Raw genomic sequence first — 287,498 nt, 5'->3', positions numbered from 1 at the left:
AGCAGCTCATGCTTCCAGCAAGATTAACTGAGCACTTTCTCACTTCTCATCTCCACCCAGAAGCTGGCATTCTCAGGCCTGCAGTAAGTGATCCACCACCAGCCATCTGTCTTGCTGTTGTCCCCATTGAATTAAACATGCTTTATTCCTTGCCATTTACCTCCCCTTGATGCGTTGCTGGAAAACAGGAGCCTGCAGTTTGGGAAAATTGCTCCTCTGCGTGATTTGAAGAGTTTCTGGTTTGATATAACCCATTACAAGGAAAACAGAGCTGAAGATCAGTGCTCCTATTTGTACACTTCTCCATCACCCCAGGAGTTACTGGGGAGAGTAATTTGGCAGTACAGTCTGGGCTTCTATGTTGGCATTGTTCACAGTCCTGCAGAGGGTCCCCTGACCCTTTCCTACAGCTGTGGCTGCACACACCACACACTCTCAGTGCCAAGATCTTGCACAATTTACTTGCAAGTCTTTAAGACAGACTCTGCTGCCTGTTCTGGGCTCAGGCTGGAGAGAAAGGGAATGCTCCCATTTTAGCTTTGGATTATTTGGAACACAGGATGACAGATGCTCTGCAGTGAGGAGGGTGCTGCAGCACGAGAGCACACAGGCACAAATGCCTGTGACTGCAGAAGATGAGAAGAGCTCACACACATTCTTGCCCAGCCAGGTGACCCTGCTGTATTCTGAGCAGCACTGATACAACCTGTGCTCCAAATTAGGCATCTCCTGGTCATGTGTTTCTGCCATGAACAACACATGTTAAAAAACACACAGGAAACAAATCAGTGTGGAAACAACTGAAAGCTCACTCCTTGGTATTTGTCTCCATGCCCCCAGTCCAAATGCCTAGGATTGCCACAGCACAAAGACACCTTCTGCCAGACTTCAAGGAGGAGCAGTGGATGTTTTTGGTGCAGGAAACTGTGCTCTCTTCTTTGAACAGCTGTAACTCCATCTGAACTGGATGTAAATTCCTGAACTTGGGGGAAGAAATATTTGAAAGCAGATTTAAACATCACAGTCACTCCCCTTTTCTGGAGTGGTCTGATGTAACTTTGTCACCTTTTTGACTGACAGAGTGCAATGCAGATCTGTCTTCAAGTCTCTGCAGCATCAACACCTTCCACAGGCCTTTTACTTCCTCTAAAATCCAAGACACACATTTTTTCCAGTATTATTGGAAATAAGCAGCAAACAAGTCCACTTAGACACCAAAGAATTCCATCCTATTCTATGAAACAAGTGTCACTCCTCAGCCTGGCACTGCATTGAAGAGGATTTCCCAGAGCTGGAGGACACTGTCACTTTAAGTCTATAGTCAACTCTGTACCTGGAAGCACAGAGCACAGCTCTTCTCAAGAAACCTTGCTCGGCAAAGGACAAGGCCAAAGATCAGAGCAGAAGTAGGACTTCCTGGAAAACAGCTCGTGTGCCAAAGGTTTGCAGAGCACCGCACCAAGATGTGCCCACTGGCAGCAAAAACTGAGGCAGATCTTTGTGGAGTGTGGACCAGTCTCAGCCCCACACTAACCCAGAACTGTCCAGCTGCTCCCCATTGGCTACAGAAAGAGCCAAACACATCCAGATCTTATTTTACTGAAGGTTCTAGTACATGCTAAATCATCCTGCAGGTTATTACAGTTAGCCTTCACCAATGAGGAACGCCTGGGGAGCAGAAGATAGCCAAACTTCAGTAGCTACAAGTGACAATTGTCATCCTTGTAGCAACTTTATCAAAGGCTACAGTGACTTGGAAAACACGAAGCCAAAGGGGAAAATGAGAATGCATAAAAATGAAGGAAAACATTAATGTTTAATTTTTTTGGCATTTTTTAGATATGAATTTCACTGTGACTTATAATTCCACATGTAGTAGTCTTTTTTTTTTTTTTTTTTTTTTTTAAAAAAAGGTTACTAAAAACCAGGGCTGTATCAATACAACCCTATACATTTTCCAGTCCACAAAACTGTGCCTACAGCAAATCTTCCATTTCAGAGCTCCATTCCAAATCCCAAAGCTTTCTTTTAGACCTCTTTATAGCTCCAGGAACGTTTTGTGTTGTAGATCCTGAGCACACAGCCTCTCCCTACACCCATGAAATCCACTTTTCACCTACACAAGACAGCAACACATTTTTCAGACCTTCTCACACTGCAGAACACCACTGGTTCCATGCCTTCCTAAATTCCCTGCAGACAGCACCTGGAGGTCCCTCTCATTAGATATCCATGGGTGTCCTATGACATCCATTATTTTGCTGACATTGAAGATCTACGCCCATAAATCCCTTCACATTGAGAGATGGTTTCACAAGACCCAGTGAGACAGAGATGATTACCTTGTCACATTAGAAATTGATCCCATGCCCTGTCAAAAGCAGCTATCACAACCTAATATTTTTCCTTGTAAAAGGACTCTCACTCGGATACAGCAAAGCGGATGCAATTCAAGAACAAACTTAAAGCACATACACGTCAGAGGTTTACAAAGGAAAAAGCATACACTCTCTGGGACGTTTTGCTTCAGTACTCTCAGCCCCAATCATACAAACATATAGGCCTGTAGTTAATTTTAGTACAGAAGCCAGCAGGTTTTGTAGCACAGTTATGGAAAGGGCAGGCACACTGCCATCTGAAGAACCAGGGCTGAAGCCATGGCCTCTTACTGGACTGAGGGCTAAGAAACATCTCACTCCACAAGACAGAAGTGAGCAAAATAAGATCACACAATCAGAGCAGAAACTGTAGGAAAAAAACCCCAGACCAATCCTGTTGGTAAAGCCACAGTGGATGGGTCTGTAACACCTGTTTAATTTGGTTCTTTAATCTGGGAAAAAACTGCAGTAGGAAGAGCTTTCCATTTCTATCTGCATCCACATGGGACACTTCACCAGTATTCAAATACAGTACATATTACAGCAAAAACACCAAAGGGTTAAGCTCATAATCACACAAAAGGGGAACCAGGGAAGCACAAGCATTCAGATGGAGAGCATAAACCTAGAGCATTCCTAATCCCAGCTCACACATTGGAGCAGCAATGTTAAGCAAGCCCTGTGGCCACCTTCTCACTGTTGTCCAGCTGGAACTTTCGTGGGTGCATCTTACCTCCCAGAAACAGCCTTGGGGAAAAAAAAAAAAAAAAAAAAAAAAAAAAAAAAAAAAAAAAAAAAAAAAAAAACCAAGGGGAAAATCTGGGAGGCATCCACTCAGCAATAAATAGCACAGCATTCATTTAGCAATATCCCCTTTCCTCCACCCACTCAGCCTGGGCTAAGCTTTCAGCACCTCATAGTCTATTCATTCTTAAAAGCCATCAGGATGCAAACAAGTACTCAGAGGGGATCAAGGATCTGTGCCTTCCTGTGTATGAATCATTACAGCAGACTCACAGTGTTCAAGTCTCAGTAAAGGTACTTTCATGGGAGTTTCTCTCCAAGACCATGAATAGAACGGTTGAGTAGAACATTCTGGTCTGCACGGGCTTTTGAAATGCAGCTGCCTCTCCTCAAGTGCCTGTCCCTGTGACATGTCCAGCAGCATCAGTAGGAGTCAGGGGACTCAGCTGGACTGCTGTTGTCTGGTTGCTCCCTTCCCAGGTACTGTGACTTCCACGGCAGCACTTTTTTCAGCTTCACTCACAACTTTGAAGTTTCCTATCAAAAACAATTATCTGTTCAATGGTTTAGATAGTTTCACAATCTGAGTTGCATCGCTGATCTTCCAGAAACTTGGCATAGCACGTTAGCAGATGGTCTATTTGGCATTTGTAGAGGTTTTCTTTTTTTGCATTGGTCAGATTTAGGAATTTGGTCTGCCCCAGGTAGCAGCTTATTTTACTGGCTTTCTGTATTGATATAGAGATCAAGGATCTCAATCATAAGCAGCCCTGCTGAGCAGGAGCTGTACAAATGCTGAACAAAAAGACATCTCATGCTTTTTACTTCACTTTGAAATAGGTATTTGGATGTCAGACAAAAAGATCTTTCTTCCTCACAATAAGTACATGGAGCAGCATAAAGAGAGATGGCCAGCAGAAAAAAGTTCTTTCATGGAACTCCCCAGAGGAGGGGATGAATGGATTGGTAAGTAGGCCTAGATCTGAAACAGGCTTTGGGAGACTTCTACAAAGCAGTGGCTCAGTGTGTTTTCTTCTCCCATCACTTAAAATCACCCAGACAAATACATACACACATACAGCAAGCACAGATTTCACTTAGCATGTTCCAAACAGTGTCTGGTCAATTTTTTTAATGCATCCATTCTTTGCTCATAAAAGCAAACACGCACAAACAAATCCTGCAAATTTCAATCTTTCCTTTAGGGTGATGATTTTTATTATTTCTAGACACACACGCTCCTGACAATTCCATATTTATTGCAATTCCCAAAAAAAGCCCAGAGAATGCTGACTAACCCTGTTTTTGAGGGAAAGAATAAATGATGATGCAGACAGCTGTGAGACATAACCTGGTCAAAGTGTGAAATTGCAAGGCCATGGAAACAAAACCCCTGTGCATGCCTATAGAGACAGCTGTACATATGCTCTGGCACGACAGTTCTTACTCACTGTCACACACACAACTTTTGCATCAGCTGTTTTGTGGACTTCAGATCTAAAGAGCTGCAGAGTCTATTAGATGCCTAATCACCCATGATTAATTCAAATGGAGCTTTCCCATTCACAGGAACACTCCCTGCTTCCGAACAAGAGCAGCAGTGTTCTCAATTGTGTCTCAACATGCTCTATAAAGTGTGATGAAAGAGGACAAGAAATTTTCCTCGAGAAAGACAACAGTCTACTCGTGTTTTAATAAACTTGTACATTTAGTTCTTCATGAGCGCAGACTTTTATTACCTGTGGCAAGCCAAAACTGCTAAGCAGCACATCCCTCCGGGATAGTCCCTTTAGAGCTGTCAGAGCCCAAATTAACATGCCAAACACGTTAAGGTTTACTTCTCTTTGTCCCTCTCACAGTCCCATCTGCTATTTCCTTAAAGTGAGACCCAGTTTCAACAACACGCACCACTCACACGGAGAAAGAGACATTCTGGCAGGTTTGTAACTACATCTGCTGTTCCTTGCATCAGACTTGTATATTTTAGAAATAGCAAGTCACGTCCTTGGCAGCCCATTCTCACCTGTGCACTACAGCAGACAAAAGCTAAGTAGGTTTCTCTGAATCAACCTCTAGCTTTAGGGTACATGTTGTTGGAACTATTTCCTGCAGGAAGATTTTCTTACTCAAGGAAGAAGGTGGGTGCAAGGTAAGAATTTTTCTTTCTTACTTAAAATGGGTACAAGGTAAGAATTTTTCAAATACATGTATCATTCAGACAAGTCACTTCTACAGCACCGAGAATTGGGCACTGAAAAGGCAGCATACACCTCACAGACAGGAGTGCACACCTACAGTGGAGAAAGGGAATGAGATGGGATACACAGACAGGGCTGATGTAAAAAACCAAAACAACAAACAAATGAACCCCCCAAAACACCAGATTCTATTAGAGGTCTTGCACTGAGACACCCAAAATCAACAGTTCTAACCCAAAATCCCACCCCAAAACCCTTAAATGACATTCTAAGCTCTCAATGATTTCTGGGTCACTCTCTGCCTCAGTTTCCTCAGTTACACAATCAAGAGATTAAATCTTATTTGCCAATACTGAATGTGGATGACAGCAGTTTGGGTGGTGGGGGGGTAGTAGTGCTGTTTTCTTCTTTTAATTTGGGACACTGCCCATGAATTACAGCTTCATTTCATGCAAAAGCCCTGACTTTTTTTTCCCCCTTTTAACAACTGCAGAAGCCCCGGCTTTGTCCTGGGACATGTAATTCCAATTGAAAATGCCCAAAAATTCTCTCCCAGCCATAAAATTTCATGTGGAAGAACCAAGCCAGCTGTATCAGCCAAATTCTGTTTCTGTAACCCCTGTGAAATGTTAAGAGATTCATAAACCCAATGTAGAGAAAGAAAAGCTCCTCCAATACTGCGCTGAGACAGCCAAACCTTTCCCTTGCCATCAGTTGTACCAAACAACCCCTTGGTACTTCAGTTCCAGCCAGACAACAATGTGAATGCTATTCTATGGAAAATGAGTTGTTGTAACAACAAAAAGAGGTGTTACAGGTTTCCAGGCAAGTGGAGACAAATAGGAAGCTAAGATGGATAAAGCAAGAGCGAATAAAAGAGAATAACCTAACATCACAGAAGCACACACCAGGAGCTCTACACTCAGCTGGCCCAATCCAGCTACCCAAATACACCCAAAGGGTGAAACGAGCTGCTTCCACACCCACGCTGTGGCAGGGTCTGCAACCAGCAAGATAACATTGAGATAAATGTACCCAGAATGTACAGAGAGCCTTCCTTACCCACTGCCCTGGACCTTCCCCACCTGGCCCTGGCAGCTCCATCAGGCAGGGCTCTCCTCCAGTGCCTTTGGGATGAGGGGACAAGGCCAGTGCTTCCCACTCCCCGAGCAGCCAAGCTGCTCATTCCTACAGTAAAGACCATTTAACAGAGTGTTTCAAACGCTGCAAACTGAGCCCACCCATCTCTGTCTCCTGCCCAGCCCCAAACCCCATCAGCTGAACTGGTGTCCCTGAGCCCCCGGGAGCTTCCAGACAGTCACAGCCCCTGACAGCTGCAGCCACCATCCCTCAGCTCTCACAAGGGAAGAAGGAAAGTGAGAAATTGCTGGAGAAGAGTCACCCTGCTCCCGGTGTCCTGCCCAGGGCTGTTAATTGACTCTCTGCTGAGACAAGTACAGCAGTCCCTCAGCACTTTTCTGGAGCCTGTGGGGAAAAGAGAGCTTTGCCCAGGGCTGAGAAGGGGACGGGCAGAACTTTGGAAGCCCCTTTCTCCTCCTGGTAAACTGTGAAATATCTTGGGATCTGTTTTCAAATTAGCCGAGTGCTCCAGCATCTACAAGGCTTGTATTCTCGCAGGACAGAAGAAGTCATGGGCTACTGAGAAATGGCCCCCAGCTGAGGAACTGCACTGCTTTGGAAAGCATGAGGTGATACGAGGCCAGAGCACACAGTTAATGCAGCTTTTATGAGATCTCTGCATATCCACAAGTCACTGTCTGATTTTACATCCTGCTCTGGCCATCCTGTAAAACCACCTCTACCTCTCTCTTGAGTTCACATCCATCTTTACTGTGAGTATGAAAAATAAATGAAACTTTGTTCAACCTGCCTTCTCAAACCAAAGAAAATGAGTGGTTAGGGCTGTGACTTTCCCTGATGCATCAGAATCATCAGTTCCATGGAAAGGAGCACAGGGTTGACAAAAAGCTCTGACCTACTCAATTTCCCAGGAAAGAAGCCTTGGTGTGTCACAGTCTGTCCTCTGTTAAAAAAGGAAGCTATAAGACTAAGACTTAGTTTGTTCCTCCCACACATCACTCCTTTAAAGTACCACACCACTGCCCTAGGCTGATGCAGTTTATTCAGTTTTCTTCACCATTCCCAGATTGTCTTTAGAGCTGATGAAATCAGTTGTCCTGTAACTTGATAGTAAAATTCACCTATAGAACACACACAAGCTCCCAGCTGGCTGCCAGATGGCAAGAAAACCATCTGATTTCTATTAACTTCATTGGATTTGAACCTGGGAGCTGAGAAGCCCCACATCTCACAGCCAGTCCTTGGCTGAGTCCCTTCCCTGCTGCTCTCCTTTCTTTGAAGACTGAGATTACATTCACACAAATCTGGCCAAGCACCACCTCCAACCCCAGCTAAACTAAACCCACGTGAATGATGAGCACAAACTTATCTATGCAAATCTTGGAGGTGCAGTGTCTGAGCAGACACTTGGAGGTGATCTCTCCTCCGACAAGTGTAGCCAAGCCACCTGCATCTTCCAGAAAAAGAACTTCAAATATAGTAATTATTTTAAATTCACAGTTAAGTGTGACTGCTCACACCACATTGCGGTTTAAATCTGAGGCAAAGGTATGCTAATCAACCCAGATCTATGGCAAAGCTTATAACAAAACCCAGCTCCCTCTGCCTATGGTATTAGGCTGACTAGAAACAAAATCTTCCTTTATATTAACGCCTCCTCTGCCCAGAGTCATTGAGAATAATGAGATAAAAATTGCAGCAACATAACTGGAATGGAAATTAGTTGGAAGTCCTCGATAAGGTTGTCTTCATTGCAAGGTGACACTGCTTTGTTAGCTTCCAGCTGACACACAGGGAACTGGCAATAGCTTTGTGGCCTTGCATGGAGCCTGAAATGGATCCACTCCCACCTCTTCAGTTGAAAGCTGAATGCCATGCACTGATTTTCTGTTCAGCCTAGAGGTGTCCTTCACAACCTGGGTGCTCAGACAGTTGCCCTGAGAGCTCACCCTAGAACTGGAGGTTTTGACAGGAAAGTTCTGTCAGATGTTACACCACAACTTTGTTTGAAGGGTGTGGAGGAAATGCTGTCCAACCTGTTAACTGCGTAAAAGGCCCTTTGAACTGTAGTTACCTGTTAGCACAGAAGTCAGTTAGGCAATCTTAATTGTTTGCACTTGATTATACATATAAAGAAAATGTGGAGCTGTGTCACATTGAACTAAGATATTTTCAAAAAGACGTGGATAAACAACTCAGGAACACGCTGCAGGAACACTCGGAAGTCTGCCAGGGGAAAAACAGAGGAAAGAGACCTCAGATCAACCTTTTACATTCATCCATCTGGTTCCTCATCTATTCACAGTCACCATCCTCTTCCTTAAGTTCTAGTGGGTTTTGGTAGAGCACAGGGAAGGAAAGTTTTGAGTGGACCAACACAAAATCAGTATCCTCCTATCTGAATGGACAAAACACAAAATCAGTATCCTCATGGAGGCCAGTCCTCATGTTTGGACTGGTCTCTCCTACAGCATCTACATTTTGGGAAAGTGAAGGTTCACGTTCCAGACACAGGTTCACGTTGCACCCATGCAAAGAAACACAGCAATAGACACTTATCATGGGGTTTTATGGGACTGGTAGACTAAAAACACACAGGGGAGTGTAGTGGTGTGTTTTTTGGTTTTGTCAGTTTTCTGTATGTATTTATTCCTTGTTTTATACTGTTTTATATAAGTTATAATGGTTTGTCCCATGTACCCCATGTTCTATCCCTTTATGGTTTACCCCAGGTTTTGTTAGAAATCAATCATCATTTATGTGACACCTGGTTCCAGTCCATCACCTCGAGACCTCGCCCTGAAGTCTACAAAGTTCCAGTGAGGGATTGGACAGGGTCCTGGTTGTCCCCTTCCTTGGCTTATTGATTTGTTATTGTGTTTGTCATTTATGTACAGAGTCACACCCTTCACACCCTGGGTTGGTTCCAAGCTGTCCCCTACCCCCTGCTCCTCCCCTGTGTATAAAGTGCTGTACAGAGAGGAACCCCACTTTTGTGGGCTGACTCTCTGGGTGTGAAGAAGTTCATAAACCCCAGCTGAAGTTCCCCACAAGAGTCCTTCCTTTATTCCTCACCACTGTTCACTCTTCTGCGGGGCAAAGACCCACAGGATTGGGGACATATCCCAGGATATGGAACCAAACCTTCACTGCAGCTCCGGGGCCAGGGCTGGCCAGGACGTGGGACACGGGTCCTGAGAGACACACGGACCACTGGAGGGGAGCACAGTGTCCTGCTCACCCACTCCCTGTGGCCAGGCTCTCATTTACTGGAGGGCATTTATTGTGTATTGTGGGAGTTTTGGTAATGGGGACACTACCGGAGACACAGAAAGGCAGCTGGTTTGGTTAACAGAGTGACTGTTGCTGTGACTGTTGCTAGCACTGTGACTGTAGAGGAAAAATGTAGCTATGACTAAGGGAGGAAAAACAGGAGAGGAAGAAGATATTTGATGTCAAAGGGCTCCAGTGTACATCCTGATTTTTAGCATCAGCCTTTTTGGGTCGACACACATTTATATGGAATAATTCCTGAGTGGTGAGACAGCAGATAAATGTAGTTCTGTAGGCTATATGTCAGAATGTTCATGACAGCTGTAGATGATTTACAGCTTACCAGACACAGTGCTTGGACCACACTGGCTCTTTTCCTAAGACAAGGCACAGGTCTATTTAACACAGAGGGATTAGGGCCTATCTGTCCATCTGAAACACTCATGGGACATCAGATTTCTTATGCCAGGGGAAAAAAGTTTCCATTTACTGCCTCCTGGCTCTGCCCCATGAGCTGCAGCATGTCATGTGCACCACTAGTGTTTCAGCCGCTTTGTTTGCTTACAAAGCAGATGTTTGACAGGCACAGAAATAATTCCTTCAAGATCTGCAACAGCTGTGGCCAGCTCTTATTCAGATAAGAGACCCTATATTTCTACAGCCACCCAGCCAAGGCCTTATGCAACTTGATTAAATTGCCTTTTGAGACACTGCCTTGCCAGCTCGAGTAAGTGGCAGATACCTCTCTATGGGAGAAGAAAATAAGTCTTTTGTTAGACGTCAATTTGATTTTCCTTTGGGCTCACATTTTGAAACACTTTATTTTTTCCTTGTTTTGGGAAGGTTTTCATAATGTGGAGTCTTCATGCATCAAAACATGTGCTGCTCCTGCCCCTGCCCCTGCCAGCCTCCTGTGCTTTGGCGTGGAGGCACGTCAGTTCTGTCCCTGTAGGAACACAGACCTTTCCTGAGGTCCATTGTTGGACTCACTGGTGTTGAGTGGCCATTTTCATAACCCCAGACCTCGTCCTCTCTTGCTGACACCGTTCACTCTCTGAGGGGTAGAATCTACAGCTAACATGGGAAGTTTAAAAGATTCTCTTTCCAGGACTAAATATCATTCTATGACCATTCTTTAAGGAAGGGCAAAGAGAAAGAGGGCTGAACTCATCAAAATCTTCCTCTCAACAAGCAGAAGAGAATCCCAAGACATTTTTGCACACAAATGGGAAATGTAGGAACATACAACACAGAGGTACTCACCCTGTGTGGACACAAGCCATCTGCAGTAGCTTAACACTGACCTAATATTGTACCCACTCAATAGAGCAAGCCCAGCATCAGGGATTAGTGCATGGTCTCAACAGCACCAGGTGCTGCAGACTCAGCTCTTGTTGGCTTAAATGAGTTTTTCTATATAATCCCTATCTATGGTGTTATCACAACTTCCTGGTTCACTGAAATCATACTTGGCTCAAATTTAAACACAAGACCTGTGTACATGAGGCAACAGAAAGTCTTCCTGGCACATTTCACATGTGTTTTCTTGATACTAGAAGCAAGAGGATATTTGCTGATGACATGGAGGAGTTGACCCCAAAGCAGCCAGAATTAACCACAGATCTTTAATTAGGAACATGTCGGGAAAATGCAAATAGAAGAAAATCTTCTATATTTTCAATGAGAAGCTGAGAATAAAACTGAGCTTCATCAGCTCAGACATGAATTTTCTCCAGATTGGTTGCTCTGGGAGTGGCCATCACAAAGGCAGATCTAGGAAAAAAAAAAAAAAAAAAAAAGTTCAAAACAACAGCATATGAGCTAAAACCTCAAAGGAACTAATAACACTTCACCCTTCTATTGTACCTCCCTCTGGAGGACTTCACTGGAGACACGTGCCAGACTGTGACACCTTTGCTCTGCACCTTGGTATCTACATGACCCCATTTGATTTTATGGTTCAAAGCAGTATCTGAAGTACAAAGGGATCAGACTCCTGCCCTAGCAGTGCAGTGTCAGCCAGCTTAGCATTGATGAAAATGTTGGGTCAAAAATTACTGTCACTTTCCCTTGGCATTAGTTTTCATATTCAGAGTCCAATGTAGCATCAGTAACAAGTACAGAAGTCTGATAATCAAGGTACTTGTCAAGGAAAAAAGGAAGACTGCCTGAGGTGTTAAGCACTGCTCTCAGTGGTTGAAACACTGCATATGCAACATTATTTACTGCATGAAAAGGTGTGAAGGGCTCTGGCCTGCTCTTACACCTGACCTTCCAGATTCAGATGAGGGGCCAGTTTAGCTGCTCCTTGGAAAGGTCACTGAGGTCAGGCCCATTAGGGTAAGGGAAGGTGAATCAGGAGCCTGCTCTGTGCTACATTTCATCCTTTCGGAAAGAAAGGCCACCCACAATGGCAATTCCACAGTGAGTAAAGTGGTGATCATTAGATCATCACAGCATGGCACAATCCTACTGTTGTTACAATGACCCTAATAAAAAAATCTTCATGAGGCTTCTCTTGGGTGTAGTTATCATTAATAAGCATTTCCTCTTGCAATTAATCTCAGTTAAGTTAAATGAAAATTCCATTAAGAAAGAATGTCTGTATAGTAATGGTATGCATAAAATGATCCTGCAGGTAGCCAACATTTAAAAGAATTAAAAATATCTTAAATGTTGTTATGGACATTTCACAGTACTGAGAAATTAAATTATTTTAGATGGGAGGGGATTAGAATAATTTTTTTCCTGGCCTATATTGTGGGGGATTTCTGAGAACCTGAAATCACATTGAGAATCCATTCTTCAAAGGAAAAAGAGATGGAGCAGAATTTCCTAGAGATTTTCTGTTGTTTCCTCAACTCCCAGGTGCAAATTGTGTTGATTCTTCCCTTTTGGACTCGTCCTCTGACTTTCGAGTGTTTAGAGGAAGTCCTCCTCAGCTCTTGCCAGGTTTATTGAGGTAGGGACTGCCTGAATGTCCCCTGGCTGGACATCCCCTTCATTGCCATAAACAATCAACATCTCAAAATCCTCATTAGAACTTTTCTGAATTTGTGTCATGTTCAGGTGTTGAAGTGCCCACTTGTGGGATTTGGCCTGACTGGGACACAGGGTCAGCTGGACTTCATCCCTGACAAACCAAGCCTTAGCATCAAGCCCTGGGAAACATTCATGTAACTCAGGGCAAGCCTGAGATCTCCTCCCAAGAGCCTTTGAAGTTGTTAACTAGTCCAAGTTCTGCTCCCCTATTTGTTATTTATGTTCCAGATATGGTATTGTTTCTAGGATGTTCCACCCCCAAGACTATATATTGTTACTTCTCCCTTATTTCTGGTCTTTGGAGCTTGCCCCTATACTGTGTTTGGTTTCTGGGCATCATCCTTATTTTTATTTCTCATTAAAGTAACTTTCTTTTTGGGCACTCCCTCATTCCAACTTCTTTTTCTTATTTCATGCTGCGTTCACCCTGAGGTCAGGAGACTCAAAGATTTGTTGCATCCACCCTCACTGTGACACCCACTAATACCAGAGATGCTTCAGTGTGGGAATCAGACCTAATTAGACACTGTACATTTGTGTTTCAGCCACTAGTCCACACTTTGAGTCAAAGCAAGCAGCTGAAACACTGATGGAGGGCAATGGAGACCTCTCATTTAGCAATGGCACAGAGCAACCTAAATAACAGCTGCCCAAGAAGACGAGGAAGAATGCTTTGAAGCACCAGTGCAGTCCTGGGAGCTATTTCACAATAAAAATCTTTATTACAGTGTTGCTCTTTACCAAGTATTTACATTTCTGGTTCTCATTGCTGGTGTTTTAGCTTGTAGAGGTTCTTCAAAATGCATAAGGTCTTCACTTCCCCTGAACTATTGCTCTACATGCTCACAATTTTGAGACAATCTATATTAGTCAAGGCAGAACTTGGACTGCCAGAATTTCACATTCGCAACTTTTCTGCAAGCATATTTTTTGGTTTAACCCTCAGGTCAGACCTCTAGATGATATATATAGAAATTACTTTCTGTGGACCAAATTCAAATGAATCTGAGTGTCCAAAGAGGGAATTACTGTTTGCAACTGATTGCACTTAGAGTTGCAACACAGGGAAGAGTGCTTTTTTGCCTTTTTTGCTTTTTTCCCCCCTTGTCGCCTTTGGAAATTTCACAACCATCAGTTAGCCAGACTCTGAGTCTGAGCTGAGGATCTTGCAACACTGGTTCATCAATGCTGCTGAAAAACAAATCTGTGCGGTGTCATAACTTTCATTGATTCACCAGGTTGGATCCAAGCTGATAGCAGATCAGATGAGATCTCAGAAAAAAAAAAAAAAAAAAAAAAAAAAGTCATATATCTTGATTCAGACTGACATGGAACTGTAGCCTGGCAGCACATCAGCCTTCTGGTTAGCACAGAGACCCGTGGCCCAAGGCTTCACCCAGGACAAACACAGTGCAGTAAATCAAGCATGTCCCACCACAAAGGGGAGGATTGTCATATCCTGGGACCTGTGGGGCACAGGCAGGAGAGGGACCTCAGCCATGTTATAGTGCAGGGGCTTCAAAGCTATAGCCCAGGCCAGAGACCCAGATGCCATTCATCTAGATAACCCCATATAATCAATGTTCACTAGTCCTGCTCTTGCACAACAAGACAAGTTAGGATTGTTCTCATTGATGCTTTTGGAATATGTGACCTGGGGGCTGTTGGTTTTATTTGCATTTTCCTCTTTATTTGCTCTCTGTTACTACGTTAATGTAGTTCTCCCTACATGTGCTGTAGCCTGGATCTGTCCCATGATCTTGTTAGTGATGTCACAAGCAGGGTTATGACCACTTGTGACAGCACATGCTAAAACAACACTTCAGAAGATAAGGAAGCCACTGAGAGAACTGACATCCTGGAGGCAGAAATTCCACTTCTGTGTGAAATGTCCCACGTCAGTAAACCTTTAAACAGGGGTAGAAATATGTAGAGTTTAAGGAACTCTGCACCAAGCACTGGATTTTCCTTTAGATCTCATTCCAGGCTCAGCAGAGAGACAAAGGATCAGGGACTTCATGTTGACTTCATCTCTTTCATTCTGTATTCTTGAAGGGAACAACAGAAAATGTGAGAACTGACCTCTCCTAGAACCCCTTCCGCTTTTCCTGGAAATCAGACTTCAGTCACATGTTAGGGTTTTGCTGCTCTTTAGGAATTCCAGATCCTGAATGAGGCAGACTGTAAACAAGGAAACCTGATACCTCAAGGACAGAAGGAGAGAACAAGATGTCCATAGACACACTGAAGTGTTTTGAAGCACTGCAATGTGTTCTGTGGTTTGTTTATAACTGTGCCTGTCTCTGAGTGTACACACACATATATACACACACTCCTACAGAGTACATACTATCATTTTTTCTCCCACATCACTGGAAGCAGAGAGAGTCAGTCATAAACAAAGTGACATTCTCCAGGACAGGCACTGCCCTTTCAGTCCAGTCCCAACCACAGCTTTGTGCCTGCAGCTCTGTGGTTTAAATCCCCATTATTTTCTAACGTAAGGCCGAGATTGCAGAGCCTTCTTTGTGGGTGCAAGCAGGTATATGAGTATCCATAACACCAGCCTCTCTTGACTAGTTGGTTACTAAAACCCTGTCTGGCTTTTAAGGCATGTATCTGACTTTGTGGCTGCTGGAGAAGAGACATGGGGTAGGCAAACAGAGAAATTTTTTTTGGTAAATAAGCAGCGTGGTTAAAAAAGAGAGGGCACAAATTCCTCAAAATGCACAAGGAGAAAAAAGAAACTTGGGAATTCGGGGTAGTAGCTGGATTGGTACATCCCCAAGGGAAAGTGAGAACTGCAGGAGAAGCTGAACCTTTACACTAGAGCATGTTCTTTCTCCTCCAAGTCAGACACAGTTTGCAGTCCTCTGCCAAATACTCACATTAACTACTAGGAGGTCGTTATTTCTGAGACATTTTTATTCTTAATATTAAATATTTACCCCTTATCAGGAAACTAGCTTTAAACCTAATACAGCTGGAACTCAGTCAGAAATAGGGTCAAAAATGGCTTCTTCACTCTCCATTTATAATAGACAACTTTCAGACAGTTGGAGACAAATATTTGTTAATAAGGACTTCCCAAGTGAGTTAATTTCTTGCCATTTGCAAACTGTTGATTAAGGAGCCCTGTTTGCTCAAGTCTCTTTTGGAGGCACATCTCAGAATGGTACTGTGAGAGGAGCACTCACAATCACAGCATCCAGGCCATTAATTAAAGACTTATAAAATCCCAGCAGAAGTTACTGGAAGGATTCCCATTGATCCATTAGAATTTGGATAGGACTTGAAATATAACGATTTAACTGATAAATCCAGAGACCTCCTTCCTCTCTTGCAGCATTCATCCTGCTGTTTGAATCCTTTGCATGTCAAATGCCATCAGGATCAGCGGCCAAAATCTCTGCCAGAAAGGAAAGGTGGTTTGTTTTGTGTGTGATCACTTCAGGATTGGTGTTAGGGCCTGGTTTGAGCTGCCTGATGCTGTGTCTCCATCTTCCTGCTGCTGTGGGATCTCCAAGGCCTTGCAATCCCCACATAATTGTGCCCGTACTGCCCAGAGTAAGGAAAGAGCCCAAGGCCAGTTTTGCCATATCCAACTGAGCTCTACTGGTCAGTGACCTCCGGGTACTTATCTGAACAACTTCACATAACAAAACTATTTGCTTACACTGCATGTGGAGCCCCAACCCAGGATCTTTTCTCAGTCCTCTCCATTGTTATACTCTATTTTAGCCAAGGAAAGACCAAGACCAAAATAGTGGAGAAATGTAAATCTGAAACTACAGGAAAGAAAAAGCCTCCATCATCTCAAGGACTCTGGCAGTAAAGCTTCTTTTGCTAAGGCAGCTGCTGAGGACTCATTTTGTTCTAGCCCTGAGCTAAGCACCTGCCAGGCCATTTTTCTGCTGCAGTTTTACTTTCTTTAAAAATAGAACTAATTACTAGATGTCACTAATGAAATTTATACCCATCTTAAGAGCCCTAATAAATAGTGGCAAATTCATGAGGAAATACACTTAGACTTGAAATACAATGTTAATACTAATAACATAATTGAAAAATTCAGCTTCCTTGGAAAGCCAGTGAGGTTATGACATTCCTGTTGTTCCCTCCTTTCCAAGTACAGCTACACAAAGGACTCCCTGTGACTGCCATTCTGCAGTGAACTACCTCTCTGCAGTTAGATACCCTTGGATAAATGTCAGTGTGCTCCTTTGGCCATGAAACCATGGGAAGATGCTTTCTACCTTCTGCAGTGTCATAGTGGGCAGCTGGGCTCTTACTGGGACAAGCCAGAAATCAGCCCAAATTTATCTTGCTCATGCAGTCATAGCCTGAAGCTGCTGCAAAACAATTCTGGTCACAGATTTTCATCTCTCTGGATCCTCTGGAGATAGTTCTAATGGGCTGAAACATCTCAGAGAAAGATTTTAAAAACCCAGCCATCAGCAATATCTTTGGCCAGTCAGCAATTTTTTTACCCAACAATCCACCAGGGTGTGGATGCCTGATGGTTTATGTCCCTTCTGATATTTTTCTCTCCTATCACTTATAACTGTGAATCCTCTCATTAGTCATACTGCACTCGTTCCAGCACATCATTTAATCTTTCTTCATCAAAACACCTTTTTGACAATCATGATCTTATTTGAAATGTGGCTGCTGTCGTCACTTCCCTCTCTGCTGTATTTGTTCACTGCTCTATTCTTTTTTTACATTGTTGTGCCAGGTAGCTTTTGATGAGTAGCACACTGTTCATCTGTTGCTGTCATGTAGCCAACAAAGCCTCAAAGATGCCATCAGAAGTGAAAATAAAGCCCATTGCACGATACTGAAATCATCTTTCCTACATGAGTGTGAGCCTTTCTTGTCAGACAGCTCTTTTCCCTACCATTCTCTTAATCCCTCTCAAGAAAAACATCTTGTTTATTTGCACAGAAACAAAGCACGAGAGTTCACTTGAAATAAGCATTAAAAAACTCATTGCAGATAAAAGTTGCTAGAGAGGGTGCAGGATACTGCACTGCTGCTTAGAGAGGCAAATTGCCCTTACTGAGGTTAGGGTGATCATTTTCTTGGCTGAAAAGTCATGTATGCACCACGGATGTTTGCAAGCGTAAGCTAATTTATGTTACTGATGAAAATCTGTTTGCAAGTAAAGTACTCAGCTTCAGAAATCTGCTGTGTTGCCTTGCTGGTTAGAAGTGGCCAGCAGAATGCACTGTACGTGCAGCACAGATATAATCTGGATCATTGCTCAATGCCCACAGGGCCAGCGTTAATAAAGCAAAAGGGAACAGAGCACCAAAGCACTGTTGATATCTGTATGTGCACCAGGGACCATTTCATTGGCTTTGTGGAGAAGCTTTCTGTCATGTAATTGCTCAATATTCAAAGCAATACTTGATGCTGCTTATCCCGAGATCTACAGTTCCAACAAGAAAAATATATAGACTGAAAATAAAAGGCAGTGTTGGGAAAGTCATAGCAGGAGTTGCAAGGAAAAAGCAACTAGCCAAAGAAAGAAATTCAGTAATCAAGCAACATGACACAAAGTTTGGTCTAGGATCGGTAATGAAAGTCAAACTTTGGATATTTGGATTGCAAGGGTGCAATTCTGCAAGGAATTAAGGGATTCCCACTCTAATTTGAAGTGGGCTGCAAATTATTTCCATCACAAAGGTAGGAGTGAAGGTTAAGGATCTGCCCAATATCCTGTGGCAGAGAATTAAGCAAATGTGGAGTCTGGTGATTCCTGCATGTGAAACCAGTCCTTTTCACCAGATACCTCCTCCTTGCATAGAATAGCACTTCAAATGAACTATGTGAGGAAGAACTTGTGTTCAGGGGAAAGTTTTAAACAGGAATAAGAAGGAAAAGGAGACTGCTGTGTCTTGGTCATGGCAGTAGTGGAGCTGGAGGTGCAGAATAGGACAAGACCAGAGTGAGTATGGCTGTCAGAAAACCACCCAACCATCTCTGCAGAGAAGGCCCTGCCCTTCCCTTCCCTAACACACAGGGAGTGATTTGGTGATCTGAACTAGAGGGGGTAGGGGAAGGAGGAGGAAAGAGAGACACCTGCAAGCCAGATGTGAGCAGCACGGCCACCCAGAGTCAGGTCCAGCTGGGGGAAGGAGGGAACCTGGCCAACCTGGGATGCAGCTGAAATTTTCACAACCAGATGGCAGGCTCCCTGCCCAGCCTGAGGGCAGAAGCCTGCAGGTTTTCCCTCCAGCAGCTAGGTCACCTTTTCATTTCTCACCCTGCACTGACAAGCTCCACTTCAGCATGATTTGCTGTCACAAAGACACAGAGAAACCAAGACAGACACTGCTAGATTAGAGAGCTTTGGGACAGCTGCCTAGTCACACCCATGTTGGTGGAGGAGCAGTTTGAGTCCACATTTCATAAAGGGGCCTTCCAAGCCACGGGCCAGTGGCTCACACCCTCTCTTCCCTCTGGTACAGGCTCACAGAGGGGCTCAGCTGACTGCCTGGCTGGGCAGACTTCCCCGAGGAAGGGAACAGCAGGACCTGACACAGTTTGGTTTGGACATGGTTTAATCAGCAGAACTTCATAAGCACTCTTGTACATGGCAGAAACAACCCTCCTCACAGAGTTGTCAGTGATGTTAAACAGAGGGAGAGGGCAAGAAGGGCCAGAGCTGCTATTTTCACAGTCAGATTGAGAGCCTGAGGGTTGGACATGACTTAGGAGATTTTCCTCTCCATTCTATTGGCCAGAGTGAACAGGCTCTGCACTGTTCTGCATCTGAGGATGTGGCAGGGGGGACAGGAACCCCTTGCAGAATCTTTTTATGACTTTTTATGACAGGCAGGTAAAGCTGAGGTTTTCCACAATTGCTTGAATGAACAAGTGCCTGTCTTTCCTTTACTGAGTTTGTCTTTGTCCTCCTCAGCAGTGCTAGATTGTTGTTCTACTACAGCCCAGTGGCTGATGATAATAAGATAATGCAGAGATTGGACTGCTGGGAGCTTATAATTACTTCTTTGGAAAGTAATTGTAAGTAAATGTGCGTGTTCTGTGTATATGCACACAGATATGCAGGTATATACACTCGCCTATTGATACCCTGCACACTCTGTAAGAAGCAAGGAGAGAAAAATAATACTTAAAGACACTGAATAATAAATCACAGATTGTAGGGGCTTTACACCTTGAGTTGCCACTAACAACAGAAGCACTTTTTCCCTCAGCGGGTTGATAAGCCCAGGTTGTTCTTTGTGGGGATCTGTGCCATAAACAGTCAAAATTCATAGATCCTTATTTGAGATTGTATTTTTATTTCTTTTGGGCAAGAAATTATATTTTTTATTTATTGTAGTAATACAGAATTCCTTTTGAGCATTATAATAATATGGAGCACTGGTAATAATTTCTGTAACGAGGAGTAGCAAACTCCCCTGGCAACATGTAAGAAATACCTGCACTCTCCCCTAAAATGATGCCAGAGAATTGTTCAGGGATTCTTATAATATTCTCCCATCCTTTACCACACTGTAAGCAGGAAGGAATTACAGTAAAGCCAATGAGTTGGTTGCTCCCCAAGACCTGTACCCACCACCAAACCAAAACCAGGAATGCTGGTGCACAAACGGAGTCTGCCATGGGAAAAAAATCTTACTTGCAGCAGCTTCCTAGGATTGCTGTGGTGAGTGCAGGATTTCTCATCTGCAGGTCTAATCCTGTCCAACACAAGCAGTTTAAGTACAGACTGCTAAAGATCCCCTCGCCTTCCATGGGCTCGTGATCAGGTTGTAATTGCTCAGCTATTGCATCTGTTTGTCTAATTAAAACCAGCTGTCTCTGTGTGAGCTCCCATCCAAGAAATAGCTGTGCAAATACATTTTTTACTGTTAATGTAAAGAGCAAATCTGTGGCCCCTGCCCTAACTGGCCCTTCAAAAGCAGCATTGGTGTTTTAATTCCTTCCAAGTTCACACAAAAATGTGATCCCTCAAAACAATCAGTTCCTGTCTTTTCCTACTATCCAGCACAAGGCCTGAGACATTTCCCATTTGTATGGATTTATTGCCTAGTAATTATAGTTCATGAAATCCATTCACAGTGAAGTGTGTCCTGGATACTCCTACTCATCCTGGCAAACCAAATGTTTAACATCATGAGGGGTATAAAAATATAAGCAGTCGTGTTTGAGTCACTTTTAGTACAACAGTTAAGTTTGCAGGGTCTGGCAGTGTTTATAGTATAAATCACACTTTAGAGATGGGAAAATACTCTGAGATTATCTAGTTCAACTGAGTTTTTATGTAAGTATGTATCTTCTGCTAGCTTCATCAAAACCCAAATTGGGAAACATCTCCATGTACAAGATTTCCACCACTTCCCTCTGGGATTATCCAACAACGTGACAGAAATCACTATTAGGAAATATACCCTGACATTTAGATCTACAGTCTCCATTGCTCAGTTAAAGCTTTTTGCTCCTTTTAGCATCCCATTCCCCTCCTTTCTTATATCCTTCAGAGTTTACAGCCTCCAGATCCTTGCAGCTGGTTCAAACATCCTGTCACTGTTACTGTTTGTCCCAACTCACCTGTGTGCCAGTATAGACAAAGATACTTCTCCAGCTCTGCTTCCCTTCAGGTCAGGAATCACCCTACAGATCTTGAACATGAGTTTGCTGGCAGCAGAGAAAAAAAAAAAGGATTGCTAAGGACTGCTCAGTGGCCAAATCAAACAGGTATGCTCACATAAAGGAGCCACTTCCAGTATTTTGAATTATTTCATTTTCAATAGGTGTTTTTCCCCTCTGGTAATGGTTCAATCACCTTTCCCTTAGCTGAACCACTCCCCGACAAGAAAACAGGAGCAACCAACCGAGACATGTTTGGAGCTAAAGGCAGCTGCTGTTTACTTGTGTATTTTGCTTTCTCACAGAAGGGCTCAGTACGTTGTGGCCTTGACGCTGAGCAAGGAGAGACTGTGTGCATGGGGCATGGAAAGGGCATATTCCCCTCCTTGGCAGGAGTCCCTCGGCAGCAGAGGCAGCTTAATGCACAGTTTAGCACCCTGACTTCATCCTCCTGACCCCCTGCTTTATTCTGCACTTGCCCCTCTGCTCACTCAGTGCCCTTGTGGGGAGAAACAAGGCTCCAGGAGAGCTGGAGCCATGGCTGAAGGCAGTTCAGGACTCCCACTGACTCCTCTGAGGCCAGGATTTCATTTTAAATGACCCTTCTCCAGAAGCAATGAAGGATTAAAACTGCAGCACATGAGTGCACTGGTTAAAATGGAAGACTTGCTGAGCAGTTGCAGGGTCCAAAAAGAGTTACAGAGGGTCAAGTTTCCAGTTCAGTGAACCCTGTCAGCTGTCCCAGGGCAGTGCCTCACTTGAGACTACACACACACCAAGGAGAGTCAGAGGCTGAGATTTCCAAAACTCAGGGCATTGGACATACAAAATCTGTTTGATTTTATGCTGATTTGGAATCATATTCCTACCAGATCCAAGCCCAGAAAGGCACACACTCTCCTCTAAGTTCAAAATCAGGTTTTTTGGATCCATCAATGCCTGGCATTGGCACAGCACCTGCAACAGCTCCACTCAACACCACAACCCACGTGGCTCCTGGAAGAGGTTCCAGCCTGCTGAGAGCCACATGCTGCTCCCAGCAGAGCCATGCTGACAGGAGCAGTCACTGCTTTGGTGGCCACAGGGCCGCATTGCTCCCCCTGCATCACTGCGTTTTGGCAAAGAGGAAGTTGGCAGCAAAGAAATCAGGGAGTGACTGAGATAAGTGGAAAGGGAAGCAATGAAGGAAAGAACCCAAGGCAAAGAGAAAATCTTTCCCTTTCAGACTGCCTGACCTCTTAAGAGTTGGGTACCTACATGTTCATATCTTGAATATAAAACAAGGCAGTTTAAGGTGCACATCATGGAATTACCTGTGTTGTTTTACATATGCAGAGATATCTTGCAGCAAGCACTGAACTATTCCATTGCCAACAATTTAGCTGTATTTTAAATAAGTGAAGAACAGAGTATCTCTTTAAAAATGTCTGAAACAAGCACCCGGCCAAACTAGGCAGCCCTGTACCTCTTTTACTGAAGGCAAGCCTCCTGCTTGATCATCTTGCAACATGCTGTAACCTGCAGCTGGGAGAAGAATCAACCCCTTCTCATAGAGATGAAGTGTTTATAAAACAGTGACCCGCAGCAATGGTAGAACAAGCACAATAGAAAATATCAGGTTTAGCTACTTCTGTGCCCACTTTCCGTGTGTGGAAATGTCACCAACTGGACAAGGCTGGCACACAACCAGAGAAGCACGTCAGCTTTGTACAAACTCCTTCTCCTGAGGAATTTCCCTTCTTAGTCCCCAAAACACTTTCCTCCAAGGAGGCAAAAATCTGCTTTCCTCACCTTAGCACCTTCAAAAGAGCCCAGGTGAGGCAGGGTATAAGAAACAGTACAATGCCAGGGAGTCGGTGTTGAGCTGAGCCCATACGCTGCTGCTGCTGACATCCTGCAGCAGAGCTGGTCCTACCAGCACAGCACAAGCATGGGTGTGTGCCAAAACTCCTATTTTGACAAAACAAGACCTATCTGTACAGAGCTCTACGAGGCCAAGAGGTCTTCCATGGTGCCAGCAACCAAATGCCCCCACATTACCTCCTCTTCTGTCATAGGCTTAGTGCTCTGATTGTTGCTCTGAGCATGTACTACAAAATGCCTGTGCTGCACTGGGATCCCAGTTGTACAGCATGGAAAGCTCTTAAGATAAAAATTTCTACTGCTTAAATTAAAAACCATTCTGAATGCAAAGCTGAATTCAGTTCAGGGGTCAGTTTTTCTTGTTCAACATATCAGACCCCAACATAATTTGTAGCATGAATATGTCAGTCAAAAGTTCTTCAGTTTTCTGACAAACCCTTGCCCTTAGCAATGTGCACCTCTCTCCTGGGAGAGTGCAGTGTGAAGATCTACACAGTGTCCTGTCATCTCTGCAAGGTATTTCATCAGTCACCAGGCTGTTCTGCAATGTGCTTAACAGCAATATTGTGTAAGCTCAAAGAAAGTGAAGGCAAAGAGCAACTTTGGTAATCCCTGGCCAGGCCAGTGAAGGTGATGGAGTCTGGGAATGGTCCTGCCATCCAGTCACATTAACGGTGGTGATTAGATATTTGCCAAGGGTTTTGCAGATGTTTGCAGTGCTGAAGCAAGGAAGCAAAGGCTCTGAAAAGACATAGAGGTTAGCACTTTTACTGCATCAAGCTGGTTGACTAAATACAGAAAACAATGTAAAGTTTCATTCTGTGTTTCTTCCCTTGGCTGGAGAAAATGCCTCAAGATAAAATTGTGGTTTACAATATCTTTATCAAAAAAATGGTAATCAGCAGTGATCGTAATCAATACTTCACAAAAAAAAAAAAAAAAAAAAAAAAAAAACCACGCCAAGGAAGGGAGCTGAGCCCAAGGGAATGGATTTAATCAGCTTCATTGACATTTGGCCTGGTTAATACAACTGGAACTGGTCTTCTGTCTTGTTTAAGGAAAGCAAGTCTTGCCAACTCAGCGCCAGTAAACCCCAGACTGTTCATGAGAACCAGTCTTAACATTAGATCAAGGAGGAGGAATAAACCAACAAACCACCAACACCAAACCACGTTTGTCTTGTGCTTCTACCAAAACTTTCTCCTGCTCTGAATGACACTGCAACAGCTGACAGTGGGCTCCTCCTACCCACACTGAAAAAACACCATACTTTGCCTCTGGAAATGGATACATTAGGGTAGTTCACATTAGAACATGAGATGGGGTCTTTACAGCCTTTATCTTCCTTTCATCCCCCCACACACTGTGGGGTGTCTTTTCATGCTGCTTGTCTAATTTGAGGGATAAACAGCAAAAGCCATATTTTCCAGGAGCAGAGGCAATGCATCCAGACAGAAACCACTCTGTGCAAGCCACTTGGCAGGACACACATGCTGTCCTGAATGGGAACTTGGATGCACCTGGGGTTTTTTCACATGGTAAATGCACGTGAGGATTGTTCCAATGAAAGGTGCAGAAGTCCCGTATCGATCTCCCTAACAGGCAAGAGCAGCACAACGTGCCCTGGCCCTGACCCCAGGGGTACCCACTCTGGCTGAGCACTGGGCCCCTCCAGGGCCAAAGCCAGCACAGAGGGCAGGTAATGTCACCCCTCTGATGACCAGACAGAGGAAAGTTATCGATTGGGTATGTGAACCCATTCCCATCAGGAGCTAACTGTGTTTAACGCTGCTAAACATCTCCAAAGGACTTCTTATGGCTCGTAACCTGTCATTGCAAACTGAGGAGGAAATCTGTACAGTGGGGGCTTTTTGGGAAGGATGGTATTAGGGCCAGCCTCTGGCAACTCATGCAGCAGCAACCTGCCTGCTCCAGGGATGCTGCAGACAGCAATACCCACTTCCTGATCATAGACAAGGATGCAAGTAGTCCACAGAAAAACCTTACCTTTAATAAAGGTTAAAGCAATCAACAGTGGAATCATTTTGTGCTGAGATACAAAATCTTTTTGGCTCTAGATAACCAGTGCTAATTATATAGGTTTTACTTTATGATGACGTTGCAAAGTCATGATATCTCAGACAGTTCCTGGGTGAAATGAGCCCAATTCAGCTCAGAGGGCTTCAGGCAGTGAAAGCCAAAAGCAGTTGCCTTCAGGCAGAGCCCTGGCTTGTTACCTAAACTTCAGGGCCAAGGCTTGGCAATCCTAAAACAAAGGCTGGCTTTCAAAAATGGCTCTTCCCTGTTGAGAAACAAACCATGTTTCTGCCATCCTCCCAACAGCATAGTGGTAAAAAGGTGTTTTACAGACAGTCTTGGAGACAAGATTCTCCACATTAAAGACTTACAGTCATAATAAAAAGCTAAAGAAATAAGAGAACACAAAAGGGAAAAAATGGAAAAAATTAAAAAGCAACTGGAGTGCACTGATTGGGGTCTTTTGGGACACTCTGTCAGAGCTGTCCTGGGGACTGGCAGATAATCCCAGAGCTTTGACTGAAAACTTTTGCCAGCAGCATCCTTTGGTCTGAGTAACAAAATAGTCAAACACCTCAAAGGGGGCTGCCAAAGGCATTTAAATTCCCTTGTGACTAATTATAGATTTTAAAGCTGTTGAGGGAGCGGGTGTTTCCCCATTAATAAAGAAGTATAATTGTATAACTCCACACCCCCTTCCTTTCTAATGCAGTGCACATCGGAAACCTCATACATCAACTACAAAGTGCACATTGTTCTGTGTCAGCAGATAAATAATTTGCCATCTGAAGACTTGGAAGCTGTTCTCTTAGTTCAGGATTATTGTTCCACTTGAAGCATGAAGTTGGCAGCTTTACTTTCTTCTTCTTCTCAACAGAATTGGATCGCTCTAAGACTTGAGTGACTTCCAGGCTAATAACTCACCAGGATATTTGTGTGAGCACACACATGCATTCTCTGGAAGGAGTTAGGTGGAGAGGTGATTTCATTTGTCTTTTATTGTCATGCATTCTTAACTATACACTCTTTTAAAAAAACGCTGTGGTGTTGAAACTGTTGCCTCTTGAATTTCTTTCAGTCATCTTTAAAATCTTTGTTGCTCCATCAGCCAGAAGTTTCAAGGGAGGAGGAAAGGGCTGTGCTCCCGTTTGAGGGTTTATTTTTGTCTGGGGTTTGTTTGTTGTTTTTGTTTTGGTTTTTTTTTTTTTTTTTTTTTAAAGTATGGTAGTGAATTTTTATTAACACACCATCTGACCAGGGTATTGCTTTGTGGTCATGTCTGTCCATTATGACAGCCTGCCCCTCACTAGACTGCTGCAGCAAAGAAACACATGTTATCTAGCAGGCATGGACCGGTCTCATACCCCATTTTTCAAACCAAGGGGAAGTCCAGATCATTGTCTAGTAGCCCCATTCCTGATTTTGAGTAGTCCAGAAAAACAAAAAATCAATATAAACCTCCAACAAAAGAGCAAATTTCTAATGTGGTTATGCTTTTATTCTGGTACTCTTAATAGCAATTAAATTCTCTTGAAGAAGTATGTTTTTCATTGACTTCAGCAGGCTTTGGATGAGAAACAGTCTGGAGGTTTTTGAGAAAAAGTTATTTTGACAGAAAATGCAGACTCAATGCTAAAATTGAAACAGTTCCTGGGAATAGCTTTCACAGTGACAGCTCAGTGAAAACGCTGTTGTTTTATCAGGTCCACAATGTACTTTTCAGAACCAGAGCTGGAAGAGAAAACATGAAGTAGCAAAGTGCTTTTGGCCAGGCCATCCACCCTGAGGCAGCAGGCTGAGTCGGGTTCAGACTGTGGATTTAAACACCTCAGCTTCTCAAAGAGAATCCAGATTACTGGCACTTTAACTAGTAATAATGGGCTGCTTCTCCTCCCCAGTTTGGGAGCTGTCAGTCCATCTCAGCACAGAACAGGACTATTTTTTGAAGGTTTCAAGTGTCCTTCAGGATAGGAAAAAGCATTTCCTCCCAGCTGTACTTTAAATTGGGCCATAAAGCTTTACATTTAAAAATGATTGTGAAACATGACTCAAACAAGATGCCCTTGGGGCTGCACACTAAAGACAACAGCAGCTCTGCCATGAGCTTTGATGAGCGCTCAGCTGTACATTTGCAGCCCTACATTTCATTAAAATGTTTATACCTCTCTAATAAAGAGTGGGAGCATTCCACCTAGAAATAAAAATGTGTGTGGTGCTCACAATCTCATTCTGGACCTCTGCCTATAGCAGGGATGGAAGTGCAATTGCCCAAAGAAAAAGTTCTTGACATTGAAAATCAGAGAATTCAAATAAGACTGTTAAGACAAATATTCAGAGAAGTAAACAGAACTGAGGAGGTTTCTACTGCTGCAAAAACAAGTGGTAAAACCTCATTTGGTATTAAGTAACGTACTTGCTGTGAATTCAAGAAGGTGATATTGATTTACACCTGCTTAGAAGTGATCAAAAAAAGAGTTTGTAAAATAGAACCAGCATGCAGGGGAAATATAAATATTTTAAGTCTGGGAGAGGTCCACGAAGAAAGGACCTTCTAGCCAGAAGTCGTATGTGAAAGGGACAGAAAAGAAGTAGCTGAGATCTGGCATGGTGCTGTGTCCAAACACACGCTGAAAAGGGGCACAGAGGAGCTCTGTCCTTCCAGGAGTCAGCCTGTGTCACACCTCAGACACTGCACCGGGACACTTTGGGCAGAACTACAGAGTGTACAAAGACAACTCTGCAAGAGGAACAAACCAGTCTGTTTGCTTCCTTAAAACAACATCACTGAATGGCTTAGTGCATGTCAGAAGAAGGAATAAAATTTAAGGTTTGTTGTGTTGGGTTTTTTTTTTTTTAACAGCACACAAGAGCCCATGGCTGGGAATGGGGTTGCGCAAGGATTGCATTAAACCCTGTGGTACATTTCCAAGACTTGTTTGTCTGAACAATTGACTCTGAGCACAGACACTTATCAATAGAAGCCTAAGCAAATTTCAGAACAAGCTTTAATTTTTTTTTTTCCTGACTTGAACATCAAGGTCTTGCAGGGCTGCAGTTGCTGTAGCAACAGAAAGGAGCTCATTAAATGATCAGCCTGAAGGCCAAAGCTATCGGAGTTGAAATGACCAAAAGTTAATATTTAACCTAAATTCTCTTATTTGTTTAAAAACATGCATCTCACTTGAACAGCTGCCTCATGGACCTATGTAAAAAAAAAAAAAAATGTAGAACTAAAATTTTCAGACATGTCCCAAAATAATGTCCAGTTCCTCTGTGGGGCAGGCTCTGAAAGCTGCTTCCTGCCAGAAATCATGCAGCAACATACTTAGGTAGAGACCTATGTGCTCTGGTCTTCTGTGTCTGACAGTCACTTGTCCCTTTAATGATTTCCACAGTTTATTGGCATTATACATTATTTTGTTTTAAGACCTGAAGAAAAGGAGCATAATCCTTTTTTGGTTTCATTAGATTCTGTCCTTTGGACAACCATCCCAGGGGCAAGTTATGCTTTGTCTTGGGCACAGCAGGCAGAACCAAATGGAAATAGATTGCTGTGGCAAAATTACGTGACCCATCCCCTACTATTGCTTAAACATGTCTAGCCTCCCTCACTGCTGTTTCAAGTGCCTGGCAGGCCACTCTTTGCACAGCTTTCAGTGCTAACTGCTGGTTTTCTTCAATGAAATAGCATCTGTGGACAGCCAGGAGGGAGCTATTAGCTGGGGCTGCTTTAGGCTTGCCCATCAGCAGAGCAAGAACACATTAAAGATGGTCTTCTCTTGGTCAGCTCCTACTTTAGGAACATACACATTTTCTTCAGTTCACAAAGGACCTCAGCAGACCACTGCTTTCAGTGATTTCTTGTGTCTACATGGCCAGACTAAGTCCCACATGAGTCTGACAACACCCATCCCAACTGAACATAAATTTTAATGAAAATACTAGGAGGAAAAAAATGTCTCTCTAATTCCTACTAGCAACCCTGGGTCAAAGAAGGGTTCTGCCAGCCCTGGATGTATTCCTCTACCTATAGTTTCCTTTTGGGAGATCTCGTTGCAGGTAGCAGCTGCTGCCAAATATCATTTACACACAACCAGAAATCAGTTGGGCAGTAACATTAAAGCCTCCCTTGTCCCAAGGTAAAGGCAGTTTCTTAGGACAGATAGGGCATGGAAAGTCTACTTCATGGGATTTCTCCAGGCTATTCAAGATTTTTAACACACAGAAGAAATGAGAGTTTGCTGCCATTTGTGACGTAATTAAACATCATTTTGTGATTCTGATTAAACAGCAGCTAATCCCAGGCAGAAAAATGCAGGTCATGCAGCCAAGTGCAGTGACATACACATCACTGAATCACAGCACTTTCTTTTACTTCTGGTCCTGCTTCCCCTAGGTGTCAACTTCAGAGTGAAGACCACATGAATCAATCCATCATTCAGGTTTTGCACATTAATGGTTAGCAAAGTCACCAGTTAAGTAAAGCTGTGAAGCTGATTATGTCACCCAACAGCTGACGGTGTGGGAGGACCCAAAGCTTTACAAATATGTTGAAGGAGCCCAGCCCAGGTGTCATGGGCTCACACCATTTTCAGGCATGAACCTGACATTGCCTTTGCACCAGGACAGCTGTAGGCAGTGGGGTGGGAGGCTTGGTCTTAATCCACTGCAAGACTATTTGTTTAATTCTAAAGAGACATCATCCTTAGTTAAACTCTTGGGTCTCTTGCAGAGCTAGACAGCAGTGTAGAAAGATCTGAGACACCCACCCACACATCTTAACGTGTCCCAGTTAGACAGTACCTTGCTTTGGTGTTTTTTGTTATCCTTTTGCCCCTTGTTCAGCACGTTTCAGCTGATCCTGTGACGGAGCAGAAATAGCAGTGTGCCTGGGAGGGTGGTTCACCACAGCTTGCAAACTGGAATGGGAAGGAAGAAAAGGAGCCATTGTGATGGATGCATCCACTCGGAGTTTTTTCAGCCACCCTGGCCTTGCAGCACAGGGATGACACTTGTCATCGTGAGACCCTGATCTTCCCTTCCCTGAGAGACCCTCTGCCAGGGCCTGGCATGCCTTGGGGCACACTCTTCCCTCAGCTGTGTCTCCTTCAGCCTTTTTCCCTATATTCAGCTTTGACACAAATGACCATGAAACCATCCAGGACAGGAATCACCTTTACACTGATGCTGTGAAAGAAGTGTTCTGCAAGTCAGCAGAAATATTTCTGCATGCCCTGAGCCTTCCCAAGAAATAGCAGTAAGCCCCAGAAAACAAATAAATTAAATAATAATTAAAAAAAATCTCCACAAAACAAAGCACAACAGCAAAGGTGAGCTTTGGTAGTGGCATCTCCTGGCTGCTTTCTCCAAGCAGCACACTCCAAGGAGGAAGTGCATTTGGACTTTACACAGGCACAGTCAGTATGGAGAGAGGTTGAGGAGGATTTTTTGCCCGTCCCATCTCTGCAATGCTCCCCTGTGTGATCCAACTGCAGCCTGCACATCTGCAGCTGTCAGGGAGTCATCTCTCTCCCTGTGCCTGGTAATCCGAGGCTCTGCAAGCCGGCAGGAGCTGCTCCCCTCGCCTGCCTTCCTAAGGCAACACTTGCTCAGCAAACACAAATATGTTTACTGTGGAAACTTTGTACTTGCCTTACTGCCCCTGCTCTTTGCCAGGTGTTTTTCTTTTTATACCCACAGGAGACGCGGAGCCATGTTCTAATATAGAAATATAGGTTCGTGTGCATGTGTTTATTAATAAACAGGTGGGCAAATCTATTTGCTTACTGCCTCATTTGAGTGATTTATTGAGTTATTTTTAGACTTGGTAGCCGTATAGCCTCAAAGCAGCAACATCAAGGGCTGACTATTGTAATATATTGAAGCTACATTCAAGAGTGATTTTTACAGAGAGAGGAAAGAAAAAGATTTTTTAAATTTTTTTTAAAATAAATTTAAAAAAAAAGAGAGAAAAAAAATAAAAAGCGAGACAGAGCTATAAGGGCAGCCAACACAAATCAGCCCTGCTTTCCACTCACCAATTTCAATGTTGCTGTCACTATTGTATTTCCTAATGGTGCCCTGGGGATAAGCTGGAAAGAAATTCAGTGCCTAGGTATAGCAGGACCCCTGTCAGAGGGCTGCAGTAGAGCATCATGTCTAGGCATTCTGATTGCACTACTTAGAGCAGCAACTTTCTGTACTATCTATGGGAATATATATACACAGATGTAAGAGGCCATGGTTTTATCTTCTATAAAAAGGAGCTTGAGATATGGCTTTCGTACCCCCAGCTTCAGGGGGCATCAGAAGCAGACCAGATAGCTCATGAGAAAGCCACACACAGCAGAAGGAAAGGAGAAGTTTGTGCCAGTGTAAAACAAGGAGCTACAGCCCCTGGTATCACCCCTTCTTCCCCAAGAAGGAATCTTGAGAGATGCTGGGCATTCAACACAAACAAATCCTTATCCCACTGAGACCTGGCTGCTTCGGGATCCTCTCAGCAATGAAAACCCCCTTGTGCTATTCACAGGTGAAAGAGGATAAAACGCAAAACCTCCTTTCCTGGGGTACTGCTTTCACTTCCTGAGGATTGAGCCCTGCCCAGATCCATGAGGACACACCACAAGGAGGGGGCCTAACACAGCACAGCCAGACAAGAACACTGCTGAGATGCAAGAGCTGCTGAATGGTTATGTCAGCCACTCAGGGTCCCCCAAAAGCTTTTGCTTCGACAAGACTATTCTTGCTGGTTCCTGGGCCTTGTCTCCCTCTGAAAATTGCACAGAGCCTCCTCAAGGTCTGCTCTGGGTTTTGGATCCCTCTGGGGATGCAGAGAGAGCTGAAGAGGCACTTTCACTGTTTCGAGCATCTTCCCGCTGCCCTGTTGCAACAAGCAGAGTTGCTTGTCAACTCCAGCCAAATAAGCAAGCATAAATGCCAGTAAAAGAAAACATTGCATACATCCCTCATCTGGAAATTATTTTTGTTTGTATTTATGTTCCCACATGTTGTCAGGGTGATGTCTGGGCTCAAGCCCACACGTGGAAAAATCTGGACTGTGCCCTGTACTAGGAAACTCTACTAGCTCAGAGGCAAAACTGTGTTTGCTCCTCCTTGCCTCACAGCCTGGGTGCTTGTCTTTGTGATTCAGAGCACAGCCTCTTTTATCCAGAGAAAAAGAAAATAAAGAATTGAAGATAGGTTTATTTTTACACTAGGATACTGGAGAAGGAGGAAGCCCTTTCTTCTGTGCCAGGAGAAGGAAAAGGAGAACAGGTCCAGAAAGGAGCACGATCCCCTGAGTCATGATTTTTGGCACAGCCTAGGCTCAGCCACCTGAGCTGAGCCAAGGACCTATCCTACATCTTTGAGCAGAAAACACAAACAGGACACTAAGCTCAAACACCTCACTAAGGGAGCACCATGACTTCCTGCCAGCCAAGCACAATTCATCATTGCCTGGGCTCAAAAACACCACCAAACAGGTTTTAGCCACCAGCCTCTAGCTCCTTTCACACCTGAATGGAACCCATTTCTCAAAAAACCCAAAAGGTTCAACCATGTCAATTCAGGCTTCCCTACATAATACCTAATGAAGGTTCATTCCTCAAGGCACCTCACTACACAGGTCAGCTGCTCCTTGCTGTAGTGTCTGCACCCAAACCACCTCCCCAGCCAGACATGAGCACCCCATCAGCATCCCACCCCTTCACCTGAGCTCCTCAACTGAGACCTCTGATTAAACCCCGGCCCAGGTGAGGCTCCCAGTTCCCTCCCAGATCAGCCCAGCAAGCAGAGGCATTAGCCCTGAGAGAGAGGGCTAAACTGGGCATGAAGTCTTGGCTCTGACAAATACAGTGAGGCTTTTGCCTTCACTGGCAGAGATGAGACTTCACCTGGGTGAGAGTTCTCCTCACCTGAGTGAGAGTTCTTTTTTTGTGGCTTTCTGCACTCAGAGTCTGAACAGGACAGGCTCCAAATCCATGTGCTGCTTATCAGGCTCACACATTAAACATAAGGCAGGACATCAAAAGCTGCTGTTCCCCCTTTAGCAAGGAGGTTCATCTCTGTCCTTGTGCCCATCCAAAAAATTAGGGGAGCAAATGGCTCTGTAATGCTCCAGCAATACAGCTGAGCAAACACAGCAGAGCATGGTGGAGAACGACTGAGCTTAGGAATGACTGGGAATATGACCTTGAATATTTCAACATCTTCTCTCTCCAGAGTTTTTCTCTTTGCTAACATAGTCTTAACTATGGCTTCATGAGGAGTCTTCAAGGACAAACTTAGAGAAGATTCCACTCCTCATTGTCCCTGCACAGTTGTGTGGCCACAGCAAGTCCCCAGACAACACTTCACTTAAATAAATCTCCAGCTGCCTGCCATTTTGTACTAAAAATTGTATTTGTCTTTAACATTAGCTCACTCCTAGACCCCTTCTGGGAAAATCACAACTTCTTTTCACAAAGGGAGCCTGAGTGGAAAGAAAACGAGGAAGAAGGAGCATCACCTCAAACCACCCAACATGGGCAGGTGTAGGTGTTCCATTGCCACAGTGAGGGACCAACAAACCAGCAGAGCCAGCATCCCCAGTGACTGCCTGCCACCACATTACCAGGCCCGCTCTCTCTTGCCTCCCTTGCTCTTTTGGTGAACATTTCGATATTTTTTTTACAATGAGAAAGAATTTAATTCTTTTCTCAACAGCTCCAAATGAACTTTATAACTCCTGGGCGTCTTGTTAGACTGCCAGCTGATTCAGGCTATTAGCTTTGCAAATATACTGCAAAGAGACCCTACTTGCAGAGTTTCTCTGTGGGTTACAAATTCCTCCTTAGTCACTAGAAGGTAGAAACCTCTCTCTGCCAACAGCACATCACTCTAGCTAGTGACTGGTTATTTGCTGATCAAACAAACTGCCCAGAAAGCAATAATTAGAACTTATCACAACAAAGAATACAGTTTATTAATTCCCACACAAATTATCTAGTTCCAGAAGTTGAATAAAAGATCAGGATAAACACCACAGATTACATTGGACTAGTTCTTCTGTACTAACTTACAAAATGGACACTCTTATGCAATCTAAAATGTCTGGGTTAATAGATAACAGCTCGTCCATCAGCAGCAGGTAATTTTGTTTAGAATAAATGTGTTTGAGACTAGTCAGCTGAAAGTATCAAAGTTAAGGAGGAAAGATTCTAGGTAGATGTTTAGGAAGGTGGGACAAGGTACAAGTTGAATTTTAGTGCAAGGAAACCTCTTAGGGTGCTAATCAGCCTTTTCCCAGTCACACATAAGGGTGACAGCTTCAGCAGCATGGAAATGCTTCATGGGGTGATAAAGGCAAGAAAAACACCTGAGCTGAATTTCTTGCTACTTCTGGGAGCCAACAAGTTTCTACAGAAGGTGAAGAACATGACTCTGTCTTGCAGAGGTCACCGAGGGCCACTGCAATGACTCAAAAAGCCACAAGCAGATACAGCCAAGCTGTCCTCCTGCTGCTCCCCAGGTCCTGCAGAAGCTGCAAGGGCCACCCCTGCACCAACATCACTCCTGCTACATCAGCAAAATAAACGTTTGTCATTCTTTGCATTTCACCTCATGCAAGTCTTAAGCCTATCCAGAGGGCTAAAAAGCATCCCTACTTCTCCCCCAGTGGGCAACTATATGTCAGTGTGCACATGGCTCCAAATCACACCAAATCATTAAGCTGTGCTTGACATGTGGGTCTGAGGAGGAACTGGTACACTGGACTTCCTCAGCATCTCTGCCACAAGCTCCCAAAGGACTATTGGTCAAATAATTTTAATCCTTTTTCCGACTTTGCACAGTGAAGGTGACAACTGTTCTTCAAGGGGCAGGACAGGCTTAATTTCCCACTGGGAAGTGTGTTCAGCTCCTCAGCTGGAAGATGCTAGAGAGCTGCCAAATACCATTATTAATTTAGAACAGCTAATTTGATCCAATGAGACTGGCATGAAAATGCAGAAGCAAAGCTAAGAAGGTGGCTCCAGCTCTCCCTGGATTCATGGTCCTCCACCCACAGCAGGGATCAGTCACAGGGTATCAGGTAACTTACGTGAAGTCATCAGGACCTATTCTAATTCGCTAATCTCTCCTTTAGGCATGACAGAGATTTATTCACATTAAACTTTCATGGCTATTACTGATCTTAAACCTGGATTATCTACCAGGCAGTGCCAGGGACACTGAGTGAGGGGTTAGTGCTCAGGAGCTCAAGCAGGGCAGGGCTGGAGAGGAGCAGCTGGAGCTTCAGTACCAAACAAAATCCACCCAATGCCTTAGTAATGTGTGTTTATTTATCAGTTGCTGGAATACCAATACCCTGTGAAGAGACTAAAGGTCCTGAGTGGTAGGTAAATGAACACCCTCCAGTTGTGCCATTAATTCCTAAGGAGCAAGTGGGAGAGTTTACCAGCAAACTTGTCAGCTGTAACTAACTTGGTTTTTTGAGAGGGGACAGATCATTCTGCACTCTACCTCCAGCCCAAGTGGACCCAGGAGCATCTGCCACTTCCAGCAGGAGTGAGCCCACACCAGAGGCCAATTCTACATCAGCCAAGGCAGAGGTCTCGTTAGAGCAAGGGGCTTTCCCCATAACCCTGTCCCTGGGTGCCCCCAGGCCTTTCCCAGTTCCATGGGGACACGGTGTCCCAGCAGGAGGGAGCTGAGCCCAGCAGGGGCAGGGCTCCCTGGGGCCACTTGCTCCAGCCTGCCACCGGCAGCACAGCCCTGCTGCTGTTCCAGCCCTGCTGGCTGCAGCATCGCTACTCTGACACAACAAAATTTCCAAGTCCTTTGCCCTCCCTGATGCATTATCTGCCACCAGGGACACAGGATCTGAATGAATCCAGCTCCGGCCAAGTCTCTGAGGTCCAGAACACGTTGTCCATGGAAAAACAACACACACCAGAGAAACAAAAAGTGAGAGACTACCTGGCTGCTGTTTATAGACTTCTCAGAAAAAGTCAGCAGTCAAAGCCAAATTCAAATATTCACATCACTCCCTTATGGAAGGTGAGTTTATTAAATGCCTGGACACTTTTCAGCCCAATATCCCAATTCCTGTATTTGCAACCAAAATGTTGGAATAAGTAGCAGGGCTTATGCTGGGGCCCACTGGACTCAGTAGGAAAGGCAGATGCCAGAATCTTTTTTAGATACATAACAGTAATTCTTTTTACTTCTCTTTTTGTGGGCTACTGGACTCCACCCTCAGTCACATGCAAAACAATTCCTGGATAGATTTTTCTACTAAACGCCTTGGACTGCTTATGGAGGTTCCTGGTTTATATAGGTAAATAATATTTCTGCTTAGGAAAGCGCTAAGAATTCCTTGAGTTTGCTCCAAGGATCAGCTACAGATTCAGGAGAAAAGCAGTATCATACAAGGAAGCGACCTGAGGGACTGAGAGCAAGCAATCCCAAGCCTTTCTCTTTGTGACTGCTCATGGTCCACGGCACAACCCTCGGATTATTATTCACTAAATCTCTTGATGTAAAGCTGCTGTCACCCCAGAGCAGTGCACAGCAGCTGTTCTGACGCTGGCTGCCAGCTCAGCCCTTTCTCCTGCGCAAGCAGAGCCCTTTCTGCAAAAAGAGCCCATCACTCTCTTTTTACTGGAAAAGAAAGAACAGTGCCTCTTACGCCATAACTTGCTCCAGTTTCTGTTTTGCTTCCTCAGCTCCCTTACAGAAAACTATAGGCCACATTCACCTCGATTTTCTCTCCCTTTCAGGATGCTTTTGAATCCAACATGAGCAAGGCAAGGGTTACCAGATGCACACCAGTGTGAGCAAGAGGAGAGCTGGCCTTCCCAACAGATACTTGTCACTCCTGTATTGCGCTCCCATTCCACCTAATACCTTGTATTGCTCTGCTTGAGCAGAGATGCAGATGCTGCCCTCTTCTCATGATGGCCAAGCCCCTGTCAGATGTTGCTCTAGTGTTCAGGGTGATTTGAACAGCAGTCTGGGGCTCAGTGAGATGCTGGCCAAGGCATGGCTATGCCAAGGCAGGATGGATGAGCTGATGAGCGCTCTCTGCAATAGACTTCTCCAAGAGCTAATAGGTTCCTCCAGCCTTATCTCTTTAGGAGATCAAGTAATTACATGTGCTTTGAGTCAGTCTAACCACAGAATTATCAGAAAAGCAGAACATAGTAGAGAACATGGCAAGAGATGAAGGATGTGCTCCAGCTCCAGCTGGAGGAAGACCTGCACCGATCTGGCAGAGCAGATGAAAGGTTAGACCTGTGAAACACTGAGCACTGAGGAGCTGCAAATCTCATGATCTGGATAATTTAACCAGAAGAGGCATTATGTCTCAACCCTCTGAATATTCTTCAATACCTACTTTTCACACATTACACACCTTCAAACACCTCCCATCCCACCACACCCCCTCAAAAAACAGGCAAGAACAAAACTAAGACACATAGAACAAGAGATGAAAAGCCACAAAACCACAAATGTCCCAGAAGGAATGAGCAAGGGAAGCCAAGGACCTGTTGGGATTTGCAGTTCCTGCCTTAGCTGAGAAATTTTTACTGTGGATAAGCCATGGCAGTCACTGTCTTTGGCTTGTGCTGAAGCCAGTGGGAGCTTAGCACAACTCATTCTTTAAGAGCAATGTCTCTGAATAACAAGCAAGCATGGCATGGCAATCACTGAACTGAGTGAATAACGAGTCTCATAGGTGCTGTCAAAAGGAAAATCCCAGCTGGCTCCAAAGAGCTTTCTATGTGTGTTGGCAGGTCCCTGGTATTTCTCCCAGACAGGGAGGGCAGGTCCCAGCTGAGAGCCGAGTACAGCACATCCAGGCTTACATAACCCAAGGTGCCAGGGTAATCATTAACACTGGATTACTGCCGCTGGCTTTGTGCTGGTTGTTCGGATTAAATGTATAGCAGCCATTTAGACAAGGAGAAGGCTCCTGGCACAAGGACTTCAGTGAAAACAACCCCCAGGGAGGGTGGGAAGCAGAAGACTGTTGCAAATCTCACAGGATCTAGACTCAATCACTCCCCCAGGGAGCCAGAGTTGCCACCTTCCATCCCAACACCCTGCTCTGTGGGCTGGTTTGCTTTCCACAGGAGTGCAGCTCTCCTCAAAACCACCAGGGTAAAAAGCCCCCACGTATCACAGGCCAGGGAGGCAGAACACTGCCTAGGGAGCTTTGCCTTGGTGACTCCCACATGGGGCACACCAGCAAGCAAGATCTCTTTCCTCTCCCCTTGGCATCCTTTCCAAAAGCACACATTATCAGTGCAACCTGACTTTACCTATGTCCCGTCTTTATCTTTCTTTGCTTATCTGGTGTCTCACGTGTCCCGTTACTCTTTGCCTCCTGTAACCCGCTGTGTGTTACTGGCGTGTGGTCCGTGCCACTGTCTGGGGCAAAGGAGATTTAGGACATCTTGGTTGCACTCCCATTTCCCCTCTGTGCTGTTCTGTGGTCTCAGACACATCACTCCACTGCACTATGTTTAGCCACAGGTCACAGAAGTCAGGTCACCTTACAGAAAGATCACTTTACTCCTATTTCTCCTGCTTAGTCCTTACCTTGAGTACAACCTCCCCAGCTGACAGCTCCTTATCTCTCCTAACACTACTCCTTCACCACTAGCTCTGACAAAGGGACTAAAACCCTTTTAAAAATACACAAAGTTCTGGCATTAGGAACCAGATCATGATCATTTTGTGAAGGCTGTATCACTGCACACATGTTCATTCACACCTCAGAAACCCAATTGCAGAGGTTTGAAGTCAATGAGACTTAGACATATGTATAACCATGCCATGCTGTGCTTTGCCATGCAGAGTTGCTGAAGCTGGGACAACTTATCCAGTTGTGGCATCAAAACACTTAAATATATGTTTATTTTCAGGTGGATAAAGTCAGGCTTAAGGCAAGGCCACATTTTTTCTTATGAATCAGCAAAGCCCAGCCAGGCCAGTAATTCCACATAAAAATCAAAATCTCTTTTGTAAATTTCTACTTTTTTGGGACAAAACTCTGGAAATGTCAATCATTTCATGCAGAACTAACTCTGCTTTCACAGCAAACATGGCCCTACTCTTTTCAGCAAAATATTGCAACTTTTACATAAACTTTTATTTCCTTAGGTAATAACTAGAAAACCCCACACTTCACACTCAAAACCCATACTTAAAACGGGAAGGGAAGGGAAGGGAAGGGAAGGGAAGGGAAGGGAAGGGAAGGGAAGGAAGGGAAGGGAAGGGAAGGGAAGGGAAGGGAAGGGAAGGGAAGGGAAGGGAAGGGAAGGGAAGGGAAGGGAAGGGAAGGGAAGGGAAGGGAAGGGAAGGGAAGGGAAGGGAAGGGAAGGGAAGGGAAGGGAAGGGAAGGGAAGGGAAGGGGAAAAGGAAAATATGCATTTCATGGAAAATACTACAGGTTAAAACAAAACTTAGATTTCTGGCCTGCTGTGCTCCCACAGTAGGCATTTTGCATTACTCCACTTCAGCTTTAAGTATTACCTCTTGCAGAAAAATAGCAACTTCTGCCCCAAAGGTCTTGCAGGCTGAATTGCCCAACTTTACAGCAATATCAGAACTCCAGGTGAGATGGGGAAGAGACTGAGATGCTGGTTAAAATAAAGCAGCTGGTTTAATGGATGAAGTGGATAGGGTGAGAACAGAAGGGAATTGCAGATCCTCTTGGTGCAGGCTTTCTAATTAAAAACTGCTGTCCTGAGCACTCTGGTCTTCAAGCTACACCTCAGGCGGTAACAACAACCTGAATTGCACAGAATTTAGTCTGCCTCATCCCTCAGTCCTCTTGTGAGACTCAAAGGGATTCTCTGGGAAAAATAATCAGGGGTCTGGAGAGCCCTGGCTCATCAGCTGGCGCTTTTTGGTGGCTGTTCTTCATGGAGACTTTAATCCCTCAGTGCCTGTTAATCTCAGAATGATTCTTGCTGGGAGAAGATCTGGACCCACTGCACCATTGCTCCCATGGAGACTCAGAAGTGACTTTACCACCAGTAGTGTTGCTGGTTTCTTCTTCCAGTGGAGGCCAAAGTAAGCAACAGCACAGTGCAAGAGATGTCCCAGCTTGAAGATCACAAGAGCACAGTGTTCATGCCCCTGTTGTTACAAATGGAAGCAATGGCTTTTGCAGAACAGCGTGTCTTCTCCTCAGGCCTGAGCCAATGCTTCCTACCACCGCTCCTTCACATCACTCTTTCAGGCGTGGGATTTACAGAAGAGCCAACTGAGGTGCCCTGGCACCAAGACTTCCATCACGCCAGGCCTTTCTTTACCAATCTAATCCTGTGACTACTGGTCTCATTGCTTGCTCCTTCCATCCAAGGATCACACAAACACACATTAAGTCCCACAGTATCACTGTGATTCATTATTATCCCCGTTTTACAAGAAAGGGAACTGCAGAACATGGCAATTGAGTCCTTTGTCTTGGGTGACACAGTGAGTCACGTCACAGTCTGAAGCAGACTTTGAAGCCCTTCCTCCTCCACACTAATCACTAAAGCTGGAATTCCCTCAAAACCTGCTTGCTCTACTTTATTAACCACAGTGTTACTGCATCTGTAGACCTGTTCCACAGCAGTCAGGAGCCATGGAAGGAGTTTGTGTCCCAGCGTGGCTGCCAAGCAAGGCAGGAGGGCTCCAGTGAAGAGAGAGAGCTGAGACATCTCATGCCTCCCAAGAACTTTCTGAGATGAGAAAAACTGAAGATAACTTCAGAACTGATCCATCATCTCCCTGTTACACAGCACCTGAAAAGCTACATCCAGGTGAATCAAAATTTCAAGTGCTATTGTCCTCATTACAGACCTGGCTATAAAGGAAATTAACAAATTTCAAGGAGGGATTTAAAATTTCCATTTTCATTTTATTGTCAAAGTAAATATATTTTTATGAAGAACAAAAGAAAATATACATAATTGTAACTTATGTACACTGGCTTTATAGGTATTTTTGTTTCCAATTTACACAAATTTGGTACATTATTAAAAGATATTTTATATAGATATGCATCTATGTACAGTTTTATTTACATACATTCATAGGATGTGATATAAACCAGTCAATAGATGATAGTTCAATTATATTAATTTCTAGAGGACAAAAGGAATGCATTCACTTTAGCCAGACCTGCTGTTCTCACACAGCAAGGGCTCCTGCTCTGCCTAGCTCTGGGACCACACTTTCCTACTTCCCATTTTGCCAACAGAAAAGACAAACAGATGCCGTCTGCGAATGGAAAGGAAATGCAACATCCATTATAAAATCATTCCTAATTACTGAATTCTATTTTCTTCTAAAGCTTCTTACAATCGCCAGAGTTCAAAAGGAAAAACAAAACAAGAAGAAACATAAATAAAATCACTTGCCTGCTGCCATCTGATGATTTGCTTAAATTCCCTTCTTAGCCAGCTATCACACAAATTTGTTTCTTTTGGCTAGTGTTCTCACCCATTTGCCCACCCCAGCTGCATGGAGCTCTGACATGGCTGTCGGGAGGGAGAGGACTAGCACTGGGGATCACCCCTAGACCTCAACCTCACAGTGCTGTCCCACCAGGTCATGGTTCCTCCCACCCTCTCTGGGCACAGGCACATCCTACAGACCCTGCCAGCAAACGGAGACTTCGCTCCAACCAGCCAGGCCTTGACTCACACTGGATGTGGGGATGCCCAGGGCTCCCCACACACCCCTGGGGCTGGGGCTCTGGTGTCTCCCACCAGGTCCCACGAGAAGGCAGGAGCAGAGACAGGAACAGAGCTCAGAGGCTCTCACAAACACCTTCGTGCTGCTTTGTGGGCAGACAACAGCTCTTCTGCTAATGACAGTGGATGCTGCAAACCAGCCTCAAAGGAAAGCAGCGTCCTTTGCCACCCGGGTGTCCTTTCACTCCTCGGCAGCACAGGACAGAAGCACGCACACAGTTCCAGAGGCTTCATTCCAGGCCATTCCATGCAGCCTGAGCTTCTGGGTTTGCTTGGGACGTGTCTTTGCTTAAATATATATATATGTATGTATGTATGTATGAATATGTATACATAAATATTTATATATAGCCCTAGCCAAGGGAAAGGTAAATGTGAGCTGGGAAAACCAGAGATGCATGGAGGCACATTCCAGGGCTCTCCAAGCCTCGTCTCCCCCTATCCCCAACTCCCACTGTTCCCCCTCCTATGGCCAGCCCCTACAAATCCTTGGCTCAGGCGACCCAAAAACAAAGGAGTTGTTTTCATTTCAAAAGGAATTTGCTGTTTCCAAACTGGACAAATAGAGCAGCTTAATAAAAACTCACAATGAGTGGCCTGTACATGAGCAAAGCCCTCAGGAATGCCAGGGCTATAATTAACTAGCAGCAAGCAACTTTTACATTTTCCTGTGCAGAAGAAAACAGCTAAAAATAAAACACTGTAATTTCCAAAAGAAGCAGCAGCAAAGGAGAGACAGCAGGAAAGGAAAAGAATATCCTTAAAAGAAAAGCAAAAAAAAAAAAAAAAAAGCGCCCCGCTCCCCAGACCCAAAAAGAGCTTCATTCTCAAATCATCTTTGAAGGATGTGGGGCACTCAAACACGGTGGTATCAAGTAACAGCATTGACTGTTCTGTGGAGACAAATAAATTATCACTAGAAACACAGTGAGCAAAGTGCTGTCATGGGCTGTTGTAGCACGGCTGGGAAGGGAGGGCAGGGCCCGTCAGTTCACGGAGCGGACGGAGCGGTTGCTTCGTGGGAACCGGTGCACCTTGACATGTTTGGACAAGTGGTCACTACGAGCAAACTTCTTCTCGCAGACTGGACACTGGTAGGGCTTCACCCCCGAGTGGGAGCGCCGGTGCCGGGACAGCTCATCCGACCTGGAGAACCTGCAAGAGAGGAGAAGCCTTTTCAGATAAATGCGGGTCTGTAAAGCTAAGTCTCTCACAGCTGGTTAAAAGAAGTCCCCTCAGGCCACCAGGAGACTCCAGGAGGTGGAAGGAACACACAGCAGGGCTGGGCTGGTCCCAGCCCGCAGGCAGCAGCAGTGATGGAAACAAGGACTACCAACCTCACCCCGTGTCAGCCCTGGCCTCGGGCAGCACATGGAGGCAGTGTTTGTACCAGCCTTGCCCTGGACCCCATGGGTACAGCTTGAGAAAAACAGCGCTGCTCTTGATCCCCCTGCCAGTCCCCTCCAAAGCCACCTCACCAACTCTCTCCTGCAAATTCAAGCACACACTCCAGCCACTGTCCTGCAGGTGAGGACTGTTTCAAGCTCCCATTGACAAGAGCACAACAGGCACCCCCTAACTGCACCCAGTTTGAGAGGGATTCCAGATAAATCCAGCCTTAGTACCTAGAAACAACAGGACTTATTAGTTCCAGATGAAAAATTGGCTTCTGTGTGTGCTCCTGCAGGCTAAATAAAGTCATTAATAGTACCAGAGATGTTCAGCATGTCAACAGCTGAAATTCAGGTGGGCTCCAATGGCCATTAGCATAGTCATTTGCATAGTTAGCATGAGTAAATTAAATCAAGAATAAGCCTTTAATTACCAAAACTGTAGTCCTTTGAATTTTAGATATTTTCCACCTTCTGTCTCCACAGAAATATCCTCAAATAGCTACCATGAATCTCAAAGGCTTTATTGAACCCAAATGAGCTAATCCTTTGGTCTTAAGAGCAGGGCTGGCTCTATTTCCAGTTTGGACACCACTGGGAGACAGAGGGTTAATTAACAATGTCACACTAAAACAGCCCTGTCCAGATGGGTACAAAAAATTTGCTGCCTGACAAAGGGCAATTAAGTGTTTCGTTGCCAGAGCAGTAACAAAGAGCAGCACAGAAAGAGAGCTTGCAAGAAATGGTATCAGCTGTTTATTTACAATAAATAAGTGAAGTCATGGGCACTAGCTGAACAAATTGGGGAAAGAACATGTAGAAAAATGTGCCCTTCTGGAGCAAAATATCACGTCATCGATAGAGCGAAGATGCTATTTTTATGAAAGGGAGAAAACAGGACTACTGGGCTCCTATGAATAAATCCCTCATGCAAGGAAAGTAAGTTTCCACATAAAGGTTTTAATTAGCTCTGATCTCCCGCCAACAGTTGAAGAGCAGGGCATAGGCGCTGGGAAAGCTGGTAATGGTTTCCTCGGCTGCTGCAGCTCCTCAGTCTGGTCATGCTCCCCAGAGGGCACTCAGCCAGTGGAAAGCAGGCACAGGCACTCACCATGGGTAAGATATGGTGTGGACACATCTCTCCCAGGGGCATTTCTAGGGGAGATTCTTTCACCTACTCACTTGCTTGTCTTCCTTTCCTTGCCCTGGTATCCTCATGGCAAAAGAGTCAAATTCTCCGTGATGAACAGACAATTGTTACAGAACTGTCAACCTGCCCCTTGTCTGGGATGATTCTTCTTCATAAAGGCTATGAAAGAAGTTTCTCTTCTACTGGCATGTTTGCTTTCCTCTAACACCCCTGGTCCTTTCAGCCATAGCATCCCAAAAACACAGTCCAGACCTGGGGGCAGCAGAGTCAGGGATTTCTCCCAAGTCCTTAGCAGTGAGCAAGTCCCAGTGCCAGATCCCTGCAGGGATGCTCTTGTAGGGCTATGGATGAGTGGGCCTGGAGAGTTTAGGATGCTGCCTGTGCACACTGCCTCAGTAGGACTGAGTGTTGGACAAGGAACAGACCTGTGCCACATGCAGGGAAAATAGGGAGCAGAGGGAACAGCAGTTTTGCAAAGAGCTCTCCTCTTATATACAGACTTCAAAGAAGTAAAACGAGATGTGGCTGGGTTTTCTTGTCTGATGTCCTTGGCCATTCAGGTCACCATCTGCAACAGAAGTGCAGTAGCACTTGGCTAATCCTGCACAAGAGCTTCACAAGTGCATTTCGAGGGGAATTGCATGGATGGTGGGGGTGAAAGAGGCGCACGTCAGGAATGAGCCTGGATGAGTTCATGTGATAAAAATACACTCTGCCTCATAACGATGTCCTTAGCTGAAGAGGCAGGAATGTTGCAACACTGTTCCCCAGCAGTGACGGAAAGATCAACTTACAGAGCCCACAGAAATAAACCTCAAGCTGTCTGTGTGTTTACAAAAAAACAACGCAAAGGTTAGGACAAGGAAGCTGGGAGGATCTGGCGGTCTGGCTCTGCAGTGAAATATCTGCAACACACTCTGGCACTGAGATCAACCCAAAAAAAGTGAGAATAATCCACTGTGGAATGCAAAATTCAAAAGAAAGGAAAAAAAAAAAAAGGAAAAAGAAGCCCCAAGGAATTCCTCACTATTCTGTCACTGCCATTTCCTCCTTCAAAAAAAAAAACAGTGAAGGGATCTGGGAAATCCCACAGCAACTAGAAGAGCCTTCTTCATCCTTCCATCTGGCAGGACTCCAAGGGACAGTAACTACATCTCCCTTGAAGAAAAATCCTACAGGTCCCTGATGTGTAGGACATGTCCTGTGTCTCCCAGCCAAATGGGGACATTCCTATGTGGCTCATGGGGCAAGAAAGAGCTGTAGCTTCAGCCTGGTCCTCCTGGTCCCTGCCATGGCCACCAGCCATTGAAGCCAGCTCAGACTGATTCCTCCTGCCCATCCCCAGAGCTTTCCTACAAGAAACCAGCACAGCTCCTGTCATCCCCTCGCACAGCAGCAGCAAGAAAAGCCAGCGGAAGATGCCTGCCCTGCCCCATGTGTGGTACTGCCCACAGTCACTCAGGGCCAAGCACTCCCCTGGCCACACGTATTACAAGTCTTTAAACCCTCTTTGCCAAACCAGGCAGAGCTTATGGCCCACGCTTGTCACATGTGGAGCCTCCAGCCAGAAGATGCAGTGGGCCATTTAAAGGTGATTTCCTCATTCCCCAGCCATCCCCCTGGAACTGCAATTTTGCATGGTGCTGTGCCAGGGAGGGAAAGCAGGAGCTTCTCCTGCTCTGTGCCATAGCACAGCTGCTGGGCTCAGCCCACGCTGCAGCTCAGCTCTTTGGCTGAGCGGTGATAACCAAAGGCTGGGGTGCCAAAGGTAGAAGGTGGCACGACACAGATCAGTGCCCTGACCCGTGCAGGGAACACAACGGGTCACTGGCCACTGCCAGATGAGCACCACTCTGCAGGCTGCCAAAAACAGCCTTTGCCCCATGCCCAGGAAGGGCACAAGCAAGCAGGGTTCAGCCTCCATGAGGGAAGTACTAGAGATCTCCAGCCATCCTAGGGGTTAGCAAAAAGGGTTTTCTGGGTGCACACTTCAAGCCCGCTGAACTTAAAACATCATAGCAGGGCTACACAGAGAGCTGAGGAAACTTTAACCCTCCCACTGAGCTCAGGCACTTTGTGCTAGGCAACACTTTGTTTTGGTTTTGAAATTACTATCTCCTGTGAGATCAGCTCTTAAGTGTCTTCAGTGAAAAAATAAATACACAAGCACAAGAATGAAGGGAAAAGAGGGGGAAAGCGGAGCCCAGCAGTGTTTAGGTTCTTAAATTAATTTGAGATTATGTAGATCTGGGAGCAAACAGAGTGGCCACATGCACTGGACTTAAGTCATGTGAGACTTAAGTCACAGCTCTCACTGAACTTCTGGAAAGGTAAACATGGTTTATTGATGAAAGGGGACTGAGTAATTCAATGCTCAGTTGGGTCTGGCCTTTGATGTGGGAGCAGCGTGCAGGGGATGTGCAGCAATCTCAAGCTGGTGCTAAGGATTGCTGAGAGCACAGTGGGCAGCTCCCCAAACACAGCCTCTCCTGCTGGCTATAAACTTCTCTTGTAGCTGAACCCTTCCAAACTTTGGGGGGTTTGGGGATTGGGATTGCAGTCCAGGCTGTGAAATTCAACATAACAGCAAAAGAGTTTGAAAAGCCCTTTTCAGCAGCTATTTGTGGACAAGACGCATGTTCTTCATTATGAAGGTGATTAATTTCTCATTTCTGTTGGGCTCATCTTTAAAATGTTGTGGTGGCTGAGAGTTCAGGGTGCTCCAGGTTTCAGGACCCGCACTTCTTTTGGCCCACCAGAATCCTGCTTTTGATGCAAACCATTCGCCACAACACTTTGAGAAGAGAGGCAGCTGGTGTAAATTTAATCATCCTTTATCACTTCATGTTTTTCCTAAATGCTCCCCTTGGTCTTGTATCTTGGGGAACACCAGCTTTTTGATAAGACAGAGCTGGGGAAGGTCATCCACAGGTAATACTTCAGGCGCCTGATTTCGAGCCACAAAAGTCACTGGGAGCACTGGTACAAGTCTCAGCATGGATTAGACAAACCCTCACGTGGCACGTGCATTTTGTCACAAAAAGAAGAGCTGTGCTCACATCCCAGCGCAAGGAAAGCCAACGTGACACCCACAGGCACATCTGCTGCCTGTGCACGCGTACTCTGGCAACCAAATAAAAAGCAGCAAGTGCCTGTACTGCAGGTTGGGAGCAGCCAGCCCACAGTTCCTGGGACTAATCAGCTGAAAAACACAGCTTTGGTGAGAGGGCACCCTGAGCAGCAATAAACTGAGCTCATGAGAGGTGCTGCCAGGACAAAAGGAAACAAATCACCACCAGTTTGTGGAGGGATCTCTCAGCCCTGATCTCCTCAGCCCTTCTGAGAAGCAAACTTCAGACTGGTCCAGCTGGGGAAGAGAGGGCTCAGCTCTATTGTGACCTTTTCCCTCAAACCAACCCAGCCATCTCTAACTGCTGCATGTCTCACATACTTGCATTTTTACACAACACTCTCCTGTTACTTTTTACCTCATCTGTTGCCCATGATCACAACCCATTTTCTCATTAGACATTGCTCACTGAAGCTCTGCAGCATACTATTTGCAAGAGATTCAGTTTAATTTAACACAAGGTAGTTAAGATTATATTTTCTCCCATCATCATTTGTGGTGCTGTACATTAGCATTTGCCAGCAGGCAAGCCAGAAATACTAACTGGAAAGAAGGAGGAAGGCACCTGTCAAAGCTTCCTTAAAATAAAAAGTTGATTTTTTAAAGGACTACATTGTTCAATTCATATTAAAAATAAAGTATTTAAAAAATCCCTCTGGCAAACATTTTCTCAATCAAACCTGCAATCTTTCATTCAAGCAGTGCTTAACTCCACCACAGCCTTCTGGTTATGTTGTTACATCTGACAGCTTTTTTGCAACTTTGAGTGGCACCCACGCATTTTTCTGAATCAAGACAGAGAATAAAACCCAGAGTATGCCAGAGTGTCACTGCCAGCATTTTCAGAAGGAGTGGGATGGAGTGCATTTTCTATGAAAGTGCACAGAACACTGCTTTTAACCACACTTGCTTATCACAGCCCTTTACTGACCACGTTTAGTCCCACACAGGGCTGTGCACAGCAATTCTGCCCTAAACCATCCAGTTCTCTCAACCTCAGCTGGTGCCAGCCACGGGTCTGCTGGGGCTGGTGTGCAGCAACCACACCAGTGCAAACACCTGGTCTTACCTGTGGTAACAAGCCTAATCTGACCCTCTAGAATGAAATACAAATTATGATGGACGACACTTATTTTTTTTAAGACTAAAACTGCTGGTGCTAGCAGGTGATACTGTGCTATTTAATTTATCAAAACACCCAGGTTAGCTAACAGGAAGAAAAAAGGTCTCCATTGTCAAACCAACCAAACAAGTTCTGGCAATAGAAACAGTTCATAAATCAGAGTAAAAACCTACTTGCACAGCAAGTTAGGTCAAGTGAGCCAAAAGGGAAAGGGGGATTGGACAGAGCTGCCCCCCAATACTGACCTCCATCCACAACCCGGCCACGTGCACGCAAAGGGCTTTTCTCCTGTGTGCCTCCTCAGGTGGGCTTTCAAATGGCTGCTTTTCGTGTACATCTTGGTGCAACCAGGAAAAGAACATTTATGCATTTTAATGAGTTCGGCTGCAGGGTTCTTTTGAAATTTCTGACCCATGATGATTCCCGTCTGCCCCTGGATCATGCCTCCTGGCCCAATTGGCTTGGCGGCAATGGGGACGGGAGCAATGCGCACAAATTTAGAGGACAAGTTCAAATTGGATGACTGAACTATCTGAGGCACGAGGGCAAATGTCTGTCCTTGGATGTTGACTAGGAGCTGTGCAATTTTAATGTTCTCCTGTGCTGGTCCTTGGGAACTGGGGCTTGTGTTGGACTCCTGTTTGACCTGTACAGGCTGAATTTGGAGCATAACCGGTATTCCATTCTCCAGGGTCATTCCTCCATTTGAAGCTTGGCCACCTTCCGTTGAGCTGGTCAACTGTTCATTTTTACTCTCTTTTAAACTAGTACTGGGTAACATATGGTCTTTTTGCTGCAGCGAAGCAACAGAAACCTGGCTGCAAGCTCTCAAGTCCTTGGTCTCACTTTTAGGTCTTTCTTTGAGCTCCAAGTCCATGTTCTCCTCCAAAAATTCCTCAATTTCCTCAAGCGTGGGCTGAAATGGTCCTGAGTCTTCCATATCCACAGTAAATTCAGGCAACCTAAAGTATTCCTCTTTCACTACTGGCTGAAGTCTCCTTTTGTCCCACCATGATGCAGTGGTGTTCCCCAAAGATGCCTGGGACAATAAATAGTCTAAGATACTGTCCTGACTTTCTGCACTGGATGTGCTTCCATAGCTGGAGCTGAGGACCTGGGAGTCAGGGCTGGAACAAGAACAAAAGCTGGACGAGTCACTGTCATCTTCTGACAGGGGAGAGGGCAGCATTTGGTAGGACCTCACGCCTGCTGTCATGTCCCCAAAGTATCCAAGAGAAGATCTTGTGGATGAAAACGATTCATCAGTAGGCAGCAAGTGATCCACCATTCCTGGATGATCTCTTAAGGATATCCCAACAGCATATACCAGGCAGCCAAAGTTCAGGTGAGAGCCTGAGTGCAGGAAAACAAAACAGCAACAGTCAGAAGTTGGTTTAATCATTTATCTCCATAAACTGCAGCTCATAAAGCCCTCTAGCCCACAGCAGAGTCCAGAGCACCCAGCCTCCCTGGGTACACAGGCTGCTACAAGCCTTGATATGTCTGCACCAACCCCGAGGACTGTCAGGGCTGAAGTGCTTTGCAGGATTGCACCACATATTTGTAAAAGAATTCTGTCAGAAATCATTTCCCAACCATGTGTGCTCCAGATTTACAGCTCCCTTATAGAATATTACCGGCAAGAGAAAATAAATAACGAGCTTTCACCTAGCAGCGAAATCCAGAGCCAAAGAAGAGAATGGGAAGAAAAAAAACATAAAGTGTTGAAATTTTTACCACGAAAAAGAAACAAATAAAAAAAGTTTATTGTTGGTGGCAATCAAATACAAATACTTTCCCTATCTTGTAGCTTTCCACCAAGCTTATTTTTAACTTCCTCAGTTCTACAAATATAGGCTGTTCAGCATAATGCAAGGATCAATCTGTCAAGAGCCAAAAATATTTACTGTGCTTCAGCATTTACAAGGCGGATTTTCCCCTATAGATGTAATCAATCAGTGCGCCAACGTCATCATCACCTGCACTGTCCTTAATAAGGCTGGCACTGCGCTGAGCTAATTACCATGTCCTGGCAGCCAGCTGGTGGCTGCTGTCAGCCCTCGGCTCCTCTCCTCTCCCCCCAGAGCAGGGCTGGGGGGAACTAAGTCTGTGCTGCTGAGCAGGGAGGGCTGCACGGCCCCCAGAGCCCCCTGCCCTGCTGAGGGATGGTCCCACAAACCCCGGCTCACCTGTGCCCTAATCCTGCTCACAACCCCACCTCTCCTCGCTGACAGCCGCCAGTGTCCTGCACTTTACCAGCTAAGGCAAGAAAACTTCCTAGAAAGGTGCCTGCGGGGGAGAGGCAGGAGAGACATCTGCGTGTTTTTTAACCTCCTCGAGGGGGAAAAAAAAACCACCAAAAAACCAAAATTGCTCACGGACGGAGAATATGCCCCTTAGAGATCAAACGCAGAGACCTCGGGATGGAGCGAACACTGGCCCTCAGTCATTTGCTCAAGGTGACTGATTGAAAACAGAGCTGTACATGTGCATAATAAAACAACTCTTTCTGTGGAAGGTATGCGGACTGCAGAGATAGAAGTCATTCGATCGGCCTATGAGGCTCTGTGTGTGTGTGTGAATTAGGAGGCATGTGACCCAGCGTGAAGGAAATGCCAGTCAATCTTGTTACACGCTGTCATTTTCCACAGGCTCTGGCGCTGCGCTTTGGACGCTTTGCCATGAATAGTCAATAGCTCCCAGTTTTGTGCAGGCGAGAGCATGGTTGTCACTGCTGTTGCAGAGCATCTTTGCTGCCTCATCTCCAAAATTTGCCCTGTCTTTCCTTCTCTGGAGAAAAATCAAAAGGTGTCTGTATGCTCAGTGCTGCAGTGAACACAGGAGAGAGGTATTTTACACAATACCTTAAAGAGCTCTGTCCCACTGGCAACATCTATTAATATTTTACAGGGAAGAGGGGGGGAAAGCCATATTTCTTAAAGATACGGCTTCCTCCTTTGTAGAAACACAGAGGAAGCAGGGATGGGTTGAAAGAAAGGCTTAAAAGTAAGACTGCACATTTCCCTGTCCTGTTGGTCAGCTATGCCTCTGAACCAATAATGAAACACCCACATGTGCTGAACATGAGGAAGTTCAAGCAGAGGTTAGTGGCTCTGTTTTGTGACCTTAGCCTGTAATCATGTCTTATAGTAAAAGCAAAGAGTCAGAAGAGCTGAACTATTTCTAACACTTTTTTTTTTTTTTTTTAATCTCTGTGTTGATGGAAAGTTCCCCCAGCAGAAGTCCCATAGCTGAGCTATTCCAGTTTCGAAATAGAAAGCACCATCTGCTTCTGATAAATTAGTATTGGCATCTGGTAAGAATTCACCCAAGCTGATTGTTTCTATCTTGTACCAAAAACTGGTTACTGCCTTGAGAAACACAGGGCAGAAAGGAAGACTTGCCCTCAGATGGTTTCTGATCCTCCCTCCGATGTCTGTATTATTCCAGCTTAAACTTCTGAAGAATGGGGCTGTGAGGGAAATCTGGACTGCAACATGTGCTTTTCTAAGAAAAGCTGGCGTGCTCTGCGTGCACCAAAAGCAGTTGGTGAAGTTCTTAAAAAAAATAAATAAATCTTTAAGGTTTTCTTTTTTTTTTTTTCAATGCCTGCAAGAGCTGGGAAGCCACATATCAAAATACCCATATATTTCCCTGGGAATAGCACTAAACTGTAATTTGAATAAGGACTTAAACGAGGGAGGGGGAAAAAAATGAACTCCTAGCAACTGCTGTGGGCCAGTTACCTCAGCAGAAAACAGCCAGCAGGCTTGTTTCCCATCTCTTTTGACAAGGAACAATGTCACTCGATGTAACCAGAGGCTTTTTAAGAGAGGACTGTCAGAGCCAAATAGATCCAGGCACATTACAGGCCAGTTCTGCTTTCTGTGCACTCTCAAAGCTTGCAGAACAGCCAAGAAGATTTTGGAGAATGCCTGGAATGCAGGATTGGGCCCTGGCTATATTTTTTTCTCCTAAAGGCCAGGCTAACAACCAAAAGGCTTTCATCCTTACTTTGCCTGAACAAACAGCCAACAAACGGAAGATTAGAAAACAAAACCAAAAAAAGCTGGGGCTGTGAAGGCTATGAAAACTAATGATGCTGTTTCCATAACACACTTTCATCTCTAGGAATGATGAAAACACATAAGAAATATAAGCACCTATAGCGAGACCGCAGTGCCTGAGCCACTGGAAACAGCACTTCTGGAGTGAAATACAGCAGCTGTTCAGCAGCATGACCGTCTCCAACTTTTTTTTTTAAGAGTTCCCTGGGTTGTTATGATGTCCTTTCTGCCAAAAACATGTTGTTCTGTTTAAAACCTGTCCATCTAATCACCAGCTAAAAAAAAAAAAAAAAAAGTAATGACAGAAAGCAAACCAGAGAAGGCATATTTTGACGCAGAGCAACATTAAAATGTAACGTCCTGGGAACTTGCTGAAAAACAGGGATGTATTTCTCAGCCTATCATTTCTGGACAGTCAGCCCAGCACAACTGATCACACAGCACATATGAGACACTGACAGTCACTTCCTACATTTACTGCCACAGCTTTTTCCAGTTTAAGACTAATCTCTTCAGGGTTTTCTCTTGTTCCCTAGAAGGTTTTAAATCTGTTCAGGCTGACTTCTACTCCACAGACAGAGCCATAAACAAGGCAATGAAGCAGGCCCAGAGCTTCTAAGAAATTAAAAGAGAAATGCAGAGGGGGTGGAAGTAATAATAATTAAAAAATGATAAAAAGAAGCCATGAGCCAGGAGTAAACCTATTTGCTCTCATCTCCTCCGCAAGGTGGCTGCGCTGCTCCCCGGACACACTGGGGTGATCAGGTTTGTTTTTTCCAAACCCCGTTGCTCCTGGGAAGCCGCAGAAAACATTCCGAAGCTTTCCTTTCTGAAAACTATCCCGCTCCAGCCCTAAACTTTGGCTTCCTCAGGAGGAAGCACTTCACCTGCAGCAGGCACAGCAGTGGCCCCGCCGGAGCGACCCCGCTGCCTCTGCACCCCGGCAGCGAAGGGTGGCCCGAAACACCGCGTGGGACCCGCAGCCTGCGCAGGAAAAGGGGTGCCGGGACACACACACACAGAATTCCCACTCCAGCACGAGCACAGCCAGGCTTCCACGGCTGCAAAACATGTTTGTTTAAGGGGGTGTTAATCGTGGTTTTTTGTTTGTTTGTTTGTAGAGGTTTGTTTTTGTTTTTTTTTTTGTTTGTTTGTTTTTTTTTTTGTTTTTTTTGGGTTTTTTTTTTTTTTTTTTAATTGTTATTTATTTTATAGGTTTTTTCCGTCCATCCTTTTTCAGGAGGCTTTGGCGGCCCGAGCTCCCTCTCTCCCCCCCACCAGCGTGGTCGCGATGATCGGGAATCGCCCCCCCAACCCGCACCCTCGCCGCCTGTCACTCCATGGCACGGCACCGCTCCGGCCTGAAAGAGCCCCGCAGCCCTGGCCGGGGATGGAATTCCATCTGGCAGCTCCGCCGAGCGCGGCAGCGCGGGCACAGCCCCGGGCACAGCCCCCGGCCCCGCGGGGCTGCGGCAGCGGAGGCACCGCCGGCGGGACACGGCCCCGCTCGCCCTTACCTGAACTCCTCTGCGAGCCGGGGGGGCAGCAAAGGCCACCAACAACCAGAAGAAGGCAACAACAACAACAGCAACAACGAAAACGAGTGAGGGAGAAAACCCAAACAACACAGCCGAGCCACCAAAAATTAAAAAAAAAAAAAAAAAAAAAAAAAAAAAAAAAAAACCTATAGAAATAATAATTTAAAAAAAAAATTAAAAAAAAAAGAAAACCAAGAAAATTTAAAAAGCCACACGCACAATAAAAAGCAGGACTAAAACCAAGCAAAGCCACAGCAGCAGCCCGCAAAGGCAGGAGCGGCGGGCAGCGCGGAGCGGCGGGAGGCGGGCGCAGCTCCCCCGGGAGGCGGGTGGGCGGCTGCGGAGCGCGGCCCCGCTCCCGTAGTACTATATCCCCCTCACATGACGGGCGCCCGGCCGCGGCGGGGGAGGCCGGGGAGAGGCTCGACCGCGTCCGCCGCCCCCATTGGCCCCGCCGCGGCGGGGGCCGGCCCGGCACCGGCCTCAATGGGAGCCGCGCTCGGCCCCGGGGCGGCGCCGTGCGGGATGCGCGGAGCGGGGAGCGCTCGGCCCGGCCTGCCGCCGCGGGGAACGGGCTTGAGCTGAAAGGAGCTTGATTTGGATTCGGGGCAAGGTAGAGTGTTTTACAGTGAGGGTGAGGAAAAGGCAGGAACAGGTCGCTCGAAGAGCTGGTGATGCCCCATCCCTGGAAACATTCCAGGTCAGGTTGGACGGGGCTCTGAGCAATGCGACCCGGTTGAAAACGTCACTACTCCTTGCGGGGAGTTGGACCAGGTGCCTTGGTCCTGGTTGGAATGTCCCTTCCAACCCAAACCAGCCTGGGAGTCTGTAAATGTGCAAGCCTGGAGATTTGAGTCCCTGGGGAGGAGTGAGGAGTCCCATGCCCTCTCTACTGCCCCACACCTGCCCCTTTCCTGCCTGCCAAAGCTTGATGGAAAGTAGAAATACTTTCTAGCATGGATTTCCAGCATGCTAGAAAGTACTGGGATGTGTCACACACACCTCCCATTGTTACTACAGACATCACTAGTTCTTCATATAAACGCACATAATAATTTATGTATATGTATATACATATCCATATACACAAACACACTATAGTTATGCAATACTTGGTATGGATCAGGATCCATGTTCAGCTCCTGCAGAGGAGCTCACAGTGGGGCCAGCTGCAGCAGCAGTCAGTTTTGCTGCTGAATCGGGGTTTTTTCAAATGCAGTTTTTCCTCTTCTCAGATTTCGTGGGAAGGTGCAGCCTGGGATATCAGAATGCAGTCCTATGACAACAGGTCTGTGCACCTGTTTTCGAGGGCACATGGGACAGCACACCATTCCTACTCCCCACAGCAGGCCTCGCTGCTCTGCAGGGAAAATGAATCATTATTCTCATTTTATGGGGAAACTGAAGCACAGAGGATCAAACAAAAGGTCTGTGGCAGAACCAAGATGCAGTCTCATCTCTTTTCAAATCCAGCTCAATTTAAACTCGAAAAAATATCCTCCATCTGCATTTCTTCAAAATTGCCAGTAACACATCCCACAGCCTGGCAAACATAAACTTGTCTTTTCCCAAGAGGACATTCAGCCTCAACAAGTCATGGCCAGGCAGCAGCACAGGGGTGACCCTACAGGTGCTCCTTCATCCCACTGGGGATGATCCAAGGGCCTGGGGGTGCTCAGGGCTCTGCTCTCCTGCACAGACCTTATTCTTCCTCTCCACATTTTCTCCACAATGAATAATGCATGAATACATACTCATCAAAATCCTAGATACTATATTTATACAAATACATCAGGGCCAAATTCTGCATTAGTGTAACTTCACTGACGTAAAAAGGATTACGTTGGTAAAAATGTTGGCCTTAAATATTTTTACCCAAAATAGATGTTTGGCAAACCTTGCTTTACTGCTTTTTTCTCAATTAAAACCTCTTTGTTTCCTGGGTAGATGAAGTTTAGTGTGATTTAGCAATGCAAAGGACATGAAATTTAGGTACAGCTAAAATCTAAGCCCTCAACGCCGGGCTTTCATGGAATTTGAATTGTTGGCTCTACATATTAAAAATTCCTTTGTAATGTTTATTACATGAAAACAACCAAAAGTTGCAATCTTAATTTTAAAATTACTATAACTTACCTGGGCACTGGGACATGTTAGAGGTTTCTCTAACTTGCATTTTTCCACTTGCAAATGGCAATGTCTTCATATTTTAGTCACAGTATTTCTGAACTTTCTTTAAATTGCTAGAGATGCAGTGAAGTCCCATATTTACCTTATGTGGAAATAAAACGGTGTTCTCCCAGTTCTGCTTTTTCAGGTTTCATCCATTTTACTGGGCCCACAACCTTTTCACTTCCTTAAAAGCACCACTGGAGGCTGGGTCCTTTGCCCACTGTGCAGCTGCAGGGCTGTGCTGTTGGCTGTCTCTGAGGCTGGAGATAGGAAGGTGACAAGTTTTCAGTGGGCTCAAGCAGATCCAAACTTGTGCTGCTGTGAGAGGAGATGCACAGTCACCATCCCTGGTGGCAGCACTTGCCCCTGTGTGGCTGCATGTCATGATGGAGGATGGATCAATTACTTTTTCACATCTGAAGAGCCCTACTGAGCATCTCAGCCTGTCAATACTGCTGTGAGGTTAAGTGCTATGGAAAATATCAGGAAAGTGTAACTAAGGCATCTGTACTTCTCCCTGAGATCTCCATGTGGGGAAAAAAAAAATATTAGAAATGCAGGCCAGCAGTGCACAGCACCTGGGAAGCAAGTCCAGAGCACACAGAATGAACCCTGACCCAAACTCACTCACACACAGTGTGACAAGTTCTGGATGCACCAAACTTTTCCATGTGTCCAGATCTCCTTTGCTGTGCACACAGAATCCACAGGAAACTTCAGCATAGCCTTTGTGTGTAGGCTCAGTGACTATGCCTTTGGCATTTCTGGGTGTCCAGAAGTCCTGTAGGAATTACTACCCTGACCAGGCCGTTGGGCATCAGTACACCCCAGACAAATATCCAAAGTCCTCTTTTTCTGCCCAGGCAAAATTGGTAGACAGAGACAAAGGACACGTTAAAACCAAACAGACAGGGTATACAACAGCACAAGTTCTGATGCCTCACTACAGCACAAACCTGTCACCTTACAACAGAGAATAATGGGAAAACACACGAATGTCACTGCCTCCTAGAATGCCAGTCTGGGGTTGTCCTTGCTGAAATGTCCCCACAGCTTCATTCATTACAGCATCTTTCGTGAGCAAAGCTTTTAACAGAGAAATTTCCTTTCTCAGCTAGACCGTATTTTCTTATCCACGAGTCTGCTGGGAGTGCCTCGAATTGCAGACGTGGTTTTGAGGTCTGCAGGCAAACCTTGGAGCTTAAACCCAGAACTAAAGATCACAAGCTACAGTGGCAGGTGCCAGTCTCTGAGCTGACTCAGCCACTTTTCCATCCCTCCATGATCTCTGAATGTACTTCTTAAGCTGTGAACTGGTTAATTCTTCTGAGCCCTATGACAGTGAAAACAAGCTGACACACATCTAAGTTTTGCTGAAAACTTCGGAAACACTACAAGCCTTTATTAACAGCAGGGAAATGCACAGACCTAGATAAATATAATTACTTCTGATCCCTTTTTTCTGCCAACTTTTCATGAGAACCAGCAATGACCGTTGGGCTGGGACAAGATTTTGGGAATTGATTTTTGTGCATCCGTGACTGATGTCTCACATTAGTGTCCTTCATTTGGTACCGCAGCACAACTGAGTCCTCATTCCATGCTATGAAATACACCTGAATTTTCCCAACCCATCCTTTTCATGCATCACTAAGAGATTTCCTTCCCTTTTTTCACCTCTTCAACAACTCCTTTGAAATTCCATTGTAATTTCTGTCCCTTGGTATTACTTGGGCATTTTCCATTCTCTCTTTTGCCACCTTTCAGGAGAGAACTTCAGTGAAGCTGGTTGCCCTGCTCGGGCAGCCTTTCTGGCATTTGCACAGCCCAGTCAAACCCTGGGAATAACAGTTATGGTCCTTTTAACCAGCTTTTTGTCTGATGGCTGTGGGCTAAAGATCTAGTCAGGAAAGGCAGATAAACCTCAGCATTCAAGCTTTTAAAAATTTTCCTGAAGATAAACATTGTCCTGCTTTATAAAGTTAAAAAGGAGTGATAGGCTGAACTATTCATGAGTTGTTCTGTGCCACAGAGCACAGAGCCATTAAAGGTGAGAAAGGCAGCAAAGGGTTCCTCCACATCACACTCAGCAGTTTACACCTAAGAATTGTCTGGCTCTGCTCATACTTTGCCTCTCCATACGTGCTCTACAGAGGCTGACGTTTCCTGCCTCAGATTTTCTCCCCTTTTGTATGTTGCTTGCACAGTTCTGTGTTACAAATTACTTCTCATTTTTGAGGGGACTTGAAGGAAAAGTGTTTGAACGTCATGGATGGTCAAAAAGAGGGATTGTGTTACACTGGGTGCGTGCTTTGCTGTTTTTACAGGTCACCTGTGGCATTTCTGCCCCGGCCTTTGCTATTTCCCATTTACTGCAGCAACAAACTATTAGTAATCTGATGAGCCAACCAGCCACCTGGCAAAACAAGGGTTAGCCAGGCTGAATTGATTATTCACACATTTCTATCTCATTTACAAATCAAGGTTGCTCTCTTTCCAATGAAATAAGCAAAAATAATCAAGCAGAGTAAAAAAAAATTAAAAGGGAGTTCAAATTCTATTTGTTGGTTTTGTGTGTTGTTTGGGGATTTTTTTCAGTTTTTTTAAATTCGTCTCCTGCAGATGGATCCCTTCCATGTGCCACAAAGCCTATGGTCACATCCAGCTGAGCTCTTCTGGGCTTCAGCTTTCAGCACCACAACAGTTACATGGGGACAGAGGGAACAAAAAAGCCTGTCAGACTCTCCAGTAATGTTATGATCACGTTAACTTAACAGTCCTTGACACTCACAGATAAGGACTGTAAGTTCTCTCGGTGCTACAGAAATATTGACACAAAGAATATGTTTATCCCTGGCTGTGTCTCTGCAGGACAAGGTGGAAACAGCAACAGCAGTCTCAGGACTTAATTTCTTTGGACTTGCCAGGGTATCTGTGCTGCAGGGCCAGCAGTTTATTGATTTTTGGCTTTTTTTTCCTTTTCTTCACTGGTTTGGAAATTATGTTGTCTTTTCAAGTCAGAATCAAGAATCATAGGTCCAGGGGGAGATAAGTTGGAAGAAACTCATTTTAGGATTTTTTATTCCCTTATGCTTTTGACTGTTAAAGACAGTGGGGGGACCTGGGGAGAGATGCTGATTTTCTCCAAAAAATGAACTTTCTCTTCATTAATATACTGAGAGAGAAAATGTTAGCTGACCTTCTGGCTGCATTTCTCTAGACCATCTTTAGCCAGGTCCAGCTCCAACCTCGGGTTTCCACGTGCAACCTCTGCACTTCAACCTGGCAAAATCACGCAGGGAGCAGAGCTGTTCCCGCTGGCATCGCGGCCACCGAGGGAACCAGCCCACCCTCTGCAGGGACAGGGATGTGTGCTGAGCGTGTGCTGCACAAGCTGTCCCATCACTGCCTCCCCTGGCTTGATGGTGAGGTGAAGCTCAAGAGGTGGGGCTCGGCTCTTCAAACCCTGGTCCTGAGGCTGCCCAGCAGCCGATGCCTTCGATGGAACACACAACACAACACAAGGCTCGTTGCAAGGGGTCCAAGAGCAAGGGGCACGGCACGGCCCAAGCCAAGCCCTCCCGAAGGTGACTCGGGGACAGGCGGGTCTGTAAATGTGACAAAACCCACTGACTCACCTGGAGGAGATTCACTTCTGTTCATCCAAGTTTAGGAAAGCAAAATATACTGGAAGACGTACGGGAAGATCTGAGACTGGATGGAGGTTGGCTCCAGTGCAGGAGTGATCTGCGATAAATTGTATTCCCCTGCCCTCTCCTGGAAGGAATACGCCAGGGCTGGGTGCGTTTGTGCAGGATCCTTGTGCTGAGCTCTGCGGGGAAGCGGCTCAAGGAGATGGTGAGGGGAGATGGTTTTGAAGACAGTGTTTACAGGACTGGACAACTATATAACCGTGTTGTGTCCTCCGTGCATTGCCACTGTCTGCCCGGCACTGGCACACCTCTCAAGGATGTGAACGTCTTCAAGGAAGAGCTGCCTGCCTGTCTGACCATTTGCACTGAGTTGGGAAACAGAGAGCGTGACTCAACCGAGGCAGTCAGAGCCTCCCGCTCACCTTAAACAGCAAACACAAAGCCTACATGCAAACACAGTAACCTTCACTCAGGTCACAGCTGGGGCAGCACCAGGTCAGAAATGCAAGAGGAGACGGAGCTCCTGTGGGTACCAGTGCAGAGCAGGCAGCTGGGACCCCAGCACTTGGCCAGTGATACAGTGAGAGCCAGCAGGGAGGTCGACTCAATCTCCTCGGGGGCTGTAGAGTAGAGAAAGCACGAAGGTCCTCAAAATTAGAAAGGTCCAGGTCTGGTGCCTGGTCCTGAACCTTCAGCTGTTTTGTTACTGTTACTGCTCCAGGCACACAGTTCAGGGAATATGACCCGTTTACATAGATTCACACCCAGATATATTAGGAGATTTTGCAAAGCTTCCTGCTTCTCCAGAGACACTGGAATTACATTCTTCTTTTTTCTAAACATCAAACACCCAAAAGCAATACTAGTCCTGTCCTACAAAGGACTGATTAGCAAACCACTGCTGTTAAGATAATAATGGGAGCAATGAAACACAAAAGCCAAGTGCAGAAACTCTATAAATAAATCTCTGGTTCAGAAGTTACAGCACAGGACTATGGATCAGGAGCTCTGGAATGGCAGAACCAACCACATGTGCACTAGGTAACCTCAGAAGTGTCTCACATGCTTCAAGATTTCTTTGTAGTTGTGTTCCACCAGGTCTTTCTAAACCAAGCAAAGAGTTATGCAAAGAGGTATCCTCTGGCATGTCAGGTAGGTAAATCACCTCCTTCCAGCTGGGGTTCTCTCAACCCAGCATTGTAGACAGGCTGTGAGCAAAGGTTGGTGGGGACATGATATTTTAAACCTTGACTAACTGCTCTGTCTTCATTATGGGGGAGTCTCTGAGAGCAAAACAGACCCCACCTAATCTCTTGACCAGTTCCACAACTGTTTTTTCCCTTCTCCACCCAAGAACAAATCCTGTTTGCAGTATTTTCAGCACCTCTTTACCCTCCCCTTCACCCTCTTATCAAAGAGATGAACTTCAATAAAGTCGTTCCAGCTGTCTTAAAAAGCGATGTTTGTATTTCCTGCTTCAATACAGGGTTAAAAAACAATGTTTCTGTTCATCACAGAAATAAATGTTAAATGGAAGTTGAGTTATGTCTCTCCTGTGACTAATGTTCTAGCTTGTTTTCCAAAGTTAATTCTTCATACGGTTTTTTCCCCTTCTTGTTCCTTTTTACATTTGTCCAGACTCCTGTGTTCCCATGGGACTAATTACCCACTCAGCAGTTACTCTGAAGTCCAATTGTAATAGCTGGCAAAACTCTGCTCTTCTATGCAAGCTTTTAAAATATTTCCTCAATGTATTTCAAATAGCACCACTCTCTGGAGCTTCTTCCCAATTTGTGTTTCCCTGGACTGAGATTTATTTTGCTGCCATTGAGAGCTGACTGCTTTGTTTGTCCCAGGGCAGATATTCTCAGCAGAATAATGAATAATAAAAAACAGACAAAAAACCCAAGAAACTGGATTGCTCATATCAAAAATTATCCATTGTAATGCAATCTTCTATTTTCTCATCTAGTGGGTCCTTAGTAGCAATGTAAGCAATAAAAACCCACTGATTCAGACCTGGATTTTCTTACTCAAAATATAGATGTGATAGTAATATTTTCCTTCACATCCACCTTAGACTTGTCTAAAAGTTTAGGAGAAGATTAGTTAGCTATCCTTCAATCTAAAGATGCCCATTTTCTTACTCTGTAGGTGTTTGTGAGCAAAATATTTACCTCTGCTGCTGTTACAAGGAATAGTGGAGAGCTAAAATCAGATTAATAGTATATATTTTTTCCTCCCACAAACACTGCTTGAGAGGAAAATATGTCCCTTCCCAATTCTGCAACTATTTAAATGTCTATATGGCCAGAAGTGACTCACCTCATCTCCTTGCTCTGCGGTTTCACCTCCTATTCCTTAAGGATAATAATCTTGGCAAAGTACAATACAGAACAAACTCATGTTCATAAAATGGATTTCAAGTGCCTGGTGAAGAAAATATAGAAAAAAGATTATGAGAAAGCCTTTTATTCAGGACATCTGAATTGTGCTAGAGGCAGAGGGAATATGGTAGCTCTTATGAGAAGAGCCTGTAATCACTGAACTGGGGAGAAGATCACATCTTATTGAGTCGTTTAATTCTTCCACAAACTCTACTTAACAACATGCTAGTTCTTTTTTTCCCTAGGGAAAAGAGATCTCCAAACCACTGCACATCACCCAGTTTTTGTCCAGATGGACCTGGGATCTGTCTGCTGCAGGGGCTGGCACAGCAGCTGCCCTCAGCTCTAAAGCCAATTTACCCCAATGATCAAGCCACACTTAGATGGTTTTGCACAAGCTTGTATTTGACAGTGACCCTCCTGTGAATTACTGCAGGCAGTCAGGTTTCCTTGGATACCATTAGGGCTCCTGGCCATCAGCAAGCAGCATCTCTCTTACTACAGTGAGGCATTGATAATGCAAACCTGTCAGAGTCAGAGGAAGTTCACTATGGCAGTTCCCTTTGGAACTCCAAAGGAGTTTAGAACTTTAGAACTTTGTCTAAATATCACGGCCCCTAAGGTAAATACTGGCAATTTCTGCCCTGCAAAGGGTGAAGCATTGCCACGCCAGCCCTTCTCCTCACAGCCTTGTTAACACAACCACTCAAGGAAACTGCTTTTGCTTTTACACCTAGGAATAAACTAGTTATCTCTCTTAGAAAGGACAGAATAAATGTTGCTTTTGGAATGCCACATTCTTCACTTTTAGCATGCAAAGTCTGTTATAATCACAATAATTTGCTGATGGCACCCACAGCAAACCAACACAGCAGCACCAGTTCTAACCAGGGGTTTCACTGGTGCGCTCAGCAGAGGCTAATTAAATCAATTGCAAACTCTGTGTCTTCTTAGGCAAAATTTATTTGGTAATAAAATATCTAATTTCAAGACTTGTCTCGGCTGTATTTCCAGCTCAAAAATTATAGATTTTTAAAGATACCATACCTCTGCACCTATATGTTAAAAACCAATCTCCCCCATTTTTGTAGGGGTAGCAATTTTTAATAGCTTTCTATATCTTATAGTATTTCATTTCATGAGCCAAAAAAATTGTTCCTGCTAATGTTATAGACTCTTTTTTTGCTTTCCCCAGTCATACCCGAGATGTGGCCACATCCTGGGAACAGCTACCAGCAGCAGCCCTGAGCTGGCCAAAGGAGGGGATGCTGTGCACAGCCACAGGCACGCTGGAACTCCTCCTGCTGGATTGATGACTTGGAAAACCTCAATATTTCCAAAATCCCAAGTTGGGAGTTGGTCTTAATCTGTCATCAGCTTTTTAAGAAGAATCTAAGAACTGTCTGGGCACTCATATAAAAATTGAAAACGTCAAATACTTCTTCCTTCCCCCTGATCTTTGTGCAGAGCTGTGAGAATGGACCATGGCTCAGGACAGCATTTCATCGAGCTTGGGCTGGAGGCAGCCCACTCCAGGCTGGGTCTGGCAGATGTGGAATGTCAGCAGTGCCTCAGCAGCGGGCAGGGCTGGCAAGGCACAGGCAATGCTGGCAGTGGTGCCAGGAGGTCACTGTGAATTGTGTCCTGCCACAGCCCCCGGGGAGTGCAGAGGCTGGGGTGCCTCAGGGAAGTCCTGCCCCAGGGATGTGCCAGTCTCCTCCTTCCCTGCAGCACTGGGAAACCTTCCCTGTGGCAAACGGTCAGGTGCAGCAGTCTGTGTCACCCCATGTCACCACGGCTTGTTGGGCACAAGCTGAGCCTGCTGTTGCCTTCAGCAGCCCTTCACATGAGCATCCAAAATAGCTGCACAGAGATAACTGCTGTCCTCCTGATCAGTGCCATGGAGACGGGTGCCAAGTCACATCCAGGGATTTACTGATACTCTCTGCTGCCCTGGCTGCTGCAGCTCCGTGACAAATGGCATTTATTTGTGCCAGCCTGTGTCCCGAGCGCGGGAAAGGCAGGGAGTCTGCTGGACTTTCATCTGCCCACAGGTCAACGAGAGAGGATGCTCCTTTTAAAATCAAGTCGCGTTTGCTTTCAGTCAGAGGTCTCTAGAGTAGCAGGAATTTGCAAGGAAGACCTAGGCCTGTAAGCAGATCTCCAGTGTGCAAAGCGGCAGGGGCCACCTGTGCTGGCATTTGGTGACAGATCAGTGGCACTGCGTGGGGCGAGGCCGCGGCAGCCCCGGAGCCTCACGCGCGGCCACAGAGCCCTGGCAGCCCCGGGAAGAGGGACAGGATTGCAGCCTTTGACGTCATTCCAGCGGGATCAAGCTCAGACATCTGTCCCAGGCAGAGATTGCGCATGGCCCCCAGAGAACAGACACGTTGTGCAATGCCAGAACGGGCTTTACTGAGGGATCAGGCACATCCCTGCCTCCAGCAACTCAGCGCCACCAGGAATGGCCTGGAGCGCGTGCCAATGGCCAGAGTTTGGCAAAGACATTGGTGCAAGTCTCTCAAAAAGCTGTTTAATAATTTGGATCCAGGCAAAAACATTTTAAAATAGAGGGTATATCACTGTCTAACAGCAAAATGATGGACAAAAGACCTGTTTGCCCTGAGAGGCAGGGCTGTTTGCATGGGGTAGAGGAGAGGGTTTCAATAATCCTTGAGTTTCTTTTTCCTTTGGGGAAACACCTAAAACAAATGGGTTTGGTAAAGAGAAATAAGAGCTATAAATATCCCAGGGATCCATTAGCTGGCATGAGTGTGTGGAGATGTTTAGGCCTTGTCCAGGCAAGAGAATCAAAATAAATTAATGGGAAGCCAGACGATGGTGATGATTTTGGAGTTGATGGGAGGGAAAAATCAGAGCATACAGAAGAGCTCCAATCCAGCCAAAGGAACTGGACACAGGCAGAAACAGAGAAAGTCCCAGGACACTCCCAGGATGCTTGGGGCAAATGGTTCAGTGCTGGACTCAGGTGTGGGATGTCACCTCCAAGGAGGACGCTAAGGGCCAACATTTTGTCCAGGCAACAGAAGACAAGCAACAGAGGAACCACTGGGCTCAAAGAATCAAGACAGTTGGAGGTTTTTCAGAACAGGAATGAGAGTTCTGCTTTTCCCATAACAGGCTGAGCAGAGCTGATGGTGGAGCAGCCTCAGGCATCCCCGGTGAGCTCAGCTGTGCCACAGCTTTTCTGGAAACCAGCAACGGGAAGGTGGCCCAGTCGCCAGAGCCCAATGGCTGAGATGAATCCTCATAAAAATACAAGCCAGCAGAAAACCTTCAGCAACCCAAATAAGAGGTGCAAAAGGAATAAAAATGCTGAAAAAATATCACCTTGGGCAGATGCTCCTGGGCCACACTGGAAGGCAGCCCCTGCGTGGGACAGGGCCAGCCCAAGGAATTGGCATTCCTCAACCCTCTTTTGAAGCCCACTGAGACCCAGGCAGGAGACAAGAAATTTTGTCAGCTCAATAACTGCTGCCTCCTCCTCCCTCACACCCACTTTCAAGAGGAAGATGTGCCAGGAGCCTTCTTTGGCTGCCTCTAGGCCTGCAGACCTGCTGAGGAGCCACGTGGGCCACTTCAAGGGGCTGTCTTGAGCAGCCATACATTAATGGAGCTGCAGGATTGACCACCTGAAAAGAAATCAAGCTGTGACCCAGGATGAGCAGAGCATGAAGTCCCAGTATATGGAGAGTGGAAGGTAAATCAGGCAAACTGCTGGAGGTTTCACTGGGCTTGGCCCAAAGCAGGGCTGTGTATTCAAACACGGAAACTCAGAACAGCTTAAAAGACCTTCAGTTAGGAACTTCTGCTGTAACAAAACATAGATGGATTGTAGTGAAAGGACTCCTTGATCTTGACCATTTAACAGTGTCAAAAGCAGAAAATTACTAACAAGATGCTAGAAGAAGTATCAATAAAATAAGAGTCTTTTAACTAATCCCTTGAGCGTGGTTTAACCATAGGCCAGACTCAGAAAACATTGAAAAGTACAAGAAACTAAAGACGAGGCTAACAGAAGTCTAAACACTCTTTTTTTACAAGACCCTTTCCCACAGCCACCACTGATCTGAACAGCCTGAACAAGCTCCATCAGATTTTATCAGGGAAAGCTTTGAAACTGGAACTGGGAAAGGGGCTTGGATCTGAAGGACAAGAATCAGATGCTTTCCTTTCAGGGTACAGTCTAGGGAAATTTGGATCAGTGAATGTAACACATACGTGGCAACCACTGGAGAGGGTCAGCCTGTTTTCCATACCTGGATGGTGTTCTGCTGCTGTATCAAAAACGTTCACAGTAAGACAGAGGCTGCCAATCTCAGCAGGAACCAAAGCTGTTCCAAACCCAGGTAATTTACCTTGGCCATGCTGCTGCTGGCAGGGGAAAAGCCATGAGCAGGCAGAGAGCAGAGTCCCTGCTGAGTCAGCCAGAGCCCAGGGTCCCCAGAGCTGCTCCTCTGGTGTGAGCTGACCAGGTTTGCCAGTCTTGCTCAACCCTTGGGGAGATGGGGTGAGGAGGGAAACTATTGCAGTGGATACCTAAATACATCAGAACCTTTCAGCAGCAGGAATGGCTCTTGTCTCTATGCCTGACTCAGCCTCCCAGTATTGCAAAATCCCTGCCCATATCAAATGCAGGTGGTAGGATTTCTAATTTAGAAGCTGCTTTGGAACAAGAACAGAGAAGGCATTCAAGGCTGATGGCTTAACCTGGCCCACGTCTGCATTCAGCCAGGTGAGATCGTTGCCATGCCCCAAAGAAACTGCCATTGGAGGCTCTGAGAACCATTGCCCCAGGGGAACAGGGGAAAATCTGGGCTCAGGACACACCTTACATCTCTGAGGCATGAAGGCAGAGTTGGCAGCCACAAAGAACAACTCAAGGAGCAATCAAAACCTACCCTCTGTCCCGATGCAGCAATGGTAATGCTCTCTCCAGAGAGCTCAGCTGCAAATAGGCTCTGGGACACCACTAGGGAACAGCTCCCCAAGGGCAGAGCCCTATCCAGGACTGGGGAGCACCCTGCAGAGTGGGATGGGCTGCAGGGACACGGGCTGTGGAGGATGTTTGGGAGATTGTTTCCTGCTGGAAGAAAACAGGCTGGCAGAGTCTCGACCTGAACCTGCCCAAGAGGGAAAACAGGACAGGCAGTGGAGCATAGCAGAGACTTGGAGGGCAGTGACATTGGGGTGGGTTCTGAGGGGGGAGATGCTGACAGAACATGGGAGGCAAGCACTAGGAAACAAGTTCCCATTTCATCTCCTAACCTCTAAATGTCTAAAAAATCACCACTGGTCAGAGTGTGAGCCATTCACCTGTGGCTGTCAGTAGTCAACAAGACACATGCAGAAGGCAGACAGGCACTGATAGCTCAGCAGGAGAAATGAGTCAGAAGGAGCTACTTACCTGAGCCACTGGCCCCAAGAGATGCCCGCCTGCAGCTGAGCTAGGGGGAAAGAACGTTTTTCCTGTGGGCTGAAGAGACCCATGGGAAACAGATGTCATTAGGTAATGACAGCATTCCCACCTAGGAAGAGAAAGCAGCCAAAAAAAAAAGGCAAAATTACATTAAGACCAATATTGGCAGTGTTGCTGAGAGGGACAGCCCAGAGGCAGGAGAGTGTTTTTGGGACAGACTCCTGGCTACTCAAAAAGGGAACAGGGACTGTGAGTATGTCAATGATGAACTCAGCATCACAGGAAAAAGACCTTTACCCTGCCTTGGGAGAGGGGGTAATCTCTCAGAAATATCCACCACCTCCACGAACAGCAGCTCTCAGGAGCTAACTCCTCCTGCAAGCAGTGATGGGGTAAGTGATCTGCAGGTTGTTTTCATGCAAGAGGCCGTCGAGTTAACAGCAAATACAGGCCTGCTGTGTTAAATGAACTTTATTCCATTTACAAAACATTGTGAGCTCTTCACAATGAGCTGAGCTGGCTGCTGGCTGCATCTGTCAGGTCAAACTGTGTTGGAAGGATCTGACTCATTTCTTTCATCAGACCTACAAGAATACGAAACAGGAATAATCTGTAACATCTCAAACAGTCCTGTAATCCTCCATAGTTCTCCTGCCTAAATTCATCACTCCCTGGCAATCTCTTTGGTAGCTGAATTTGAGGCTCATTCAGTGCCAGTAAGGTGTGGCAAATGACAATAGTTATCATCCAAGGAGGTCAGCAAAAGAAAAAGGGGTTTAAGGGGCATGCTCCTCATCATCCACTGGAAGCAAGAGAAGATTGTGTTTAGATGGGAACAATGGTGCTCATGACAGGACACATCTCAACAAGGATTGCCAGACCTGGGATGGACTCAATGAGCCCACGGAGGAGATAGGATCCAGCCCTGAGGGAGAGGGAGGAAGCAGGGTTTGGGAATGAAGGTAGTAACAGGAGCTTGGGGTGGAGTGTGAGCAGAATTGTAGAAAAAGTCCAGGGCTTGTCATTGTTCTGAGGGAGCCTCTGCCTGTTACAGGGAGCAGGGAGGGCAGGGAACAGTGGAAGGGCCTCATTGTTTGAACAATGTCTTTGCCTGATCTCTTAAGAATTGGAGATTAGGACATGACTAAGGGACTGCCAATCTGGAACAGACCAGTGGTGCCTGCATTCAAGCACCCAGTTTCCAGCAGAGTCCAAATTTGGCTGCTTTAGAGGAAAATCTTCGATAGCATCCCAGTTCCAGGAAGAGTGCGATACACTGAGTGCTTGCTCCCATTGGGATGGCCACAGAACTGTAGCAGGGCAGAAAGACTATTTATAAGTGTATCAGATGTCAGCTGAGCTCTTTGCATTTTCTTTTCTTGATCATACATCAAGTCTAATGGGAAGGAATACAGGCTGAGTGGAACAAATGAGCCCAGGTTAACGAAGAGGTGTCCATCTAATACAATACATACAAGGAAGAAGAGCAGCTGGCTCTGTGCCCAGCACTGCTACAAGGCCTCTGAAAGCTGAGCAAGATCACCTTACTGACAACACAGTGAGAGGGAAGGGTTGAGAGTGCTGTTTGTGATGATAGTTCTGCATTATTTGACAAAGAATTGTTTTCAACTGAAAAAAACCTGGATTCAAACCTATTCATAGAACTTTCACTATGCTCTCTTCTAAGGACATGCTGTGCCTAAAAAAAAAAAAAAATTACCTGAACGGTTAACTCTTTCTCTCCAAACCTAGTATGAGAACTAGAATACAGATTTATGCACACAGAAAAGTTGATTGCTGTTCCAATTAATGTTTCAGCTGGCTTCTGCTCTTTTTAATTAGTTGAAGCCTAGTGTTGTCTGGAGACAAAACTGCTGAGTCGAACGGCGCTGGATTCTTTTCTGCTTACACAATTATTCTGGTCCCTCTTGGTCCTTGGAAGTTCTTCTTCATTCCACAGAGGCCAGAGTCCACTGTGTCTATGCTGGTACTGGGGCTGTGCCCTCAGACCTTGTAGATGTTTCAGTGCACCAGGCTTCAAACCTGTGTTTCCCACTGGGGGAAAACTACCAGGAAGGTACTTCACACATGGCCTCTCCCCCTCCCAGACACGTGTTTGTACTTTGCTTCACTTATTGAAAACTCAGTTTTTATCTTCAAAAAGGCACTGCCACGGAACAGATGCAGTGGAGGGAGAAGGCTTCCCCAGGACCTGCCAGCCTTCCTGTTTTGCTGGAAGCTCGCTGATCCTTCACCTCACTCTTTGTAACATGACCTTTGAGGATCTGAGCGTTTCAATTACACACAGATGAATAATTTACAAGTCATGGCCGTTGCAATAAACAAGTCTTTCAGTTCTGTCCAAACATTCGACATCTTGTCTTAAATTTCCCTCAATTTGCAAAAAAACTCCAGGACTTAAGCAACATTCAAAAAACTTTGGAGGAGCAACTGATGAGGGAAGAGCAGGGTGGCATTTCACAGCTGCAAGCACCACTGACAGCAAGTGTTCCTCTTATCTCCCGGCAGGGCATTGACCTGTTGTACAAACTCCAGGTAGGAAAGCCACTGGCAAAGCAACCCCAGATGTAATATTTACCCAAGAGGAGACATTTCAGTGGAAAACAAGCTACAGGGTCTGCTGACATCTCAGTGGGGAGGAGAACAGCGGTCATTCACACCGGTACAGGCAAAATGAATAGGAACGGGATCTGGAATTTCAAAGTATTTCTGAGTAATAAAGCTGTTGTTGCGTGAGGAGCATGTTTGTGCTGTCCACGATTCCAGCTAAACAGACATCAAATGTGGATTTGGTGCTTGTCCCACAGGAGATCCACTGCCCAGCATCAGCAGAGTCATTGTGTTTCTATGTGCCCCAGTACTCCATACTCCAAACACAGATCCAAATAAGCAGATCCTGCAAGAAAACAACCAGGCTGGCACTAAACATTCCTGAACCACTGCAGCTTGCACCCAGTGATGCCTCGTTCTCTGGCAAGGAGAAGTGGATCCCATGAGCTACCCTGGGAATATGAGCCACAGTTTTGAGTTACAGATAATAGTTCCTGTACAAACTTCTCTGGAGAAGAAGATAGACAGGATCGAAACAGCTCGGGACCAAATCGCAGAACAGGGTTGGTTTTATCTTTAATCCATTCCACATGAGCAGAAAGAGCTTGGAGCTGTGAAGCATGTGCTTCCTTTTGCAGCTTAACCCATAACTTTGGGTTTATTAATCCTTTTTGCTCTGCTCCATAAGCCCCTGTTGAAGAAAATTTGTGTGTAGGACTTGCAGGATCAGCCCTTTTTACCAGCTGCATTTTCACTATCTTCCTAAGTGATCAAAGGACAGGCTGTCACTGAAAGGGGCAATTCCATCTTTCCCCAGCCCGTGAGTTCCTCTTCCTCAAGCCATCACAGTGATCATGATAAAAAAGGATCTTTTCCTCAGGCAGGGTATTTTTCAGCTGGCTCAGTTCCCATGCAGTGACAGCAGCTGAAGTTTTGCCACAAAGCAAGAGCCAGGAAAAAGGCTGGAACTGTGCCTCAAGAGCTTAATGTAAAATCATGAAGTTTCAGTCTCAGGTTCCTGGGTCATTTGTCCGTGCAAATAGTGTGGATTTATAGTCCAGCTTAAGAAAGTCTCCTTGGCTGCAGCTTTGTGGCTGTCTTTTGCACAATGGGCCAAATGCAATCCCCAGTTCCCAAAAGTACTGAGCTCTGAGGGAAGTCTGGAACTAGTTACTGTTTTCATCTGGGGACCAGGTCTACGTGGTTATTCAGAACTGGCCTTGAAATTGCAACCATATTGTTTATTTATATCCTTACCAGAGCAAACCAGGGGGTTCACCCCACTGAACCCAGGCTCACCCTCCATTGTCCACAGACTTCACAAAATCTCTGCCCTTGGAGATCTTCAAAAGAGCTGGGCAAGGCCTTGAGCAGCATGATATGACTTGGAAGTTATCCCAGCTTTGAGCAGGAGGCTGGACAAGAGACCTCCAGAGGCCCCTCTCCAATAGCATTATCCTGAGATCCTGTCATCTTCCACTGCATCTGCACAAGGCTCTGCTACAGCACCACCGAGCAGTCCCACACTGCCTGAGCCACACGTCAGGGAGCAAAACCAACCAATTCTCCATGGCCTTGGCTACGTTAGCTGGGAGCCAGAGCAAAGCACACACCTTATCTGTGTGCAGATGTCTCAGCACACACCAGAATAAGCTCTGCATTGCAAAAGCAACTGTCCCAGCTCTGGCCAGGATCCCAGGTTGAAGACTGTGGAACATTTTCCCTTCAGCAGGAAGGAGCCTGCATCCTCAGCAAGAACAAGTGTGAAATACAAATCACTGAGCACCTGCTGCTGTGTTTCCAAGTCATCACACAGCACCCCTGAGTAGCTGCAGTGAAAGGAAGAATGGCAGGGACTTAATTTCCACATGATCCTTCAGAAACTTCAGCAATTTTGATCCACTAGGTTGAAATCTGAGCTCTTGAAAGAATTGTGCACATTCACTTTGAGTGAGACATCCCATGGAGACCCTGGGGGCCGGGGATCAGGAGACAAGGACCTGAGTGGGTTCTGCTCCATCAGCTGGTTTGCGGAGATGGGAGCTGAGTTCACAGGTCTTCTTTCAGAGCCTTCCTTGGAGTCACTTTTCCTTCAGCCCGGGGATGGAAGAGGGTTTCTTGGTGCATGTCAGACCTGGAGACCTCATCTATAAGGTGAAAGGGGCATGGAGGAGCCAGAGTGGGAAACGTAGGGCAGACAAATCCCAGCCAGGCAATACAAGGCTGCTGCCATCTCGTGGCTGGCTCTGGCCATGCAAAGGTGACCGGGGACATTTTTCCAGCTGGAAAATTTCCCTTTGAGGTAAGATCCTTTTTGCGAGGAAACTTCAGCCAGAAGGAGCAGGGACAAGCAGCAGTGCCAGTGGTTATACCCCGTGGTACCACGGCACCCGGGTACCAGAGCTTTGCTGATGTTCCTGGGAGGTCTCCTGCTTTACCTTCTGCTCGAGCTGCTCCTCTGGTTTGGGTGGCTCCACCTCAACCATGGTAATCCTTTTCCCATCAGACCAGCACCTCCCTGTGCCCTATGACCTAAGGAGAGATCCCTGTTGCTGTTGAGAGGCCCCGGATTTGCTGTGCCTGTGCAGCCCGTGTGGCCTTCACCATGGTCTGGTGCTGGGAAGGGAGATGATCCACCGTGAAACAGAGACATGTTGAGATCAGACAGGATGGACATGGTCCTCAGTACTGTTTCTTCTGGCATCTTTCATTGAGCTGTGGAGCTGATGCAGGGATTTAGTCTGTGAATAAAGTACAAATGGAGAACTACATGGTCACTCTTTCGCCCTGCTTTCAGCCTCTCTACCAAGCTCAGGAGTGTGCACAGTAGTTGAAAGAAGTGTGAGAGCAGCCATATATTCCCTATGGGATCTCTGCTTGCCCACAAGCAGGAGAAAGGCAGGAGAACAGTGTGTCAAAGAGACTCACCAGCAGAAAACCTCTGCTGACAGCTCACCAGACACCCTACTAAAGCAGAGAGCTGCCTGCATCACCTTCCACAGAGCTCTTGTAGGTCGTGTCTTGTGGGCACTCACTTGAGGATACCTCCTCCTTCCTCGTCTCTAACCATGGAAACAGGCTCCAACTTCCCCTTCTTCCTCCTGGGATGCTCTAGGTTCTGCAGCTGCACAACTTCACTGGGAAAGAGTAGAACAAGAGCTCCAGAGAAAGAAGGAGCTCCCAAGCCATTTGGTATTTCCAGTGTTCACTGGTTGCTGCCGTGCTTTTCTCTCTATGTGGCACATACTGGGGCTCATATCACACAAACTAAAAACTGGAACACTGGAATAAATGAGTCCCCTGGAGAAGGATCCAGGCAACGGGGAGATGACTGCCCAGTGACCTGTGCAGCATCCTTGAGTACACAGGGAGTTTCCCATAGTGATAAGACTACAGAGGAAGATTTCTTTATCTAGGCACTGATTCAGCTTTCATGTCTGTCAGCATTTCTCAATCATCCATTTCAAAATGTTTTGCCAACACTAATTAACCCCTGCAGCACCTCTGTGGAGGAGATGAGCATCCCTGTGTACCAACAGGGGGACTGAACAGAGAAGACAAGTAGCCCCTTCATGAAAATATGGAAGGGAGCAAATCTCAGACATTCTACTGGAAAGATAAGCAGCCACCTGCCATTTCTTACCATGCCAACTGCCTGGCTTTATTAGCTGGGCACCAAACACTTCATAATCCCAAAAACTGGGGTGTCCTGAAGCACCCTTACCCCTAAGGAACTACAGGCATGGTCAGCTGCACAGCCTATTCCTTGCAGGCAGATTTTCCCATGATGTTGCACATGATATTTATTCCATTCATTAACCAAGTTAATGGTGGCTAAGAATAGATCCCAGATGTCCTTCTGGCCTTAAAAACTTCTTTGCCCTCAAGGAAATGCAAGGCCTAAGTAGCTCATGGCATGTGTGGGACACAAATAATGAACCAAAATATGAAGAGCTTGCACATTTCCAAGAATTCACAAAATACATCTCTGCTTTTAAATAACCTCTGTCCTGCTTTTGGGAAGTAAGTGGTTAGCAATGATAGTTCAGAACAGAGCAATGGATACACAAATTTTTATTTCATTGATATAGAGTTTGTGCCAGACAGAGCTAGAGTTGTTCAAATGTCTTCAGTGTCTGCTATCTATTCCTGTGATTTTTCCACTGTGACAAATTCACAATTCTGTAATGAACTGGTGTTTCTGAACAAAGATAATTTCATATTAAGCCTTTAGAAAATATGTATCTTTAGTAAAATTTACTCCTGGATTTTTTTTTTTGTAATAGAAATAATTCTGTGGTGTCATTTTTTATACATACTCCTCAATACATTTGGTAAATCTCCCAAAACATACTAAAGATAGCACTGTGGTTTTCTGCATCACTGCTAGAAATCAAAGCATTCATGTGCAGAATAAAGAAAAATTTCTTTCTGTATAAGCATTTTTCTTCTGTTGCCTGAATCCAGTCTTTTGAGAATCAGCAATTACAGAAAAGAATTATAACAATCAAGTGGGAGTTTGCACTTATAAAAATTCATGCTATTTATTGCATGAGTTATTCAGACAGAGAAAGCTGTTTGGAAATCTATCAGTAAATGAAAGAAACTGCTATTTCTGAAAACTGAAATTGTATTAATAGAGATTCTAAAGAGTCTAAAGAGGAACATGATCCATTTGGAACCAATTTGGTCTTCTCAGAAACAGGAAAGTTTAAATAAGGGGATTTAAGGATCTTTTCCTCTATGAAAAGATGTTGTTTTTTACTAACTAATATTTATCAAGTCCTCTGTAGAATTATATGGTATTTCAGAACATGATATTTGGGGTTCTGTAGCATTTTTGACTTGGGCAACTTTCAGTAGATGGCAGTTTGTTCACCCATCCCGCACATACTCTCCAAACCGTGACTGTTCACACTTTGCAAAAGGACTGACCAAGGCAGAGATTGGGAAATTATAAATTACGCTCATTCCACAAACACGGGCCCCCAGATCCCGTTCCCTCAACCCTCCGCTCACAGAGGTAGGGTTAAATACCCAACTCCCAGGCCTGAAATAAAGGGGGAATGAAACAACGAACAGAAAACCCAGCAAGGCAGGGGGACCCCTCACACCAGAGCTGTTTTCCTCCTTTTAGAAGGCAGTTCAAACCCACATTGAACCTCCTCAGAACCTCAGTGAGCTGCCAGCTTGGGGCACCAGCCTCCTCCCGCTCTGCAGCCAGGGCTATGGGAAGGTGTCCCTGTGATTTATTAAAAAAATATGGATATTGGTCTAACACCAATATCCAACTCTGACGGACAAAGACTCTCTAACAGTTTGAAGTTAGAAAGTGGATGTTTATCACGACGCTGGGCAGCGTGCGGGATAGCTCCCACATACACACGCGCAGTTTACAGATACTCACAGGGTCTTTTTATGTACAGGAGTATCGAATACCCAAAACACAAATTCATATTCATAACTCTGGTCCATCCCATTCCCCGCTTCATATGGTAATTAGCCAAAAAGCAATTAAGCATGCGTAGTTTGTTCTTTGAAATGGGTCGGTGGTCCTTCTTATGGGGTGGGGTCTCGAAATGATGAAGTAAGATGCGTCTTCCTCGCTTTGCCTTTTTACCTTTCAGTGTTGGTGACACCTGGATCCTGTTTTCTCAAAACTATCTGATTTATGATCACATTGTATTCTCGGAGTCTATTGATTAAGTCGACAGGCCTCCTGATTTATCAGTTCCTTAAATCCGGCTTATGTTAACAAAGGGAACTTTACCTCAACAATATCTAGTTAGCAAAGGGAAGTCTACCCCAGCAATATCTAGTTCAACTAAAGACCTTAATTCTCCAAATTTAATGTCTCACCCGACCCCGGCCGCTGCCAACCCCTGCGCCCCGCGGTTCCACGCGCGCTCCCGTGCTCGCCGCCGACGGGAGCGCGCGTTTCCATGGCAGCGCCAACAGGCGGCGGAGGGTGACCCGCTCCGAGCGCGACATCCCGGCCGGGGACGGGGGACAGGGGACAGCTCGGTGAGACACCGGGTACACAGAACTGCCGCGGACACAGCGGGGACAGCCCCTGCCCGGGGGACGCGGTGGATGGCTTCATTGCACCAGCTTATGGAGCCCTCCGCATACTGACTTCGGCTTTTGGTGTTGTTTGGGGGGGATTGTTGTGTTGGGGTGGTTTTGGGGTGGTTTGTTGTTGTTGTTGTTGGGTTTTTTGTTTTTTGTTTTTTGGGTGGGGTTTTTTGTTTATTGGATTTTTTTGTTTGTTAGGGGATTTTTGGTGTTTTGGGTTTTTTTTTTTTTTTGTGAGGGTTGTTGTCTTTTGTATTTTGTTTGGGGTTTTTTGTTTGGTTGGGGTTTTGTCGTTGATTTTTGGGGGTTTGTTTTTTGTTGGTGGTTCGTTGGTTGGGTTTTTTTTTTTTTTTCTTGTTTGTGATTTTTTGTTTGCTAGTTTTTTGTTTGCTTGCTTGCTTTTTGGTGGGGTTTTGGGGTTTATTTTTTGTTTGTTTGTTTCTGGGGTCTTTTTCTTTCTTTGTTTCGTTCAGCAGCCTGTTGCTAGCAAAAAGCACTGAATTAAGGTTTAAGTGAATTAAAACCACGAATGCCTTATCTATTGATTCATGTACTACTGCTACGCAGCTACTGGAACATAATGTCAGAGGCAGTGAACTATATGCCAAATGATTCCAGCAATTAAGCGGTTTTTATTTCCATTATTGAGCTTAATAATTATAAATTAGCAGAGCTAGTACTTCTGTAGCTCCTGGCATTATTTCCAAAGTGCTGTGCAAACAACCTGTAAAAAACCCAGCAACCTCGAACAAAAAATACCTTAATAAAACGAATATTTAAAAGTTAATCACAGATACAGTTTCCTACACTTAGCTAAAATTATATTATAAAGCACTTTTTATCTCTGAGGGTTGCACTGACAATTATTTTCCATATGCCAGTGTCTAGTCCTGCTTTTCAGACTCATTGCCTGTAGGAGGAATTTAAATCAACCACAGGAACAGGAAAATTCTTATGAGAAAAGTTTTAGATTACAGAAATCAAAATTTGCACCGAGGGCTGAATCTCCAAGTGTTTCGACTGCCTGCCCACCCCTGCCCCTGATGGGGCTTTCTCCAAAACTCACATCAGCAGCAGGGCTGATGCTGTTCCAGGATGTAGATGAGAGACGCCTAGAGAAAAATATCCCCTTACATTAAGCAAAGGTCAGAGAGGTTTGAACTCTAAGTAACCAGTCAAGGAGGTTCTTGGTAAAATGTACTTCAATAACTGAAAAGGAGAGAGAAAATATTTGGGATATATTCAAAAGCCTAAATTCTACCTCAGTCTCTGTGCCTCATCAGCAGAGAAAGTTTGACACCTCCAAAGAATAAGGTACTAATTGGGCAGCTGCAGAAAAAACACAAAGCACCAAGGACGCACATGGAAATTAGGCCAGATGAGTTTAGCCCAAAACACATAAAAACTGGAGGCTGTTCAGAGTAAAAACTGACGCTCTAATTTAGCCCTAAAACTAGTGCAAGCAGAAGAGGATATTTTCTACAGCGTCTTATAGCAGTGGAGATCAGGAATGGTGCCAGCAGCAGAATTGCATCAATTGAACTAATACCTCACTGAGCCCAGCTTGCTGCCTTTGGTGATTAAAGGATAGCTTTAACAATGCTCTATCTGTTCTTTGTAAGTGAGATCATTCCAATTATGCCTTGTCCCTTAGGATCCATAGCAAAAACTACAAAAAGACTGGAGTCAGAGAAACAAAAAAAATAACCTTCAGCAGTTTGCCAACCTAAAATGAAAGGCGGCAGAGCTCTGTAAAGTGTGTCTGTGCTGTCCAACAATCATTCAGACTTATTGCAAGAAATCCACAATGCTGAAGCAATTACTCGGAAGAGCTTTAGTGAGTAAAAATGTAGCTTGTGAACTAGTGACAGGAGGATGAAAAACATGGGTGTGGATCAGAACTGGCGACTGGGTGGAAAAAGAGACAAGGGACTTAGGTTGCTTGCTATCTCCAAATTTTTGTTGTTGTTGCTTTCCCATCAGTTTATGTGTAAGGAGTATGTATGCGTTTTACACAGCTTTCACATAAGGCAAGGATCAACATCTCCTTTTGGAGGCCAGAACATATGTTTTCCAGTTTAATGGAACTTTTTGTTAATTGCTAAAGACACTTAAGGCTCAGTGGTTCAGATACAGAAAGCCTCACGGCCTATCACTACTGTAAAGCTTATCACATCAATTACTGGCAGATCCCAGATGACTGATTTGTTTATGATTTTCTTTGGGCCAGGGTCAAAGAGACCATCCTGACATACAGCATCAACATCTAAAGGTCTCTCTTCCAAACTTGAAATGGAAACCCTCCTTGCACTGTCAGGTAAGGACACAATGCTCCAGCAATATTTCCTTGTCAGGTCAGAAGAGAGGCCTGAAGCCAGGTTCTTCTGCCCCAAAACAGGTGAAATGGGTAAAACAGCTACAGACTTAGAAAAATCCCTGGCTGAAATGCTGTTGTTGATAATCAGATATGGTCAAGTCACATAAATCATAGAAGAGGCCTCAGTTTTATCACTGGCTTTTCAGAAGCCCTATCCAACTCCCTGCTCTCAATCCACCATTGTTAGACATCTGCAGCTGGGAGCACTACCCGTGCTCCAGGTGTGACACAGCACATCCCACTCCCTTTGCACTGGGTCCAGATATTCAGCTTCTACATCCCCATCCTGGTTTGGTTGGTTTTTTGGTTTTTTGGGGTTTTTGTTTGTTTGGGTTTTTGGGGTTTTTTGGGTGTGTTGTTGTTGTTGTTGTTTTTGTTTTGGTTTTGTTTGTTTGTTTGTTTTTACCCCAGAAAGCAGAGAAGAGGATGGAGAAAACCCAAAGAAAAATCCATTTAAAGTCCCACCAGACACAGAACTTCTCTCAATGAGGGACAAGGAAATTAAGAAGGCACAGGAGGTATGTACACGTGCTTTAGGCTAAACTATATAACGAGTAGTTACTGAGCCAGGCACCCACCCAACATTTAGTGCATGAAAGATCAAAGACCTTTTCATGAGAAAGCTGGGGATGTTCAGCCTGGAGAAGAGAATGCTCTAGGGAGACCTGATTGTGACCTTTCAATACTAAAAGGTGCTTACAAACAAAGAGCAACTTTTTACACAAGCAGATTGAGATAGAACAAGGGGGAGTGGATTTAAGCTAAAAGAGGAGAGATTTAGATTAGATGTTAGGAAGAAATTCTTTACTGTGAGGGTGGTGAGACACTGGCACAGGTTGTTCAAGGATGTTATGGATGCTCCATCCCTGGAATTGTTCAAGGCTAAGCTGGACGAGGTGTTGAGCAACTTGGTCTAGTGGGGTGCCCCTATTCATGGCAGAGGGCTGGAACTAAATGATCCCTAAGGTCCCAACTCAAAGCTTCCTGTGATTCTGTGATCTCTGAGAGGTCTGATTGTTGCACAGCCTTGCATAGTGTGGAAGGAAGCAAGAGATCTAAAGCAAGGCTTCCTCACCTCACACTGGTGACTGATACAGTCTGGTTTTTGCTTGGGTTGAAGGTCACTATACAATTATGGGGAAGAGCTTAGGGAGCAGTGCACTAAGGATGTCTGCTGAGTGATGTCCTCAGCATAAACCAACTGGCCTAAACTATGCAGACACCACCGAATTGCACTTCAGCTCAGTGAAAGCACTGAGCAGGAACATCTTTTACCCTCCAGAAGGTTCTGGAGTGGGTTTGAATAGATCTTCTCAATCTGAACTTAATGTTTTAAATGTCTTTGTAAAAGTTGGACTGAATTGGTTAAGTGAGAGCTGTCCCCCTTGAACCAAGGGACTCAAAGGATGAATCTCAGAAAATTTCCATTTGCTCATAGGAATAACCCAAGAAGGAAAAATGAGGACACTGAGTGGGTGCAAGCTGGTACAGCTGGTGGATGGATGCAGAATACAAATCAACAAAATAATGACAAGTGCTAAGAAGTTTAGTGTTTCAGTTGCCTCTAGAGAGAATGTTATTGGGATTAGTCAGATAAACTAGGCAAATATGCATCAGCAGGGTATCACCACTCTGCAAATTTCTAGACTGTCAATGACTTACTCATGTCTTTAAAAACCACAGCAAACAAAGTACAAGATCAAACTGTACACGTATCTGACTTCTCACAGGAACGTGAAAAGAGGAAAACTATGAAAGTCCATGAGAAAATTACTTACTCCACTAAAATGAAGGCAAAAAGCGGATTGAGGAAAACTTTGAAAAGGGAGGAGGAAGAGGACAGCAGAATAGAGGCAACATGTGAAGAGAGACTGACAGCTCTTCAGGAGATGCTTTCACGGAAGTTAGCCATGAAAAAAGGTGGAGAACAGGCGCTGTCTTTGCAGTGGTGCTGCTCAGCTGGGTAACAGCCTAAAGCAAATGCCAAAGAGGGATAGGGGAGCAGCTGGGCTCTGCATGACTGGTGAGGTCATGCAGACAGCCAGTTCTCCGCTCTGTCTTGCCAACCTCTGTGTGGCTCAGCCATCTCCAGCTCAGGCATTTATGTACAGAGCATGGGCCACCCCCTCACAGCAGCCTGGGTTCCACCAGCCTTGCAGCAGCTGAGCTGGTAGCCAGCTGAGGGTTTGCAGGATCTTGTGTCATGGAAATCTTTCTACTAGGCAAACCTAAAGTTGGATTTTAATGAACAGAGGCCTAGATTTTCTGCCTCTGACATGAGGAATAGATTTGCCATTAATGTCTAAAGGGTAAAGACCAGATTCTCCACTTCATTCTCCCCAGTTTTACTCCATGAAAAGCCATACAAAACTGATCCTAAACAAGGTTCTAACTATAATACCGTAATCAGTATTGCTGACTCCAGTGCCAGCCAGATCCATGCCCATGGCACCTTACATATTCACTGTGTTTTGCCTTGGTCATATTTCCCCCCCCTCTAGTCTAAGCAACTTTATATTCTAATTTCAGATTATGCATTCGACAGGGAGACCTTCCATGGCTATCTACAGGACAGGAAACAGATCTTCTTTCTTGAGGTACATGGCTTTCAGTACTTTTACTTCCTGTTCATTTAATTACTCTTCCCTGTGTTGCTTTGTTTTGATGTTTATTCTCCTGAGATCCACTGCCTAGAGATCTTTCCAAGGTGGCACACATCAGACCTCATGAATTGATTGTCCAAGTCCTGTGCTACAGTCACTCAGAAGCTGTAGCTCAGTAATTCCCAACCAAGAAATAAAGGAATGTAGGTCATTCCCATCATTCAGCAGCCACCATGAAACTATTCCATTTGTGAGATGCACAGATACAATGACCTTTGGCTCCTGCTGTCCTATACATAAATTGTAGCTGGGAACCATTCTGAACTCAAAAAAGGGGAACAGAGTAACTGTGCTCAAACACTCCCATTAGTCATCTCTATTATTGTGCTGTAACACAACTGAATCAATCTTTGTCAGCCAGGAGTTAATACAGTGCTGGGACTTCTGAATTGTTCCTTTAGGTTCACTGCTTATTTTCTGTGTTCCTTTTGAAATAACTCCTGGCCTTCATGTACCTGGCTTGCACTGCCACACACCTGAGTGTGAAATCCTTACCCTCTTTGCCCACAACTATCAGGTAATTGGTAACCAGGTACAAAACTAAACCAATGTACCTTTAAAAATCAACCTCCTGATTGTGACTGTGTTGCCTTTCAGCATGCCATTGCAGTAAAGCGAGGGGAGATTCAAAAGATGGAGAACATAGCAAAGAATGAGGAAAAAAAACTGGAAAAGGCTGAGAGAAGAATGGAGAAGGACGCTGCCATGTTTGATGCATTCCTGAAGGAGAACCATAACAACTCTGTTGAAGCACTGAGAATGTAAGGAACATTGAAGGAACCACCTGTGTGCTATTTCATTATGGGCACAGGAGATTTGCTGCTTGACCTCCCTGCAGGGTTTTGGATGAACACTTTGAGTTTCCCAGAATTACAGTTCTGGTGACACTTTCTTCCCACACTCTCCATAAAAGAGAGGAAGGAGAACAACATCCAGGGAATGCCCTCTTTGCAGAAGCCCTTGATCTGGTGGCAGCAAGGAACCTGCCGGTGGCTCCACCACTTCCATTCTTCTCACAACACCGTTTACTGGAGGGAGATGCCTCTACCCAGCCCCTCACAGTCCCCTCAGTGAAGCAGATTGAGCACTTTGGCCCCTTCCAGGTATCACAAGGGCAGAGCTGCAACTGATGCTCAGCAGCAGCCAGATTAGGGAGGCCTGAACACTGGGATGCCTTACTTTGCCAAGAGAAAGAGGGTCTTCAGGCAGGAGCCAAGCATCTCCTGGGATACATCTATAACACAGATTTCTAGGGCTCATACCACATCTTTTTCACTGTTTCATATGCGCCGCAATTCACTACTCACTACTAAAATGTTTAATGGCTTGTTTGTGCATCCTTTTCTAGAGCCACAAGAGAAACCTCAGCAAAGACCAAGAAAATAACAGAGATCCAGGGACTCACTACTGAAATAAAGAAAATCCAAAGGTAAGATTGCTCATTAGTCCTGCCTCACCTTTAACAGCCTCTATAGCACTATAGCTTCACAGTCCTTGCAGGGAATGGTTTTCAAAAAATGTTCCATTTGAAGAGTCAAAATGTTTTGGCTTTTGTTTTCCAGATGCTGGCTTTGTTTCTAAAACAACTCATCTAGTTTTCTAATGACATTTTAAGAAAAGTATGAATATTCCAAACCCAAAATTAAATGCCTAACATCAGATTAAAATCCAAACCAGACTAAGTAATGCACTTTAGTGGGGACCTAGGGAATGACAAAAGAAATAACTATAATTACCATTATGAGTTGAACTGGAAAATTTTCTCTTTCCTTTTCAAGTAAAAATTCAAAAGTTAGCAAGCTCAGTACCATAGCAAGAGATATGACCATGGAATAGAACAAATTTTTCTTTATTCTGCACATGAATTCTCAGTTTCCACATGAGAAACCACAATGCACAGAAGGCAGGTTCCCTTTTGCCTTTGCATGTTCATGAAAACGTGCTCCCTCTCTCCCCTTCTCTGGATAAAACTCAATATCAGGAGTGAGAACCTGTTCAAACAGGAGCTTCCCTCCCTACTTACCAACTTTGTCCACTTCTCTCAACCCAGTGATATCTCCAGATTAGAGAACACTCTGCAGGAGTACAAGATGTACAGGGACATCCTCTACCACCTATCTCCAAAAGAGTGGCAGGAGGAGCACAGAAAAAGGCACAAAAAAGAAAGGGATGTGAAAACAGAATCCAAAATTAATGAAGAAAGTGCTTCACCTCCCTCCACTACAGAGCAGGGTGAGTGCCAGGAAAGTGCTGCTGCTCCTCCTGACACAGCCCCAGGCTCTAAGTGGACGCCTCCTCTTGTCTCCAGACCAGAGTCCGACAGCCGGGACAAACAGTGCCAATAGCATCAGTTTTATGGACATGCCAAGTTCCCTGCTGTTTTCAGAAAGTTTGGATTTCAGGTCACGTGATGTCAGGCCACAGCTTAAACACTTCCTGAAGCCTCTTTTATCAAGAGAACTGTAAGTACCAGATGATACAAACAACGGACCTAAGGACTGTAAAAACTGGGAATCAGCACAGAGGAATCCTACTGCTCACCTTTGCTGGGCATTCCAAGATCTGAGGCTTACTGGAACAAATTCAGATACCAGCAGAAAGCTGTCAGGTGTGCAATTCAGTACCTATATGCCAGCTCCAAGTGAGCTCCATCCTCAAATCCTCTGCTGAGAGCCTGCCCCAAGTGGGGCTAACACTAAGATGATGCATACAGAGGTTTTTAACCCTTCATGGCACAGGGAGACAGGTACAAGTGAAAGTGATGAGCAGACTGAGCTGCCAACAGCAGCAAGGCATTACTTGCCTCTCTTCCAGCATTTATGTAGAAAAAGAGGCATTAAACAAAGCCTCCCAGTGAGTCTGAAGGCATTTGGATCAACACCCTCAGTTCAGGTTCATGTATCCTGTTCCAGCTCCACCAGAACAGCAGCATAGCCCAGAGCAGCACATAAGGCAGCTTGCTCATGGACAAAAGTAGCTCCTGTGCTGCGTGTTTTTGTGATCTCTAGACTCTACTGACCCCTAAATTATCCCACAGCCACAGGGAGGCAAAGGTGGGAACGTGCAAAGGATTATTCAGGGGTAAACAGCAGCAGTGAACAATTGCAATGTTCATATGTCACTAATGAGATCTCTGAGCTGTCATTTCTCTAAGGGCCTAACACACAAAATACATTTTCAGAGGTTCATTGGAGGATGCAGAGAGTGAAATCAGCTCGGATGAAGATGAGGTCAGTCTTATGTCAAAATATTTGCATTTTCTGCTTGCCCTGTATTACTTATATATGTTACTAATTTCCCTCACCTTCTAACCAATAGTTACAGTATTGAGGACTTACTGCAGTTACAAATTATAAATGTACGTTAATACATTCATAAATGTTCATGTTTTGGTGACACATTTTATAGATACCTTAGTTTAACTTTCCTATTTCAGTTTCCACAAACCTACCATCATCTCAAGCTTGCCATCCTCCAGTGAGATATGACATCATAAAATGAAAGATTTTAAAATTAGTGCAGTTACTGGCTTATGTCTGAAATTGAAGTTTTCCCACTCACAGATGTTTGCAACACTTTTTACCCCCCAAAAAAACTATTTGTTTTAGCTATTGAGGCAGAGTAGAGCTACACACATAGCAGGAAGGATGTCCATGTGTGTTTGTACATGGACCTCTGTAATGGAAGAGCATTTGAATAGCCAGGGTTTGGTGCAGACCAGCCTCCATGTAGTTCAGTGGAACAGAAGCTAGAGGAGGGAAAAACCTCATCACACGTGTTTTCCACTCTAGGAGCCTGAGCTCTATTTTACTGATCCTGAACAATTGCTGATTATTTTCATGGAGATGCTGGATGAGAACTTATCCTTTGTCCTGAACTCCCAGGATATTGCAGAGAATTGGAACAAGGTCCAGCAGACTTTCATCACCACACGTGAAAGCATGTAAGTGTGACCCTGCACGTGATGGGAAGAGGTTCCTGTGGTCCACCTTTCAGACATAAGTGACCCCTCTACCCCCAGACACCTCACCATCAGGCACACGCCACAGAGCACACGGAATGCTGCTCACACAGCAGGGTCTTTCTTGTGAGTTCCTAAGCAACTGTCCCATTTATGCTTAATTTAGGAGATAAGACTTGAGCTTGGGATGAATTCCTTAGTCCTCAAGGCACAGGCTAGGGAATGATGCATTAATCATCCTGGAGTCAATATAAGCATAGTGTAATTCCTCATGAAGGAAGACCAAAGAAAGAAACAAGGCAGCTCCTGGAGTGATCCAGAGCAGCACCAAGGCTGACTCAGTGCAAAATATTCCCCGAGGAAGACAGCAGGGAACCCAAGTGTCATTGTAATCTACAATTTCAATGGCAGGTAGATGTATATATTCCCATTTAAAATGTAGCTTATCTCCTCGTGGAAGTTTTAAAGGTAATCTGGATCGCCCACTGACTTACTAAAAAATCTTGACTGTTTAGTTCTGCTGTGTCTCCCTCTCCCACACCATTGCAGTAACTGCTTTTCCAGGAAAAAAAAAAAAAAAAAAAAAAAAAAAAAGGAAAACCAACTAAGTTCCCTGTGCTTTCAGGGCTGTGGGTGCAAGTTCCCAGGAAAGGCTGAAGTGTTACCTCCATCTGCCGGCAGCAGGAGGGGCCGGCCCAGGCTGTGGAGAGCGGAGCCATGTGTTCCAGAGGCGCCCTTTCCAAACACCTCCTCTCTGTCTCCTCTAGGGACAAGGCACTGGCAGAGCTGAAACAGCAGGTAAACACCCTCCGAGCCTCTGTTGCCAAGGAAGAAGAGAAAGTAGCCGACCTGAAGCACAAAGTTCAGCTCTTTTCTTCTGGAGAACACGAAGTTCATGGCCAGGTAGACGCTGGGATCCAGGCAAGGGGTGTCCACATGAGCACAAGTGGTTCCTCTCCACCAGCCACATCCACCCCGGGAACAGAGCAGACAGGCCTTGCACTGAGGAGGGATCAGCACTGTTTCCCAGCAATGGAGCTACAGCAAGGCTGGTTTGGGGCACTGCTGAGGCAGCAAACTGGGAGAAACGTGTCTGCTCCATGCAGCTGCTGCAAGGTGGGAGCAGGGCTCACAGACACAGCTGGGCAGCTGCCACCTGACACAGGTCACAGCCAAGCTGGGAAGAGTGGCTGAATTCAGCCATTTGTCCCTGCCATTGCCATTAGCCAACCAGGAAACAAGCAATGAGTCTTATTGAGGGAATTAAAGTGTTTCCTTTATGGATTTCCTTTGGTTTTGGAGGGATACTATGGTTCTACTTGGCAGAACCCAACTGTGCCACTCACCACATCTCTGCCTACCTCTAGGACAAAATGCTCACAAGCCTGAACAAGAAGGTGCTGGAAGTCTATCTCCACTGCACTGGAGACAATGAGACAAACCTGCCAACAGTAGACATGTTAAAGGTAATAGAAAAAAAGCTCAATGATTTACTGGACAGCGTGGAGAGAATCCCACCAGCAAAGATTGAAAAGGCTGTGAAAGCCATAAGAAAGGAACAGAGGGCAAGGTAAGGCAAGACCCTCTTCTGGAAAATGTCTCTATTTTAAGTCTTGACAGTTAAAAGAGCCAAATCAACCAAAAAAATGTAGCAGCAATCTGAAATCCCATGTGAGTAATCCATCCAATTTTACTTCTGTAAGGGCTTTACATTTGTAGTACTTGCATCTCCTCGTCAGTGAGCAGGAGCCCATAGCTACATTAGAAAAGACCTTGCAAACTACAGTAGAAAAATCTAGAATAAAAAGGAAACACTAAACCCACAAACATATTCTGTGATGAGACTGGTCATTTTAAGAAAACAATTCACAGTAACAAAATTAAACTTCAAGTTAACATAGTCTGCCTTACCCTGATATTTTGTCAGGCTTTAATATGTACATAAGGGCATTTGTCAACAACTCCAGCTTTGAAATGTTTCTTCTACAAAACTTTTAAGTTTACCTCGTATTACTAGATTAAATAGTAGCAGTTAACACAATCAGTGTAAGTCCCAGGAGGAGACACATTCCTGTAGGCCCAGTTACACAAAATTGCACCTCACAAGTAACAAAGATAACTGAACTGATGACTGTATCCGGCCAGCCTCAAGTGAATCAGATAGATTAGCATGAGGATTTAAAGCCAGAGCAGTGACATTTTGCTTCTACTTTTCCTCTGCATCTTTATTCAGCTGTGTAGTAGAAAAGGTATGGTGCCTTTTCCTGATTCTGTGCATGGGTTTGCACTCTTAAATTGCAAAAGAAGTAAGAGGCATTTATTCTATGCTGGGGATAGAGGAGAATAATTCAGGAAAGATACTACATATCCTACCACCACCACCCCCCCACCACCCCCAAATTAAAACTAATTAAAATTTTAAAAAATCTAAAACAATCAAAAAAACACACCAACAAAACCAAAACACAACAAACCCTACAAAGAGCATTAAATGTTTTCCTAAAGTTTATATGGTTAAGACTGCAGTTTCTCTGCATCAGTGTTCCATAGCTTGAGCCCATTTCTGTTCCAGCACTTCATTTTCATAGGGAAATGAGCAGAAATATTGGCTTCCACCGTGTCCCTTCGGGCCTAGTGTAGCTCCATGGGTGTAACAGCCTGCAGCTCACACCTGTGTGTTACAGACCTAGTGACACTGGTGACAATTGGGGATACAATAAGCATCACCCTCCCCACAGCTGCTGAGCATCCTGGTCGACTGCAGGGCATAAGTCACCTGCTGAAGGGGGTGCAGAGTATGTCTGCAACAGAACAACTGTCCAACAGCTGTGTCAAAGCCTGACATGCTTTTTCCACCCATCACTCCAGAAAGAGCAAGACCAACTGCAGGCAGTGCTTCCTTCTTACCCCCTTTCACAGCAACCAACTCCAGCAGCAGCTGTACCCAAACCCCTGTACCTCAAAGGAGGTTAGATGTAAGGTGTGATGTAAGATGTTATGTTAGATGCTGATGCTGTGTGTCAAAAGCACAGCTGGTGTAGCTGCATGATGAATTTAATCCATCTTTTATTATCTTTCTTCAAAAGGCTCAGAGAGGAAAAGCAGAAACAAGCGAAGCAGCAGCAGGATGAAGGATTGAAAAGGGACATGGAAAGATCACAGGTACCTGAAGAAAAAAAGGTAAGTGCAGTGGTCTGTCGAAACACCTCACCTCAACAGTTCACTTTGGAGAAGCTGAGGGTACCTGAATATTAAGTATTTAAGGGAAAAGTGTTATTAAGGGGCCTCCACAGCTGTGTGGGGATGGCACCTACAGCCAGGTGTAGCCCAATTCACAGGAGTGATGTAACTTAAGCCACTGCTGGGAAGTCTGTCATAGTGCACATTATTCCAGCTCAGTGTCCTTCCATCATCCTTCTCTCAACCACATGATCTCCTCCACTACTTGCCAGTTGTCAGTAAACTCATTTAAACTCATTAACTTAGTTGTATTAAACCAAGCACAAAAATGGACAAATGAGGAACTGGGGCAGCAGCAGGACACTTCTGATAATGGCAGCAAGGGCCTATATCAGCTCAGCCATACCATCAAACTACACCTTTTCTGACATGTTCCACATCCTCCCAAATTGAGTTCTGGCACCTTGGGACGCTCAGTGCAGCTTCTGCCATTGGCTGCTGCTGCACCTTACCCAGGTCATCATGGCCACAAGGAGACCCTGGTTCTGTCACAGTGACAGCACAGGTGACTTGAGAGCAGAGGCCATGAGTCCCCATCCGTTTAGACAAGAGAAAACAGAGGGTTCTGTAGCCTCCCTCTGATATTTCTTTGGATCTCCAACTTTCCCTCCTCTTCCTGACACAGGACTAAGGAGGCTTTAGTCAGAAAGCAGTGAGTAGTACAAGCTGAAGCAGGAGCACACACAGAGCCTCTAGGGTGCTTCACATTCACTTTCCAATACAGCAATGACACTCAGCAGACACCCTGCAGCCTACCCAGAGCACGGGGCAAGGGCCACAGCCCCCTCCCAGCCTGGCAGCACAGAGCAGCTTCAGCTGCCTGGTCAGACACCCTACAGAGCACTCATGCAGCACCTCTTCCTCCTCCACAGACAATGGCCTTGCCTTCCAACCCACCTGCCAGGAAGGAGAAGAGCCAAGGAAATAGATAAGAAGGAAGAACAATTGTATTATTTCTCCTGATGGCACAGCCTTAACCACAGCTCTTAGGGCTGATGCTGTTCTAGAAGTCTTATAGATCTACAATTCTGTCAGTCTTTTCTCAGCAGAACTTCACTGTCCCATGAAATTTCCTTCTTCTCCTACCCTAAGATTCCAGGGAAAGTTTGCAATCCCTTTCCCTCTCCTTTGGTATTTTGCCTAAGAAAATAAATAAAAATTCTCCCATTTTGCATCTCGAGCTCCTGCTAAGCACCAATGCTTTTTCATTCAGTGTTTGATGCCAATAGCACTATCCCTAAAAACCTGAGCAGTAGGATCTATGACAGTCCTAGGTGACAATCTTTGTTATGGCACAACTAAGCCAGGCATCTCATAGACATTTATGATAATCACAGGTGTTCTGAAGGACTATAAAAACCAAGGGCTATGCTCCAATCCAAAACCATTGTAGACTTCACCCCACCACAGCGGAGAAGACTCAACCAAAGGAAAAGCACAAGCTCTCTGCAGAAATCAAGCTGCCAGTAATTAGCTTTGTCATGCATCCATGCAAAGAACAATACCCAGTAACAAACTGACCATAAAAAAAAAAGCTTTATTAACCCTTTTGCACCAGCAGTTCTTCAGGTGTCCATTGCCAGCAATGGAGCCCAAGCCAAGTGATCCAAGTTTCCGCCCTCAAGAGGTTAGCACTTTACATTCACTTACAAAGCTGAGTGAGGTACATTTTCAGAAGTAGAAAGATTTGGTTGCAAGTCCCATAAAAAGATGGAGTGTTCCTTGGCCGTTTTAATAGATTACAACCTGGTATGGTCCTTGAAAACAGAACAATGCAGGCATTGGGAGTTCGAGGTGTCTCAGCTTCCAGAGAGAGCACTAGAGCAAGACCCTTCAGCACAATTCCTCCTCAGTCTTCCCACCTCTCAGGAGTGGGCTCCATGCTGCAGTCACAGCCACCAGGTAGATCTCAGCTACCAACTGGTGTGAAAACCCAGCCTGAGAGGGTTCAGACTTTCCCTGGATGTAAGCTGTAAACTCAGAGTGAGAGGAACAGAGAGACCTCGATGCTCAGTTAGGCTAAAGATAGAAAAATAAAGCTGGTTCAACCAGAGATATAATACTGCCTACAAATCAGGAGCTGAAGCTCATTGTAACCTGTTTGTCTCTTCCCCAAGTCTGCAGTCAAAAAAGCATTTATATGGACACATACATAGTTCAAAAGGCACAGGAAGTAAAAGCATTTCTGAATGACCTCATGTGAATTTAACATCAGTATAACTGTAAAATAAATAAATATGTGCAAGATTATAAAGATCACAACGTTTTCCTCTGTGACATATCTTATTTTGTAAAAAAAAAATACACATACGTGCATACATACACCTCACTGAGAATTAAAAAAAAAAGTACAAACAGCCTTTTATCAAACTCCTATACATACTTTTACAGGCATTCAGAACATCACCATAGGAAACATTTAAATTACTATCTTAAAATGTAACCAAAGGTGGTTTTTTCCCCTATACAACCCTATACTTATTTAGCTGTCTGCAATCCAGGTAAGTAGAGTACATACAACTTCTCCCCCCACCCCCAAGAGAAACTGCAGTTTTTCAGGGGCAAATCTTCCTGGGCAACAACTCTTTTCCCCTCACAAAATACTCTGACAACTGCATATTTTGTAAACCAGCCAGAAGCACCAGGTGCATGTAACACTCTGGGATAGCAATAAAGAACACCTGTTAAGTGTTCAATTAACGAAACAAAAACACCAAACAACCCTAAATAAAAAGGTAGTGACCAGTTCACAGGTAACTTGGCAGCGGTTTATAGATGAGATAAAAATCAAGGTGCTTAAATTTACATGACGGTCAACATTCCTCCCAAAAAAGGGAACACAAAGATAAAACAAACCTCTCTCAGATGCTGTTGGACTCTTAGCTAATCACTTACAGTGAGTACAGTTCTATTGCAGTTTTCTTTTTCAAGTTTTGCTGTAAGAATTCAGCAAAGTATTTGGGAAGCAGGAGCAAGGAAAGGGAGAAACTCAACATGAGCTACAAACTGATTCACAGCTAAGTTAACATTTAGAATCTAGCTTTCTAAAACAAAGATTTTAGAGTATCTCATTTTCATGGCATAGACCATGGCATATTTTGTTATATGTGACACTTTATGCCGGTTTTCTGCCAAATACAGGGGCCAAAACAATCCTTTTTTGTGTGTGTGGAAAACACTTGCAAAATTTAGCTCTTAATTCCTTGATGTCACTGGCTCCAGGAGGAGACCAATGGAAGGAGTTTTAACTGTCGTAGACAGGATTATAAATTTGCACTTGTTAGCTGTAGAATACTTGCTTTCCTGTGAAAACAGTAAATATTACCTCAGTTTGAAGTGTAATAAAGTACTTCTCCCTGAAACAACACTGTACAGGAGTCTGCCTCAGCCTCCCAACCACCAGGCAGACAGAATATCTTACACAGGCACATCAAGTGGGATTTACATTTTTAAAGAAAATCTTTCAGCTGCAACTGTCTTAAGCAAATCACAAAGAGTGCAACCATACTTCAGTTCTCCTACTTTCCGTATTTTCCTTGGAAAAAGAGCCACACAGTAATCTCACTCTGTCATGATTGCCTAGTTTGTTTTCAAGTAACTGTTCTTAATCGTCATTCCAGGTCCTGTAAATTTATTGTGCTTCCAGTGAACTGAGAGTTATCAGAACCTGCATCATCTTCAGTGGAATTGTGTGGTTCCTGTTAAAGCAAACAGACAGCATGAAGTACTTTCACCTCTAGATGGTTTCAGTGCTTATCAGCAAGATTATCCTGATATTTATCCAACACCAGAGAAATGCTTGGAATGGCTAAGGGGAAACCCAAAGCTTTTCCACTTCAGGGATCTACCCAAACAGTGTTGCCAGTTTTTCTATGAAACAATTTGGATAAGCATTACTAATGAAACAGATTTAAAATTACTTTTTCCTCCATTTACTCTCTACCACAGCCAACAGTCTCACTCCTCTTGTACTTCTAGGTTTTGAGGAAGGTGCCCCTCCTCAAACAAGAAAAGTCTTGTTTTCTGTTCAGGAGAAGCACACTTGGCAGGAATAGATACATTGCAGAGTTTATCAAAAACGAGGTCCCCAAGCAGGCTTTTAAACATAACTGACACTCCCAAAAGGGCACCACTCTGAAATCTAGGTTCAAGACTCTATTTCCCACTTCCCACCCCTTCCCTTCCTGTAGCCTGCAACATTCCAATTCTGATCCTCTTTCTTGACCCACCTGGTATCTGCAGGATTGGATCAGGAAAACAAGGGTGGGGCATTTCAGAAAAAATGGGTAACATTTAGTTATTCATTACTCAGTAACAGAGGAAAAAAAACCCCAACCACCTCTGATGTGTCAATGGTTGGTAACAGATGTGAGATAGATCATGCAGTGCAGCTCTCTGCTTACTATTCCTTGTGAATGGAATTCAACTCCCAATGGCAAACAAGGTATTTTCATCAGGCAGAACATGAGAGTGCTCACAGTAAACTGTCCTTACTTTGAAGCAAGGCAATAAAACACAGCAGCTTGACATGCTGTACCTGAAGTATGTGAACAGGTAAATCCACTGTAAGCTGAGAATGTGACGAGGAAGACTGAGAGCTCAGCTGAAAGGGAAGATCTCCCTCTCCTGGGGAATCATCCTGTGAACGCAGAAACATGATGAAATTACACAACCCCCTGGCATCTCAGCATAATATGGCAAACTTCACTCAGCCTCCCGATCTTAAAATATCTGATAAAGCCACTGACTGCACTGGTAATGCCTAGCTCCACAAAGATGTGGAAAGCTAACTACGACTTAAATCAGAACCTGGCTCAGTGTACAAGTTATTATCTTGTCCTCATCAACTTGGAACACTGGCAAGATGTGAACGGGAAGGAATGGTTCCTCTTTCAACAAATCTAACACAAAAGCACGCAACAAGTTTCATCGTGTTTTCCTGAAGTTGATACTTACCATGAAAGTTACAAATGTGTACACCCATCAAAAATATATCCATGGAGAACTCTGCCCATAGATTTTCCACACGAGAGTTGTTAGGAATAAAGGAGAAGGAACTTACCCTTTCTCTGAATACTACACAGATACCGCTGGCAAAAATATCACATTACCTGCTATGCTTCACTAATCAGTCCCCACCAATTATTAGGTTGCTCTGTTTTTTTTTAATTTAAAGCTTTATTTCAATGGATAAGAGAAATAACAGTTGAGGCTGAAGCTTCTTTTTGCAGGAACATTTTCATGTCCATCTCATTTACTTTGTAAATAAGAGGAGTAATAATGTAAGAACACTGCAGAACTCAAGACCCCATCGAGGGGCAGTAGTTCACACACTCATTTTCTTCCATAAATGCAAGTCTGGATAACAGAAGCTGAGTGTGTTCTTTTCTCCTCAGCTCTTACCTGAAGAAGCTGAATTTGCACATACTGGGCTCCAGTGGCAGGGTCCCTTATTGTGAGCCCTCCATTTGGCAGAACTATGTTACCACCCAGTCGACTGCCAGGAGCAGGTGAAGGAAAGTTGGTAGGGCTTACTTTACCACCCTTGTTTTTCCTCTGACCAGAGCCAGATGCCCCTAGAAGAAAGCAATTTTTATATTTAGATGGTCAGGAAGAATTTGCCAGAGTTTTCTGTTAGTATTTTTCAACATTTTGCAGCTGTTTATACCACAGCAAATGCCCACAAGAGTGCAGCATAATTAAGCACCGTCTGACATCTGCTAAAAGGCCAGAGAGCACTCAGCTGGTGAACTCCAGCTGCTGACTGAGAACCTTTTTACATTAACACCACTGAAAAAATCACAAACTGCTAAGCTTAGGCTCTCCCCTGTGGTAGCACAGAAATATCAGTGTATTTGTGGTATTACAGAAAGGAATTAGTAAGTAGGACTGCATTTTCTATTTTTCATTTTGCCACTCATTTCCTGAGAAGTCATGCACATGATTTTTCTAAACTAAAAAAAGCATAGTGCAGATCATTATTTACAGGAAGATTTCAAAGACGACTAGGTAGAATAGGTTACACAAGTACAACTTGTAACAATCACAACCTTAAGCTTTTTTCAGTTTAAAGCAGAATGAACTAGCTGCTATATCACAAGCTGAAAACCAAAACCCTAATCAAAACAAATGTAAGAATACAGTCCTGTCAGCTCTTCAGGTTTTTGTTTGGATTTTTTAAAAATATCTGTAATAAATAGGCTTGGATAACCTATTTTTAAACACTGAACTTCCCTCTGCAGTATTCACTCAATCTAGTTAAACCAAACACAAATACAAGACTCTCTAGACCACTTTGAGAAGCACAGTATACCATTAAGGCAACAGCTGGTGAAAAATGGACTATTGGAAGTCTTGAACAGGAACAGAAACAGGAATTTTCTGAGGTAATCTTAGGAGTCATGCAACATGCAATCATATTCTTTAAACTAATGTCCAAAATACATATTTGATGATACATACACGTGTTTGGTAATACAAGGCCCCTTAGAACTAGCTTCATAAAGCACTGATCCTTCCGTGTGATGACTTGTGAACCAGACAGAATGTACACATGTATGCATTTTACAAATACACAAACAGAACAGTCCTCAAATCAAAACTAATCTCTTAACTCACCTCAAAAATTATTGCCTTGATTTTCAGAGGAAAGTCTGAGAGACAGCAAGGCAGCACTAAACTCACTCTATACACATGATATTGATATATCAGGAACAGATGATATTCCAGCCCTAAAGGTGGACACAACCACCTGAGCTCGTGCAAGTCCAATGAACCATGGACCACGTTTGATCTGACAAAGGAATGGTTGTTATTTACCTCAAATGGCTTTGAGTCAAACTAAGAAGACACATCTGGAATCATGACCCTGCACAAAAGCTCTATACAAGGCTAAAGTATAAAAGACAGGTTTGAGTATATCTAGATAATCAAAAAATAAATTCCTTAACATTGTTACTAAGTGAAACACAGAAGCAAAATCTAGCTGATATTTCCATTGTACTGAGTAAAAGAACCTCCTAGTTAAGATCAAAAGCATAAACAACAGAAAGCACAGTGACATTATTTTTTAATAAGAAAATAAGAAGCAGATGAAGAGATGGACAGCTAGTGTGTTGTTAATAATAATGAAACATATGGCACAGCTTTCTTTGTAAACGTCCTGTGAATCTGATATTCCACAGAATGCGATTATCCTGAGTAACAGATGGTACAGCACATGCATAATTATTTTAACTATCAATAAACAGGATAGGGCATTTTAGAATGTTCCTAAGAAACCTGCTCCCACTGCACTGCGAAAATTACTAAATGTTTTTATTTAGTGGATTTAACAGAATTAACGGCTTCTCACCTGTGCTGCTGCCATTCCCTTTTTGTTTCTTCTTCTTGGCCAGCTGAATGGCTCTGTAGTCTGTTCTTGCAGACCCACTGCTCTCCTAGTTAAAAAAAAAAAAAAAAAAAAAAAAAAAAGCCAAGAGATGCAAGGTTTTTGGAATTAACAACAAGATAATGAACACAGACTAATGAGTTCTAAGATGCGGTTATCTTCTATGCAGAAAACATTGAATTCTAGTTTCCCCCACCTTCTCATTAGAGTTTCAATAAAATCCCTTTATCTATTGAACATCTGCAGTTCAACACAAGAAGTTAGCTCCACATTTTTAAATGTTCAGATTTTAAGAGTGTAAACATTTAATTTGTAATGTAAACAAAAAGGTAAGTCTGCAATAATACGGTGAAGCAGAAAAGGAGAAGGACTTAAAACAGAAATAAGGACTGGGATGAAAATGCAGTTACTGTTACAGCCCCAATCTTTCCCGGGAATGAAATAAACAAGTAAGTAACACCTGTAACACTTATTCGTGGGTGTTCTTGCAAATTCCATTTCAGATGGACTGCTGCTTATTTTGAAAGGTTCTTCCTGAACTGCCCCCACCAGAATTTCAGTATTTCTAAAAACTTGTCACCACACTGAACCTACCTGTGAAAACACACTACTCAACACATCATTCTACATCTTTCATCAAAAGAGAGCCAAAATGCGCGATCTGCAAAATCTGAAAGGTCTCCCTATGAGGTGTGAGCAGCCAGGGGTATCCCCAAAGTCAGGCTGTCTCATCTAGGGGTGAAGCGAATACAGCTACTCCATACCAAAAACGAGCTGCCAGTCACTGCGCCAAGATCCATTTCCTTCTGTGCACTGTAACTCCCCGGAGGGTTGGAGAACACAAACTGTGTCACTACTTTGCTGCCCTCCTGCTGACCAACCACATCTGAGCTGGGGAGCAGATTCCGTTCAGCTTTAACTGGTGTCAGTAACTCAGGCACAGTGGTGCTGCCGAGGCTGCTGGAAGGAGTCAAAGTGGCTGTGTCTATTGTTAAATTATTGCTGGATGTTAACCCGTGCACATCCTGACTGGAATTCCTCACTGACAGAGATGCCAGAGAACCCAAGGCTTCGGCATTGACAGTCTGTACATCATCCAAATTTAAAGTGCTTTGCTGTAGAACCGTTGCACTGGTTCCCAGCAGGAGAGAACTGTCCAGGCTCTGGGGCATGTCACTGCTTGCCACCAGGATCAAGGGATCAACTGCCTGGCTTAGTGAATTGCTACTGACAGGCAGGTTCCCTCCGAGCGTCGAGCCCACCGAAGCTACATCAATCGTGACAATTCCAGAGTTCACCAGCGCCATGTCCATTGTAATTCCAGAATTGTTACTGGACACGTTGGAAAACAGGGATACGAGGTCAATGTTGCTGAGATCACTCTGCCCTGGACTAGTGAGTTCACTGCTGGGGGTGAGGGAGCTGGTTGCTTCCAGCTGAGTTAGGAGATCTGGAAGAGAAGGGTTTGGTTATAAGATAGAGCTTCCACAGACAACAGGAAGAGAAGGAAGATTAAAAATCTATAAAATACTATATTCTTAGCTTACTAAAACACTTCCCAACTTCCCTGAAAGAAGATTTAAGGAAAAGCAGGCCATTGAAATAAGTTCATTCCTTTACTGAGAAGAGTGAGTTACAAAAGCACTTGCCAAAAAGTAACAGTAAGGCAGTGCAGGCTAAAGACAGGTTGTAGAGAAGTGAAAAGGCTGAAAAGAGAAATCATTTTAGAACTCATTCCTATTTTACAGATGGCATGGAAAAGGACAAGCTCTGCTTCACCGCACAATGCTGCAATTTCTCACAATTTCAAAGGTCACGTTCAATTATCACTTTCTGGTACTCAGAGATCTCACTGAAAATTTTAGAAGGCAAAACCAACTTCAGTCTCAGAGAAGATTCTGTCATTCATATCAATGGAACTCAGATTTCAACATCAGTTATTGTACATTTTCCTTAACAAAATATTTAATTTTCCCACTGCACCCTCTGATAGCCAGAGACAAACACTTTACCTGGGCTGAAGTTATGCTGCTTGACCATGTGTGTCTTCATACTGTGTTTGGAAGTGAATAGTTTATTACAGCTTGAAACAGGGCACCGAGTCTTTAATGAGTCCACATCCTGAAGATGTTTTTTGGAGTGAATGTACAGACTGCTTCGTGCTGAAAATTTTGCACAACAGCCTGCAAGAAGATATATAAGGCTTTGAAGTTTCAATTTAATGTACATACTTAATGTCTTAACAAATTAGAGTATCCTCTACTTGCTATTTTTCAGCACGTGTGCATACACTCAGTGGAACCACAAGACAATAAACCTGCCAGAGGGTAGGAAACCTGTTTCTGACAACAGGAAACTCTTAAGTCATTCAGTGTAAAGCACAACCTTTTCACATTATGGCATCTGAAATTCTTCATGACAACTGCTGGAAACACCATAAAAAGGAGAAATAAACATCAAGTAGAGATACTTTACTTTAAAAAGATGAATAATCCAGATCACACCCAAAAACCTTTGTTTCTTTGTTTCCACTGAAGTGGTGAAGGTGGTCAGGCTACAGTATGAAACAGTCTCCTCTGTCATTCCTAACTCTGGGAATGATCACTTGTTCAGTCTTCGGTTTAGTTTTACCTCTTCAAACCCTGTTAGAAGACTCACTCTAAGTTGTTCCAGCCCCACACCAAGCACTTACAACCTTTAGACACAAATACACACCAGTTACCAGGAAACACATACAAGAGCGGAGCAATACCTTCTACTGGGCACTCAAATGGTTTTGTACCAAGGTGAGTTATACTGTGGCCTTTCAAGTGTTCTGCTCTTGTGAAGGACTTCCCACAGCCTTCTACTGGGCACATGAATCTCCTGTCATCTTCATGTTTCCTACAAGAGAAGGAAACTGTCATTGGCATGATTAAATTCACTACTGCTTAGCTATGAAAAAAAAACCAAAGACAAACAAACAGTGGCTTAGGGCACTATAATCAGAAAAGGCTTCCTTTACCTTTTATGCCTCAGAAGCTTGGACATACTGGTGAAAGACCAGCCACAGCCTTCAAAGTCACAGATAAAAGGCCTTTCACCTTGAATGAAAAACGTTACATTATTAATTTAATACAAAAAAAAAAAAAAAAAAAAACAAAACACACTGCTACTAGAAAATATTAAAATCTGCCTAACTTGAATTAATTTAAGACAACTCAACCAGCCTCTCCTGAAATGCACTGCAGAGTACTATCATGTCCCTTCTCCCTCCTACAATCTGGACTTTCTTTAACTCCATGATATTGCATCAGAGAGCTCAGGTATTTATTGATCCACCTCATATCCTGAAAGTGCTTCAATAGCCAGTAACAGCATTACTCAAACCAGAAACACAACTGAACTGTTTTCTCCTGTTTTCATGATCTGTGTCTTGATTACAGGACTGTGAAGTATGTGACATTGGTTTCCATCACACCTATGAACTCCAAGTGACACTTCAAAAAACCTCAAAACTGTAAAACCATGAAACCGGAAAAAGAGAGGACAGTAGAGGACACACCAGTAACAGGACAAGGCTGTATTTCAGCTTTGCAGTGGTCCTTGTGAGTCAGGTGTGCTTGCCAGAGCTGAAATTTATCTTCTTGCTGTTCCAGACCTTGGCACATACATTCCACATGTTCTGAGAGTTTTGTAGCCGTTTGTTTGTATCAAGAGTAAAACGTTCTGAACATCTATGAACTTGGGAAGAGAGCTGGGATTCTGGAGAATGCACAATGACAAAAGCCACAGCTTTGCATGTCATTAACTGCTTTGCATATGACAACTTGCTTCAGTGGACTCCTACCCGCAGAAGGCCAAGAATCAAATGCTTTCACTGACTCCAAGTAACTAATGTCACCCTTCCTGACTTTCAGTTTTTCCAGCGCATTGAAGTCCACATTCCACAAACTATGCTCCATGTACTTCCCTGTGTACACGTCATCCCTGTGAATACCTGTGTGACTCCTCATGTGGATTTTCAGTCGGCAGGCCTTGTCATACTGCTTGTTACAGCCAGGGAATGAGCAGGAGAACTGCTCTTGCTCTCTGTAGTGGGCGCGATTGTGGGAGAATAATGCACTCACTGTGATAAACGTTCTCTCACAGCCTGGGGAGAAAAGGGAAACAGCACATCTGCTTCACAAAATTCAGACATGAAAACTGCACTTTTCTCTCCCTCCTAGCTTTTAGGAAGGTACTGTCATGATCGTTTTTCAGGATATTATATGGAGGAAAAGGGGAAAAAACCAAAACTGAAATCCTAAACATTATTCCCAAGAATTACAATTGTTTTGCCAAGGTGAGGCAATCAAGTATAGCCTGGGTTAAGGGGCACCCACTGAAGGCTGGCGCAGGGTCATACAGTGTTTCAGTGCACCAGCACAAAGTCGTAGGAGGAAAGGCACAGCATCCTCCAGCTCCCAAACTTTTACTCTCGGTAACTGAGGTGGCTGGAGGAGAATCTCCCTTGCCACTCTGGGCTACCACAGACGGGAAGGAGAGGAAGGGTGGCAGAAGAAGCGAGCCGAGCGGCGCACGGCCTCAGGGCGGGGATCCCAGTTTCTGGAAGGGGAGGGAAGGGAGCCCAGCCCCAGAGGCGGCTTACCGGGGAAGTCGCAGCGGTAGGGCCGCTCGGGCTCCAGGTGGCTGCGGCGGCGGTGGGCGGCGAGGCGGGCGGCGCTGGGGAAGCGCTGCCCGCACGCCTCGCACTTGTGCGCCGCCTCCTGCTCGTGGGCGCGGCTGTGCGCCCGCAGGTTGTACACGGTGGTGAAGCGCTTGGCGCAGCCCGGCGCGGCGCAGGCGAACGGCCGCAGCTTGTCGTGCGAGTGCAGGTGCCGCCGCAGCTTGTAGGCCGTGGCGAAGGACCAGGCGCAGCCCGGCACGGGGCAGCCGAAGGGCCGCGCCGCCGCGCCCCGCCCGTCCTCGCCGCCGCCGTGCGCCGAGAGCCGGTGCAGCCGCAGCTGCTGCTTGCGGGGAAAGGCCTCTCCGCAGCGCGGCTCCGGGCACGGGAAGGCCGGCGGCGAGCGCGGGCGCGGCCCGCCCGGCGGCTCGGCGGGGCTGGCGGCGGCGGGGGGCGCGCTGCCCGCGGGCTGCTCGGCGCCGGGCCCCAGCGTCAGGACGCCGTTCTCGATGCGCACCAGCAGGCTCTGGTTGTTGATGGTGATGGTCCCCGAGAAGGCGCCGTCCTCCGCCCCGCCGCCGTCGCCGCCCGCGGGGGGCAGCGGTGCTGCCGGCGGGGGAGGAGGCGGCGGCGACGGGGCCGAGCCGGGGGCCTCCTCCGGCGGCTCGGCGGGCGGCGGGCCGGGCTGGGCTCGCCCTGCTTCGCCGCCGCCCGCGCCGGGCTCGGCCGCGCCGCGCACCACGTTGAAGACGAGCAGGAGCCCGTCGCTGTCAGGCGCGGGCCCCGCCGGCGGCGCGCTGGGCGCCGGGCTGGCGCTGGGCTCCGGCTTCTCCTCCACCAGCAGCACCGGGAAGCTCACGTAGAGGCCCGGCGCGGCGGTGCTGCCGGCGGGGGAGGGGGTGGCGGCGGCGGGCGGCGGGTCCCAGCCGGGCGGCGGCGGCGCGGCGGGGCCGCCATGTTGCGCGGCGGGCCGGGCCCGGGCCGCCTCCGCGGCCGGCAGCCCCTGCGTTTCCATCTTGGGGGTCCCTGTAGCAGCGCCTGAAACCGGAGCCGCGGGGCGGGGCCGGCGCGGGCCGCAGCGGAAACACGGAGCGCGGAACCTCGGAGCGGGCGCGGCGCGGGCGGCGCCGGGGAAACCCGGAGAGCGGAAACACGGACGGGACGGAGCGGGGCTGCTCGGGGCAGGGCCGACCGGGTGGGAATGGCGCGGTGGGAAGCGGCTCATGCGACATCCAGCGTGGCACCGCTGGAGTAATGTCCTGGGGATTGTGCTGATGTCCCTGTTAATGGCCAGGAAGAGTCCCAGAAGAATTAAGGTTGGAAGGGACCTCTGGAGATGGCCCAGTCTGACCCCTCTGCCGAGGCGGGTCACCCCAGCGGGTGACGCGGGAACACGCCCAGGCGGGGTCTGGATGGCTCCGGAGGGACTCTGTGCCCTCCACGGGCAGCTGTTCAGTGCTCAGCCACTCTCAGTGTAAAAAAAGTTCTTCCTCATGTTCAGGTGAAACTTCTCGTGTTTTAGTTTATGGCCATTGCTCCTCGTCTTGTTGCTGGGCACCACTGAAAAGACTCTGGCACCATCCTCTTGACACCTAACTTCGAGAAATTTACATGGATTCATGAGATTCCCTTTCTCTTCTCTAGACTAAACAAGCCCCGTTCCCTCATCAGAGAGATGTTCCAGACCCTAAATCATCTTTGTGGCCCTTCCGTGGGTCTCTCCACTCGCTCCATGTCTTTCTCATACTGAGGAGCCCAGAACTGACCACGGCTCCCCAGAAGTGCCCTCACGAATAGAGGGGAGGAACGTGTCCCTGGACATGAGAGCAATGCTAAGGGTGCAGCCACACCCAGAGAGCTGAGAGAGGGAAATAATTCAGCAAAACACCCTGGAAATACGGGAACAGCGCTATGGTCCAACCCTGGGCAATGCAAAGTCACTGTCCCAGCATGGCCATGGAACAGCATCGCCCAAGATAGACCAGCGCGAAAAAAAAAAAAAAAAAAAAAAAAAAAAAAAAAAACAAAAAAAGAAATCCTACAAATTCAGTTAATGCTTTTTTAAACTTTATTTATTCTTGGGCAAAGCTTTCTCTGGGAGAATGTTCAGCTGCCTTACGGCTCTCCAACACTTAAGGAAAAGGTTAAATTATCCTGTATTTGCTACGGAAATTTACCGGTTCCCTGCTGCCGTGGGACTGGCGGGCAGTCCCAGCAGATGGTGCTGTGATCCTTCTGCTGCTCAGATTATCCCTCCTCTCTGAGCATCAGACCTCCTACAGCCCGGGTGTGAACTGGCCAAGCACACTCAGCTCCAGGGAAGCTGGAGCTGTGGGTAAACCCAGAGCTCCGCTGGGCTGAGTGCCGCTGGCTGTAGGTCTTCCCTGTCCTTGGTGTCCCCAGCCACCCCAGTCTCCCTATGGAGGTCTTTGCAATACCTTTCTTCATGTTCCTAGGAAAAGATAGGTCTGCACCCGAGTTTATTGCTTAACACAAAGGTGCATCCTCGGTCGGAGGATGTAAAACCTGTCACCAAGCTCTTGCCTCTATCTGCAACCATGCACAAGGTTGTCAGGGTAAGTATCTGCATATTAGGAAAGCCTTAAGGTGCTAAGATTCATAGGAAGGATTTTTCACCCTGGCAAGCTTGAGACTTCACTGCACTGCAGAAATATGCTAATTGTACATTCCCTGTCCGGATCAGATCTGATGCAATGCCTATAGATGGATGGATTTAAAACTCTTCTCCCTGTCCTGGCTTTGTCCAGCAGTGAGGTCAGCTGCCTAAAGACGGCAGCAGCACCCCCACACAACAATAGCCTACTCAGTCTCAGTTTCTCTGCAAGCGAGCAGAGAACAGATAAATCGAGGCTCGGCAAGGCTCAGAAAGGGAACTTTGCACTGGGATTGTTAATGGTTTCTGTGTGCTGGAAACCCCCTGCTGTTTCATCCCTGACAGCAACAGGTTAGTGTTTCACTGTGCCCTCCCAAACGTATTATAAACCTCAGCCAGTTCACCTTTGTTAAGTGCTTGAGATTTGCAGTTAAAAGACCAAAGTAGATTTAAACACATAGATACAGCTACATACTACATCATTGAAATAAACTCCAGTGAACAGTCATGCATAAGACCAACAGCTCGCCAGTTCACTGCCTTTCTGTACCCCATTTTGCCTTCAGTCATCCTACCTCATTAATAGACTTCATAATCTGAATTTCCTCTTGTAGCTGTTTATAGCACTCATACATATGGGTTCTGCGTGTCCCTACAGGCAGCCCAGAGTTATAAACTCCCAGGGTGACATTAGACATGGCTATACTGGTAAGGATATGTCCTCTGGGCAATAAGGCTACTAAGACAAAAACAAGGTTCCTTTGGTGCCTAGGATGTAAATGTGAACATGTTGGCAAGTACCCCAGTACTTAATAATAGAAAGGTGAAGAATTTGTGATAAATATTTATTTTAACATCTTGTCTGTGGTGTATTTTCAACTCACAATTAAGATGAGTCTATGGAACAGCTCTACATTCCTTGGTCCAAGGAAAGCCAATGTATTTTCTCGTTCCTCTTGACAAAGCAAGAACCACCAGTGTTTTTAGGCTATGAAGATTAGAGTGGCTTCACGTAATACCAATATCCTAACGCTGGACCTAGTCCACTGTGATTATTAATAAGGTAATGCATAACATATGTCAAAGCAAAGGCTGTCGAATCTGCCTGACAACTACTCCCATCTCAATCATATAAATTGGCAATGTAGGCGGGTTTTATCTGTAATGTAAAGCAATTCCTATCAACTGCAGATTGCACTTCACAGAAGGCTCAGTTTCAAGCAGATGTCAGACTCTCACTGTTCATCTGCAGATAGACACCGTACGTGAACAGAGTAAAGAACTCATTTGTGATTCAAAATAAACACTTCCCTTTTCTTAGCAGCAGAGGCAATGCAGAGCTGCAGAGTGCTCACCTGTGGGTACCGTGGGCTCTAGCTGGGGTAGAGTTTCACAGTCCTGGGGGCTGTGTGCTGTCCTGAGACTGCAGCTCATCACATCCCCTCTGCAGCAGCACAGGCAGGGCTGTGTGTGTAACATGCCTTTCCACTCCAAGAGGTATAATGGATACAGTGCCAGGACATTGAGTGACATTCCAGAGCAAGTCCACGAGGGGAAGGGACTGCTGCCACTGTGTTCATGTCAGAATGAAGCCCGTGTGCTGTGCAAGGGCCATGCTTAGCATGAATTCCTTTTGTACACATAAGAATTCCTTTTGTATACATATTAATGTATGTATTTTCAGTAATAAGTGACTGTTATGTTATTGGGGGATTTTTTTCCTTATAATTTTCAGGAAAAAATTCCCATTCCTTTCCCATAATGAATGGTTTCGTATTGCAAACACTGTTCCAAACATGTTGGTGAAAAGAGTGTTCCTGGTGGACCTGTCAAACAAAACCAGATTTGCCCCATTAATAAGTTAGAGAGGAAAAAAAAAAAAAAAAAAAGAACTCACACGGAACAGACATTTGCAAGGCTTTTATCATTTGGCCAGAGAGCAAAACAGGATATAAAGGAAGCAACGTCAAATATATCTGCAAGAGCAACACTGCACTTGGAGTAGCACTAATGCTTCATGGCTTGCTCCAAGATGTTCTCATCCACCACCTTGTGAGGGAGAGTCACCCTCAGTGTGCCGTTTTCCTTCATTGCCTGGCAGATGGTTTCATAAGCAAAGGCATTTCCCGACCAGCAGCGCCTGGCGACCTGTCAGACAACAGAATGAAGGTGTAAAAATCAGACATTTCTCTGGCCACATTCACCTTGTACCATATTTGTGCAAAAACGCTGGCACCCAACTCGTGACAATAAGTCTTTCAACCCTCAGCCAGTTTTCAGTTTCCCTTCTGATTTTGTGAGTAATTTTTGTAATAATTCATTTTTAAGAGTAGTATTTGGGTAGATGTTGTACTTTTCCATACACAACATTGGACAGATAAGAAATGGTAGAGTCAGGTACCTTATAAACTTAGAATATTCCCTTACCAAAAATAATTGTGGACTCCATCCCAGCTCTGTAAAACTAGCACTAGCTTTAGGTAACAACATCATTTAAACAGTCAGTGCTTTTACAGTGGGATAAATATTGTAAAAGGAAAATTTTTTAAAACTTCAATTTTCATTTTCAATTACGAAATCAAGGAGCCAAATTTTCTGCCAGCATGTAAGGATGAAATTCTACCAACAGCTAGAGAAATCATAAACCCCTTTTCCATCAGCAAAGCTCTATGTTTTGAGCTGAACAAGCACAATTTCCCAGATGAAAAGAAAAAATAATATTAAAGTATACATGTATGAGTTTTGCTTACTCCATTGGAAACATCCCAGCTGAGCATCATCTTAGCTCGTTCTTCAGCTTCCTTGGACCCATCCAAAACTAGGCCAAATCCCCCATTGATCACTTCACCCCTAAAAAAAAAAAAAAAAAAGTGAGATAATGAAATAAAAATAATTCAAACCAATACTACAAAATTTAGAGGAGTCAATTTGTTCAGTTGTACTGCAAGAAGAAGGGTGAGAATATAGAAATTATTCTGAATAAGGGATGCCATACATTTAACCTGCTTTGTATCTCCTGAGTCCTCCACTGTGTACTGGCTCTAAAAACAGGTGGGGAAAGGTTAATAGATCTGATGGGCAGAGATTTACCTGTCTCAGGGTGTTTTTAAAGGCTAAGCTCCTCATGTTTGCTACACTACAGCTGCCATCTAGCCAGGATCGTGAGGGTGACAGTGTACTTACAGCAGCAGGCAGATGGATCTATTTATATTCTCTTGGGACAAATGACAGAGCATAAGCATTTTATTAAAAAAGTGTTAACCACCACTTAATGCACATCTGCCTCACTCATTTCTAAAACAGTCACTCATTTTGTATGAGATACAGAGATGTTTAAAGACATCAGTGCCAACTTTTCAGGAAGCAGACTTATTGGCAGAAGAAGAACAGAAATATGTTAAAATGAACAGATTCTTCTTGGGAGAAATAACAGTCTGGTTTTAAAGGACATGGAAAACACGTAGAGCAAAACATCTTGTCTGACTTCAGAATCTGGCCTGCTCAAGCTCCCATTCCATGGCATATGGTGAATATGGATGCAGCTGGGAGACTAATCTTGCTGTAAATCTGTGAGTTCTGGCATTAGAGCTCAGCATCAGCAATACCTGAGGGACAGGGCATATCATACAACAATACATGCCATGAGAGACTAATGGAAATCCCTGGAGGCAGGATTTTGTCCCCTGAGTTTTAGAGTTAATATAAGTTTACAAAATTTACATAGAACAACACCAGACATGTCCATTAATCAGATGGGAATTGAGAGTCTTCCAGTCCAGGAAGGAATTGTTTCTTAATGCATATGTTCCAGCAGTAACTTGAGCTCCTGAGGAAATAGAGGCTGAACTAGAGCTTCACAGACCTGAGATCTACTTCCTGAAACTAGAACTCACATTTTCTCAGTCTCAATGGAATGTTGTTACTTGTGTGGTGTTAATTCCCTTTCTACTACTTACATACAGTACCTGTATGCTAATTAGAAACCTATCACAGAGCTCAGCAAGGAACACTGGGCTCCACATCTCACTGTCATCACACTACCATTCTCTGAATTCCCTTCACTTTTCCATTATCAGACATGTCAGTATTACAAACACATTTTCTGTTGAAAGGCCCAGTTTTCTTGAAAGTGACAGTTCTCACAGCAGAACATCACTGAACAAATTAGATTTTTTTAACAGGAAAATTTGAAGCGAAGTAATGTTTTCAATTGAGATGTTTGAATATTTTAAGATCTGACTCTTCAAAATAATTTTTTTGATTGACACTGTCAACTCTTTTCAGCCTGGAATTTAATTCCCAGGATGTTTTTACTGTATGAAGTCTTACACTTGTTCTGCTCTTAGTCTCATCTGGGAATGAATACAAACAGCCAAACATCTGTATTTCTTGCAAATTCTACTTCTTGTGTAGTTCATTTTGTTACTGTCTTCTCCAAAAGAGAGGAGCAGACTGGATGACAATAAATGTCATTGTGCCAGGGCCAGTTACTCCACCATCTCCACCAGTTACTCCACTCTGCTGCTCCTGTGTACAGAGACCAAAGAAGGGAGCACTGCTCTTTTCTGTCAGAGTTCAAAGCCACAGAAACCCAGACCTCTGGACTAGTGTTTTATAAAGATATGCCATGTAGGAGGCTGATGTTCTTTCAGTGGCAAAAATTCCCTCTGCCCACAGTATCCCAAAGATCATCCTTTGAAGATTAGGCTTGAACAAGGTGCATCTGATCTACTTGCACTCAGTAAATTTAAAGCTTTTCCATTCATTTCCATGGAGTTACTCCAGTGCAAATCAGAATCACTCACCAGGATCTGTTCTACTGTCTAAAATCACTCCTACATAAAATACCAATATTTGTTATGATGGAATTTCTAGCAAAACTTATCTCTGCCTTCATTAGCATTGGGTCACATTTTCAGGTAATTAAAGAAACGTGGCATTTTGACCTAAGCTACCTCCTATAATTTCCAGATGTCTCCTTCTCAGATGATCAAAGAAAACAAGGCCTCTCTCCCAATCAAGATGTCACACTGTCCACAGTGCACATCGATTCTGCACTTCTGCCTTTGTTACTGCAGGTTCTCCAGGCTCTGTGCTAATATACATTCTCCTGCAAACAAACAGGCAGCAAAAAATGAATAACAATCATTTGCTGTAATTATAGTCAAGACTATGTTAATCTTAAGTCTCTCCCAGAGTACATGTGATGCAGATTCCAGCTAAATAAATATTAATCCTGCTTTTCCTGTTTGTCCCACAAGACTGTAACAGAAAATAAAGCATGTAAAAGGCACTTGTGCAGTCTCAGTGGGAAGACACAGCAGTGTCTGCCAGCAGTTCCAGGCAAGCCCAGCTTCTGCAGGGAGGACTGGCAGCTAAACACAGTGCAATTACCCATTTCTAAACTCCCAGGGATGAATCTTGCCAATGACAACTGGATTTCTCTCTAATCACGTGTATTTTTGTTTATAAATATGCACAAACTTCCACTTTCACATTTCCAAATCAGCTGATAACAAGAAGAGTTTATCAGATGCGGAGATTTCTTTATGGAAAAGTCAGGTGGGTTTTTGGTGCTCCAGAGAAAAAGAAAACAGGGTCAAAAACTTAAAAGGCATCTATATCTTCCAGGCAAAGAAAGCAAATTTTAATGGATGGAGGTTGTTTTTCTTCTTTTGCCACCTTTAAATTATTCGTGTCTCTCCTTAGAGGGCAGAGGGGTGCAGCCCTTTCAGCAGCCAGGGTGGTGTCACGTTAGTTAAGCCAAGCAGAACCACCTGCCACGCCTGGCTTTGGGGGCTCTCCAGGCCAGGGCACTCAATGACAGGACATGGTCCCGGCAGCTGAGCCTCGGCGTGGGGGCTTCTTAAGGCTCTGCACAGACACACCTCATTTTCAGGTCCTGCATTCTTCACTGAGGCACAGTAATTTAATCACAGAGGGCTATGACTGCTCCAAGACAAGGTGAGCAGATACTGTTCTGCAATGGCAAACCCTCAGGCAGCCATAAGAATTGACAAAAAGAAGAACCAAACCTTGTTTTTCCAGGGATATTTTGATTTCAGTGAATAGCCACGCTATTTTTCTGATGCATTACATGAATTGCAGCATAAATCTGCTCGGCCTTGTGACAAAGTTTCTTTTAATGATGTAACTCCACTTAACAGTACAGTTAAAATTTCAGTGTCAGGGCCAGTTTTCCAGATCTAAGGGCAGTCTCACCATTCAGCCAAGCTATCTTTGAATGGCATGGAGGGCTTAAAGTGTCCTGGAAGGATTTGCCTTAGAGAGACTAGAAAGGAATAGGATCATTAGTATCCTTTGAATTAAGGGTCTTAAATGCAAAGAACATTCATGGCATAAGCAATTATTTTAGCAATTCTAATAACTATAATTAGCGTTAAAATATTCCAAATACTTTGCACAACATGTTGTGAAAATTAGTTTCCTTTGTTTGTATTTCATAAGCAGATATTTTAAAAGGTTAAGCTCAGACTGAGATGACCAAAGTGGGGAGACATTCTAGTGTGTGTTTTCCACTCAGAATTACAGAAATTGTGAATGAAATTATGGCTGTGGGTCCTTATCACCGAAATCAGCAAAAGCAAATCTTCACTCCATGTGCTTAAGTCCTCAGAAAGCTTTCTTTTCCCATTCTTCAGTTTTGCTCTCTTGCAACCTTCTATGCAGTAGTTATGTCACAGAAATCAAAGGAACTAAGAGTACAGTGAAGTAGTCCTTCATCTGACCTGAAGGGATATTTTCTACATTCAGCCCATCCAGATGAATAACAATTAATTATCATAAAATGTCTCTGAGGATAACATCTGCTACGAGTTTTTTGGCTTGCTGTTTTTGGCATATTCCAGCAATATTTGAAACAGGGAAGTATAAGGGTTCATCACAGTATTTAACAGAGGGTTGTGCCTCTTTTGATTGCTGATACCACCAAGTGAAGACATAACTGTAAAATGGGAGAGGCTTTGCTGGAATATGCTGGAAAGCACACACCAGAACTAAAGACTACAGTGTGGCCAGGCTTTCCTACCTCCTGCATCTCTGCCAGTGCAGGTAGCCCTTCAGTGGCATATGGAGGAGATTAGTTTCCATCTCCATGTAGAATGTTTATTTCATTCTGCTTTTCAGTTTAGGCATGTGTCTTAATTCTGCATGTCGTGTGAAGGAGGTGTTCAATTCAGTCCTTACTTGACTGTTGTATTTCATGTGACCAGGCACGAGCAGAGAGAAAAAGCCTGGGGCTGGCACCTGAGCTGGTTTGTCTCAATAACCCCTCACTGAACTTCAGCATGGGAGCATTTATATTGGGGTCCCAAGGTCACAGGTTAAAATGCAGCTTAAGAGGAGACCTGAACATAATTCATCCACTGACGCTCTGGCTGTGCATGTGTGAAGACAATGCAGGATCTGTTCAAATAGAACACAGCAGACTGTCCTTGTTCATCAAATTAAGTTCTTCAAACTGTGCTGTGGCCAGTGTTCAAAACACTTCTTCTGGACATAGCAGCATTAACTAGAGAAAGAGTCATGCAACACCATGCTTTGCTTTTTGCACATTTGCTGATTTGTCCTTTCAGTCCTTGATACCAAACCCATCCTTCCCACCATCACAACATAATTCTCCTCTGGTACTACACGTCTTTTCTGCGGTTCCCGTCTCTCCTCCCTACACACACACCCAGCACTAGGAACAGCATTCAGAGCCCAGCTTTAGGAACACAAACATCTCTCACCAGCCAACTCCACCCCCGTTGTGCAGCGCGACCCAGGTGGCTCCTCTGAACGAGTCTCCCACGAAGTTCTGCACTGCCATGTCTAGGAGGAGAGCAAAGGTGTTACTCATGGGCCACGTTCATTTCTGTGTTGTGCTGCTCCCTCCTTCTACTGACACCTTCCCTGGGGCTGTGGGAAGGCAGGGTTAGAGGCAGGGTTTATTCACAGCTTCTCTCACATATTGAACATCTCATTCCTGGGAGGAACAGGCCGGAGAGATTTGTCTCCCACTCTCTGCCCTGACTTTGGAGGAAACATGCCAGTTTTACTCTGTGGTTTATGAGGACGGTGGTGATTCCTGCATTTGTGCTCCAACACAAGCAGCTGAAGGACCTCCCACTCCTCGGCTCTGATACACTTCTTCAGGGTGGAGAGAAACACAATGCACTCCTTTGGGATACCTCAGTCATGGAAGAACAGGCTGGACACATCTCTGTGTCTGGATTCAAAATGGGCAGGACACCTGGAACACTACACCTGGAACACTACACACCTTGCAGTTCTCTGAGGTTTGAAATATTTTCACATCAGAGTGCAGAGTTACCTCAGCCCTGTGCAGAAAGCCAGCCTAAAGCTAAGGAGTTGGATTTTGAGGACTAAGTTGGGATGAAAATTGTATCCACCCCAATTCTCTGAACATGTGGGAATTTTACCCTGAACAGAAACTGCTGAAACCACTAAGCAGATTTGTCTATAAAAACCCTGAAAGAAACATAACTTAGCAAACAAATATAATTTGATTAATGCATGATTTCCACTGAATTGTTCACTAGAATTTCATATACACACTGCAATTTGTGCTTAAGCATATATCCAGAGAGGTGGAAAGAGGTGCACACAGAGGATGAAAGTAAAATGTACTGAAAACATCCAGATTTCATTCAGGAAATATTCAACACATAAAAATACATATTTTTAACAGATAAAATAAGAGAAAAAACCAAAATCCCCACCAGCCACATCTGCAGACCCACAGTTATATCTGATGGAAAAATTAGTTTACTTGAGTGCTAATCTATGTTAAACCCTTTCAAGAGCTTCATTATGGCACCTTTTATCTGACATTATGTCACTTTAATAACACAATTATCATAATTACAGTGCTGTCAAAATTGAATGGGAGAGATCTAAATCACCATATTCTCTAATGTACAGATTTTCTCCTCAGCCACTGGCCTGATAAGAGTGGAGGTTGGACAAGGAGTGAGCTAACAATGCAATAACTTGCTGCTCCTTGGCTTTGATAAAGGTGATTTGCTGAAATACACTTTCCAGAGCAGCAGTGGCTTATCAGGCTGAGGTACTTTAAAACAAAATGAGACAAACAAACATTTTGGAAATGTCCTGTGTGTTAAAGAGGAACGAATTTCACCCAAGCCATCTCAAAAGTTGTGTTAAAAGAACAGGATAGAAGGGAGAGAGGAAGACCTAAGATGTTCTTTTATTGCCTCTAGAGGCTCATCTGGTCAAAGAGATTTAGGCTTGGTTTTAAAGACCAGTGATATCAGTGGCCAACAGGCTTTAGATAAGCCCTTGAGGAAGGCAAATGGATCCCATAAATCACAAAATGCAAAGAAAACCACAAAGCATGATGGGCAATGGGGTTTAACAAACCTTGTTTCTATTGCCCTCTTCTGAGGGCATTGCCTGATCATTACTTATGTTGCTAAGATGGAGACATTACTTTGAATTTCTCTCCTCTGTGCAGCTGCACCATTTTCTCTCAGCTTGTCAGAAACAAACATTAATCAAGGCATCTATCTATTTGGCCTATTAGAAATAGCCAACATGCTAAAGAGTGAAGTGGAACTGATGGACACAGTTAAAAGCCTCATTTCACCAGGAAATCTAGTTAACAGGGAATTTTTCTCCTTAAAATTGAGCCATAATTTGGTTCCATTATAAATTCACACAATGGAATAATTCAATATTCTCAGCTTCTTTTATCGTAATTTCTCATTCTACAGCAGCAGATCCTCCAATCTCACACCTCTTTGTGATTGTCAGTTCATGACATACAGAAACACCACTGGGCTAAAGCTATTACCCTAATTTCCACTTTACAGATGGAAAATTAAAGAAGATTTAGGGTTAAAAAGGGCTTAGTGCCTCATTCATTTTTTTCCAGGTCTCCAACCTGCTATTTCTTGGTTTTATTTCTTTAGAAATGGCTTCACAAACTGAAAAGCAGAGTTTGGTTAGCACAGGTCAGGTGTGCAGATTTAAAGCCTCTTTTTCTAGAGCAAATCTACCTGATTTGCCCACAGTCACACTTTAAGTGAGCAGCAAGGCCTGACTTTTATTCTTATGCCTTTACTATCAATATTCCCTTATGATCAGAAAAGTTCCTTTCAGAAACTCTAGATTGTTTTCTTGAGTCCTTGGGCAATGGAATGAAAACAGCTGAGAACCTCTTTCCTTTAAGCAAAATATTATTATAGACCTGATTTTGATCTTGTGGATTCCAAGGAAATATGGCTGTAATCAGATCACCTGTTTGAAATAGTGAGATTCGAAATTAAAATTAAAATACAGTCCTCTGAGACTGCTCTCCATTTGTGTTCAGATACATCTGGTGCATTTTCATGGAATTTCTAGGAGAGTACAGGACCTCTCCTATGTAACCAGCTCCACATTCGTGTCTGTATCACTGTTAAATCCCACAAAGCTTCTCAGGAAATCTGATTAATTTGGATTAAAGGGTGTTTTTTAAACAAAAGCATTTTTTAAATGTTGCATAAAAAAAGCTATTTCTGTTTCAAAGCCACTTCCTCGCTGGCCCAGGCAGACAAGGCTCAGCTGTTCCACTGACCTGCACAAAAGGCTGATCCGTCGTAAATGTTTGACGTTTCTCTAAAAGGGCTGTCAGTCCCACTCACATCGTGGTGATCTCTGCTGAGGACTACTGGAGCCTGGAGAAAGCCAAGGACAAGACAGTGGAATCCTTCACAGATTGACATTGCTACTGAGGACCATTATCTGCTCAATTCACATCTATCCTAAGTCTCAATATTTGGAGTCCTACGAAGGAGTTACAGTCCCTGCTTTGTGCTCTCAGTAAATCACAGAATGATATGTTGTGCTTGTAGGTGCCCAAAGAGAAAATTTGGCAGCCTCATCATGAAAAACAACTTCAGAGAGTTTCTAAACCCACCTCTCTCTGGTGACAGAGCATAATACTGCTGGCAGGCAGAGGACTGAGCTCCAACACAAACTGCCCCCATGCAAATGATGGGCACTTCTGCTCTCACTGCTTGAAGCTTTCTCCTTTCCCACCTGCCACCCCAGTCTCAGATACTAAGCATAATTACCAGAGCATATCAAGATACAGGAGACAAACCTTAATCTTTCCTTCAGAAATGGCTCGATTAATAGCCACAGCTATAGACACACGACCCTTCTGATCAGAGTATAAGATTCTGGCTTGAGAGCCGACGACCTGCAAAAAAGAAATGACAGAGGGATAAGGTTCTCTCCTACTAGCTTATCTTCAGGTCCCAGATGAATGGAGTCATAAGAGTGACCCCTTTCCTTCTGTAGAAGGAAGTGCAGATTATTTCTTCACCAACATCCAGCTTCCAGAAAAAAAAAAAAGAAAATTGAAATCCCTCTTTGAACTTAGTTTTATCTTCATTCACACAATCCATGAGATGTATTTCTGTATTCAGCTGCTACTGTCCAGTAAATTCCAATTTTAACTCAACCTGATTGCTAGGCTATAATCCCCCTATCAACAAATCCCTTACCAACAGCTGAGAAGCAGAGGTTTGGAACTAGTGATGGTGGGCTGGAAGATAATAGAAATGTGGCAAAGAACATCTGATCTGCACAGCTCTGCTGTGATTCCAGATTAGGAGAGCACATATGACCTCTACAGCATCACTTGTTGGCTTCACAGGGAGAGCCTGCCCGAAAAGGAAAACTAAGGATGATCCACTGGTGTCCTGCTTCCCACAGTGCTGAAGGATGGCAGCAGCTCTTCAGCCCCATCACCTGCTTTGGAAAGGGTTCTGGGAACTGCACATATGAGGAGCTTGGTCCACAGCAATGCCAAGAGGGATATTTTGAATAGCACTGTGAAATAAAAGTGGTTACAACAGAGGTGGAGCATGAATCACAGCTATGTTTCACTCCATATACAATATTAGATATTGCTGGATTATTTTAACATTTCCAGATGAGGAAGTGAAGGGAAAGAGCTGCTTCAGGTCAACCTAAAATCCTGCTGTGAAGAGAAGGGTTTCAATTGTCACCCCCAAGCGCTACAGACTATGTTTTAATTCCCATCCATTCATGCTTTTCCCCCCAGCATTCAAGAACTGTATTCAGGATCAGCCCCCAGCATTCAAGAACTGTATTCAGGACCAGGAGCAGCCACATCTGCTGCAGGAGGTTGTGCACTTACCAAGCTGTGCCTGCCGGCCTCCCGAATCCAGCGGATGTTGTCATGGTACTGCTGCTTCACAGATGTGCTCACTTGCAAGAGAAAACAAGAAAAAATACAGTTTGAAAATTAATGCAGTATGTTCTAAATTTACTTTAATTCATCTGGCAGCACTAGGAAGTCACATTCTCCTCTCAGATACAGACACGCATATAGGAAATGCTGTATAAAGTCCTCTGTGCCGCTGATGCAGTAACTGAATCATATATTTAGAGAAAGGTACAAGATGCCACTCGGGACAGCTGGAATGGTAACTCCCGTTTGGATCTTGAGCAAACTAAATTAAGCCTTGAAATATGGTTTACATGTACTCTCCATTTCTGGTCGCCTGTTTTGCTGCCTACTAAATGCCAATATATTACTAATTAGTGAATTAGTAGTTTCATCAAACTCCATGACACTGGGTACTGGAATCCAGTCTTGTACCACATAGGGAATAACTCCTTTGAGGCAGCCAGCAGAAGTTCTCAAAAGCAGCTCACAACACACACTTGAGGATAAGTTACACCAATAGACATATCTGGGATACAGATTTACAGCACTGCAGTTATTCTGTACAACATGGTCCTTGGATGTTTTTGTACCAAACTAAAACTGAGGTCTTTTATCCAACGAAGAGATTTGTTGTCTCACATTTCAATGGAACAAAAACTGTGCAGGAAAATTTATTATGCAGCAGTTACTTTATGTATAAATCCACTATACACCTTGTTTAGACGTATATGTTACCTAAGAAAACAATTATATATAATAGATTAGCATTCTCCAGCTTGGAGATGGAATGGCTCATTCCATCTCAATCAGCCAAACTGAAAAGGAATAAGAATAAGGATATTTCAAGTAAAAGACAGTTAAATATGGCACATATCAGATACATGGTGACCTCAGCACAATCAGCTGCCTCCAAAGGCACAGCACCACCTGTAGTGAGTGAGTCATGAAAGAGATAGAGGGTAAGGAATGGGACAGAAGTGTTGTTTTACTATCCTCATTTAGGGGGTTTTACAGCTCAGATGGGGTTACAGGGGCTGAAGAAGTTACTGTCTGTAAGCTCTTACTCTGTGGTATAAGCTGTTGGACATTACCCTTCCCTGAGAGTCACACTCAGCTACCAGGGCTCAGTTGGCCTGTGACAACAGGCTGAGCCACAGTGACCTGTCCATGCACTGGAGCTTCTAGTCAATCATCTCTGCAGATGCCAGGACAGAATGTTCTCCATTATTTTCCAGCTCCCATCTCTTTTCATGGCAAATTATAATGTACAGATAACTTATGTTTCAAAGTCAAGCTGGAGAAAGTGCACACTGCTAACTTGAAATTGTCCCTGAGAAGGGTGTCTGGACTACTGCTTCTGCACTGGGCAGTACAACAGCAGTCATACAGGATAAAACTACAAAAAAGGAAAGAGGAAAATATAAGAAGTTCACGTTGAACCTGTGTTAAACACATTGTTTAAGGGAAATGAAAAATATGTTCATTCCTGCAGAGGCAGGCCTCCCATACCAAGAGCTTTAATGATCCTAAAAAGACCTGACAGTGCTTGAGGGGTTGGCTTCAAGTGATAGCTTCTAAACTCTGCAATGAGGATTAACATGTCAGCACTTCACTTTGCAGGCAGTGAAAGATGAAACAGCTGCTAGTGCTGTCCTAAGAGGATTGTGCTGCAACTAAGAAGCTTTAAGGACGCAGCCTCTAGAAGGTAATGGGTAGTGTTACTAGGTTACTATAACAAGGGTAGGTTACTTGGGTTACTGTAGATGTGTAATGGGAGTTAATTGGAATGTCTCTAAAAAACCCAACAAAACAAAACCAAAAAAAAAAAACAGAGAATGGGTTCCTTTCTATCCCTTTTTATAAGCTGTACGAGAGAGCACTTGCCATATTTTATACTTCACAGTGCACAGACTTACAGAAAAGATTTAACAGACGAAAAGACCAACAGAATATCTCCAGAAGAGAAGCCAGATGAGAATACTGGCTACAAGGACCTATCTCAACACAGCACATCTGTCCTTTCCAGCCAGCTCCAATAAACAGTTGGATTCCATCAGTTATTCCTGGGGAAGTGAGGAATACTCCCTTTTATTTAGTCTTATTTCCTGCAATTGAAAAAAGTCTCACAATTTTTTTCTAGAAAGACTTTAACTTTAGAGTATCTCCATGTATTTTATTTGCTGAATTGCCGCCTCCAGCTTCCCATCCCAACAGGAATATGTTTTGAAGTCAGGCAAGCAACTGTATTGCTTCTGGTATTTCATAGGCCCTTGTGCACTCCTAGGATTTAAAACATACTGGAAACAATTGTTTACCCAGAGAAATTGTCCCAAGAAACACAGAGACTGGGTCCTTTAGAGAGATTTATATTGCTGTGCATCAGCTCAGCCTTCAAACTACCACAGAGGTCCTAAATCCAAGTTACACCCTGATCATCAGTGCTGCATCTCTCATGCAAAGGCCCTCTTTTAAAAGCTCAGGTAGCTTAAAAGTAGAAGCAGATAATAAAATTACATAAATCTCACAAAGTCTGAAAGAAATTCTTCTCCACAAAAGAAGAAGAATGGTTAACAGTGGACTCAAGGCCAAGTCAAAAGTTAAGACTTGGAATGCAACAGAGTTCAGCTCTGTGGAGTTTTCACTCAGTGTTTAGAACAGATTCTTTCATAAATTTCAAAGGTAGGCTCAGATTTCAGATATGCATGTGTGTGAGGCTATCCAGACCCTAAAATTTGGTCCAAACCCAGGCCTCATAGAAAGTGGACTGCAAGCAGAATATTCAAGAATGTGTATGCATGAATGGCTGTTTATTTTCTGATCAAATTCTGTTTTTCTTTCTCTTTGAATCAAATTTCCATTGTCCTGTCAAATTTAACAACAAATCAAATAATAGCCTTGCCCTTAAGCCTGTTTTCACCTGTTGGGATTTTTATGTCATTTTTTGCATTTAAATTAAGAATATATACAAGCAATAGTTCAATGTTTTTTGTTTGTGCAAGAGACTTCTCTCTCCAGCTTTACATTACATCTATGTAAACACCCACACACTCTTGTACACACAGTAACTGATTCATTTCCCAGTCTTGCAATGCAAAACATCCGAGGGTCACACAACGGTTCAGTCCTGAGAGAAGATTTCTGGAAGCTGCAGTACATGGCAAGAAAAAATACTGCTGATTTCTGAAGACAGATCCAGCAGTATAGTAATGGATTTTGCCCTCCCTTCAATAAAGCCAAGGGACCAGGCTCAAAAACATGGAAGTTTCAATACCCAGAGGATGGTGTAGGCACTTCTGGGTTATTGCATTAAACACAACTCATGCTCCAGTGGTACTTCTTGAAAATTATTCCTAAGGAAAGATCAGGAGAATAGAGAGAACCAAGGACCTTGCAGGGTCAGACCCACTGCACAGATAATTCACCTCCCAGGAGGAAAAGGAGGCTGGACACCAGCCTTTCATTATAGGAAGACAAGAGTAGTTTTATTCCAAATGAGAGACATCTGAACATGGTATATAATTTTCAGAAATACTACCCAGTATCCTCCTGGTACTTATTGTCCCAGGACAAACAGGAGAGCATTCAAAATTTTCACACTTCTATTTGTATTTCAATGCCTTTCATGAAATAAAGGAATGAATATTTCAATATTACCAGCGAAAAATATTATGCTCTTGTTCTCAAAATATGGTTTGGATTTCTGATACATTTGTTTTTTATCTGCAGAATTCTTCAGAATTCAAGGATTCTTTTGTTGATTCTGGAAAACACAGACTGTGACACTCAAAACAGAAGAGCTGAGGACTTCAGTGCTTGGGGACAGTGAAAAGCCTTTGAGCCTGTTGTCTGGTAACTGCAAAGGCAGACAAAGAAAGGGAAAGGGGTAGGGGCTTCCTCTCCATCCTGGGAGACCAGGATTGATCTTTGCTGACACTAAATTAGCTTTGTCTCAATTCCTGTTCATAAGCAGGGGATATCAGTAATATCCCAGTTTCAGGGATGTGGAAGAGTGGAAGAGTGCAATTCCTAGATCCTAGAGTAGCATACAGAGCCATGCAGGTATTCCAAACTGCTTCCACCAGTCAGTAGAAATAGCTGCCAATCTATTAACAAATGACAAAAAAGATCTCAAAATTGTAATCACAAAAAATGACACTGGATGGAGTACCACATCCAGGAAACTTGGATTTCCTGCCACTGATCTCCTCTTGAAAGCCTTCCTAGATTTTCATGCCTCATTTACCTGTGAGACAGGGGCAAAGCAATTTGACTCCTTAAATTACTCTTGGAGACCTGATGGTGAAAGATACTGATTGTGCTAAAGTTTCAAGGTGACAAAGTTTAAAAACACCTGTAACAAATAAAAAGGAAGGACTCTTAGCCAAAATCGCTTCGGGATCAACATCCATGGTGTTTTTATATTTTACCTACAGGCTACACTCCTACCAGGAGTTTAGACAACAGCAGCACTTCCTGCCTACATGGAACCTGGAAGAGCCTGCTTTCCATGTTTTCTGCCAAAAGCTAACAGATATTTCGACTCTGGGTTTCCTTTTCTCTCCAAAAGGGAGGGGGCAGGGGATGATGCCTTACCTCCCTGACGTATGGAGTCTTCCAGCACTGACATGGCAATGGAGTCAGTGGTAGCGAGGTCCTGTGGGTCACCTGAGGTACAAACCCAGCGGAAAGGCCCAAATCCCAGGGAAAAAATGTCCCTGGGAAGAGAACATGTTTCATTAAGAGATAGTTGAAATTCTTTCCTTATTTATCCTGGCTGCTAGCAATGCTTTTCTTTCATTAGCTGGAGATGGAAGAATTTGAAACATTTTCAATGCACCAAACAAAACAGAAGCATCGAGGACCATTAATTGAGAAATTAAACAATGCTGTTTCATGCAGCCATCCACTGGTAGATAAAAGTTTAGTCAGGCCAGAATTTTCACAGTCATGTTGGACAGTTCGATCAAGTGCATCATCAGATGAATTGCAACTTTTCTTCTGTTTCATCAAATATACTCTCCCTGCTTTGTGTCCTAAACCCAGGCTAACCCTGAGTGCATCTACACTGTCAGACAAGTGCAGGTTCTAACTGAGTGCCTGAGTCCAGACTCATTTGCTGTCCACATTGTTTATGTACAATAGTGAGACACGCTTCACTTGAGGGCCGGAAGAAAAGATCTAATCTGAGGGCATTACTCTATGTTCAGGCTCTTATTCACATGGCATAGGCAAGCTAAGCATGAGTCAGAAGAAAAATGAGCTATAAATCCAGTCCCTCAACAGATGTCCTGAGCTCAGCTGTTTCTACAAGCAGTGTGTACAGTGAGGGTAAGAGGCACAGCTGGTGACACGGGCAGAAGAGTGTCCTGTTTCCATCACACTCTTAACTTCAGGGCAGATATAAGCCTTGGATGATTTGGAATTCATCTCTGAATCTGCTGTGAAGACACAATCTCTCAGTTTTTAGCACCTCCAAGTGAAGCTGCCTCTAGTCACAGTTTGAGGCTGTGACCTGGCTCTTCTCGAGCAGGACTGCTTAATGAAAATCCATGCAAGAACAAAATGAAGCTATTCATGTGAAGGAGTGAAGAGTGTTGACTTGACAATGGCTAACCTACACTAACTGGCATAACTCCTGTGAGAGCAATTTTCCAACTGCTGTTGCCTCCTTTTGATCATTTACCATTGTCAATCTGCACTTATCTCTGTAGTACTCTCCCTCTGAACAGAGGAAGTCACAAGGTACTTGGCAGCGTACTCCCAACTCTGCCCAACATACCCCATAATGTGCTGAACGTAGGAAGGATATCGAAATTCCGTTTTATCTCCTCCTTTTTTTGCAACATCAGCACCTATAAAAGAATTTTAATAGTCAGTCACTTGATGGAGGAAAACTGTAAAATGCAAAACCAGACTGCACACAAGTTCCTATAAAGGTTGTATCTCAGCCAGGGGGGGTCAGGGGTGTCAAAGAACAAGAGAGAAAGGACTAAAGAATAGAATTATAGTGGCTAACCCTGCCCTACTTAACATACACAGCTGGGAAGATGCATGCAGAATTATCCTCATTTCCACCTACAACTCCAGGATCTACTCACCAGCTCTCTGAGCTTCCAAGAGAAAAGCATTGCCATAATCCCAGAAAAACATGCCCTTATCAGCTAGTTTGTTAATAGCAGCCACATGCCTCTTCAGACTGAAATAAAGAAGAAAATAGTTATTCTTGGGGTCAACGAAACATAAAAAAGAATAATACCATTAACTAACCAAAGGCATGAGAGGAGGAGGAGACAGAGGGGATGGAAAGACCCCACATAAATTCAGATATAAACCCACGAGACATCAACTGAGATGATCTCAGTCTCTATAGCACCTGTTATCCCCAACTCTTGAAGTGATTTGCAGTCATTGAGGAAACTTCACTAAATAGCAAAGACATTTCACATCTTTCAGCAGAGCAACTCAGCCAGCTCTGGAGATGAAAGCTGATGACAAAAACCAGCTTGCACAAAACTGCAGAACAGTTTAAGTAGTTCACAAAGCAAGCAGAGGAAAAAACTGAATAACAGAACATCACTGTTCTGGCCTCTACCTTGGCACCTGATTTATCCTTTCTTTCCATACCCCAGGACTGCATTGCTTGAAGAGCAGCTAAACTCAGAGGTTAGGAAGATGTATTGTCACAACCTTTACCTCTCTTGTACCAGCGTCCGGAACTTCCCTGGGTTGGAGGAGAGGAGCTGCTTTCCCTCCTCGAAGCTGAGCTGCACTGGGTAGTAGCCCCCGTTGAATGGGTTGTGACAGGACGTTTGGTCAGACCCCAGGTCAACCAGCAGCTCTCCTGTCGTGTCCAGCTCATGCACCAACCTCTCCCTAGGGAGCACAGCAAAAGGAGCACAAGGGTGAAGATCCCCCTTCTGACAGCAGTTTTTCATGAGCATCTAGAGTAATGTACTTAGCACTGTATTTAATGTCTCTTCCAAGTTTGGGAACTCATTCCATATTGACCAAAGAGCCAGAGCATTAATGTACTTATTATCCATTCATACTACTTACCACAGATCTACCACATTCCCATGGTAACCCAAACTGAGGGCAATTTTATTCTTTCTTGCTTCTCTAGAAAATAATAAAAAAGACTGGTTGAAGAAAATGCACCTCATTCTATCTTGAAATGTACAAATCACACACAGAATCAAACACAGGAGGGAAAAAAAAGGGAAAAATAAAAGCAAGCCTGTATGTTATTTTCAACACTTATCTCAGAAACACATCTTTCAACATTTACATAATTTTTAATCACAGATTCCATGAAGCTTGGGTCATGCTGCAAGTGTAACATCAGTTGTAATTGCTCCATGCATATTCATGAAACTAAATGAAGACATGTTTAACATATATAAATGATGTGAAGCATTAGTTAGTAGTCACTAATAAAGACTGCTGCAGCCTGGGAAGTGGGATTCATGTTCCAAAGCAGACCTGGAATAAGAGGCGGTGTCCCTCAGCCCCTCCTATATGCAGACTACAATGGCACAGTGCAGAAAGATGGGAAGGGAGGGTTAGGGAGCAGAGATAAACTCACTGAATTATTTCAGATGTCATACCTGAGGCGAGCAATGCAATGGTCCAGGTTGTTAGAGATTTCCATCAGCCATCCCTGCTTGTGACGTTTCAGAAGTGCTGCTTCATCCACCTAGGAGAAATAGCCGAGATCTTAAAACTCCTGCTTCCCCCATGCAGTCATTTTTACCTTTAGTTTTTCAATTACCCTGCAGGGAAAAGTAACAAAAAGCAAAGGTAATGGCCCTACTATTACCTTGAGTTATACATATATATTAAATATATAGATTATATATATAACTATTGTTCAAATGCTTATTTTCCACCTCTGATTTTTTAAAGCTTTTTGTTCTCTTTTACTGAAAGGTTAAAGCAAGAAATAGATTTTTTGATACATCACTTCCGAAAATATTTTATGAATCAAAATTTATCATTGAAATTGCATAAGAGGTAATGTATTTCTGCAAATTTTAAGTGTTCCTATTGTTTCTTTTCATTATTATGTTAAAAGGCAAAAATGTTTCCAATTTATTTTTCAAATCTGGATATTTTTCTTGAAAATAATATTTTTTAATAATTAAGAAAGTATTTTCATTGATCAGCCCAGAGAGACATTTCTGCCAGGCTGCCCAAGATAAAGCTATGGATTGCTGAATAAAATTAACCTTTACTTTTGTTCTTGGACTACTGGTTGAAAACATCAACCAAATATGGAAGGAAAAGAGGAAAGCATTTTCCTGTCCCAGCTGCCTAATGCCACTGAAAAATAGCACAGAGCAAAACAAAACTATGCCTTCTTGCTTGAACTTTGAAGCTCCAAACAACCTTAATCCCAAATCTGTACTGTCTTCTGGGCTCAGCTTCTGTGTGTGCCAGTGTGTACGTGCCTAAGAGAGAGCTGGATAAAAATATAAATGGATGGGAAAATTATGGAGGCTTTGGCACAGATTCCATAGTAATGTACAAGCTTGCACATCATTAATACACTTATAATGAGCTATCAGTGGCATAAGGCAAGTGGCAAAATTAATTTAAACCAATATTCTGTGGTAGCAACGGAATTTAAACCCCCCACAATGATGTGTGTGCATGAGAACACATAATCTGAGTATCTCCTAGTATTTCATTAAAGCATTTTTTACTTCTCTAGAATCTCTCCCCATCATTTTAATTCTTTCTCATTAAGAAAGTATTTATATGTAAATTAAATAAGTTCTGTATTCAGGAGCTGCTTGAACAACAGGAAACCTATTCTTTCCTAATTATTCTTAGCATGGGACACCATCCATCATTTTCCACATCAGTAATGAAGACTATCCTTCCCAAAACCCCAGATTATGATAATAATAGTGTCACTGCCAATGGAATTATTCAATAAAGTTAGGTGCCATGGGGGACAGCTGCTTCTGAGATATTTAAATCAGCACAGAAGGAAAAATATTAAGTGGTCTGTATGAATTACAGGAATTGGGTTCATTTAAATCCCCACATAATACAGATCAGATCTATTTAAATGTTACCACATCCTACATATTTTATTTTAGCTCCCTCTGACATTCCTAGTCTTTCACAGACTTGCTGTCTCAAGAAACCATCTCCCTTTGAACCACACTTTCAAAAATATGCTCATTTTTTGGATCAACATCTCAGTAGTTTAAAAAAACTGCATAAAGATGATGAGCTAATGTTGCCTCCAGTGTAACCCCAGAAAGCCCAGTGCAGCTCAGAGGAGATATCTGGTCCTCCACACAATTATTTCATAAAATTACACTCAGCTTCCAGTCAAACAGGAGAGGTAAAATACTTGCACCACTAATCCCTTCTGTTGGAGCCCTGGCTGACAAAATGATCTCTTGCACAATTCAATGTCATTTGCATAAATAGTTCCTTCAATAAATAGTATGTACATATATATAGCTATCCACATGTGCTCCTGAGACTCATTTCCGACAAGGATCATCTCACAGGAGATAAAAACCAGGCGATATTCAGTCTCCTGAACAAAATCATCTGCAGCCATAGAGATGAAAAGGACAAAGGATGGCTGTGAATGGCATTCACTGAAATCTTTCCTTTGTATTCCAGCATTTGAAAGACCATGATGACAGAAGTCTGAATAAAGATAATTTATTCATTAATGATTTATTCAATAGTAAATTAAATACAGTTATTTCATCTGCAGGGAGTACCTGATGAAATCTCAAATGCAAATGCCAGACCCACGTGCTAACAAAACCACCTTTGCACCACTGCTGTAAAGCTGATGAAACCCAAGCCTTACATGAAACACCTGAGGTAGCCAGAGCAGCCAGGTTTACTGCCCATAACAGGTGCAGTCTGACCCACTGTGTTTTGAAGTTTAATTGTAACTAAAATAGGTCAGATTGTGATATTCCTATTCTTCCCACTGCAGTGTGACACACCCACAGCAGAGGTTTCCCAGCCAACTGTCTCCAAGTGACTTTAGCTGAGAAGGCCAAGCTCCAGTCAGTGCTGACTGGAGCTTAGTTCTCAAAAATCCCTTCTTCTGTGGAGTGACAAGAGCCCTTCACACACAGATACTCAGAAGAGCTCGATGCATTTTAGTCAGTCCTGGATCTGCTCATCCAAGAATGTTTCTCCAGTGAATTGAAACCAAAACCAGTCATGAGGAAAGAAATGCACGAAAAAGTTTAATGTTTCTAACTAGTCAGTATCACTAAACGTGAGGTGAGGATCCAGAGTGATGCAGGGTCCCCAGGCAGGTGCAAAGGAGAGCCACTTTGTCCCCAAAACCTGGCCTTTTTAAGCCATTAGCCAGTTATCAGTTAAATACTTTTAAATCATAACAAGCATAATTCAACCAACCACCATACACACAATGTGAATGTGTGATGGTTACATAACTTGTTTTTCTAGCCCTAATTCAGCTGAGTCTCTTTCCCATAGTTCTTTTCTTACTTAGCCGAAGTAACAGGCCTGAACCATGACTTTCAAGGCCTCTCTTTTGTAAAGAGTTGTTACTTACTTATCACAAACAACTAAAAAATTGTCACTACCATTTTCACAGAATTGCAGAGCAGCAATCTCTCCTAAAAGTTGTTGCAGTGCTTGTACAGTCCCTCTTTCCATCTGGTTACTAGGACAGGGTCCTGTAATAAGCGTAAGAGCTGGGAAGGACCAGTATTGGGAGAACCTAGTGCCACCTTTTTATGTGAAAATGTATTTCACTCAAAATATGTTGGCATATATACTGCCCCAAATGATGATGTTTGTGTTCTGTTAGATGATACTTAAGGATATCTATGGATCCAGTGGATCCTATCACCCACTATTCTATTGCATGGGTATTAGTAGTCTTCCAAACACAAATCATTGCTAGATTCTCTTTGTTTGTGGGAAGAAATAACTGCAATATTTCAGCATATTAGGAACAGAGAAATTTTCCACAGGATGAAAGACTCTCTACAAAGATATACTGTGGGAGAGCTTTGGGAACAGGGAAAATGGTACTACAGAGCTTCTCTCCATCAGCATTTTCTGTCAGCAGAACTTACCTTTGTTGCCTAAAAATTGGGATTCTCATAAGTGGTTGTGATTAACCTCAGATCTCAATTTAAAAAGTCCCGTTAACTTCAAGGAATCACAACGTCAAGCAACTTCATTAGTACCAACCTTGATGAGTAAACCATGCCAACATTTTTCCTATTGCATCTGATAAGGGTGCTGGAGGCTTTAAAGGTTAATCAAAGTTAAATAACATAACTAACACCTTCTTAACATAGACTATTTTTGGCATAAGAGAATGCAGTTCTCATGGGAATTGCCTGTGGAAGTTACACTTTTTCACACACGAAACAAGAGTAGTTCAAACACTGGGAATGGCTCATTTGACAGCATCATTCTGCATCATTTCTGAAGCAATTATAAGTCCATATCTTTGCAGTCTGATCCAATGAGTGAATAAACAGAGAGTGGAATAGCCGTGAAAAATGCTCAGCAATGGGAAAAAGAAAAAAAAGACATAACTTAGAAAATAGTATCTTTTCTGTGTTTGATTTGCCAGGGTTACTTCAGGAACTTGTTAGATCAGAAGAATGCGGGTTCTGACTCAGCAGAAGAAGACAGAATGACAGCAGCACTGCTCTCACCTCTGCAATGATCCCCACACACCCAGCAATGACTGCAGCCTTGGCCTGAGCCCCGCTCATCCCTCCGAGGCCAGAAGTGACAAACACCTTCCCAGACAGGTCCTCTGCCTCCAGGTACCGACGGCCTGCGTTGAGCACTGTGAGCTGCACACGACAAACACAGCCATCACCAGGAGCCATGCTCACCAGAGCCCTTAAATTTAAACATCTTCTGTCCCTTTAGCATACAGACTTTGAAACTCTGGGGCCATCAGCGCTTTAATCCTTTAAGAAGGAAATACATTACAAAAATCATGCTGTGAAAGCATCTGTCCTCATTATGCTTATTTCTCTCATCATGAGATAGAATAATCAGTGGTTCCCAACATGCTGCTCTGGTGCTATAAAGACTTATGGGTGGCTGCAAAGGACAGTTAAGGAAAACAGACAAGAAAACATTTTTATATAGCACATTTGGTCAATTCATACTTCACATATTGTAGCTAAATATGGGCTCAGATTGAGACCTTGATTGCAAATCTCTTCAAGTCTGTGTTCTAGCTAAGACATATCAAAATGAAAAGACATCATTTTTTATGGAGGGGGAAATGAGAATTCCTTCAGCAGCCAGAAGTTCCTCTCACAGCAATCCAATCCACTCTCATAGCCAGTTGCTGTGGGAGAAAGCCTTCTCCATCAGGCACTGACAGAGAGCTTTCCTCAGGTCCTTACCACGGTCCCATGGACTATTCCCTGAGGCCCAATGTAGCAGTAGCTCCCTGCAGTCATCTGACCATACCTGGGGACAGCAAGGAGCACAGTGAGACACACACAGATTGCTCGGGCTGGAGTGTCACTTGCATTTGCCCACTTGTGTTCCCAGTGCAACGAAAAACCCTCTGTGCTTCGATTTGTTGTTAAAGGTCTCCTATTATCAAATTCTCAACTTACAGTTGTATCATAAGCAATGCACCAACATACTTTTGGAGGAGTGTTTAGCTCATTAAATTCAGTTCAAAAATGCATGGATCAAAACCTGAGTGTAAACTTGTCTTGGTGTTTGGCACAGTGACTGGGACAAAAGGACACTGTTTTTCACCTCATTGGAATCTCTTTGTCATTGGGTTTCAGTGGCATTCTTGCCTCTCAGACACGTGGCCACTTTGGAAGCTTTTAGCCCAAAATGGTTGACCACATTCATAGTAAATTCACAGAGAAGAGGGAAAAATCTTTGGCTGTTATGTTTTTTTTCTCTCCTCAGTACACAAAAGAATGATAATCTTATGCTCGTCAACAGTAGAAGAGTATGCAAGAATATGTACTTCAAAGTTTCTCTTAGCATGAAAGAATGTTTTATAACTTGTGTTTTCCATAGACTGCAAAACAACCACTGAAAATTAGAACAAGCAAATGCCTTAAGTGGGTTATGATTAAGGCTTTAGGCTATTGTTCAGCCAAGCCTCACACATAAACCTAATATTAATTCCTAACAGATCTCAATTACATCCTTATATATGTGGCTGAACATAACTCAAACACTGAAATATTTCCATTTATGTATGCATTAATGTTTTGCAGCATCAGTACTTCATGCAGCACAGTTGAAATCCATCTGCATTAGAAATTTTAACCAGTCACTGCATGATGTCTGAATCATATTCTAGTCAAGTATTTGATATATTTTAATAATGAGCTATCTTCTTACATGGTTACACCCAAAGCAAACATCTTCTCATATTCATCTCTGGAGGAATAGTTGGGAATAACCTAGGAAAATAACCAAAATAAAATCTACATAAGCAAATTAGGGATTTAAGCAGGTCTTTTAAACAGTTTAAAGTTCTTTAACTATTTCTGTAACTATTATATACAGAAGAACAGTAGAAACAGGAGGAGCAATCCAGGTGTTTTATTTCAGGTACTCTAGCATTAGAAAAAAGATGTCCAGTCTTCCTGGCACTGCAACTGCCACACAAGTTTTAAGAAGTTTTCCCAGCCACAAAACTAACCTGCCAGGGAATGGGTATTGAATGGCTCAAAAGGCTGGCAATGAACCAGTATTTCCCCTTGTCCACCTTGCCTTCCAAGCAAAACAATCCAGATATCTGAGCCTCTGATTAATAATCATGTGTGCTTACTGAGGGCTTTTAAACCTTCCAGACTGAGCCTAGCTAAACTCTTTGGGGCAAGGAAGTGCCACAGACTCAGTAAGAACAGGGGTTTTAAGGAGAATAAGGAGAGGGTTGTTTCCTCCGTCACTGCAGATCAGCACACGTGAGGTGACAGCAGCTGTGCTGGAAAAAATGTTGCAGAATTTGGACCCCAGATTCTCCTGTGTGTTGTAGTAAAATCAGACAGTATAAATCATATTTTAGCTCAGCCAACCCTTAAACATGAACCAGAATAGGAGGAAAAAGAAAACAAGATGCTAATACCTACCATGCCATTGGTAATGACTAAACGAGGAGCATGCTGGTGGCTGGGGAAGAGCCCCAGGGGATGGCCACTGTACATCACCAGTGTTTGCTCTTCTGTCATCTCTGACAAATAGTGCATTACCAACCAGAACTGCAATGAAAAGCAGGGAAAAGAGAGACTTTGTCTGCATCTTACATTTACTGGTTTTTGTGAAGCTGCTAATCCTGGAGAATGAAGGCAACTATAGAGATAACGAGGTGCATTCACATATGGAATAACAGAGCTCTCAACACATTCTTGCTTTCAATAAAGTTCTTTAAGGGATATCACTCACCAGGAAACACAAATCATCAACTAACAGAAGTCTGAATAAGTTCCAGAATAATTTCTCCAGTACAAACCCCAGATATCCTTCACTTTTAAAGATATTCTAATTTTATCTTGAGATTAACCACTTGTATTTGGCACTTTTCTGGCAATCCTTCCAAAGCCAAGCTGCAAAATTTTCCCTATAGAAGTGATTAAATACTCATGCTTATTGTTGATCCTAATCTGAAATCCAGCATCTTCTAGTGCAATAAAGGGTTTTTACAATGTGCACTTTAAAATGAAACAGCTTTTCTTCTCAAGGGAAAAGTCAGCTTTCATTGTGGACACAGAATAAAATCCTTGATGCATCCTGGAGTACACAAATATATTTCAGCTTTGTCTGCTGTTATTCTTGATTGATGCCAAAATTTACACTTTGACCATCTAAACTGGCTTTAAATTTAACTTCAATCCATCAGTATTTATGACAAAGCCCATTAAACTCCACAGGACTTCTAGTATGTCTCAGCTAGGCCTGTGAGAAACTTCCCCATGCAATATTGGAATCCAACAATTACTTGAGACTAGAGCTTCTGTGGGGACACAAACAAAATTTTGAGGGGGGAAAAAACCTCCCCAAAATTGCTGATCAAAGATGCAGCAGTATCAGTGACAAATAAACACAGGCACTTAAGCTCTGAGGCTGTGGCTTTGATCTGAACTAAAAATAGTACAGATTTGAAACCAGTCCCTTCTCATGCAGCCAATTGACCAAGCTGCAAGTGCAGTCGAACAGGAAAGAGTTAGTTAAGTTACTGTTTTGCTTTTCCTGATTTGGTTTATGAAAAATGTTGAATAATTGAACTCATGTCATAGGACAGAACAGGTAACTAGCTGAACTCTCAACTCCCTAGCAGCCTGGGAAAAACATCCTAATGTTTTTCCTAAACAGCTTCATAAAACTAGAAATTGTAAATTAAACAGGTCTTGTGGCATTGAAAGGCATAACTAGCAAGGAGGAAGGAAAAGCCTTTCCTAGCTCAAAAAGCAGGTCTGAAGACTTGTAAAGTTAGCTCTGGACATAGTTCTTTCATTTGAAATTATCCAGAAGAAAGCACAGGTCTGCATGGGTGATAGAAACTAAACTGAACCTTTTTACTCTGAGTTTTGCAATGCTAGATTTTTTTAATGCTGTTTTCAAACTACAAACAGAATAAAATGTTCTGTGGTAACTGAATCATTCATATGATTGCTACTCTAAGTAAACAAAAACAAAAAGGTTTTGTTTGCTCTGCTGTGAAACAACTGCAGGTCATGGGACTGGCTTGGAAGAGAACAAGAGAAAAGAATATTTCTGACTTTGGCAGCACTTCTCCCTCACCCAGCATCTGGCTAAGAATTGTCAGAGCAATAAAGGCCACTGTATAAACTGCTGGCACTGCTCACCTCAGAAATGCTGTAACACTCATAGCTAACAGGCAATAGTTAACTGGCATTTATTAATTAATGCACAGAATAAAGAAATGGTGAGCATTGCCATGGTACCTCTCTTAGAAAAAAAGGCAGAACAGTTTTGCTTCAAGATCTGCCTCAGGCTTCCATTTACCTTCTATATTAATTTTAACAGATTAGGAAACTGGAACATGAATTTTCTTTTAATCACAAATGAGAAATCCCCAACTGACAACAAAACCCAGGTCACAGTCCCATGCTACAGTGAGGAATCCATTCCTCTCCCCTAACTGGGAACCTCATTCACACATTATTTTTGCTTGGGTTCTTTACTAAGCAAGAGGCCAGGTTCAGATAAAGCCACAACAAGGTGCAGAAGTGATTCTTTATGACAGAAGATGGCTCCTTAGGTCAGCTTTTGACAATTCCAGCTACAATCAGAAATCAAGACTTTCCCAGCCTTCAGGAGTGATGCTGCACTCCAGGGGGATGTAGCATCCTACCTGTGTTGATTCTGTCCTGCACTGCAGATAGAATTCTAAATATGTTGCTGATTCCAAAGATCTCCTGAAAATGTTTCCCACATGCATTTTGCAGCACGTAGAATAAAGTGAGTACATTTATTGACCTTTTTTTAATATAAGAGAACAGAGATTATACAAACACAATTTAAAACATTCTCTGATTATAGAGAGGCTTTTAACCACCAGCCAATATTCTTAGAAGGTAAAAGCTAATGTCCATAGTAAAGTGCAGTATGAACTGACCAGCAAGCACAAATATTAACAGCTAATCTGATTTACTTGGAAAAATACTCAGAATTCCACATTATTCAATCAAAGCCTTTTTTTATTCCACTACTTGTAAAAAATGTTGCAAAAGTACCACAAACAAATAGAGGATACACTTTTTTTGTTTCCTAAACTCTAAAATTACCTGTGCTAAATATACAGGCATATGCATATGCATCAGAGAAAGACAAAGAACTGGCCTTTTATCATCCTGCATGGCTTGGTGTATTTATGGTACCATGTTTAGTATTTCTGTTGGGCTGCTCTTTACTAAATAAAGCTCTCTCCATCTCTGCAGTTCATAACTGAGCATTCCCCTCTCCAAACAGGATGTTTTGGAGCATTTTAAGGTAACGATTGCCAAGAATTATCCCAAACTGCCTAAGCAGAATGTGCATGGGGGAGGGTGAAACTGGCTCTGTGAAATAAATTGCAAACCCAGCAATGTCCTACCTGTGCCCAGTTGCTGAAGACCTGCCCATTTCCTCCATAAGTGACGAGTTCCTGAGGAAACTAAAAAAGGTAATTCAACATTAAGGCAATCACTTTTCTCAAAAAACCTTTTACTGTATCTCTGAGCTATTTTTGCCATCCAGGTAATAAATCTTTTCTAGAGTTTATGGCATCAAAACTCTCTATATTCTTGAAATTAGAAAGTAACATCATAAAAGTGATAAGTTAAGAACAAAAACTGATATTTTTTTCAAAATTATGTGTTTGTTATTGTAACACTGTCACTGGGATGAATTTCCAAAGACACAGGAAGCATCAGCACTAATTTTTCACCTTAAGTTGTAGAAACAATGTACCAAGAGCTGAGCTCTATGTCTCAGGTAGTGACCAAGCTCCTGTACATAGTGCTGTATGCCTAAATTTTTCAGTATTTATGTGAGAACACATACAGGAAGTATCTTGCCAATTTGCTGCTGCCTATGAATCCAGATCTCTTTTACTGTACCTTACCTGAGCCACAGAGGGATCCAGATTATTCATGATCATCAGCATGATGGCAGCAGCTGATTTGGTCTTGCAAGGGTATTCTCCTATGGGGTATGCTCTGAAAGGGTAGGCACAGAAATTTAGAAGGAGCACTCCAGCTCAAAAGAGTAATCAGAACAACACACCCCACTGGAATATCTCTGCATGCCAGGGATACTCAAACTTGTCTGAGTTGCAGGTTTTTATTCAAGGGGGGGAAGAGTAAAAAAAAAACCACAGATCTGAAATTATATATGTACCTTAACAGGCAAATCAGGTTTTAATTATTATCAGAACTAAGCAAAACCAAGAAATTGCATTCAGCTTATCACTTGCTGAATTATTTAATCACGATTGATAAATATAGTGACCAGGAATGCTCATTGCTTTTTAACTGGTTTTTTTTTTTTTTTTTTTTTTTTTTTTTAGGGGGTGGTGGAAGTGGCCTCTGCACCAGTTTCCAGGCCAAGAAGCCAAGTCCTGCAATTCCAAGGAAAGCAGCTTCCCTGGCAGTTGCCCTCAGGCTCATCCACCCCTGTTATTTAAGATCATATCTAAGAAAAAAACACTCTGCTTGAGTTTCAGACTCCAAGAAACTCTCAAAACCTGAACCAGTTCAGAGAAATATGGGCCTTTTTACAAAGATCCACTTCATCCAAGCTGAGAGATGAGGTATGGGGAACATTTGCAAAGTTATCCCAGCTCAGGTTGCCTGGCATTCATGTCCCTAATGCCACCTCCTGTGACCATCTCATTGTTATCTTCTCCTGCACCATCTGTTTGTGTATCAAATTGTTCTAAAACTTCTACTCTGGCATTTATATTGTAGCTGTTCAGGGCAGGGACAGCACCTTTGCTGTGTCTGCTCAGGTTTTAGTACAATTGTGCTGAGGCCTCTAAGGTGTGATACCTAGGAAGCAGAACCACTGATCAAGAGTTTTATTCCTTCCTTTTCTGTAAGCACCACCACCATTATCAATGCTGAAAATTTCTAAAGAGGGATGGGATCTCTTGATGTGGTTTGTAAATGATCTTCCATTTATTGAACCACAGATCTTCACTTGCTTTGTGCAGGCAAAGCGACACTGAAAAGGTCAGGCTAAAGAGTGCCAATGACAAAAAACAAAAATTGGACATCCACTGTCCAGCTCATGAGCCAAGATCTGGAACATATATTCCACAGATTCAGCAAATGGGCTCCTCCCATTATCCCATGCACTTGATCCTGGCTTTTTGCATCAGGGTACTAAAACAAATGCCTTGTAGTCATTGCCAAGTGAGGAGGGAAAGCCTTTGAGTTTTTCCACAATACTTTTTTTATTAGGGATTTCTGCTGTTCTAAACTTGATAAAAGAGCATTTCTGTGGAATCAGACCAATTCATCAAGAGGAGATATTTACACATAATATTGCTCAGAGCATCAGAAACCCAACATCGAGGTATCAGCTGAGTGCTCTGGCAGAGGAACATTACTTAAATGGAACTATGGTCCCTGGGACCATAAAAACAAAAAATCAAATACTTTAAGACTACAGAGATCAAAAGGCATTTTCTCATTGTGAGACTGCAATAATCTATTAGCAAATGATCAACGAAATGGTCACAAAATAAAAAATACTTGAACCTATCAAAAATCACTGATGCCAGTGATGGGAACAAGCTGCTAGACTGTCTCATCCAAGCCTACTTGGAAGGTGTCATCATCTGTAGTTTAGTACAGGGTCCTCTGAAGTGCAGCTCTGCAAAATCTTTCAGATAGTCTTCCACTTATTCACTCCTTAGCTGAATTTGGCAAGGTCTGGTCCTAAGCTAATATGAACAGCATAGAAACATGGCTGTCTGTGGAAATGAGAGTGTTTTCTATTGCCTTATTCAGACTTCTGTATGGACATTAACCAGGCCCCTGCTGATGCAAAAAGGAATCAATCAGTCTAAAAAAAGCAGCTAGCCCCTGGCAGCCCTCACTAAATCTGTTCTGCTTCACAAACATTAGCCCCAGCAGCCCTAGAATGAAATGATGGTCCAAGACCAACAGGCACAGCTTATTACACACCAGGGTCACATAAAGGTTCCAATGGAAAAAATGTACTGCCTTACTTTTAAAGCCCAGAAGGTTTCCTCTGCTCTGAGAGCACAGATTACCCAACCAGCCACTCACCTGGTCTTACTTCTTGGTTCAGCTAGGACTTGACTTGCAGCAGCTCAGAACTATTGCAAGTTTTCTACCAAGGTTGTCATTGGAGGTCTCTGAGTAATGACTGGCCCATGGAAATTAAGCCCTGCCATGGGACAGGGCATTTAGGATCCCTGTGTGTGGCAAAGCTGGTGTTGCCCCACACAGCCTGGCTCAGTCCTTTCCCTGTGTTGACTGAGCTTTCCACCAGTGAGACTGCCCAGGCCCACCACAGCCCATCCAGAAGGGAAAACACTGCTTCCCTCCCAGCCCCATGGGGCATCCCAAAACATGCAGAAGCTCTCCCTAGGAATAAAATCACTGCAATACACAGAACATCCAAATTAGCAGATTATGAGCTTCATTAATATATTACAACAACTTCTACAAGAAGTAAATTAGGAAGCAACAATGCCACTCTTTAAAGATCAGCCCCCCAGGTGAAAGCTGGCAAGCAAATGGCAGCTCAATACAATGTGAACCATCCAGTCCTCACCTCATCTCAATATCTGGGCAGAATCTGTACATGTAGATGTGGCCATACAGCCTGAGTTCTTCAGCAAATTCCAGCACCAACTTCTTTTGGATTTCAGGTGGGAAATAACGCAAGGCATTGTGCAGAGCCAGCTGCCAAGAAACACACACAAAAAAATAAACAAGAGAAAAAACAAGGTACAAGAGAAATGGAGGTAAGTGGGTGGTCCTGAACTTTAACCAGACTCAGCTGGAAGCCTGCCTAAGCTGTTACAAGGACAATGCAATTCAAAAAGCCAAGCTCACACCAGGAGAGTTTCATTCCTGCTTTCCTATTGAAGTGTTTCCACCTGCATCTTTCCTTGTAGGTTCAATTGGGATAAATATGTAACCATCCACTTCTCACCTGCCTCCCCAAATCGGCGTGGAGAGACCTTGAAGATGTGGGAAGTAGTGCTCAGTCTCATCAGTATCAGACATGGACAAATTCTCTCTTGCAGTGCCAGGGTGCTACCAGGGCCGAGGAACATTTTTCAGAAATCTTTAAAACTAAGTCCCTAAACTCCTGACACTGAAGATCCTGCTGTACTTTCCATTCAAAAAGGGACTTTAGCCCAGAGTTATGCGACATACCCCCAGATGAAGATGTTCATGGGCTACATTTTATTGCAGATTCACTCCATTTAGTATCCTAATGTATTGCAGAGGGTACTGGGTTGCATTATTTTATTGATGTTCCATGTATCACTTCCAAATTAGCTAAAGTGATTATTAGGCACTCAGCTAAATTCTGCAGATGATACTATGTGGCTTACACTCCCTATTGCCTTCAAAGACTTTAGCCATGGTTTGCAAAGTACAATATGTCCTTTGGATGAAAGAATTCATAAATAAATCACACTATCTTTAGTAACAGCCTGTTAAGGCTTGTCTCTGTATTCTGTGTTTCATTTGATTAAAACCATAATGAGAAAAAAGGTTTTGTCATCTTTAAATAGCCGGTTTCATGCAAAGATCTTATAAGTTCCCTGGCAAATGGCAACACCATCCAAAGGACTTTTAGATGAGAAGATTCATAAATCATATGGAATATCTTATCTTCCTTTGGCTGACTTTTAATGGCTGTGGAAAGGATAGAAAGGGATCAAGTTTACTTCCAAATCTGATAACAGCTCAGTTTTTGAGAGGGCTGAATAGAGAGTTTGTGACACCTGCCATTGGCACTTCAGTTGTGGAAGCAAGTGACTCTTGGAGAGGGTGTAGGCTGGGCTGTAGTGCAAATATCCAAAGCAAAGGCATCTAGAAACACCCAGTGTAATCATCATCCCCAGCCACCCTGGTAAGCAGTGCTGAAAAACTCCACAGCCCCCTCAGCTCAGCAAGAAAACTCCTCATCCAACCTGTCCATGGTCTGGCTCCGAAGGTCGGAGCTCTCCAGGTGCTTCACCTGGGCACTCTGGCCTCACATCCCTTAGAGGACACTAAAGGAACAATAGATCTAAAATGCTTCATTACTGAGAGGGGGTTTGTGGTCACACTTGCCCCTGAGCAGGCATACAGCTTCAGAATCAGTGAGACTGTGCTGATTTACACCACCTGAGGATCAGACCGGTGCAATCCTACAAATTAGAACTGTCATTCCACACCGAGAATGGCAAGGGGAAAAACTTATTTACCAGATGAGAAAATGCAGATTCTGTCTTCTAACACCACTTCATTCTTCTCAGTTAGATAAGCAGCCATTTTTCAAGGGCATGTTATTAATAAAGACAAAAACCCCACCTATATCCACACAATGACAAAATACACGGGGGTTTATTTCCAAAGTCAGTCTCAGAGGTGAGCAGCCAGCACATGGGGTTCTAGATATGAAAAATTTTGGCTGTCTATGAGAACTACAGAGAACTATAAGGCTTCCATTGTGGCAAGTGTCACCCAGAGTCTTTGATCAATATATTATTTGTATCAAAATGAAATTGATGGGCAAGTATTTTTCTTCACCATTTAATTCCAGCAAGAAAATCCTGTTTTGGTTTTCAAATAAGTTCACTTAGACTAAGCCTCTGTCCTATTAATGTTACACATTATCAGAAGCCTGAATTTTGATGATGCAAACATTAATGAAACATGAACTTGAGGGTTACATGAAATGTGGGAAAGGCAGCTTGCACAGACAATAGAGATCTTACAAGAGAGGATTAAGACCATGTCTTGTTTAGCTGAATGGAATAAAGGTGATATTTGATTGCTGTCTCACTGCTTGATAAATGTCAAAGCAGGAAGAAGCTTCAGGGAAATGCTGAAAAAGGAATAAATAAGCGTGAGTTACCTGTAAAAAATGTAGTCATGAAATCAAAAGAATTTAAATGTAAGAGATGGTGAAACAATCTCTCAATAAAAAAATCCAGGGTGCTAAAAATTGCTTAGATGAAGCCTGACTGCTTTATGAAAGGGCAATGGCCATGTGCATTGGGAAAAATTTTCCATATTCATTATCTAGTCATTAACTGAATAACCTGAGAAAGACACTCAAGGAGCAAATTCAAATAGGCTGATCATTATGCTTTTGTGGGAAGACAATACATTTCATTAAAGCATCATAAAAAACATTATCCCAGCCTTTTAGAAGGATTGATTTACCTCTGACATGTTGTATTCTGAGTATTTTTTTTATTTGATAGTTAGGTGCTCTTCCTTTTCATAACTTTCATTGACAGAAGCTCAAGTTGCACATGCTCAGTACCTCTGAAAAAGCAAGTCCAGAGTTCACTGGTGTCTTAAAAATATTGTTTGTAGTTATAATCCTGAGTTTCACAGGCTGTTTTAAAAAAGATCTGCTCTGAATTTGCTGAGTTACTGATTTAATTCAAGTCTGCACAATGTAAGCAAATGAAAAGTCTTCCTCTTAAATCTGCCAGTTGAATCTAACATTTGACTTCTATGTTTAAGCTCTAATCACTATTAGGGGGCCTTTTTTTTATACTCCCTAGAATTTTTATATTATAACAGGATTCTACTGCTATTTAATCAAGATTTAGACCTCTCAATGCAAAAATACAATCAAGAGAGCCCTTGAAATCCAATCAATCAGCTGTAAATTTCTTTGCTGGGGGATTCTCTTGAGAAATCAAGTAAACCAGCCTGTTTGTTAATTGGTGTTTGTTGAAGAGCCAGAAGGAAACCTCTTCAGAAGGAATGTAATTCATTTCCATTTTCTGAAATGGATCATCAGGACTTCCAATTTAAGACCCTTGAGACACTCAGGCATTCAGGGTTGCAGTCTCACTGTTTGCTGAGGGAAAGGGAAGTACAAGGAGAGGAAGTGACTGGTTTAACTCTACAATTTCATTCTTAGTTCTGCCCTTTTTCCAGTGGAGATGGTGCTGCCCTCTCACTTGTCATTTTCTGCCTGATGACATCCAGACCCAGGATCTTTGGTGGCACTATTCTCTAAGCAGCAAGTAAGATTGTTTCATTTATTACTCTGCCTGATAGGTCCTGGTTCCAGATGGGAAGTAAACATGGAGATTTCTTACTGCCCATTGCCATAAAAGGGTTATGAGCCATGAAAGTTTAACCAAGTTCTTTTCATCCAGATATCCCAAAACAGGGGCTAATATCTCAACCTTCCCAAACCACATATAAAATTGCTGAAGTAGCCTTTCTGGATGTGCAAAGAAATCATAAAGGTCAAACATTCCATTTCTTCATCAGAAGGCTGAAGAGCAGCTTCAGGTGCTGAGTGAGTTTTCAGGCTCTGGTTTTCAGCTCTTCATCCAGAGATGTTCCCAAGCAGGTGGTCCCAGCTGCTCCCCAAGGAATAGGGAGCCAAGCAGAGCCAGCACAGCCAGGGCAGGCACTTCAGCCAGCAGGCTCCAGCCTTGTGCTACCTTAGGGAGGAGAGCAGGCAGCCCAGGGATGGCAGCCAGGTTCCACCAGGAGTCCTGGTCATCAGGCAAGACCAGGCTGACCTGCAGGTGCAGGACCAAGCTGGAAGTGCAAGTCAGGACCAGGTCTGTGATGATTACCACAGAGAGATTGAGCACAGAATTCCCCAGGGAGGTTTAGAGTGGGATATCAGCCCACAGGTGGGAGAGCAATCCCAGGAGCTCCATGGCTGAGTACAGGGACACTGAACACAACCAAAGGCATTGCCAGCATAGCTGAGGTGGAAACCCCGAGCCTCAGCCTAAATGGAGCCCCTAAGGCTGCGGGCAGAAGGTGTGGGAGGACATCTCAGGAGAGGCTCATCGAGGTCATCAAAGCCCCTTACTGACCTCAGTGCCCCCCTGCCCCAGAAACACCAGAAACTACAATCAGGGGAGAGAGGATCCTGCTGGGTAGCAAGGGGACTCTAACAGGATTTGGCTCTAAAATCCATAAGGGAATTGCTGTCTGGATAAAGCCACACCATTTTTTCTGATCCTGAGCAGCACACAGAAGTGCCCATTCTCTCCAAGTTGCTCATTTTTATTGGAACGTCAGGGAGTACAGGGCGTGTAACATCCTTGTTCTGCAAAGCACACACCACATCTAGATTTTAAGGGTAATTTCTTTGAGGCATATTTACACTAAGATACAGATGCTGAGAAACAGAAATCTAGGGTTTCCTGAGCTGTGGAGGGAGGGAAAGAGAGAGGATGTGGCTGTTTCAGGCCTCAGGCAAAGAATGCTGAAGGAAGAGAATTCAGGAAACATATAATCAGAATCAGTTCTGAGATATGGGTCAATTTATCCAAGAAGATTAAAGTTGGTATGATAGGAAGAATTAGATACTTCTTCAGCAAGTCCCAAAACACACAGTTCTTTATAAATCTCACTTATAGGATTTCTATTATAACCACAAAAGGAGGCTCAAGAAAATAAAACATTGGCAGTGGCAAGGTTTATTATTGTAACAAGAGCTAAAACTAGAATGAAAGCATATGAAAAGGGGGACAAATCCAGAGAAAATCAGCAGAGCATTATTAACTTCACTTCTGTCAAAGCTTCCTCTGAATATTTCAATTAGAAAGTGAACATGAAGATGTACATAAATACAAGTCTCATAATATGCTCAGCATTACACACTGTCAACAACATCTGGAAGCCTGTCTCAAGACTTAAAAAAACCTTATAGACAGACAATCCTTCATCTACATGCTTTTTGAAGCATGGAGCATATCTTTAAAAAAGACATTTGACCTTTCAGATATACCAGCTGAGCCTCCAATTCTCTTAAGAGTTTAAGGTGAAGGATTAACCATAAAGTAAATCATAAAGAGAGCCTTAAAATCTCTTTATGATTTAACAGTCTAATGAAATGCCCAACTAGCATGGCCTCTTATCACATGCGGTAGGTAAAGTGGAGAGATGAGAGATGGATGTTACACAGTCAGCTGGGGGCAGAAAACCAGTCTACTGCTCCAAACCTTAAAAGAGGCAGGGAACTATTCCAGTTTCTATATAGGGAGTGAAGAACTTGTCATTGCCTTCCCCTCCACAGGTGAGAGAGCAAGGTTTGGCATCCTCTTGAGAGACATCATCTCTCCTGAAACATGCACTCTTTCCTGCTCTATCATACTTCTGGGGAAAAGTGATTTAGGAAAAGCAAGGAATAAAACAGAGATGATTGGCAATATTCTGATATGCAGTGAAACTCACTCCTCACTTCTTCATCTTCACAGGCCTTCTGCATATTTAGTAACCACATTTCCATGGGTCTGGGCTGTCCCAGGCACAGACAGGATGCCTCAGCCATGAATGGTCCTGACATTGAAGTAAATCTTCTTTGGATATCTCACAGCTGTTTCTCTTTCTACCCTTTGACTAGACTCTCCTCTGTTTGTGGAAGTGACTTTGAAAGAATTCGACTGCTGATGCCAGTGGGGAACTCCCACGAAAGCAAGGAAGTTGTGTGCAAGTTGTTCTTGGGGAGGGAAATTCTGTGTTCTGACCAGAATGTCTCAGGATAAGTGATGTTACATGTGATGAAGCACAGACTTCCAAACTAAGGAACCCACCTCATCCTCTTCCACACAAATTCCTAGGGATCTCCACCCATTGACCATCGTTTTCTGCTGCTGATTTTTTAGTCTTGAACATGAAATAATGTAACGATTACTTTGGTGTGTACGAAGATTATTTAAACAAAAAGAGACAGGAAAATAATTGCACAACTAAAGACAAATAATTAACTTAACTCCCTACAAACTCACCTAAAATGCATGCCCAGACTACTGGCTAAAATAAGTAATCTTTGAATTTTTTATGCAAATAAACAGATGTGTAACTGCTACCATGATGCTAATTCATCACCTTTGATGTTATTGTATTGGAGGGGTTACCTCTCACTCCCATACATGTGCAGTGGTTTTGCAATAGCATTCTGAATTTCACCTCTGAGAAACAATGCTGGATTGACAGCATTGGAGTCTAATGCTTCTTGGTTAGCCATTTAAAGTCATGGAAGGTGTTGTGCAGAAAATCTCCCTCATATCAACCCAATGATTCTGGAGGAGGAAGAAAGGAAGTGAACAGAAGAGCACCCAGTCCTTTGTGCCATTACAGAGTGAATTATGTATAACACCAAGGAAATACATTTGACAGAAAGACAGCTGCCCATTCAGCAAAGCATTTGAGACAATCAGGTTTGCTGCCCCAGGCTCCCTTTATCTTGAAGGAAATGAGGCCCTGTGAAACCCCATGTTACCTTTTTCTCCCGAGCAGTGAGATTGGGTGTTCTCACAGGTGCATGGGGTATTCCTTTTCTCCGACCTTTGTTTTCAGGCAGAGGGTTTAGAGGAAGGCCACGACAAATTTCCTTCAGGCTGGTCATAGCTGCTGAGGAAACAGGAGGAGGAAAGGCAAGGCAAACTGGAGAGGTACAAGGAAAGGGAGGTACAAGGAAGAGTGCAGGAAAGCAGGATGCTGCAGGATTCAAATGCACCACCACTCTAGGGTGATCTCCAAGAGGACAGACTGTCCTCTGGCTTTTGCAACCAGGGCTGTCAGGCAGAGAGGGCAGGTGGTACAGGTGACACACCTCCCCACTCTGTGCCATGCCATTGGCTCTTCCCTCCTCCCCCAAAATGAATGATTCACAGTTTGGCTGATTATTTTCTGGGTGCTTTGTCAACTCATGCTGTGCTGTCACTAGAGAAAATTCAGTCACCTTTCAAATAAACTGATCCCCCCAATGTCCGAGTAAGAGTCATAGTCTGGAGCAGGAATATTGACTGAGACATCGAGAATTGTACATTTGTGCTATTATAGCTTAGGAACTAATGAAAGTTAAGGATTGATCACATCACTGTTCATACACATTGTCCAGGTAGGACAAGCAGTCTCTGTTCGACACCCCGTGCTGTGGGCAGTTCCTCAGATCTCATCAATTCATCTTCTAGACAACAGCAGTGGTCATCGTAACAGCAAAATTTCCCCCTTAGGTGTTAGATCCTCTCAGCTCACAGGCATGAATGGATTTTCATAGCATTGAACTAGAAATGTACTCATTAGCATTGGAAGTGGATTTCTCAAGACAGGCAATAATTGGGAGGAATAATGAAGGCTTTCAGTCCTATGTCACTTTTATACCCTACAGTCAACAACAACTAGAAAGTCTTGTACTGCCATCCAGGAATCACAGGTAAATGAATGCACTTAACTTTGATTTTCCACTTAACAGTGCAATGTGAACTTTGCTCTCCATTCTGGTTTGTTATTTAAATTATACAGAAGCTCCTTGACCTTTATTACATCCATTGTACTACAAGTGCCACATTTTAAGCCTGGTGAAACTAACTGGGCAAAGCATTTCAGTTAGAAATGAGCCTAAAACCTGCAAATGAAAAAACACAGCATTTCCCTACAAAGGCAGCAATCAAGGAGCAATGACAGCAAAGCACAATTATTAAATGACAGCCTCTCATTAATGTCAGATGTGCTTTAGCTCTAGGACATCCTGCACATCCCCAGCTCCCAGTGAAGATGCTCAAGTTGAAAGAATTCAGAGCATCCCAGGGGAGCTGAGCACACAGCAGATTCAGACCCTCTGAAGGATAATGTCATTTACAGCAGGAGAATTTTGTTTTGTAATTATACAGTATTTCAGCTGCTTTCAAACAAAAGGCAAAGACAAAAAGGAGACAGAAAAGCCTTTCTATTTTAAAGTTTTCTATTGAGTTTTCATATTAAAAGCACACACACATCAAAAAAAAATTCTACCCCAAAATCTAGCCAGATAACCCTGCTTTACATAGACATACCCACTCCAAAGGGAAATAAATCTTTCCTTATTCTTCTTTGTATGACCTACATATTCTTCAAATCCCTTTAAGGTCTGATCCTGCACACACAAGGGCACAAGAATAACCTTGCCTGCATTTGCACTCCCATCAAACCTGCTTCCCCCATGACATCAACAGAAGTTTATGGCGTTATAGTGGTGAGAAACCTGAAGAAAGAGAGAATGAAAACATTCATTCAGGAACTCACACCCTGAATTAAGTTGTTTTCCTAAGGCTGGACACTTTCACCCCCTGATTGCTAGGCGCTGGAGTGTCTCCGTGTCCCTGGGTTTGTGCCAGAGTTACCCAGCCCGGTTCAGGGGTTGTACCAGCGGGGCCACCCCAGCTCCGGGCAGGCACCGGTCCCCTGGCTGCCCGGCTTGTCCCCGCTCCTGCCGGCGGCTGTGGGGACCCGGGAGCGGTGTCGGCCCGCAGTGCCCGGGGCAGCCGGGGCAGGTGTCGTGTGCGGGCCGCGCTGCCAGAGGGTGCTGCAGGGACAGACGGACGCGGACGCGCCGCCGACTGCGCGCACACACGGACACGCACAGGGACACAGGGACACAGGGACACGGGGACACAGGGACACAGACAGGGACACAGGGACACACGCACAGCCGGCCCGGCTGCGGGAGCAGAGGATGCGCCTGGAAAACACCGCCCACAGCTGAGCCCAGCCACGACCAGCCCAGGCGAAAGGAGGTGCGGAACCGAACTTAAAAATAAATAAATAAAGGCAAGGGAGGAAAAAAAAAATAAAAGGCACATATAAAGCCCAGGAAAAAAGATCACATGTTTTAATAATCCCATTTGCAGCTAGACGGGACCAGAGAGGAGAACTGAGGAGAAGTGCCCGGTTAGGACGGAGAGATGCGCTAGAGGTTGAAAGGATCAGAGACGAAACTTGCAGATAACTAATCCGCCCTCGGGAGGGCAGGACCCCCCGCCCTGAGCCCTGCTGTAGCAGCAGAGAGAGGGGGAGGATTTCCAGCCCCTCTCCCTTTCCCCGCTCGGGGCTGGGCGCTGGGCACCGCGGCTCCATCCCGGGAGCGCAGCGCGGTGTGGCGGCCGGGAGCCGGTCCAGCGGCGCGGGGATCCCGGGCACGGCCCCACGGAGCTGCCGCTGCGTTTGTCTTCCGCTCCCCTGGCGCTCGCTGTGTGAAGCAAATCCCTTGGAGGTGGGGGAGAAGCGGCTTCCGTGACAGCGGAAGGAGGAGGGAAATAAAACAAAACAAAACAAAACAAAACAAAATAAAAAGAGAGAAGAGCCGAGAAAGCACTTGCTTCTCATCATCTCTCAGGGACCAAAGCCAGCTCTTTTCTTCTTATGCCCCCGTGCCGCAGGGAGCCAAGGGAGAGAAGGCACCGGGGGCACCTCCGAACAAAGCCGGGTGCAGGCTGCCCGCAGCCCCTGGCCCCGGGGAGCAGCAGGCTGCGGGAGGTGCCACGGGGGAGGGAAGGCTGCCAGGGCAAAGCCGGGCACCCTCCGCCCGAAGCTCCACCAAAAGCAAGGAGCAGGAATTAAAGTTTCGAAACAGCATCCGAACAAGCGCCAAGGAGCGGACGGAGCAGAGCTCAGCGCCTCGCACCGGCCCCCGATGGTGCATCCGAGGGGCTGCGTCAGAGATGTGAACGTCCCCTGCCCGCTGCATGGAGAGGGGTGAAGGCACAGAAACCCCTCGTTGGTTATTTATTTATTGGAAGCAATGTATGGGTGACACCCAGAAGGCATCTGAGCCCTGAAAAAAAAACCAAGCCACCTCTGCACCCAAACGAGAGCAAGAAGGATGAGACAGCAGCCTTGACCCTACACTGAGAGGAAGGTGAGCAGAAAGAAAACACAGAAAAGCCATGCAAGCGCCAAACCTGTAGATCACTGCAAGTCTTTTTTGCTTCACCAAGGACAAATATTTTACTGACAGCCATGCAGCATAAAGGCATCATGCTGATTGTGTTCTTGGAATATTTTATTTCTGGACATGGGGAAGCAGGTAAGCAAAATAAATCAACATTGCCATTCTGAAAAAATTTATCCTAGATTTAGCAAGGGGAAAGGTGATAGAAATCAGGTCTGTTTGTGAAAAATAAATTATGTCAACATCTTTATTTTAGATTGATTTTTTAGGAGGAATCTGTGTTAGTCAATATACACAAATGCTTCTTATTCTCTGCAATACCCAACTTTATAATTTAGTCTCCTTCCAAAGACTTACCATAGGCTCTACAGGTTCATACACCCTAAAAAAAAAGGAATGTGTCATTTTTGAAAACAAAAGTAGGAGAGAAAAAAAAAAGGTAGATGGAGTGAGATATGCTGGATGTTTGTTTTGAGGATGAAACACTGCCTTCCTAGGCAGGACAAGAGTGAAATGACAACATCCTTGGAAAGCATGAGGGTAGGAATCTGAATTATTCTCTGTTAACTTAATATTGCATCATTAAAAATTAGAGACACTGTTTAGGAAATTTTAACTGAATACTTAATATGCAGAGGACAGGATTAAATTAGCATTAGAGAAAAATGGATTAAAACAGAAAGAGAAGCTGATTAATTGTGTGTATACATGTGGATATACAAATAAACATATATAGAAATGATACAGCTGTAATGGTATTTACATGGGGTTCTAAAAATACCTAGATTATGATGAAGACAAAATCCTTAAAGGAAAAGAAGCAAAGCATTGGACTTCTGACCTTTCTGTTATGGTTTAATACCATAAGGTATTAAAGTTCAAAAAGGATTAATTACAAGAATCAGGTCAGAAAAAATATAAAAATAATTATTGATGAAAAAAACAGTTCATCCTTGGTGACTTTTCCTTTGAGATACTGTCCTGGAATCTCTCCTCCTGTACAGGAAAGCATTTCAATTGTTTAAATTTCACCTGTGTGCTCAGTGTGCTAGGACAGGAACAACACTCTTCATGCAGTGACTGTGATTTGAAAGCAGCTGAAGGGCTCAGCTATCCTGCAAGTTCCAGGGAAGGCAGATCAAGTGGATTCAGCTCAGATTATTCCCCAGCTAGAACTCTTCTGATAACAGACAGCAGATTTCCATAACCACACGAGTTATTTTCTTAAAAACTGAAAACAGCTCATAAATTTACCATCCTGTCGTATTACCCAGTAACTCATCTGGGGAAAAGGCTGTCTGTCACAACGTGACAGGGAATGAGGGGAGGGAGTACGTGTGCCTTAATTGTCTTATTCTGGGCATTCTCGAGCTCCCCAGGCTAGGATGCAGCCTCCCTATAGGACACATATGTCGCCATGCAGCACAGAAAGGTTGCAGAGATCTCTTGTGAAGTTGCTGACACTATTGCAGAAGGCAATCTGTTACAAACTAGCCTAAGTCTGCTCTGCATCCAAATCACTAAGAGAAAATGAATCTTCAAGGAAACACAGCTCCTGGCTGGTTGCTTAGAAAGTGAATTTGCAGGGCCGGGGGGAGTGTGTTCTGTTTGGAGCTAAACTCACTCCGAATAACTGTGTAGGACATTGTGAATAGCAGCAAAATAATTGGATATTGAAGGTGATGCTTTTAAGGATTCAATGTCCCTTTAAATAAATATTTGGTGTTTGAATAAAAAGGTTGCACAAACTATCAGCCTGTGAAAGCACAAGGGTTGACTGTTAATTTTTTATTCTTTATTTGGAGCTGATAAAGTACAGAGAAGTATGGGTTTTGCATACTTCATTACCCTATGGGGTGTACAAGGCACATAATATTTGTGGAGTCCAATATTTGCCTTCTGCCACCTCTGTGCAGTGAAGGCAGTCTGGGTTGTCAAGATTGACTCCTCAGACTTCTGAACATAATGGGGAAAAAGCCACCCAAACAAAAAAAAACACCAAGCAAACACCTGACTTATTATGCTGGAGCAGTCAGCTTGGGTTTATACTGTAAGATGTGACACTTGGACAATCCTTCCCCTTGTCTTATCCAGGTGGAGGGCATTATTCCCCTCCAATCAGCTCTGCAGTGATCTGAAAACTCCTGCATAAGGGGCACTCAGTGGACCTGACAAGATCTTGGGCTCTTGCTTCAGCCCCAGACATCCTCATGGGAGCAGTGCCCAGGGGAGCAGCACTTGGGCCAGCTCTCATCCTGGTGGCAGCTCTGAAAAAGATGTGATGTGGTCAAAAATTCCCACTTCTATCATCAGGCTTGAAATCAGTTGCAGGACCTGGTTATTAGCAGGGCTTGGTTTCATCTGAGGTTATTCAGCCCATGTGCCAATGGAGCTGCAGGTGCTGGAGCCCACTGGAGTTCCAGGAAGGATGTGGACAGGCAAACTGCAACTGAACACAGCGGATGAGGGCCCCAGCCTGGGATCTTATTCTTCTGGCCTCAAGTCATGGAGGCAGCTCAGTTTCACAGCACATTCTGAATTCCACCTCTGAGTTATTTTGTCAGTGGACTCATTAGCTTCAGGTATCAGATCTATTTTAGTGCAGAAATACACCAGACTTCTCATAAGGGGATGAAGACCTGCCAAACTCACTGCATGTTGGTCCCAGACAACCCCAAGTGTTGTACAGCTGTTGAAACCAGTGTTAAAGGGTAAAATTCTAGGGCTGACTAAGAAAAACTTGAGCAACTTAAGTCCCCGGGGTGGTTAGATTTAGAATAACATTTATAAGGTCTTGCTTATTAAGAAAAAAAGTTGAACAGATACATAACAAGTGAAATCCAGGTTGGACATACATGTAGAAATTGCTCCACTAAACACACAACAGAAGATGTCGAAAAGTTTTACCCTTTCTGAGATACGTGAAATTTACTGTTCTGACTCACTGCAGGAGACTTGAACACAAAAAATCATAAATCTGCATATGGAAAAGAAATAAAAATTCCAATTCAAACAACTCAGAAAGTATTAGGCATCTTTCCAGTCATATCAACAGGCTTTGGATGAGTTGCCATATGACCTTTCTTCTGTTGAGTCTCCAATGGAGGGTGAAAAAAATGAAGGAAAAAATAATTGAGCCTGTTTTTAGTTAATGTCTACAATGTTTTAGTTCATTACAAGATTGTGAAGTAAGAGGTCTCCATTTGAAATGGTGTCCCAGGAATATCCACAGTATGACCTCCCTTAAACTGTATGATTCCCTAATCATGAGATAACACCATTGTTACAACACGTGCTGGGCTTGTGCCATTGACCTGCCACTTTGTGGCACAGCTCTGAGGGACCACAAAACAAACAAATAAATTAATCCCACCATTCATGGAGCCAAGCCACCCTCCATGGAGTAAAAGCTAATCAACCTCATAAAAACATGCAGTGCCTGTGTGTAATCAAACCATTTAATTCTCTGAGTTATTCAGTGAGTCCTCCTGGCAGCTGGGGTAAGTTGTGTGTTTCCCTGGCTGCTGTTTCTCTCCTGCAGCAGTCTCCCCTTGCTGTCCAGACTCAATATTTCATATTGTTTCCACAGAACCAGTGAGTGATGGACGGGCTGCACTATCCTTGTGGCCAAGCAATGTCCTGCCAATTGATTTCTTTAAATACAAAGCTTTTAATCGACTGCAGATTTTGTTTTCCAATCTCTGTCCTCTCAAACTCCCTTCTGCTAATTTGCACTTTGTTTTTCTCCCATTTTCCTAATGACACAGCAGTTCAGACAGGAACTGTTTATTGATGTTGCTGCATTAGCAAGCAGAGCAGATAAACCTTCTTGTGACTGCTGTTCAGGAGGAAAAACATCTTTCTCTCTTTTCAGGGCTCATAAAAAAACCAGCTAAAATTCAATAGAAGGCTAATAGCCCATTTATGGGAAATACAAAAAGCAGCCATTCCTTTTAGAAAATGTTTCCTTTTCTGCTTTCTCACATTCTTCTCTGCAAAGCTCCCCCTTATGCAACTTCCTTAATTTAGAACTCTAGCATCCCATTTCTTCTATGAAAGCTTCAGTAGCATAATCCATCAATAGAGATGGACTTTCTTTTAATTATATGGTATATATTTATACAAAGTCGTCCATAATCCAATCATATTTGTAACATGGATTCCTTCTTAATCAAAAGTAAGTAACCTGACTCTTAGTCAGGACTAATGATTGTTCAAAGTTCAGTTGTAAGACCAGTCCCACTAAAATTCTCTGGAGGCAAAGATGACACCTTTGTGTGGCACTGAACAAAATCAGTTAATACTGAATCTACATTAAACACAGAAATTGCCTTCCTTATTTCCAGCAGTTTTTACCAAGCAGTTTGGACACGAACCTAAATGCCTCTTGCAAAGACATTCTTGAGGTGTGCACTTGTAGCTCATTATATCTTTGCTTACTTCTGGAAGTGCTAGGAATCACCTGCTCAGCTGAAGGTGGGGAGCACAAAACAGAACCAACAGAGCCCAAAATCCCCATCTTCATTCCTCTCCAGATGGGTCTGCAGCTCATGTCTGTGCTGGCACAGTGAGTGGTGGTGGGACTGGGGAGGGGCACTTCCATTCCTTTGATCTGAGGACTGTCAGGTCCCTTGTAACCCAGGCACTGCTGCCCACTGAGCTCTGCCAGGCTCCTGGGACTGACTTCACTGCAGTACTAAAGGAAAAGAATTGCCAGCTGACATATCTCAAACTACCTTGAAGGTGGCTTCCACCTCTTTCTAAGAGCAGATAAGAGCATTTGTGGATGATCTCCTTCCTTGCTATCTGAAGTTTTAGACTGCCTTACACTGTGTGTAAGCTACAATGGCCCAAACCATTCATCAATGGGATTCAGTAGACGTGCAATAACTATTTTGCATCCTAACCCTGGAATGCAAAATGCATGAGGTGTTTTCCAAAACAATGTTCATGTCTGACCTTTCTTTCCTGACCTGTGCAGAGATATCACTGAGGAACTAAGGACAGAATCAACTCAGAAACAAAACTGTGCAAGCTGGATGCATTTTTCTCTTTAAATTTTCCTTTAGGGAAGAGGAATGTCCATTTCATTCAACAACATTTACAATCTGAGTACTTTCATAAGGCAGATTTGGAGACCCCTTTCTTTGACTTAACTTGATTTTTAAACTAATTTTACCTAAGGCTGAATATAAATGGAGTAGAGATTTTAAAATTTGACCTAGAATGTTCAACTTATAGCTGACCTTTGAACTGCTCCTAGATTACACAGGGTTTATGGTCATCTTATGTTTCATTGGAAGGGTCATTTCCTGTAGGACCTAAATCCAGTCATCTGACTTGTGACCTCTTGGATTCAATTTATGACCTTCCAAGATCAGTTTTTAACTCCTTCTAGAGTGTTATGTAGCAAAGAGAACATTGTATGTCATGAGAAATGCCATTTTCTCCAGGGCAGCAATAAGGTTTTGAAATTACCTTTAATTTCAGTTCTCAAGACACTACTGATTTTCGAACAACATTAAGACTTCATAGTTATCCCTACTTTTTCCTTATTTAGAAATAAGTAAATATATACATTGAAAACACCAAAAATTTGTCAGTATTTGCAAACCTGGCAAATAGAATGTAATCACCGACCTCCACATCAAGGTATTTAAATAAAAGAGAGACTTAATTTTCAGCTTTCCTACAAATTAATAACTCCACCCGATCTTATTAGAAGCAGTAGAAACTCAACATTTAGCCATAGAAATACAGGCTTTCTTTATATGCTCGTTTGTGTAATTAGTATCCATAACCTCTTAGGCAGGAATCATCTCTTTTCTTAATGTATCCACAGTGTCCAATCCAGTTTGACTTTGCTCTCTGATTACCATGAAAATAAAAGCATTGAATAGATTCACTCCTTCAATATGGAGCTTTACTAGAGTAGAAGTAAAAAACACAAGATTTTTCTGGTTAACCATAAAATTCATTGGACTGGCTCAACTGCATTTTCAACAGAAATCAAAGTTAAGCACCATGAGGATGAGTTTTTCTAAATATCACTTTCTGAGTCAGGCACCAAACACTAACACTAGATTTATTGAGACACTATCCCAAAACTTTGTGTGAAAAGACAAAGCAGCTCTCCTTCAAAGGTGCCCTCTTAAATGCCAGTCCCCAGATGAGGACTCCAAACATTTGTGTTGTCACCTGGGTTACACCATGAGAACGAGTTGAGAAATTCTACTTGTTGGGTTTCTTTTCCCTGTCCTTCAGATCCCACAAGGGCACGAGCCTTCCGCTGCAATGGCCATGCCTGCAACCCTCCCGTGGGGAACCTCGCCACAGGAAGGACGCCAGTGACCACCACCACGTGTGGCCAGAACAGCACAGAGCTCTACTGCTTCTACCCAGAGCACAACCTCCTCCACCACATCTCCCCTGGCTGTGGGCAGCCCCGCTGCACCAAATGCAACACCAACCAGCCCGACAACTCCCACCTCCCTGCTGACATGACAGATGATTTCTTTACAAACCCCACCTCCTGGTGGCAGTCTGCCCAAGGGGTGCACAGAGAAGAAATCCGACTGGACTTTGAGACAGAATTCTACCTGACCCACGTCATTGCTGTGTTCAAGTCCCCTCGTCCGGCTGCGATGGTGTTGGAAAGGTCCCAGGATTATGGGCAGACTTGGAGGCCCTACAAGTATTTCTCTGTCAACTGTACAGCTACTTTTGGGCTCCAGGATGATCTCATTGAGGAAGGCTCCATGTGTACTTCCAGGTATTCAGATGCAGTGCCCTGCACCAGAGGAGAGGTAAGCAATAATTGAGGTTTGGACTAGGTTTAATGTGAAACAGCTCAAGACTGCCAGAAAACCAGAGAGTGTATCTCAAAGACATGCTGTGCATATAAATAAAGAAAGATATCTTATCCCTAAAGGCTTTGTTTTAAGCAAATAAAGGGGAAGAAGAAGAGAAATTATACATCAATGATAGAAATGCTTTAGCAGATTTCTTTTATGAGAGCTAATATGAACATTGCCTAATTTTACACTGCAGATGCCCAAAACTGAACTAGAAGTCTAGCAAGGTAGATGCAGGGAAACACACATCTTAGAGTCGGATTTATCCAAACCATTTTCACTTTAGGATGACATGAACTGCGTGAACTTTCTTTTTCTTCTCCACATAAAAAGTCTTATATGATTGGCTGTCCTTTAAATACATCATTCCCCCAAGTTCAATGTTTTCTTGCTTTCACTTTTCTTGCTGATGGTGACTATGGCTGATTGTATCAAGCCATAGGCTTCAGAAATGAAACTGCTTGGAAGCAGAAGTGGGAGTGAGCAGCCAGGATTCACTATTCAGTGGCGGGAAAAGCCCTCCCTTGGTATGACTATTCTGATTTGTTTTTCAACATATGCTAAAGAGTGTTTTTTGAATAAATGTACAATTTTTCTCATAAATTCCTCTGAAAAGAACATTAACTACTGATTAGACTCTTTTCATTCATCAGTCTTGAAACAGTTCAGATGGGAAAGACCATAAACATCATTGGTACCATTTTGCAGAGAAGACAAAGTAACAAAGCAAGATTATAAGATATTCCTATAACTACAGCAGAGGCTTGAATCATTTCATGTCCTTTCACTTCCTTCTCTTTTGCTCAGAGAAGTCACAATCCTCTTGGTTTCAGTCTGGAAGTGGTCAGCAGATTCAGCAGTAACACTTATCTGCAGATTAACCTTAGGTGCAAGGTGAATGGTCTGGATAGGCTTCAGAACACCCAGTGTTTCCACTTCAAAATGCACATGAGAAGAAACTAAGGTACTATACCTGAGGCAGGGGCACAGCAGTAGGGAGAGATTGAATTCATCTGCATGTAACAGGCTAAGAAACATTTCTGCATATTAGAAACCTGGAACAGATCATCTGACTACTAAAGTGTCTTATTTCTGGAGTTGCAATTCTGCTGGTCAGTTATCAATATTTGTTTCATGTCGAAGTTAAATGCAAGTCAAATACATCCAAATGTCTTCTGTAGGGAGGTTACAATTTGCCACGTCAAGAATCTCCGCAAGTAATATGTTCTTCCATTCTTGTGTGCCTTCCAATCAAAAATCTGGAAGTACTTTGCAAGACCCAGTTAATGATCTTCAGCACACATACAAGGGTTCTGCTGCCATTTCACAGATGGGAAAAGAGCAGCACAGGAAGGTGAAATGTTTTGTGGTAAAAGAGGACGATTCCAGTTGAGTGAGAGACAGAATACAGGGTCTGATGGAAATCCCTCAGCCTTAGATAGAAAATAACCCTTCCCTCTCTAGTACAATATCCCCTGCACTATGCTGATTTTGTGCTTACTTAACCTTGAGGAATATCATTAAGACCATGTGCTGCTGCTACAACAAATCTGAGAAGTGGATGGCAGAAAATCAAATAATAAAACACTCATCCAACCCAAGCTTTGGTGATTACAAGTGTCAAAGTGATTCTGTCGATCTGGGCAGCAGCTACACTGAAATTAATATGTGTGTGCTTAATCAATCTATGGCATGGTAGTAGATGTCAGAAAACAATAGCAATAATAAGAACAGTCCTATATTTTCAGGTTACCCTCTCAGATCCCAAATACTTTCATGACCATGAATTTAATAGGTGCAGAGGTCACTTCCTCCAAGGGAGAAGTGCTGAAGTTTTAAAGCAGCACACAGGAATCTTCGTGGCAACTTAACAGGGGACAAGACAAATACTGCTTCACAGCACATTAACCCAAATGGACTGTCAAGCTCTGGACAGACTTTACAGAGACTCCTTAATCAATCCATGAAATGTCCCCGTGGCAAGGGTGCAGAAGCACCAGGCTTTTCAGGTCAGCAGCATGACATAGCAGATTCTTTTGTGAGTTGAAATAAAGGAAGGCAGGGTGTACCTATTTAAAGTGATACCTGATCAGATTTGCCTGAGTGACACTGCTACTGTTACTACAGGTCTCAGGGGAGCTTTGCCCACATATCTCAGAACTGCAATTTTACACCTTGTTTTGAAAATGTCACAACTGTCACCAGGGCATTCCCTCAAGTACTGACTCAATGACTTTGAAGACAGCTGACTGAATCCCCACCAGTATTTTTTCAGTCCTCTCTGCTTCTTTTTCACCTCCACTCTGACCTACCAGTTACTGATTCTGGCTAAGCCTTGGATTGCTGAGGGGCTCACATCACAAGCTGACAGCATGTCTGAAATTATCAAAACTGTTCCAACTTAAGTGCTAATTAATGCTCTGACATAAATGCCAGTTTTCTTTACTGAGGGGTTTGAAGTCATTTTCACCACATGAGACTCAGGTTATTCTTGGGTCCTATTCATTCTGAGAAAAGACACAAATTCCTTTTCTTAACAGGGCACAAAAGGAATTAAAAAAAAAAAAAAAAGAGAGAGAGAGAGATGGCTTAGTGAGAGCACTTAGGTTTAAAACCCATGCTGGGACACATCATGAAAAGAAGATTTCAGATCAACTGGCTTCCAGAACTGATGAGAATGTAGGTGTGAAAGGTGAAAGGAGAAGGTGGTAGAGCTGCAGTAACCTACACACATCTGTAAACTGAGATACATCTGTCAGCACATTCTGGCCACCAAGACCACTGAAAGAGTTTCTTCCTAAGAGCAAGATTAAAAAAATGTCAGTAGAGAAAATTTTATGAGACTAGAATGGAGCAAAAGACATTTGGATAAGTGATGTAACAATGTCACAGCAGAACATTATGTTAAGGCATATCCCTTGCCTCTGGTAGATTGCCCCTTATTTTTCACCTCTGACAGGGTCACATATCTCCATTCCATCTCAGATAAGATATACTTGAGACAGGAGGCATTGAGGAACATCTCATCTAGAAGTGCAAGAAGATTATTCTCTAATATATGTTTTCCATTTTCTTTTACTCAAGCATTTTTTAAATCCCTTACTCCCATTCATATCCTGAGTACTTTAGTAGACAGAACCTATCTATCTGAAATCCTAGGATCCTCATCATCACCTGAAACCAGCACCATATTTTTAAGGTGTGTTCATTGTCTCTAAGTACATCTACAGGGAATACTGGCATGGAGTCTTATGAATCAATTGAAACCTTTTTTACCCACTTGTCCATCCATCTGTTCCTCTAACTTAAAAACACTGTACTGTATAGTCATGGAGGCTAAAACGAGCCTTCAGGTCAGCTAACATAAATCAAAACTCTGGCCCAAACAGAAGGAGAAATTACCACAGCATTGCATCAGACATCAATGTGAGTTGCAGTTCAAACATCATGTGGAGGAAAAAGGGACCAAAATGTTTGAACCTGCATCCTGACAGCACGTGCACTCAAGGATCTGAGAGATTAAAAGCACGTTTTTTAATAAACTGGGCTATCAGGAAATGAAAACAAATGTTCTCCTCCATTGGATATGATGTTTGCATGAAAGGAAGACATTAGCATGCAAAGTGGGGTGGAACACTGACCTGCTCATAACCACCAGGCCCAGAAGGAGACCCTTCCCCTACTGGGTCTAGCTAGTGGAAGGGAGATCTGAATCAAAGGCTGGTTCATTTATGTGAGTGTCTGTGTGACAGATGATACCAATGAAGTGTGATATAATAAACCCATTACTGGAATTCACTGGGGGCTGGAAGAATTGTGTATGCCTGAATTAAGTAACTGGTTTCTATGGCAACATGTTAAGTGTGCCTTGCACAGAAGACCTGTTCAGTCTCCGTTTTGTATCCTGTGGTGACCTCTTTAGGGACAGAAGTCCCCAGCAGCGCCTTTTGTCAAAGATGAGTGACCCTCTTTGTAGATAAAAGACATTTAATCACTCTTCTAAACACACTCCACTCGGTGGGTGCCAGACCAAGACAGGTTGTGATGGGTGCAGTTCTGCCTGCTTCAAAAGCCACCAGGTTGTTCCGAGAGAAGCCAGAGTCAACCCTGTGGAAGGTCTTTTCTTCTGCACTGACCCTGGAGCCTCTGCTGCCTTTCTCCATCCGTGGGGACTTCCAGAGCAGTAGCTGTGGCAGAGGGGGACCACTTGCACCCAAGCACCAAGCCAGGGCAGGGACAAGGCTCTGTGTGGGATGTATGTGATCCTGTTCCAAGGACCTACATTTTCTGCTGTCTTTTCTCAAGCTTCTCTTCTACTGTATTCAAGACAGACCTTTTGATAAACAAAGAAGTATTCTCTGTGCACGCACACACCCCCGCACCCCTCATTAAATGGCAACATCAATAATTCAAGAGGCCACCACTGAGGCTTCAGTGACTTCTTTGAGTTCTCATCTCATATGGCAGTGGGGTCACTGGAAAGAAACCTGTTCAGCACATCACAAGGTTGAATTCCCAATAGCTATGATTCAAAGACAGGGCCTTGCACTTCAGTGAATTATCCAACAGTCATCACGACTGGCCTCTAAAAGTTGCATGATGCTCAGGTTATTCCAACTTCCATCTGGAAAGGATTCCAGGAGGGATTAGTCACTAGTGTAGGTTAGTGCCGGATTGTTATGACTAGGGCTGTCTGTTCAGCATTTCGTTTAACTTGAGCTGCAGAGCCGATAGAATGCAGAGACAAGTTGAGAGGAAGCAGTTAACACCAGCAGTGTAAACAAGCTGATAGCGCTGCCAGGCTGTGCTTCCCTGGAGGAAGAATTAAGGGGCTCAAGGATTTGCCTCTGAAGGGAATTTGAACTGACTGAGACTCATCCAGCAATCCCATCCCTGGCAAATGAACTTGAGGAGGGCACCAAGTGTCCTACTCTGACCTGGTTTGTAATGAACCATTTCAGAAATGTTTGGAACATTATAAATCAGCCGGAAAGACGCAGTGGTGGGGTTTCTTTAGCATTGCTTCTGCATTTTCTGATTTTCTGAACATACAAGACAGCAGATTTCAAATTATTTTTTATTTTCACCCTTTTTTATAAAACCTTAATGGAGTTGCAGCCATTGTTTTTTTTCTTCCAGGTTTCAAGTGTGAAAAAAATTGTTGCCTAAAATGCTATGGAACTTAGTAATTTATCGTTGTAATTTTCAAACTCCAGGCTAAAGAACACTTAAATATTTGCTCTACAGTTGTCCACACATCACTGTCATGGTCATAACAGACTTATTTAGCTAAGACTGTCCATGTGTAAGATTTCAGCCAAGACCTAGATATATAAATGGCTCCACTTTAAAGAAATGGACGCTCTCCCATGTGGACACAACCTGGTTGACATGAGTTGACACTGATGGTGATGGGTTGTTTTAACATTCCCTGACTATATAGCAAAGAGTGAAATGAGTCTCCCTGTTCTTAATCCAGTTCCCAGTCAGGCTGTTGCATCACAAAACTCCTTGTGCTGTCCCTTGCCATTTCAGAGCAAGCACCATCCTCATAATTAAAAAGGACACTGCAGTTCCTGGGAGAATGGAAATGTTCTCATATCCCCACATAAGGTGCTGCTATGTAGAATGGAAGGAATTTTGCCCATTCCCTGTATACAGACTGAAAGCTGAAGGGTTTTCTGTCAAATAATCTAGATTTTGTGTTCCAACTACATTACCTGTCTCATAGAGTGTACTGCTTCTCTCTGCAACCCTTGCCTTTCTACATGGATGTACATCTGCAGATAACCTGAACCTACAGAACACAATTTGTTTGAGGAAGAGAAGAAGTCTGCATGGCTCTTAGATTTGCCTGACTTCAATTATGCCATAATCATATTGGCAGCCATGCCTAAATATTAATATTAAAGTGTCACACCAACTGGATTACTGGAATACCTCAAAGCAAATGCAAACTGAAGACACATCAACCCTTTCCTATTTGGAGAATAAGAATGAATTTAGGATGCAACTGTCTTGGCAGCAGCTGAGTTCAACTGGATTAAAAAACTTTAAAAATCAAAAGCACAATTGTTTCTTTAACAAGCTACCATATTCCATACTGGTTTCTAAGCTTTGCTCTCTGGAAGGACAGAAAAGCAGCAGATCTTGACTAAAAAACACTACTCCATAAATTGTCAGAATAGACCTTATAATGGCTAGGAGAAGGGTTAGATTTTTCTCTGTGCTCCAAACAGTAAAGCAGAAAAAATACTACTTCTTAGTTGAGACTACTGTACCACAAGACAGAAGCCCATCAAATAAAACAAAGGATATATGCCACTGGGTAGGAAAAATTCTGAGACAATTGTTTACTGTTCCCTTAGGAACAAAATCAACTCTCATGAAAATCTCTTAATGAAGAGGATTTAGGAGTGATGAGAGTTTTTATTGCAGCTTCCTTCTGATGGACCCAGTGTAAGCACACAGACATTTCTGACCTCATTAACCTGATTGTGTGCAACATGATGAACAGAGCTTAAGGATGATTTGGAATATCAAATTCTTGTTCTACATGAGGATGGATCCTCTTTTGTAGGAGGCCATGCACTGGCACTGCCCTCCATGTATGATTCATATTCCTTGACCTCAGGCTATGAGTTTTCAAGGGGGAACCTTTGTTGTGTCCACATCTCTTCTGACTAATACTGGCTGGAAGATCAGGTTAAGAAAACAGAATTAGATGCATCAGGAATGGAGAAGCAAAACCTATGGCAAGAAATCAAAAATCTGAGACACTGTCCCTGAAATGAAGATCATCTCTTGATTGGTGATAAAACAATGTGAGGCTGTGCCAACTTGTGTACAGCAAAACCAGTCATTTAACAGTGGCTGCCTTTTAGCTTTGCATACTTACAACATTTTCCAGACTTCCTTGCTCTTTGGAAGGTCAGGAGAGGACAGGGTAGTGACCATCTTTTTGAGGCACAGCTGATTGACTTTTGAGAATGAGAATGACAAATATGCACTCGATAGCAGATATGCAGATAAGCATGAACGTCCTACTCAGCATTCAGCTCCAGTGCCAGCTCCTGGATATAAGAGAAACTTGTGACCTAGGATGTATTTCCACAAAGGGTTAAAATATAGAGATGCTGCACACCTTCAACTTCCAGTCAGTTCAATGGAAAGATTTCTAGGGTGTCCCTAAGGAGACTCAATCACCATCAGATTTTCTTCTGCAGTTGTGTCTATGCTACTTTTATGACAGCTGCACACTGATGTTTAGGGAAACAACTGGGAGATTTCAGAGCAGTTCATCACAGCAAAAACAGAACAGAGCTTGCTACTAGATAGAGATTTCATTAGATGAGAAATAGCTTTACAGTGAAAATCATGGGAAGCTCTTTTCAAAACTTGCATCTTACTTAAAAGCAAACATTTCTTTTTCATTATACTCTCTTCCTATCTTTTACATGAATGTAATGGAAAACTCAAAGTTCACGCAGTATCTCTGGAAAATGAAGAAATAATATAATATTTTTGCCTTTCTGCAAAAGGCAGAAGTCAAATGTCTATCTCTATAAAAGGAATTTGCTTCATAGGCTTTAGAATTATCAGCCTTGTGAACTGAAATAAAAGGAACAAACAACACAGTGAAAAGGTGGAATGTCTCTTCCTACAGCTCATAACTCTAGGATCCATTTATAATCTAATCTTTAATAAATTCATGCATCAACAGCTGAGCCGGCCAAACTCTTATCTTTTGTTTGTAATTATTAAAATTGCATGTATGGATTCCCATCTCCAGAAATTTTCAGGGAATTTTCCAGATACAAGTTTATTAATATTCCTCCCATTGCACCAATTGCCTGAATACCAATATCCCATTTTTATGGAAAGAAAGCAGTACATAAAACTGAGTTCCTACTGAAATCAATCCAGAACAGCATGAGGCCCAAGTTACTTGCTGAGCATTATAGTGAACAGTTGTGCTGAGGCTATGACCAAAGAGTTCCATTCCCCACTCTGTATTTTTATCGAAGAGATATCATCTCCTTTTTTAAAGAAATTAAATTCTTTCCTAAATCATATAAAATTGTCAACCCATATATATGGCTTCCACCAATCTGTCTCTTAATTTTGTATTTTTCCTTAGGGAACTAAAACCCCAAACATATTAATTTAAAACATAGTCATGGATTTATAAGACCAAAAACAAAAAAAAAAAAAAAAAAAAAAAAAAGTTAGGGAGTTGGTTTTGTTGGGTTATTTATTTATAGCCAAAGTATGCATTTATGCAAAAATAATTCCTGGCATGTAAGGTGAGACACCAGTTCTTTTTAATAAATTTATCCCAATCTAGAATTATTTGAATAAATGCATATAGTAGACTAATGTGGAGAAATTATGGGTACTAACATCTTTTCTTGATGGTATGGCAGCCTACATGTTAAGGAGCCACTTTCTGACTGGCACTTAAATGTGAAACTAAACATTCAATCAAATATTAAAAATTAGGCAAGAGAGAGTGATTACTTTATGCAATTGCCTGTGCCCAAAGATTTTAACCACCAATATTTCAAGGAGAATGGGACATCCAGAAGAGCGAGAAATTCCATTTTCTAGTTTTATGCATATGTGAAATAGAACTGCTAAACTGATTTAATTGTGAAATTAAACTCTTTGTAAAATGTAGCTCACCTAAACCTACTTCAATTGGCACAATATATCTCCTGGTCAAAGTGTCTTTGATTTTTACAAAGTTAAGGAAGGTTAATTCCTTACTGGAGGTTGAATCCTAGAAGAACATTTAAGTGCAACTCCCAGAAGACCTCAGTAGTGTTATGTCACCCAAATCAGATCTTTAACATTTAACAAGACTTGCCTTGGGAGAAATAAGGACAAGCAAATCCAGTCTGACCAGTGAGCTTATTCCAGACAGAAATGTGTCATGAATTAATCATACAAACAAACTCTTGTACCTCAGCTGGAATGGAATACTGTTTTTTCTTAAAAGGATGCCACAATCCCTATGGGACTTCCAAGCTATTAATGTCTCTACTCGCAAATGATGTTCAGTGTTCTAATGGGATATGGAAAATGCCAAAGCAGCTCCTCTCAAGAGAGGCAAGGCCAGAAATGAAAATATTTGCAAAACAATAAAGCCACAGGAAACCAAACCTTTTTCTAAGCTGTCAAGCAAAGAAACAAGAAACGAAACAGCCTGGTGAAAGCAAGTGGCCCTTTGCTGAGAGAAGAGCCCCCAACAGCTGCTCTTTGCCTAAAGACCTCAGTGCTCTCAGAATGCCAATTACAACATGGGAAGGAGAGATAATTGACTGGAGACCCCAATATATGAATGCCTCTGTTTAAACTTGCCATACTATATAGAAAATAGCCTTCCAGTAGCGCACAAGATTTTCTTCACGCCTCCCATAGCACAGTGCAAGCCTATTGCTATCAAGAAGATATATAAGGCCAGAGAGAATAAAGAAACATTTTGGCCATTAACTGCTGATTTTCTTCAGGCAGACCCAGTAAAACTCTTGTTCTTCATCTCATTCAGCCCTCCTCTCCAACTCCTGTAAGGAGACCCATAGCTGTTCACAGCTGGGATCTCTGGCACAGACATGAGCCTCTTGCCCAGCCTTTATAATATATGAAGGAAAGTGACACAGAGTCCCTAGGCAGTGCAAAGGACAGTGGCTTTATTGCAAAACCCAGGCCTTTCTAAGCAGTTAGCCAGTTATCAGTTTATGTAGCTTTAAGGCACAACAAGCCCAAGTCAACCGACCACCCTGCACCATGGTGTGGACAAGCACCAATCACACAGCACATCTCACATGTCTCTCATGTGTCTCCTCCTCTGTTCTGCCAGCTGAGTCACTCTCCCATAGTTCCCTTCTACTTAGCCTAAGTAGCAGGCCTGAACCATGATTTTAGAAGGGTAACAAGGCCCTTAGTTTATAAGGCTTTACCTATATGCAACAGCATACGAAGGTCACTGGCAGGACCAGAGCAGCTCTTGCAGAAAGCAATGCTGTATAAATTACCTTTCAGATGTCTATTTTATGGAGTGAAGTACCTTTAGCACTTATGCTCTCAAGCCTGGCTATATCTGGTGGGTATCCTCTGGAGATCCATCTGAAAAGAGATACCATTTTAACTAAGCAAGTATATTAGAGAAACTATAGACAAGAATGCTGAGTGTGAGAACAAAGCTTATAAAAGCCAGTGAATAAATAGACTGCTTTACCCTTGGTTCCTCTGGTTTCTGCCAATTTTAACAGTTTCACAGGGACTTTTAACCATTCTTTGAAATCTCTGAGCTCAGCAGGCTCTGCAGAGCTATTTCACTCAGTTCCCTGCCTTGGTCTTAGTTTAGCTGACCACATGGGAAGGAGATGTGTGTGTTTATGCACAAACAGGTGCTGAAGACTGAGAAGCTGATCCACCTCTGTGTGGTCCACAGGGGACTGGGAAAGAGAGAGGGTTCATGTAATAGTTTTCACTAAAAGATCAGACCATCCTGGATTAGGGGAACTGGACAGATATGCAGATTTGGTCTTTGTCCTGTGAATCCATCAGTAAGGGGAATGCTGGGCACCTGGACAAAACAGAATGAGCCATTTGCTTATGGTTCCATTGACCAGGGGAATGTAGACACAGGGATGGAAACGCTTGGGCTATTTTGTCATGGCTTCGTTGGTCAGGGGAATGTGGGCACCTGCATTGCACAGCCTGGGCAATCTGCCCACAGCTCTATCAAACAAGGAACCATGGGCGTCTCTGATCTCACCAGGCAAGGCTGTTTGCAACTTTTTAAGTAGCTGACAATATAAGAGAAGAGAATTAAAAAAAAAAAAAAAAAAAAAAAAAAAAAAAAAAAAAAAAAAAAACCAAAAAACAGAGTTAATCAAATATCAAATACAAAACACTGTGGACAGGTGAGAGAGGTGCCACTGCCTTTGCTGGGTTCTGGGCAAAGCCTGCGGCTGATTCTTTTAATTAAGGGTATTTTTTCTCACCATATGCCATCAACATGCAACTGAACTATCTCCTAGGCATGTACCACAAGCTCTTTTGTGGCTTGTGCAAGTAAAAAGGAGCAAAAGTACTTCACATGCTACAAGCATTTAAACTGATCAGTTCAGGAGGAAGAAAGAAAAAGGAAAACTGAGAGACAGAAAGAGAGAACCCCTATGAAAACAAAGATTTTACTCTGCTAATACTAACAGAGTGACTCAGACAGAGACTGTGACCACTCATAAAGCAGGGCCAAAGAATCCCAAGGGCAAATCCCTCTGCCATGATGGAAAATCTCAAGCAGAGGAGGAAACAACTGTCAAATTGGAGTTGGTACATCTAAGCCTGGAAACAATGCTAACAGTTCTCTATTTCACTACCAAGGATTGTGGTACAACCCTCCATTATCAACCTCTCCCAAAAGCAACAGAAACAAGGAGACCTCAAGAGACAGAGACGGGTAGAGTGCTGATGAGCTAAAATACAACAGTCACTTTTAAACACCAAATTACAATTCTGATTGGAGCTGTTAGAACAACTTCAATTGTTTTGCAACAGCAAAACCCAAGTGTTGCTGCTCTGGAGAACTATCAAACAGCAAAAAGGCTGTGGTGAAAGAGTAACAACCTACAGATAGCCACCAGCCACCAAGCACCTTGGGTCCTGTGAACTCACTGCTCTGTAGCTGCTTCTTGCTAATAAACCACCCAGCCTTGTGTGCAGACAGGGCTCTCACTGCTCACTCACCCTAAGCTAAGCTGTGTTTCCAGCATAGTTCATGGGATCCAGGAAAAAAATCTGATCACAGTTTCCACTTTTTTCACAGATGCTCTTAGTGCCTTTGTTTATCTGACTCTAGAACTCATGCTTAAGTCACACTCCTAAAATGCTTCCAGACATTGGGGTGGCATTAACACTGCATTAATGCCAATAAACCTTGGATTTCTCTGAGTGACAGTCTTGTCACTTGGCTCAGGAACACAAGGACGTAGGCTTATCTTGTCCCTTGACATATTGGCTGAATACTGCAAGAAGTGACAGGGCTCAGTAACCCCAGGGAGTGGTGTTTGAACAAAGGCATTTTCCATCTCACATTTGAGATGGGATGAAAGAAGGGACACAGTCACTTGCTGTGGCTTGGTCAGGTGGTGGTAACTCAGCTGTGATGCTCTGGGATCAGCCACAGCCCCACAGCTGCTTATGGAGAGTCTTACTGCTTCTTCCTGAAGATTGTCTTGATGTGTATGCAGAGTCCTGTTGTCTGTTCTGGGATGTGAACCTTCTCTCTTTCAGGTGATTTATCGTGCCTTAAGTCCAGCTAACAAGATCGAAGACCCTTACAGTCCTGAGGCTCAGGATCTCCTGAAGCTCACCAACCTCCGCCTGCTTTTGTTAAAAAGACAGGAATGTCCATGCCACAGCTCAGGATTGGTAGAGAAACCCCAGAGATTTGCCCACTATGCTATTTATGACCTGATCATCCGGGGAAGCTGCTTTTGCAATGGGCATGCAGAGGAATGTGAGTTTGCCAACAGGACAGGAGTCATCGAGAACATGGTGAGTTCCAGACATTTATCAGCTTACTAGACTTGCTACTTGCTTCTTCTGACTCAGCCTAAAAGTATATTTTATGTGTGATCCTGTCCCAGCCTTGCTAGGCCTATTCAAAAAAGGGCAGCACAGTCAATCCACATTAATGAAACCTACACCACTCTGAGAAAATATTTCCTATAGTCCTTTCTACAGATTCATGTATAATAACTACTAAAATCTCTGGAACTCTAAATAAATTGCAATAAACTCTGGACCTCAAGATACCTATAAATTGAAAGAGGCCATTGTAATTGGAACAGAGATCCAATCCCAAATACAGTGAGTGAAATCTCCTACTTATACACCTGCATGGAACTGAATATCTTTGATACAAAGTCTGCCCTGAGCAGAATTTCAGCATCAGATCTCAGACTTTCTGAGTTTGTGAGACATGAGAAATTCTGTCATAGTTAGGGTTTCAGCCGCCACTTTTAGGTTTTCAATCTTCTGTGTTCTTGTTACTTTCACAACATAGACAGCAACATTCAGGATGTGAAAATAATTTCCATTCTCCCACTCTTTTATCCATGCATCTTAAAATAAGTTAGAATATTAAAAAAATAAAAAAAAGAAAGCTAGACCTTGTAGTAAAATTATTCTGTAATACTTGGAGTGACTCTTCTTTGTTCAGTCTTTTATCTGCATTTGACTCTGGATGTGCACAAGAGGAATTGTGTTTGAATGCACACTCAGACATTGAAATTCAGAGGAAATGACTGATGACACCTTTTTGATTTAGCTGCAAGCATTGTGTAGAGAACTGTAATAACAGTCATGGGGAGATTTAATCTGATCAAATCTCCAGGTACATCTAGAGAGGTACATCAGAGATGGAATTCATGGCACCTTAAACAAGTCAATATCTCCCCTGGATCCAAAAGTCTTTGTCTCTGTATTGGGTTTTGAAAACCCAAATAGTCCTTAAAATTCTAGTCCCCAGTGCACTGTGACATAAAAGACCCAAGAAAAACATCCTAAGCTAATTTCTGTCCCTTTAGATACATGGCACACTTGTTTTGGTTTATGTTACTTTGGAATGTCTTCCATTCACTATCTTCCTTTCCACTTTCCTAGGTTCAAAGGTAGATATTGTAAGATAATTAGGACTGTATGACTTTCAAATAATTTCTGAATCTGTTCCATCTGTGCTACGAATCCAAGATTCAGCTACACTATATGATGCTATCAGATTCAAATAATACAGATTCACTTAAATCATAACTGTGTGAAGAAAAGCTGTTTAAAGAGTGAATTGTCCTCACAGCAAACTGTTAAATAGACACATAGTGAAACCAAATAGTTGAATAACGCACTAAGTGAATGCAGATGGTAAAAAAATAAACATTCTGCCCATCAGAAAAGGAAAACACAATATTTTGTGTATGTTACTGGCATAACGACTGTAAACTATGAGTGGATATTTTTCCCACTGGTCACAAGGGAGTAGAATCTTTTTGTGCCATCAATGACTTCACAGGGCAGAAGGTGAAATAGTTTTGATGAAATGCACTTCACGAGTGACTCATGTCCCAGGAGAGAGAGGGTGGATGCAGCACATGATTCGCACAGATATTATCAAGTCTTTGTCTAAGTAAGGATTCAAACACAGCTGTGCAAAAAATTAGAAAAGCCTTCTGTAGTTTTAACTGTCTCTAGAATCCTAGAAGAGGCCTTAAAAAGACCACTAGTGGGCTGGTTTGTGTCCTCACATAAAGGTGTGATCAAGCACACCTAAACTTTTCACTAGTGAATGCTTGTTGAATGAGATTTTCCTGGCAAAGAACATTCAAGCCTTCAGGAGTTGTTCCAGTTTTAACATTTTGAAAGCTCTTCTTTAGTGCCTTCCTAAATAATGTCTGCTGAAAATTAAGGTGATTCCTCCCTGTCTCCCCTTCCCCAATGACCAAAGTGAGCAGTTGATCCTACTTCTGCAGATACAATTGGAAGGTTCTCTCCGTATCCTTCCTTAGGTTCTATTTCTTGTACTAACCAGACAAGTGGGAAGCCTTAGGTGGTAAAAATTAAGATTCTACTCCCAGTTCACACAAGCCTGGAGTAAAGGTGATCATGCTACTGTATCCATCTTTTCTATGCTTTAGACATTACCACTGAAGTCTATCTCAAACACAAAAGGAAACCCACTCTTGAAGGATCCAAGTTCCTGGATCCTTTTTGATTTTATCTAATACTTACCAGTAATGATATTGTAGTGGTGAGGGGAGAGTTCACACAGGTCCAGATCTCAAGGTTTAGTTTACACAGCCAGCATGATGGACTTCATGTAAGTGTATAATTTTGGCTTGAAAGACAGTAATCTCCTTGTCTACAAGAAGGAGGAAAAGGCCTTTGTTGTTGAGGGTTCAACACCAAAGATACAGTTCCTATTAGCCAACCTACACTGCAAAAAAATCTTTGCCATTTTGCAATTTCTTGGCAGAGGAAAAGTGCTCTGCTTTCAATCACATGGTAATGGTGACCCATATAAAACAGGTGTGGAAAAGATGTTACAAACACTGCATATCCAGAAATAATCTGATTCAATCCACAGGCCACATCTAATATTTAAGGTACACATGGGCAGAACAAGTCCCAGTCTACAGATTGAAGGCAGACCAGCTTTGTTTCCCAAACTGCTGTTAGGTAATTAAATAAAATGCTGCAAAACATAGAGACCTCCACAGAAAGTCTTAAGTAATATGACGTCCACAGAAAGTCTTAAGTAATATGAGTTTCAGCCTCTGAATTGTTTATAATGCTCCTGTGATGCATTTATCTTCTGTAGTTAACAAAAACAAAAGCAATATCATGTAGAATACAACTGTAACTGTTTGATATGGGACAGCCCCAAAATCTGAGATCATTCTGCACTTGGGTCTTAGGAAATGCATTATTTTGTTATGTTGCAAGTCTGTTCTTATTACTCTGACAGAAATCTCTTCCATTTGAAATACTCCTTGCACTGCTAAACTGATACTACATGGAGGCTAAATAATGGAGAAAATTAAAGCAAATTTCTTGATATTTTTAACCAATATTTTTCAATACCATTTTGGAGGGACTGGGTGAGCTATGGCTGTTAGACAATCTATCACTGATCAGTTTATCTGTGGATATGTCACTTCAGTCATGACAACCCATTCAGCTTCTGGCTTCTCCACTGAGGCTGCCAACAAGAAATGCAGCTCCGTGAGAAGCAATGTCACAGATGCCACAGTGTCATAGCAACAAATGGATACAAGAAAACTGCAGACTGTAAACCCAACGTCCAAATGGTGCAGCATTCCTCATACCTTGAAATCCTGCATAGTTTCATGCATATTTCTGGTCATAAGTTTGTGAAAATACACCAAGATACAAAATAGGCCCATAGGATCCAATGAAAATATTATCTGACTTCTTATTTTAGAGCAAAACAGTAATAATTACTCTTTCTGTGGAGCATTTTTGTGTGTGTGGTATTTTTGTGGGTGTGTTGTTTTTTTTTGTTTTTTTTTCTGTGTGTGTGTTTGTTTTGTTTTATTAAACAAGTTTTGTTTTTAAACAAGCCATGCACCCCCCTCAACACAATTTATCTAGATGACATTTCCTGTATAAACTACTGTGAATATCACATCGGATAAGAGAAAAACTTTGAGAAATGAAGATGGGAGCTGTAAATAGGCAAGAAACTTCAGGACAAACATGTCTTGAATTTTGCTGAGGTTTGTTGCTATTGACAGTAATGTTTTCTTGGTTTCTATTTAGCTTTCCTCAGATGAGAAAAATAAAAGAAGACACGGAAATGTCATTCCTTACCCAACTTCAATAGCTTTATATGGTAGCTAATGGCAAAATTCTCCTTTCTGATATCACAGCCTGCATTTTTCAAACTCTTACAAATAGGTTCTTGGTGGGTGTTTGTTTGGGTTTTTTTTGTTTTGGTTTGGTTTTTTATGGGGATATTCATATACTGTTATAAGTGAAACAACTGTCAGGACCCAGCCAGCCAAATGCATCGAGTCTTGTTCTATGGTTGGATGCAACAGAACATAATCCTGTCCAAGGTATTGCCACTACAGGATGTACAAAGTTACGTGTGTCTCTACAGACAGAGGTGTCAGGTTTAGGATCTGCTTTCATGGCCCATTTTAGCTGAGTCCAGAGGTGCTTCCAGAACAAAGTTTACAAAGCAGAAAGTGCATATGGACAAAACACAGAATTTAGACCAAAGTCCTTTTTGTTTGCCAAACATTTCACAATTCTCTTTCTAGCTCATGATAAGCAAATTCAGAAAGAGGAAAGCAAATGTGGATTAAAATTTTTTTGCATAAAACATTAGGGTTTTTTTCTTTAGTTCTTAAATATTGGTACCTACACTGCCAGGAAATTCTTACAAGTGGCCTAGGATGTTTCTTTTGCTTCTTTATCCTGTTTACAGAGACAAATTAGACTCCCTGTGGGCCTGATCCTCCACAATGAAGCAAATGGAAAGTTTTCCACTTACTTCAAAGGGAGCAGGATCTGGTTCTAAGTAGGATTCCTTGTTTGGCATAATGGAGGTTACATAAGGTAAAACTTGCTTTTTTTTTACATCAATTTTCCAGGTGACCAGGCTGCCATAACCTTTGCAAATATTATCTACCTCCTCTTCAGATAGCTTGTGCAGTTCTATTCATAATCCCCAGCTAAGTTTACACATTATCTGACTCCAGCTGTGCCCAGAACTCAGAGATGCAAGAGGTGCCACTCACTTTCAGGACATTTGAACAGTGGTATTTACCCATTACTCTGTGATTCAGGCACTCAGTATAAATTAAAATACTGAGTCTCATTCCCCTTTCTGCTTCCTCCATTCTTAAAACACTCAGCAAGAGCTGGTGACCTCCTGTAACTGAGATGGTGCATTTCAGCCTAAGAGCTGTTACTTGTGTGCAGTTTTTTACAGATTGATAATGGAAGTAACTGGCACTGCAGGCAAAAATAAGAGGACAGCTTTCCCCCAAAATCAATAATAATCAAGGTAGAATTCAGAAAGTAAACAATAAGAAAGCAGAATGAAGCATGGACTGAGGGATAGCCAGGTGTGTGTGTGTAAAGCCTGAGTGAGCTGAATTGAGGCAAAGGGAGGAGTTGTCTTGAAACTGTTAGAGACTGAGAGAGATTATCTTGGTACTGTTCAAAACGTTCTTAGGGATGTCAGTCTGAATATTCAGCTGAACAGTGTCACTGATTTTTTTCCACCATCACCAATTCAGTGAATTTGGAGCCAGCAGCAGCTCATTCACTCACCCACTGCTATGGAAATCAAAACCTGTATGGGCTCAGGTGGCTCTGCCACAAGTCCCAGCTCTACTTATCCCTGTCAAGTTCCTGCAGACTTAATTTACCAAAGTCACCAACTATGAGCCAGACACTGAGTTCCCTCAGAAAACACCCATATGTGTGGTAGTTTTCTGGCATCTATATGTATTATACCTTTTCCCAGAAAACAGCAAGTGACAGAGGAAAATAATGACGTTTCTCATTCCTGATGAGAGCAGGAATTTGAACTGCCCATCTGCCCACAGCAGGCACTGCAATCTGGGACTTCCTCCCAAATCACCCATTCTCTTTCCAACATTGAAAAAGTTGAAGGGACTTTTTAGTTTTGCCTCTTATAAGTTGTATGTGCTCTCCTTAGGACCTGATATTCAAGGATTTCTTATAAATCTGCACAGATATGTCTTTTTGTTTGGAGAGACCAAAGATCCCATTAGAACTGTAAGAGAAACAAAGCAGAGCAGCAGACACTGTTTCATTTAACCATGCAAAATGACCCAGGAAGAGTCAATTTACTACAAGCAGGTAAGGGGTAGCCTCTGATGTCATTGCAAACTGTGGTATTCCAAATTTCCCTGGTGAAATCACAGAGTGAATACAGAGTCCAAAGGCAAACATTTTTTCTGAATCAGCAACAGTTGCTCTGAGCTGGAAGGCTTCCAAATTTAGCCTTCATTCATTAGGAATAAAGCCCCCAAATAGACCGAGTGTAGCTCAGGAAAAAGAGCAACAACCACAACGTTTACTGAAAGGACAATAGGTAAAGAAACTGAGTGGGCAGAGAGAAAGCAAGAGGCTTCAGGTATTATACAAAGATGAACACAGTTAAGAAAAAATTAAAAATTATAGGACAAAGAGGTGGAGAATTTTCTCTCTCTTTCTCAGCTGTGGATCAGAATTCAGGTGAAGAAGCTTTGTACAAAGATGACTAAGTATCATGTAATTTCTTGGAACTGTTTTATGAAAACAGGGTAAAGTTCTACACTATGTGCTATAAATCCACCACAAGTTAGAGAGCCCAATGGAACTACTGGATGAAACTCATGGCTGAGCATAGCAGGTCAAGCTAAATGATTGGAGCTGATCATCCTGCATTAAAATCCACAAAGCTATAACCTCCTCTATGTCCTGATTCAAAGCTGCTCAGGTGGTTGATGTACAAATCAAAGCCTTTGGCAGCAACACTTGTAACAGCATGACTGTACTGTGAGACAGATGAGGGAATTAATCCAGATTAAAAATACTAGTGCCAAGAGAAAAAAAAAGCCCTCAGTTTAGCTTTTTTCCAAACATGGTTTGGTTTTAAAGCCCAATTTATATATAAGTCAGGGTATGATATAGGTGACAGCATAGAAAGAAGTAATAAAGAAATGTCTCAAATTCAGATTATCCAAAAGAAGTTTAGATCATGAAGCCACAGTCTGAGAACACAGCTGCTATACCGAAATACAAAAGTAGAACTTGCTTTCACATGGCCATTAAAGACAATATGATGGTGATTGAGCATAGCAAAACATTTGTGTTCCTCTCCTGGACTAATAATATCCTCTAAATTCAGGTATGTCAGTTTATAAACATATACCCTTTGCAAAACTGATTAGAAAACTTGAAGCATGAAGAAGCCAGAATATTAGCATTTAAAGCAACAGTTTTCATCCTTCAAAGCTGACAGCCTGCATTAGTGACAGGAGTAACCCTAGCTGAATGCACTGGGAGAGCAGGAGTGTGATATTCTAGTTGATGCACATGGAACTTCACACTGGTATTATGAAATGGTGAGGCTTATACAATCACACAGTCTGCCTGCCTGCATCATTTTCTCAGATCCATTCCCCACAGTAACTTTGGAAGACATCATCCACTTCCAAAAAAATTTGTGGGAGCGATTGAACTCTCAATACAATGAATGGGAAAGAGCCTCAGAGACAATACAGTTTTCAGAGTAATGAGGAAAAACAGATGAAGAGAGGTGTTATAAAAATAAATTTCATAATGTTTTCAAAGTACTCAAATATTGCAGCCATGAGCAGAGTGGAGAAGCCCATACAGGCCTAAACACCTTTGTATCTAAGGATCAGGATATGACAAGTGTAACCTATGGAACAAAAGGATAAAGTGAAATATAGAGGTGATACAGAAATCCCCTGGATCTCAGTTTTTCATCTGCTGTACCAATACCTTTTTATGCATTCATATAAATCAGTGTCCTAAACTACTCAGGCTTTAGCTAAAAACTACCTTGTTTCCTAACTGTTGGCATGATTCTTGCCTCTGTTGCTCACATTTTGCTTTCAAGCTTCCTCCACTGCTGATCAGCAGCTCCAGGTGAAGAATGATGAAGTATTTCATACCTCAGGTGCTTCCCTGTAGTCAGATATCCTAAAGATTCCAAAGACATTAATCCAGTGGCAATCAAAGTATTGTTATTTGTGTCTTGAAGGTACTAATGTAACTTTAACAGCCCTGACCAGCCCCATCTGAGACTCTAACCCATGCTTTCTGGCCATTAGCCTTGGGGTCCTATTCAAGCTCAGCCCTGGGCTCTCACTGCCTGTTTCAGGTATGCTCTGGGTGTGTCTGTTTGCATCCCTGCCTCTGGCCCTGCCTCTTAGTAGGGTTCTGGTGCTCTGCTCTAGGTCTGAACCTTCCATCTGCACCTTTCCCTGGCATGTGCTGTAGATTGTCTCTTGTTCTGCCCTCTGAATGGACTTTGCATCTACATTGTCCTTCTTGACCTGTCTTGAACTACAGGTCCTTCTTGACCTGTCTCCTGCTGCTCCTGAATTATCCCAGTCCCTTTCCTTTTTGTTTCTGGGCTGTTCATGGACTGTGGTGCCAGCTTCCTGCTCTGCCCACAGTGTTTGGGATGGTGGCCCCTCGGTAAGGGCACAGCCTTTGCTGTTGAAAACCTCATCTTGTAGCTCTTTGGCCCTTAAAGAGCAGCTGGTCCTTGTTGCTTCCTGACAATCCTCTCCTTATTAATCATCTCCATGTAAATCTGATGCTGCTTTTAAGGGCATAGAAAAGTGTCGGCATAGTTCCCCTGGATCTGTGCTTGTCTGATTATCTTCTCTTCCTTGGCACAATATTTGTGTTTCAGCGAGATCCAGTGCATCCTGAGATCTTGCATTTGGTAGAGATTGCAATTTTCCAATTTTTTGGTCAAACTTTGCTGCCTTATTTCAGCAGTGAATAAACAACTCAGGAATACACCTGTTCTCCTTGTGCTGGTGTTGAATGTGACTCTCACATTCTCCTGTCTTTAAGCAGATATCCCATTTCCTATTTTATCTCATAGTTTCCTGTATTTCATTCTTGTTTCTTCCTGGACTTTAGTCTCTGGCTGCCTCTCCTATCTCTTCCTCTCTAACAGAACAAATGGTCTCATTACTCACAGCCCCTTCACCTAGCCTTATTTCACCTTATTTGTTTCCACACTTAAATGTAACACATCTCTTCCACAGCTTAGCTTTTCCTACATTAGCCACTCTTTCTGTGATGGCCACTTATATCCATTAATCTTTTTTTTTTTGTGTGTGTGTTCAATGTGAACTGTTCATCTCTGTTCTCCTCTCCTATGCAAATCCTTCCTGTAATTCATTGTCACCTCACGTTGCACTCTCTTCTGTAGCTGTTTCATCCATGAATGCTGTCTGAGATTACTCTCCATGGAAAAAATATTCCTTGATACCCATGCACAGACAACTCATGCCAGACTACTTTCTCTTTTTCTGCTTTACCTTTGCATCAATACCAATCAATTCTCTTTGCCTTTTTCTTAAACCTATACCAAAAATGTTAGTATCCAAATCTAACACTCTCTAAAAGAAGTTCCATGCCAGCTTCCCTGTTTCCCTGTGCCTGCTCAGTGGCTTAGACAAAAGGGCTGAAAAGCCAAGCAGACAGCCAGCAGGAGTGCCAGTCATCCTTCCACATGTATTTGGTTGCTGTTCCATAGCAGGGACCACAGGTAGGAAGCTGCTTCTCTGCTTCTGTCCTGCTCACAACATGGCACAAACTACAGTTCACAATAAATCAGTGGGCAATGAGCAGACTAACACATCTACTTTCCAAAGAATAACTTGAGCTTTCCTTTGCTCTCTCACTGAATTTTACTGTTTATTTTTTCTGAATAATTGTTCATGAGTGTTCACACCATCTGTGCTGGGCACTGTAAGCACAGGGTCCTGTGGAATACTGAATATTTGATCATGTCATTCAAGGCTAAAACAAGACTGCATGGTTTAATTCTACCATTTCCCAACTGCAGTCTCAGCGCTTTTCATGTAATTTTTTTATATATAGTGAATAGACAGTTTTGCATGTATTTCTAAAAAGTAAAATGGGGTAATTTATACATTTTACATAGAAATACATTTCAAGAAATATTTCCTAAGAAAGTGAAGATATCTAGAATTTTGTTCTGATCCATTTTAGAATGAGCTATAAAGTTCAGGTGGAGTCTGAAGTTTGGAGATAAGCAAATCTATAGTCCTGGGTCAGGTTCATTTTACCTTTTCTCTGTTCTCTGGCTTCTGAAGAGCAGCAGGAGAGAACTTAGAGAACACAGGGGAGAACTTAAAGCTTGAAAAGCCAAACCCAAATAGGGAACAGCACAACGCTGTCGTATCAGTATGTTTGCCTTCGTCTCTGTCATTTGTCACCCTGTTTATGCCTTGAAGGTGCACGAGTTTCGTGTGCGAGGCGCTCCCCGGGGTGCTGGTGCGGGCTCGGACAGACACACAGCCGAGCTGTGCTCAGTGTGCCGTGAGGAGGCAGCCACCTGCCAGCTGGCATCAGCTGCGGCCGCTCCCAGTGCCTGCTGCATCACATTCTGCCCGGGAGGACTGGAAACCAGGGAGAGAGAATTGCTGCAGGCACAGGAGTTTGGGGGCAGGGGAGCAAAGCCACACTGCTGCTCTTTGGGATGCTCTCTCCTGATCCCTGCTACCTGCTCTGTCAGATGGGGAAGGGGGACTGCAGGGAGAGCCTGAAAGAAAAGACCAGGGAAAGACGTGACTCATGTTAATGGTGAGATTAAAGGATTAATGTCAATTCACACCCCAGTCAAAATGAAATTTCAGCCTGTTTGGTTTCTTTTTGGTTGTTTGGTTGGTTTTGGGGGTTTATTTTGGGGGTTTGTGTGTGTGTGTGTGTGGGGGGGGGTTCTGTTTGTTTGTTTGGGTTTGTTTGTTTGATTGGTTGTTTTTTTGCTTGGTTGGTTTTTTGTTGTTTTGTTGTTCTGGTTTTGGTTTTGGGGTTTTTTTTTGTTATGTGCAGTGGGGCAGAGCTGTGCTGAGCTCAGGATCCTCAACAGCCCACGGAGAGACAGGGGTTTAATCCCTGATTTCCCTGCATTTCCTGCCCTAGTACGAGAGTCTCCTGGCATAATAGCAGCTGCTCTTGTGATAAATGTAGAATATGATTTATGGTACCACCCTTCCCTTTCTCTCACACCCTATGGCTTGATTGATATTTCCTCCAAAAAAAAGTATCTGTGAAATCCTTTCCCAGAGGCATTGCAAACAGATATTGGAATACTATTTATTTATTGAAAAAACCAAACAAACCAAACAAATAGAACCAAGCAACAACATAAAAAACCTTCTATTCTTAGATGTGGGTAGAGAATCTCGTGCACCAATTTGCAGTTTATTGGGAAAGTGGCTGCTTTACTCCTGGTGTGTAGAACTACTTTAGAGCAGAAGTAGTTTCAATGGCAACTTTCTCTTTGAAGGCTGGACTAGCTCAGTTTGCAAGGTCTAGTTTCTGGTGTGAATACCTGATATGTATTTGAATATTTCCATGACTAAAATATCATTATTGTGCTCCAATGAAGGTAAGTAAATTTGTATTTACCTAGTTCTTTCTTCAAGTAATTTTCAAAGCAAATATCACAGAGAGAACTATTTAGCCAATCTTAATCAAGACTTTTGCACTTTATTTGCCCATCAAATATTACGTATTGTTTTCTGGCTTAGATGGATTTATGTACTTCAGACTCCTTCTTCGGCCAGTTTTTGCTCTATTTTTTTTTTTTTAATCTTTTAATTCCTAATTTACATGGTAATAAGATGTTCAAACAGAACACAGCATTGCAAGTAATATTTTCTGTCCCTTTGGAGTCACAGTGTTCTTAGTTCCATATCCCAAAATTTGACAAGGCCTTTTCTACTAATCTAATTTATATATACTCATGTGTAAGTTGGCAGTCTGGTGCCCATTGTACCTAAGTTAAAACATCAGTGCCCTTCTCATAGAATGTGTGGGTTTAGGTTACTTTTCTGTGGGTTGGTATTTTTCCATTTTTAATATTTTTGCTACATTTTTAACTGTGCTAGGATGTCCAGGACTATTTGTTCATTCACCTAACACTTTATAATTTAGTAATTCGTGGTGATTTCACTTCCCTGTATTTACACTCTCTTCCAGATCATTGTTAATGTCAAATAAGACAGAGCCCAGCATCCTCTGTTAGACTGTGCTCTCCTGTGACTTTGCTCTGCTAGCCAGAGAATATGATACTCTTTTTGTGCTCTTGCCTTGAATTTGTAAATCAAAATAAGAGCTGTTAGCTCACCCAATTTAAAGTCTGGAGGTTGTTCATCAATACCATAGTTAAACAGCCAACTGAGAGGTAAATTGTTGCTATGTGCATTTTGTAAGACATAGGAAAAATTCTACATCGTTAATAACTGTGAAAAGAGAGAGCTGCACGTTTTAACTCCAGGCTCTGTGGGTTTCCTAAGACAGCCAGGCAGCTGTGTGGGAACTGTGCAGAAGTCGCACATCCTCATGGGGCTGCTGGGGACTCCACCTGCTCTTGCAGCTATTTGACTGCTGTCCCTGTCCCCTGCCAGGTCCCCGGGCAGTGTGTGTGCAGACACAACACGGCAGGGCACCACTGTGAGAAGTGTGCTCCGCTCTACAACGACCAGCCCTGGAAGCCAGGAGACGGAAAAACAGGGGCACCAAATGAATGCAGAAGTAAGTGGAAGGGAGTTATTGTCCCAGGCTCGCAGGGTGAGCACTCCCCATACCAGCGGGCAAAGATTTCTATGATTTACAGTAATAGTGCCATTACAGACACTGGGGATAAATTGCTGCTCATTGATGGAGAACTTCGGTGTGCGGGTGGTTTTTCTGCACTGGGGCTACCGGGGAGTGCAATTTACAGGCCAGAAATCCGGATTTCATGGAGCTACACCCCTCACATCCCAGGTCCTAGCAGGGCTAAAATACTGCCAGATTGGTTTGGAACGTGATCCCACGATCACTGTGTCAGTTCTACAAGCCTGACGGACATTGTCTTGTCCTCACCAGAGTGTCGCTGTCACAACCACGCCGAGAGCTGCCACTTCGACCTGAGCGTCTGGCTGGCGTCGGGGAAGCGCAGCGGGGGCGTCTGCGACAACTGCAGGCACAACACAGAGGGACACCGGTGCCAGAGGTGCAAACCCGGCTTCTACCGAGACAGAGGGAAGCCCTTGTCTTCTCCAGAGGTCTGCAAGCGTAAGTCACCGTGCTACATGAGGTGAAGAGTGAATGGTGAAAGAATCATTAAATGAACAAAATAATTTCTATAGAATCAGTAACCTATAGAGGTAACTCACGAGTAGTACTATATTTTCTTTGTATTCTTTTCCTAAACAATAGGGGGTTTTGATGAAAGGTAATCATCCTGATTTTTTGTGTCTGTTTGTCCCCATGTCATGGCATATTTTTTTTGTGAGAACTGATTCAGTTCTCCAAATGCATTGCTTCCTGGGGAAAGGTACATTCTTCTTGTGTTTGGTTTAAAATTAATATGGCTCCTTTTCTCTTGAGGCACATTTTATTTACCTGGGGTTTTTTTCTGTACCTCTCAAGACTGTGTGAGCCTGTGTGCAAGCTATTGTTAAATTCTATTTGACTGTGCAACATCTGTGCACATAAATACATATAGTGGACTCAGAAGATACAGGAGGCCCGGGACTGTGCGCATTCACTCGGAAACAAATACATCAGAACTCAGGCTGACTTATCTCCTCACTCTACAGCTGTTATGGGGTGCTCTGCCCAAATAAATTGCATCATTAACACTTCAGCAGAATGTGTTAGGGTGTGTCTCGGGCACAGAGGCACTAATGGGTACACACAGAGGATGTACAACCTCTGGTTCAAGACAGTTTGCACCCAGCCAGTCTGGCAAAGAGCCCAAATCTCCCTCACATAAAGTAAACATTTCCTGAGTATCCTGCCAGGCTTCACATGTCTGATTCTATCTCACATCTCTTTAAGAGGTTGCTATTTCCAGCCTAATTTCATTTTTCCCTTTGGATAGTTTTCCTTCCCCATAGCTCAGACATCAGTTACCAGCACAGAGAACTTCATCCTCTTATCTGACTTCTTGCCCACTGACATAATGAGCTTTTGAAGCTTTCTGACCCTTTTAATGTTCTTCAACATGATTCCTCTTAAACACTTTGGTTACTCCTCTCCTGAGGACTGTGAGTCCTATAATATTGCCTAAACTTTCTGTGCCCAATACATCCAATGCTTCTGCTCTTTCACCTTCTTCCCACTGGAACTTGGTGACAGCAGATGGCTTCCACACAACTTTTTCTTCTCATTTTCACAGTGTTCATCACAGAAAATAGATCAGCAGACAGGGCAGGGCGTGAGTTTACCTGGCTCACCCTGTATCCTGCAGTCTTCTGTAGTGGTCTCTTTCTAGTTCTGTTTCTACCCTGAGCAGATTCGCAACAGGGAAATATTGTAATGAGAACAAATCGCTATGCCAGAAGATTAGCTTTCAATCTCATAGCACCTGGAGGAATCTGTGTATGAACTCTTGTACTGAGCAGCAGGGAGATGGTGCAGTAACCAGCATCATGTGTAATACTAGATAACTGCTAAAGCCAAGGAGCACTGGAGAGCAGCAAAGAGGAAAAAAACATTGTTTGAAAATACAGCCTATCTGTCTGGAAATCCTAGAACTGTTGGTGTAGATGAAATCAGACCTTGACTCTACGTCTGCCTCTCTTCTCTGGTCTGGTTACAGGTCTCTCCTGCCAATACTCTGCATAGCAAAAGAAAAACTGCTCAGAAATTTACCTTGTTGAAAGAGCTTTATTCCTGTTGTGCCAGTCAAGCACAACAATGTTCTTTTCACCTACGAAGGTGCTGCTGCCAGCACAAGGCCCCCAAATGCAATTGTCTCCACTCTGAGTTGCATGCTCAGGTCTAGAGAGCTGCCATCCTGCTTTAGTCACTGAAAGTTATATGTCTTTTTTAGGTTCCTTGTTCTGTCAGTGGAGAAACAGAGGGACCTCTGGGGAATTATTTATTGCAGTCTAAGGTAGATGCCTGAAACAGATGGACTGAATTGCCCTCTAAAGCATATCTATTTCCTTAAGAGGTACTCTGGATAACCAGCCCCCACTAGAGTTTCTCTTAGCTGAGATTAATTTAATGGGTTTGATTCAGCAGCAAAGGTAAGCACGACCCTATCTGTGAATGATTCAAGTCAATGGGACCTTTTCCCAGGGGTGTAAAGGCATTCATGAATGCTTGCCATATCAAGATATAAGGAAAGGGCATTGCAGCCCACTTGGCTTTTGCAGCAACCGTGTGCACAATGCTTGTACCTCTGTGGGAAAAGGAGGTTCTCTGTATATAACTACAGAGGTCAGAGCAATCTGGGAAGGAGGTAGTTAATCTGCGCCTTTTTCCTTTTATTTAAGGCAAAGAAAAGAATTCCCACAATAAGATTTGGCAAATTACAATAATGGGTAGTACTCTGTATGATGGAAGACTTGATCCCCAAACACTTCCCCATGTGGATTGCAGGCAGTGTGTGTGTACTTCAGTACACCTCTGCAGACAATTTCCAGGGAACCCTTCACTACTTTGGTTATTATTAGAGACAGCAAAACCAGAAACACCAGTGGAGACAGGCTTCGGTTAGAACAGACTGAGTTTGATAGAGGGAAGCTTATTCCAGGACCATCATCAGCCAACATTAAACTGAAAAGCCTCCTGCAGGATAGGGCCCTCTTCTCTATCCCTTAGGTTGAAAACTTGCATTGCCAGTAAACCTCATCTGGTGTGGTCCACCTGTGTTCAGGTTGTGTGACCCTAAAACCAACTCCTGTTACTCAGTAAAAAAAGTTTCTATTTTGAGCATTGCTAATATATTAGACAATGAGACCACCAGATACATTTTTGTCATACCTCATCCTGCTGATTATAAATCAAAGAGCTGCCACTTCTGGATTAGCATGTTTTTAAGCAATTCCAAGGCATCATCTCACTTTGAGAAATTCGTGCAAACAGTGCCAGACTAACAACACTAAATGAAGAAACCCACCCAATGAGCAAGTGTTGAAAAGCAGTAATAAACTGCAAACAGCAGACTGAAAGGTTTTGGTGGGAGCGACCTAGTGCCCATCTTCCCATTTTGAGCTCAGAGGAAAAAAAAACCTTCAATGGGAGATGAAAACTTTACCCTTGTATACAGTAGATACTGAGCTGGGAAAGGAAGTCTGATGAAAAAGCTGAATGAAATGCTGGGCTAATCCCTTTGAGAAAGCACGCTTGAAGAGTGCTCTGCCATCCAGAGCAAAGTCTAGGTTCAGCTGTGACATCCCCCTCAGGCTCCCAGAAAGTTAACAGGACACTGCCCAGGCCCAGAAAACAGTCTTTCAGCATTAGTCATAATAATGAATAGCATTCTCTCCTAATCTGTTTGGGGAAAAAAAAAAGTTGCATAACAATTGGATCTCCTGGTACTATCTAAACCACCCTTAGCTGACCCTCCAGTGTGAGACTGGAAAGACATTCCCTCAGGAAAAAAAAAAAAAAATCTGCTGAAATTTGATATGGAAATGTGAATCTGCTATTCCTTTTTGTCTGCAGAGGTAGCCTGCCTCTGATCCCTTTGCTTCTCCTGTTCCTACCAGCTGGGATGAATGAGAGCTGGGTCATGGGCAGAGCCTTGTTTTGACACTGCTTAGATCTATATTAAACAGAAAAAAAGGCATGAAAAGAGTCCCAGAGCAAGGCACACACCTGCCTGTTATTGGGGGTGACAACACAGGATTAAATAGTTTGTATATAGACTAGCATGGGAGCTTTGACTCAAAAGACTAATTGTTTCCTAACCAATGGTTAGAAAAGCTGCTGTATCCTTGGCTCTTTCCTGTGGCTTATTCCAAGGCTTAAGGGATCCTTCTGAAATGGCACCATCTTTTGTACTCACCCTTTGCTTAGATTAAAAGTAATGCAGGCATGTAGACCCATTAAAAAGGGTCTCCAGGAAAACAAGCTTTTTTACTCAAAGAGTGAGGCTAGAAAATTAAAATGTGCCCAGATGCACATGCACACACACATGGTCTGAAAGGCTCTGCTTCTCATCCTTTTACTTCTGAGCAGAGGACTGAACTTTTAATTCTAATATCACAAAGGCCCCATCACATCTTGGTTCAAAGTCTGTCTTAATCAGCCCTGACCACACACAGAGCTGTCTATCTTATTTCTATCTTATTTCCTTCCCTTAAGAAACATCATTTGGCAGAGTCAATCCCCACACCTGATATGCTTTAAAAATCATATTGGTTTGATCATATACTCCCAATACAGACACATATTTCAGACTCAAAAAAGAGTGTTTGATTTTTCATTTTGCCTGTTGGGATTTTTTAATCAACTAGCCAGTCTGCTCACAGCTATCTCTTATGCAGTACTATTAGACAAAAGTTTAAGACAAGGTACCTCAAAGGCCATTGACTTACTTGGAGCACCTGATATTTTACTGTAAACTGGGACCATATTGCTACAACTAATATTATATTTACATCTGTGTCTAATTACATGGGGAAGACAGCTGTGCTGAGGGCAGACAGATTTATTATGGACTTGATTGGGGATTGCAGCATGAATTATTCATTTTTCATTATTTCTTGTCTCCTCCCTTTTACAGTAGTGTCTGACAAAAACCTAGTATGGGAGTGAGAGTAAAAGGCAAGAAGTTCCTTCATGGTACTCTGTGTCCAATAGGCAACTCTAAAGTAAAATGATGTTTTTCACTACACTACTGTCAAGGGGAGAACCAAAATAAACTGCCCAGCTCTGAGCCAGGACTGTCTGCACACCGTCCCTAACATAATTGATGATGCCTTTGACAAACAAGGCCATTGTCACATCAGCTGCTGTTTTGTTAGACAGGGAGGTGGATGGAGAGAAAATGAGGGCTTGCCAAGAGAAAAGAAGCAAAAATCAGTGGGAAAGGGTTGTCAAATACTGGAAAATGTTAAAGGACGAGGTTTTGGAAACTTGCTTTTATGTTTCTTTAATTGTGAGGTTTATTTGCAATCCCATGGTATTGTTAAACAGATAAAAACCCAGTCATCCACAGCTGCCCCTTCAGCATGTGACATGTGGGCTCTTATTTTAGGAGTTACCTTAGATGTACAACTGGGATTTTGGATGTAATACTCGGGAAGCCAGACAATGTACCCACCCAAGCTGAAATGCTAAATAAACACAGACTGAGTAAAGAGTTTGCAAGCCACTTGTATAACTCATCTGAAAGTGTTGTACATGTATTGATTCAGCTTGTTTTCTGATCCAGCAGAAGCTGTCCCAGTTTCTAACTGGAGAATATGTCCCACAGTTTATCTGGGAACATTATTTTTACTGAATTGTAGCCTTAAAACAAAAAGAAAGAATAAAAAAAAAAGAAAAGAAAAAAAAAGGCACAGTTTTTTCTGCTTCCTCATCAGCTTTCACCAGTGCTGTCAGTCACTGTGCTGTAATATCTTCCCTTAGGAATAGGGTAGGAGAAGTTCTCATCTTCTTGAATCAGGTTCCAGTCTCAGCTGGGGATAGGTAGTCTAATGATGTGAGTTACCCATCTGTTAAGTGGCTCTAACTGATGAAACCCAAAAACTAGAACTAAGAGGGATAAAGACAGACCCAGAGGCTGCAGAAATCTAAGGCATTTTAAGTGAAAATTCCACAGGTCGATCCTACATATAGTAATATTACAGTGAAAACAAACCTGATGTTGGCAAATTCTTGCTGCTTGTGTCTCAAACCTGTCTGCAATAAAGGAAGGGTGTTTCCCCTCCTTATCTATGAAATCCATTGTTTCCAGTGACTGACAAACTAAGAGTCTCTTTTTTAGGGTGATGTAGTCAGACCGGCAAGAATGGGGTGGGGGGTGAAATCGAGTTTAGCAGCAAAAAATCAGACCTTGCCTTTGAACCTGTCAGGGCTAATGAGCACTTCAGTGTCACACCTGCTCTCCAGAAGTGACAGCACAAGCCCTGGGTTTGCTCCCAAAGTCGAGGCTGCTGCCCTCCACCAGCCCGCCCATTGTGCTGAGCACATTGCCCATGACAGCACGTGGCTTTTCTGTCCCTAGGCTGTTGTGCTAGTGTCCCCTGAGTCCAATGGGCCCTGATCCACCCACAGCAGTAAAATAACATTATTAAAATTATTGGTGTAAAGAACACAGGGCATGGGGAAAAAAATAACTGTATGGCAAGCAGATCATAAGAGAAATGCCCTTTAAACAAATTGCTCGCCCTTCTTCTTGTACTATTTTCAAACGGTATTTTCTTTTCATTTCAAACATGAGGTTGAAATGAGATGAAAGTGAATCTGTCCCTGCTACATTTTAAACTCTCTTTAGTAATATATTTGTCCCTTTCCCCTTGGAAAGTGATGTGTGGGATCAGTGTTCATTTGGTGTCTTATCTGTGAGCTCATGAAGAAAAGTAGTTTGATCTGAAACAATGATGGGCAAACTTCAAAAAGCTTTGGAGATCATGTTTGGTTCAAATAAGCATCCAAAAAGGCTGGCCTCTGATCCGAGCTATCTAAACACCTTGGGTGTCCAACATTTAACCGAAAATCTCTGTAATAGCAGGCCTTAGCCACAAGATTTTTATTTCTGCCCTCTTCCAGATGGATGAAGTAGTGATGCATTACCTTTTCAGTCTGCTACAAGCAGAAGTCAGGGCATGCTGCTTTCTTAACACAAAAGAGAGATGAAATATGAAGGCCTGGAGTTCAGCTCAGTTCTCATTTTGATCAAACTTGTCTGAATGATGATGGGTTTGTTTACTGCTTGTATTTTACTTCTGCAAAGCTGTTGGCAGGAGGCTTGACCATCCCAGCCAGGTTCTGCCCTGATGGAGAGGAGTCAACTGTGCTGGCTTGCACCTCTCTGTGTATCCCTCCCTGATGCTGTCACATCAGGAATGTACCAGTGGTGTGGGATTATGACAATGTATTGCCTGTGCAGGAAGAGATGCCCATAGGAGCTGTAACTATCTGTTTTCCTGCCAAATTGCCTTGAGTTGCTAGTCTGGTGTCAAACTGGGGTTTTTCCTCCTATTTGCTCATCTTCGGCTACATGTAAAATACATCTAGTAAGTTTAGAGGTCTTCTCTCATTCTGCTTGCCTTCCTAGAAAAAATCTGCTCATGCATTTGTAAAAGAAAAATCATCAGCTTCTTTAAACACATACAGTACTGCATGGTGTGATGTTTAGCACTTTAGAAAGGAACTGAAGGAAATTTGTGCACTCTTTGGAGACAGAAATTGAAAATATGTTTCAGGTCATCTGAATCACCTTTACCAGCTGCATCTTCCCCAGAGGAAACAGTAGTTTTGTGATCTCTGTGTTTATAGGAAAAGCAATGTAGGCAATAGCTATAAATCTTTACCTTGTCCTTGCTAGTGAAGCTTTCTGCAAAACACTTTTAAAGTTCATCGCCTTCAAGCCCCTTTAAAAATAAATACACAGACAAGGCTTTCTGGTATCACTTCAAACCCCTGTGTCTTCATGATTTGTGTAGAAGAACTGACTTTCATGCACAAACGCTCACAGTTGTACTTGTTTTGCTTTGACTAACAAATTAGAAAGAAACAAAAAATTGCAAATGTAGGCTGAAATGCAATGTTTACTAGTTCTGACTTAAAACTACCGAGCATGAGGAGGAGGGTACAAGTTTATCAGCCTTGCAAAAACGTCACTTAACCAGCCGATCTGCTGGCACATAATTTGACTTGCCCCTTGCTGTGTGTCCATAGCCTGTGCCTGCCAGCCCACGGGTTCAGTCAACACCACGTTCAGCAGCAGCTGGAGGTGCCACCCCCGGACAGGATTCTGCTACTGCAAACCAGGAGTGGCGGGTCCCAGCTGTGACAGGTGCCTGGTGGGCTACTGGGGCTTTGGAGAGGACGGCTGTCAGCCCTGTGACTGCGCCAGAGACTGCGACCAGCGCACCGGGACCTGCCTCAGCGGGTAAAGATGCCCTGTCTGGCCTCACTTTGATGGGGCTCTCTGAAATGAAACAAAGACCAGCAAATGCTGCAGCAATAAGAAAAACTTACCAGGGCGCATAATCATTTGAAAAGGTGGCTGTAAATCATAAAAGGGTTCTTAGGTTATATTTACACCTTTAAGTCCACTGCATTATCCAAGGCAATCTTGAAAGATGAATCTTTGCAGTAATAACAAGCATTTCCACAACCCCACGGAAATATGTGCAAGGTCCTTAAACATACCTTTGCTTTGGAAATAGATGGAAGAGACTGAAGAGACTGCCTCTCATCTGTGCTGAGGGTAAAATGAATGATAGTCTCCCTCTTGGTTCTAGAGGGCCAGGCATCTGTACCCCAGGGAGGTATTAATCAGTACAGAAATCCTGAGATTTGATGAGCAATTGCACTCCTGCAAGCTGTCCTCAGGCCCCAGTGACATAATCAAGTGGTCACTAAGTTACATAATTCCCTAAAAAAAACCAAACATGAGGAAAAAAGGCCCAATTTATAGGTAGCTGAAAAATACTAAGTCAGCAATGGGAGGCCTAAATGAAAGCCTAGACCTTGTCATCTCTCTATCTAGCATGAAGCCTTGCTCACATTTGCACTCCCAATCTGAAGAAAGCAAGCTCATCAGTCTGGGTACAGGCAAAGCCAGCTGTTAGTTTGTTTGCCGCCCCTGTGGTGCCCTAAGGCAGTGTTGTGGTTTGTGTGTCCCCCAGCTATGACAGTGAGCCCTTCTTTAACATCCCCATCGGGGGACGAATCCCCGACCTCGTCCAAACCCCAACCAATGACAGCGAAGAGGAGTGGAGATGGAATGACCACGAGCAGGGATTTTCTGCACTGAGGCACCCAGGTACTGCCCAGAGTCTGGGAACATTTACTTGCCAGTTCTTTCAATCCTCCACCCTGACTGGGTCTGCCCCACTCATCTCCAGCTTGTCTGTAGTGTTTAAACAGTTCTCAGTTTTGCCTGCCCTGTAAAGATCAGCACTTACCATCACTGGTGGCTTGGCAGAGGTAACAGTGCCACTTACTGCATAGCTTGACTTTTCTGAGATGGGTATTGCCTTAACACCAGGAAGGATCAGCACTTCTTAGGTTATGGGATCAAATAAAGGTCTCATTACTTACATAATTTACAGCTGGATCTGATTCTTACAAATCTCTTGATTAGGATCAGTTTATTAACTGTACAATAGACCTCATGTGGGCTGCATTTTACTTGACAGTGCTGATCAGATTTCAGAGTAATTATTTTATCATATAACAAGAAACACATTTGCAAATAACTGAGCTCACTCTCCAACTTATTCTTAAGGTCCATATAGATTATGAGAACTATAGATATGTAACTTTGTAACTGATGATTGTTTGCTCCTCTTTTCTCTCTCGTGTCCTGGCTCTTCTCCAACCTTTTATTTTCTGGGGTTTCCCTGCTAGAAAAGTGCGTGTGCAAAGAAAAGGTGCTCGGAAGCGTCAGTGACTTCTGCCAAATGAAATATGCCTATGGTAAGTGGGTAACATGCCCCCGAGCCATGATCATTTCACAGTGTTCCCACTATGCATATTGTTAGCCGATAGCTGTGAAAAATTACAGGATGGGTTAAGTCCTGAGAGGTAGGATTTCTTCTGCCTTTTTTGTCTAGTGACATGTCCAACTTCTGATCAGAACTTAAAAGCATTTTTCATGCAAAGCTCTGTGGTGTCTCCTTCCCACCCAGTTCATTTCTCTCTTTACAGCAGAGGGGAAATAGAATTAATACTCAGTGAAATGACTAGCCTCTGCATCAAGAAAAAAATATAAAAAACGTCACATCTAAAATGCCATTGCTTTTGCAGTCATTATGCAGGTTCCAATAGCCATGCTCATTTACCAAGAATGTTGCTCATGAACACCTGGTTCATGCCATCACATGAAGCAAGAAAGGATGCCCTGGGATCCAGAGGTTTGATGTGCTTGTGCCAGGAGACAACAAAGCCTGCTTGAGGGGCTGAGCTACATGAGCCTATCATGACAAAAAGTGTAGAATCAGTGCGCTTGAAATCAGACTGGTAGCTGCTTGGGTTGGGGGTTTTTCACCCTTCCTTTTGTATACAGACAAGTGCTTTCCTAAAATTCCCAAGTGCTTGACATCAGCCCATTAAAAAAATAGTTGCTAAATAACATGGTGAAAGGAGGAGTTAACTACTTAAAAAGAAAAATCCAGTTTTCCTTTCCCAGATTTATTTGAAAGATCCATCAGTGAAGTGGACAAGCACTGCATTTTCTGTACAACTGCACTTTGGGGCTTTTTTTGTGTCTTCTTTCAAGGTGTTAAAATTCCACCTTTTAGCAGCATTAACCAAAACTCATTTAGAAATTCATTGTTGGTCTCTATTTGGATATGTTTTCTGGCAGTAATAAAAGCAAGAATCCTATCTGCTCATGACAAAGGGACCCATGCAGAAGTTGTTGTGAAAGTGAAGAAGGTCCTGAAATCAGGCAAAGTGAAAATTGCTCGGAGCAACAGAAGCATTTACCCAGAATCCTGGACCAACAGGGGCTGTACATGTCCCATTCTCAATCCTGGTAAGGAGAACACACTCACCAGGGGTTTTGCTTCCCCTGAAAACAGTGCTTAGGAACATCAGCTGTGATCAGCCTTTCTGGGGCAGTGTCCTTTGATGCATGTTTGCTTTCCAGCTCACAGTTCTCAAGAAAGGTGGTAATGGCAGAAGGGGGGCTAATGCATAAGCAGCAGCTGCCACATCCCAGCAGATCTGTGTGCAGAACCTCACTGGAACAAAATAAATTTGTAGTTGTAAGCCCTGAGCACAGCCCTGCCAGCAGCGAATCTGAGTGCCCAGGAGCCAGCAGGGACAGTAGGCATATGGATGTATACACATAAGATGGTGCATGCATAAGCTGGATGAAATTGAAAAAGTTGGTTCTTTCTTATTATATTTGCTAAATAAGGGTTCTCTCTCTCTCTCTCTTTTTTTTTTTTTTTTTTTCTTTTTTCTTTTTCTTTTTTTTGAACTAGGAACTGACTATCTTATAGCAGGCCAAGAGGACTCTAGGACTGGCAAACTCCTTGTGAACATGAACAGCCTGGTGAAACCCTGGAAGGCATATTTGGGAAAACAAGTATCAGATATTCTTCGAACTGGATGCAAATAATTTCTGCTTCAGAAATTAAAATGCTGGACTTTGCCACTTAGTAACACTGCAGTGAAAGGTGTAGTTAGTTCAAGCATTCCCATTGAATATGCTCCTAGCTGAAGTGAGGAAAGCAGACTTGCCATCCCTCCTTTCATGTGCTTAGACAGGAAACTTGGAACATAAATATTTAAAAAAAAAAAGTGCACAGCCTTATCATACAAAATGACCTAGTGCATCACATATAGATCACAAGTCAGTTCTTCACTTGAGCCTGATTCCACCCAGAATCATTTTACAAGGCAGAACTAAAGATATGGATTAGCGTTTCCATACTTCAGGTCAGAGTCTGATATTAATATGCATAAGCTGCTTTCATAACACATTCATTACTGGGGTGTAATTTTCATTATAAGTGACCACTAAAAGGCAGAAACTTCTTTCAGCTTTACAAGTGGCATAATAGTAAATAAGACTGAATTTACCATCAGACTGCATTATGCCAGTATAATGGGCTGCTTTCTAGAAGACAATATTATCCCACTGCTGACCAGAAACCAACATGTTTATCTTGGGACAGTGTCCTTTCGAGATGTGCAGTGCTATCATCAATGCTTAGTGCTGAGCTCTGCTGTAGAAACCATCCTGGCTCAAACTCCATTCCAAATCCAGCTCTTTGCTGTAGTACTTAGTCTGTTACATCACAAAGGTTTCACAGCAATAACTGAAAATAAGCCTTAATTATAGGAAAAAACTGAAGCATGAGGAACTAGCAGCTGGTCTAACGTTGAAATTGTGACACTACAAAATCTACAAAGCAGAAACAGGAAGTAAATGAATTGGCTGGAGCATGTATCAAATGAGGTAAGCTGTAGTTCTGGGAGAGCAAACTGCCTATTCCAACTGTGCTCAAGACCGCTGACCTTTGACTGCATTTAGTGCTTTCATCACACTTTATCTCTCTTGGTCACACTTCAGGGTGAGATGCTGAAGCTTCCTTCCCATAGTGCCTGAGGATTTTTTTTTCCCTCTGCAAAAGTACAGCAGTGGTAGCATCTGCACTCCAGGTAAAATTAGTTCCGCTCTGCAAAAGCATCCTTTCTAAATCAATTTTACCCTATAGTAATCAAGAGGTAGCTACTTAAATCCTTCCATAACACAGATTTTTGAGGAAATTGTAGTTTGAATCCTGTGTTCCCTGTTTAAGGACTCACAACCAAATGAAGCTGGTTGAAGCAGAAATTAAAATGAATCAATTCTTTCAGCAAGTTACACAGAAAGAGAAAGCACAAATGCTACTTTTGCATATTTCAATTCCATGTCTCATTCTTAATGCTCCTAAGAAAGAGGAGATGTTTTAACTCAGCACTGTCTGACTGGTAAGTAGGATACCTAGAAAACCCTAATACTAATGCAGAACGATGGAAGTCGCAGCTTGCAACTTAGGCCATTGATTCATTCTCTTTACCACTGAGAATGTAAAAATTCAGCTTTTTCCATTTGATTTACTGCTATTTTATTTTGAATTTCACATTAATTGAACAGGAGAAAAATCTTCAGCTCATTTGAAAATGGCTGATAGGCAGACCTTTAGGAAAAATAAAAGCTCCAATTTGTCTCCCAACAGGATACAAACAGTGTTTCTTATGCCCTCCTTTTCATGAAATTTCCCTTCCTCCATTGCTTTCCCCCTTTCACTTCATTATTTATTTGTTGTTACCTGAAGTGGTATCCAACAGTGTGGCATTTCCAACAAGCTATTTAATTAATGCAATAAAACACTTTTTAACCAAGGCATTTGGCAGAATTTGAAATGTCAGCCTTATGAAATTAGGAGCCCAGCAACTGCTTTCTTTACTGTCTCCAGAAACTGTCTCACAACAAAAAGATTAACTAGTTCTCTTTCAATATCAATAAAGACCTGTACATGAATTTACAGTCTGATCTCAAAGGGCCTCTTACAAGACATGAAATTCAAGTGTAGGTTTAGAAATAAACTAAGGAACATGCTTTTCAACAGAGGCCATTTTATTTGTAGGGGATCTTATTTAATGACAATGAGGATATTCTATATTGGTTTATAGTCAGCACTGTATTAAAGCAAACACCTCTATTCCACTTTTTGTGCCAGACTGGTGGTTTTGTGGGGAGGGTAAACATCTGCATAGTTCTCTTCTGTAAATGAAAGTTATTCTTCGACACAGCCATTTACTAGCATTACTAGGTACTGCTAGTAGAAACACAACTTGGAACAAGAATATTGATACTCAGGTGTGTTCTCTTGGGGCCAAGAGAATACAGTGATTAATGATTGCCAAATGAAACACAGTGGGTATGCAAACAAGAAAATCAATACATCACACATTTCATACATTTCAGGTATCTCAGAAGTATTTGATATATACACATATCTTTCTGTAAAACTGATTGCAATTTGACTTTTTATTGCTATCATTACTTCTGCTAATCAGGCATCTCTGAGTCCACAGAGAAGAAAAATGAAAGAATAAAGTTTCAACTCCCACAGAGCTACTCTGTGCAGTCTTTGTTCTGCAATGCTACAATCCAGATAGCCTGTCTGAAAATAAGAATCTAAATAGAAATGGATTGCACAGATCACATTAGAACAGCTAACGATGATAGGAAAGTTTAAATTGATCACTATGAGACTTCAGAGAGAAAAAAAGTTCTTTTCTTGTGCAGGGTACATGAAATAAAAATGAGTGCAAGAAGTGCAAGATGACAACTGACCTCCTAGGAAAAGCTGTCGCATGTGTGAGAGCAACCAAGCAGGTTGTACACAATAAATTAAAAGAGATACCACAGAAGCCATGGTATTCCCACACCAAAAAAGAATTGGGTTTTTTTGACCTTTGTACAATATCCTTGTGACCTTGTGAGTGTGTGTCTTAGGTGACACACTAAGACAAACAATACCAGTGTGGAAAAAAGGATGGATTTGCCCAATGCAAAGTGGCTGGGCAGCTGCTTTTAGTAGCTGTAAACTGGAGCCTGTCTTTAGGAAGGCCAGATAGACACACTCTACAGCACCCACACAGGCAAAGTGGCTCACAAGCAGCAGCAACACCATACCAAAAAGCAGCAATGATGGATCTCTTGGAAATCCTCAATAAGGATAAAATAAGAGCCTTTAATCACAAGAAAAGGAAGTCTGGAAAGCTGTGGAAAATTTCTAATATGGCAAATGAGAGTTTGAAGCAGTAGATGTAACTCTTCAAAGAACAGCAAATTCAGGACTGCTGGAGGTCTCTGCAGCTCTTGGTAACAGCTGTGCAGCCTGTGTATCCAGGAGTGGGTGACCCTTCTGGCCTTGTGGATCCTTGCAGCATCAAATAGTTCATTAAATGGTTATTGAGTGCTGAGCCCTAACTCCAACATACTGACATATTGTTAATAATGCTTCTCCAGCTTCTGCTCCCAGCAAGCAGTGAAGAAGGAAAATGAACCTACGCAGCCTGTGCACTGCTCTTCTCAGAGGGGCTCATGCTATAAAGACTAAGTTTTCTCTCTAGCATCTACCATGTCTCATAATTTTTCCATGCTGCTTGGACTACTAGCAGTTTTTGAATGAATATAATTCACAGGATGGGCACTCTCAAGTCCACCAAACCTGGAAAAGCTAGTGCTACTTGTTATGTGTTGGAGAATTTTTAATTTTTTTTATTAAAATTTCAATTAAAAATGCTCAGATACATTTATTGATGTGAGGTTTGGGATCTATTTTTGAAATTTTAAACCATGCAATCCTCAAACCACGTGCATATTAATTCTTTTTTAGTTAATAAATCACAAATATTCCAAACATCAGGCTCTTGCTTTGGTAACAGTTAGCACAGTGACAGGCTAATGGAGGAGAGCATTTAACTTATAAGGCAACCATGATACATTTTTTTTTTCCCTAAGCAACTTACCAAATCCATATATTTGGTATAAGAATATGCACAGATGAGAAGCATAGAATAGGTAGTTAATAATTGCAAATTTTATGTTAATTCAGTAACTATTCAAACCCCAATCCTGCAAAGTTTCACATGCGGGTATCATAAATGCTTAATTCCCATAAGAAATACACACATGAACTTGTACTGCTCTGAGATCTAACGAGGTGTAAAAAAATACTTAACAAGTCCTAAAGCTGCACCTTTACACAGAGTTGACTCGTGGGATGCAAGGCATGGAAATAGAGCTGCATGATAGGTAGGTGGGAAATGCCCTATTTATAAATGTGCAGAATTTAGGCAGACAGAAGTTTGCTAGTGGCAGTCTCCATTCCTAAAATCAGGCCAATTATTACAGAGACTTATCCTTGCCACTCTCACTATAAATGCATGTACACTTCAGGGATCTGTGTGTTCTCACCTAATCTCTGTATTTCTACTGAGAAAGCTCTACCTCTACGATACAGTCCTCTCTCTTCACACAGTATTGACCTAATAATGTGATCATTCTTCTGTCTTGTGGCTCAGTGATGAGAAACATTGTAATATCCCACTCTGAAACGCATAGGTCTGAGTCTTCACAGAGAATCCCGGCCCAGGAGTCTGTCCCTGCATATTGGAACTAGGGACAATGCACAGGACACAGCTCTGGTAGCCCAGATTCTCTGGCTCTCCTGCATTTGAAAAATCACAGGTCTAGCTCTCAAATTAACTCAAACTCTTTTGTAACATGGCCTTTATGAGAAAAATCACAAACACTATCAGCTGGATCCAACCTAATTTATCAATTTGGGTTCTTTAGGAGAGGGCAAGGAGAATGAAGAGATGGCCCCTTGAGCCAAGGAAGGGAACAGACCCGACCCCTCTAAGTAGGAATGTGATGGGCTGTAGGGAAAAGGGAGCAATACAGTCTTTGGGGACACGTGAGAAGGGGGCAAAACAGAAAGCAAATGAAACAGGGTGGAGACAACAACACTCATAACGGTAGGAAAAAGGTCAGGAACCACAGATTTAGAAATCAAGCTCCTGTTTTCCTTACAGCATCCTCTGAAGGGAATGAGTGCATTGTGAGGGGATGCTTTAACTATCTTAGGAGGTGTAAGGAACCTGTAACACTCAGAAACAATTAACTGGACCTGTCATTCAGATCTGGTACAACAAATCCCATGTGCACCTATCCTTCACGCCACTGTTGTGTCATCTGGGTTCATCTGCACTGTGGAATCACTAGAAATCCTCCTGTGCTCCTTTTGGCCATCCTGAGCTGTCTGCTCACAGATCATCAATACTGATTTGCAATAAGCCATTTTACAAAACTAACATTGGTGCTATAATCACTGCTCCTCCACTCTTCCTCTGCTGGGTGTGTCTTCTCTCAGTTCCACCACCACCAATAAAACATCAGCTCCAGAGGGGTTAAAAGCAACTGAAAAACTGCAGACAGGCTCCTGCTCAACAAAATGAAACCATTTACAGTGAACAGAGCTGACTAAGAATAAATGACATACTGCTGGTAGCTTCTCTACACTGTTCCACACTAACACTGATAGAATTTTAATGAGGTAAAACAAGAGTCTAGAAGCAAACACATTCCTTTATTTACTTCCCTAGGAACAAGTAGGTTCATTGACGTGTGATCAGATCAGTGCCTCAGACAAACAGGAGACATTGCTGTCAGGTTTAACAAGGACACTCTCAGTCAGAACTGCATGGGATATAGATCTTGTTTCCAAAACAGCCCTGCCAGATCCCCAGATCTAATGATCTCTATAATGGCCTGCAGGATAAACATCTTCTAAGTCACCATTTTGTTCATCACTCCTTTTGCAGGGAAGAAAAAGAAAAAAAAAAAAAAAAAAAGATTCTTTTTGCACCTGAAGCAAGGTCATACCTCTAGGAAAGTTACTACACTCAAGTTGAAGTCAGGTCTTTGCAATGTCCTCAGGTTGTACTGCAGAGAACAGCAGAAAAAACTACTGAGTAACTTTTAATTCTGAAAATGTAATCTTGTCTACTGTTAACTATTTTTCAGTACTTTTTTACATTTTAGAATATATGTTTTGTTAAAGGATCATCTAAAAGAGACAACTTTTAGATGATCATCTAAAAGAGGCAATCTTTATCCATATCAGGATATGTGATACATGCACCACTGATTCAAGTGGATTGCAGGAACAATCCCATCCTAACAAGTTACATATGATTTTGTGGCCTGCACCATGCAGGAATTGCAGCCAGCTGATAACAGTCCACCCAGCTTTCAAAAGCAGAGATTGTTTCACCCCTGCACCAGAAGGACAAGGGTGTACAAAAACTGAAGTATGGTTACAACTGAAAATCTGGAGTATTACACAGCAATATGGTACAAGGGACTATTTTGGGAGCAATGGTAAGTCTGTATGGTGAGTACAATTAAAACCATGGGTTTTTATTCTAAAAAACTAAGCAGAGAAAATTCAGCTGGAATTCTATCTACATGTAACTAGTCTGGCTAAGTAACTTGTGTTGGAAACATTCTAATACATGGAGAAGTGTTTCATGTATTGTTAACAGTTTCTTTTCGCTAAATTGTTATAAACATTTAATCACACTAAGCACATCAGCTTTTACAGGACAAATATCAACTAAAGGCACAGAATTAAAGAGCAATTCTGTCATCATGAAAGCTTTCTTTATCCCCCAATGACTGACTACCTGTGACTTGACAAAAGCAGCTGACAACACAAAATCACTATGAAATGAATCTATAAACACAACTGTTCAAACTCATTCAAATCTACTACTCTCTGTCCAAGAACCAGTAGCTCAGTGATGGCTGGAAGAGAACCAAGATATTATTTATAAAATATATATATAAAATAAGAAACACATTAAAACAAGAAATATGCAGTTCTAAGGTTTGTATCCACACAATCAAAATGCAACTTATCATCTGCTTATTTTACAAGCTTGTCACATATTGCCAAGGATAATTTTATCATCTTTGATACATTAAAACAGCCACTGATTTAAAATTGGGGCATGTAATTATAGGAGGAAAATCACACAAATGAAGCAATGCTGGGAAACAGAAACCAGTAGTTACATTATCTATGCATTCACAACTGCATGAGTTTACATAGGGAAAAAAAAATCCCCAAAGAACTATTTAGGATTAAAGGTATGACTTCCTTTCTCAAAACATTTCAAACATATTACACAGTGATTTTCAGTTTCTCGTGTAAGATCCTCACACATATTTCATATTTGTACTGGATGCAGCACAACAGGTTACCAAGCCACAATAGTCAGAAAGAGGCAAATCTATCCTAAACACAGCTTTAAACGTGTCAGATTATGCTCCAAGTTCCCTCTGTGAGTATTAGGTGCATGTCCCTACCTACTGCAGGCCGAGATTCCCGCATTTTGTTTTGTGCACAGATGCTACAAATACAGTTGCAGAGGATAAATCCAAACTCTTTAGAGCACATAGGCAATGTGGGAAAGAAAAGAACAGGAAAAAAGACAGAAGAGGCAACTTGTTAGAACACAGCAGACCTTCATAAACAGCCCTTGCTTCCTCACAGAGAGTGCTCTACATTTCCATTTGAACAACCAGAAGCTTGGGTGCATGTGATTTTTTTTTTTTTTTCAATCTGGTGCCCAGTGTTGATCTATTGCCTAAGATTTCATTTGCATGGCCCAACCGCACAAGTGCCAAAGTTTACCTCTGCTGCCTTTGTGTCTGTTTACTCAGGTTAACTTGGCACTTGGTCTCCTACCCCTGAAAGAGTCACACTGAGAAGTTTTGTTCACTTTGTTTCTTTGAAAAGCAGCAATGCCCAGAGTCCCTGCTACCACTGCCCTCAGAACACAGTAGATACCAGCCACTTAACTGCCTACAGATTGTAGCTGAGGATCCAAGAGCTGCCCTGAAATACAAACACCTCAAACACATTGTAAAACTTGACAGAAATTCCCCTCAAACATTCAGAAACAGCAGTAGCACCAGATTCACTTATGCAAGCAAGAACAAGACACCCAAGTGCTATATGGAATCAATGCTGCTGAGCACTCCAAAGTGCTGCCCACAGAGAAAGGCAAGTGTTTAAACATTGCTGGACTTTGTGGGCTGCATTACCAACCCTATAACTTTTTATGCTTTGGGTGAGGTAACCCACACATAAGGAGAGGAAAAAAAAAAAACCACAAACTACCAAACCAACATGTAAAGAGGTTACTGAAGCTACAGCCACAATCTCTTTTGTAAAAAAAAAATTCTGACAGCCTATCTTTTGCTTGGAAAGACAAACAATGTAGTATTCCCTTATCTACAGCTATTAAACTATAGTGAACTATTAAATTATTTTTACCTCTTAAGTAATTTTCAAATATTTTAATAGCTGTTCAGGTTTATTTGCTGTTCATGATCCAGTCTGCTACGGCCACTGAAAATGCTATAGGTTTTTTATGTGTTCCTGCCTGGGCTGGGGAGAAAAGAATAAGACAATAATAAAAATCTGACAACCTCTTCACAACCCACAAATGCATTCAAGGTCTGCTTACAGCACAGAACAGTTCTCAGATCCAATCAGTGTTAACAAAAAAGCAAACAAACAAAACACCACACCACAAAGACACAGGAGCTTCCAATGAGGGTAAAAAGTATTTGCTTTTACTTAAGTCACAGTATCTGTTTTGAGATCATTACACCAGGTAACAATTTATTGTATCTCAAAGTTTTACAAGTGCCCATCTATACATTGAAGGAGAAGGTGATAACCAAAGAAATCCAAAACCTGTATTTTCAAAGCAAAAATAAAGCCAGTGACTAACATTCTTTTCATTCAATTTAATAATCAGTTGCACAACACACCATTCTTAAAAATGCAAAGACCATCACAATAAGTGAATGAAATCAAAGAAGATGTGCATTTCAACATTTTCCTGGCAGTCCTGATCTGATGCCAGTAGTGAAACGCAACCATAATTTAATAAGACCATTTGAAATTATTTTAGAAGTTCTAGATATAGGCCATTTTCAATGTCTAGAATCACTTTGGCAAAAAAAAAAATCATTAAGAAAAAACAATCATTTAATGCAATTTCTATTGATAGAACAGAATACATTTAAAAAAATAATGTAGCTACTGATCAGAACATACTGAAATGAAGACAGACCTGGTGTGCCAGTGGAATTTTAGTCGAAAGCTATGTACTTCAAGACATTATTCAAGTCAAAACTGAAGGAAAACTTGAAGGTAAAGAACAGCTGTAAAGTTTTAACTGTGTCCAAAAGCAGTTTACACAGTACATACACTCATTCACTCATTATGCAGTATTTATTTGAAAGGCTGTAGCTCTGAGATTTCTCCTTCAGGAATAAATTATTTATTAAGATACAGTGCACAGAACATGGTGAAATATTTCCTCACTACTCAGAAGACAGAAACACTGCAAAGTCCATGTCTCTGAAAATGAGAAATGGAGACAACAGCCTCCTTGCATCTTCATTAGCTGGATGCCTTCTCCTCTTTGGCAGCAGAGGCCTCCATAGAGGCAGCTTCCAAATCTTTGCTGGACTTCTCATCATTTTCATCCTCTTGAGGGTAAAGATCTGGGTATTTTTGCATGCATTCCTGCATGGCACGGAATTGGTCCACACAGTCTGATCCCTTTATTTCTTCTGTGCTATAGTGGAAACAAGAAAAGGCTGACTTGAACTGCTCCCCACAGGGACCACTAGCCATTCCACCCAGACATGGGCAATTCCAATTGATATCTCCATTGGGCAATATCAATCCTGAACAAATAAGAGAGAAGAAAAGTTAATGCTCCTTCCAAACACTGATTTGATTCAGTGACAGCTGCTGGGCTGCAGGTGTGAACTGAAGCACTTGTAATGCCATTTTATTTCTGTAGCTTCAAGGCTGATAAACACTTCTCACTTCCCAGCCAGTCTGTTTCTCCCTCTGATCTGTATAATCCCTTAATGGGCACAAGTGAGATTAGTTCTCTATCCATCTCTGAATTAAGTCCTTCTCCCTGGACTACAGACCACTGAGAATATTCTAAGGGAACTGCAAAACAGAAGTCAAGTCAATCGATTTGCCAGACTCTGTCAGGGGAACAAGAAAGGATTATAATTCATACAAATAATAAGAATTTAAATCCCGTATTAAGCCTAGAAATCTTTTAAATCTAATTGAATGGATGCATTTTTTGTCTTGTTTTAAATAAACTCTGAAATAATAACCCACAACCTTCCCCCTCCAAATTTCAACTGGAAGACCAGAATTGCAAAACCAAAAATCAGTGTATTTGTAAAGCAACGATTAAGTCACATGCCACAGAATACAAGGAACAGCAAGAGCAAGCCTGCCTGCCTGGTTGCCAGAAGCCAAACTGTACTTTAGAACACAACTGAAAGGAGTAGAGTATCACTTCAGACTCTAAACTGGAACAGCTGGAAACCTCTGCCCTGGAACAGTTTAAGTCGTGACAGAAATACTTCACTGACGGACTGGCAAGGTGAAGATTTAAGGGAATATGTTCTTCTAGATGGCAACTGATTTACACACTGAAGGTCAAAGAGCAAGCTGAAGAAATCCTTTCCTCTGATATTCAATATAACACTCAGTCCTGTGGGCTTCTAGAGTCTCTAATGCATTTCTTTATGGCAATAGATAGATCTCCATTTCCTTTCTCAACCTGGTATGAACATACACAAGTATGTTCATCTACTGAAGAACAAGAAAACTACCATGCTATAATCCAAGCTGGCTTCTTCTCCGCTTGAACAGTTTACTCTCCTCCTCCTCTCTAGCAGACTTTTCTAACTTCCTCTCCGGGCTGAGTTTCTGCAGAAGCTGACAGCCCGTGCATAAATCTTAATTTTAAGAAAGGGGGTATGAATATACCACTGGCAGAAAAAAAAGTTGAATTAATTCTGATTCAAACATGAAATTGTATTTAATACCTGATACAACTTCATATCACCTAAAATACTGTCACAGAATTCAATAAACTAATTTCTTGTCTTTGACCTGTGGGACCACAGAGTTCCAGGCATACATTTCATTCCCAGGTGAAATTCCTTGGACACCAGTCTGCAATATCATGAATCTTGACTGGTACAGCAAAAGCAGGTCAATCCTTTAGTGCTATATTAAAAGCAGTATTTTACTGTGATTTGCAGTTCATCAGTGATGTGCTCTAAATCAGCCAATGAAGTTCAGGAGAAAATTACACTGAGTCAGTCAAACCTCAGCATTGATCAGACTCTCTCATTACAGAAAGTAACAGTGTCCTTAGCATGACAGTCAAATACAGTAATACTGTCATTTTCCATGGACTATGAATTATTTGGCAAGATGGTTTTGCAAAATATCTGTAACATTCACTGTACTGATAAGATAGACCTAATCCAGTGCATCACAGCATCTCCAGCTGCCTGGAGGAGAAGCAGGACTTCAGAGACAAGAAAATGGGTGGCTGGTGCCAGAGTCCTCATTGTCAAGGACAACATAAAGCAGAAAGATGTTACTCATATGGTGTAGAAATACAATTTGCTTTGTAAACTAGATTTTGAAGTCCTACATTCCTCCTCACTAACATCAACCAGTCATTTTAAGCTCATTTTTCTAGCACTTAAAAAAAAAAAAACCACTTATTTTGAAATGCTCCTGAAGACACTAGAGCAATAAAATTACTTGTAAAATAATTCTCTTAAAATAGATTGCTCCTTTTAGAACCACACCTGCCTTGTAAACATGCAAATATTAGTAACAATGTGAGTTATCCCATAAACAATACATTCTGTGGTATCACAGGACCACTGACCTACATCTACTTTATCACTGAAATAGCATCAGTTTCAGAACTTCTGTGCATAGAAACCGTACTTTAGAAAAACAAAACCACAGATGAATAAAGCAAGAATTTCCTCATTCATAATCACAGCAGAATTCATGCGTCAATGAGTAAGTCTATCAGCAAGCTTAGAACACAATTAAATAGGAATAGATTTCATCCATTGCTTTTCCTGAGTTGCAAGGCTGTAATAGACGGGATTACTATTTTTAATAAAAATTGAATTAAAATTTCTTTCAGATGCAGCCTGAACCACACTGATCCAGGGAGTCATAATCTACTGGAACCTGCCCTCATGGAAGAAAAAACAACCCTGCATACATCTGCAGATCAAGATTTGTGTGAGCAATTGATTGCTGACATCACACAACCTAATGTCTCGTGGCTCATGGAATCTGCTCACGTCATGGACCACGGCAGGCCCATCTGCATCCGTGTCAACACTTGTCTTTGGACTTGCTGAGATGAAGCCCCACTGTTCTGAGAAGTGCTTCTTCCCCATTACATGACAAACACCCCAATAACAAGCTTATCTGCCAGGGATTCACAGTGTAAGACGACAGGAAGCAGGATTGAGAGGGACATCATCAGTCATAGAAAGTCCTGTACATCTGGTCATGTCATCAAGTCTTTCCTTAAAAGAATGTGGGGTTTTGCTTCATCAGTGTCCTGTAGAAACCACTTTAAAACTGTCTCTAAAATAAGATGACAGGAACAAATCTGGAAAAACACAGGGGAAAGACCAGCAATAATCTGTGTTTGAGGTCTAATTCCATAAGTACTTTTATCCAACTTTCCCATCACAGCTGCAACACTAATAAAAGTCACTTTGCATGCATAAAACTCATCAGTGCCTTCTTCATATAAGCTTAATAAAATAAAAATTTATTCTAACTGATGGCAGCCAAGATGTCAGTGAAAACCAGGAATCTTTCATGTTTAAATTCCACCATCTGCAAAACATAGGACTAGAAAGAAGCTTTATAGTAACAATACTTTTACAAAACCACTGCAAATGATTTCTTAATTTGCTTCCATCAGCCACAGCTGTCTAAAGGCATAGACAGTGAACTGTGATCTTCACTGCAGTCTGAAATTCTAACCTGAACTTACTCCAGTTTGTCTGCCTTTCCATTTCAAGTGGCTTTTTTCCTTTCAGTGTTTTTATTTTAAAGTGAGACATTAATATTTTGCCTGCCAAAATCTCACAGCTGATAAAACAACAAAATTTATTGACAGAAATAAGAGCAGTATACAACTGGCTTTTATCCTAAGGGAAACAGAACACAAGTCTTCTTGACCAATCCACTGACTCAACTAGACTGCTTAAAGACTAATCAAAAATTAACAAATATCAAACTAGATGTTTATCTCAAGCATGAGAAAGGCCCCTACAAAAAACCACAATCTCAAACCCAAGTTTTAGGTGTATTAGAAAATAATACAAATTATGGTAGATGTGCATAATGCCATCTATTCTTTCCCAGAGATGACTGGTCTCTTTGGCACAGCAGAAAATATGAAGAGTCCTTAAATTAATTATAGTTACAGTTCAACAGAATTTGAACACTGGAAACCAAGCCTCCTATTCCAAGTAGAAGCTAAATTAGAAAAGCCTGCACGTTACATTAGGCACAGCAAAACCCCTCCCAATTTTCTTTTAAATAAAAAGCCATGCAAGCCAGCATTTCAACAGACATTCTGTGATATGTTCATTTTCTCTCTTCTCCTCTTATGCATTGTAGCCCTGGGTCATTCAAGCAGTTCTTCAGATGTTAAAATAGGGCAGTAATTTACCACATACTAAGAAGAAAACTCAACAAACTAACAAAAGAAAACCACACAAAAAGAAATCCCCACCCAAACTTATTGACAGTACTTAAACATATTTTATAGTTTCTCATTTTGAATCCCACAAACCCACGCTGTCACTGTAAGGTGACATAAAAAGCTCCTGGCTTTCCCCCTTTCTTCTGTGATCTACTGTTGAGGAAGAAAGTGACCTAACATTCTGTAAATGCAAGATTGCTAGGAAGCAAACCCCATCACTCCTCCTCCTCACCACAGCTTTTCCATGTCCAGCAAAATACACATAAGAGCAATCATTTGATATGGCATTTAAACAAAAATAAAGTGGTTCTTTTAATTTTGACTAGTTTATTACCCAAATGCGTGTCACACCAGGTTATCAACAGACTTATCAGTGCAGTTGAGAAAAACTTTCAGCTATGTAACTGACTACATACAATTGTAATGAAGCCAAAATAGGCAGATAAACGCAGTAACACCTCAACACAAAACCTATGTACGGAAAAAAGTTAGTTTTAATGACATAGGAAGGGGTGCTTCAAATTACACTACACACTGTATCAGCTAACAAGGAGACCCTGTCAGCTCCAGCTGCTAAACGCTGCCCTCTAAAGGTCTCGGAGCTACTGTAGAAAGTATAACTTAAGACTTCTAACTAAATTTCGAAGAGTCTGAAGAATTTACTTCAGCCTCAGTTGAGCTGAAAGCAAGGAAATCACTCCACACAAAGTGAAGAGGCCAAAAGACCTGTAAACATAGAGGCAATTAGAAAAAAATTAACCTAAACTCACATCTTCAGGATAATTATTAACCCAGGGCAAAATTTATTATATCATCATGATCAAAAGATTATTTCTTTTACCCATTATTTAAAATACCCACTGTGCAACCACAATATTGTAAGTCTTGGTCTCAGAAATATTGTGCTGTCTTGAATCTCTATTTGCAGGTTAGATATACTTCATACAAGAACTGTAATTTTCATGAAAATATTTATCTTTCCAAGGCAAGATGATTACAGTTGAAAACTCAATAATTTTAACTTACCTGTCATGTGCCACTGAGAGATACTGATTGCTAACAGTATAGATTAGCCAAATATTAATTTATATTAAATCAGGTATTCAGAGATCACCAAATTAGGCAATTTCAGCTGCACACAGCCAGATGAGCAACACACATGAATGACAGTGATATGCAACTCACTCCAGCTTCTCTGAAAATTGCATTTTGTTACTTAAAACAGAGAAAAAACAATCATAATTTTCACTTGATTAGGCTCTAACTTTATTAATAAACAGGAAAAGGTATCCTTGCATATCTCTGGCTACTTAAACAAAACTAAAAGCCACCAATTGATTATTTGGACGGGCCACTAGGAAAAATCATTTCAAGTGTAGAAAAACAAATACTGGAAGAAAGCATGTCATTAGTGATGTCCTAATCTGGCATGTCATTAGTGATGTCCTAATCTGGCAGTTAAAACTGCCAGGAGTTTGGGTATTTGCTGCATAACCAGCTGCCCTCAGTCTTTAATTATGCTTAAGTTTTTCTAATTCATAGAGGGTCTGTTTTCTGCTGGATTTTATAAATGATGTAACATCTCTTAATTCTGTTCTTCTGCTCACTACTGACCTTGCTCTTCGTAAGGGTCATCTGGGTCATCTGCAACCAGCTCAGCACTGCTCGGTGTCTCATGGTCCTCCTTGGTTGCAAATATTATTCTGTCTTTTCCTACCATGGAGGAGACAAAAAGCAAAAGTTCAGAGAAATCTGACACAGAAAGAGTCACTTACAAAACTGCTGAACACCATAAGGTAATGAGATATTCAACGTGACGCACTAATGTTAATAGAGAATTAACTGTTGTACTTAACAATCACCTTCAATTGCTAATTACAACTACTAATTACAATTACTAATTACAGTTCCGAGTTCAGAGGAACACACACACACTGAAATTCTGTTATTCTGAAGCTCCAATTTCCATAGCAATGTCCTGTAATGGCTGCAGATCACAGGACAGTTCACTGAACTGCTGAGTTTAAAAGCTGTTTCAAAATGAACTCGAATTACTCCAATGCCAGGACTAACACAGAAGAAGGGCTTAAAATTAAAAAAAAAAACGAGTGAAAGAAAAACTATAATAAGTAACAGTAAAGTGTTCAATAGGACTTACTAATAATAACTGTGCTCTTCACTAAAGACTAGTGTAGTATTTTACACTAATCATCTGAATTAAAAACCAAAGAGAGAACTAACTACACTGAAAGGTGCTGTGAACATTACAAGGAATGGAAATCCAACGGTGCAAATTTCCTGCTCTTGATTTAGCTAAAACATTCTGTAAGGGGTTGGGGAGGCTTGGCCATAAACTTCCCTAACAACCCTCTGAAGCTCTAACACATACATGAGGGATGCTCTAGTAGAGAATAGCTAGCTGCAAATCTTCTGAACGCACAACTAAGTATTCTGTGAGTGGGAGAAATGGTTAATTCCACAAGAATTCTCAAAAATTCATAAAGGCCACTACAGTAACTTAGCATGTTAGAAATTAGAATCTCCTGGCTCCTCAGTGTGACCTCAGCCGGCAGATGTTCTCTAACTTTGCTCAGTAACTATGCATTTAAACATGTCCGAAAAACAAATAAATCTAACACTTTTAAAAAGAAGGGAAACAGTTTTCTGACAACTCTGAGTTGTACTCCAGCAAACTTTACAGAGTGGGATGTTTGGTCATTTCTTATATAAAAGGAGCTAGAACTCTAACCTCGTCACTGCGATTCTGTAGGGTTGTATAAGGCAACTTACAGATCTTGCAAAATTAAACAAAGCACAGCACAAAGCATAAAAGAGGTCCATAGGTTGTTACTACCTCAATACAGTTTATAGTCTGTGTCCCGGTTTGTAACTTATAAGTGGCATTTAGAACTACTGGCGGGGTTATTTTCCAGTCTGAAACTTTACATTCAGCCACTCTGCATTACTTAAGAGAGCAAGGATATTTATTTATATACACGTAGATACAGAGATACATCTAGATATTTATCGATGTATCTCTCCCACTTTAAGAAGTGAACAAGCCTCATGAATACCACCACCTGTACAACATAATACAGACACAGAAAAGCTCGCACTCTACCCACCCTGTCCATCGACCTTAAAATGGCAAACCCCCACGCCTCTGGCCGCTCAGAGGCTGGGATAAATGGAACACCTCGGGCCGCTCCCCACCGCATGGCCCCGCCGCCCTTCCCGCCCTGCGCCGGGAGAAAGGTCAGCGCTGCCGCCGCCGCCACACACGGACCGCGAGCGGCTCCGCGCCTCTTCTCCGCTCCGGCTGCGCCTTCCCCTCACGGGCTGGGGGAGCGGGCGCTGAGCCCGCGGCGCACCCACGCCCGGCCGCCCCACGGCGAGCCCGCCCCGGTGACATTGAGAGGACACCGGGGCGCACCTTCCTGCCTGCAGTAGGACATGGCGGAGCCGGCCGGTGCCTTCCCCCGCAGCGCGCCGTCCGCGGGCCCCGCCGCTCGGTTCCCGCCGCGCCGCCAGCACCGCTCGGTTCCCGCCGCGCCGCCGCTCCACGCCGCGGCCTCCCGCCTCCGGAAGCGCCTTCCCGGCCCCGAGGCGGCCGCTGACGCACCTCCTGCGGCCTCGGGGCTGCGCCAGGCCCGGCCCCGCCGCGCTACAGCTCCCGGCCGCAGCGCGGAGACAGAGAGGGGCGGGAAGGAGGAAGGAAGGGCTTCCTCAGCGTGGAGGAACTACATGTCCCGGCGTGCGCCGCTGTGGGCGGGGAGCGGCTCGGGGGCGGCGGAGCCCTGAGGCGGATGAGGGGGAGGCCGGGGCTGTGCGGTTTTGGCGGTGCCTGAGTTGTGGTTCCCGGGAGGAGTGAGAGGCTCAGGATGTCGAGGAACGTAAGTGCTGTTCGCTGCGGCCCCGCGCTCCGTGTGGAGGCCGCCCAGGTCGGCCCGCTCTCCCCTCAGGGCCCGCGGCCGCTCCCAGCCCGCCGGGCATCTCAAGACGAGCCAGATGAGAGGGAAGATGCGTGCTAATGTCTGTACAAGTAATTCGATGGGTGCAGGCATGGGTGTTACATGTCTTTGAAACGGGCCTTAATGTCTCTACTGACTTTGGGCAGCGGGTTGGTTGCAGAGCCGAGACAGCTTGGCTCCTGTACCAGAAAGTGTGTCGGCACAAGCCTGCGTCTCTGAACTTGGGGGTAAAGCAGTAGGTTCGAGGGGAGGATGTGTGGAAGCCGCTCGGGGAGGCTGTGCCTTCCCGGAGCCTCAGCCAATGGGGAATGGATGCAGCGTGCGGGCCGGAGTTTCGGATGAAAGGAGGCTGCGCCCTCCGAAACCGGGAGGGAGAAAACCGCACGGGCGTGTGCCCCAGTGCGCTCTGCCTTTATTTGAATAAAGTTGCAGGACTCCTCTTGTCTCCTTTACGGACACTGGCTTTTCATAGCGCGTCCCTTCACAGAGAAGTGCCGTGCCCTGCCGTTGCTGCGTGCGTGCCCTGAAGTTGGATTTGGTAACTCCCCACAAGCCGCATACGCACAGATAAAGCCCTTGAGCTCTCCTGTTAGTAGTCCTGCGCCTTGTTTTATGTTATTGTTACCCTGGATATAATTATTTTAGAGTGCGCAGGCACTTTTTCCTGGTGAGGTGAATCATAATTTGTTATTTATAGCAGTGTTTTAGCTGGTCAGGAATTCAGGGCTATTACTCAATTGGTCATGGCCTGAATGCAGGGTGTGGACTCCAAATACAGAACCTGGAGGCAGACCGAAGAAAGCTTGAACATGTAGAACCACTATGACAGAAATTGTTGGGTTTTTTTCTATCAGGCTGGAGTTTTATTTATTTAAATAAATAAAACTGTTTCTGTCTTTCTAGTATCAGAAGTGTGATAAGTCATTTAATAAGTTTGGGAACGTTTTAGTCCAAGGCAAGAGGTTCTGCTCTGTGGGGCAGCAGTGCTAGCTAACAAAGCTAAGACTTGTTTTGAAACGGAATGCTTTCCCCTTTCACACCGATATTGCAGTTTTGGTTTATTTTCCACAGTTCTCTGACACAGGCAGCAGAAAAGAGCATGTTAAAATCACAAGTGAGCCCAAACCAGGGTTCCTGGAGCGACTCAGTGAGACTTCTGGAGGCATGTTGATTGGACTTGTGACATTTCTTCTGGCTTTCTACCTTCTTTTTACCAATGAAGTAAGTGCAATACTGTCAGTGTTTGTACACAGCTTTGTTACTTGATCCATAAGAAGAGGAGGTTTTGTCTGTGGACCTGGTGCTTATGTTCAGGATACAACAGAAAAGTGAAATCAGAGGCCATAGGTGGTATTTCTCTAGAACTAGGTGTAGTAGCAGTGTGTGATGAGAGATAAGATCCAAAGCTTGTAAACTGATGACAAAACTGCCTGTGGTAAGAGAGTTGCATGAGCCAGCCCCGTTCCAGCCTTCTCTTTTTCTTTGAGGTAACAAAAGGTCCTCATTTCTAGTGTTGTTATAATTACTTTAAAGAAATTCATACCCCATGTTGCAAATTCGGGGATATTATTTATTCTTTTTTTATCAGTATTATTTCTTAGGTTTAGATTAAAAAAATAATAAAAAAAAAAGTAAGCCAAGAATCTTAACACCCTGCCATTGAAAACATACTTGTTTTGGAGTGGAGAGCAGAATTCTGTGGATTTTCACTTAAAGACTTCCTTTCATACCTCTACAAGAGGAAAAATAACTACTCTAAAATTTGATGACTTTGCAAAAAGAAAAAGCACATCCGGATATGATGGTAAGGCAGGGAAAACTTTTGCTAAGGAGTCAGTATAGGATGTGGGGAAAATGAACCATAATTTGTATCGCTTTTGCAGTTACTCAGGAACGATGGACTGGGTAAGAGGTGAGGAGCAGTATGTTCAGACCCTTGTAGGAAGAAATTTGGTCTGTTTGAGAACCTTAGTCAGTGTTAATGGTCCTGCTCCATTAAATGGGTGAAAAGTACTGCCCCAAACTGGCTCAGACACAGGGAATGGAGAAGTACAAGTGTGTTTCACAAATATGCCTTGGGCTGAATATACAGCCATTCATTGTGGTCTCCAGTTCACTTCTCTACTACCTTTGTTCACAAAATGCTGCTGTGACCTTGATTCTCCACAACTTGATTTCTGTTTCTTCATTGCAGGGACGAGCTTTAAGGACAGCCAGGTCTCTCGATGAGGGGCTTTCTCTTGTGGTCCCTCTTGAGAGCATCCACAGTGTCTCTCAGCAGAATGAGGGGAGACTGGTGCACTTGGCTGGAGCTCTGAGTACATCTAAGGTAAATAAAAGAGTATCTTGAAGATACGAGTATTTCAGGCTTGGAGGAAAGGAAAAGTCTTTGCCAATTAAAGGTTTGTTTGATATCCAGGAAAAGACACAGGGCTTTTCTCCTCCTCTAAGCATTGCCAGCTACCATTTAAGCTCTGGTTCTTGGCCTGGATTCAGGGAGATGCTGAATGTCCTTGCACTCCCTTCTCTGGGCCAATGCAGGTCTAGCTGTGCTTCCCCTCAAGCTGCCTTTCGTGGATAATTTCAGTTGCCATTTGTGCAGGGAACATGTTGTGTCTTCATGATAGTGTTAAGTCTTCAGGCTCTTGCAACACAGCAGCTCTGCAAGTTCTGTTTTTTCAGTAGTAGTGACATTTTCCATGATCTTACCACATTGCTGAGGGTGACACAGCACCTTCCAGCATAACAGAATCTCCTGGTGTAAACACTGAAACCTGTAAACCCATAGTCAGCAGTTCTGGTATCATTCTTCACTATGGCTATAACTTTGGTGATGATTCTTCAGGTCCAGTTTGCCAGAGACATTCCTTTTTGTCTTTCATAACATTTATACCATGTTTGCCTGTGTGTAAGATAGTGCTGGCTGTACAGTGAGGTATGTAAATGAGTTCAGTGGTAAAAGTACAGTGTTTGAGGTTCTGAGGTACAGCATTCAGACTGACTTGTATTTTCTTTATTTTCTGCACAGCCTTTGTTTGACCCCAGCTATGGGCTCTCCATCCAAGCTGTCAAACTTAAGCGTAATGTGGAAATGTACCAGTGGGTAGAATATGAAGATTCCAAGTAAGTGAAAGTAATTTTTTTAAATCTAAAAAGTAGTTTATGAGGCTGCTGTGTTACCAGGATACTATCACAATTTTTTTTCTTTCCTTATGCCTAAGGAAAAAAATTAAAAACAAATTTAAAAAACTCTTTATAGCAAGAGAATTCTAGAGGTCTTGGATTTTTTTTGCCTTTAGAGAATCACTTTAATTTCCTTGAGAGATGTTAACTGCTTTGTTAATAGCTGCAAACCAAATAGGGAAAACATTTTTGCTATTGCTAATAATTCCACTGATGGTACTATGAGTGTTATTAGCGATTATTGAGGTGTGACTGCACAGAATTTATGTTCCAAATGTCTTTCATGTCAAATAAAAAAACTGGTCAGAGGTTGTGAAGGTGTGAAAAATAATTTCTCAGTTTTAGCATGCTTATGGTACAGCATCTGTTAGAAACCTGATTTGGGCCAACTTCTCTCACTGTATTTAATTCTCGTTGTTCCTCATCAATCTTGTTCAAAACATGGGAATAAAAAGGTTGTGGACATTGAGCATTTGTGTATAGTTTGCTCCTGGTACAGAAAATCTGTCTTCAGAACAGGTAGTCAGAGAAGAGTTAGGTTCTGTGTAAAGATAAGTCTGTGTTACCAGAGAATCTGTCTGTGCATTTCATTGGTGAAGTGTATTTTGCCCTGAGCAGGGGTGTGTGTGCACTGTTTTGGTTTCATCCCAGCCCTTCTCTCTGCAGGGAATATGAGGAGAATGGTGAGATTAAGAAAGAGACAAAGTATTCATACGGTAAGTTGATCAACAGAAAGTCCCTTCCCTTTTATGCACGTAACTTTGGACTTTTGTGTGTGTGTGTATTTTGATTTTTATTGTAAAACCTGTATTTTCTTCTTGGAAAAGAAAGGAAAGGAATCTGAAGAAATAAGCAAAAATTCTCTTTCCTAAACAAATGACAGAACCTCCCTTTCCTGAGGTAACTGAGGTGAAAGGAGATGTGCTGTCAGAAAGCAAGAGCTACAGAAAATCTGAGTCTTGTTTTGAAACCCCTAAAAGTTCAGAGGAACATTCAGGGATAGGATACTCCAGAAACAGGGCCCTTAAGGTCCTCAATGACCAGAGATGGGCAGAGATGGGAGTGTGTTCAAAGCTACACCTGAGATTACACTTCAGACGTGGAGTAATTGGGAATATGTCAGCTATGAGTAGAAGAATAGACAGAATAGCAGAAGAATAATAGAAAAATGGAGAATAGACAGGGAAAAACAGGGACTGTAAGGGAGCTTGTTGAGAACCTGTTTAGATGTTGATAGCAGCCAGTGAAAACCACCAGCACCTTCTGATGTGCACTATGGCTTTTGCCAAGTGCCTTTTTGGCAGGAGCAGAACTGGGTGCATTATTTTGATCTACCCAGTAGCAGGAAAGTACTCTGAGTCATCATGTATCTGAAGATTGGTCTCTGTGCTTCATTTACCTCTGATCACAGCACATGCCTGTGTAATGTGGGCGTGCAGCAGTTTCTGGGTGTGATCATATAAAAATACTCAGCTGAGTGGAGCATGGGGACTCTGTATCAGAGAGGTACTTCAGGGGCAAAGCTGGAGATTGTGAGCCATGAAAAACAGGCTCACAGTGACAGGGAACAAAAAGAAATGCCATCTAAAACAGCAGCTGTCCATCCAAGATTGATGGATTCTGTCCCATAACTGTCTGTGTATGCCAGCCATGGACCCACACAGCTGCTTGATTACTCTCCCCTCAGCAGGACTGGGGAAGAAATTAGGAATGACAAGAGTGAAGGACAGGTTGAAAGAAGGATAGGGAGATGGCTTTCCAATTGCCATCATGGGTGAAAGAGACTCACCTTAAGGGAAGTTTATTGTCAATTAAAATAAATGTTTAATTACTGACTTCGTTGTTGGCAAAACACGTTTATACTCAACCTTTCCCTGGCTCAAGTTCACACCTCTCCCTTTGCCCCGAGTTCCTTGTTATCACAAAACCAGCTTATTCCCAATGAGTGGAGCCAGGAATCAAAGCCTGATCATGGAAGATGCTGACAGCAAAGTTGAGTTACAATTTTCTTGGAAAACTACCTTTTTTTCACCCTAAATCCTGCCATTCCCCGTTAATACACTAGGAGGATGGAGCTAAGTATCAGTACAGACTATCACAGACATTCATGTAGATAGCATTACTAGAAGTGTAACCTAGAACTGATTGACTGAGAGGTGTCTTCAGTAACTGAGATCTGAGTGTCTCTTATTCAACCTTCTTATCATTCTGTTTAGATACAGAGTGGAAATCAGAAGTTGTGAACAGCAGAAACTTCGATCGAGAAATTGGACACAAAAACCCGAGGTGAGGTACCATCTGGCACAGTCCCTCTCAATTCTGTCACTGGATCTGATCAAAGATAAAAGCTAAATGTCTGATTTTATAACAGAGTGCACTAGATAGAAACTGCTGCTCTTTTGGTAGTTGGAAGAATGAAGGCATAAAGAAATTAGAGCAGCTCAGAGCAGTGGTGCCTTAACTTATTTTAATGTCTCCAACAGTATGCAGTCTGGACAGTCTCTTGATGTATTTATTTCCACATCAGGACAGTATATTAGCTCTTTGAGTTTCTCCTGATGTTTGCCATAATGCCTTTTCTGTGCTATACATTACATACTGCAAATCAAGAGTTTGATCACAATTCTGGGACTAATCAGGGACTCTCTCTGTTCCTCAGTGCCATGGCTGTGGAGTCTTTCACTGCTGTTTCTTCTAATGTCCAGGTTGGCAGCTTTGTTCTTTCCAAGGGTAAGGATTGTTTCGTCCTGGCTTTCTGTCTGCTGTTGAATCAGCAATGGACTTTGGTTCTTTCCACAGTAGCTGCCATGTCAAGTGATAATCAGGAAGCCAGCCAGCAAATTGGCTGTTCCAGGTTAGACACTGAGCCTCAGCTTGATACTTTATTCTGCTTAGGTCTCGTGGATAAAATTGATGATTTCAAGCAGTTGAGTTTGTCACACCTGGAGGATCCCCATGCTGATGTTACCCGCAGAGGAGATTACTTCTATCACAGCGACAACCCCAGGCGGCCAGAAGTGAGATGGGAAAGATAAACTTAAGCAGTGATTGCTTGTGTGTGAAAAAGGCATTGGGGCATGTCCCATTTCTATTCAATGTATAGAAAATGGAGTGCAGACCATCACATAGGATCCCTTAGTGCAGCCCTTCAGAATGAGTGCTTCTCTTGCAGATAGAGTATCCCAATCCCATTTCTTCAGTCTCTGGTTTCTCAAGTCTGCTGTGCTGTTAAATGGAAAGAGATGGTGCTGGGAGGTGGGTTCCACCTTGCTGTATTAAGGAGTACAATCAAACAGCTTGTGGTCAGATTGTGCTGCCTGCCCTGTTTTGCCAAAAGATGGAATAATGAGGGGTGAACAAAGCATATCATGTGCTCCTGCAGCTTAATTAGAGGGGATAATACAAAACAGCGTTTGAGCTTTCCTCTTTCAACTGCCAGCTAGCCCTGAAAAAGGGACATCTGAAAATCATTCTGGCTATCTCTTGCTTGACATAAATGCTCAGAAAAAGTATTGATAAATAAAGGCTATTCCTGTGCCAAGTTGTCTTTCCTGTGATTGCTTTTTGTAAAATGATCTTTCTTGACTTCCGGTCTTATCTTGTTTGTAGGTGGGAGACCTTCGTGTCTCCTTTTTCTATGCAGGTCTGAGTGGAGATGATCCTCATTTAGGCTCTGCTGCTAAGGTGAGTCTTCAGATGTTTCTGTGTTTTGCAAGCTCTGTTCCCAACTCAGTAACCAGTAAATATTTTTTCCTGTCTTCCAAGGTGACTGTGATTGCTCGGCAGCGAGGTGATCAGCTGGTTCCATATCATACCAAGTCTGGAGATGTTCTGGAGATTCTGTACCCTGGGGACCTCTCTGTGGAGGTGAGATACTACACTTTTCTAGTGAAGGGTTAAAACTCGAGGTGGTAGTGCAGAAGCAGCAGAAGAGGAAGCTCTTACTCTCCTTCAGACCCGCTCTAGAGGAGGAGATCCTCATATAGACTTTGACTTTTCTCCTTTGTTCTTGGACAACAGGTTGTAGCCTGTGTTTGCTTCCACATTTCTGCACATTCTGCCTCTTTAAATTAAAGATTGTTTCTGTGCCTTCTCATTTTGTTTTAATTTGCTCCTTGGTTGTTTCCTAATTACACATTCCAAGCACATGCTTTTGAACAGGTCACATATAAAAATAGTAAAAAATCAGGATTTAATTAAATAAACTATAAGAATTATTCTCTCTTCAGCTCCTAATAACAGGAGTTTAGGCTTGTTTGAAGTGTTTATTACTATTCTGGCTGAGAAAGAACCTTTAGGCAGAACATTATGCTTCAATAAATCCTGCATGCTCCAGCAAATTGGTGATTCATTTACTCCTTTTAGTAGGTTTGTTTCTGTTAATGATTGTTTCAGGCCCTGCTGCAAAGAAAAGCAGATGTCACGAGTTTACAGGTGCTCCCAGAAGGAGTTGAAAAGGCTTTGTTTTGACTTGAAAGAATAGCAGAAAGAATCAACCCTATTCTGTAAGCTCTGAATCTTCATTAGATAGAATTTTGTTTATTGAAAATTAACTGGTTACAAATAAATAATGCATTGAGTACTTGTCTGTGCAAGTACTTAATCAGTCTTACACATCTCTTACCGTTTAGTGCTTTCTAATGGCCCAGCCATCTTCATGTGAATGTTCTGTTGAGCCACAGGGTCACACAACCCATTCTGAAAAAAAATCTTTCTCAGAATTCTTGCAAAGAGATGCTTTGCCTGATGAAATGCTCACATATCTTTTAGCTTTTTCTTCCCTGCATCCAGCTTGCTCTCTTTCACACACCTTTCCCTCAGCCATCAGGGGATATTGTTGCTCTTCTCTCTTCTTTCAGAGTGAAGTCAGACTCTTCCTTCTTTATTACAGTTATTTATTAGTGTCTTATTTTCCAATTGCAGCAAAACCTATGTGCTTTCTGCCGGTGGGTAGTGTTGAATGGTGCTTTTTAGGTTGTTTTCATTAAGAAAAGAGCTATTTTCCCCCATGCTGCACTGTTCCATCTATTGCAGTGTACTAGCATACTGCACAGACCCTGCAGACTGAGCTGTAATGTATCTTCTGCAAGAGAAATTGTACTCCTAAAATGCTCTTGGCTCTGATTGGCTTATAATATACTGGAATTAAGAGGATCTTGAAAAAGAACAAGAAGGAGACTGCATGTGATGGTGTTTGCTTTCAGGAGGTGTTTCAGAAGGAGCAGGAGGGTAACACCATGAAGACCTGGGCCCTCCGTGCAGCTGGCTGGCTCTCAATGTTTGTGGGCATCAGCTTGATGACACGAATCTTTTACACGTTAGGTAAGTTTTTCACAGAAAGGCAAAATGATATAGAAACAAGATTGTAACCTTAAAGAGTTAATTCATTTGAAGACCAGGACAAATCTGGTTTCAACTTAGATTTGATTTGATCTGAAAAGTCCCTCTAGGCAACTGCAGGTTAACAGGATGCCAAAACCAACTGGTTTCTTAGTGAACATTAAAAAAACCCCACACAAGTATCTTTTGCCAGTCTCAGAAGATCCCAGCCCAGTGCTTACCAAAATAAAAAGCTGAAGCACATGTTGGGCTGGTTCTTTTAAGTCTAATTCAGGGTGCTGCAATAAAATTACTTTCAGTACCCACACACAACTGGTCCCCCAACAGTCCTAATCAGCAGTTGTACAGAAATAAGATTTTGTCTAGTTATTCAACACTATTGTAAACAAACAGTGAAGTAAGTTTTTGTTTGTTCTTTTAATATAGAAAAATGCTGGAGTAAAAACAGAAAAACAGGACAACGCCTCAAACTTGCATAAACTTCAGACATCAAAGATATCATTCACTTTGTAGCTGTGAACTTTCTTTTTCTAATTTATTTATCCATATACATGCTGGTCCAAGATTTAGTGTTGCCAGAAAGAAATTTCTGTGCTAGCAGCTTGTATCAGTTGCCCTAGACTTGTTTCATAGCTGCAGGGCTGTCTCCTCTGCCTCAAGCCTTGAACAGATCTTCAGACTTCATTTTGGATTTCTGTGTGAACAGATGAGGATAGCATGGCCTTACATGTTTAGCTGTTGCTTAATGATCAAATATCTTGATGATGCTCTGCTGAAATGCCTAATCCGGTGCTGTTGATAAATAGTTTGAGTCTGACTTTTGATTGCAGTTCCTATGGTGCAAATCCTAGGCATGAATCAGACTGGTTTTTTTTTTTTTAAACTGTCATCTTGCCAACTACTTCATGTGTTTAATTCTCTCTGCAGTGGACTGGTTTCCCGTTGTGAGGGACCTGGTTAGCGTTGGCTTGAAGGCGTTTGCGCTGTGCGTGGCCAGCTCGCTGTCCCTGCTGACCATCTCTGTGGGCTGGCTCTTCTACCGCCCGCTCTGGGCCCTGCTCCTCGCCCTGCTCTCCGCAGTCCCCATCCTGGTGGCCAGGTCCCGTGTTCCACCCAAGAAGCAGCAGTGACCAGGAGGTGTCTTGAGCCGAGTCCTGGTTTGAACCTTCCCAAGTGCATTTCTGCCCAGTTCCTGCAGCAAGCTTTACGGCAAATCACAGCCCAGCAGCGAGCACTGAAAGCTGGGGAGGGGGCTTCAATGTGGTTATCAGTACACCTTATCCATTGGACTACAAGATGCTCTTCGTGGGAAATCAGTGACACCGGCTTAGGGCAAAAAAGCTTTTTGGGTGTGTATATTGATGGTAACAAGTGAACAAGCAGATTTGTACTTCTTACTGCTTGGTAATTCTCCCTGATTTGAGAACTGGCAAGTCCTTGCTGGGTGGGGCACCTTGTGTGTTTTGGAGAAAGTGCCAGCTGCATCCCATGGACCCTGGCTAGATGTCCTTAGGAAATGCGTGTGTCTGCCTGTCTCTGACAAACCCTCCCTCTGCTGCTTTTTCCTGTTTGCACAGTCAGGAGCACTCTTGGCTAACCGTGTTTGGCAGTGTGTATGTTCAAAGGGAAAACGTATCTTAGGTGAATTCCACACAATACTCATGTAAACCCTCTGCTTTTGGGCTGAGGATTTTCAAAGTCATTGGTCTAATGAGTGGCCAGGTTAGCAGTGATCTGAGGTTGGGCAGATTCATCAGGACACGTTGGTTTCCCCCAGGTTTTAAAAGTGTCTGAAGTTGTTCTTGGTTAAGCATACAAAACGATAGCCTGGACTATATCATTGCAGAACTGTTTCAAAAATCTCACTTGGAATTGCATTTAAAGAGATACACAGAGGTCATTCACCTGTAAATATAAAATCTACTGCCTTGAAACAACATTTACTTTTATAACTGAATGTGTAGTCTTTAAAATAGTTGGGGTTTTTCTCTCCGTATAGTATTCCTTTCTTTAATTTCACTTTGTAAGGACAAGGAACATACTCCATGAAATTAAGTAATGGAAACATTTTTGCCTGATTAGTTTTCATATATTTTAGTAGTCTAAACTGTTAGTTTTGTATCATGTTAGAGGAATGTCTTGTAGTGTTGTGATGGCTCATGTTTATCTGCGGTATCCAGTACTTAAGGTTAGAGACACCCTTGAGTCTCTGCACCAAGCTAGAGTCTGGCTTGCAGATGGGCCTCCCTACACTAGTGTTTTGGGGTTTTTTTGTAAGTATACACAGTTCAGTTTTCAAAACCTGAACAGTTTAAAATAATGTTCAAAATGTTCACAGTTCAAAATAATGTTTTCAACTATGAAATATATTTATATCCATCAGAGGAGTGTTCTCTGTACAAAAGGAACTTGACTTGAACATACATAGGAGCAAATGTTTGCTAGAAATGGTACTGAAATAGAAATCTGAGTTAGAAATCAAAGTGTTATAAGTTCTGTTTATAAGTCCTAATTACTTTAATTCTTGTGGTATTTGAATGTTGTCAGTTAGGTCTCACAGCTCTGTCCTGCTGGTCAAAGCAGGAGCGGTGACAGGGCAGGTACAGGGATGGCCTTGTGCATGCACTGGTACATGGCAATGGTGCTGCAGTCTTCCTGCTGCTCAGCAACACCAGCTCATGCTTCAGGAATTGTGCTCCACAGGGGAGAGAAACTGGGTTTGAACTGCTGCTGTTTTGCCTGTGATGCAGAATGCTAACCACCATTACTTATTGGAAATGAAGTGACAATTTTCTACTGAAGTGCTGAGCTTTTGTATATTTAATAAAACACAGTTTTCAAAAGGTTGCTCTGTAGGCTTTTTATTAAATTTAAATATTGCAGGTTTTATATCAAAGACTAATGTCCAGGTAGTTGGAGGGTTAGTTTGTAGCTTCCACAAGAACAGGTTTCCTGTTGTTGGGTTTTGTTTGTCTTGCAAATATTCCCGTTTTGGGAAGCTGCTCTCTGGTCTATGTACTGCTGCCAGCCTGCCATAGGTTTACTCCCCGTTACTGACCAAAAAGTCAGTCACTTTCTTGCCTGAGATTATTTGAGAAATATGATGGTTCCACCCGACTGCTACAGCCTCTTGTATTTTAAGGAGACTGGGGGTTACCTGTGCATTCTGAAAACAGACATGTTCTTTTTTTCAAACTTTATTTTGATCTACAAATACAGTACAAAAATAGATTTTTTTCTGAACATAATTACATGAAAGCCATTTTCTTACATTTTAGTCTCTGTGACAATGTCCAGCAATGACTAAATTATTTTCCCCTCCATTTGTGTCAGTGGAATTTCGGTACATAATACTGCCAAAGACAGATCAGTATTTCTACTACAAAAGTGCAGGAAAAGCTTATGTACATTTAACATTCCTCTCTCAACAGTTTTTTAATGCTATGGTACTGGATAACAAGAATTCTGTGGTTTTAGTGAATTTTGTTCCAGCAGTGAGATTTAGCCAGTTTTACATGTTTTGCTCCAGCACATATGTGCTCCAGCACATTACTTGATAAGCAACAGAAGCAAATATGTATATAGTCAAATTACTTAAGAAGCTTATTGAACCTTAAGTCTGTAGTAAGAACAAGCCTCCCCCAAGACTTCCACAGCACAAGATTTCTGAGAGTAAAGGAAGATGATAGGCTGAAAAGCCAAAATTACATCACAAAATGCAAGTATTCTCTAGAATACAAGTATTATATTAATTCCTCCATATTCTGATCATGGGGGTTTTTTACACCTTAAAGGAAGTATTTCCCCTTGAGACAGAAAGGCCAGAACTCTACCTCACCACTGACTTGGGTAAGCTACGGATCAAAGCAGGCATCAGCATTCCTTTGGCCGCCTCTCTGCAGACAGGTAAAAAGCAGCTGGATGCTTTAGTTCGGAGGAAGCAGGGAAAAATGCATGTTAAGATTTTGCAGTAACACAATGAGACTGCTGATGACAGCAGTGCCTCAGGAAACTCAACTACTAGTGCTGAGTGATACAAAAGAGAGCAAAAACCTCAACAAAGTGATCTTGGAAGGTGCAGCTCTTCTCCCAATTCCAAGGACAAAAGGAAGAATCTAACTGATGCCTAAGTGATCTCAAAGGAAACTGGATACTGAAATTAGGTTGGTCCCTGACAGCTCAGAAATATGAGTGCACAGAAAGACCCTAAGACCCTCACTGGTAAAGGATACTTTTATCATGACTCTTTTTCCTCTTTTTGCATGTGAAAACAGCAAAGAAACCTTGTCATCACAATTTCTCAAAAGGGAACAACTGAGCTTCTTCTCCTCTCTTTTCTCGCTTGCTCTTTTTGGTTGTTTTCTCTTCTTGTTTCTCCAGCTGGCGATTTTGGGGCCAATAAATGGCCGTGTTCTCCACTGCACTCTCTGAGTTCGGAGCTCCTTCTTCATCAGAAGAGAATCCCCCTCCTTCCTCTGTCTCAGGTGCTGATGGCTCAGTCTGCAAAAAACAAGTGTGAAAATCAGAAAGTCACTCTAAGAATCACTTCTAACTGCCCCTTTCTAAAACGGCTTTTCTTTGGTTACGGTGACACTGAGTGACCTTTCAGAAGTTGGTTGCTCTGGTTTGGGCTTCTCACCCAAAGTGCTTCTATTTCTGAAGACCTTTTACATATTCTTGCAACACAAGCATTTTTGACAATGGAAGAATAAAACAAACCTCTTTTAATAGATCAGGCTTTTCACCTTTCTCCTTGTGGAAAAAAATTAAGAACTAAACATGTAACTAAAAGAAAAAGTACCCCGCTCTCATCCTGTTAGCTACATGCTTGCCTTGGAGGCATAAATTTAGGAAGGGGTATGATGAAACAGAAAATAGTAATAAAATGAAAAACATTCATGCCTTGTTAAACAGTAAAAAATCTTTGATGAACATGGCCAACACTGAACTTCTGGCACAGTTTTTTGACTAGCTGAAGACTTTTGAGGAACTACACTCTGGAAATTTTATTCTACAGTTAAAATAACCTCCAGAAAAAAAAATGACTACTAGAAATGTAGGATACCTTGATGGAGTAGCGTTGCTTCACTCTCTCTCTGATGAGAAGTCCTTTTGTCAGCAGCTTCCAATTCCCTAGAGCTCTTTTCTCACGCTTCTGTGGGGGATTGTTAAGGGAAAAATACAATACTCTGAGTTTCAATGTATTTATGCACATGGAAAGGGAAGGCTTTAAGATTTTTAAATTGTCATCAAGAAAGTCTCATGCTTGTTGCTTGAGTCAAACAGCCCACCCTGTTTGACTGCCCAGTTTCAATGAAATTCACATTGTAAATATAAAAGTAAGGAAACTACAAAAATAATTCTCACCTCCTTCTCCTTCTTTTCTATTTCTGCTTGTTCATTCTCCCAGGCAGCAACAAGGACCTCTTTATACTCCTCACACACCACATACCCATCAGTACTAGGAAGGAGAACACAATCCTCTGTCAGCTATGAGAAAGAAAAAGAAAGGGAGCAAATGCCTGCTGACCGAGCCCAAAAGCTACAGAATACTGACAGAACTGTCTGTCTCAAAGGATCAAAGTGTACAACTTGTCACAGGCTCCCCTTAACACAAGATCTACAACTTCTGCAGGACATCAACATCTGACAGGTGCAACAAAGCAATTTTTACATACACTGGGTGTGAGTAGCCTCCATGAAAATCAAATCCAGTGATGGCCTGAGCACAGTCAATGTTCAACTTCCGTGCCACTCTGTTCAGGTTTGGAAGTTTCAGCTGCACGCAGCCAACAGGTAACATGGATGGCAAGAAGAGATAGACATTTCCATATTCATTCCGAGGAACCTGTTATGGTAAGATTAAAGACAGATGGTGATAATCCTGCTTTCTGGAGAGAGGTGAAAATAGCTGCTGCAACTCAGGGACTCTCCCCTCCTGACCTGCTACATTCCACTCCAGTATTCAATTAATATTCACATGACAAGGTGCAAGCCTAGATTTTAGCTGCATAGTTATCTCCTAGCTATGTCCTCTGCCCAAGCTTTGTTACTCAGGCTGTAATGCAGAGAATTAGCAAGGTAAACATGAGCAAGGAAGATCAGTTCAACAAAATTTTGACTTTATTAGTCTGCACTCACTACCTGTACTTGTGAAAGAAAGGCCTCAGTAGAGTTTGACTATTTCCTCCTGTGAACATTTACCTCTGAACTGTTAATCCAGAATCCAGATATTACTGACTGATCTCACATCTGAAACATGCAACTTCTGGAAAAATAAAGTCCAGTGCTCCACACAAACCACTTCCTTTAGCCCCAGCCCTCTGCCTTCCCAGGTACCTTTCCATCCACTGCGATGGGAGGCTGATACTCCTCTGTCTGCCAGCGGCCAAAGAGTGCCAGGTCCTCCCGGTCCCGGTTCGCCGGCTCTGCCAGGCGCGCCTTCCTCGCTCGGTTGGAAAACCCCTTCACCATCTGCAAACACAACAACAACCAGGCCTGGAACATCACAAGAAGCTGACAGTGGTTTGAGGTTTTCCTAGGACACCGAAGGAAAAGGTTCACAGAGAGCAGAAATGCTATTTCCTAGCTCCAATATCCATTGCCGATAAATGACAACCCAAGGCACCTGTATGCAACAAGCAGGGATCCAGCAGTGCATATAGAACACTGGGGTGACTCTGGAGAAGGTGAAAAGGGAGCAGTTCTGCCAGACACCACTGGGGTGGGAAAAAACCAAAGCTGGGCTTTGGGCAGCGTGTAGGAACTACAGGCACAGCAGGTGGACACTATGGCTACCACAAACCATGCAAACAAGGGTAAAATCGACATCTGCTGACAGGACAGAAGACAAAAACCAAAACAGAATTGAGCTTGAGCTTTAGAGGGCAGATGGACTGCACAGGAGGAAGTCAAACCCTCTTACCTTGTAAGGCACTTCTCCAATCCTCACCACTCGAGCTTGCTTCAGCCAAGTGTCCCTGGAGTGCAGTGTGTGTATGCAGTCTCTGAAAAGGCCAGAAAGAAGCAAATGTTAGAGTTTTCAAGTCATCCATAACAGATCCACAATAAACTTATCACATTAGGAATAATAAAAAAAGCTGTATCTTAGTGATACATAAATGCTGTCAGAGCATTTCTGTTTATGCACGTGGTCTGAAGGCTCCTGCTGATACCATGCAATTAGGTCTCCAATTTGTTATAAAGATCACAAGTGTTATAAAGATTGCAGGTGACAATAGGTGCACAACTCACCTGGAGTAGACAGCCTCTCCCCTGCAGTACCCCAAGATAGCAGCTGACTCAGGATAGATGGCCTGGTATTTCAAGAGATGCCTCTTCAGTGCATAGAGTGGGTGGTTTTTGTACTCTCCAATTGCTGTTGGTAGAGGTTGGTCTTGAAGCTTCACTTGAAACTGTAAGAATTACACAGAAAATAGTAACTCCACAACTTTTTCACCACCCTTTGTAAGAAAATAAGAATGACTATGAACCAAAGAAAAAGTCACCAGAAACTTATCAGAGAAACCAACAGACAAAACATTCTTGGTGCAAGTAAGTACTTAGATGTGTATTCTGACATATGTATTTTTAAAACTCTCTCTGAGAAGAGTAATGCTAAACACTACACCAACCTCACTAATAAGTTTCCAGCACAAGCTGTGCAGTAATTCTGCTATGGAAACTTGTCTGAACAACCTCCATTATTTAATATTATATAGATTCATCACTGTATATTCTCTTTAAAACATGTTCTATCTCAACATTTCAAGTTCAAATACAAACTTCCTTCCTCAAGGAAAGAGATTTCTAATGCTTTTTGCCTGAATGAGAACCCAGGGCCTACATGTCCCAAACAACCTGTTGCCATTTACCTCATTTTCCTCCTTCTTGTCTCTCTCCACATAGGGACTTTCATATGGCTGCAGTGTCTCTTCCCACCACTCCGGGTCCACACGGCTCTTCCTTGTTGAGGTCATCCAGGCTGGATCATATCTTTGTGTCACATCCCTGACACTCCCATCGTTGTCGAATCCCACAATGTAGAAAAGCGGCTTTGTGGCATGTGCAAAGCACAGCTGGGGCTGGCCCACATTGCCATGAACACAGTCCACAGAAACCCACTTGTCCTCAGGCTCAAGGAAAACCTCTAGCCACTGGTCTGTGCCCATTGCTTTCCTCACCTCCTGCTGTCCATCATCCTCATCACTAGAAATGATTTTGTTTCTCTTCCTCTGTGCTTGAGGCAAGCCTGGAGCTGTACTGTTTGCTGGCTTACTCTCAGCTCCATACGAATTTTTTGACAGCCTTGTTTCTGAAGTCTCAGTTTTTGACCTTTTTATAGTTGTCAGCTTTGAACTCTGGGATGGCTGTGAGCTCCTCCGCCTTTTAGGGACACTTTCAAAATCCTCATCAGAGAGATCACTCTCCTCCTCTGAAACCTCAAATTCTGAAGCACTGCCCTCATCACTTCCACTCTCTTCCTTGTAACACACTTTGGAGGCCACTCGTCTTCGGCGGTCATTCTTGGGCCTGACTGGCACATCTTTTTCTGCTGAACCAGTCTCATTACTTGATTCCTTCTGTTCCTGGCTGCCTTTAGTTGGTTTTGACTTGTGTGTCCTTTCAGCCTGGGCAGTTTTGGGTTTCTTTGGCTCCTTGTTGTTTTCTTTGCTCTCTGAGGATTTCTCATCCTGCTTGGCTGTTTTGCAGGGGCATTTTTTTGCCACAGCTTTGGGTGTTGTGGCACTACTCTCCTGCCCCTCAGAGGTGCTGCTGTGAGACAGCCTCTTGGATGAGCTCTTTCCCTGCAGAGAAACAGGCCAGGTCACTTTTATCACTACAGCTAAGAGTATGGTAAAAAAAAGGCTGAAATCAGCCCAAGGTTCATGTAGACCAAAGGTTGGCAGGCACAGTCAATTCACTTGAAAACTTCAGGCAACTGGGTGAAGAGAGGCGTATTCATGCAGAAAGAGTTGCCATCTAAGTTTTAAAGAAATGTAAACTCTGAAACATTAAGAAATCTTTGCTGAAACACAAAAATGAATGGCTTTTTTAAAGAAGAAAATTAAAAATTAAGAGTGTGCATTTTCTGCAATGTAGACAGAACCTTGGTTCATGCAGTAAGAAAATCACTGCAAGCTGTAATAGCCAGAAAGTTTTTTTATTCCTACTGAATCAGTGACCTATTCCTTATTCCACACCACCAAAAAAAACCCTACCTTTGGTCTTGTCTCCTTGAGAGGAATGGGCTGAAAAGACAGCACAAGGCGACATAGCAGCTGTAATGCTCGCAGAATAATTAAAAATATCTGCAAAACAGTTCAAATTGAGTAATTAAATCACAGGAGGCCTTGAGATAAAAATATAAGAAAATAAAAAGCTACAGAATCCCTTAAGTCACTGATCTGCTTTCTTCAAATCCACCCCTCCCACCTCTGCCTATGACCTGACACACAGCATCTAAACTCACCAGCCAACCCTGCATTCCCCAGTCTCTTACATGAACAAGCTCCTCATCATCCTGTGCAGCATAGATGGCAAACCTCCTCTCCAGTGTTGACTGAAGGGGCTCTCCTTTTTCAATGGAAAGCTCATCATTGACAGTGAAGGTTCCAACAAACCTGAAATACAAGATACCTACTTATTATCCAGTATTTGTGACCTACTTATTATCCAGTGTTTGTGACCTACTTATTATCCAGTGTTTGTGTATTCTTAAACTTCTGAGTTCACCCTCTGCTCCTGTAAAAAGGAAAGCCCCTCTCATCATTGTATATAAAATTTTAAAAAAACACAGAAAATTACTAGTTACAGTTACCCCCCTCCCTGAACCCTAGCTCTATGCTCTATGCTACAGAAGAGAGTTTTACCATTTCACCAAGTTGGAAAGGTGGACAAGGCCCACTTGGCCTGCAGGCACTTGGGTGAAGCGGGTGGGGACGATGGACAGACCGACAGCGAGGAGATCTGGCTGGCTGCAGATCCTGTTCCTATAGAAACCATTTGCTAATAAACACAGCAAGTGAACCTGAGGGAGAAAAGTTTCAAAATTGAGTTCACAAGAGATTTTCCTTATTGGAACTACTGTCTATGGTAAAAACAAGGAATAATTTACTGCTCCTTTTAACAGAGAGAGGAGACAATGAAGCCTCCCAAGCATTCACAGTGCTGTCTTCAGAAGACAGCAAAGCACTTCTTTGCAGGTCTTTGCAGGTGTTTCCTGCTCTACACAGTTTAATCCAGACAGAATGAGAAGATATCTCTCCATAGAGAAATATACATCCTACTCACATATGCTTTGAGTTACTGTTTTACTAACACAGACATTGGTGTTTCTAATTCACAGTTTAGGAGGAACCTTAACAAACATCTGTCAGGACTACAGCCTCTATTTTTTCACTTCTAGCCATGGCCCATGTTATTTGATAAAAATTAGTTTCTTTCGATTACAGATTAGTTCAGACACCTTTATGCTCAATTTCTTCTCTGACACAGTTCTCTGTGACAAATACCTTATGTGTATCCTCACGAACCTCCTTGGTGAAACGTTTCATCATTCTCCGAAGGTACATCTCAAACTCAGCTTTTCTTCTTTCTCTGCAGAAGATCACAAAAAAATTGGATGTTGTGGGATTTCTGTGGACCTGCTTTTCTGAATTCCTGAACTGGGTCAGTTCACAAAGAGAATCCATCCCACTGTACACACTTAGGGAAAGGTTTAGTGACTGGCTATGTGAACAGGTTGTTAAGATTTTGCAGTAACACAATGCCATTCACTCACAGGTCTCCTTGAAGAGATCTCCTGCTGTCCCTTCACTGGAAATGGAGACAGTAAAACACAGTGAAGTTACACACCTGATTTTCAAGGAAGCTGAAAAGCCTCCTCCATTCCTGCCAACTTCCACTGAAGATTTTTAGTAGAATTGCCAGTGTGTAAACTGCTCTTTATCCCACAACCCTGCATCATTCCAACTCAACAGTCTGCACCAAGTGGGGATTTTCACCCAGAACACAGCAAGTCAGTGACAGCCAAGACTTAGGGTATCTTAACTTCAGAATTTAGCACCCTCCACCACATCCTTGTTCTTACCTCCTCTCTCTTTTCTTCACCTGCTCTGCGGTTTCAATCTCTATCTCGACAGGATTGCTTGGCAGCCCCATTGATGGAAAAATAGCAGCTTCTTCTAACTTATCTTCAGCAGGTTCCTGAAGTTCTGTAAAAATAAAATATTAAATGATAAGTAAATATGAAGTAGATGCTCAGGGAGGACTTATGATGGGATAAGAACCTACATTTTCCTTCTTAAGTGTTCAAACAACCTTTAAACAGAACACATCCAGTAACTACCAGCTCTGAGATCCTCCATAACACAGCATGTGCTAAGTTATTTCAAATAACTGTGGGACGCTGGTCACCTGCTGTTGAAGAAGCATTGTGATATACATGCTCCTAAAAAGTGCTTAACATGAAAAAATATGTAATTGTTACCTTCCACATCCTCCCATTCATCTTCACTTTCCTCATCATCATCATCATCATGGTTGTCAGTACTGCCTTCAGCCATTTCTTTTTTAACAGGAGATTCTGTCTTCAACTTCTTCTCATTCTTAGGACACTTCAGTGAGTCGCTGTTAAAATCATCAAAACAGTAACAGCATCAGGAAACGCAGCTGCTTGTTTATCAAAGACTAAAAATAGGGATATAAATCAAGCATGACCTCTTGCATCAGTAATAGACTCAGTATTTGACAATCACACCACAGAAATAAGAAAAAAGTTCTACAGATCTGAATAATGAATTTACCTGTGTGTTTCCTCTTTGATACAGTTCTCTTTATTTCTAGCATTCTTTTTACTTTCTTTTATTTGCGATTTTGCCTCTTCCCGTTTTGAAGGTTTGGAAGTTTTTGCCGAGTTAGGAACTTCAGTATCACAATCTTCTTCCTTTTTCCTAGCTGGAGCTTTTGAGGGTTTTTTTATACTGGGCTTTTTCTCTTCAAAATCATCTGCACGTGGTAAAAGAAATGAAGATGAACGTTAGAGGAGTTTCATCTCCATGGCAATCTGAAACATCTCCACGGATTCATGAGAGGCAGCTACAGAAGAACGTGAGCACTCACAATGCTGAGCACGTCACTGTTTGTTTATAAATAGGCAGGATTTGAACAGTGAGATTTGCTGGAGGAAAATAACTCACAAGAAGTACCTAAAAATTTGTATAGTCCTACCGATGGAATCGGCGGAAAACCGAGCATCGTGCTTGTCATTCACAACAACTTATTACCGCGTTACGCTGCTGCGGAGAGCGCGGCCGAGATAAAACCACCTTTGATGGGCGGGACAGGGGGCGGACAGCGCGCAGGGCCCGCGGCCACACGGGTTTAACGCCAGGGATCTGGGGCTCTGATCCCACCGCCGATAACACGGCGATAACACGGCGATAACACGGCGATAACACGGCCGATAGCCACCGCTCTCCAGCCCAGCGTGGCCGTCCTAGCCGAGGGTACCGCTGTCCCCGATCCCGGGGCCTGGAGCGGCCCGAGCCGCGGCGGTGGCGCAGCTCCGGCCCGACACAGCCTCCCTGCCTCACTCACCCTCCTCCTCTTCCTCTTCCTTCTCCTGCTCCTTTCGCAGCGCCCCAGAGCGCCTCTTTTTGGCGGCCGCAGGCCGGGACGGAGCCCTGCGCTTTCTGGCCATGGCGCGGGCGGCCGGGCCGGGGGCGGGAAGGGGCCGGGCCATAAAGTCTCGCGGGAGGCGGCGGGAGGCGGTTTGAAAGATGGCGGATGAGGTGGACCAGGTGAGCGGCTCTCGGCTCCCTCAGGGCGGCCGCGGGAGGCGGCTCGGGCAGGCGCAGCCCCCGGCAGCGCTTTCCGTGCGAGGGGAAGCCCCCGCTCGGCCGCGGGGTGTGTGCCGCTGGCGGGGCGCGGGCAGGGCTCGCTGCGGGCCCGCTGAGCCCGGCCGCTGCCGGAGGAGGGAAAGGCGGAAAGCTGCCGAGGGCAATGCCTTTAGCTCTGAAGGAAGGGGGTACCTAGAATGGAAATATGGGATATATATGAAATATGGGTGATGTGGGATGTGCACGGAGGTCATCATCCTTTTTTAGTTGCCATGCTCGAAGTGCGCCTTTTGTCGCAGGAAGGGGCCTGAGGCCGGTGTGTGCCGAGGTTTCACGGCAGCCTCGGGGCCCGGCCTGGCTGCTGTGCGGCCCAGCAAGGGCTCGGGGGCGGCCCGGGGCTCCTGAGGGCACCGGAGCGTGTGCCCGGGGCTCCTGAGGGCACCGGAGCGTGTGCCCGGGGCTCCTGAGGGCACCGGAGCGTGTGCCCGGGGCTCCTGAGGGCACCGGAGCGTGTGCCCGGGGCTCCTGAGGGCACCGGAGCGTGTGCCCGGGGCTCCTGAGGGCACCGGAGCGTGTGCCCGGGGCTCCTGAGGGCACCGGAGCGTGTGCCCGGGTGACTCCCTGCGTTCGGCTGTGTCAGCTGCACCGTGTGCTGCTGGATGTACTGCTGGCTCCCACCGTGTGCACTCTGCTGCAGTGTAAACTGTGGCTGCTGGTGAGGAAAACAGTCCACAGTTATAGAATGGTTTGTGTTAGAAGGAACCGTAAAGCTCGTCTAGTTCCATTCCCCCTGTGTGAAGAAAGATTTGCTGCAGGACTAAATTGCTCAGGGCTGGTGAGTATCAGCGGAGTGGTAAATCAGAAGCGCCCAGGTTCACCAGGATGTGAAGGAATGATTTGAAGTATTTGCATCTGTGTTTTCGCTCCTTTGTTTTCTGTGTCTCACGAACATTGAGGAATGGAAAAGTTTACAGGCTTCTTCTATACAAATAATGCTTTTATTTTACTTTTTAGCAACAAACAACAAATACTGTAGAGGAGCCACTTGATCTCATCAGACTCAGTTTAGATGAGCGAATCTATGTCAAAATGAGGAATGACAGAGAGCTTAGAGGCAGATTACATGTAAGTAAAGCTTTCAAAACATTGTCATGCTCATTCAGCTAAGCACTAGGCAGCTTTTCTTTATGTACAATAGTCTGTTAAACACATTTACCTGTAATATTCCACTAGTTGTTGAAAAAAATAATATTAAAACATGAGTAATTGCATTTCATGGTTGAAAGCGCATGTGTTGGCTGGACAAAGTAGGTTAAGATTTGTCTTAGTTACCAGAACTGTAAGTGATTGGTGGAAAACTCTAATTTCCTCACTTTTTTGTCAACTATTAACTATTTCCCTAGAAATCCAAGAAATGTATTTTGCTTTTCTTGTCTCCTGAGTGATACCAAGCAACTAAAATTTCACTGCTTTTGGCTTCCATGTCCCTATCTGTGAAAAAAGCAATAATGCTGCAGGCCTCTTCCTATGATATACCCTGAGGCCTCTTCTAGACTGAGGTCATCATTATCAAACAAGAATACCTTAAGGCACACCCTGGGAGGTGTGATGGGATGTGTACTCAGCTGAGTTCTCAGATTTTTGCTTTCTGTTAAGTCAGTCAGCCTCCCTGAGTGCTGTGCTCTGCTGGGGAAGAGAACCACTTACCCATGAGTTAACTGGGCCTCAACTCTTCTGAAAACACAGAGATAACGAGAAATCCGTGAGGGACACGTGTAGTTTGCAACCTGCTTTTGTAAGGTCTTTGAAGCATGTGTTTAAGGTTTTGTAGCACTGTATGAGAAGCAGCTTTCATATCCTTTTAGTTGCCCCCAGGCAATCAATTCCAGGAGGCTGGACTGGCAGCAGTGTGTAGCTGTTAAAGTGTGTCTGTCTCCGAGGTCTTGTAAGTGCTCTCACAGAATGCATCAGAGCTATTTCCTCCAAGTGTTTCAGTAAATGTTAATGTCATGCCTTCTTTTTCCTGCTGCAGAGTTCTCATTTGTTTGTGTTTGTGTTGAGTTGTAACCAGAACTGATAGTGCTTTATTTTGGTCAAAATCAGACTAAATTACTTGTGTCTGAAAGTCTTGCGAAAAATTCTCATTTTAATAAACTCATGTTTGAATTTTGGAAAACTTAATAAACTAAACTTAATTCCCACAGGCATATGATCAGCACTTAAATATGATTTTGGGTGATGTGGAAGAAACTGTGACTACAATAGAGATTGATGAGGAAACCTATGAAGAGATTTATAAAGTAAGGACTAAAAAAGGGGTTAAGTTATCCTCACAATTTTTTTTTTTAAATTTAAAACTACACTGTGTTATATTGTTAAAGTACTTTATTACTGACTGTTTTTTGAGCCAAGCTCTAACAGGATTTGGACAAACTGTTATGAAAGTACACAGGATATCTAGAGACTTGGTGTGAGTTGTTTTGATCTCTTCAGCGTGTGAGAACATTGGCTGTTTATTGGAGTTGTTTCAGGTGTGCTTTTATGATTGAGATGAATGTTTTGTAATTGAAAACTTTTCTTTCCTTCTTCACAGTCTACCAAAAGGAATATCCCAATGCTCTTTGTCAGAGGGGATGGTGTTGTGCTTGTAGCACCCCCGTTGAGGGTTGGTTGAAGCACCAAAGGACTTAACCTTGGAAAGTTCCAGACTTTTGGACAGTGGTTCATGTTTCAATCATGTCTCAAAATTCTGTATGTGTTTTTTATAGGATATTTTTGTTGGTTCTTTTGAAAAGGGGAGGGAAGGGGAACCAGTTTGTCTTGCAAAAAGTACATGTAGTCAATTGAAGCAGTGTAAAACCCAACCTGATCTCAAAATTAATGTAAACTGCTGTAAATTGACTGCCTTGTCACATTCAGTAAAATAATCCTTAATTTTTTCTATCTTGGCAGTAACACTGTCTTATTTTTGTTGTTTTAAATAAATTTTGGTCTATCTTTGAGATTTGATTTGTCATGTTTTTTTGTGTTGATGGTATATGTTCTTCCATAGAGCTAGTGCTTTATGAAATTATAGTATCAGCCTTGCTGTCAGAGAAAACAGAATCTTTAGTGTGTTGTTTTAACTTCTGTCCTTATTAATACCCAAGTTTTGTTCATTAGTCGTTTTGGGAACAACACTACATCAATCAGTGGTGCTGTAATATATGGCTCTGTGTTCAAATTTGTGATGAGTATCCTCATTGTAGGGAAATGGTGTTTATATGAGTCTTCCACCTAAGATAAAGAAGATGGGCTTCAGTGCAGTGTTTTCAGATATTTTTGTTGTTTCATTGGCTTTGTTAAATGAGTTACGGTTTGCAAGGCCCTAAGTAGAAACTGAGGTTGTTGCTCACATGCTATTGAATTCCCTGCTGCATTCATTTCCTGCTGTTTGTAGCATGTTTCAGTTCTTGAATGCATGAAATTCTGCTGGATGCCTTAAGATGCTCATGAGTTACCTGTAGAGAAGGTGCACTAGGACTGGAACAAGGCTCCTTTTAAATACATGCTTTCTCAGGCCCACCTTGTTTGCAATTTACTTTCCTTCTTGTGTGGAAAAAAATGACACTTCTGCTATATTTATGGTTTAGAGTCATATGAGAGATGTAGGTCTGCACTTCCTACAAAGCTTGACTTTTGACATAATAAACTTAATTATCTAGGTTCTCTATAGCATTAGCAAAAGCAGCTTGCTCTGGCACTTTGTTCTACAATTAAAAATCTTTATAACAGCCCATAGCTTGAGACAGTGGTGCAGAATACAAGGTCTGCCAATCTCTTTTTTTTCTCCATTCCTTTTTGTACTTGGATTTCTGTATTGGAGGACTGACATGATGCTCAAAATGCTGGCAAATCAGGAATTTCTACCTTGATAGATTTTAGAATTCATATCTGTTAATAACACTTGTGGACTCTGAGGATGACAGTGGAGGAGTATGTGAGTCCCACATACTCTGTACTTGAACCATATTTGCCAGCATAACACTTTTATCTGTGTGTACAGTATTTTTATATTATAGGGTATAAGCACAGTGGAAAGAGGTCAGCTCACCTGACATAGTTCACCTACATAAATACCTGGAAAACTCATTAAAAATTGTCTCATTTGTCACCTGCTTCTTTTTAAGTTTTAAGGGAGAGATTATTATGGTGGTTGGTAGCTCAATTAATGTCTAATTATAAGCATCTGTTATTTTTTTGTGTTACTGAAATGGCCAGTAGCATCCTTGATCCTCTGATTTGAAATGAACTGTCTGGAGCAGGAGCCAGTCAAAGCCTCTCCATGATGAATATGGATTAAAAAAAACAAACAAAAAAAACAAAACCAAAAAACTCCCCACAAAACAAAAAAACACTAAAAAACCCTCAAACATCCCTTCCCAAACAAACAAAACCCCCCAACAAAACTAACAACAACAAAAGAACATCACCCTAAATGAACTCCCAAAAAAGACCAAACAACAAGTTCCCCCAAATAAAAAAAATCCCAACCAAACCTCAAAACATTTGAAAAGGTTTTTGCAGTCTGGTCTCTTTCATACTGTTCTTTCTACTTTTTCACCATGTTTACTGTACTAACCGTTTGTCAAGATTTCTGTTCCTGATGAATTTGAAAAATCATTTGTTAATTTTCCTCATATGTTTTCTCCAGGTTTCTCAAATGCCTCTTTATATTGTCTTGTGTTTTCTGTCTGCTAGAACTTTTAATATTATTGAACTTCTTGAAACTTAATTTTTTATTTCTAGTACCTTTTAATAGACAGTAGTAGCCTTCTGGGAAGTTATAGCCTTTGGACTGTATCTTTTTTATAGATGGCAGAATAATTTCTTGGTTTGTCTTTAAACAATTTCTGTTCTGTGTGAAAACCTCTCACTCAGGAGCTCTTTTTAGCACACCTATTATTATGCAATTCCCTTTATCAGGAGTGCTGATAGAGTTAAACCTCTGGTGTGCTACTGGTTTTGTGTGTGTTTGCTGTCTTGAAATTTCTGTGTGGGCTTGTGAAATTGTTTTTTGGAACTGACTACTGTAGGGCACTAGATGGTGCTGCTTTTCCTCAAATTCAAGCTTTGTTGGCTTTGATGTATGTAGCCTGTGTCAACAAGCCCTGTACTTGTACAATTAGTCATTTGTTTTTAATTAGGATGGCACTTGCCGACAGTTTTAAATTAACTCTACTGCTCACCCATAAGTAAAAATCAAAATATGTTTTGATGTTTATGTAGGTGCAGAGCAAGTCCCCACAAGAGTTAATGTGAAGCAGTGTGTGTACCTTGCTTTGTCAGAGGTTAAGATGCACAATGTCCAGGCTGGCAGCTTTTCTCAGAGAAGAATTAACTCAAGAACTGCACCGTGTAGAATAAATTGAGGTGGACCACTGTGCTGCTGAGCCCTGCTTGGTGAAGAACAGCCTTTGTTGTGTTGGTTCACAAGGCTGCTGCTGCTGCACCCACTCATTCAGGTGCAGTCCACTACCCTCACTGGAGAACTTTGCTGCAGTTCAAATTCAGCAGAGGGGAACAGCCTGCACTTAGGTGTTTCTTTACATTAAACTCCTGAAAAGACAAATATTTCAGTTCATTTCAAGTCGCCACTACTGCCTTTTTTTGGACCCATATAAATAGATTTTGAATCCACCCGACATACTTGAACAAGATGTAATTTTGTTCTAGGCCGTGTAGAGTTTGGGGGGATGTGTTTTGCTTGTTTGTTTTTAAAGTTGAACGGGTGTTACATTGCATATTTCATTAATATTCCCTAGCACAGGACAGGCCCAGGATTTGGACAATACAGTTACAGTAAGCCTTGAGCAGTGTGAGCATTGGCAGGCTGCAGGGATTCAAGCTGGAAAAGCAGGACAGTATTGATCGTTTTGGGAGTTCTGCAACAGCACTTTTTCCCTTGGTGCTTCTGCTTCTGTTCTGTAGATTTCATTGGAAATCTATCATTTGAAATATTTAAGAGAAGGAAATTTGTTAGCCTTCTTACTGGATTTTCCTTACTAGAACCACAGGACTGGGAAGGGAGCTGATCTTGCAGTGCAAGAGGCCAAATGCTGTGCATTGTTTTTTGAACTGATGATGATGGTGACATGTACAGAAAATCCCTTCAGACTTATTAAGGTTTTAAGGCATTCATGCCAAGATCATTGATGGGCTGAATACATCATTACTGAGGGTGTAGGACTCCGATGTTTCTAAACAGGAAGCTCCTTTCATATGCTAAACAAAAAGAATGGCAAAGAAAAATAGAAAGTTCTACAGAAAATTGAAGCACAGTGTCCAAGCCAGCCTTTTTTGGGGGGAAGAATGGGTGGAAGGAAGAGAATAGATGATGTGGGTTGGAGCGGAAAACAAGAACCACTGACGGAAAAAGATGTAGTCAGAAACCCTGTTCATGAGTGATTTTTTTTCATTGTTGCCCAAATTAGTTTGAATGGAAGAAAGGCCCACTCCCAAATTTTGAAAACTTAGTCCAAAAAGCCTATTGAGTTGTACAATGGCATTTGATCAGTTTATGATGTGATTGCCTGCACCAGCAGGGGACAAGGCAGGCATGCTCACTGTCTGGGTGAGTGGACAGGCTGTTGCAGAAAGCACTGCACAAACCTTAGGAAGAGCTGGGTAAAGACTGATCACAAAAAGGGGTTTTAGCAAAGTTCTCTTTTGGGTGGCATGTGGTAAACATGGATATTTCCTTCCTCAAGGTGCACATGGATGGCATCAGGATATTCAAATGTAGGCATATTTTGTGACTTTCTCTTTGGTTTTAATAATGAAAATTGCTTTAGATTTTTAGAACCAGTTGTTTAATTAATTTTCTGAAAAGGATGTATGTCTTACACACCTGGATTGGCTAACATGGTGCTCTTGGGTCTCAGTCTGTTGCTTCATGTCACCCAAAGCCCATGTTAGTACCTGCAGTAGATGATGTAATCCTCTAGCCTGAGCAAGGAACTTTCACCAGGGGTTTTAAACTGAATTTCCTAAACTCTTCTTCAACAGTGGATCAATTTTAGCCTCTAAAGTGCATGCAGACTCTTAGTGCTGCTGGCAACTTACTCCTCCTGTTCCTTTCTCACAGAACTCAGCTATGGCACAGAAAAGTTGCCATCTGTGGGTAAGAAAGGCTGCAAAAGCCTTGCTATCAATAGCACAGTTTATTATGTGATTCATAGTCTAATTGCTACCTGACAGAACTCACAGTTGTGGCACTTCTGCTACAGTAAATTTTCATTTGTTCTTATTGAATCCACTAAAGTGTTGGGCAGTAAAACCTCCAGTGTGATGCACATCACGGCATCAAGTGTGTGTGTGTCACTGAAACTTGTCACTTAATGCTGAAATGCTGTGGAAAACTTGGACCAAGCAACTTCATATAATTCCTTCCCCAATCTATTCTGTGAACATCACAAGAGTTTTCAGGTAAGCAAACTATTTCCATTTAAAAATAAGAAAGAATGCTGCTCTCAATTTCTGTTTAAGGATAAAGCCTGTAGTTTTCTTCATGGAAGGCATTATTGAATTCTTCAGGAGCTTTCAAATTCCAGTGGCAGGGAAAATTTGAAACAAGTAAATGGTGCTCCAAATCTTGAGTTCTTTAAATAACTGCTGCAACAGATGACTTTGTCACTCATCCTTAGCACATAATTGCAATGATTAAGTTGCCTTTTTGTGCTGCAAAGGTGACACATTAGCTAGACTAAATTAACCTTTTTCACAGCAGGTAACTGTTCCTGGTTCTTCTGTGCTGCAGGCGGTGTGGCAATGCAGCATGTTGTAATTTGTTCTATAGCACCTGTATTTAGTACTTTTTTTACTAAAAACAGTTGCCTTCCCCCACTGCCCAGATGTTGTGTTCCAGTGGTTAGAAGTCTGAGGAAGAAATGAGATATCAACAGATAACATCTGAGAGCTAATTTGATTTGTTCTACATTTGTAATGCATTCCTCCAAGCTAAATTCTTGTTGACTGACATGCTGTTTATAAAAGGCAAGAAATCCAGAGCTCATCTGCAACCCAGGAGGATACACAGTTATAGTTAAATTGAACACAATTCTCAACAACTTTCTTATACCAAACTTTCAGATCATTATTGCTGCCTGTGGGTGTAACTCAAATATTCAGAATTGTTTCTAAATTAATGTGGTCCTATCCATAAAGCACAGGTTTCGATCTCAGTGGAGATTTTCTAATGTAATGGAGACTATTTTAATGTTTAAATGTTAAGCCTTTATATTTTACTTGTCCTGCACTCGTTCCCTGAAAACCAGCCTAAACCCAGCAGTGCTGTTTGCTTGCAGCTTCCAGGTTTGCAACATCTTGTGGGTAACACAAGACTTCTCTCCTCTGTACTCAATCCTAAAGCCAGCTGCTGGTGCTATTTTTGCTTTCTTAAGGCACTGTGATTTTTTTCCATACAGTGATTTTTTTTTTTTTACCCCTCTCTCATGTGCAATTTCATGAGTTAAGGAGAAGTATTTTACATGTGGTGTTTCAGGTGCTGAATATGAAGTTTACTTTAAATTTCCATTACTTTAGTTTCCTCTGGATTTTCTTTTAGTAATGTTGTCCTACGTGGTAAACATGGTAAAAGGTTTCATCCTTGTGAAGGGTTCTGACAGAGCTGGGATGAAGCTTCCCCAAGGGACGTTTCTGCATCTCACTGTGGTGCCAGCCTTGATACACAGCTCTGAAAAGCAGGGGAAAACTGTTACTCGACTGGCTCAGCTGCACAGAGAGAAGTCACACAGAGAAACAGTCCCATCCTCACACTTCCTACAGAGATCTGCTGGTTCTTGAGCAAGCAGGAATACATAGAGTTAAGAGGAACTGAATGTGGTGTGATTTGTGGTCTCAAAAAGTAATTCCCAGGAGTTACATAGAAGGTATCCCCACTCTTCATAATCAGCCTATTGATGAAGCAAACCCTTCCTTTAAACATGTGACTGTTGAGTTGAAATTTCATGTGAACATTCAATAAGTTTGTTTGTTTTTTTCTTACTTTATCAAGAGCTATTCACCCACAACTTATACAGCAGAATTGAGAGATGTCTACACAGAGAGGTTGTAAACAGAGCATGAAAATATATGCTATAAGCAGCCAATTGGCCTCAAGCAGTTTTTCTCTTTCATGGACTCTGTTGCATAACTGTTCTCTCTAGCCTGGCTCTGGTGTTTATGGGTTGGATGGTTATGTGAGAAACTAAACTAATCAGGGCAGTTTCTACTTCTAAGGATGAGGAATTTTTTAAGAATTATGGAAGTTCTGGATGTAGTAATAGCATTCAGAGAAGTAAGGGTTAATTTCCATAGTATTCCTTCCCAGAGTTTCCTCCAAATAAATACTCTGTAAGTTAGGAATGAACTTAGTATTTTGTGTCCTTTGAGCTGTAAGCTTGGGAAAAGAGGCTTTATCTTTTTTTTTATTATTATTTTTTTATTTTATTTTTTCCCTTTTTTGACAGTTCTGATGGTTGAGGGAGTTGTGTAGGGTGACTGCTAATCATCAGTGTGTGTCTGAGAGGAGCAGAATTACTGCAGGTCATGCTGTCCTAGTACTAGATTCCTTTTGGTTTTAGGTTGTTTATTAGTTACTCTTCTAACACAACATCCTTTATTTCCAACAGAAAGCCATTGCAGGAATGCAGTAGCAAAGGAAGGAGGATTGCTTCATTCATAAATCTGAGAGCATTTTAAAAGGAGGCTATAAATTATTGTCTAATTTCTTTCATCTGAAGAAAAGAAAGCAGGATATTGCAATTAAACATTTTGTCCAAGGTTGCATGCTGAGCCCATGGCAGAAGTGCAAACAGGGTACACCCTGTCCTCTGTAAAGGGTCTCTTAAACCCTAGAGCCCAGGAATGCAGCCTGGGCCACAAGTACATGGATCATTGTTTCCAGTGTTGGACTGCTAACATGGAGAATGCTGGAACCTCCAATACTGAAGGCATTAGAGGAGGAATTTAACTGAATCTACAGGTTAAAATATAGTTTCCTTTTACACGTAAAGCAAGCAGAAGTGGTTAATGTTAGTAGAGTATTTGTTTCAGTTTCCATGTGGGTTTAATACTAAAAAAATGAAAAGATATTTTTGAGTGTGAGACTTTAAAAAGCCAAAACAAAACCAAAAAGAGATCAGTCTTGAATAACTCAATCTCTAATCTCTTTCTCTAGAGACAGAGCTGATGGTTGATCAGACTACTATAGAGACAGAGCTGATGGTTGATCAGACTACTATAAAGTTCAACTCAACAAAAGTTAATTCAAGGACAGAAGAGAATACTAGCCTAGGAAACAAGATGTGATCCTCAGATTTGGTCCAAAATCTGGGAAGGAGAAATTGCAAATTTATTCTAGTCCTTTCTTATTTTGTTACTGCAGTTAAATAGCTGTCATGAGCACAACTGCTTTTTCTAGGAGGGTTTTTGTGTGGGTAGCTTTGGAGCTACTTTAGGCAGTCATCTGACTCTACTGAGACTCTTGGCATGCAAACCTTGTTTATAGCCATTTCACAGGTGTATGGAGAACTTGTCTGCAACACTTTTTATTAGTAAGATACCATATCTGTATTAATCATAACTTTCCACTGGCAATCTGGGAAAGTAGGTTATGATACCAGATCTCTTCATTACAGTTGTAGCATGAAGTCCTGTAAAGGTACTACAGAGATACAGCTGCAGCTTCTTTTATCCAAGCTCCATTTTTCTGACACTTCTCCTTATTTAACACTCGTGAGATATAAATTGTCTACTGAGAAAATTCCCTTGTTTATGTGAATTTTTGCATGACCTTCAGATATTCCTTCAGATATCTTCACAACCAAGCAGAAGGAGCAAAAAAACTTTGGTTTGTATTTTTAGTGAATATTACCATGGGACATACATTACATGAGAACGCAGTTTATCAGGAATCAGCAAACTGATGGGTGAATATGTTCACTATTCATTAGCAACTCCTGAATAAGAAACAGCCCTATGGGAACTGTGCTGGTTACAGAACTTGGACCTTGGTCTCATCCTCTTGAAATCCAAGTTAAGCCCCCCCATCTCCTGAATGCCTGTTTAGGGAGCTGCCAGCCTCTTCAGTTGTGGTGTGACAGTGCAGCTCATGGGAGATGCAGGTCCTGGCATGTGGAATGCATTAGGTTGGAGCAAGATGGAGCACTGCCTGTTGGGATCCTGTAGTCTCTGTGGGCTGTACCTCGGGTTGGTGAAGATGAAAGCTTCAACAGTGAGAAGCTCTGCGTGGGCTGTGTTTGGCCCACAGGCTATGTTCACCATCCCTCATGTTCCCTGGAATGTAGAACTTTCCAGCCTAATGCAGATTATGTTTGGTTTTTCAACTGTTTAACAAAACAGAACTTGTAATTTTCTGACCCTAAGTGGGAGTCACTTAAAATGCATTAGTCAAGGCAAAAGGAATTTCCATTTCACCCATGGCTCACACAAACCTCATTCTAGGCTCTTTTAAGTTGAGAAGCTGTCAACTCAACTACAGATGAACCATCTTCACTGGCATAGTGTTATCAGGCGTTTTTCACTTTAGACTTAGGCTGTTACACAGGAACTCTGCAAATTCCTTGGGTGTATTTTTACACAAGTGTGAACTCTCCACTTAGCTTTGTGCCTTCTTTTAATTGTGATTGATAAATCACAGCACCCCAGTTTATTCTTATTTCTTCTGGCTTCACCAAATAGACTTAAATAAATTCTGAATGAGTTTTACCTTTTAGGGAAACGTGGCAAGCAATTGAGGAGAATCTTGCAGCTGGATAAAATAACCCCTCTAAAATAAACTATAACACATGCAAGATTACAGTGTCAAATAATTTTCAACAAGGGTTCAGCCCATGAAGTATATCCCTGGTAAATTCCAGCTTTTGCAGCACACTGATAGTAGCTTCGTCCTTCTCTCCTACTTTCTGTAGGTTTCTCTCCATATTTAAGTCTCGTTGAAGATAAATGGACATTCATTTTTAAGTCAGTGTTTAATCATCAAAATTTCTACTGGTTTTGGCAGCATATCCTATCTCAGACCAAATGTTCTATTTAAATCTGTAGAGGACAATGTACAGTGTGGGTTTAGAGGAACATAAGCATGTGCTCATCTCCTCACCTTCCAGACCAAGGAAATACAAGTGAGCTTACTCTTATCCTTACAGACAACATCTACAAAAGCAATGAGGCACAAAGAGCAATCATAACAGAAAATACTCTAAATCTGGGATTGTGTGAATGACCAGATGCTATGGAGGAGGGAAAACTGTCTGTGCACAGCAGTTCTTCAGCCTTGTATAGCTTTGTGGCCTCAACAACCTGATGATACATGGAAGGGGATTATTTTTCATGTTTTTCCCTTGGAACCTCTGTGATCAATAGACTTTCCAATAGTTACACGATGGAATGACAAAAATGGTCCTGTTTCCTAAGAAATGTCTCTGGTGGCAAAGTTTTTAAAGGTCTGGGAGTTTCCCTATTGTATTTAATGGGGCCTTTGGCTCATAAACACATTAAACAAAGAAACAATAGATCCCTAGGGGAATTTTAAAAGCTGAAGTGTAGGAGCTTTAATAATATTATGAGGACCTAACATGTCTGATGTGGGAACTTAAATCTGAGGCAAGAATTATGAAAAGAATGTTCAAAGTGAAGATTTAATTACATGATTTATTGTTAATAGTTTATTATTATATATACAGTGCCAGGGGCACTCCTGGTGCTTTACAGATGATTACAGAACAGCAATTCCCAGATCAAAAATCTTGATCATGCAATCTGTATTCATGTAAGTATTCCCCATGGTGCCTGATCTTGTTCCCTGTTAAAACTCAATAGTCTCTCCCAACACAGACCATCATAGACAATTAAAGAACTTCAGCAAGAGAATACTGAATAATTATTCTCCCCAGAACACTGCATATTTTGTGCCATATATTGTATGGAAAAAAATACATCTATTGTGTTTTAGCGAACCTCACATTTTTCTGCAGCTTTAATTCTTAATTATAGTGTCAGCAAACATTATTTCCATGATAGAAGTAGCTTATTTCTGAAAGAAAAAAATCCGCTGACTTGTCCCCATATGTTTCAGACCTATTGAATTAATAGTGTCAATTTATTTGCGTTTAATTGTTCCCTCAGTGACTAGTATAGAAAGTTTCACCTTCAAAGACAGATGCTGAATGTGAAATACTCCTGTGAGCTAAGCAGATGGTGAAATCTCTGTTTGCAGAAGATTTTGCTTTTCTTTGTTTCATCCTCTGCTGCTTTGCACTCCCCTGGAAATGTCACCAATGAGAAATGCACTTAGATGGTTTTCCTAAATTCTTCAGCTGAAATGGCTGTTGTTTATCCACTGCATTGCTGCAGGCTGCCACAGAAGTGAGTACAGCTTGTTCAACCATCTTTTGGCTTCTGTCTTTGAGACATAACAGTTCTGGTGGGGAGAGATTGAGGCTGTTGTGTGCAGAAGGCAAAGGAGGCTTTTTCCCCTCCATCTGTTATGGGATTTTATATTATAACTTTTTGCAGCAGGCTGTCCTGTTGCTCTCAGAGCAGTGGCATGTAGCACAGAAAGAGGTATTCTGGCTAGGGATGTGTGATGGTCTACAGTACATGCCTAGGATTCCAGTGCAGTGGTCAGGATTCAGATTCTTATCTGAATATTCTTGGTCTAGACTGTGGGTAGGGAGCATTGCTAGAGGAGGAATTCTGCCTACTCTTGAAAATACCTTTTTTTTTTCCTTCCAAGTGTTAAGTCATTATTATTTAAAAGCACTCTAAGGTGTCATAATTACCCAGGATGTTAATGAAGTCTAGTTCTTTGCGCTGAAATGAACATTACTCCGACCATTAGCTACATGGCACTAACCAGTTTTGTGTTTACAGCTGATAACACAGAAGCACAATTTTGTGCAACTCCTAGTTTTGTGCAGGTCAGAAGTCAACGGAGGTTACAAATGGGATTAAGATAATTTATGGAGGGTTGGTCCGTTTGTGACTGTTAAATGCAATAGTTCTGGTGTGATCTCTCAGTGATAAACTGTTGATTGCTAGAGAGTAGGAGGCTGTCCTTGGGGAGGAGCTGCTCTACATACACACACACCTTGTTATACTCTTTATCTTATGTTGAAAACAATGCACTGGGCTAAAGGGAGCTGTCCCTGTCAATCAGCTGGCTCAGTGTGATTGCTCTTACATTCTCACATGTTACAAGTTCTTGGAAACCTTTTATTTCAGACTCTAATGGTGTGGCTCATAGCATTATTAGTCCTCCTTGTATTGTATTCATAGTCACACAACCCTTGCTAAACTCCCTCACCCCTGCCTCAGCATGTCTAGTGCTGAATACTCAAGAAAGGCTGGTTTGTAGATGCTATCAATTCTGCAAAAAGAATTCTGTCCCCCCTGAATCAACCACAAACCTTCAGAGGGACTGGATATTTATTCACTGTAGTCATGGATCGCTTGGAGATTGCTCAGCTTCAGCAACAAATGAATGCTGACTGACCTTCACATCTCCCATCCAGCTCTCTCCTAAATGTCTTGTCAATGAACAATTTCGATGTGCAAAGTTGAAGTCTGGCTATTAAGTGATTTATTTAAGGTACAAGTGAAGACATTGTGAACTAGAATTATCATTACCTGGGTACACAATGTTTAGCCACGTTTGGAAGCTTCTAAACCCTGTAACATATCAAGGATCAGCTTTACAGTCACAGGCAGGATTGGCTGAATATCCTTGCCCTTTTCTTGCACTGTCACAGTTTCTAGGCTAATATATTAGCAAGTGTATAGTGCAAAATCATTTGAGACTGGGACAGATTCATCCCATAGGTCAGATATGGTCTGTAGGCTGTCACTCTAATCTAGACAGCTGTGGTATTCAGGTCTAGTCAGAATGCCCCTAAACATGATTACTTTTTGTTAATTATTCCTGTGCATATTTTGAAAGCCCAAACTGAGATTGAGATTCCATTGTGTTAGGTGCTGTGCTAACACACTCACCAAGTTTCTGTCCTCAGTCTGTCTCGAGTTCAGCAAGGAGCATCACAACAAAATTGGAAATTAAATGTAAGGGATTATTGGTAGGAATTGTCAGAGTTTCACCCAAAACAGTGGACATTCTCAAGTTCAGCTTTTGCCCAAATATATGTTTTCCTAAAGACTGAAGACATTCTCTTCACTTTATGAAATAGCTTCAGACATTTTTTTATCTGTAATGCCTGATATTGGTATAAAGCCCCACCACTGAACCCGAAACTAGACAACTGATCCTGACATGATTGCAAAAGGTTTCAAGAGAAAGTAGGAGAATTGAGATCCATTTTATCCAGAGCTATATGTTTTCTGAGTTTACTGTAAATGGATATTTAAGAAGCAAGTGACCTCCTGAAGACCTCAGTATTCAAAGAATTACTCAGAAGTGTCCATACAGGTTAATGTGACCCACAAGATATCAATTACTCATTTCTTTTTCTGTGAAACAGCAATGCCTTTGTTTCTCTCTCTCTTTTCCTTTAACTTGAGGGCAACAACAGGACCTGTGGCTTTGCTTCATACATGTCACTACCTGCCAAGAACAGCAGACAAATGAGTAATACAATTCCTCCCTTTAAATTCTTTCCTTGAAGTGAAATTAATGAAGATCCTTACCATGAAAGAGAAGAATCTGGTTTTGCAGAGAGCCAAAGGCAAGCATTTAGACTTAGATTGGTTTTTCCCATTTTCAATTGTTTCTAAAACAGAGGTGGTGGAAATAGCTACAGAAACAATGAGAAAAGGAAAATAATTATTTAAGTATCAAAAAACCCCTTATCATCTGGCAACTGGCTAGTTAAAAGCTAGTGAAATGAACTTAGGAGAACCATTGTGCTCCAAATGGGAAATCCAGTCAGGACAAAAATGCCTTTCCAGTCTCTGATGCTTGATTAGTCATTGTTCACCTATTTTTGCACCAGGATCTGGGAGCTTGAGGACAGAACTTTCTAAAGGCCATCAACTGAAAGAACAAAAATCTTTGGCCACCAAGTAAGCTGCTCTGCTGATTCTTCGAGGCCAGAAGGTAAACACAGAGACAGTGTCAGGAACAGCAGAGGAGATGAATGGTAAAAGGATTTGCTTTCTCTTTCTTGTGTCTAAACATAGTGCTCACCAGATTTTGGTGTTGTTATCATCAGACAAGCATTCTCTTGTAAAATTGATACCTCCCAGTCCACTACTTACCAGTAATGTAATAGCCAGTGGTCTGGGGATGGAATGGAAGCTCAGCACTCAGAGGGAGATGAGATCTTTTATTAGATATTTGTATGTACACTCTGCCTTCCCTGAGAGGCCTTAAGGACTGGCAAATTTATAACATAAGCTGATGAATAAAAGGAATGTTTTCTCACCCTTAAACTTGTTCTCTCTGGTCATGGTGCAAGAATTATGGAGGATAATGTAAAGAAGAAGCTTCCACTATTGTTGTCTGTGCTGTTTGATGTGTGAATGAACAAAGGCCTTCAATCTCCAGCACTGTTTCTGCTATGATGAACGCTTTGTAAATGCTGATGGATGGATCAGGATAGGATAGAAAGATAAAAGTCTGACATATCTTGCCAGTACTGAATTCATATATGGATTGAAAGTGAAGTGTAATTACCACCCGTATCAAATTCTTTCAAGAGCCAGAACTGTCTAGACCAACAGAAGATATTTATTTTTAGGGTTGATCTTTGTGGGTTTTATTAGCAATGCTGCCTGGGGTAAAAGCAGGGGAGAGAAGAACACAAAATCCTCTTGAGCTTCCATTGTTAAAAAAAGTTATATAAAGCCTACAGGAGAAAACTAAATTTTGAGAGCAAGTTGTATTTTTGTGATGTTCCTTTTGAGATATCTTCTGCTTTAAACTGACTTGAGGAATCAGAGTAATAAAACTGGCATTTGAAAACTAGATTATGTATTTAGAGAAAAAGGAACTTTGTAACTGAAACAAGGGATATGATAATGAAGTTTTCTCTTCATTTGAGACTATCCAGAACAGTTAATTTTACCAGGAGTCACAATGTTTGTATACTGAGGTTTGTAGGTTAGCACAAACCTAACTATGGCTCTGTTTACTCTAGCTACACAGAAGGAACAAGTCAGACCCATTCTGCTAATAGTGCCACTTTTTTAGCAAATTGATGAGTCATTGCTGGGTCCTGATATACATTGTTTTTATATTTCAGGTTTACTCCCATGAAACTCTGCCACACAAATCTCTCAAAAGTAGCAAGCACCAAATTCTTTATTATGTTCAGTTGGGTTGGGGAAAATGAGCAATCTGACGGTGTTATGAAATTTTCAAGTGGGCTACTCAAATTGGAAAGCTGAAGAGACAAATTTGGATATGCTGTTAAACAACAAATCTAAAGAAGTGGGATCCAAGCAACAGCATTTCACCACCTGTAAGTGGGTGCAAATATTCCTTTTTGCCATCTGGGAAGAAGACAAACCTACTTCAGAATTTCAAAATGTTCCACTGGTCTCTCTGATAGAAGCAGGTAATTCTACCCCTCTTCTCTGCTCTGGTGAGACTGCACCTGCAGTGCTGCACGAGCTCTGGGGTCTCCAGCAAGGGGGAATAGATTTTGGAATGTCCAAACTGACAGACAGTAGGTTTAGGTTAGATATTAGGGAGAAATTATTCTCTGTCAGAGTGGTGAGATGCTGGCACAGGTCACCCAGAGAAGCTGTGGCTGCCTGAGTCCTGGAAGTGTCCAAGGCCAGGTTGGATGGGGCTTGGAGCAACCTGGGATAGTGAAAGGTGTCTCTGCCCATGGCAGGGCATGGGCCTGAATGAGCTTTAAGGTCACCTCCAACCCAAACCATTTTATGATCTTCACACAAAATCAGGTTTTATTTCTGCAGAATTTGTCTGAACAGGACTCTTCTACCCAGCAAAGGTTGGTAACTGCCTGTTCATAATGTACCAAATTCCAGAACTGGAAAGTATTTGTGCTCAAACATGTTGAATCACAGACCTCTAGCATATGCTTTGAAGAACTTTCCAGTAAGGCAGCAGTAAACATGTTTCTTTCTAGCACACTTTTCAAAATTGATTTTCTGGGGAGGATGTGAACAAGAAAGAATGAATAGCACGGGATTGATTTTTGATAGCAGCAGCAGTTCATAAGCGAGAAGCAGCAAGTTGATGCTCACTTGGAGGTGGGTGACTGCCTCACACACGTGCTGCAGGTCCGTGGCGCTGGGGCAGTTTCTCCAGGCTGCCCTCCACTAGATGCCAGTGTTGTACCAGGTTAGCTGGGGAAAGGCCGTGCCGATCCCGCGGCAGCCTCGGGAGCTGCGCTTGGGGCACGGAGCTAAAGCAGGACTCGGGCACTTTACAGGCGCTGTGCTGCATTTGCTGTATAACTGCACAACCAAAAGCTGAGGACGAAAAGACACTGAGAAATGCTGCAAAAGTGTTGGCTGGCTGATGTGGGATTACAGACAGGATTCAGATCCCACAAGCCCATGGAAACGTCTCTGTGATGAGGGCGGAGTGCCACCTTCGCTGTCATACTGCAGTAGCAAGTCAGGGCGCAGGGCTGTGTGACTCCTGACATCCCTGTGCACATGTATAATGTGGGTATTGCTTCTCATGCTTCAGAGACCAGCGGGAGTTGTCTGGAGTTTTGAAAACATAGAAACTTTCTTCCTGGGAACAGGATTTAGTTCTTAAGCAGATGTGGCACCTTAGGTATTAGAAAGCAGTATTGCCCATGTTCTCATATGGGAAATGGGATTCAGTAGCCAGGGTTAGAATACTGAACATTTTGGCTGCCAGTCCAGTATTAACAAGGATAGATTCGAATTGATTTTGTTGGTGGGGTGGTCTTTTTGTTTTGGGTCTGGGTTTGTTGGTTTGTTGGGGTTTTTTTTCCCCCCAGTTATGTCAATAGTTTTATCCTCTGATGTGCTGTTTCTATAACTTCTGGACAGACCGTGAAGGTTTTATGCAATAGTGAATAAAACAGGAGAAGTGGATCAAGAGCTTCTAACCTCTCTCTCAGGACTTAAGAGTAAACATCCATATCATTTCCTGACTGTTGACGAGTTCATACTGGATAAGCGCAAATATTTTCAGCCATCAAAAAACAAAGTCTTTTATAATACTGTGCTTGAGCTGATCATTCTTGTTGACAGATTCTTTTCAAGAGGTTTAGGATATTTTTGTATAAAAGAAAATTTTACAGCTGCTACATTTTGTTTAAATTTTTAAGAGTAACGACTGTAAACACATTCCTTCAGGAGCATGTGTATGTGGAATGGTGTGATTCTGTGTCTGAAATGAGCACTTTCTGACCTCTGGGTAACTCCAGGTGCACAAGTGTGGGTTCTGTTGTTTGTGTACCTGTAAGTTCAGAAGCCAACAGCCTAGAGGACAGGACAAATATAAATGCTTTATTAAGTGAAATGGCACGTGGTCTCTTGTTTGTCTGTGGCTTCATGTGGTAGAGCTAAAGCAAATTTCAAGGTGGTGCTGCAGGCTGTAGTAGCAGGTGCAGCTGTAGGATTTGTCTGCCTTGGAAACGAGACTTTTTAAGTGTATTCTCTGATTTCTTACTCTTTGAGCCTCTGCTCTTCCAATATTCACTGTGGGAATTTGAGTGGCAGTTTATGGCACTTAGCTCCTCAAGACAAAGCTCAGAATACACTTTTGTCATACTCCTGTACCTTTCCCTGTCACACAGATGTTCTCAATGGTCTTCTCTTGTCTCAGTGGTCTTCTCTCTCAGTGGTTTTCCTCTTATCCACTTTTCAGTGTGGCTGGAGAGCTCCAGGAGGTGTAACATGAGAATGCCTACAAGGCTTCAGAGATTTCCAGTTCCAGCAAGGCTGCATCTGTTCCTGCTCCATCCTGACCCTGTGGGGATGCCCTGTGCCCCTGATGTGGTAGCTCCTCTGTCCTATCCTTTGTAATCTCACAGTGAACAATGCATTTTTTGTCCGGCATTACCCAAGTTGCTCAGGAAGACCTACAAAACCTTACATTCTTGTAATGATATTGCTAAACAAGACTCTCTATAGGTACCAAGAATAAGTAGAATTTATTGTCAGGATTAAGACTGCAACATTTCTGGAGGCCAAGATAATGAAGAGGTCCCCAGAAACTCTCCCATCTTAGGGAGGACAAATCAGAACAGAGGATGTCAAAGCAGAATCAAGTCTTGTTTAGTCTTGAAATTTGAGGACATCTGGATCCAGAAAAAAAGCTGTGGTCAGCTTCTCTAATATGAACTGAATCCAGACACCCTTGGACTTTGTGCTGAGCTAGTTTTGGAACCCATCCCCCATTCTAATATTTATTGATCTAGATCCCCTTTTTGTGGGGAGCTAAATTAAGAGGATTTGGCATTCTCAAAACGCGATCAAGACAAACATTCAAACAAGGGGAATGCAAGAACTTAAGTTGCTGCCACAAATTCACTAGAACCTTTGTGTCATATGCACTAAGGCATTGTCTATAATCACAGGCTACATACTATTAAATCTCTGCTCTGTTTAAAGTGAAGGATGGACATTGCTCACTTAATGAGCAGCTATTTAATATTTTCTTTTATCTTCATTGTTCAATGAATACCCCATGGCTTATTTACTGCACACCATTCCAAGGCTGTTCTGAATACAGAATTCTTAATTTCTTTGGGACCTTTTCTTCAGCAGTCATTTTTATTGTATCTGGGTGCTTCACAGACATTAAATAATCTGTTTTCACAATGCCTCAATGAAATGAGGGGATACTGCACCTCTGTTTGGACAGATGGAAAATAGAGATAGGAAGATGAAGAGAAAACATTGCCATAAGTTTCTGATTGTCTGGAAATTGATTTTTTGGCACTCTGACTTCATGGCATCACAGAATATTTTATATTTTTAAAGAATAGTTCCTACAAATTTCAGTTCTTGCTGTGAATATCCAATAGTTCAGCAGATCAGACTCTATGGTCTCCTGTTGGATCCTAAAGAGGACAACTGACAAGTTGTGGAAATGTAGATTAATGCATTTGCTTAGCAGCACACAAAAACACTGCCATGGAGGGCTAGGTGAAATCTAGTCTTGCAGAAGCAGCACTCACACATCTATAGGAGACACTAGGACTGATAAGTAGGAGAAGAAACTCAATTTCTCTACTCCCAAATGAATTCCCAAACCCCTCTCTCTAGCTGAAACCTGGCAGTGAATCTTCTCATCCCTTTGCCTTTGTCATAGCTTCTCATTTGCAATCTAACTTTCGCCTCTGAAAGCTCATTTCCCCAATGAGAAATGTTTCTCCAGAAGGCAATTCAAACTAGGAGCTTAATTTGGTCACCTTTGCCAGCAACCTAGTGGCACAAGTGCTTTCCTCATCAACCTTAGAGGTACCAGAAGGATGCCATCCTCAGTAGGCTGAACATACTCAGGGTAAATGACCTCTATGTCCACGTCTGACAGCTGCCCTTAAGCCCCATTCAGTGCATTTCCAAGATCCCAGTCCCAATAGCTGTTTTGTCTTCTTCCCCATCCCTCCATCCACACTCATCCTTGAACAGCTCTGTACTCAGTTTTTGACCATCTACTTCTTGCCTCTTCAAAGAGTTTCAGCCGCCTTCTTTCCCTTCCTACTCATCCTGGACTTTTTACCTCCTGTGTCAGGACAGTTCCCCATCAGTGCTGCAAGCTCAGCAGTGTGGTGGTCATTAGAAGCACAGGGCAGCTGAGGATCTTCCCTTACCTTTTAATGCCAGGATGGGATAGTAATGAGAGTGAGCAGGGAAAAGAAAATCGGGTCCACCAACACAAGCCTGAATTCTGCAGGCTCAGTTTAGGGCTTTCAGTATGCTGGCACACACATATACACTTTTCCCATGTAGGTGCTGCAAAGGAGCAAAGATCTGCAGTGAAATCAAATATTGGGTTTTTTGCAAACTTTTACCTAATATTGAAGATATTTTCCTCTTCAAGAAATATTGATTAAAGTCTGTGCAGCACAGTTTCTGAGTTTCACAGGAACGGCACAAGACATTTAATGATAAAAACTCTCTTCTCCTTCAGGATATTTTCTGAAGAATATAGATTGCCAGATCAGTTTCTTTTTTTAAATATGGCCAAAATTATATATTATTATACAGTTTCCTTCTTGGTAAAGGCCAACTGTTGTGGCTAAAATTTTCCTTTAGATAAATAAATCAGCCTAAGAGAAAGACTCAGCATGGAAAATTTCAGACTGCCTAGCTAAAGGTTGGCAATGTTTGCAGCAATTGAAAAGAGGATTTTATAATGAATGGAAAGTGTCAAGCAACCTTTGTAATAATTGATTCTACCAACCCTTGCTTATAGTAACTACAATTATCAAATGTTTCAGTAAAATCATCTCTGTCCCAGAAAGAAATTCCATTTTAGTGCCAAATCCTTCAGGCTTAATATCTTCCTTACTAAAGAAGCCTCCATTGCCAACCTCTAAGTACTTAGAAAGGAATGTTCTGCTTAATTCTCATTCATAGGTGTAATTCATGACTAGTCTGAACTTTGAGTGCACCTGTAAAGGCACTGTTTGTGCATACTGTATCATTGGTAACAGTGTCTGTAGTAAAAGGCATGGAATAGATGGCACAGTTAACTCATTTTCCCAAGATAATAGGAATATATTCGTCAATTAGAACAATCCAATCGAGATCAAAATCAGTAGAGAGGGTAAAGGGGTGAGGTAACTGACACTGCTCTTGCCTGTGCAGTGTTTTCTACAGGAACAGAAAATGTCACTCTCCAGTCTTAAATAACATTAATCTGGTGCTGAGAATATCAGCAGTGAAAAGAAACACAGTCTATCTGTGGGTAAAGGTTATTGAAAGCAGAAGTTATCTTAATTTCGAGGGTGTGTTTGTGTAGGTGATGATGAGTTCTGAAATCGGTTTTTCAGACATAATGCACAGAGCAACTGCAAAGGAAACACAAATTAAGGAAGGAGCTCTGTTTGATTAAAACGCAGCTTTGTCTTGCAAAGGGGTTTGTCAGAAAGGGACCTTCCCCCTCAACTGATTTCTGGACATAAATATAGATTCAAGTCAAACTTTTCTTCAGATTCAAGGAAAATTCACACTTCTTTTCAAACTCTGATCTGAAATTTAAGGTCTATTTCAGTACATACAAGCTTTCATCTGACAAGCTCAGAATTCATGAAAACAAATATAGGGGTTCATTTCATGGTTCAGATTAATGTTTAGATGGCATAAACCCTTCTTTACAGTTCAATTTATGATTGATGTAAGATTTCAATAATAATGACTAGCCAATATAAAATAGAATACCTGCTGGTTTTCCCTGTGAGCAGCTGATTTTCTTTTTTCCTTTTTTTTTTTTTTTTTTTTTCTTCTTTGGGGTTTTTTTAGATAGTAGCAGTGGACAACAGGGGCTCTGGGCTGGAGAATGATTTCAGGGAGTAGGAGGAGTATTGTCCTAAATAACTGTCTGTTTTCAACACTGTTTGCCAGCAGTTGGCAGGAAGATTCCATGTAAATATTGCTTTAAACTGATTTAAACTCTACAAATGGTGCCTTCGTTGTCTCTACCTGCCAATTTCATATGGTCTTAACAAAATATTGGCTTTAAACAGTATCTTTGTCGCTGAGTTGTAATCCCCAGGCATTTTGTTCATGACTTCTGCAGTGTACTGTCTCAAAGAGTTTATCCAGCTTCTTTTCACCACGAAGGAATGATGATTATTTCAACCTAGGCAAATAGTAATTTAAAAAAATCAGTGTAGTTTTCAGGACTTCATAGGTTAAATAAGAATCAAGAATGTCCCTCTGTAAAAGTGTTCCTGCTCAAAATATTTCTTCTCTCACATAGATCATACCTGGAATGACTTTTCACTCACTGATCTTCAGCCACTCCTTACAGGTGGGTAAAATGGAGGGTTCCTGACCCTACTTTAGTCCCTTTTCCATTTGACTGTGCTGGCTCATGGTCAGTAAAAATGTCCCAAGGCTACATTTTGTGCCAGAGGAGATTACATCTCCTTTTCAGTGGTGCACAGCATTCAGGGCCAAGTCTATTCTCCCAGAGTACAATGGTAGCAATCCCAATGAGGGGCATCAGTCCTGGGAATCATTTGCTTCACCAAGTATCTGTTCAATTTGCTCTCGGATGCCTCCAGATATATCCTTCATTTTCCTCACACTGTTTCTTCTCTTGCCTCAGTACACAGGGTATTTATTGCAGGGACAGTGCCAGATCCTCTAAAATACTTGTGATCTCATTGCAGGCCTGTACTAATGTTTGTTCTCTTTGGGTAGGAGAGACAGCACATGCTTTTACTGGATATGTTCTGTACAATATTCATCTATTTGTGAGATACCTCTGCCCTCTTGTTTTATCTTTTTTACTTGTCTGTGTTCTGAAGCATCCACATGTTCTTAAATGTATGTTCCCTCTCCTAGATTGTTCCATTTGATTGGCATAAGACACAACATCTGAGCTGTCAGCAATCTCCTGGTGGGTATGACCCCTTTACAGTCCAATTTTTATGTATTTGATGTCAGAAAAAGTATTTGGTATTTAAACCCAAGCATTCATCCACAAGCAGGGGAAGGACTTATGCAACTGAAATACATAACTTTCCTCATTCATTTGTACATTTTCTTTTTGTAATATTTTTTAATACTCTTTTTGTTTAAGAAGATCAGAAACTTGTTTACAAACTCTTAATAAGGAGGAAAAGAAAGCGCCAATGTTCTTCCTCTGTGACTAAGAGACCTATGTCTTGAGTGGAAGATCTTGCAGATGCTACAGTTAAGTACATTTAGAGGCAGCCCAAGCTATACATACCCTTATTTTTAAAACAGACAAACACTAAATTTTCTTCCTCTAAACTGATTTTTGAGTGCAGTCCATGAGACACTTCTAATGTTTAATTTTCTTCATGGCCATAAACAATCTTGGAATCGTGATTCATTCCCTACATATTGCTTGTCACTCTCATGTTTTCTAATGTCTTCCCCAAGCTATCAGCTGCAGAATTTGGGGTTGGACACTTGACACCATGCACTATTATGTCATGTTCTGTCTATGCCTGATTTGATCCTAAACTGTAGCCACAGTATAATGCCACCTGGAAACACACTGCTGGGAAGGGTTTGAGAGTAGTATTTAGCTATTGTAACTAAATTTTGGGTTGGTTTGGTTTAAAACTGCTTTGGATGGCTTTGAGGGCTTTTTTTGTCTCATTTCAAGAACAAATAAATGATACACCTGTCTAGGTGGAAAGTGAAGGTAGCAAATAGCCAGCTTATAACCCATTTTAATAAGTGAGTAACAGGGTCTAAACCTGGTGAGTTTCCTGGGAGTGCAAGTGTGAGAACTGAGTCCTGTAGCTGCTGAGGGATACATGTGCGTCACTTGCAGCTTGTATACACTTGTATACTCAGCCTGTCCACATCTGAGCTGTGTCTCCACAAAAATAATAATCATGATGACTTTCAGAGACTTATGGCTTTGAGACACCCTCTGTAAACAAAAGAAAAACATAACCAGTCTAGAATGGCCTAAGCCGGATGAAATAAAACAAAGACATCATCAACAGAACAGTACTTTAAAAAATCATTTTGAATAGACTGGAGTGTTAGCCCAGATTTATGGTGATTGTGCCCCTTGAAGCACTTACCAAGTTTATATGCAGTTTGTGTGTGGTTTTTGAATACTCAGCACAAAATGAGATTGAGAGGGTTTTTTTCACATGCTCTGCTTCTCCTGTTAATTCATGGCCCCTGGAGCTTCTCGTAGAATAATTTCAGATACTCTTAGCTAATATGTTCATCTGCATAACATTGTCTTTAGGATTTCTGCCTCCTAAGTGTGTGATCAGCGTGAGTTTTTGGGAAGGTCATTATCTGAACTGGGATCTCAGTGAAGAGGACCAGGCATTCATGTGTACATCTTGAAGAGCTCACTGCAGTGCTGTGATATTTTAGAATTGCCTAAGGTGCACTTTGTGCCAAGAGACAAATTGAATGCCTGAAGGAAGAAAGGGCAAATCAAAGGGTCCAACTGCTGCATTCAATGCGTAGGTCAGGCTGTAACAAAAGGTTACCTATAGCACATCTATTGGATTTGGAAAACTTTGAGTCATGTCTCTGAATGCAGAAGTGTTTCTCACATCAGATGATTATCTTACTTTCAAAAATAAGATCTGCCTTGATTTATCAAAATCTAAACCTGAGCTGCACTCTTCCTGTGATGGCTGACAGAAATCAACCAACTAATGATGCTGAGTTGAGCAGCATTTGGAGATGAGATGACTCAGAGCCATTAAGATGGACAGCAGCTAAACTGTCTGGTTCTGCTGGCTTAGCGTTAAGAGATGCCTCAGGTACTTTCTGACAAATACTCCTCTTCCTAGAATGCTAGTTTGTCAAGAATCAGCTGGACCAGGTGTGGAAATCAGCACTACACCAGCTTTGCTGGTAGCAAAGGTGCTGCAGAATTCACCTGAAAGAGGACTGAGATAAAATCCAAATTAAATCAAGGACTTCAGCTTTTTTCTGCCAGGCTGTCAGTCAGTGCTCTCATATGTACACATATGCTATCATAGTTTGGGCTCAAATTACTTTAATTTCGTTATACAAAATAGAAATTCCCAAGCAGAAAGACTGAGTCAGAAACTGATGAAAATAATAACAGGTCGTATATCTAAGTTGGATGACCCAGGGACAAGTCTGAGGCCTGACTCAGGCAGGAAAAGTGCCTGAGTTTGTGTTTTCCCTATTCTTTGTGAGCACACAGAACACTGAGCAGGTGGAGGTCTCTGCTCGTTGGTGTTTTCCTTCTCTTGGCCCCTAGCCCTGGCTTTTGCAGCTTCTTTTTTTTTTTTTTTTTTTTTTTTTTTTTTTTTTTTTTTTTTTTTTTTTTTTTTTTTTTTTTTTTTTTACAGAGCAGGCTCTTGGAGGCAGTGGCTTTGCTCTGCTCACTTTGTAGGGTGCCAGGTACAGTGAGACCCTGATCCTGACCAGGACCAGGCTGGAAATGGAGCTCGTTGGCAAAATGTGTCATTGCCCCCTGGAACCACTTTCCAGCAAACATCCCCCTGCCATCAGTGAGGGACTTGCAGCTGTACTTTCAGTGCCATGGGTTTGGTGGCATTGCAGGAAGGGTTTGAGTGTGGACTCAAACCCCTTAGGAGCTCACACAGCAAGAGGCTGAAAAAAACCCATGTGACGTAATTGTGCAGGTTTCAGTGCTCACGGGATGTGTGCTCAGTACAGGAACACCTGTAGTAGTAAATGTACAGCTGAGTCAATGCGAAGTTTTTCTGTCCAAATGAACTCCAAAGAACATCAGCCTTAACGGCAGGGTAACATACTGAAATGCATGTCAGACAGTGCAACCAAGGGAAATTGTTCATTTGTTCACTTCAAGAGAAATCTGTTGATTCTGGGGAAGAAGAGCAGGTTTTATCAGACTTTTCACCTCTCTGACATGTATTTTATATTTTGAGCCATTCTGCTGCTTTCTGCTCTCCAGGAATCTGAGGCTTTTTTCTAGTACAGGATTATTAAATCCAGGGATTCACAAAATTGTAGATAAGAGGTAGCAATACTGGAGCCAGCCCAGTGCTTGATGAGCTCCATGGGTTTTAAACAGATGGAAACTTCCTAACCATGCCTCTTATGGTCTCTGCATAGTCACTTCTCATGACATACTCAGGCTGCACTTTTCAAGATATTTAATGCTCTTAAAGCCACAGCCCCTCAACTCATGTGATTTCTGTCATTATACTTTCATAAAAATAAGGTTTCTAGGCCCTAGTTTGCAGAGAAAACTCTAGAAATTAAATCTTCTCAATGTCTCAGGTAACAGCAGATTGAAGAGCAGGAAGAAACAAACACAAAGCATGCAAGCAAATCTGAGAGTTCCTGATTTCTAACCCATGCGATTAGTTTTGACAGGTGAGAATTGATTGTACTACAGGATAGGCTGTGAATTTGAGCCTTCCTTTTGAAAGGCAAGAGGCCAAAGAGGCAAATGAGAAGGCCATCAGCAAGTGTCTTTAAAATGACATTCCAATAGAGAAACGGAAAACCGTAGTCTGAGAAAGCACCAGTTGTAAACAGCACAGGAGGGAGAAGAATGAGGGACCAAAGGCTTCATAGTGAGGGAAACAATTTGAGAAAGCTGAAAGAATAACAACATAAAAGAGAGGGCAAATTGTAGCATGATAAAAATGAGATCATTTGGAGTTAACAGCCTGACATTACTATACTATCAGTGAGGTTGTTGCAGCTCTATTGTGTAAGCTAGTGCCGTATCATTTTGAATGTTGTTCTCTAATGGCAGTGTTTTGCCCATTTGGACAGGCACTCAGATAGGGCACAAGCTTCTGAACGGCAATTTCTAGTCATAGGAGTGTAAATTGCCTGCAGCATTAATCTAACACCAACTAAAACATCTCCTTTGCAGTGTTGTAAGGGTGGGAAATGGATTGTAAATGCAAGTCTGGAGGGAACAGAAGTGATACTGTTTGAATGTGTAATTTTAGAGGGGAACAGCATTGTGCTAGACTAAGGTTATTGATTATAACATTTTAAATGTGAAATTCTGTGGAAAGCTATTCTGAAGAGAGGTGGCCTATGGACATCAACAGCACTATGATATGTGAGATGTAACAAGAAAATTATTTCAAGTCTGCAGGGAGAAGGAACAATGTCCCTTTACATGGAAAAGTAATTTCAGTGCAAGTCCACAGAGACCAGTAACAATACTGTTTGGGTGTGAGATTCTATGGGAAATGCATTTCAGTACCACTCTGTTAGGTCGAATAAGGTCATTTGATTATGATGAGAAAATTATTTGTTGAAGGCTCAAACAATAGCCACAGAACAGATCATCAGCATCAGTGAGCTTCCATTTGAGGCAGCAAAGATACCCAGCCTTTCCTGTTCCTTAAGAAATGGAGGCTCAGCTTCAGCTCCCAAAGGAAGTGAGCAGTTTTATAGTTCTTGGTGATCTCACTGGGCCTCTGGGATGGCTGAGGAACAGGTACAGCACTGGACATTGCCTTTTACTTTTTCTCTCCTGGCCTGCCCACTCCCCAAACTCTGCCACTGTGGTGAAAAGTGCAAAGACCTATTCCAAGGATTCACACCTGTGGTCTTAGGCAGTGACTGATCTGTTTGGCTCTGCAAAGCTCAGCCTGAGCAGTCCCAAACAGGGGCACAGGAGCAAGCACCATGCCAGGGAAACTGTTTTCTCTTACTCACTTCCTGCAGGTACAGTTGTAGCAGGCCCAGGGAGTCATGCTCAGTCCAGATTTGTTTCAGCAACTCCTGCTCTTATTACACAAGTGTGTTACTCTCTCTGTGTCCAAACATAATCACAGTTTAGGGAAATTTGAGCTCAAGTCATCCTAGTCAAGGATTTTGAGCTCAAGTCATCAAGTCTGTCTATTAACCTTGGGATTTCAACAGCTTATAATGTAGTTGGGGTTTGCATTCAAATCTAAATTTCACAGTTCTAGCCAAACTATCTCAGCATAAAAGTGCACCGAAACAAGATTACCATTTTAAGAAAAGAAGGACAATTTCCAAGCAAATGAGTCACCTTGAGTCCCATAAGCAACATTAAGTAACATCTTCAGCAGATGAGGTTTGATGACACAACTTGAACATGCTTCTGTGTTTCCTAAGTATTATGTATATAGAAATAGCTTTTAACTGCCAAGGTCGTCAGCATCCAAGAAATACCATAGATAGGTGGGAAGAGGAGGTGTGAATGAGTTGCCTGATTCAGTTATATGTTTTGAGAATATGATAAGCCATATTTATATAACTTATAGGCAATAATTTCCATGATACAACTGCAAGAAGCTGTTGGAAAATGTAGTAATTATTGTACTAATATGAAGAAAATAGTTACTAATAGAACAATGATCTAAAGCATTGCTGGCTTGCTAGTCCAAGTAGAACCTTTTCTGAAATTACAGCTCTGTGTGGTCCCACTGTATTCACCAAACCATGGTTGGTCTCTCTGATTGATGAAATCTTCTTCATGGCAATTATTTTTTTTCATGAGTTCTTTCCGCTGTCATTTCAGAGAGAGACCTAAACTACTTCCCATTTGTCATGAATTTCTGAAAACAATTAGCCATATTCTGGGCAAATGTGATGTCCTTCTTCTAAGTGTTCACAGCAAAGATAAGGAATTGCTGTGATAGGGTCCAGAAAGCTATTTGTCCGAAAGGAAGAAATCAACATTTCTGAGCCAATTTGCCCCTCTCTTTGGGTCTGTGTCACAAACTGTCTCCCACATTGTAGCTCAGCAAAATGTGTTCAGCAAATATAAAGGGAGATTAATATCAGAGGGATGTTCAGATGCAAAAATCAGTTTATGTCCATCTCTAGTTCCCAGGATATGTTGGTATGAAATTTAAGGAAGGTTCTGTGCACTGGTTTGTGGGTTTTTTTCTGTAATGAACTGCAGAAGCAGTAAATCATATCCAGAAGCATGTAGTCATGGCAAATGACTCAGTTCTTTCTACTAATAAAAGCAGAGGCTTCAGTTCCTGTCTTACAGGGTAGCTGATTGATTTACTATATAACAGCTTCTCTTTAAGGTTTCCTAGTATTTGTGTTCAAATAGATTTGGAAATCGAACTGATGAAACCCGAAGATAAGGACCAGATTGTGATCTTAATTGCTTCTGAGAATGGATCTGTTCAGATTTTCTAGATTGTAAAGGAGGAAAAGCCAATTTATAAAATCTTGTAACAATCCAGTGGAATTTTTTATCGTTGTTTGAATTAATCATCTGCCTATTATTAATCTTAATCTTTTGGAGAACACAGGCAGCCTGTGTCACATTATCTTCCAGCAGAGCTCCCTGGGCTTTAAAACTTACTCTTAAAAAGCAAAGGAAACCTTATCTGTTGCATTTCCTCACAGCCATGTTGGCAAAGGATCTTGGGGATGGTCACAGCATGGTTGGAAGCAACATAAAAGCAGAACCCCTTATTATTGTAGATGTTTTGGGTTTGGATGTATCTTCCCAAAATCTTGGAGCAGCCACAGCTTATTCTTGCTTTGATCAGCTTTGAGCTGATTTTTGCTTCTTGTGTATGGGAAAGCAGCAGCAAATCTGCTTTCCTTGGGGATGTATTTGGTGGATACTGCATGTGAGAACCCTGGGAGGCTTTCCTCTCATGTGCTATGAGCCACTGAACTTCATTTACACAAAGGGTCATTCTACACAGAGAAATTACAGAGACTTAATAAAATAATTTCCCAAATCCCTGCTCTAGATGGGTACATGCCTGTTACATGGATGTACTTACACTCATTCAGCTTAACTGAGCAGCAGACCAACTGCCAGTGAGCAGAAACTTGCTGAAGAAACAAAGCTTCATTAAGAAAAAAAAAAAAAAACAAAAAACTCAGTATTTTTTGCAACAGTGTCAACTGCAATTCAGTTTCTCAGCCTGGCAAATCTTCACCAGAGATTTCTTTGTAATTAATGGAGTCATTCTGAATTCACATTCAAAGAAGGGCAGAAACAGAATATAGTTCCTTTGGAATTCCTGAGTCTTTCTTGCTTGGTTTCCCAGTCTTTGCAGTGCACTAATTTAATCACTTATCTTAAATTGTTTATTACTCTTTATTTTAATACCCAGGCCATCATGTTACAACACAATATATTGGGAAACAGTTTATGCAACCTTCTATTACTGCTGAGAGAAGGAAATGAAGCATCAGTTATATTTGTTAGCCAGAGAAGATGGAACAGAAGTAGATCAGCTTGGGCTGTAGCATGGTAATTTAAGCAAAAGGTAAACTTTTATGTGGTGTACTCTAACTGTGTATCAAGATGCCCAGGACCAGTATGGAATCAGCATATCAAGACATCAGAACTTGACCAGACAGTTGCATCTCAGGGAATAGTAGGAAATAGAGAAATCAGTTGTGATGTGCTTAATGAAATACTTTGGACTAGACAACAAGCTAATATTTCAGTTCCATTTAAATGACCTTATGTCCATTCCTCTGTAAAATGAAGTATCCTTGGGTTAAAGAATGCAATAGATACACAGGAAATCAGGTGAACAGCAGAAATTACCAGATCTTCTCAGTGCTGGAAATGTCCCATTTCACTTGCCCCCCAAAGTAGAGACATAAGAGCATCAGAGATATACACTTTGATGTCAACTCAAATCTGTACATTCTATTGCACACACACAAATCCAGTAATCCTTTGTGTTTCTGAAACACAGATTCCTTCTCATTTCCCAGTGGTAGAACAAAGAACCTTGATGGATGTCAGGGACCCCTACAATGGACCCTGCAGATCAGACTTGTGCTCTTCACTGGATACCACACACAGGCCATCACACTGGGAGCACATGCAGCCATTTCTTTCCTTTAAAAAGCCAGCATTATTTTATTATTTCAGAGTCTTACATAACTGCGTGGTGAAAATGAGAACACAGATTTGGGGCACAAAACATTCCAACAATTCTCATTGCAAAAGAAACATGAACTTCAGCATCCATCAAGCAATTCTCCCTGCAAATGAATAGTGAACATACAAACCCACCATCTCAGCTTGAGTTCCTTTGCAAAAGAAAGCCCTCTGGAGTTATTAAAAATAATAATAAAGTAATCCAAGCTCCCAACAGACAGCATTTGAACATCATGTCAAGTTTCTATAAAGTAGTGCAGCAACACCTCCTTTTACTAATTTCTCTGAATCCCCAGTGGCTTCCCACTGCCACAAATTAAGCTTACATTCCTTTCTGTAAGCCTAGCAAAAATTGCAGACCCGGTGTCCCCTGTGCACAGCTCTTTGAGGTCGGATGCTTTTGGTTGTCTGGTAGTTACTCATGCCTCCCACTGTGAGGCCCAATATTTCCCTGCCCCATCATTTTCCTTTCACCCCCCAGCGTGTTACAAATCACTGCTCCTCTGCAGGGTGTCCTGGAGAATGACTTTGCCGGGACAATGCCAGGTCAGTGACAGCATCAGGCGTGTGTTGAGTGATCTCATAGGCAGCAGCGTTCTGCTGAAGGCAACAGTCTTCTGCCTTTCATTTTAACTGGATCTTCATTCTGATGCCTTGGCAAAGCCCAATGATGTGCCTAGTGCAGATGTGGCCATCTGTGTCCAGTTTCTCCTTGTGTCTGTAGTTCTCCTTCCTTTTAATCTCAGTTTTATCTTCCTACTGTGTTTAGAACTCCCTCTTTATTTTGTTGTTGCCTCTTCTCTGCATATTCCTGACCAGTTTATTCTGTTCCTTCCTTCACTTAGAAGCACTACACTGCTTGGCTTGGCCCAGCTCACAGAGCCCCAGCACATGTGGCTGTTCAACATGTCCAAGGCAAGTCTCCATTGCTGCTGAACCAGATCCAGAGAAAGCAGAGAATCATGGCTAAAATGTGGGGGCAGATGTCACTCCTCACCTCCAAGAGACACTACCTGCCATGTTCACAGGTTCAGCAGCTCAGTCCTGGAAGCACACAGGTTCTTGGGTGGCTTTTGGGGACCATAAAGCAGCTATCTTGGAGGGAAGGTAATTCCTGTGATCAGAGAAAGGTCAGTCATTCTTTCAGTTGTCTTAATTAAAGGACCTCACAGTTTTGATTAGGCTACAGACACAGCCACAGTATTGTTGGTACTCTTCATTTCAGTGGCAGGCAGAGAGCAGTGGTGGTGCTGAGATTCTCTTAAGAGAGCAGCAGACTTTGAGCTTAGGTCTAGGGGCACCCATTTTGTATTTGTTATCTGTATTAGTCAGAGACAGAGCCTGGCAGCATTTCCCATTGGGTTCTGCTCCCTTGCCTCTACCAATGTCTTCTGCAGAAGTTTCACCTTTTTATACTTCACTTTTTGCACACTTATCTTCATAAACATAAAGATAAATAAATTTTTCCCTCTTTGTGAAGCATTGTCAAGGCATTGGGTAAAAGACACAATATTATAATAAAGTGTTACTGTCATTACTATTCATTCAGGGAGCACATTCAAGGGAAGTTTGTTTAAACTGTGCCACTTTGCCTAATTAAACAGTCAGCCATGAATGAAGCCACTCAGAGACAGATCTTTGTCCTGGTGCCACAGTCACCAAAGGTCAAAGCAAGGGCAATAGGGGCTCCTCTTTCCCCTTGCTGAACTATAGCACAGCAGTAAATATTCATAAAAAATTAGTATTCTACTCACAGGCAGGTGGCAAATGTATGTAAGAAAGCCAGTTTCCAAACAGCATGGTTTTCAAGAACCCTTGGTGACAGGAAAAATATTTAAAGTGGGAGGAAAAGTGATCAACAAAATGTTAAAGCCATTAGCACACATAGAATTGGTGGTGACAGAGTTGTGGCTGGCACTGTAGGCACAGAATAAGTTTGCTCATATTTTCACATGAAAGAAACCTGCAAGTGAGAGGGAGAGTGTCCATACATGTCTTCTCTTCCCTCATCTTCCCGACAGCTACATTTGCTTTCCACTCCGTGTTTTTTTCCCCAAGATCTGAGTAAGCAATGTGGAGTAAAGTTATGGTGAACCACTGGTGAAATGGAGTCATGGAGGAGACAGAGGTATGCAGACAAGTCAGGCCAGACCTTCCAGAAGCTGTTAGGAAAGGAGATGGATACATCTGCTTGCTGAGAGGATTGGCCCAGTGAGTGCTTTCTGTGCAGTGTCCCCACCAGTAATCCATGGAAGGACAGTTTGGAAGAATATGCCCTGAGCCTAGGCATATTCATGGATGCAACATCATAATTCCAGCAACTGGGAGGGCTTTGGTGGGGTGGAGTAACTCAGGCCTTTCTCCTGAGCAGTTAGAACTTGCAGAGGGGACTGTCATCAGGAGAGGCTCCTAGACAAAGCCTGGCACTTTCTAGATGTCAGATGGCAGCAGCAAACGTTTGCCATCCCTCTGACCACCTCTGCTTAGGGCCCACAGACTCAACTGTGCTCCCAGCACACAAAGGTTCTGCTTTATCAGCAGCAGCTATCACTTCAGCTCTTGCTTTGAACCTCCAGGGACTGAAACACAGTTATTCTACAAGTGCATTCACAGCAAAAGGAGTCTGTATGCCTCCTCTGTATGCCTCCTGTGCATGCCTCTGGCTACCCCTTGTAGCCCTTTTGACACAGAGCAGAACATATTTCATCCCATAGCCCCAAAGCTGATTTGCCATGTGCAGCAGCTCCAGTTAGAACTCTTTCTTGGACAGATTCCCTGGCATGACTTAGGTGCCCGGAATGTGTGTCGTAGGCTCAGCAGATCCCACCCAGGCAGTGATTTAATCTGACAGTTGTACTTATTCATGGTGACATCCCCGGCAGCAGCAGCACAGAATGTTCAGGCAGTGCAGGGAGGAGGAGGAGGAGGGTTGGATGGGTGCCACCAGCGCAGCCAGAGCCCGGCTGAGGGGAGCTGGGGCTGCCTTTGCATTCAGCCTGTACCAGCCCAGCTGCTCCCAGATAGAGCTTGTTACAGGTACCTGCTCAGTAGACTCCGTCAAAGAGAGTAAATTATGTAATTGGAGAAAAAAGGGAGGGGAAAAAAAGAAGTGCAAAGCAGTCAGCACGAAGGGGCTGTCACCTGGCTGCTCTTTTTGGGGAGCACAAGTGTGCAATTACCCTGGAGAAACAGAATGTTATTCTTTGCCATGAGACACCCACTGGAAATTCCTGGTGGGAGCCTGGGCCTGTAACTTGTTTTCACACAAGTGTGGGTCTGTGGCAGGCCCAGGTAACTGAGCTGTGGTAGGGCTGCACTGCCTGAGCTGGGAGACCTGGGCATCATATGCTCCTCAAAAGGCAAAAGCAGCACATGCACACAGGGGCCTGAAAATGGGGCTTTCATTGCAGGCCTCTGCAGCATCAGCATCTCCATATTTCTTCAGGTCCATGGTGCAGGCTTTTGGCATTAGCAAGAGTTCATGGTACTTGCCAGATATAAATGCTGCTTATGATTCTTCAGGGCTGTCTCTGAGCTGGGCATGCATTTATGGAAATACTGTAACCTGAAAAATTTAATGCAAAATGGTGCTTTAGACATGCTCTGGCACAGAAATAGGAATACTAAGATGAAACAAAATGTCCAGCTGTGTTTGCTGCACACAGAAGCAAAATGCTGCAGCTTCTGCTGGGGTCAGTAGCTGTTCACAAATGTCTCAGAACAAAAATAAGGGTGTTAGCATGTCCCCTCACAAACACTGTTTGCTTCCAGCCTGTTTAATGTCACTTCCAGGATCTCCGTGTTCCTCCAGCATCCCAGACTGCTGAGTTGCCCATGATGTGGTATGTAAGTTTGCTTTTGTCTATCCAAGCAGACCTGCAGAAATTTCTGAATTCCATCTGTAGCCTAAATTGTGAGAAGACAGGAGTGTTTTCTTCCTGATGCTAAAGCATTTGCTGAAAGATCTGGCTATCAGAAATGCATTTTATGCTGCACTCTTAGTGTGAGTATGCTATGTTCGAATTGGTAAGTACCCCAATAAATTGGAACAGTTCTGATTTCTACCATTTTTACCCATGTTTGAGGTAAATCCTAAACATCTGGATTTGTTGTCTTCTGAGCTGACAGCCAACAAAGAGCACTTTGCTTCAGATGTCTGTGAAGCTGGGACCTGGTCTCAACAAACTCAGTTTCATTTTCTTTTTAAAGTTCCTGCAGGGATTTTTAAAGGGGCTGTGCTCTGTGAAGGCTGACTTAAAAGCCAAAAGGGAAAAAAAGGAAAAGAAAGGGAAAAAGGGTTCTTGTAAAGACAGTGTCCTGAAGCTGCATCCATTTGTACAAGTGATTTGACAATCCTCTGGTTCCCTTCTGCTTCTCTTACAGTAAAGTCCAGGTATATTTAGGACTTTTCTCTGTTATCTGTGCAAGTGTGCAAAGAGATTGGCTCCAAAACAAACTTCTGAAGAAGCAGGCAAAGGTTGTTGGACACATTCTTTGTTCCAGCAAAGCATTTATGATTTAATCAAGATGGAACAAAATTGATCCTGAATGGGGATCCATGCAGTGAAACAATCAAACGTTTGCTGTGTTCTTAGACATGGGGAGGAGGAGTGAAAATTTTCCCCTAAAAAAGAAATTATATACAAGACAGTCAAGGCTGAGATGCCTCTGCAAAAATTATTGTGTCTGCTCTTCTAAAATTGTTATTAATTTTTATAGCTGCTGAGCTTTGTGAGATATCACATATAGTGTAGCTTGTTTGGATGTGCCTCTGTTTAAGGTCAGAGTCAAGGCCAGGTTTTGCTGAGGTTCTGTTCTCTGGGGAGATGGACACCTTCACTAATGATCCCCCCCATTCCATTCCCTTCACCCCATCTTTATCTGAGTGTCATGATGTTTGGGTGGCAGCTCCCCCTTCTCCCAGCTATAAGAGGGATTGTCCTGAGTGCTCCCTCCTTTCTCAAGAAGATCACTCATGTGGTTGCTATTCAGATCCTCCCATGACTCACTTAGCAGTTGACATCAGTAGGTGGAAATATATAATTCCAGGCTGAGGATCAAAATTGGCATGAAAGGCAAGGGACAGTGACAGGGAGGGCTTTGGGCACAGCATGTGCATTCTCAGACAGCAGAAGGAGGACACTTCTGCCTAGAAACTGCTCCTCCAAACCCCATCACCTCCCCAAAAAAGTAGTTCCTACCTGTGAGCTCTTGAATCGAGAAATTAAGTAATTCAAACTGTGCAAAAAAAAACCCCACCATGTTTCTCAATAAGATGTTTGGGAACCAGATGAATTCATTCTACTCCCAGTACTCATGGCATCATCCATGGGGGTCCAGACAATTGCGAGGTTTGTATTTGCATTTTTAAAATAATGAAGAGTTTTTACTTATTTTATTTGTTGTTTGGTGTTCTACCCTTTAGAGTTCACAACTTGAAGCTGCACTTTGTGATCAGGAGAGGTAAAATATTTTCTTCCTATTTGACCCAAGCAAAATTTCTCAGTTTATCACATGAATTTAGAAGCTGGGGATTAGAAAACCTATCAAATATTAAGGAGGCCATAGATAAAAGCCTGACATTTGGCAAGCTTCTATTCTGCAGCTGTAACCACTATCCCTTTCAGAAGTGGGAAAGATCAAGGAGATTATAGAAATTGTCTCACAGGGGCAGTTTCCTAAGTTTGTGTGCTCTGGAACTGTTTGAAAGACTTGTGTAAAATTTTTCAGGTCACAAAATGAGAGGTTGCTTTTCCCAAATCATTCTGAATTCATAGAAATGGCATCTCTTTGCTAAGAACAATAAGAATTTTGATAGAATACTTTTGGCTCAATAACAGGCTGATTTGGCAATGAAAGTAGGTCAGTTCCAGACTTCTTTTGTCTATCCTTTCTTTTCCTGGGTGTTAGAAAGAAAAAATATTTTTGATATTAAAAATACAACATTGTGAAATCTTGCTCTGGCATAGGTCAGTTCCCCTTGATGTTTATTAAACAAGTGATCTAATTTCATCTTCCAGCATTCATTATAAAGCTGCCAGTTTAAATTTTCTGTCAAGGGAGCAGTTAAAAATTGCATTTTATATCAGCAAAAACTACTCTTCCTAGTCCATAGGAAAGATACCATTTTGGATATTAAGGTGGTAATGCCTTATAAGGAGTGGTTCAATAGATACCCTTGGAATTTTCCAAAAAGGACTTGTTACTATGGGGAAAGAAAATCAAACAGATGGTTAAGATGAGCTAAAATCCCATTGTAGAAGACAGAAAGATTTTTCTTATTTGTGTGTTAGCCAGCCAAGTACAGGCGGTTGGAGACTGGGCTGTGTCATGACTTGTTGATACGTGAGAATTTCAAACTGCCTTCTCCTCAGTAATATTTTTCATGTGAGAGGACTACATATGCCTTTATGGAATAGAGTGAATGCACAATATACAACACAGACAGTATCTGTGTCAGACTCCTGGGGTCTGAACCCAAGATGTTCAGAACAAAGGCTGGCCCCTCAGGAGTTATCAGAACAGGAGCTGAATTATTTATGGTGGACAAATATGGTCCCCTGCATGTCACCAAATGTGACCATCATGCTTGTGATTTGTAATGGCAGAGGGTGCTTTCCTCTCTCCTTCTCCAGTACCTGGTATCAGGGAATTTTTTCAGAACCCTTGTGTTGCAAGTCTGGTGCCAGTCTTTGAACTGAGCTTGGGGACGTCAGTCCAAGTGTGTTTTGGGGACATCAGTTTCCACATCCAGCAAACCCCATCTCATACTGCAGATTTCTCACGTGTTGCTACATGTGTGACTGCCCATAAGCTTTGAAGCTCTGAGTCTCCACATGAGCATTCCTGCTTCTCTGTGAGTGGAACCTGTGCCTGGGACTTGGCTGGAGATCTAGAGTAAAGGACATGTTGCCCTTTCAGCTCCACTTCTTATTGCCACTTAGAAATAGGGAGGCATGTGTGGAGCCAGCAGCTGCTCAGGCAGTAAAATATATCCCTTTATTCATTATAAAGAACAGATTTTCTGGGACAGGCTAAAAACTTTGTTGCTCTGTATCCTGTCTTTAGGATATAGAGCAGCCACTGGTGAAGACAGAAGATCAGATGAAGCACAGAGTGATCCTTTGACTGGTATGGCCTTCAGCCCTCCAGCAGTCTGAGATTAGGGATCTCCTGAGTCAGATGTCAGGAAATGTTGGCCTTTCTTAGCTTAGGGGTTTCAGGGAGGCAATACCCTGTTACTGTGGTAGTTATTTTTTTCTGGATGGGTTGCAAAAGCTTTGAATGTGCCCGTGCGTATGTAGGGAGGAAGCACATACCAGAGTGATGAGCATACCAAACTGCACCTTTGGCATAATACTGAGGGAAATTGGAGAAGGGGTTTGCTTTGCCCCACATGGAAAATCCTGGCTGACATCTCTGGCCATGTGGCTCCAAACTGATCCATAGGAGGAATGTGAGGGACAGTGCACTTGGGCAACCTGTGGTTTGTTTGCACCAGGTGCATGGTCTTGGTGGGAGCCATCACAGTGGCCATACCAGTGTTGATAGGACTGTGCAGGGAGGGCATGTCCAGAGCTCAGGATCTGGCCCTCAGAACCCAAAGGCTCAGAGGTTAAAACAGCAAATGATAAAGCAGATATCCAGATAAGGCACCGTGCGTCATCATCCCTTCTGCCCAGCTGCTGAACTCACAGCTGCCTTCGTGCCAGCTGGTCCAGGGGACTTAGGGCAGAGCTGCTGCTGGCAGCACACACAGTTTGTGCCTTTAAGGGGTTTGGCTTATCCAGGCTGGGACTGGGTGAAACTGTGTGGGCTGACAAAGAGTGCTTGTCCCTTCCCCCATCCATGATCTGCCAGGAAATGAGTTTGTGAGACACTGGCTTCTGCCTCCAATCTGCTGCCTTGTGGGAGCCTGGCACTCACAGTCACCAGCACACACTCTTGTGCACACTGAGGGCACAAGGACTGGGGCACAGCTACTCGGGCAACTGTGATCTCACGTGAACCAGGGCAAGCAAAGGGGCCCTGCTGTCACAACAGGGCACAGAGCATCCTGGCTGTGCTGACTGTGGGGTGGGAGCTCCAGTCGGTGACAGGCTGCTCGTGTTATGGGTTTGGGTCTCCCATGGATAGGTCACAGCCTGCAGAAATTCCTTGGGCAGATCATCAGGGAGCATTTTTCTTACCCCGAGAGCAACTGGGGATGTTAGGCCACCTGGAGGCATAGCAGCAGGGTTAAAGGAGACTCCCCAGCTGGGAAGGCAGGACAGAGGAGGTGACCCCAGCAGCTCTGAGCATGGACATCTGTCAGCACAAGGACCCCTGCAACTCGGCACAGAGCTACCTGCACTCTTACTCAGCCTGGGTGGGACTGAGAGGGCAGGAGTACGTTTCTTCGCTTTCAGAGGGAGGGGAATGGCACCGTGCTTTGTTCCTCACATCTTAGCACCTGCTGACCACTTGCAGTGTCTTAGGACTTGGGGTTAGGGAGGATCTAAAACTCCTGAGAGTCGAGAGATGTGGATTGTGTACACTGCTTGTTCGAGGTCTGTGTTGGCAACATAGCAAGTCAAAGTACTTCCAGCTCCTGTATAAAATACAGCATGTTTCCCTGAAACTGAGTTAGTGCCAATCAGATGGAGTCAAATGCTTAAGTCCTTCCCCTATATCTCTGTAGCTTTTGTTGAAAAGGAAAAATGATCAGTTTTCATCTGACGTTTTGCTGAGATTATTGGAAAAGACTACAGGACAAGATCTATGTAGTTGAATTCAGAGACAGGTACTCCTCCATTAGCACATTGTCTAAGAAATGGCACACAAGTTTAGAAACGTGTACCTCCAGGTACACATTTCAGGACAGATGATTTAAGATTATCTAAAATCAGCTACTACAGAAAGAGTTAATATTGAGAGATGTGGAGGGGGAGGCTTTGGGGAAAGTCAGGGTATCAGGTTTTCCTCTAAGGGGTTCTCAAATGATTCTCATCCCTGCCAGAATTCAAACATCTCCTCCCAGCGAAGCCAAGGATGTCTGCCTTTTTGACTCAGCTGCCAGAGTCACATTGCAGAATTTGATCCTTCTCCAGTGTCCCTTCTCCCCTCTTCTGATCAGCCTCTGCCCACTACTCTAGTGGAGCCTGAAGCACTTCAAGACAGTGAGAGTGCAAGTGATCCCCGTGGGCAGCGGGGCAGGTTCTGTCTGCAGTGCCCACATCCGATACAGTTTCAGCCTCCGTGCTGTCCCCTGCTGTAATGCTAGATGGGCTGAACAGATGGGGAGGTCCTGTGGCAGGGCTCAGGCTGACAGCTGCTTTGCAATTATAAGTCTGGAATGCGATTTGAGGGGTGTAAGATACTTAGTGCTGGGGCCTTAGTGCAGGAACATGCATCAAGTAGGTCAGGCTCTGCACCAGGGGAAGAGTGTGGGGAGGAGCTCAGCTGTGACCAGCAGTGCTGCTCCTTCTTTAGAAGGTTTATGTTTGGACGTAATTTTGATCGCCATTTGACCTCCCCATTTTTTTACCATTTATTTATATGTTTTAGTCTTAGATTTATTGTGAAGACTAAATGTTTGTGGAGTGGGACTGAGAATTTCTGACTGATTTTACAGCTTTTGGCAATTGGTCTCTATTGGGAGTGTGAGAGGGCTTACCCACCTGGCCCCCCTCTGAGGGTAGGGAGCGTTTATACCCTGGCTTTTTATGTGAGACAACTTTGGCCTCACTGGAAATTCACCTGGACTTCAGCAAAGCATCCTCCTCCTCCTCCCTTTAAGCATCTGCATTAGACTGAGTTTAATTGATCTAAATTTTTCACTGCAATAGACCTTCTTCTGAGGAGAATAATGGCATGCTGGGGTAATGTCTGACTTAGCTCTACCCTTACCCTGCCTGGTCTCAGCCAGCTGGGAGGTCTCTGCATGGTTCCCCATCTCATGGTGTAGGAGTGGGGCAGAGCTGTGCTGCAAGAAGCTGCAGTTTGCCCACTGGGGACCATGGAATGAGGACAGGATGAGTTTTCACTGTGGGGGCAAAAAGAAATTTGAGTTCACAAAGCAAAAAAGCCATGCAAAATAGGCAAATTATCAACTCAAGCAAGTGAAAGCCATGCTAGAGAACATGATAGCCAAACACTTTTTTTTTTCTATTTTCATGCCGCAGCTGAGATAATTTACTGCTGCTGCTGCTGCTGCTACTCCCTTTTTACGGCTCTCCAGTTTGGGCACAGTCATGTAATTAGGCCCTGGTTTGTCTGTGGATGTTTTTGTTTTGTTGATCTGTCTCATTACTGATGAGAGGCAATCAGGGACTTACATACCCCAATGCAAAGTACACTCTTGACTTTTATGGGTAAAGTTCTTTTATGCAAACCCAACTGTATGTTTTTATTTATATATATATTTAGCTGACACAAAGTTTTAATTTCCTTTTGTGTTCCAAATGTAACCAACCTGTGCCCCTGGGAACAGTCAGATAGTCAGAAAAATGGCAGTGAGCAGTGCCTGAAAAAATCAGGGTGAAGTCAGCAAAAGCAAGCTCTGTTGGCAAAGTCAACTGGTACCAGGCCTTCTCACAGAGGGATCATCACTCAGTCTTCTGATGTTTTCTGACCTTGAAAAGCTCCTTTTACCTTTTACAGATTCAGTCCAAAGAATTGGTGTGACTGCACTGTTTCCCATCTTCCACAGGCAGCCATGAGGAATGGGAGACAATGCCCAGTGAGGTATTCTGGTGTAGGGCTGTGCTCAGAGATGCCTGGGAGGAAAAAAACAGGGAAACTGTAGTTTGGATGTAAAAGTTACTGGTAAAACATAGATCCAAAAAATGTTCATTGCCATTCTTGGACACAGAACACTCACAGTGTCTGAGCTACTGCCTGTAGAGCACAGCAGAACTAAGTCTGTGAAAATCAGTGTGTGCAGCAGAAGCTCGTTCTGTAAACTTTTGTGACAATAATCCTCAAATATTCCTCTTCCAAGATCTCAGAAAATGGGCTTGTTTGGATCACAAAGTGGAAATACACATTTTTTGATATTTCCACCAGACCTAGAAATAATCCCATTTTTACAGGAGCAAAGTCCTTTCGCAAGCATCTATTCACAAAGTGTCTTTCCAATATTAGTATGACTGCCTCATTTCTGAGCTTTTAACAATGATCAGCAAGTTCAAATCTCAAGATTTTTTGCCTTTCCTTGTAAACATTTTGTCCTTTCAAATTATGGCAATCCTGCGGAGTGGCAAGACTTCCTGAGTCAGTGGAGAGTTTCCATTATGTGAGTATAAATCTTGTGTGGGAGATTAATGTGGTCTAACTTAAAGGGAAAAGTCAGTTTTTGCCCTTTTCATACATGGATAGATATTGCTGTCTTATAGTAATGGCACTGAATTATTACTAACATCAAGTACTTAAATCTTCCAGGTTGTGCCTTCAAAAATGTAATGAAGTGGACATAAAAATCACAAATTTGTTTTTAAGAGCAAATTTGGGTTTTATTACTCTTATGACAACCCAATTTTGTGTTGTATTTTCAAGCTTTTTACTCAATCTTTTGTGTAGAACTAGAACATTGCTTAAAAAAAATGGATTCATGTCTTCCCAAGAAACTGGAAATGTTCACAATGTAGAAACTTAATTTCTGTATTATCTCCAGTCATTTTTTGCTTGGTTGCTCTTTCCAGTAGCAGGTGTGGAAAGTTCTTACCTTGGTCCCTCATTCTGAACCTCATGTTCATGGGATTTCTTTAAAAGCTTGAAATCAGCTCAGGCTTTTGGTAAAATTATAGAACAAATACAAATTTTAGCATGTGATGAGATACTGCATCAGAGCATTGACCTCTTCTTTTGATGTGGGCAAAAAAATAATGTTCGTTTCGCAAGAGATACTGAGTGTTATGAAACATGTATCTGAACCATGGCCTGGCTGACCGTGCCTGTCCCTGATGCAGCTCTGGGATGTTCAGCAGGGTCACTGTGCTTAGCCTGTGTGATCAGCTCTGCTTTCCAAAGCCAGGCTTTGCTCTAGCTTCGATATGTGCAAGGATCAACCTTGCAGTGACCTCTGGAATGGTGTCTGTGCTCCTCCAGACTGGGTGCTGAGTCCTATTCCTGTCCAGTGTCACTGCCAGGTGCCCCTTGTCCCCAGATCAGGACAAGTTTTTTGCAGCACAAATGCATAAACAGCTCTGAAAACTCAGCAGGATTTTCGCCATAAGGAACAGCAGATGGTGCCAGACCTTGCTGCACACGGGCTTCCCAGCTCCTGTTTTGATTTTCAGGAGTTCCACTTGAAAAATTTGCATCAGTTTTGCCGTGGGGTAACATCTCCTTTGAGTACAGAATCTACCTGGTCCAAAGGGTTTACCTTGAGCAATCAGGGACAGTGTAATGTGCACAACTTGCAGCTTGGAAAGGTTGAATATTAATTCATGAAGTTAAATAACTGTAGATTAAGGTGCTTGAAGTGCAGCAAGAGTAACAGCATAACCCCTGCTAGTGTGAAAGACTGAGCTTTATGGGAGGATATTTCCAGCATCTCTGTGAACTGTATGAAACAGCAGCTGCCTGCTCAGCTTTGGACACAGGATAGGATGGTTTGCTTTCCAGGATCATAGGAGAAGTTTATCTCAAATTAGAATGCGTGCATTAGCCCAAGTGCAGGGTGACCAACTAGCTTCTAAGATTTTGAGATGCCCCATTTCTGTACTTTACCATTCACTTCCTCCACTGTGCCAGCCTCGAGTTCTCACTGCACAAAGGCTGTGTGTGACTGGAGGGGACACTGGCTGTGCCAGCTTCAGTTTTGCTTACTGCTCTAGAGAGCTGAGGTGCTGCAGAAAATGAGGCAGCTCTGAGGTGATGGTTACTATTGCTAGAAGAACTCTCCCTGTTTCATGTCTTGCCTCCCACATTTCTTCCATTTCCCTGGTAAGCAGCAGGCCAGGCCCTCATAGTGCTGTGGCAGACACTGAAGAATTTGTTTATTTGGGTTGCCATTCCATCAGACATTCTCTTCCCCTCCAGGCAGAGGCCACAGGGAGGCAACCTGAGGACTTGTTTCCCACTCCCTCATCCCTATGAGACCCATCCTACAAACAGCAGCACAAACTGGTCTTGTCCACGATCCTTCTATAGATTCTTTGACTCCATTCTCCACCATCCCTTATTCTCACAGTAAAAGCATGAGTATGGCCTCTGCTCAGTGCAAGGGGGAAGCAGAACACTTCTTTGGAAACAATAAAGCCTTCCATTGGTAGTGGTGGGAAGTAGATCTGAGAATGTCAGGTCACCCCAAAGTCAAGTTCTCAGATTTTCTTTTTATTCCTTTGTTGCAAGATATTATTCATCCTTTCCCCCCTGCAATGATCAAAGAATTTTTCCCACTCTCAAGAGATCACCACTTTCTTATATCAAATTCAGAGGGACTAAATCTGCTCTGTATCCTCCCTTGACCATGGAAATCTGGGGTAGCTCCATTACTTTGAATGAATTTGCTCATGATTTGCATTGATGTAATAGAAGCAAATCTGGTCCAGAGATCTGAACTGCAGTTGCCATGGCAACAGGCAGCCATTTAGGAAGCATAAGACAGAAGGTATGTTCAGTGCTAAAGTGGGGGCTCCTGCATTTAGTTTTCAGCCATGGGATGAGAATGTCGACTGTATTTGGAGTCCAAGTCCAGGTCTCTATTTCTGACACTACCAATGAGCCCTTGGAAAAATTGCCTCCCACTGCCTTAGTTCTGCTTCCAGTAAAATTGGGATAGTATTACATAGGAGTGTTTTGAAAATTGATTCAGTCTCCTAAAATGCTTTGTGAGAGATCCTCAGATGAAAAGAGCAGTAGATCACAAACTATTAATAACATCACTTCATGAGTGCCTTAAAAAAAAAAGAAAAAGGGGCTGTATTGTAGATGTGTAGGTTCTTATACAACTGCTGGCATCTCCCCAGGACCACTGGGAATGCAGAGCATTGAATCAGCAGTGGAGCAGAGCTTTTGTTCAGGTGTGCCGACATATCTTGGGTTATTTCGGTCTGACCCAATGGAAGGTGCTCACAGAGTTTAGTCCCAGCTCGGGTTCAGAAGCAGCCAGTAAGCAACCTAATTGAGCTCAAAATCCTCTTCTTAAATTGGATCGAGCTGTGAGTATTAACTGGGTCCTCTGAATCCTTGCCTAACACCAGGAAGGAAGCAGTAGGTTTGCAGAAGTATTAACAGCTGATGACTTAAATTCATTATGAGAAGAGTTTAAAAACCACTTCACTGAGGAAGGCCAGGCAAGTGTCAGTCATGCCCAGGTGTGACCTTGGTCTGAGTTGAAATAAAAAATGTCTCAGTTCAGGATCTTGATTTGCATACTCACAAGAAGCAAATAGACTTTGTGACAGGTTGCAAGGAATAGGAAAAACCCCTGACAAATCCACCTTGCCTTGCCCTGGGCATGCAAAACTCTGTTTCCATGGCTATAGGAAGGCACAGCTGAAGGATTTCAGAGCATATGCTTTTGCTGTGTTTTAGTTACAGCAGAGATTTGTGGTAGCAAAGGAAATTAAGTATTTGCAAAAGGAAAAGAATTATCAGTAGTTTCCAATAAATGGGAGCAGCTTTTGTAGATTACTAAGTTTTAATATCAGAGGGGACCATATTGGCTGCCTGCAGAGCTTTCACCAGAGAGCTTTGCTGCTACACTTCTTCCACCAGTGCTAGAATTACATTTAAATATTCCCTGCCTTTGCTGAGTTTAGCTGAGGTCTCCTTACCTTAGTGTTGAAAATTTCTAGGAAACTTGCAAACTTGGTTCCACTGTTGTCATGATGGGCCATATTATACTGACACTCCTCTGTGATACAAAGAAAAGGAATATACAGTGTAATGAATTTTAAAAGACATTAGAAGATTTATGATTTTTTCCAATTTTGTTAGTGATTTTGAATTTTAAAAAAAACTGCTTCAGTTCATTGAGAATGAAGAGACCCATACCTTCCTGTCCTTTTCTTTTCATTAACTTCCTACCCCCAACAAAGAAAAAGGCAGCTAATGGAACACAACACTTTCCTTTGTTCACCACCATAGATTTTCCAAAAAAATACAGATTCCCCTCAATATCTTTCTGATTACAATACAACTAAAAATTGGAGGGGTTTTATTTATTTTTAAAAATGGATTTTTAAAAATCATTTGGAAGTGCTTACTGAAAACAAGCACACTTAAAAAAAACACAAGGCCACTTTTCAAACACATTTTTGACCAGCCATAGTTGGATGACAAGTGCTGGTGCCAGACCATTTGCTCTAGGGTTCCCATTGTTAACACTGCTGGAACTGTACTGGTAACAATGGAGGAAAATATGTAGTAAATTTTGTTAATGAGAAGGCGACATTCTCACACAGTCGTTTTTTAACATTTAGAAGAACATTCAAAAGTACAATATGTAAAGCAAATTCCAAAAAGATTTATCCTGGGAGAGAAGGCTGAAGCAGAGAAAAAAGCCTTTTCATTCCACCAATATTAATTCAGAGAAATGTGTTTGGCACCAGGATTAAAAAGTTCTGATCACTGAAGGAGTGGAAGTTTTTTTTCCCCAGGAGAAAACTGTCAGAGCAGCCAGGCTAATTAACTTTCCTGTTTTAGAGGATGCATACGGTATTTCTAAAAGCAAAAAGGATTGTTTTGTATGATATCCTTATATTTCCAAGCTCCAAAGTGGGGTGAAATGCTCTCCTCCATCACCCTGGCCTGCACATTCCTCTGGAGCACCCTGGGCTGCAGAAGGTGCTCAGTCCCCCTGGGACTCAGAGAAACTGATGTTCCTACACAGCCAGGAAGGTGAAGGGTTATTTGATGAGAGCATCTTGCCCTACAGTACGGCAGCTAAATAAAGTAAGATTAATGGAGCTAAGTATATGTGCCCTGGGTGGACAAGGTGATTAAAAGCTGACTTAAAACAATCTACAAATGTTCGAAAGGTACCATAATCATTATCAGGAAGGGGAAGGGCTATTGAAAAAAAGGAAAATAGAACTCAGAGCTTGATGCTGAGCAAAGGAAGACATACACTGGGCAGTAACACCTTGTTTTCTGGACATAAAGCCAGTGTAATTAGGGAAAACCATAAATAGGTACTGTGGAATTTTGAGTGCGAGAATCAGGTCAATCAGTTTTTCCTCTGATACAGAAAGAACATGTAAAGAGGAATCTGCAGCTGATAAAAGCAGGAGCACTGATGACCTTGAAAGTTTTTCCCCTCTCAAGCTCCAGTGCTTCATTCAGACACAAACATCAGGGAATGCATAAGACCCAAAGATACATCCCTATGGATGCAGGGAAGTTTGTACTCTCTGAAGGACTATGAGAATTTATGTTTCAGAGGCCACTCCACAGCATGGCACACACCCTGGGCATGGTGTAAGATGCAGAATCTGGAATCTCCAGGCTTGGTGTCACGGAGCTGAAGTGCACACTGAGGTACCTGAGTGTAGCCCTGGTTCCATGGCTGAGGTGTTTTAGTTTTCTGAAATTCTTTTCCCAGAGAATTTTCTGTAAACAAGAAAGATGTTTTTGTAGCTATAACTTTGTTATTCATTCCTTTTCCTAGGAGGGACTTCTTCTTGATGTCCCTCTAGTCTGACCAATGTGATTGAAGAGGTTTGACTTTGTTTCACCAATCAAACTGGTTTGTGTAAAATAGTATTAAAAAAACCCACATCCCAAAAATAAAAGAATCATTTTCAGTGTAGGGTAAAACAATATCACCTGAGCTTCAATCAAACCTGATCAGGCAAAGCAGTGCCTGGGGCTGAATGGCCAAAGCTTCTGGGAGCATTTACATATTTGCACAGAGTCATCTCAAATTTCTTCCTACTATTTGCTTAATGTCAGAAATATCAGTGGTAGCATAGAATTCCAGAAAAAATAGTCCTGAAGTGTTGTATCAGTGGGGTAGGCTGTTTCCTGCCCTTGTCCAGGTTGTGTTATCCTAATAGGAAGATTAAGCACAGGCAGTGTGGTTCTCCCTAGCTGCTAAGTCTCATCATTTAATTCCACTTTCCAGTGGATTTATCGATGAGGAACTGCTCCAGTAAGTCTTCTAATGCTTTCAGGTGGAATATTCTGCACATCAGCTACAACCACAAAGTCCAGGGCATGTTTTTCCTGGGCATAGCTCCTCGTAGTTTGTTTGGGAAAGTCCCTGTGGTGGTACTTGTGAGATGCAGAACAATGGTGCTCCAAGAAAAAAGGAAAAACCCTTTTAGCATCAGATGCTCGGGTAAGGAAAATATGTTTAAGTGGGGCTGCTTCAGCAAGTCATTTTATAGTGACCGGCGTAATTTAATTTTGGATTCTGAAAATGTTTCAGTACATTTGCTTGCAAATCCTGCATTTGAATCCACAGGTGCAAAAGAACCTACAGACATGAGGGCACCAGCAGGTGAGGGCAAGGAAAGAGGTGTGTTGGTGGTGGGGTGCTCACTGAAACCAGCATCCAAAAATCAGCACAGCATCCTACGTGTCCTTGCTGTGGGCTGTGATGGTCTCAGAGGGGTACCCACCATCTGAAGGAGGCGCTCCTGGGACTGGAATTATTTCCCTTCTCCCTGTGGAGTTCCCTCGTGCCCAGAATAATTAGCAGAGCCAGTAGCATTTAAAAGCAAGCACACGTGACTGTGTCTCTGATAATGACACTGGGAAAGTAACAGAATCTAATTATAATTAGAAAACAGCCCCAGCAACGTTCCAGCATCACAACGACCATCCTGACTTTGCCACAACAAGTGTAAAAATACATCAGCATATTTATAGCTTGGCAACTCTGTCCACTTGCAGCCTGGTGACCAGCCCCCTCCTGCCCTATTCTGTGCTCCTGCTGTGCTCCACAAGCAGTAAATAACAGTGACTGATGGGCTAATGTTTATATGGTGTCCACTGCCCAAAGATCCTGATTTTATTTTTCATATTACTTGATCCACCTCTTATTCTAATCTTCCTGACCTGAGAGAATATAAATTGATGTAGTTTATTAGCAATCCCCTAGTCTTGTAGGACACAGCAGCAAGCCAGGCTGAGAGTGACAGCAGAGACTTGAAAGCTGCTTTGGACTGAAACTTCCAGCTTTATAAGATTCCCTTATTATTGCTCACTTAATTTGATCAAGTAATTAATTCCTCATTTCTTCATCCATTACACTGAGATTTATAAAGGTAGTTTTCAGGATTAATCTTTCTGAGATCAGCTTGGGCAGGGCATGGTTTTGGGAAAGAGTTTGTGGTGAGAGTGGGAATTTGGTAGGTGAAAGTTCTGCCTGCAGGGTAGGAGGGAGATGTTTTGCTGGAGTTTGTCTGAAGGAGTTGCAACAGGACCAGATATTCCACCTTAGTTAATTTTCCTTTACTTTGTCTCTTTGCCTGCCTGCAGCGTTGCCATAAGCACCAGCAGAGCTGCCATGCTCCCTTTTGGAGGTGTCTGCATTCTGCAGGGGAGAATTGATGGTTTATAGAAACACAGACTGGCACAGAGCCAGGGCAGGAGTCACTCCTGAGCAGAAGGCAGGAGTGCAGGCAATGCTTTCACTGCAGCTCAGGGGTCAGCTTCTAGATATTTCCAGTGGAAGGTCCCAGAGCACCCTCTGAACCCACAGGTAGTTTATTGATTCCTGACCTCCAGTTTTAGTCGTTCTCGGCTGTGCTCTAACGTCCCTTTCAGCTGCTCTTCAGTGGTCAAGGTCTCTCTGCACTTTCCGTTTCCTGACTGGCAAAATGTTTGTATTTCTCTCTGTTTTCATTTCACTGCTTATTTTAACAGATTAAACACAATTCTAGCTAAAAAAAGCAAATTACAAGCAACTCAAGACCTTCAGTGCTTTCCCTCCTATAAAACTTTCTTTCCAGCTGACAATTTTTTTTAACTAGCTGCATGGAAATAAAGGTCAATTCTGGCACCCTTTTCCTGTATGAATGACTCCCCTGGAATCATTGCTGAAAGTCTGATAATATTTTTTTCCTTCAATACTTGGAAAAACTTCCTCTAAAGTCAGCGGTCAAGTTCTTATTGTGGGTTAGATCAAAAGTTGGTTCATGGAAGAGAACAGAATTATTCTGAATTTGTTAATGATGTAATATCTGAGTCTCATCCAGAAAATATTCCATATTTTAAGGCTTTTTACCTGACCTAGTAATGGTGACTGTTTGTAGAGCAATTCCTGATTGTTCCCAACCAATTGTCTTTACAAACACTGTCTGTTGGGAAAGACTGACTGACTCTTAATGTACCTAACTAGGCTGGGAATGAGTTGGGTTGGTTCAGAGTGAGGCATTTTTATTCCAAAATAGAAGTGATCACAGAGGGAATTAATCAGGAATAACTGCTCTGCTTTTAATCCATACTGCTTGAAACCAAATTAACCTCTCTGTGCACACAAGCCTGAAGGATTTAGCTGAAATTGCTGAAAAGCCTCCAGATTTGCATGATAATTTCAAAGGGGCTGTTCCTCTGAGTGAATGCCCTGTAGAACTGAGCTGCAAGTGTTCCTCCATTCCCAAATATCATTTTCCCCTCTTGCACTTAATAGCTTTATAATTTTTTGGATGTTAAAGGCCATCTCAGAACAAGTGTGTCCCTAAAATTTATTTTCTGCCTGTATAGCCTACAGGATGAGCCTGGAGTTAGAGCTAGCGCTGGTTTGTGATGAATCAGTATTAATGCAATGACAGCTTGGGACTGGACACAGCTCTGGCAGATGGGGTTGGAGGCAGCTTCCTGACCTTCCTGCCTCAGGAGCAGCTGCTGCCATGAGCCTCTGACACCAAGTGATGACATCCCAGCTGTGCTGCCCTGCCCTGTCCCTGCACCCCAGCCAGCACAGGACAGGACTCCCTTCTGCCTCATTTTCAGTTTAGTTTCACTTCCCTGCTGCTTGAAATTTCAGGGTGAGCATAGGTATAAAGTGACTGCAGTGTTTGTGCTCATGCTGTACTTTGGCAGCAGGAGAGCATTTCTCCTCCTTCTTCTCCTGCCTCCTGCACCAGCTTCAGCTGGAACGTGGTGGGTGAGTGGACACTGCCCTGCCCAGGGTCAGGCTGCCATTCCCAGGTCACTCTGGGGCTCCAGACAAGAGGCACTGAGCTCTCATGGCCTCTCCATCCATGCAGCAGAACAGGCTTGTGTTGTAGAACCATGTAGACAACATTTAATCAATATTGGCAGCAAACAGCTTTTGAGCACTTAAAGCAGGAATATCTGAAACATCAATCAATACAGGAGAAGCCTGAAAGCCTTATGCACTCAATTCAAAATCTTGTACAAGTAGAGGCAAATCTGGGTAGGCTTAAAGAGTGATTTACTTCGCTTGGTTCAGTCCCACCCAACTTTGAGAAATATTTCTGTTAGCCAAGATTTGGCTTGAGAGCAGCCTTCAGACATTACTGCCTGCATGGCCCTGGGATGAGTTGCTGAGGAGCAGGAAGGAATATTGGTGTGAGAGAACACAAAAGCCAGGAACACTTGCAATTTTACTGTGTTCTGTATTTTCCATGTAAGGCATTCCCCAGATTTTGAGGTTAGAGGTTATGAAAAGCTCAATAATAAAAGTTCTTCATCTAAGCAATCAGGATCCATACCAAACAGGAGCGATTCTGGGAAATAACCCTTTTATCTTTGGCACCTAACTGCATTTAAAAAAAAAAATAAAAGCCTTTTATTATGATTAATTTCTTGTGCTCAGGATGTTTATGCAGCTGTCCTTGATATGGGGTGCTTGTCCCTTGGTTTTTCAGGTCCTGCAAAGTCCAGCAGTCAAAGAAAAATGTTTTTCAAGCACAGCTTTTTTATTTCCCCTCTGGGTACCTTAACTCAGTGGCAGAATTAACTGAAAGAACTTACTGTGAGAAATAGAGAATACTGTAAAGGGATTTAGAAGGATTTGGGAGATTTAAAGATTTTTCATCATCCTGATTCGTAATGATCGATTTATTTTTGTACGTATTTTCCCATGTTAAGCCCATGAGGAATATGAAAATCCTATTAGGAGGCTGGAGTAGATCCTAGCTGATGCAACAGCGTACCTCCTGTGAGGGCTGGGCTGTGAAAGCCACCTCATTTCTCTTGCTTCATCCCTAGCACTGGAGTCACTTGGATGCCACTGCACTGATAATCACATCTGTATCTGTGTCTTACTAAGGAATCCAGCTTTGAAATTTGGGATGAAGCTGTTGTAGTGGGGGAGAAAGTGGTATACATTGAAACTTTTCACCCAGGGACTGACCTCCTGCTGGTTCTCAAGCCATTACTCTGTCCTCACTTTGCAGAAGGTGCTTCATTTTTTAATCCCTCTTTATTTATTCTGTGAGAAATAATCCACTTTATTATCTTTTATTCATTATTTTCTACCTGCTATTATACTTATTACATCTATTATGTAATATTTACAATCAGTTTTAATATTGTAGATGTCATTTGACTCAAGGGATTTGACTCAATTTAAGAAATTCTTCAAATTAACCACACACAGCAGCCCAGGATATCTCCAGACCATCTTGTTTGAAATGGAAATTGCCAGTACTGGCTGTCAGCTTTCTGTGGGTAGAAGGCTGGAGCTGAGTCTGCCTCAGTTTCATTTCCTTGTATGGGGAAAGGTCCAGGAGAAACAGGGATCTGAGGTGCAGATTTTGGAACTGTCTCCACCCATCTCCTGAGGTTCACCAGAGACAATCTCTGTTCTTTCTCACAGAGGAGAATATGGAAAGCATATAATGAACCAAAACTTCAAAATACTAAAATCCTCCCAGACCTGGCCTTGCTTTTATTCATCAAGAGACAGGTGGAGCAATGTGGAGCTGAATAGAACTCATGAGCAGGGCTGGAGCAGAGTCCAGGAATTAGTCACAGAAGTCATGGCCAGACTCAAGAGTAGCTGGTGAAGTAAGCATGAAAGTCAGAAACCGGGAGAGGGTGAGTAACTCTGGACAGGGCAGGTGCTGGTCTGAGGGACACAGGGAGAAATAAGAGATGGAATTAAGGTAACAAGGGAATCAGGTAACGTGTTATAGACTATGTATGCTCAAAAATCTCCCTCTGGATGAGCCACTGAAAGACTTGTAATGTAAAGTACAGTTTATTTGTTTAAAACCACAGACCTGGTGTTGATGAGCAGAAATGACCATGCAACCTGCTTTTCAAAGGATCCCCAGTCACCAGCAAGTAGTGCCCTTCACATTCCAGGGATGTTCCTCTTCCAGCAGTGCAAGATTCCACAGGATTTCTAGTTTTAGCATCCAAAAATGCCACAGATTCTGTCTGTAACTTTGGTTCATGAAGATACTGTGTTGGCATATGAAGGTGAAAACACTTCCATGTGAGAGGCTCACATGGGCTGAGTGAGGTGCCTTGAACTATTTAAATGGAAGGTGTGACACAAATTGTCATTTAGATCATCCCAGAAGGTCCTTTAAGACAGGAATGTGGTGTTGGGGTGACACAAAGGCAAAAACTGTTTGAGGGAACCTGTTTATTTGAAAAACGTGCCTTGCTGCTTCAGTCTGAATTGTTTGTCTTCCTTGGAATGAAAGAATGTAGGACATGGGGGGGAGGCTTGCCAGAAAAGCCTTTTGGAATTGCAATGAAATGGCTGTGTTTGTGCTCAGAAGGGTCTCAGGCTTGTGTTCACATCTGCTTTAAGTTATCCTGATGTTGGTTTTCTTTATTTTTTTTAAATTGAGTTTAACATACCGAGAAACGCACAAAGCTCTCTGGCCCCCAGGCGCAAGAGGAAAAAAAAAACCTCAACAACATCCAATGACCCTGCCACCATGTGCTTCCCAACAAACACTCCCAAACCAACCCTGGTGATGACAAACTGGCCCAGGAGCCAGGGATGACCAGGCTTTAATTGCACACTCCAGAGCCCGGCGCCTCGGCCTGATCTGGACGGGGGGCAGATAATGAGGGTGAGGTTTGCTAATAGTGGGCATCAGCCACACTTGGCAGGTTTGGGGAGCACAGAGCAAGACAATTATTGCATTTTGCTGTGTGATGGATGCTCGGCTGAGCCAGCCAGCTGCTAACCAGGACCAGAGGGAAGCTCTTTTCAGGTCCTCCATATGACTTTTAAGCAAAGGTGGTTCTTGGCAACCTTTGAATTCCTCTCCTATGTAGAGATTCTTCAGGTCTATAATATTTGTGGAATAAATTGCCTGCAGGCTTTCTGTGGCACCCAGGCAGCTGGGGATGGCTGCAAAACACCATGGTGTGACTGTGCCTTTTCCTCCCTGCCTTCTGCATTCCCAAGGGGCAGGCAGGCAACCAGCCATGAGCCATTCAGGCAGCTCTGCCCTGGCCTAAAAATACCAGAGGTTTTCACAGAGATGATTTCTACCCAGTTCAAAGAGGGAGAGCACAAAAGGGATTGGACCCTGTGGGTGTTGATTGGCCCATACAACAAATTCTGTTGGCTTGCTCTGCAGGCAGCAGCTTTATCTTGTGAGCCTAAAAGATGGCCAGGGCAATCATAGCACCTCTCTGTCCTGGAGGAAACTGAAAGCGTCCACCCTCTCTGTTTGTACCAGGGGACAGAGACTGAAGAGAGACCTGTGTGCTGGGCTGATGGATCAAGCACTGGTCCTTGTGCATGCACTAACCCTAGAAAAAGTCAGGACAAGGTGCAGCTCTGTTCTCACATACAAACGTGTTGTTTGCTCTCCCACATTGTGAGAGAGCCCCTATATGTGCATATCACAGAGCCCAGGGGGCTGGAAGAGGCACTGGAGCCTTCAGTGAAAGACAGAATATTGTGCCTTCTCTACCCAGCTTTGGGCAGGTGAACCAGAGCTGCTGTGTTTTAAGAAAAACTGGTTCTGAGCTTCTTTTCCTGAAAGCACCGGGTTGTAACCTCCAGAAGGATTTCCCTAGTAGCCCAGACACCAGTGCAGCAGGCCCAGGGCACAGAGCTGGAGGTGCACGTGGATCATGGCACAGCCCTGCCAAGTCAGTGCCGTGGGGACACGGGGCAGTGCCCCGTTGGCACTCCTGGTGTGTGTGGGCATCAGGGGCAGCTCTGCTCTGTGTGCATGGCTGTGCTGGTGGCTGCCTACAGCAATCATGGACACTGTCTAATGGTGTCAGCCTGGGCACAGCCGGAGGGCAGAGCTGTCAGTGCCCCCATGTAAGAGGGCTCCCTGTGCTCCATACACCTCCAGGGGTGTCTGTGCAGCCCCTAAAGCTTCCTCCTGCCCAGTTTGGCACATTATTGGACTCACTAGTCTGTTTTCAGGTGCACTGAGTGTTTGCCAAGGAAAGGGGCTGTCTAGACATGATGTCAAACTGACCAGCTTCAAATCTCACTGGCCCTGGGGGTAATCACAAACCCAGGAGAGGCATTAACAATAAAACATCTTCTCTGCAGGAGGGTAAAGAAAATATGTAGTGGGTTATTCAGGCTTGTGGGAGAGGGAGAGCTCGGTCTCTCTGTCCTGCTACGCTGGCCCTAATTTTCTGTGTCAGGAAGGTGCCCAATGCTTGCTGCACTTTCCTTGCTGTATTATTTGTTGTAAATGATTGTTTGGTTTTAGATAGCAAATCGCAATCAGTCATGCTGTTTTGGTTTTGCTTGTGAGTGAGGCTTGCTTTCCTTCTGAAGAGGTTGCAATTCACCACTAAGCTTTTTTGGTATCTGAGGGACAGCTTCAGTTAAAACCAAAAAAAAGATGGGGAAATAAAAACAAAACAAATAAACTCATTCAATCAGCAAATAAAGCAGGATGTTATGTAAGAGGAATAATATTGACACGGGGCTCCCAGGCCTCAGTGCATCTCCCCCTCCTTAAGTGATTAAAGGTTTCAGCACTCTCAGGGAGGGGGCTGGCATTGCATAATTTGCAATTGCTTCAAAGCATTCCCTCCTTTTTTAAATCTAAGGGATCCAGTGGATTTATGACCAGCCTGGGCTTTTTAAGCAGATGGCTGGGTTGGTTATAATTTTTTTTTTATTAATAATAATGATAACTCTGCAGGCTGAGAGGATTAATGCAAGAAATGGAAAGCACTAACACCTTTTCTCCCCCATTGTGTTTTCCCACACTCAGAGGGCAAAACACAGAACACCAAATCTTTGCCTGGCTTAAAGCAAGGCATCTGCTCTGACAAGTGCTACAGAGCTGGTGTGATTTTCCATAGGGTGGTGTTAAAGAAAAAGAGTCTGGACACTTTTTTACCTTTTATTCTTTATGGAGTCAAGCCACAGTGGAGTTTTTAGATTTTTTTTTTTAATGTATATATTCATAGCTTCTACTCTGCCTACCTTATATTTCATTAAAAAAATGAGGACAACCTGTAGACAGAGAAAACCAGGACCCTCAAGAGAGGAAGTGAATTGTATTCCATTTATATTTTCTAACTGCAGTAACATCTCCCTTTTGTAAGTCTCTTTGTTGAGCTCAACAAAAATCTTTTCTTATTAAATACTTCAGTCTGCCATTGTGGAAAAAAAGCACAAGTTCTCACCATCTCTGCTGCTGAGTGTTCAAAACATTGAAAATCTGCCTTCCTTTCTATGGGAAAACGGAATTCAAAATACTGACATGGAAAAGAAATATTTCCATAAGCACAAGAACTAATTGAATCTGGTGGATTTTCACCTGTGTTCCAGCATCTAATATGGTTTGAACCCTGCTGCAGCTTCCCCTCAGAGAGAACTAAGCGTCTCTTTCACTTAGCATTTGTTTATTTGCAAAAACAGTATGAAGTTCTTGCCTTTGAGACCTTTGCAAGCCCCACTTCTTTAGACTAGCAGCCTCAGGACCTGGAGCACTCTGTTTTTTTATTTTCTCTCATTTTTACCATTCAATTGTCACATCTTTTTTTCTATCTATCTTTTTACTATTATGCAGGATCAAAAGTAAAATAAAGTGAAACTTCGTATTTATCACATTGGTCTGGTTGCTGGAGCTGTATGAAAACCGGATTTTAGAAACTTGTAACAGAATTGTGGCAGCTGCCAACACTTTCTGACTTCTGAGGTCCCCAGCCAATCTGCTATCTCAGAAAAGAGTAGACCAGCCATGCCACTGTGTTTCTGGAGGGAGACAGAAGAGAAAAGTATGTTTTAAGGCAAGGATAAATGCTGGGGAAAAAAAAAAAAAAAAAAGATGAGGGAATGAGCTAGAGAAGCAGAACCACAACCCAGTTTCAAAGTGTGACTCCTCTCCATGGATTCTCTGTTCTCCAATGCTGCTGGACCCTCACAGGAGCAAAGGCTGCCAAAGAACGTTGTGAGCAGAGGTGGGAGAGGGCATCCAAGCTGAGTTTGAGCTTCTTTGCTGAAATCTAGAAAATGAATCTGCTGGGAATTCTCTGAAAAGATGTTTTCCTTGTTGGAAAGAAATGATTACTGAAAACAACCAACCTCTGTTTCATCTAAATTAATTAATTCCCTCTGAAATACAGGCTAAATTCCCCTGGAACAGTACTTTGTCACTACTACAACTGGCAGAAACCCAGGCAGAGGCTGAGGGTGTGCAGCTCCCAAGTACCTCAGCTGGGCTGAACTGGGGCTCCCAGAGCTTCATGGTCCCACCTGCATATCCAAGAAGCCAAGCAGATTTGGGAGTCCTGCAG

The 287,498-nt window shown here is 42.9% G+C and overlaps 9 protein-coding genes across 9 annotated transcripts; 4 read left to right on the top strand and 5 right to left on the bottom strand.

The window, feature by feature from the left end:
• Positions 1-41,144: 41,144 nt before the first annotated feature.
• KLF15 (KLF transcription factor 15) lies at positions 41,145-54,444 on the bottom strand. The gene is made up of 3 exons (XM_066326653.1): positions 54,382-54,444; positions 49,043-50,150; positions 41,145-43,158 (listed from the first exon to the last, which is right to left on the bottom strand). Exons 2-3 carry the CDS (start codon positions 50,083-50,085, stop codon positions 42,990-42,992), a joined length of 1,212 nt encoding a protein of 403 aa, XP_066182750.1. The 5' UTR covers positions 50,086-50,150; positions 54,382-54,444; the 3' UTR covers positions 41,145-42,989.
• Positions 54,445-78,915: 24,471 nt separating this feature from the next.
• Positions 78,916-90,119, top strand: CFAP100 (cilia and flagella associated protein 100). Its single transcript, XM_066326652.1, has 14 exons — positions 78,916-79,017; positions 79,489-79,595; positions 80,808-80,997; positions 81,607-81,674; positions 82,338-82,501; positions 83,089-83,169; positions 83,791-83,972; positions 84,049-84,202; positions 84,922-84,970; positions 85,532-85,683; positions 86,469-86,604; positions 87,069-87,271; positions 88,788-88,881; positions 89,814-90,119. The coding sequence occupies exons 1-14, from the start codon at positions 78,993-78,995 to the stop codon at positions 89,871-89,873; spliced, it is 1,665 nt and encodes a 554-aa protein (XP_066182749.1). The 5' UTR covers positions 78,916-78,992; the 3' UTR covers positions 89,874-90,119.
• A 339-nt stretch (positions 90,120-90,458) lies between these two features.
• Positions 90,459-102,006, bottom strand: ZXDC (ZXD family zinc finger C). The gene is made up of 10 exons (XM_066326651.1): positions 100,962-102,006; positions 100,311-100,463; positions 99,336-99,414; positions 99,084-99,214; positions 98,344-98,514; positions 97,096-97,781; positions 96,296-96,380; positions 94,345-94,517; positions 93,479-93,580; positions 90,459-92,639 (listed from the first exon to the last, which is right to left on the bottom strand). Exons 1-10 carry the CDS (start codon positions 101,989-101,991, stop codon positions 92,553-92,555), a joined length of 2,697 nt encoding a protein of 898 aa, XP_066182748.1. The 5' UTR covers positions 101,992-102,006; the 3' UTR covers positions 90,459-92,552.
• A 3,489-nt stretch (positions 102,007-105,495) lies between these two features.
• UROC1 (urocanate hydratase 1) lies at positions 105,496-143,082 on the bottom strand. The gene is made up of 20 exons (XM_066326632.1): positions 142,778-143,082; positions 136,109-136,239; positions 133,425-133,518; positions 132,915-132,974; positions 129,931-130,059; positions 129,197-129,258; positions 128,224-128,290; positions 127,513-127,656; positions 123,427-123,515; positions 122,876-122,938; positions 122,513-122,692; positions 121,918-122,015; positions 121,599-121,671; positions 120,413-120,534; positions 115,787-115,857; positions 114,722-114,820; positions 114,194-114,293; positions 111,342-111,423; positions 106,341-106,440; positions 105,496-105,738 (listed from the first exon to the last, which is right to left on the bottom strand). The coding sequence occupies exons 1-20, from the start codon at positions 142,901-142,903 to the stop codon at positions 105,598-105,600; spliced, it is 2,031 nt and encodes a 676-aa protein (XP_066182729.1). The 5' UTR covers positions 142,904-143,082; the 3' UTR covers positions 105,496-105,597.
• Positions 143,083-145,810: 2,728 nt separating this feature from the next.
• LOC136365923 (netrin-4-like) lies at positions 145,811-191,029 on the top strand. Its single transcript, XM_066326647.1, has 10 exons — positions 145,811-146,341; positions 152,471-153,012; positions 165,364-165,627; positions 177,822-177,948; positions 178,285-178,473; positions 186,046-186,259; positions 187,002-187,138; positions 187,726-187,794; positions 188,684-188,854; positions 189,309-191,029. Exons 1-10 carry the CDS (start codon positions 146,275-146,277, stop codon positions 189,443-189,445), a joined length of 1,917 nt encoding a protein of 638 aa, XP_066182744.1. The 5' UTR covers positions 145,811-146,274; the 3' UTR covers positions 189,446-191,029.
• Positions 191,030-198,015: 6,986 nt separating this feature from the next.
• CHCHD4 (coiled-coil-helix-coiled-coil-helix domain containing 4) lies at positions 198,016-206,765 on the bottom strand. Its single transcript, XM_066326650.1, has 3 exons — positions 206,498-206,765; positions 204,679-204,777; positions 198,016-199,165 (listed from the first exon to the last, which is right to left on the bottom strand). Exons 1-3 carry the CDS (start codon positions 206,517-206,519, stop codon positions 198,876-198,878), a joined length of 411 nt encoding a protein of 136 aa, XP_066182747.1. The 5' UTR covers positions 206,520-206,765; the 3' UTR covers positions 198,016-198,875.
• Positions 206,766-206,815: 50 nt separating this feature from the next.
• Positions 206,816-218,401, top strand: TMEM43 (transmembrane protein 43). Its single transcript, XM_066326648.1, has 12 exons — positions 206,816-206,957; positions 208,107-208,256; positions 209,230-209,364; positions 210,064-210,158; positions 210,885-210,934; positions 212,435-212,504; positions 212,878-212,948; positions 213,114-213,235; positions 213,828-213,902; positions 213,984-214,085; positions 215,423-215,540; positions 216,486-218,401. The coding sequence occupies exons 1-12, from the start codon at positions 206,946-206,948 to the stop codon at positions 216,686-216,688; spliced, it is 1,203 nt and encodes a 400-aa protein (XP_066182745.1). The 5' UTR covers positions 206,816-206,945; the 3' UTR covers positions 216,689-218,401.
• Positions 218,402-218,665: 264 nt separating this feature from the next.
• On the bottom strand, positions 218,666-228,269 carry XPC (XPC complex subunit, DNA damage recognition and repair factor). Its single transcript, XM_066326631.1, has 16 exons — positions 228,159-228,269; positions 227,366-227,567; positions 227,050-227,189; positions 226,651-226,774; positions 226,073-226,157; positions 225,431-225,588; positions 225,061-225,181; positions 224,780-224,869; positions 223,433-224,365; positions 222,813-222,973; positions 222,484-222,565; positions 221,898-222,032; positions 221,237-221,406; positions 220,926-221,019; positions 220,624-220,713; positions 218,666-220,058 (listed from the first exon to the last, which is right to left on the bottom strand). The coding sequence occupies exons 1-16, from the start codon at positions 228,259-228,261 to the stop codon at positions 219,849-219,851; spliced, it is 2,898 nt and encodes a 965-aa protein (XP_066182728.1). The 5' UTR covers positions 228,262-228,269; the 3' UTR covers positions 218,666-219,848.
• A 43-nt stretch (positions 228,270-228,312) lies between these two features.
• Positions 228,313-231,402, top strand: LSM3 (LSM3 homolog, U6 small nuclear RNA and mRNA degradation associated). The gene is made up of 4 exons (XM_066326630.1): positions 228,313-228,361; positions 229,415-229,525; positions 230,605-230,700; positions 230,994-231,402. Exons 1-4 carry the CDS (start codon positions 228,341-228,343, stop codon positions 231,072-231,074), a joined length of 309 nt encoding a protein of 102 aa, XP_066182727.1. The 5' UTR covers positions 228,313-228,340; the 3' UTR covers positions 231,075-231,402.
• The last annotated feature ends 56,096 nt before the right edge of the window (positions 231,403-287,498 follow it).

The sequence above is a fragment of the Sylvia atricapilla genome, chromosome 11, assembly GCF_009819655.1.
Source record: "Sylvia atricapilla isolate bSylAtr1 chromosome 11, bSylAtr1.pri, whole genome shotgun sequence".
Lineage (NCBI taxonomy): Eukaryota > Metazoa > Chordata > Aves > Passeriformes > Sylviidae > Sylvia > Sylvia atricapilla.
Note: the sequence above shows the minus strand (reverse complement) of the source record. Positions and strands in the feature narration are given on the sequence as shown.

Bases quoted from the DNA above. Each gene is read 5' to 3' on its own strand.
- KLF15 (XM_066326653.1), bottom strand. From the start codon at position 50,085: ATGGTGGATCACTTGCTGCCTACTGATGAATCGTTTTCATCCACAAGA. The intron at 43,159-49,042 runs GTCAGTATTGGG...CCTCTCTTGCAG, and splicing joins TGGCCGGGTTGTGGATGGAG to GTTCTCCAGGTCGGATGAGC.
- CFAP100 (XM_066326652.1), top strand. From the start codon at position 78,993: ATGGAAACCCTCCTTGCACTGTCAG. The intron at 81,675-82,337 runs GTACATGGCTTT...GTTGCCTTTCAG, and splicing joins AACAGATCTTCTTTCTTGAG to CATGCCATTGCAGTAAAGCG. The intron at 83,973-84,048 runs GTGAGTGCCAGG...TCTTGTCTCCAG, and splicing joins TCCCTCCACTACAGAGCAGG to ACCAGAGTCCGACAGCCGGG.
- ZXDC (XM_066326651.1), bottom strand. From the start codon at position 101,991: ATGGAAACGCAGGGGCTGCCGGCCGCGGAGGCGGCCCGGGCCCGGCCC. The intron at 96,381-97,095 runs GTATGGAGTAGC...TTTTTTAACTAG, and splicing joins TGACTGGCAGCTCGTTTTTG to GAGAGCAGTGGGTCTGCAAG. The intron at 92,640-93,478 runs GTACAGCATGTC...TTGCTTTAACAG, and splicing joins TACCTGTTCACATACTTCAG to GAACCACACAATTCCACTGA.
- UROC1 (XM_066326632.1), bottom strand. From the start codon at position 142,903: ATGACCAGCCTGAAGGAAATTTGTCGTGGCCTTCCTCTAAACCCTCTG. The intron at 114,821-115,786 runs GTAAGTGCACAA...TCTTTTTTGCAG, and splicing joins AGGCCGGCAGGCACAGCTTG to GTCGTCGGCTCTCAAGCCAG. The intron at 105,739-106,340 runs GTAAGCAAAACT...GTTGTCTGACAG, and splicing joins GCTGGGATGTTTCCAATGGA to GTCGCCAGGCGCTGCTGGTC.
- LOC136365923 (XM_066326647.1), top strand. From the start codon at position 146,275: ATGCAGCATAAAGGCATCATGCTGATTGTGTTCTTGGAATATTTTATT. The intron at 153,013-165,363 runs GTAAGCAATAAT...TCTCTCTTTCAG, and splicing joins TGCCCTGCACCAGAGGAGAG to GTGATTTATCGTGCCTTAAG. The intron at 188,855-189,308 runs GTAAGGAGAACA...TTTTTGAACTAG, and splicing joins ATGTCCCATTCTCAATCCTG to GAACTGACTATCTTATAGCA.
- CHCHD4 (XM_066326650.1), bottom strand. From the start codon at position 206,519: ATGTCCTACTGCAGGCAGGAAG. The intron at 204,778-206,497 runs GTGCGCCCCGGT...CCTCCATGGTAG, and splicing joins GTCCTACTGCAGGCAGGAAG to GAAAAGACAGAATAATATTT. The intron at 199,166-204,678 runs GTCAGTAGTGAG...TTATTTGTTCAG, and splicing joins TGACCCTTACGAAGAGCAAG to GATTGATATTGCCCAATGGA.
- TMEM43 (XM_066326648.1), top strand. The intron at 210,159-210,884 runs GTAAGTGAAAGT...TTCTCTCTGCAG, and splicing joins GTAGAATATGAAGATTCCAA to GGAATATGAGGAGAATGGTG. The intron at 210,935-212,434 runs GTAAGTTGATCA...CATTCTGTTTAG, and splicing joins AGAGACAAAGTATTCATACG to ATACAGAGTGGAAATCAGAA.
- XPC (XM_066326631.1), bottom strand. From the start codon at position 228,261: ATGGCCAGAAAGCGCAGGGCTCCGTCCCGGCCTGCGGCCGCCAAAAAG. The intron at 226,775-227,049 runs GTAACAATTACA...TTATTTTTACAG, and splicing joins TGAATGGGAGGATGTGGAAG to AACTTCAGGAACCTGCTGAA. The intron at 225,589-226,072 runs GTATTTGTCACA...TTTCTCCCTCAG, and splicing joins TTCGTGAGGATACACATAAG to GTTCACTTGCTGTGTTTATT.
- LSM3 (XM_066326630.1), top strand. From the start codon at position 228,341: ATGGCGGATGAGGTGGACCAG. The intron at 228,362-229,414 runs GTGAGCGGCTCT...TTTACTTTTTAG, and splicing joins TGGCGGATGAGGTGGACCAG to CAACAAACAACAAATACTGT. The intron at 229,526-230,604 runs GTAAGTAAAGCT...TAATTCCCACAG, and splicing joins AGCTTAGAGGCAGATTACAT to GCATATGATCAGCACTTAAA.